Raw genomic sequence first — 288358 nt, forward strand, 5'->3', positions numbered from 1 at the left:
TACGTCTGTTAACTAACAAGTTCAGCATTTAACTCTTTTAAATTACATCCTCGACAAAGTCCAATATATAAACAAGCATTCTTGAACAGGCACACCTGCAAAGGAAGAATTGATTATGTTTCCAGGTTTTAATTAGACTTCACAATTTGTAGACACAAAAACAATGCTAAAAAATGACAACTTCTCATAAGCGGCAGTGCGAAAGTGCTTCCAGATAGTTCAGTTATAAACATTTGGGTATCTTGAAAAATGTCTGAGGCTTGGGCGAAACGAGTTACAGTGTCATTTCTAAACCGGAAAAAAACGGACAACTTGCCCCTGCGGTAATGATCAGGCTTGTGGTGATATGTTCGAAACCGCTCAAAGTATTCGCTTTATGTTCGCAAACAATAATAGCCGCGGCAGAGCTCGACTATTTGCTATTATGCAAGCGATAGCGTTAAGGTTATACTTGGTTATGCTGTGCTGCTAGGCCAGGTGCATCTTTAAACTTCCGTTGAGCCAGTCAACGCTCCCGTTCTTCGTCCGTCTTTGACGCTAGCTTCGCACGTGTAACTTCATAACCTCTAGCTAAATACTTAACATGGTTGGCAACATTAGCTAGATGATCAGACTCAGGCTATCTTTTAAGAGACAGTCACGACGGCGTATACGGTACCGGTTGACTTGCTTTATTTATAGTGAGAAACTGATATTGCGTTATATAGGGATCATCAGATTCAGCCAGACGTCTGTGATACCAACTCTAAACACTTTCTGAGACGTGACTCTTCTCTGGCTGCCTGTGAGCGTCCAGCAAATGCTTCGCAATTTTATTTAGGCGGTTTCGCGTAGATACGAGGCTAGCGGGCGCAGCCGCCTCCGTGCACCGTAGCGGCGGCGGCATTTGCACTTGGAGGCATACGTCTCGAAGTTACCTTCGCTGCTTTATCCGCAGGAGTTGCGAGCATCATAATTAAAGCCGTTATAATTGCAGTACCCTTTTAGCCATGGAGGTTTCTGACCGCAGCCACCTGTGAAAAAACGTATCCGTAAGCCCTTCAGAGACCGACATTAAATTTCCAGGTAATGGAAACGTTTTATAAGCGATATTTCAATTATTTAAAGTAAAGTGCATTTCAAACCCCTGTATGCTAACATATTCCTGTCTTCTCGCTGCAGGTGTCTAACACTAGACAAGGAAGCGTTGCATATACCTTGATTATTTTTTTACTTTGATAGCATTCGTTCTGAAAGCTGACATTGTATCAAATAAATATTCTGATTGGACGACAGAACAGTAAGATGACAACGATATTACATTACTCTGGTACTTAACACATCTGACTGCTACGCAGAGTAAAGCAGTAATACCTTTGCTATTTATTTGCTGAATGGTCTGTGTGTTCGTGTACTACGTCGTCACGAACACACAGATTTTTCAGCAATACCGCAATACACCGCAAGTACGTCGCGCTTCTGAAGAACGAGAAGTAATATCTGTATTTCTCTACGATTGTTTGAAGGCATATGCAACAATCGATACCACCTTTAGACACAAACTTTACAACAAGGCTAAGTAGCTTTCGTCATCCATTAGTAGATCTTTTCGAAAAACATGATCTTACTTCAATCTGTTAAAGGTGAGGTTAGTTTAAATAGAAACTTTTTAGGGGCACACACACTGCTTAGCTTGGCAAGGTTTTCAAATTCTTCTATTCGATAGTTGAAATTACAAATCTATGGATGTGAATACAGGCCTTCGCTGGTGAAGGCATTCGCGTTTAGATTACTTCCGACTCATATATAAAGAAGTAGAAACGTAGAAAGCGACCCGTGCCATATCTGGGTTGGTATAGCTCCTAGCGCATTTACAGTTTGTGGACCGAGGAGGAACTCGTGGCGTATGGTTCTTTATTTAACTGTTAGGGATACACGGAGGTAACCGCAACAGTCCACCGTCAGGTACACACAGCCAGAACTGCAACCCAGCCTAGTTTCAGCGTCGTCTCTGTTCACCACACCATACTACTATTTTTTCATCGCCTCGATACTTACCTACTGTATCAGTATCCCCTTCCTCCTCATGCAGCAGAAGCCCATTCCCGGTGCGTAATTTTAAGATAAACTCGTATGAGATAGTTTAAGACGGGCGACTTGCATGAATTTCGGATGAGGGGCTGTGGAAGGATACTTGGGATGCAGAGGCTTGCTAAGAGTCCATGTAATGATTAGTGAGGCAAGTTGTTGTGTCACATACCCATTCTCTGGGGCCAGAAGCCGGCATCTCCAGCCTCAAAAGATGTTAAACCGGGAACAGTCGGACTAGAGGCGGCAGCTGCAAACAAATGCTTATCCAAGTCTTTCAATAGATAATAAGATACACCCGCCCATGTGCAGGGATCCATGTCCCTCAAGCGAAGAGAAGCCCTTACATTATCACACAACATCGGCCTGTCAAACAATCGACGCATTGCCAATAATCCCTAACGCCCCGTCTGAGCATTGGGAGGTTATGACGTCCAGCAGGTACTCCGAGGACTACGTCTGGCTGGTTGAACGGGCCAGCCGGGCAGCAAAGACTGTGGGAGGCCTGGAATGTGGACTAAATCGCGAGAGCTCTAAATTCGTTTGGAGTAATAAAGTTTCTCCCTCTCTCACATGCCCACACTGCGGGCTGGGAGCCAAAGGAGTACAAGCGAGCTAAGAGAGTAGTGGACGTCACGGTTATCAAGGTCATAACGGTGCTTTTGAGAGCACTAATAGGCGCGAAGCCCGTTTCGACCAATATGGTTGGCGGCATCCGGCGGGCGATGGTATCAGAAGCGTAACTGCATGGGGAGTCAAGAGGCAGCAAGGTGTCGAAGGGGAGTAAATTGGTCGCGGCTGAAAGGTATACAGAAGGGAGAATATCCGGCGGTATCGTTTTGTAATGAGATATAGGCGGATGTTACGAAAGGTAAATAAACATCCCAGTGAAAATAGTGGCCGGAAACATATTTTCACAGAATTTCGGTCAGTGTGCGACTACGGCGCTCAGTAAGCGGATGGTAGGCCATCGTGAACTGGTGACGAGTAGCGCATGAGCGTAGGTGGCCATCAGCCACTTGATAAAGGAAGCAGTGGCTTCGATCCGTGAGCAGTTGACAGGGTGCGCCATAGAACAATATGATATTATGCAGGAGAAAGTCTGTAATATCGGAGGCGCAGCTGGTGACAATAGCTCTGCTGATAGCATACCGGGTGGTATAATGATTTGCCACAGCAATCCATTTGTTTTCTAAAGTCGACAAAGGAAAAGGTTCAAGAAGATCGAAGCCCAACCGTGAAAACGGCTCAATCGGCACTGCGATGGGTTACAGGGTCCCACTAGGTTGAAACGAGGGTGTCTTGCTGCGCTGGCACCGCTCACAAGCGGCGACGTAGCGACGGATAGAGCGGCAAAGACCACGACAGAAAAATCGCCGTCGCACACTGTCGCACGTACGAGACAATGCCAGGTGTCTTGCTTTTCTAGCGTGATTAAGTTGAGCGACAAAAGCGGAGCGTACATTAGCTGGAACGACGACAAAAAGGTGCTTGCCATCTGGGCGCATATTGCGTCGGTACAGTGTCATTATACATTGCAAACATGCTGATGGAATTATCGGCATTCTTGAGAAGGTGGTCAATAATGGGTCCGAGTGCAGAATCATGACACTGTTTGGTGCCAATGTGGTGGTATGGACGAAACGTTGAAGCTGGCAGGGGTCAGGCGAATTGGTAATATCAACGGGATAGTGGGACCAGCAGTAAGCGTCTTGGTGTAATTGGCCTGACTTGTAAACCACAGTAAATGTGTACTCTTGGATGCGCAAGACCCAGTGACCTAGCGTCGGTGGGGTCCTTAAGTGAGGACAGCCAACACCAAGCATGATGGTCTGTCACTACGCACAAGGGCCTCCCAAAATGGTGAATTTAGTCAGCGCCCAAACAAAAGCAAGATATTCCGGCTCGGTAACTGAATAATTGCGCTCAGAAGGAGACAGGAGGTTGGTGGCAGAGACAACTACACCGACGTAGCCATGCTGAAACTGGACAAGGATGGCGCCAACACCATGGCCGTTGGTGCAGGGGCGCAGTTGAGTAGGTGCAAAATGGTCGAAGTTCACTATCACAGCCGGTGCGATGAGGGCAGAAATAAGCATTGTGAAAGCACAAGCTTGGTCTCGGCCCCATGTGAAATGTGCTTTTTTTCTGCAGAAGAAGGGTAACAGGATGAGCGATTTCTGCCAAGTTCTGAATGAAGCGGTGAAAGTAGAGCAAAGCCCAAGAAAACGTCACACGTTAGTTCAGCTATGCGGAGTACGGAAATGGCGCACGGATCGAACTTTGTCAGGGTCGGGCTGTACACTAGTCGTATCCGCTAAATGACTCAGGACGTTCATTTGGCGCTGGCAAGCTGCATTATTTTGGCGTTCATTTGAAGATAGGAGTGGGAGGAAACGAATAGGAGGGTCGAAAGTCGGTCAAGGTGGTTTGCGAACGTGAATGAGAAAACGACGACGTCATGTAACTAGCATTAACATGTACATTTGAAGACACCGAGGAGTGAGTCCATCATGCACTCGAAGGTTGTGAGAGTGTTACAGGACTTAATTAACATTGCGGTTACTGATATATTTCCTACGGGGTGAAAAATTTGTATTTTAGCGAAACTGTTCGTCGACAGCAATTTGCCAGCAGCAGGAACACATGTCGATGGAACTACAAACATGCAAGCATTCAAGCGCTTCATCAATTCTCGGAAGAGTGTAAACATCTTCTGTTATCTGATTAAGGCGGCGATAGTCGGCAAAATATCTCGAACTGTAGTCTTTCTTTTTGCCTAAAACAACAGGGGACGTCCAGGGACTGCAGCAAGGATCAATAGTGTTGGGCCGGCACCTTGTTGACCAACTTCTGTATGACGTGCCGCTCAGCAATACAGACACAATAAGGCCGTCTGCGGATAGACTGGCTTCACCTGCATTGACGCGATGGGTCAAGGCGGATGTTTGGCTGAATGAGCGGTCCCTGAAATCAAAGACATCCCTGTACGAAAGCAAAACGTCGGAAAGAGCTCTGGCTTAGTCAGCTGACAAATCCGCTCCTATCGTGCCAGAAAAAAGAATTAATGAGAAGCCAATATATGTGGCCAAGATACTGGCACAGGCGTGAGCGTAGTAACTTCGCAGTCGGCCAAAAGAAAAAGTTAACAAGTACTATGCCATGAGGCAAAACTTGGGTCGAGCGGCTGAAGTTAAGGGCAGGAAGGTAGGTGCGGTTATCGGTGACAGTCACGGCGGTATGAGGGTTTTGACGTTACCGTGGAGAACCACATCGATGATTGAGTAAAAACTTATGTACCGTCAGGAATGGCAAGAAATGGGCCAAAGGAACATAGATGGCAGCTTCTGGCGGCAAGCGAACAAACTTGTTGCATCACAGATGGGGCTTGATATTGATGTTTAGGGAGCAGAAGGGCAGGTCTAAGCAGATATAGTACATAGTCAAGTGTAAGCTTCATTTAAATAAACTGTAACAAGGTTTCTTAACCTGGGGATCCGAGAAAGAAATCTCACAGAAGCGTCAGTCCGAGGCTTTTTCTTCAACAACACGATCTCGCGCCGTGCGCTCGAGTTGCGCATGCCTCCAAAACTCATCTTCCTCTTTACAATTACCCCCCGGCGAAAGGACGAGCCATTCTGGCGGCTCATGGCGATGACAACACAGACGGGTCATAGTAGGTTTGAGGCGGCCCACATGGACAGTTTCACGGTTACGTCGCCGGAGATCAGAGGATAGCTTCACGAGTTCCACGATATAGTTGACTGCGGAAGTCCGGTCAAGGATCCGATAGGGACCATGATATTTGGGCTGAAGTTTGGAGGAGAGACCGGTAGTCGTAGATGGTACGCGAAGCCAGACGAGAGAGCCGGATTGGAAGATGTCAGGAGCGTGAACAGAGTCGAAGCGCGACTTTTGGTGTCCCTGCTCTCCTGATGTCAAAGACCGAGCGAGCCGACGGCATTCTTCAGCGTGTTTGGAATCTTCAGAGACAGTGGTATATTCAGATTCATATGGCCGATAAGGCAGGATTGTATCCAACAGACAGGAAGGTTCACGTCCGTAAAGGAGAAAAAACAGAAGCCAGTAGTGGTCTGTGTGGTGGTGTTATAACGATAGGTTACGAATTCTAGGAGCCGGTTCCAGTCGGAATGGTCTGGTGCCATGTACATGGAGAGCATATCTCCCAATGTGCGGTTAACGTCAAACCATTTGTTTGTGGATGGTATGCCGTAGAAGTCCGATGAGTGATGTTGCAGTTTTGCAATAAGGATTCCACTACCACCGAAAGGAAGACACGTCCTCTGTCACTCAAGAGTTCGCGGGGTGCACCATGGCGAAGAATGAAATGGTACAAGATGAAGGATGCAACATGGGATGCCGTAGCCTCAGGGATTTCGGCGTAACGAGTCAGGTGGTCCACGGCTACGATAACCCAGCGGTTGCCGGCAGCAGTGTATTGAAGCGGTCCATAAAGATCGATCCCGACGCGGTCGAAAGAGCGCGAGGGGCAAGGAAGGGGCTGCATGGGGCCGACTGAGGTGTTAGGGCCAGACGTGCGACGTTCGTAGTGGGCGCATGAGCGGACGTACCTGCGGACATAAGTAAACATACCACGCCAATAATAGCGAAGACGAAGCCGTGAGTACGTTTTAAAGATGCCGGCAGGAGCGTACTGTGGGTCGTCGTGAGAGTTCGCAGATTTGAGACCTCAAGTGAGCAGGGATGACCAGTAGCCACTTCCTACCATCAGATGTGTAGTTACGGCGGTACAGGAGGCCGTCGCGAATGCCGAAGTGAGCAGCCTGGCGGCGGATAGCCCGAGGTGAAGCCGATGGATCCGAGAGTAAACTGATTAGGCGATCGAACCAAGGATTCTGTTATTGCTCACATGCCATGTTGCGCAAGGGATGCGTCAACCAGGAGCACTCGACGCGGGAGCGGCAGGCGCTGGGAGGTGGTAAGGGAGAGCGGGAAAAGGAGTCGGCGTCATTGTGCTTCCGGCCGGAGCGATAGATGACACGGACATCGTACTCTTGGAAACGAAGGGCCCATCAGGCTAGCCGGCCTGTAGGGTCTTTCAAGGAGGACAACCAACATAAGGAATGGTGGTCCGTGACGATGTCGAAAGGGCGGCCGTACAGGTGAGAGCGAAACTTGGAGATCGCCCAAATGATGGTTCTTTTTCTTTGACGGAGTAACTAGGTTACGCTTTCGTCAACGAACGGTTCGCGTAGGCAATGACGTATTCTTCAAAACCGGGTTTTCGTTGTGCAAGAACAGCGCCGAGGCCAACTCCACTGGAATCGGTATGAATTTCAGAGCGAGCAGTTGGATCAAAGTGCCGTAAAATAGGAGGTTAGACGAGAAGACGGCGCAGTGTTGTGAAAGCGGTGTCACAGGCGTTGGACCAACCGGTAAGGTCGTTGTCGCCGCACAGGAGGTTCTTCAGAGGCGCCATAATAGTGGCGGAATTTCGGACAAAACGTCGGAAATAAGAGCATAGGCCGATAAAGCTGCGAAGCTCCTTCGCAGTGGACGGCTTCTGGAACTCAGCAACGGCGCGAAGCTTGACAGGATCTCGAAGTACGCCGTATTTGGAAACTACGTGGCCTAAAATCGTGAGTTCACGAGCGCCAAAGCGACAGTTTTTCATGTTAAGTTGGAGCCCAGCTTGGATCAAAGTTCAACAAGCACTGCAAATGCAGAAGTGGCTCTCGAAATCAGAAAAGAAGGCTAAAATGTCATCTAAATAGCAGAGACAAGTTTTCCACTTTAGGCCATGGAGTATCGAATACATCATGCGCTCAAAAGTGGCCGGCGCGTTACAAAGTCCGAAGCGCATGACGTTGAATTCGTATAGGCTTTCAGGTGTTACAAAAGCAGTCTTGGCGCGTGCGGCATCCGCAAGAGGTACTTGCCAATATCCTGATCGCAGGTCTAACGACGAAAACAATTCAGTTCCTTGTAAACATTCAATGGCGTGATCAATTCGGGGCAGCGGATAGACGTCCTTGCGTGTGATGCTGTTAAGGCGCCGGTAAACGACGCAAAATTGTATAGTGCTATTCTTTTTCTTGACAAGGACGACAGGCGAGGCTCACGGACTACTGCACGGCTGAATGACACCCCGCTGAAGCACGTCGTCGAATTGGTTTTCAATAATCTGTCGTTCAGCTGCCGAGACACGGTATGGGCGCTGACGTAGCGGCTTGTGGGTACCAATATCAATCTCGTGGGTGACGGTAGCCGTGCAGCCGAGGTGGCTTTTTGAAATATCGAACGAAGAGCGATACTTCTCCAGTAAGTGAAGAATTTGGGAGCGCTGTTGTGGGTCGAGGCTGGCGTCGACAGAACCAACAAAGACTTCGGCTGCATCGGAAGAAGTAGGCTCAGGCAAAGTGAGAGGACAGGAAGAGAGGAATCAGTGCAACTGTCCGTGATTATCACGCCATCGATTAGCTGTACAATACGAAGGCACTCACCACGGAGGAAAGTGCAGGGGCTCAGCAAAGAGATGGAAACCTGAATTAGGCTGCAGCCGTCTGGGACAGTGAGCACAGCGTAGGGTAGAAGCAGAGCTTGGCGAGATGCGAAGCTCTCGGACGGAGAGAAATTGAAGGCGCCGTCAGGTGTGGAGAGGCAGGAAACAGGAATGGTAGTACATGAGCGCGGATGGACTTCGATGTTGGCAGTCACTGCTTGCTCGGCGCAGGAAACAAAACGATATTCGAAGGGGCGTTGCCAGGGAGAAGTTCGATTTCGGCGAGAGCGCAATTGATAATGGCGTGATGGTCGCGGAGAAAGTCCCACCCTAAAATAAGGTCATGTGAACACGTCGACAGAACGACAAAGTCTATGGTATATAGGAAGCTTTGAATGAAAGCCATGGCTGTGCAAGCCGCGAAAGGCAAGACAAGCTGAGGATTAGCGGTGTGAAGCGAAAGGCCAGGTAAATGCGTCGTCACTTTGCGTAACCTGCGGCACAGTTTTCGGCTCATCACAGACACAGCAGCGCCAGTATCCACAAGCTCTAAGACAGACACACTCTCCACAACAACTTCAATTACATTCGCAGGGACGAAACGAGGTCTTATATTGTTCGAAGCACTCGCAGTTCTTGTCTCGGGAACTGCGCTAATTAGTTTTCTCGAGGCTCGTTGGTATAGCGACGCATCGGTGAAATCGAGCGCCTCGGTGATGGAGAGCGGCGGCGTGCAGGTGGTCGATCGGCAGCGGAATCAAGGTCTGCAGAAGAGGGACGCGGCGTATATTCAGTAGGCCCGTTAGCGTAGGGTCGTGAATAATCTGTAGGCGGGATGACGCGGTGACGACAGTAACGCATAATGTGTCCAGCTGCACCACACGCGTAACAAATTGGTAGATTGCCCCGAATACGCCAAGGGTTCGAACGAACAGAAGTCAACCGAGGAGGATTGAAAGGGGCTCGCGGCGGTGGAGGGCGGGCGAGAGGGGAGGGCGGAACGAGATGCGCGATTCGGTGCTGGGGCGTCTGAGGATGTCGGCGTACGTAGCGGCCGCTGCGACTGGAACCTGGTTAGGAATGATTGGTAGCGCAGCAGCCACTTGATCCCGAATCACAGCTTGAAGGCTTGGGGCTAGGTTAGTAGGGCCCTGAACGCCTCGCAGAAGGGATAATTGTCGGGCGACATCCTCGCGCACAAAGTACTTGATCTCGTCGAGCGGCAAGCTGCTGGTCGCCGACACCGCCAAGCTTGATTGTAAATCGGGCTGTGTGGATGGTGGTGGGGCTGGAATGCGCTGCTTGCGGAGCTCATCGTATGTCTGACAAAGCGTGAAGACTTCGGCAACGGTTTAGCAAGATACTTTGTTGGGCGAGTTGGTACTTATTCATTATTAATACAAACAGCGCGAACACGAAGACAAAGGACAATAAGATAAAAGAAAGCCACAGTACAAGCGCTGACTCACAACTATGTCTAAGCCCTTTACTCCAAGGCCCAGAAAAAACAAACATGAAGAAAACGAAACAATCACGTGAAACAATCCCTGGGTTCACCTGCTGCACAAAACGTCACTTAAAAAAGACACCTCTTTGCTTGAAAGAGCAAGAGAAGTCATGCTGACACAGTTATTGTCCGTTGAAATAAAATATGATTCCACTATCTCTCTCATCTTCTCTTTGTGGCGATACAAAATCCTAACCTTGTCAAACTTAGGAGTGCAATTCTTCTCCTTCATTATTTCACGTGAATGGCAATGTGATACCAAAAGACGTTTTGCCCTTTTCACTTTCCAAGTTGTTCTGGTGTTCCTGTAGTCTCTTATTAATACACCGTCCTGTTTGTCCTATATAACTGGCTCCACAAGAGAGTGGAAGCCTGTAAACACCACCTGTCTTGCATCCAACATATGGGTTTCTATGGTTCACCCCATATTTTTGCTTCTTCGCTTCTCTTTCCCTTTGAATAGCCGGGCAGATACTTGAGCGGGGCGGTCAATGCGACGTCAACACCATACCTCTTGTCTACATTTTTGAGGCCATGTGAAATTCTGTGCACACACGGTACCACTGCAACCTTCCTCCTCCTCTCCCCTATGCTGGGCAGGGATTTCAGCCTGTGCGTTCTTTTAAGGCTCTGCAGTACCCGGCAACTGGTCTCAATAATAACAGACTCCTGACAACCGGCCTTTGCAATTCTTGTCACTTGTCTTTCAAAACTCTTGCCCATGCCGTGGTAACAAGATTTCTTCAACGCATTTAATAAGCATGTGTTGATCATCCCATTCTTCACTAATTTGGAATGTCCCGATTTGGAGCTTAGCAACGGCTTCATCGATCTCGGGTTGTATTCCCAACAAACATGATTATCACTGAATTTAATCAATAGATCTAAATACTGTAACCGATCGTCCACTGGTTCTTCAACAGTAAATTCCAGCCCGGATCCACACTCAGTAAAAACATCCATAATGTCCTTCATTCGTTGATTGAATCCTTCACGGTGTTGGGGTTGCGAGCGACAAGCATAAAAAAGGCGTCTGCTTTGATGCCGTTCAAAAAAGGCCCGATACGAGTAGATTCCGGCATGGATGGGTAGATACGTGTGCACAGACTCACAACATCTTCTATATAGCTGGTGAAGGATTCACCGTGTCTCTGGCGTCTAGATTTCAGGCGCTGTTCGGCGCGCAGCTTTCGGATAGCAGGGGGGCCGAAAGTATCGGACAAGGCCCGCTTAAAGGCCACCCAGGTGGTGAGCTCTGCTTCGTGGTTGTGATAGCAGAGACGGGCAACGTCCGTCAGGTAAAATACGACGTTGTTGAGCTTCAAGGCTTCGTCCCAACGGTTGTGGCCGCTTACCTGGTCGTAAGAGGCAAGCCAATCCTCCACATCTTGATCATCAGTTCCGCTGAATATGGCCGGGTCCCGCTGTCGGAGCGCTCCTGGGCAAACGACGGGGGTTGGCAAAGAAGCAGAGGGCTAACTCACATCGGTTGTCATTGTAGGTGTAATGGTGCGGCTGCGTAGCTCCAGGATGGTAGATGAAGGGTCGAGTCAGCACACGCGATCAAGTTGTAACGAGATTTCTTAACCTGGGGATCCGGGAGAGAGATCTCGCTGAAGCGTCAGTCTGAGGCCTCCTCTTCAACAACACGATCTCGCGCCATGCGCTCGCGGTGCGCATGCCTCCGAAACTCATCTTCCTCTTTACAAAACATTTTTTTGGACTCGACGTATCGACCAGGGCGCCAATGTTTTTTCAAGAGTAATTTCTCGTCGTAGCTGCTGCCCCTTTTGTAAGTCTTGAGCAAGCAAAATGAGCCTATAAGTATATATATATATATATATATATATATATATATATATATATATATATATATATATATATATATATATGTGTGTGTGTGTGTGTGTGTGTGTGTACATATATTGTGAGCGCGTTGCCAGAACCTTCGCCTCTTTTACCTATACATGCGCAGCATCGTCATCATTCACCGGTGTTCGCAAGATCACGCGCAGCGTTCCAGACTGTGGCTGGAATAAAGACGTTTGATCGAGCGGTGGCTCAGAAGTGGTAGAGGTGCCCTTAATATCCCAAGCCTCTCGTTTCCGACCTGTATACTTTTCCCCCTGAAGCTCCGCTCCGGGCTTCGCTTGCCCTCACACCCCTTCGGTATGAATGAGGGCCACGGAACCCGCCCGCTCCCGGCATCTGCCCTGCTGTTGTGGATACCCCTACCTGGACCATCACCAGCCGCCAGCGCGATCCCTAGCTCTTTTCCGGCCTTCGCGGCGCCGATGATGAAGACTGGCTTGATAATTACACCAGAGTGAGTTCCTTCAACCGCTGGGATGAATCCCACAAGCTACAGAACGTTGTCGCCTACTTTACTGACGTCGCAAAAACGTGATTTCTCGATCACAAAGACCACATCCCTGATGGTCAACATTCACCCAGCAGCTGCTGAAAATTTTCGGTACGCCATCTGGTCGTTCTAAGCTGGCTAAAATGAAGCTCGAAGCCCGTCGTCAGCAGCCTGGTGAGTCCTACAGATCATATATCGAGGACGTTTTAGCCTTTAACCGGCGAGTCGATGCTGCTATGACGGAAGCTGAATTTGTTCGTCATATTGTTAAAGGAATCGGAATCGTCGCATTCAACGCCTTGTAGGTTCAGAACCCTTACACTGTCCTAGACATAACCACCACCTGCCAACGCCTGGACGAACTTCAATCGTGCCGCCTGCAGCAAGAGAACATCAATGACGGCGTTCTTGTTCACGGCAACCTGCGCACCATTATCTGTGTCATTATACGCGAGGAGCTCGCCAATCAAGCAAGCTTAGTTCCTTGAAGCTCCAACATCTTGCCAGCCACTTCAGATTTGATCAGCGTCGTCACGGACGAACTGGCCACCTTCACCTGCGCCGTGGCGCCAGCCACGTCGACTACCTCCTGCCGTATCCCTACGTACGCTGAAACGTCTTCAAAGCCACCTCTCCAGTCCATTCTCCTTGTCCTGTTCCTATGTGCGGTAATGTGGCTCCAGTAGCCCCATGCTCTCAACCGCCCCGTTATCGACAATCCTGGCGCCCTCCTCGGCTAGTCTGCTATTACTGTGGAATCGGCGGTCACATCTCCCGCGTCTGTCACCGGTGCCAGCAAGGCGAACAGCGTGGTTATTCTCTATCCGAGAATGCCCGCCTGCGCCAGCCTGAAGTTTCTACGATCCCATACTCCACGTCCTTCCGTCGTTCTCCTTCGCCGCTCCCCATTGCCTTTTCTCCGCCCGTCCCCACATCGACCGATCTCCCAATCGTTCCTTCCTAGCGCGGAAAACTAACAGAAGCATTTTTTGGAGGGAAAGCTGCTTCACAAACGAACTCTGGAATTGCTCCCGGACACCCGTCTAACATGCTGAAAGTACTGATCGAAGGAGTATACGTTGAAGCCCTCAAAGATACGGGTTCCGCGTATTCCGTCATTAATAGCAACTTGTGTTATCGTCTCCGCAAAGTAATAACTCCGTACATCGGTCCTCCTCTCCGTGGAGCCAACGGTAGTGCCATCACACCCATAGGGCAATGCACAGCGCGCGTTCTAATCGATGACCAGCGGTATCATATTGAGTTTGTGGTTATTCCGTCATGCGCTTATGAACTAATTTTAGGCTGGGACTATTTGTCGTCGGCGTCTGCCCTTAACTCCTGCCTTGACCACCGCATTCACATTGCGGACACTGAGTTCGAACCAGAATCTGCCCCCTCCCCACTACGTGTGCTCGCTGCCCTTGAATACGCTTTGAGCCCTGGTTGTGAGCACCTCATCATTGTTATCATGGATCATGCACTTGACGGTGATGCTTTAGGGATGCCAGCACCCCGGTGGACCTCCGACGGCAAAGCGCTTTCCTCCTGCCTCACCTGTTTCAACCGCGGTTGCACGGTTGTAGCGGCGATGAAAACTCGTACTCAGCCTTCATTTTTACCGAAGGGAGGAACGGTTGGCTTTCTTTTTGAAGGAGATCCTGTGCCCCTCGCCACAGTTTCCTGTGCTTCTCCACCGTCTGATGCTCTACCTCAGCGACCTTCCTCGGCACTAGCGGCAACTATCAGCACTGACCTAACTTTCTGAGCAGTCGGCGGCATTGCTCGCAGTCCTTTTGAAACACAAAGTCTCTTTTGATGTGTGTACATCAAATTTAGTCTAAACATGTGTCATCTCCCCCCACATATAGACTGAGCGATCAACCATTGTTTGTCGCTGCCCCTATCCCGTCTCCTCGTCAGAACGCAAAATCATTGAGGACCAATTTGCCGACATGCTCGCGCGAAGCATCATCCGGCCATCGAGCAGCCCCTGGTCGTCTCCTGTTGGTCTCGTCAAGAAAAAGGATGGTTCTGTGCGGTTTTGTGTGGATTACCGGGCCCTTAATAAGATAACCTGCAAAGATGTTTATCCGCTACCACGCATCGATGACGGACTGGACTGCCTTCAGGGAGCAGAGTATTTCTCAAATCTCGACTTGCGCTCGGGATATTGGCAAATTCTCATGCATGAATCCGACAAGGACAAGACTGCATTTGCTACTCCCGATGATCTTTATAAATTCGATGTGATGCCTTTTGGTTTATCTAATGCTCCAGCCACCTTCGAGCGCACGATCGACACAGTGCTTCGAGGAATTGAATGGAAAATGTGCTTGTGTTATCTAGACGATGTTATCATCCTTTCGTCGGACATCGCCAGCACTTGTATCGTCTCAAAGAAGTTCTCACATGTCTTGCACGAGCCGGTCTCCAGCTCAACACTAAAAAATGCCACTTCGCCAGCAAAACCATCAAAGTCCTCGGCCATGTCGTTAGCAAGGCGAGCATACAGCCCGATCCCGACAAAATTGCAGCGGTAAATAATTTTCCTCAGCCCAAACGCTAGAAGGAACTGCGCAGCTTCCTCGGGTTGGCGTCGTACTTCCGACGCTTCATCCGAAACTTTGCTTCTATTGCGTCCCCTTTACACAGCGTCCTGAAGTCTCACGCGCTTTTCTTATGCTCCAATGGTTATGAACAGGCCTTTCAATTCCTCAAGCAACCACTCACTTCAACTCCTGTGCTTTGACATTTCGATGAGACAGCTCCCACCATTCTTTATACTGTCGTTAGTGGACAACGCATCGGTGCCGTTCTTTTGCAACGCAACGCTGCGTCTGAAGAGCAGGTTGTGGCATATGCTAGCTGTTCTCTCACAGCAGCTGGGCGTAACTACAGCATTACGAAAGAGGAATGCTTTGCCGTTGTTTGGTCTGTCCAAAAATGTCGACCCTATCTGTATGGCCGCCAATTCACAATCGTCACCGATCATCATGCGCTCTGTTGGCTGTCGTCGTTAAAGAACTTATCAGGTCGGCTCCGCCGCTGGGTGCTACGTTTACAAGAGTATACCTTTACCATCACGTACAAATACGGCAGAAAACACCTCGATGCTGACGCCCTCTCTCGTTGCCTGCTGTCTTCTACTCCAACCAACTCCCATGCGGCCACTACACTCTGCCATTACCTCAGCCTTCCGATGATCGTCTAGATGTTGCACCCATGGAGGCCTCTTCGCTGGCCCTAAGCAGTAACTTCCCCGCATTGCAGCAGGATGCTCCTTATTGCAGCAGAATCATCGCTCGCCTCCGCGGTGAATCACCGGCACCCAACAGTCGCCTGCGTCGTCAGCTTGCCTTTTCCGGATTCAACACGGAACGCTTTACCGCTCTGTATACCACACGACTGGTCACCGGTGGATTCCCGTTGTTTCTTACTCTCTCCGTCATCGAGTGTTGGAGGCCTACCATGACGATGCCACTGCCGGTCATTTAGGACACCACAAGACGTACGACTGTATAAAAAGCCGCTACTTTTGGCCGGGCTTACTACTAGCATCGCCAAATAAATATCATGTGCGCCTTGCCAACATCGTAAGCGGTCAACATCTCTCCCTGCCGGCTCTCTGCAACCTCTTCCTTGCCCGTCCGTGCCTTTCGATTCTGTAGCCATTGACCTATTCGGCCCCCTACCTCTCACTGCCGCCGGTCATCCATGGGTTGTAACCGCCGTTGACCATCCGCCGCGCTACGCTGAAACAGTCCCTCTTTGCTGCGGTGCCGCTTCTGAAGTTACCGAGTTTTTCCTGCAAGCGATCGTCTTGCGTCATGGTTCCCCGTATCTTGATTAGCGATCGTGTGAAGACATTTCTTTCCCAAGTCATGGCGGAAGTACTCCAGGCTTCCAACACCGTCCACAAGACATCTTCTAGTTATCATCCTCAGACCAATAGCCTCATCGAACGCTTACACAGTACCTTGTCCGACATGATATCCATGCACATCATTCCTGACCATAAGAACTGGCACACCATTTTGCCTTTCGTTACCTATGCCTATAATTCCGCCGTTCAACGCACCGCTGGCTACAGCCCACTTTTCTTAGTTTATGGCCGTCAACCAACATCTCCATTCGACACCTTCTTCTTCTCTGCTCCTGCCTCCCCATCTGCATCGCTGGGCGACCAGATTTCTACACGTATGGCCCATTACCGGCAAATTGCTCGCCGCAGCACTGGAGCCGCCCAGTAAGAACGGAAGCACCGATATGACCAGCACCATCGCACTGCCTCCTTCTCAACCGGTGATGAAGTGCTACTCTGGACGCCGATCCGCACGCCTGGATTGTGCGAGAAGTTCCTTCATCGCTATATCGATCCTTATACCATGCTCCAGCAAATATTTCCTTGAACTACCGCGTTATCCCATCGCATACCGTCTCCGATCGGCGTCAGCGCTCAGACGAAGTTGTTCATGTCTCGCGCATGAAGCTGCACACCCGCCGACCCGCTTCCATCTAAACAGCGACCAGGGTGGCCGCTTCCTTGCCGGGGGATTTGTGTGAGCGCGGTGCCAGAACTTTCACCTCTTTCACCTGCACATACGCAGCCATCATCGTCATCATTCAACTGTGGCTAGAATAAAGACGTTTGTTCGAGCGGTGGCTCACAATATATATATATATATATATATATATATATATATATATATATATATATATATATATATATATATATATATATATATATATATATATATATATATATATATATATATATATATATATATATATATATATATATATATATATATATATATATGTGTGTGTGTGTGTGTTTGCCCTTTCCAACGACTATCTTTCAAGGGGTAAGTAAGGAAATATTCTTCCATATATCAGTATCACAATTTCAACATCATTATTCAATGATTCTCTTGCTTGCGGCGACTGCAGACATCTTTAATAAATCATTTCATAGAATAGGTGCCCTTTAGCAGTACTTTTCACGCCACGGTACTCTTGGTCGTAGATTCCATCAATGGATGTCTTCATTTTCTCTCTCAATATATGAAACACAAGTGGCCCCGAAGGATTTGCCTGCTGATTTTCTTGCAATTATATATAAAAAAAGGTTCTCATTGTGTTTCCTGCCTTCTCAATCCACTTCACTATCCAGAATATCGTGCATTGCATATTTTATTTCAGGCTACACTAGCTTTGCTTTTTTTGTTCACATTGTTCACACGAACAGCTGTGCATCACGGTATGTTATTTTTGTTTTCATCCATGGGAGATAACTGAAGTGAAAACTCTGTCTAGAAATCCTGACTCCTCTTTTCCTCCGTCAACTCGCCTGGTCGGTGAAGAGCTCAAATCGAAACAAAAGCGTACGTTAAAGTTGGCTGGCGGCCACTGTTTTCAAGCTTTGTTTCCTGTAATCATGCAGGCTCCCATGATCAGTTCCGTTTATCGGTGAAAGATGGAGTTCTTGGTTTTAGTATTAGTCTTTCTAAGGAAGGTACAAATCAAAGACAGGCCAAGTAACGTCGATTTTTGGAGTTTTCCTTATATTGTTCCAAGGTGGCTCCGTCGGACGGGCTCTCGGATAATCGAGCTGCTAACGTCTATATATGAGCAGCTCTTTCGCGCTTTATTTCCTAGTTGTTCTAGCCGAAATAACGTGTATATGGATGTCGCGAAAAGAATACCAGCGCTTGCGAACAGCTTTAGGAAGAAACTGAAGTACACCAGCAATGTCGGCGCGGGAAAGGTTGTGAACCCTTGGCTTTTAAGAAGATGCGAACAAGGTAATCTATTTTTGCACAGATGGTGGAGTTTAGTTGTCCTGGGGTTTAAAAGTTAATAATATGTTAACTATCTATATTATAAATGCTACGGATCCGTAGCCATTTAGACTCGATTGATAAAACACAAAAATACAACGAAAATGGTCAAGAAAGCAGTGTATAGTACAGCGCCACGGAAATTTTCGCTACTCTAACTGCAGTATGTCTACCCTAATCATGAGTAGAAAAAGGCAAACTTCAAAACCTTGTTTGTGCGAAGTAGGAATTTTATTGCTTTTGATGATTGTGCTCAGCGTTTCATGTTAAAGAAGGTGATAGGTGTGTAGCAGAATAGGCTGCTAGATCATGGCTACCAATCGGGCAAGAAATTCAAGGTCGCAGTAACACTTTCTTTAAGAGTTAACATTTTCTGATCTTATTACAGGTCACTTGGAGAATAGGAGAGAGTATTATATAAATAAATATTATCGCTTTCCTTTAGAGTTGTTCAATTCGGCGTCATTATCAGCTCGACTATTGACGCTATATATATTTCAAGGGCCTCTCGCATATCCAACGAATTAACCCGGTGCTGTGCTTGTTTGCGCAAACAAGCATTGCATTGTTCTTTTTTGGACAGGCACATTCTTCCTCCTGGAGAATTTCCGGTCGATTGCGGAACGTGAAAATGTCTAGTGTTTCATATACGTATTGGCTTAACACAAATGTGATAACGTAGCAAGCCATAAATGTGCGTGCAAAGCTAAAACGCCACTTTTATGTGTTGGTGTTTCACCTCCTGATGATGTACCCACGCAGATACCGATGTGATTTTGTTGCACTTGGGAACGCAGGAAATTGCGTGAGTGCCCGCAGATATCTGCATGCGTGCATGTTGAAATTGTGTGTGCTAATTATTTTGATAAGCTGGTAATTACGGTAAAAAACTATGAATTAGGTCTTTGAGGGAGACCGCGTGTGCCGTGGCTATCCGTCCCGTCACCTTCATCAATTGCCCGTAGACTGCCCTATTCTAGCGCAGCGTTGTTGTAGACTACGACAATAGATTCTCGCGGATTCTTTTCAGGAACATTGCCCCCCTCCCCCTCGTTCCCCCGCCTCAGGCCGTGGAATTTTGGAGAGGCTTCTAGCTTTCAGGATGACAGAGAACTGTTGCGTATTATTTGGAAAGATTAATCATGCTTTCAGCGATTCCCTTTGGTGAAGCATATGGCACGAGGCAGGAAGCCTAGGAGGTCTTGTATGTATGACAATTAGTACTTAGTGAACGACTCTGCCCGAAAAGCTTTTTTCAGCGAGAAGCATGCGCCCGATGGGCTTTCTAGTCAGGTCCCGGGGCTGCTCTAAGCATCGAATATGATGCTTGCAAGAAATACGACACCATCCTTCAGAGTTTATTTTCTGTAACGTTCTCACTATGCCAGCTAGGATTTGTCTGTGGTCGGTGGGAATCCTTGTCGTTACTTCGACTCCAACGTGTATCCCAGTGCAGCGAGAAATACCCTGAACACTGTACAATGAACAGCTGTGTCACCATCGTGAAAAAAAAAGTAAGAAACCCGTTTCAATAACTGTACTGTCCGGGACAAAAGGCACCAGGACGCTTTGTCAGGAATCATGTCCCATAGCAGTCCTATTAGCCTTCGTTTACAAACCAGATCTGTCGAGGTAAAATCATACCCAAGTGCTGTTACGTTATCGAGTGCATTGCAGCGAGCACGAAAGAACGTAGTACTTGCACGCAAACATTCTTTTATGGTGTTCTAGAATACGTTAGCAACTGGAATTCCCGTCACGACTACCCTGCAACTTGACTGAAACCTCTGCTGTGTAAAAGGAGAAACTGTATGACATCATATGAAAAGTGCTATGACGAATGGCGGAAAGTGTTTTGTTTTCTTTCAGAGAGAAAAAAACCAGTCTCTCTCACTTGTCGGTGGACATCTGAGCTGCATATTTAGTTTCGGAAAGTTTCGTTGTTTCAATACAGCTTACCTCCTCCCTCAATATGCAGCTCAGATGTCCACCGACAAGTGAGAGAGACTGCTTTTTTTCGATCTGAAAGAAAAAAAAAACGAAATTATCCCGTGTTTAGGCCCCGCCGGGGTGGTGCAGTGGTAAGACGCCCGACTACTGTCCGGAGTTCCCGGGTTCGAACCCGACCACGGCGGCTGCGTTTCGATGGAGGCGAAACGAAGTGGCGTCCGTGTGCTGTGCGATGTCAGCGCACGTTAAAGATCCCCAGGTGGTCGAAATTACTCCGTAGCTCTCCACTATGGCTCACCTTTCTCTCTTTCCACTTTTAATCCCACCTTAATCCCTTCCCTTACGGCGCGGTTCAGGTGTCCACATAGCAAGTGTGACAGGTACTGCGCCTTTCCCTTCCTGTGAACCAATTATATATATATATATATATATATAGCCCGTGTTTAGCTCAGCAAGCCATCAGTGCAAGGTACAATTTAATGTAGCTTCAAATGCCTATCGCGAAGTAACTTCCACCTTGAGTAGAAGATAGATGCTAAATAGGAAGCGATATGTTAAGACACCGGACTCTACTCTAGACAAAGGATGGTTGCTTCACAATTTTCATAATGAATCACGTGATGTTTTAGGAAAACATTACTGCTATTTCTTTCTGTTCACGCCACTGATGAGAAAGCTAATGTTTTTTACCTAATATAAAGTATTAGGGTCACTGGCTAATTTTTTTTTCGTGAGTGCCAGCTTTGTCGTAGGACGTCGTAACAATGATAACCGGCAACCAGTAAAATGTCAGCGTAAATTTATGAGCTTCTTAAATAATCAAGGCTGGATTTGGCTGCAATTAGAGACTTGCATCTTACCAAATAAAATACCTAATCTTGGTTTTGAACCCGTGATTAGATTTGGCCCCCTGGCTCAATAAATAATTCCGCGATAGTGTATAAGTCCCCATTCTACTGAAAGTTGGGCGACGTTGACGTTGTAAGCGTTGTTATCCTTTGAGTACAAATTTATAAACATCCGTTTTGTAAGTGGTATTTGGCACGGGACATTGATATGCACTGATTATTTAGCAGGGTAGGGAACGTTTCTTCGCCACATGACATGGACGAGGTGGCAGCAGCTGTCAAATATGGGGAGCTTCTTTTAAATGGAATGGCGTGTTGCAATCAGAACCCACGGTCCCCTTGGATCCCTAGATCCCTAGTCAACAGAGCACGTTGTTGGGTTTTTTGGTGCATATGCATGAAAAAGAATTAACTAGCAAAAAAGCGCGCAGTTGGTAGTCAAGCCTCTTTTCTATCTTCTATGTTTTCTTATGTGTATCTAAATTTTGGCTGTTTAATTCTTTTTACATAGTCACATAGGCGCGTTTGTACGGCTTGGTATAGTGTGGCCTCATTTCTTGTTGATTGGTGTTTCACATAGAGTTGTATATTCTGACTGTGCGCTAAAGGGTATGCGCGAGATAATACCGGCACAGATTAGGGGATTTGTGATTAAATGAGTAGCAACCTGTATATACTTACGTCGACGAAGATCCGCAGGAGAGAACGAGACGAAAGCTATGGCGCTCTCGCATCACACCTTAGAGAGTGGAACCGAAGTATCCTTAAATATTTGACTATATTGCACGCAATGCAAAACAAATTAGTGCCGGAGGCGAGCGCCTTAAAAATGCGTCTTTCATTGCTGAACTCAGCTGTCCCGAATATATTGTGACGCCCAGATTGCGACGACAACGAGAAAGAAACGATCGTGGAAAATGGAAGAGGACGAACGGTCAGCTCGTGCTGGGGGCTCTAGCAAGCGGATTCAAGCTTCCGATGCTTCTTATACGGGCAAAAAAAAAAACCTCGCTCGTAACATCCTGGTGGAGGTTTGGCGTACGCGTTCCACAGAAGACGGAACCCCTGCTTGAACCGCGTCGAAGTCGCCGTCTTGCTAGCTTACCACCATCTGTGCCTACGATGTTATCGACGGCGACGATCTGAGGACCAGGCTTAGGAACTCATGGCAACATCACCGGGAGCCTTGTTTGTTTACAGGCTCATCCGACGATGTGGATGAATGACTGACCAACTACCAGCACGAGCCGGTACAATAAGTGGTACTATTCCGCCCAGTTGGCCAACGTGGTCTTCGCGCTTACCGACTCAGATAGGTTTTATGCGCACAAAAAGACGACACAAAAGACAAGGGAGACAGGACGGAGCGCAACTTTCAACTGTTTTATTCCGGAAATGTACACGACATTTATACCAAAAAAATTATCATTGCATAATCATCAGTGCCACGTGCGAGCCCAGGAAAAGCACAAAGGAGGGCACAGGTCACTCACCTCTTATCTAATTTATCTAAAAAGACAAATTCTTTATCATACATTGTCACAGATGGTGCGCTTATACATGAACTTCCGCTTTTTCTAATATGGTAGGCCTCAGCCAATTCTCGCGCAAGCGTGTCAGTGCTCCTGCACAAGATGCCGGTGCCTTGTAGCGTTGCATCACACAGTTTTTCTGCTTTTAGTTTTTGGTCGTTATCTTTTCCACACTCACTGATGTGCGCCGGCAGGTGCAAACCGGTACCGTTCCTCAAAGACAAATTGTGCTCCCTTAACCGGTCATTAACACATCGGCCCGACTGCCCAATGTACACCTTCCCACACTTCAACGGAATCCTGTACACCACCCCTTTTTCACACTTCACAAACTTATTAACATGTTTGATTTTGCAGTCTGAGTTACGGCTATCATCTTGCGAAACCAGACGACACAAAGAAGATAGTTTCCTTGGGGCCGAAAAAACCACGGGTACCTTAAACTTGTTAGCCACGCGTTTGAGGTTATGAGCCACTTTATGCTGATATGGAATGACTACCGGTTTCACTTTCCTCTGTGCAACTGCAATCGTTGTCTGGTTCTTATTTCTTTCTTGTTTAATCTTCTTGAGAAGAGCTTCAGCCACTGAACTCACTATTATCTGGGGAAAGCCTGCCTGTTTCAGCTTCGCGATCTGATCGTGGAAGCTTTCCTGCGCCATGTGACAACAGGACTTCCTTAGGGATGACTCAAGGCACATCAAAGCGATAGCACGTTTAATCGTTTTTGATTGCTTAGAATCAAAAGGCACCAGTTTCTTCTGTGCACGTGGTTGGTACTTCCAGCAAAAGCATCCGTCCTTAAGGGTTATACTCAAGTCTAAAAATTGCAAACGGCTGTCATTGGCGAGTTCACAAGTAAAATTCAATCCTTTGGAGAGTCGTCTAAAATTAGAAAGAACGTCCTCCACGATTTGTGGATAGGTTAAAGGTGAGTGTTTCTTCAAAACAATGAAAAAATCGTCTACATACCTAAAAATCTTTAGAGTGCTACCGTTTTCAAGCGCCTCGGCCAATGATCTGTCCACACCTGCTAGAAAAATGTTGCAAAGCACAGGTGCCACGCACGACCTGATACAGATCCCATTTTTTTGTACATAATCATACCCTTTAAAAGAAACAGTGGTGGAACTAAGGTAATACTCCAGGAGTACAAGGAAGTTGTCAACCGACATACCAGCGCTGTTTTGAAAAGACACCACTCCGTTCATTTCTATGCACAACCTGACGGCATCCAACAGCTCTCTGCGCAATAGAATAGAACAGGTCAACAACATCTATAGAAAAGATGTGTCCAGCAGAGTTTGTTTCGTGCAAAAATTCAACAACCTCAAGACTATTCTTAATGGCAAACGGATCGTCTACTACCAGTCTGTTAAGTCCCTTCAGCAGGAACCGGCTAAGTAGGTTCTGCCAGGCACCCCTTTCGCTAACTATGCACCTAAACGGAACACTTTCTTTGTGGGTTTTGGCAGTGAAAAAAACTCGCAAGCTATTACATTTTGTATTCTGAATACTACTGGCTAACTTCTGTAGACCGAGGTTCTCGCATAACACAATGGCTCGGCTTTTTACCTTTGCTGGTTTTTGTTCTGTCTTCTCAAAATTCCTGTGGATGGCCTCCCAGGCTTTCTTGTTGTACGTTCCCGACGGCATGGCGACAAAGCCCCCTTCCTTATCCGCCTGAACGAGTAGCAGGTCGTTGTCCTTAAAGAAGCGCACAATTTGCCAAAAAAAAAGACAAAGCAAAGCACAATTTGTCTTTGAGGAACGGTACCGGTTTGCACCTGCCGGCGCACATCAGTGAGTGTGGAAAAGATAACGACCAAAAACTGAAAGCAGAAAAACTGTGATGCAACGCTACAAGGCACCGGCATCTTGTGCAGGAGCACTGACACGCTTGCGCGAGAATTGGCTGAGGCCTACCATATTAGAAAAAGCGGAAGTTCATGTATAAGCGCACCATCTGTGACAATGTATGATAAAGAATTTGTCTTTTTAGATAAATTAGATAAGAGGTGAGTGATATGTGCCCTCCTTTGTGCTTTTCCTGGGCTCGCACGTGGCACTGATGATTATGCAATGATAATTTTTTTGGTATAAATGTCGTGTACATTTCCGGAATAAAACAGTTGAAAGTTGCGCTCCGTCCTGTCTCCCTTGTCTTTTGTGTCGTCTTTTTGTGCGCATAAAACCTATCTGAGTATGAACCAACTAGCCCCACAACGCATATTACTGGAATGCGCTTACCGACACGGCCTTAACGTGGTACCAAAACCACGAGGATAATTTCACGACATGCGACCTTTCCGTCGAAGAGATTAGGAAGTGCTTCAGCGACTCTAATGCCAAGAAGAGGCCTGAACAAGCCCTTTTTCAGAGAGCTCAGCTTCCCGGCGAGGCTTGCAAGAAGTATATAGCGGAAGTCTTAAAGCTGTGCAAGTTTGTATCTCCTCGCATGACGGAAGACGACAAGGTTGGCTATCTACTAAAAGGGTTTGCGGAAGGCATTTACAATTTCCTAATTGGTAAGTCAAGCCTTGACGCCGCTGCTGACGCAATTAAGCACTGCCGAACGTTTAAGACGCTTAAAATGCCTCGCAAGCGTCGCAAGCTCTAGCAAGCGGGCTCGGCTTCGGACGCTTCTCATAGGGGCAATAAAGCCTCGCTCGTACCAATATATGCTGTAAGCCACCAATTCGATAAGCGCCGTTTTATACAGGACAACCTGGCACACGTAGACTACAATGGTGATGCTGGGTGTATACAATGAAAAAGGTGAAAGTTCGCGCACCGAGCACTCACAACTCCCCCGATAAGCCGCCACCGTGGTCGATGATTAAAGGTAAGTGAAACGGCGGGCATAGAGCTTTTTGCGCCAGACGTGAGCGATCTTTTCGGAGCGTCGACACCGATCGGCGACGGTGTGTGTGTGTGTGTGTGGGGGGGGGGGTTGGGTGAGTGGGTGGGTGGGGAGATAACGCGATAGTTTGCAAGAGGCCAATACAGCTGTGAAAGAACTTATCGCACAGGCCAGGAGTGCGAACTGGAGACCACAGGAAAACTTCGTCAACGAGTAGAAGGAGATGAGGCGGTGGTTTTTGTCGTACTGGGCTTTCCGTTGTTCTGGCATAGCAACTTTAGTGCTAAAACGGGAAAGGTGGCGGCAGTGGGCCTTATGATAGAAACGTGTTCGCGTTTAAACGGAGATCTGGGAGCCATAGTATGTATTATTGAATACCGCGGATATTGACGGCTATACTCTAGGAAAAAGGGACCGTAACCAGTGTTGCGCTGAATGACGGAATTGTAAGCGTGTGTGACGACAAGGAAAACATGTTTCATTTTCTGGTGGCCAAGAGCGATATATGGCTATCATGTGTGGTGAAAACGCTTGAAGAGTACATTGGTCTGAAGTTGATTGTTGGATGGCGGCTTATGAATGCGGTTGGCACCGTGCAGCACTTTTCAAGCACTTTAGAAAGAAATGACTTCCCACGGTCACTACAGGGAAGCTCCATGGCGCAAGGAAGACCAGACGCTAGAAGACGCCAGCAGCTTAAGAGGCGCCACCGCTGTGAAGAGAGGCGGTTTCAGCGAACAGCGTCAATAGTCAATGCGCTGACAACTAAACGGTGGCCGTCTGACGTGAGAGAAAGAAAGGCGAACAAGCCAATAACGAATGTATCAGAAGGAACAGATGGGCAAGGTAGATGTTGCAGGAGGCCAGTACGAAGAGATGTTAAACGCTTACGATGCTGGCAAGACGGACAGTATGAAATGTACTTGGTGACATTGGCAGAAAGTCCAGGCTAGAAGTAGCGGCTCTTGATACGGTCATAACATTTATGATGGCATATATCACCAGCTGTGGCGTCGTCATGGTAAGCCCCCAAAAGGTTTATGACGCAAGACGTGCGGTACAGCAGGAACGCTGCGGGGACTCGTAAACGTGGGTGTCAAAGATAGCAGTAGAGCGTTGTAGGTTGAAATCACAACTGACGAAGCTCACCGCACGAGCAACTGTTTGATGCAGCTATTCGGCACGGAGATGACCGATGATTTTGCGGCAGTAGATGTGAGCCAGCTGCAGGGACGGGAAATCATTGTTGATCTGTAGTGGAGCAACTGCGGTGGGAGCAACATTTGCGTGGGCAGTAAAAGGCTGACTGGCATTGTAAGTGGGAGAGGAGACCACATATTGAGACGCGGTAGCAGGAAACAATGGGAAGCGAAATAGGGCGTCAGTTTCGATCTGCTTTCGGCCAGATATATAGGCGATAGTGAAGGAGTATGTAATCTCGGAGTTCTCAGCGATCACAGCCAAGAGAGCGCGTGACCTGTTACAATGCTGAAGGGGCGGCCATGCAAATAATGTCTAATAGTGTAGCTACGTTCATCTACAGTAAGCGTACGGCTGGCTTATGCGATGACGTGATCTTCAGATTCGGCGTCACGTTGGAAATGAACCGCGCCGATGCTGTGGCCCCTGTCATCCAATGAAGTATGGTGGGCGAATCCGCGTCACAATAGCGAAGTATAGGAGTAGAAGTGATTGTCTGCTTGAGAGCTTAGAAGGCCTCTTCACGTTGTGTGGATCACGCGCTTCGAAAGTCAAGAAGTTGTGTAACGGGGCCGCAGTTGTGGTAAAGTTTCGAATGAAACGGCAGAATTACGACTCCAAGCCAAGGAAGCTGCGAAGATTTTTCTGACATTGTCACTGAGGAAAATTAACGACAGCTATAATTTTCTCGGCACAAGGCTGGATGTCCGCCTTGCTTAAAACATGGCCAAGTGTTGTGATGGGCTGACTGGCAAAGTGGCTCTTCTTGGTATTGAAGTGAATATCCGCCTGTGCAACGGGCGTGAGGACTTCGTTGAGACATTGTAATGGCTGAGCGAAGTTCGAAGAGAGGATGAACAAGGCACCGAGATAACGTAGACGTATCTTCACTTTTATTCCCCAAAGCAGGGTGTCGACCATTCGTTCAAAGGTGGCCGGTGCATTTCCCGTTCCGCATCGCGTTAAACTCATAAAGACTATTGGGGGAATAAAAGGTGGCTTTGTCCTAGTCGGAACCGTGCATGCGAATTTGCCAGTATCTCGAGCGAAGGTCAAAGTCTGGATATATTAAGCGCCTTGGAGGCAGTAAATACGTCGTCGATGCAAGCCATGGGTAAACGGCCTTGCAGGTGATCGTCTTAACGGCGCGGTAATCCGCTCAGAAACCGACTTAGCCAGCACGTTGGCAAAATGCTCTTCAATGACTGATACTGAAAAGCGATGCAGTCGTAGTCAAAGAAGAGCAGAGCCGTCCATTTCTGTTCGATGGGAGGTAACAGAGGGCTTCCCTAAAGCTGAGGTGCACGCATAAAAAGATTCTGTGTCCTCAAGAGGACGGCTAGCAGAGCCGTTGAGTAGTCGCATATGAGGTCAAGGCGATGGCGGTGGCACGCGCAGAGGGAAATTGCCGAACGGGTGGCTAATTGGAAGCTGGTAGTGACACAGGAGAGTGTTGAGGAGGACAGGGTCCCCGTCAAAAACAAAGCCAACATTGACGCATCTGGCAGTTTCGGGCGCGGCACGCACCAGAACACGTCTCCCTATTTGTTCGTATTTGCTTCTCTGTAGGTTCCGCTAATCCCTGTGCTGGAGTGTGCATTACGGTAGATCGTGCCGAATCCCACGTGCCTAAGCGGGCGCCGACAGATCACTATTATCTTCTCCTGACGACGGGGGGGGGGGGGGGGGGGGGGCTATCTTTGCTGGCGATGATGAACTTTGCCTCACTGGTTCCCGCCTTTCATCTTCGACCCCGATGCAACCGGTACCATTAATAAGCGAGGCCTTCGACCGACACGGATTAAGTTGTGGGCGTGGCGCGCACCGGAAAATGCCTCCGAATTTGGCCGTCTTTGCTTGTCTGCGGGTGACAAGGGATTACTCTTCTCTCCGAAGCAATCCGCTTTTTTGTGCCACTACGTCTTTCCTTATACAATCGTGCTTGGTTGTGTGTCTGTTGATTTTAGGGACGTGCTCGGTTCAGTTTATGGAAATTCCTTTGATAACATTATCCTACGGTTGCATGTGTTGGCGGCTTAAAAGTGACTTGCCAATGTTTTCTCAAACTGTGTCCGTATTTCTCAGTTTTGGTAATATCTATGGGTTTTATTTTTTATTTTTATTTTTGTCATGTCACATTTTTAAATACACGAGTGTGAAAAATCGGCACTAGTCGGTGCCTTTATGGGTACATAAGCAGAGTATCAATGATTCAGTTCAGTCGTTCAGTCGTGTCCGACTCTTCGTGGCCCTATGGACCATATCACGCCACGCTTTCCGGTCTCTCACTATCTTCCTAACATCACATTTCTTCATCTGCAGCGCCTCGAGGATGCCATCTAACCATCGCGTTCGCTGCCTACCCCTTCTCCGGTGACCCTGAACCTTTCCCAACATCAAATCTTTCTCCAGCGACTCCTCTCTGCTCATCTGATGACCAAAGTAGCTGAGCTTTAACTTCAGAATTTGAACCTCCAATGAGCAGTCAGGGTTTATGGTCTACAATATCGACTGATTTGATCTTCTGGCAGTCCAAGGAACTCTCAAGAGTCTCCGCCAGCACCACAATTCAAACGCGTCAATTCTTCGGCGGTCAGCCTTCTTCACAAAAATAAAATTGAATTTCAGCGCCTGTGTCGTCGTTCTTTATATCTTCCTTGCTCTTCAGTGTGGCTAAGCGCTGTCAATCACGAAGCAATCAGTTGTCAATTATTGTCGTGCCGTGCCCCCGCGCACTGGTATTGCTGGTGAGTGATTGTTGGTTGCACTTTTGCAACTTTCTACTACCGGTAATATTGAGACAATCCCAGGTCATTGATGAAAATCTTGAACTGATTCTGCAAACAGTGAAAGAGCACACAAAAATACTCAATGGTATGAACTGCAACTAAAGGGCCACTCAGAAAGAAGTTCAGGAGAATGAAAACGCTATCCGGCAATTTAATGAGCGCCTTAATAAATTTGAATCATGCTTATTCAATTTTTCTGAAGCAAAATCAGAGGCGTCTAACCTGACGAAAGAAGTCAGAATCCGCATCGTGCACCCGCCAGGAGCCTCCACCTGTGGCGCTGCGTTCAGCGCCACCAGGGGTGAGTTTGGCGTTCCGACTGACTGCCGTAGCGGATGATTTTCGCCATCATGGTAACAGGAGCCTGCGCGCCGCTAATGATAGCTACCGAATTGCAGCCTGCCTTTGGGCTGACAAGTTTTTTTAGAGGTGCGAACATATATCCAAAGGCATTAAATGGTGTAAATCCGGACATGTTCAAGATGTAAGAGAGTATTCGGCAGAAAACGGCAGCCAAGAGTGGGTCCGGTGTATCGCACAACTGTACGTCTCGACGCACTCGAAATGCATCAAACTGATAGTAAGTAATATTCGTTATTTCGCTGTTGGCAAGTTTTGCATGTTCCGTTTTCCTACTCAGCTGACGCCGACCAGGCACGTTGTAGAAGCCTTTTCATTTGCAGTCGCGTTTCCAACAAAATGTTTGCTGTATATTCTTGAGTGGATTGGAGGTTTCCACTAGGTTCCGTCATCACTGAATTGAAAGAATAAAACATGAATAAGTGGCGCCGCTTGCCACAGGCCGCTGACAAATGAGCCCCGAGAAAAAGAAACGAGGATATTACTGCATAATGTTTGCAGTCAGAAATCTGTACAACATAAGAAGCAAGCTGCCTTTTATAGTTATTAGGAGAGCAACAAACCTATGCTGTGAAAGTAATTGCGGAAAAATGAAGTGGATGCATTTAGCACAGAACCGGGTTGATTGGAAAAATATGAGAGAGGTCTTCGCCCTGCAGTGAGTAAAGTCAGGCTGATGATGATGATGAAGCTTGCTTCAGACAGTGAACGAGTTAAATATAACGTAGGCGTCGTTTCTGCTTCCAAAGTCGAGTCGGGAAGCTGTAGAACTTGGTCCTTGGTGAAAACCTACTACACAACAATTTCTCGAACTCTTCACTGGATCCATTGCTGTCCTAAACGATCTTGCCAGCGTACCGCAGCAGAGTAGTTATCGTACAGCCGCTATGGGGAGTTCGCGGCGCCTTCTCACTCGAGACGCGCGCCCCGGAGTTACATGTGGCGCTACGTGCGTCGCTCCGCGTTGCATGCGCACGTGCGTGCGTCGCTCCGGAGTTACATATGCACGGTGCCTATACTTTCAGCAAAGGTGGGTGATTTGGAAAACAGCTTTGGCGTAACAATCTAATTATAGACTTGTCGCCCAAGAAGGAAGAAGAGACATACGATGACATTTCGAAAACGGTACAGAAGAAACTGTTCGCTGTTATCAGGGTAACCCCAAATAGCATAGAGCGCATGCACCGTCTTGGAGGAAAAAGGCCAGGAAATACTCGTCCAGTAATATTTCGTTTTTATGATATTAAGGAGAAAACATATCCTACGGAACTGCTCAAAGTTAAAATATGAGAAGCTTTCACAGTCTGCGACGACATTTCGAAACGTGTTACACATTAGAAAGGGCCTTTAAGAAAGTGCGAAAACTAAAAAGTTGAACGGATCAAAAGTGCGTCTCGTACACAACAAGCTCATTGTCTATATAATTATGCACTACTGCGATAACACGACTGCATCACGAAACTTATGTCAAGAACTTATAAAACGCGCACAAGGACTACCCGAGGTCGACAGAGTATCGAGCTAGGGACACGAGGATGAGGAGACTTTCTGATGTCTTGACAAATATTAACGCGAACGACCGTAGTATCGTGAATCAGACAGCAAACTTTGAAAGCTTTCTACTTGAATACGAACTGAACATAGCTATCATAAGCAAAACCTGGCTCAATGATTGCATTGGTGACAACACTTTTCTTCCAATTATGCAGTCTGCAGGAAAGACCGTGGTTCTACAGAAGGTAGGGCGGCCACACAATTGTCTATAATATCGCTTGCTTTGAAACCCCTTCCCCGCCGAATATTGAGTGTGTAGTGTGTAATAGGGTTGTTGGTAGTGTGTTCATTATGATATTGCGGTTTTCGGCGCCCCGCTACTAAAGAGGAGTATATGGAGTGTCTCAGTGATCTCCTGAGTGTCATATTACCTACCAATAATCGAAAAGTTATAATCGGTAGAGACTTTAACCTACCGCACATAGACTGGAATGATCATACTCCAGGTGTAGCCGATGCAGCAATATCTTCTGTGCTAATAGACCTATAGCCTTCCCGTTAAACAAGACACAAAATGGTTTACGGGAATCACTTCTTGATTTAATATTCATTAACCGATCTTTAACCCAGCTTACTTTTGTAAAGTTCTGGAAGGAATTTCGGACCACATGATGGTAGTTACAAAGCGTTAGAAGCCACGCCCCGCCAAAGTGATATCAGTTCCTGATTTTGAAAGAGCAAAGGACGTAGAGGTATTGGATTATTCAGGAGGAGGAGTTCAAAGGAATAGAGCTCAAGTCTACTAAACGCTCCATACCCATGCGCAAAAAGAGAGTATGTAAAACGAACTCATGAATTTCCCGCAGGACCCTTTACATTAAGTGTTAGTTCAAACGCTTTCACGTTAAACGTAGCAGCTCCCCTTTACATATTAGACACGAATCTATTAGCAATCTTTCACAGACTTTTGAAAACGAAGTGGCAAAAGCGAAAGGAAGGTATATGAAGGAGTCCTTATCTCAAATTATCAAAACCTCGGCAAGAAAGCTCTAGAGCCATATCTTACAGAAAAAAAGCTTCCATTCAATGCTGAACCACTGCAGATTGCACTATTAAGGCAAAGGCCTTTACTGGCGCGTACTGTCGTTAGCAACCTTGTCGGCAAATGTGTCCAAGCGAGCGGCGCACCTGTTTGGTCGACAGAGAAGTGACGCCACCAGCCGCCAAATTCGAACCGACCAACCAGAAGTGCTCTTACAAATCACCATTTAATATAAGTTAGTACACCTTGCCGTAGAGGGAATATTTAATTTGCTTCTCAACCTAGAAGAAAAAAAATCGGCTTGCCCGAATGGTATTCCACACGCTTTGTTGAAATGATACGGAGAATGGTGTATATATTACCTTACAGATATTTTAAACAAATCTCTACAAACTGGAGAGGTTCCAAATGATTGGAAGTATGTGAAAATCATACCCATACACAAGGGAGACGCGAGCGATAAAACAGACAATTACAGAAAGATATCTCCTCCCAGCACATGCTGCAAAACTCTTGAACATCATTATCAAAGCATCTGATGGAATTTAATAAGGATAAGGGAATTCTAGGCCATCACCAATATGGTTTCCAACGCGGTTACTCAACTGGTACATTCCTAACAGAGGTTATACATGATAATAGTGATACAATGGTTGAACTGGGGCAGACAGACATTGTTTTTGTCAATTTTAGGAAAGCTATTGACCGGCTTTCCCATCCTGAGCTGTTACTCAAGCTTACGATGACATTGAAGAGTGATAATATTGTTAAAGGGATTGAAGTTTACCTGTAAAAAAGGCAACAATTAGCTTTCCTGAATGGTTCGTCCAGTACTTCTGAACATGTTCGGTCCTGCGTTTGACAACGGTCCGTCATAGGCCCTTTGCTCTTTTCTATCTTTATTAGGGATATGAATATTGACTTTCATGCGATTGTAACGATGCGGAATTGTGCACATGACACAATTATCTATGCTGAAATACTATGTTTCGAAGACAAGGTTAGACTTTTTGAACATTTGGATCATGTTTACCGTTGGGGCAAAACGTGGCCAACTGATGTAAATAAAGAAAAAAAGTGTTTGTGCTGATCGCACGAAAAACCAATCCCCTGGCGTTTCATTGAAGCTTTGAAAGTATTCATTTAAAGGAAACAAAAGAATACAAAGATGTTTATCTAACTAGTGACCTGAACTGATCTGTACACGTCGACCATATTTGTAATAAGACGGAGGAAGTGTTTGGTGCGAGACCAGAATAAAGCTTCTTCTTTTCTTCTTTTTCCTACAGCCGTCGGCATGCGAACACTGCGATTCCAGCACACGTATCGAATACGTATTCTTTATTTTGTTCATTTATTTTATCGCGAGAAGTAGCCTTGTCATTGAATTTGTCGCTAAAAATGCGTCCAGAGATACCTTGAAGATTCCGGCCATTCGCGTGTGTTTCTACAATGTTCCAGGGTATGCTAGGCACCCGTTGTAGTTTTATCTCCATCTTTCTTCGTAGCCTTTAAAACGAATGCTGACGCGCGAAACGGGTATTCGTAGATCGACGACCATCGAGCACGTTTGTTGCTATCGCCTCCGCCGATTGCTTATTTCGTTCGCGGGCGCAAGTCAGCCCAAATAGAATTTTGTTCTAGGCAATTTCACGCCTTCTAATTTATTACCAACGATATTGTCACCACTACGTGACATCTTATGGAGGTTCTGTCCTTCGTATAGCGGTTGCCCTTTCAAGCCATGTCCACAGCACAGTGAATGTCGCCCTGAGGGACCAGCCTGCAGGTTACCGAGCCAGCCGCCGACTTGCAGGGCTCCAATCAGAACACGGTCTACTGCCAGATCCTGTTAGACCGCTGAAGAAGGTTTCAACATCTAAAATGGCCCAGGGGATGGCACCAGTTGTCATCCGGCAGGCCCCACAGCCCACAATTTTCAATGGCAACCCAGGTCAAGATCCAGAGAACTGTCGAGACCAGTAAGAACAAGTTGCTGCTTTGAACAATTGGGACGACGTCCTGAAACTTCAAAACGTACGTGTTCTTCGCTCGTGAGGGGACAGCGCGGATGTGGTATTAAAACAACGAGTCTTCGCTAACGACGTGGGAGGGCTACAAAACGGAGCAGCTGAAACAGTCCGCTAGCGTGGTAAGGAAAGAAAAAGCAGAGCTGCTTCTTCAGTCCAAAGCCCCGCTCCCCAACGAGCCAGTCCTCGCCATCGTTGAGGAAATGAAACACCTCTTCCAGCGGGCCAACCCAAACATGAGAAAAGGTGAGTAATTGAAATTATTAATGCGAGGCTTTAAAAAGTCGCTTTTTGTAGGACTTGTCCGAAATTCGCCGAAAACTGTTTATGAATTTTTTTTCGAAGAGTTTGCCACAAGGCATAAGTTGAGAAAGAAGGAATGGGATGCAGGAGTTAGAAAGTTAAAAGAAGGAGTGAAGTCCAGTTGTGCTTATGTATTCGAGAAGGTTGGCAGTATAGCGATTGTCCATTGTCCATTTTTCATAATCACAATCGCGATTCCACCGCGTGCCCACCTTCATGATTATCCGTTGCCTAGTGTTCGTCGTTGATGGACACGTCCACAACAAGTGACGCACATCGCAGACGTCAGGTGGAGTCTCACAGTGAGGGCACCTGTCAGTCACTGGTAGATCTTTTTCCCGCCATCCATGTCGAACAGATGGGGTCAGAGCCGTCCCTGCCCGGGTCCGGCGCACTGTCACCTCTTCCTGCCGAGTAAAACTACGGGGAAGAGGGTGCGAACATGGAGGAATGAGAGCGCGTGTTCGCTGGCGCAGAACTTGCGAATCGGAAACGTGGGACAGGAACGGATCTGGGGGAAGAGGGGAAGGTGGTGGATCGTCTGATGTGTTTATATGCGTCATAGCATCTGCTTGTAGGTTATGGGGATCGCGAGCATGGCCGCGAATCCAGTGTATGCGAATAGGACATGGGTACTTTCAACATAGCAAATGTATGGACTGTGCTATTTGGAATGTGCGTCGAACGGCCTGAAGCTGTTTAAGGGCAGTGAGGGAGTCTGTGTAAAGATGAACTGCATTGAATGTAGGAACTGGTGGAAAGGAATGTATGACATTGTAAATTGCTTGAAGTTCCAGTGCCAGAGGGGTGCACGTATCCGCGGTATATGGCACGTGAGTGTTGAGATGCGGATGAGAGGGACTGTACACAGAAGTAACTCCTCGCTCTGCAGTATGTGATGCATCGGTATATAATATGCACCCTTCAGGCAGATGTGCGGATGATACCGACGGCGAAGCAGTGGGGCGATTGTCCGTGAGCTGGCAGTACGACCATGGAGGTAGTGTCTTTAAATGATGCAGTTGTAAAGACTGTTTGCGAGCTCTGTTTGCTATCCGCTGATCAACGAGTTCAGTGAGCGTATTTAGCTGGGGATACTCCTGAAGTACTGGTATGGGTGTTAGGCGGGGAAGATATGTAATTGCACGCATAGCCTCACGATTGATGGCCTCAAGGGAGTCCCACTGTCTGCAGGTGAGACGTTGAAACTATGCCTGGTATATTATACGTGGCTGGAGGACAGAGCGAACAAGCTGGCGTGCCGTGTGAGCACGCGCGCCGCCAAAACGCATAGCTATGCGACGAATGAGTCAGCCACGGGGTGCCAGTCCCAGAGGAATGAAGAAGAAGACCAAGAATGCGAACGGTTTGTACCGGAGGAATTGGGGTATTATCTATCCTAAAATTTATAGTCGGAGCTTTCCGTAAGCCAGCCTTATTTCCAATTCGAATGAAACAGGATTTTGTATGCGAAAGAGTTGACCATAGAGAAGACGATGGACAGCCGACGACGCAACTATGATTGACCTCTGCAACTCGTGTGCGTTAGCCCCTGCAGCAGCGCATCTATAAGTGGAGAAAGCCTTCGGGACCTCATCCGTGAGATTGTTTGAGAAGGACTTCGCCGGTTGCTGCCATCATTCCAACGACTCCAAGTGGCAACTATCGCGGACGTCGTCCGTGAAGAAGTCCAACAGGCGCTGGGTGTTCTTCAAGCGACGGCTCCGACGGCTCCAGCGCAAGAAACAGCGATGAGCTATGCTGCTGCATTACGTCGTCCTGCGCCCCGAAGTGACTTTCTAAGCCCTCAAAGCTACCGTCCGGTTACTGAAAGTCGCCCCTTGGCCCCCGTCCGCCAAGCCTACCAATGACCCCCAAGCCCCATAAAGTGCGTTGCCTGGAGGACTGCGAACAAGCGGCCATTATGCTTCCACTGCGGTTCGGCCGGCCTAATTCTAGTCCACTGCCCGCACAGACGAATCGGCCTCAGCGGATTTGTTGTCGACGTCCCACAACCTTGCCCCGGTGAACGACACCAAAAATCCAGAACTATCTGCGTACTGGTACGTTGGCGCCACCAAGCCGTTTATTGATGTCTCCATTGCCGTACGGGGCCCGCTTTGGGTCGCCAGGCCGCAACTATGATGACAGTGTGCGAGGAAGGTCCCCAATCCCTCGTAGGGGATACTAAAGGTAGAACCTTTGGAAGTGAGGTTACTATACTGCTAACTAGCGAAGAACCTCCGCCACCGAAGACGAGTGACGACGACGCTGAAGACGCTCTCGGCCCTCCCAGACTTCAAAGTGAGATCTAAGCTATGTATGACGTAAACATCCACGACGACGCGACACGACTGCAAGCTGACACCGCCGCCCAGCCAAGTGACGACGGTGTGCCCCTACCGCGACCTCAGCACAAGACGAAGCAGAGATCGAACACCGAAGCCAACATGCAATACGAGAACGCGAGAGTGTGACCTAGAAGTTGCTGTCGATGGTCGCCATGAGTACCGCGTTAGTCGAAACTGGAGCTGAAAATTCTGTCATGAGAGGAGAGTTCACCGTGAGCTCAAGAAGGTGATGACCACTTGGGATGACCCGCTAATCTGTACCGCTGGCGGTAACCTCATTATGCTGTCGGGGCGATGCACCGCAATGGTTACAGTAAAAGGACATACCGACCCTACCAGCTTCGTCGTCTTACAGAAATGCTTGCGTGACGTAATCTTGCGTATGGAGTTTCTGAACGAATATCGGGCAATCATCGACCTCCGCTCAAAACCCTTCAAACTGCCGAAGCACAACGCCATACCTTCCATGACTACATCGATGCACCACATCGCTCTAAACGTACTCGGCGAAGGCTTAACCGTGCCGCCCCGATCAAATGTCGTCGCCTGCATGGGCAACGGAGACATCGAAACCGCCGAAGGCGTTGTCGAAGGAAGGACCCAGTTACTTTTACAGCATGAACTGGAAATTGCAAGACGCGTCACCCATTTCCATCATGGGCAAGCTGAACTGCTGGACATGACCCTCACCGAAGAATACTGACACCTCAACAAGGGCACAACAATTGCTTTCCTAACGAGCTAGTGGTCACCCGAGATATATTCGCCCTTCTCCGCCGACCTGAAGACGATGCACCCCACCGAGAAAAGCAGCGCACGTTCTACATCAACGCAGTTCTACCCCAAGACAGACAAGACCAGATTCGCACTCTGAAAGCTACAGCGAGTGCTTTTCTTCAACGTCGACGGTTCGGCAGGCTACGTTAGCAAAGCACCGCGTCATCACGGAGGAAAACACTCGTCCGCTACGTCAAAGCCCCTACCGTGTATCGCCGCAAGAATGCCAGGCCTTACGTGATGTGATCAAGTTGAGGAAATGCTGCCTGATGACGTGATCCAGCCATCGAACAGCCCCTGGGCGGCATCAGTCATTTTGCCAGACTTCTTTGATGGCAGATTTGTTTGGTATACTTGGACGACATCATTGTCTTCTCATCAAACTTTGAAGAACACCTAAAACAGCTACCCACGAAACACAAAAAGAGCTAATTGACATCTAGAATATGTCTAGGCCAAGAAATGGGCACTTCTAAAAGAATACTCATTTGAGACGTTCTGTAGACGCAAGAGCTATAAGCCTTCCTGTAGCTCCGATTCAGCTCCGCTAACGCTACGCCAGTAGAAGTCTCGAAAACTTCTCGCCTAGAAACGTTTTATACTTGTTCTAGACATTGCTTCTAGCTGTAGCTCTGCTACAGCTGTGCTAGTAGACATCTTTAAACCCTCTTGGTTAGAACGTTTCTATTCTTGTTTTAGATGTGTAACGATTTGCAGTTTGTGCTCATTGTCCTCAATTCTGCATGTGAGGTCACAGTGCACTGCTTTGAGAGCATTTTTTTTTGTAAATTTAATGAAATGACACAGTTAACTGGGGAGAAGGCGAATTGATGAAGGCTTGCACTTTGTACAACACAATAAGACACAGATAGAGATGGCGCGAAATCAGTTGGGCTGAAGAGAATCAAAATTTTAATTTTTATAGAATTTTCAATTTTACTCTTTTACCACCCCATCGATTATGTGCCATCTCTAGCTGCTTATTATAGTGCTGTAGAAAATGAAAGCCTTCAACAATTCACCCTCTCCCCAGTTAACTGTAATTTAAAATTTAGAAAAAAATGCTCTCAAAGCAGACTATTGTGTGATCTCACATGCAGAATTGAAGACAATGAGCACAAACTACAAGTCGCTACACTCAATAGTGAATGCACATGCTGAATGTATGAAGAACACATGCTTCTCCAGTCCGAATTTTCATTGCACACCATCTACAAAAGTAAAAGCAATCAGCAAAAAAAACTTGTTGACAATATAGATTTGAGAAGCCTTTTTTGAAGGTTCTTCTGCAAAAGTAAATTCCAAACAACCTGCACTGCCAAAAAACAGTTAAATTACAGGCATGCATGCAAATGCACTGGTGTAAACTCACTGGACCATCCGCCCAGAAGGTTATGCATAAAAATATTTTTTATAACTTGCATAGATATATAAAATCATAGTGCACACTGAAGGCATTGGCGGATGAGCTAAATTCAATGGCTTATCGTAAGCTCCAGGTTCAGCCTTTTCCAGGGGTCTTTAAGACAGACAAGATTCCAGCAACCTGCAAAGACACAAAAAAGCTCAAAATAATGAAACGAGCCAAAGGCAGTGGCAGTTGAGCTACGTGCCTGAGTTTTGTGGGGTTTTTAAGAAAAGAAAAATATGCATGGAGAAAGGAAACAGCAAAATTCGGTGATACCTCTAGCATCTATTCAAATGCCCGGACCTACCATGAACGCCATTGAAATCATTCACCTAGTAGGCCATGCATAAAAAAAAATCCCTTATAGCTCGCACCACAAAACGAGGTCGAGGCAGTGGCCTTATGCTTCGGGCATTGACCTACCGTGAACTTAGAGAACAATCTTTTCTAGTGTGTTTTAAGAGAAGAAAGTTTTATTCACCCTGTACATACACAGAAAACCTTAAAGTGAGCTGAGGTTACTAATTTGAAAGCGCTACGGTGCAAAGATGACCACAAAAACGAATAGGACACCATATGCGCACAACTGCCAACAATTTATTGGAAGAAAACACTAATATTCTACACCTGATGCCAGTGAAGTGCCGGAATGTTTTCAAACAGACTCGTATAATTCCACATCTTCAACACGACCATTAGCAACAAAATAATTCATTAATTACCGCACATACTTAGCACGCATCAGTGAAGTTAACAAAGCCAGTACAGCTGAGTTGCTTGTTGAGCGAGTTGGTTGGACAGTACGTTGAAACAGCGCTAGAAACATGGACAGATAGGAAGACAAACACGCAGTGCTATCTACCCGTGTTTCTAGCGCGCTAGTGAGACGCATCTACGGTTCAACTTCGGCGCGCTGCATTCACCATACAAGGGAAGTGGAAAGTTACTTACTGTTGAGAAATATGAGCTCCATATCACAGCACAGCAGTGGTTGTAAAATGCAGCGCGGGAAAGCTGCAAAATCAGCGTAAATGTCCAAGCGCGGGAAACAAAGACAGCACACCGAACACACACCATCGAGAGCACGTTGAGCAACCGTTGCGCATGTCTAAAGAGTACAAAAAATGAGTTGAACGATCGGTGCGCGCGGGTAGCAAGCAGTCGCTAGCGACTGCAATGCCAAAATGCTAATAAAGCAATTACTGCCTACAAAACCCAACTATTACAAAAACAATTATGAGTTTATTTTATTTTGTTTTTCAATTTAACCTTATGTTTTGCAAAGAAACAAGAAAAAAAACTTGAAATAATAAAACAATGTTGACAAATCGTAAATTGCATCGGCATCGAGCAGAGCGCCGCCACGCAGCAGGCATCAGCGTGCGGAATGATGTTTGAGCGTACGATCGGCTCTCCTGCTGACTGTTCTCTTGCCCTAGTAACGAACAACATTATTTGCTGTGCATTTTCCGGCAGTGCGGTGGTTTTCTCGTGCTCCCAAGCAAGTCGGAGCAGAAGCTTGTCATTCGCGTGCCTCCCGTCTTCTTTCAGGACCCGTATGCTACCCCAGTGCGGCCTTACGAGCGGCAATGCGGTGGTTTCCTGGTGTTGGGCAGGCAAGCTGGAATGAAGAGGCATTCATAGCATAAAAAAAGTGTTGTCTCTCGCGTGCCTCCCCTCGTCTTTCATGACCGGTGTGCAACCTAGTGCAGCCTTACGAGCGGTAGGTTAGCTGGACCGTAAATGACGGGGCTTTGATTCCCGCTAGAACGAACAGCAGCTTTAAAGTTCGAGGTTATTTTAAAGCGGTCTCTTACTTTCTGTTCCTGATTGACAAATAATCAAGTTGAGACATTTGAGTAATGCAAAGCTGTCTAACAATTTATGTACCGTAATTATTGCTTAATTCCGTGGCTGCGTAGAAAATGTTCACTGTGATTCGTGAACATTCTTTGAATAGGGATTCAACATTTTGAACAGGGGAAACATGGAGTATTTTTTGTGGACTTTTGGAAGTTACTAAACCCTTTCTACAATAGTATTTGTGAAACGTTTCTGAATAAACATCGCTAAGAGGTCTTTGGAAATATATCTAATTGACGTCTCCAAAAAACATATCTGAGACGTCTTTGAAAAGGCGTCTTAGTATAGACGTGCTGACGAAGTTTTCCCGGAAACTTCTTTCCGTCGACGTCTGTCAGAGGTTTTGTTCTAGAACAAGATGTTTGTAGCCTTCCAGAGCTGTTTAGAGAAGTTTATTAGACGTTATGTGTTTCGTGGGTATAGACAGTGCTGGATGCCACTAAGCCAACGGAACGCACGTTAAAACCAGAGAAGTGCCCCATCGCCTACGAGGAACTGCAATGATGAGGTCACATTGTTAGGAAGGATGGTGTTCGCCCACACCCGGAGAAAATAACTGGGATGGCACAATGTCCACCACTTGCCGGCAAGAAAGCTGTGCGCAGATTAACTGGGCTGTGCGCTTACTATCGACGATTTGTCAGATACTTTTCTCTTATTTGCGAACCGTTGACGCTGCTTACAAAGGCTGACGTATCTTTTAAATGGCAATCGCCGCAATGAGAAGCCTTCCACAACTTAAGCGCCGCCTAGTCCTATCCTCTCATTAGCCACTTTGATAAAAATGACGGAACTGAAATTCATAGCGAGGTGAGCAGTATCGGCCTAGGAGCCATTCACGTTCAGAAGGATACCAGACAAAAGAAAGTAACCGCCTACGCTAGCAGGTCCCTCAAAAAAAGCCAAAGTTCATTACTCGATGACTGAGGAGTGCTTCGCGATCAACTGTAATACTTCGAAGTTCCGTTCATACCTATACGATCGCCCATTCATTGTGGTACGCGTGTACCAAGCGCTTTGCTGGCTGGCTAATTTGAAAGAACCTTCCGGCCGCCTTACCCGATGAAGCTTACGACTTCAAGAATTTGACGTGACTGCATTCCATATTTCGTGCCGCAAGAATTCCGGCGTAGACTGCTTCCCGCGCTCCCGTCGACGCTACCCCGAAGGATGACGACGACGACGCCTTTCTGGGACCAGTAAGCGCTAGCAGTTTTTCACAACAGCAGCGATCAAGATCCTCAGCTGAAAGACCAAGCCGATTACTTGGAAGGCAAGACCGCTTCCCATCCTGCTGTGTTTATGCGTCAGTTGTCTTCGTTCGCGTTAAGCCATTACCTTATCGTAATAAACTTCGCTCCCAACAAGATTGCACAACTTTTTGTCGTGCCTAAAAATCTCAGGCAGGAACTTCTGCGCGCGTTTCACGATGAGCCAACAGCAGGGCATCTCGGGTTTGCGCTCTGGTTGCATCGAATCCAGGAGAAATACTACTGGCCGCGACTGCATGCCACGTTGCCCAAACGTGAAAACGTGCCGTTAGTGCTAGAGACGAATACGCCACTTATCAGACCAGCTGGGCTATGCACCCGATACCGCCCTCAAGCTAGCCCATTAAACCGGGATGGATCTCTTCGGCCCCTTTCCATCTTCATCTACGGGCAAAATTTGGATCATCGCGGCCGCCGACTTTCTTACCCGCTACGCTGAAGCAAAAGCACTGCCCAATGGTACTGCGGCAGAAGTCGCTAAGTTTCTTTTCGAACAAATTCTCTTGCGAAAGGGTGCCCCAAAAGTGCTCATCACGGACAGGGGACGAAATTTATGGCATAGCTGACGCAAGAGATCCCGGAATACAGTCATACAAGCCATCGACGAACTACTGCGTACCACCCGTGAACTTACGGAACGTCTCACCAAAACGATTGCGGACATGATTGCAATGTACGTCGGCACCGAACAGAAGACATGGGGCGCCATTCTATATTACTTTATCTTCGCTTATAAACCCGCCGCCCAGGAGACAAACCAGTCGACGCCGTTCAGCCTTGTGTATGGCAGGGAGCGGACGCAATGCTGCCGCACGTAACCGACGAGGAGAACCTGGACGTCGCCGCCTGCCTTCAGTGTGGCCAGGAAGCCCGAGGACTCTCCCGAATGCGTATTAAAGGTCAACAACGAACTAAAGCCCGATGTTACAACTTATGAGGACGTGATGCTGAGTACAAGCCGGGAAAATAAAGTCTGGGTTTGGAAGTCGATTTGCCTCTGCGAACTTAGCGAAAAGCTTTTACACCGATACTTCAGCCCGTACAAGGTGTTTCGCCGACTAGGACAATTGAACTGCCAGGTCGTTTCCGACGGCGCGACAGCATCTCAGCGGCGCCGAGCGCACCGAAACATTGCGCATGTTGTACGCCTTAACCCATATTACGAGCGTTAAATCCTCTTCATGCGTGCTTAGTGTGCTTCCCAATGTTTATGTTAATTCATGTCTGTTCATTTTTAAACATCGATGCAATGATTTGGAAGGGGGGAGTAATGCCGCGAACAATTAAAAGCTTTATTTCTTTTATTGCCTGCCGATGCCGGCGTGCTGGCTGAGCACTGCTATTCCAGCGCACGCATCGATTATGTATTCTTTGTTTCGCTCATTTATATTGTCGACAGAAGTGGCCTTTTCATTTTATTTGTCGCGAAAGATGCGCCTAGATAAATCTCGATGATTCCAACCATTCGCGTGTATTTGTACAATATTCCAGGGCTGACGCGCGAGACGGGCTTTCGTAAACCGACGACCGCCGAACTCGTTTCTTGCGATCGTCACAGCCTGCTGGTTAGTTCTTTTGCGGGCCCATGTCAGCCCAAATAAAGAATTGGTTACAAAGAATTTCCAGCCTCCTTATTTATCGCCAACGCCATTCTCACCACTACGTGACAATATGCAGAAATGCGAGCGGGTTCAGAACCATGTACTTCAATTTATTTATAACGCGTACATTAAAACACAGTCTGTTAGAGAACTCCGAAAAAATCCGGGCTTGTGACTTTACATCAAAGAATGAAATACAATAGGCTAGTTTGCTTTTTTTTTTTTTCAAATCTCAGCTGAGTTATATCACGTGCATATTAAGAAACACATCACACCAGATGGCAATTTTCACTCATGAACAAAGCTCACACAATGCAATACACCTTTAATATAAAGAACCGATTGCTTCAGTGAATAGTTCAGTGAATAGACAATGGAACAAGCTGCGAAATGATATTGTAATTTTTAGAACTTACAACGTTCGAAAATGCTTTGACAAAATACTTGCTAACGGTATGACAATTTCCTAGTGTGCTCTGTAATTTTATTCGCGTAAGCGAGAGTAGTTATGTTATGCACATGATAAATTATGATTTGCTTTTTACTCGATGATAATTATGGCAGTACGCGTTGCTTGCAAAGTGGTGTGTTTTGCGCATGCAAGTACCAATGAATTGCATAGTTTTATCGTTTCTTTTTTCTTCATGCATATAGTATTGTTATTGTACATATCCCGCAAATCCTATCTTGGCTAATGTTCACAGAATGAATAAATAAAAAAATAAATAAGAACGGCTGGCTCGTTGTATTCAGTGCCGCAACTACCGCATAATTGCGGTTGAAGCAGGTGAGGCACGAGCTAGGCGGTCGGCAGTTCACTGCGAAGCGGGAATAACTAAGTCGTCGCCGTCACGGGGAGGACGACGAAGACGAAATTGGACGGTGACCCTGTCTCTACCAATCGGCTACGTTTGTGTTGTTGAGCTGTATGCACCGGCCCTTCCGTACTGGGAGCATAGTTCAATGCTGCAATTATCTGGTCCTCACGCTCAGGGGGCAGAACGAAATCAACTGCTGCGAACACACCCGGGGATGAACAGTCACAAGTGGGTACTATATCCGGGTCTGCAAAGTGGATGAGGCGATCGCTGCAAGAGATTAGGGTGAACGCTGATGACTAATCTCACCCAAACATGAAGAGATGAAGGCATGTAGGCAGCACAACGATTTTATACGATGCCTCTGGTTATCAACGAAGGCGCGTGCTACGCATTACGCGGTGGTTATGATAAGAGTACAATTGGCCCCTCAAAGTGCAGGACCGATGTATGGAACAGTAGCTTTGCGCAGGCGAGAACAGAGGGTGAACTAAATTACAGAAAAAAATTCCGAGGTCACTGCAGAATACGTACAGGATAAATCCGAAAGCTGAGAGTTGCTGCTGCACGTGGGATATGCTTGCGGCGTGGCATATGAACCCCGTGCTGCTGCATGTGGCACCCCTTGTCAAACATTACCAGTGTTCCGTTGAACGTATCAAAGTTCACCAGCGTTCTATGATTGGTTTACTGGTTTACAGGAAACGAAAGGCTCAGTATCTGTTACTCGCGGAATCGCGCTGACACATCTTGTTGACAACACATGATTGATCATCATCATCATCTGCCTGACTATACCCACTGCTGGGCGAAGGCCTCTCCCATATTTCTCCACTCATGATTGATCAGGCATACGTATTTCTCCAGCGCATATTCTGTAGTGCTGTCGGAGTAATTTTGCATTACTTGATACACACTACACATGTCTGATGATTATCACGCATTGTGTGGCCTATTAAGTCAAATAAATCTGCTTCCGGTTGACATGACATTACGTCCCCTGGACGTGTGGATTAGTCGCATGGCTATTTCAATTTCTCATCGATTTTAATTTTACATTTATGGATCTAAATAAATAATTAATCGTCCTATTTCTAGAACTTTCTTTCTACAGCCTCCTCACATCATCCTTCATTGATAACAATCTTCGTGTGATCCTATCTCTCTTAAGAACGACACAACGGCAGCGGAAACGTTCAGTACACGCGACCTTGCCGACATATATGCGGCATTATTAAATGGCGCCCGTGCTGATGAGGTGTGCGTCGCATACTCTTTCGATAATTACTTTTTGTTTTCTTATTACCATTGTACACAACTACTGCTTACTAGTTGAGGTTGTCATAAGGCGTTTTACTAATGTGAATATGAAAGGTATCTCAGCGACCCAATCTTAAAAAAAATTTAAAAAAGCTGCGTCGCTTTCTAATAAGTCGATGTCCTCTGAATTAAAATGTTTAGACGTAGTCACAGACATCTGAAATACTTTGACTCTGGTAGTGTGCTTTGTGTGATTATGAATAGTATTTAATGACACCTTTTAACACCTAAAAATTGGTATATAAGAGCAGACATTAGCGAAGCCTTAAACACAGATAGGAGAAGCTACGTCTGGGAAACGACAGTTCGTAGAAAATTGGCTCACTGTGAAATATTTTAAGCTTTTGCTATGTATTCGTGGCGTTATTTTCAGTATTTGTGCGCTGTGACAGCGTGTGCCAGCGGGGCAAGGGCCGACGAGGTAAGCGAAATATATACATTCATGACTTTAAGCTTCCTCTGGATGAAAGCACACTTATAGAGAATACACGCACGGTGGTTATAAGCAAATGTTAAGTCGACGACGGCGTTATTTAGGATAAATCCTAATGAATGTAAATGTAGTATTGTATAAATGTGTATACAGAAAAGGAGACAATTTATTTTTTTACATTTAGCTATAACTGAAGAAGAAAGTGGACATTATTCGAATGAAATCTCCCAATTATGTACTACTTACAGGGCGCCCCTTGTACAGGAATTGATAGGCAGAACTAAGATAATCGGGGGTTTAAGCTACTTTATTCCCTTACTTTTTAGGACTCTTATATTTTTCCGCGAAATTTCGATAAAATAACAGCAAACTGTGCATATTGCTCATGGGTGCCACGAGGCCTTACATTAAGCACAACATAGTTACTATAGTCGAATATAGGTCAAGACAAAAGCGGCATCCAGCTATCAAAGGACCTCCCTCAAACCAATAGCTGCCGAGGCATACCATGACGTCACGGCCGACCGCCTTGCATTTACGAGTAGCGCTTGGGACGTTGTTTCTTCGAGTGGGTCCGTCCTGGCAAATAGTTCCTAAATGCTTCATGAGTTCCAGCCAAAATCCCTACCTTTACTCAATTGGATTGATAGTCATTTGCTCACCAGAGTACTACAGGTAAAATGACGAATTCTGACGCTGAATTTCAGCACTGTCGAGTATTTACGAAACCGCTTCGTTGTTCAGCGCTTCACTGCAACTATTTTCAGTCATGCAGCCTTACAGGATGACACCGCAGGCAACACCGACCAACGCCTGCACCGACGGACGTACGCGACAACCGGAGGCGGCCATTTCGGTAAACGCCCGTGAGACCGTGAGCGCGGAAGAACATATTTTCCTGTCTTTTTTTTTACCGTATGTGCCGTGACGTCACGCATTTGGAGCGATGCAACTGGCTGAAGGAGGGTTCTTTGAGCGCTGTTTGCCGCTTTTTTCTTGACCTGTAACCGACTACAGAGGCCGTTCAGGATGCACTTTAAGTTATGTAATCCAGGATGGTCGTGAATAATACTGCATACCGACTTCAAGTCATATGAAATTTGAAACAGGCATTCGAATACAATTGCATTTTTAGAACAGCGGCAAATTTGGCCTGCTGGGCTTTGCACATATTGTCAGAATTCTAGGCATGATGGCACAATACGTATCAGTGTTTTCAGACCTAGGTCACTCATTTCGGCTTCGTCACGCTGCGGTTGCATGCTCCTTGTTTAATATGCCAAAGACAATGATCTACGTTCCGTAACCTAGAAATGCTTGCAAGTATACAAAATGTACCGTGTGCTTGCCCCGAGGTGCTGTCTTGCGTATGACGCACTACAATAATATTACGTGAAAATATGGCCAGTTTCACAGAACAAATTTGTAACGAAATACATTACGAAAGACAGTTCTGTATAAAGAACGTAACAAAATTTATATCAAGAAAGCGGTTAGGCAAGGAGACACGGTCTTCCCAGTACTATTCACAGATTGCTTAGAGGAAGTATTCAGAGAATTGGAATGGGAGAAGTTAGGAATAAGGTAGATGGAGAATACCTCAGTAATCGACGATTTGCTGATGACATTGCTTTGCTAAGTAACTCTGGGGATGAACTGTAATGACATATATTAGGAAAATTCGAAAGGTATCTTGAAAATCAATATGCAGAAGACTAAGGTAATTTCAACAGCCTCGGGAAGGAACAGCAGTTTATGTTAGGAAGCGAAGCACTGGAAGTAGTAGGCGAAAATGACAACTTAGGACAGGCAGTAACCGCAGATCCGGATGTAGAAAGGGAAATAGCAAGGAGAATAACATTGGGATGGAGCGCATTCGGCAAACACTCGCAGATTATAACTGGCAGCTTACCGGTATCACTCAAGAGGAAAGTATGCAATAGTTGCACCTTATCTGTACTCACCTATGGGTCTGAAACGTGGAGGCTAACAAAGAGTGTTCTAGGTAAGTTGCGGACAGCGCAGAGGCCTACGGAACCAAAATTTTAGTGGTAACGTTAAGAGATAGGAAGCGGGCAGGGTGGGTCAGAGAAATAACTCGTTACTGTCATTTTACTAGACAGCAATAAAAAATGGATACCGATAGGACATGTAGTGCGACAAGAGGATAAACTATAGTCGCTTAGGGTAACAAACTGGATTCCAAGGGAAGCAATGCGTAGCAGGGGCGGCAGAGAGTTAGGTGGGTGGATGAGAGCGCAGGGATCAAGTGGGTGTAGCTAGTACAGGACCGGGTTAATTGTTGGAAGAGGGCTTCGCACAACATGGTGTAAAGTCCGACTGATGATGAGATTAGAAGCACAAACGCCTTGAGTTGTTTTGCTTGGGTTTCCCACATGCTGTCATGTTGAGCTAAATATTTAGAGGTGCTTTATAAAAAAGAAAAAAAAAAACAACTGTGGCTCAGGCGGACTCCGAGTTCGTAAGTAGGCGTTTTTAACAAGAGGACTTGCCTTCGTCGCGAAGAAAACTTAAATTACTCTCGAGAAGCCCATTTTCAGCCTAGATTCCGCAGCTGACAAGGCGATTGTACTTTCAGTTCATCTGCCGCTGCATTGATATCTTTTATGTATAGAGAAGAGAGACTGATTACGACTGCTCTTGAAGGCTCCGTCTATGTTTCGTGCAAAAGTGGCGAGCTCTAAGTAGCCATACTGTGTCATATAGGCAGGATTTTCCAAAAACGTTGGAAAGCTTAGGCCACAGCGAAGGCCTCACCTCTAATAAATGGGCCTACATCTTTCGCCACATTATAATGTGGTAAACAAATACGGCACGCGGATTCAGCAAGTCTGAGTGAGAATTGACTGATATTTGACATTCGAATGAAGTTTATCTCTCTTTAGATGGAAAAAATCCCAACTTACAGAAACTCTTGATCCCCATGTTGCTCTAAAGGCCTTAGATAAAGTGATCATTCCGCTCTGATTAAGGGCGAACGTCCTCGTACTTAAACTGAAGTTTTAATTCGTCGCTGGTGTCTTGGAGAAAAACGGCCATTTGCTATTAGTCTAAGGACTCGACATCGGAAGTGACATGTTTGTCTTGAGAGTAATTATGCTAAGGTATTGCACACGAAGATTCCATCTCGTCAAGGTCACCGAGATTGCTATCTTGGCCAAGCTGAAGAAATTCCAGACGTCTCCTTCCTTTGGAACTAATATGCCTGGCACACGCCCAACGTAAATCTATCTTGACCTTCCTTGGCCTAAAGGAGCGCAAGAGAGTAAGGGAATTTCGATTGAAAGGAGTAGTCGCCGGATGGCCTGCAAAGAGTCTCCCAGAAGTGGACAGGGGAACCTCAATTGCTGTTTAGTTTGTACAAAGGCGTAAAATATATCGTTAAGGAAAGATATATTTTTACACTTCTCTTTTCTTCGCTAAAGTTAGTTATCTAATCATCTCTTTGTAAAATAAAATAAAAAATTCTAAAACAACGAGCTTGTTTTAAGCACGGCATTACTGTCCGCTCTGCTGAACACCATGTGCGGCGTTTGAGAGTTTTTGCAAGGGTTTACGACCTGGCGTTTCCGCCGCTGCTCTTCTGCGGATATCAGTATGTTCATAAGTTGTGGTGCATTTTGATCTTAGAACGCGCGATAACCATACCCGCTTCACACGTGCGAGCTGCGAGCGAGCGCGTGTGAGCAACAGAGCAAACCAAAGTGACTCAGGTGCGGTCAAGAGTGAGTATGGCGCTGTCGCAAGAATAAAAAATGCAACTAGCCAAGCTTAACACTAACTTTATATCACATAAACTAACATATATAAGACAAAAATAAAATCATTGAATAAAAAGGTTATATAGCGACTAGGGACGTACGCGCAATGGAAATCAGACTACTCGCTTCATCGTTCAAGGGATAGCACCAACCTCATTTCGCTATAACTTCCTCAAACATCCTTTGCTAAACGACTGCCGTCTGACACGATACGCATCTGTTTCTAGATAAAGACGACCTTGGGTGAAGGGTGTTAAAAGGACTTCAGCCGTGCCCGCGTGACAACCCTTGAGGACCCTCTTATCATAGGCTATGTAAATAAATCGAAGTTTGACGTTTATTGGAAAATAATACTTGGTAGAATATGCACATGAGGTGAGAGAAAAGGAGGCTTTCGTGTTTCTTAATTAAGCCCATACCACGCTTACAATTCAGGGGCAGCCATAAGAACAACAGAAGCAATAGAATGAATGCATGCACAGAAGAAAGAAGAGCGAAATTTCATTCAATTTTGCAAAAAAGCAACGTATTTGAGAGATATGGCCCGTCACTAAACTATTTATATTTAGGAGTCAAATTTCTTGCAGGAAAATAAGGATACAGATAAGCGCTTGAATGACAATATAAACAGCGTGAAGACGGTCTATATATTATTGTGTTCGGGTACTTGAACAGCGATCATTGAATACTGCTTTATTCCGCAAGGAATGTTTAGCAAGGTGGCAAAAATACAAATACAGTAAGGCGTAGAACAGCGTGGAAGGTGATCAAGAATGTATTAATCTGTAGATTGAGGGGCTGGTCAAAAGAGGAATGAAAAAAGACGAAAAGGAAAGGAATAATAAACGGCCACCATATATGGGTAAGAGCTGCAGGCATTGAGGGGGGAACAAAGAATTGCCAAGGGAAAATATTTACTATGATAAACTAAACGTACTCGCAAGTACGAAAATAAAATAAGAGTAGATAACTGTTCGTCAGGAAAAGTGAAGCGAGCATCATGGTGAAATGGAGAGATTACGCGTCATAGAACAATGACTGGTGGCTTGAAGCGAGAGAAAAAAAGGAAGCAAAGTTCTGCAGTTATCTCACAAGCAAATCGACCGAAAATGGAATCTTAGCGACAAGAAGACTGGAAGTGAACACTTGCTCGAAAGTAAATAAGGCAGTCGGATTATCACTGCATTTATGAAGTTTGCGAAAAAAACTATTGGAAGACCAAGAAAACTATGAATCCGTATAAGCTGCGTGGATATGGAGAATCCAAGAAAGAAGGAGCGGATTCATTACGGCAACGGCAATTGCTTAGAGGGAGACGATGCTGTGAACACATTACTTTCAGCATACTCAATTAGAACCGATGTAAGGGTAACCCCTGAAAATGAGTGAGTAGCGTCGGATGTCATGGAGCTCACTAATCCTTACTACATAAAGTCGCATAGGTGACACAGACAAAATGTTATCAATAACGATTTTAAATTGCGTTAATGGAGCAAGGAAGCTTTCTCAAAAGCATTGAGAAACAATATCAAATAAACAAATTTCAGATGGCTCACAACAAATAAAATAATTTGATTTATAAAATTGAAGAAGACATCATACAGCTTAAATCATTGAAACTGATTTTGAAACATGAGACTAATTGGGGTGGCTATACAGGCGGCAAAATTAAGAACGCTTTTATAGATAAAATCTAGTAAGATACTCGGAGAACTTCAGAACCAGTTTAAAAGCGGCAAGTGCTTATATGACAGTCTCTTCCAGCTTCCTTAATGCATAGAAAGACTGCAAGGATGGGACCCAGACCTACGTATTTTATATAATTAGGGCATATGACGACGTGAAGCTGTACTGGAACAGCTTAAAATATGGAGCGATCGTAATGTGATATTTTGATTTCCTACCGGAAATGATTTGAGAGAATAAAGTTTAACCTAAATATTAAGGGATAAGAAATACAAGAGGGATAGAGGTGCGCACTGCATAAAGTTAAGGTTTTCGTATATAACCTGTGTTGTTCACGCTTTGTATTATAAATACTTAAAGCAGCCTAAACAAAACTGTAGATTGGGCAAGAAGGTCGTAGAGCAGCGGCTGCTTGGCTTAATATATGCGGCATATGGTGCAATAAGCATGTATCCAAGCAGAATTTCAGTCTGCTTTATTAAGACGGGTGAGAGGATTCTCATTCATTTAGCCAATTATGTGACTACAAGGTAACGAAATATACAGAGGCGCACAGCACTAATATATCTTAGAATGGCTAAACGAAGAACGGATATGCATGAATTGCTCGAACAGTCATTAGGAAGAAAGGAATAATAGACTCCGGAAAAATGAAACGCAGGTTGCTGTTATGGACGACAGGTATGATATACTGGGGTGTTTTTAGAAAGAAAATATGTTGCCGGGACTTACTTTCGGGAATGCGTTTTTGACCTTAAGGCAGAAATACATTCAAGATTAGAAATGAAGGAAAAAGCTGCTGGAAACTTATTATTAGGGTCCCTAGGCAGAACCAGAAGTCAAGCAATAGAGTAAGACATGAACTGCGCATTGTTTGAAGTACGGTAAGCTCCGAGCAAAATATTATATCAGTAACGATTGAGAAACTTGAAGGTTGCATGAAGTGGGCAAGTAAGGCATGGAAATAATTATGCAGAAAGAGCATTGCTAACATGGGGAAATTTGCTAGCAACCTCACGATACGTACGCATATGCTACAAAGACGGAAACCTAAAGACATGATCGACCGCTAAAAACACGAAATGTAGAATCTGGATTAACTTAACAGAAAATAAGCAAGGTGTAGGAAGTAGCAGCGTCTGAAATGAGGAAAATGAAGTGCTAAATAAATTATCCTATTATAGATAAGAACATTACGCATGTGCAGTTTGTCGTAAACTGTAGAGGAAGCGGAGTATGCTATTCTGGAAGGCGATGATATTCAACCAAATTTCGATGCGGGTGCAGTCACTCTACCTGAGTCAACAGGGTTACAAGAAAACAATGGCCACGTAAATGATTCAGCTGTGGGCATTACCAAAACCGATAGGATGAAAGGTAGTTCCAGTGCATAGAGGTGGCATGATGTTAGAATTATAGGATTAAATTTGTCTATAAAGACAAATGCCAATTTATTGACGGATCTGAATTGCAATAAATAAGATAGTGGGAATTACAACTTTATTGATACACCAGTCAACGAACCCGAGGAGAAAAGTCCATCTGCCGCATCACTCCTAGACGTCGGCCATAATCCTGTGGGACACAGCAGCAGCAAGGGCTTGACCTATAATGTCCTGGTGGACTTTACGGTCTGGGCTGTACAACAAAGCCTCCCAGGATTCTCGAGTGCGCGAGCTGCAATACTGAGTTATACCATGCATACACCATATGAACCAATTTTGCTACCTCGACGCGAAATTGGAACTTGGACCTGAAAACTTCATGATGCCATTTCCTTTAGAGTACTTGGTTGGGGGCAAAAACCCTCTAATCTTATCCACATAACCGCCTATTTCTTATTGAGCGTGGAGTCTCGTACCGGGTATATTTATCGATTTAGTCTGTAGTAAAGTGTGATTTGCTGATATGCACGCATGTCGTCTCGACTGTTTATAGTTTCGGTGACTTGGGAGGGTTCGAGAAGATCAGGCTTTAAATAGTGCCGCGAAACCTTCAAAACAGTATTTGTTGTTTTTTAACAGCCGCCGGCATACAGGCTTATCACTCTGATTCTGGACCGCGTTTCAGTTCCGTAATCTTTGTTAATGCTCGATGTCGCGAGTCACACCTTTATCAGTTTTGTTGTAGCGCAAGATGCACCGAGATCTGTCTCGAAGGTTCCGGCCACTTGGGTGTCTTTCCACAATGTTCCAGCCCGTGCTGGTAGCTGTTTGCGACGTTATCTAGATTGTTCTGTGCAGCCTTTAAATTGAGCGTTGCCGAGTGTGACGGGCATTCTTTGCTCGACGATCGATGAGCACGTTTGTTTCTATCGCCGCCGCCGAGTTGCTTAGTTCTTTTGCTGGCGCAAGTCAGCCCAAATAAACAGTTTCTTTAGTGCAATCATCGACCCTTCAATTGTGTCGTCGACCTCGTCACCACTACGTGACATCTGGTGGGGGTGCTGCCTTTGATCCTTCAAGCGAAGATCCAAGCCGTGTTCCTGTCGCCCTGGAAGACCAGCCTACAGGTCACCGAGCCAGCCGCCGACTCCAAGGCCTACAACCCGAACACGGTCTGCTGCCTGAACCCATTCGATCTCGGAAGACATCGACGCTGACAATGGCCCAGCCTACAGCACCGGTTGTTTTCGTCCAACCTCGTGAGCCCCCCTGCTTCCATGGACTACCGGATGAAGATGCGGGAGATCGGATGGACCTTTTCGACTGTGTGGCAGATTTCAACGGCTGGAACGACGCTGTGAAACTCAGGCAGGTCTACTTTGTTCTTCAAGGACATGCCAGAATTTGGTTTGAAAATCACGAGACTTCTTTCAAGGATTGGGAGAGTTTCAAAGCAAAGTTCTTGATGGCCTTTACAAGTTCTGTCCGAAAAGAAAGAGCTCAGGCCCTCCTCCAATCAAGACTCCAACTTCCTAACGAGCCTGTCCTGGCATACGTTGAGGAGATGAAGCGTCTCTTTCGCCGCGCCGACCCTAACATTACCGAAGACGAGAGACTCAAATTTTTAATGCGAGGCGTGAAAGAATCGCTTTTCGCAAGTCTTGTCCGAAATCCGCCAAAAACAGCGGCGGAATTTGAAACGGAGGCGTCTACTATCGAGAAGACGTTGGCCACCCGGATGCGCCACTACGAGCGACCGCTTCAGCCGGACTGCTCAAACCACTACCCCAACGCATCCACAAGCGGAGAGAACCTTCGGGACCTCATCCGAGAGATCGTGCGAGAAGAGCTCCGCCGACTGATGCCATCATCGCAACAACCGCAGGTGGCGACGCTCGCGGACGTCATCCGTGAAGAAGTCCAGCAGGCGCTGGGCGTTCCTCAAGCGACGGCTGCGACTGTTCCAGCACACGAGGCAACAGCGATGAACTACGCTGGTGCATTACGTCGCCCTCCGCCCCGACGTGATGACTTTCCGAGCCCTCGCCGCAACCGTCCTGTTCCCGAAAGCCGCCCCTTGGCCCCGCCCGCCAAGCCTACCAACGACCCCCAAGCCCCAGAAAGTGCGACGCCTGGAGGACAGCAAACAACCGACCGCTCTGCTTCCATTGTGGTGAGGCAGGGCACATCCTCCGTCACTGCCCGTACAGGCGGATCGGCCTCCGTGGTTTCGCTGTCGACGCCCCACGACCCCGTCCTGGCGAGCGACCACAGGAAATCAACGACTTCCTGCGCAGCGGAGAGCACTCGTCACCAAGGCGTCTATCACGATCACCATCGCCGTACAATGCCCGATTTGCGTCGCCGGGCCGCAGTTACGTGCAAGGACGGTCTCCTAGCCCCCGTAGGAGAAACTAAAGGCAGCAACCTTTGGAGGTGAGGTTGCTCAACGGCGAAATGACGAACATCCTCCGCCGCCGACGACCACTAACGACAACGCAGCCATTTCACCGCCGCTCCACACGACGTCATCGACGACATCACGACCAGACTGCAAGCAGACAACGCCGCCCAGCGCAGTAACTACGGTATGCCCCGGCCATGACCTGAAGAAACGACGGAGCCGAGATCGGACACTAAGGCCCACGTGCAATGCGAGGACGCGAACAAGTGACCTTGAAGTTGATGTCGACGGTCGCAGAGTCACTGCCCTAGTAGACACCGGAGCTGACTATTCAGTCATTAGTGGACCGTTAGCCTCTCAGCTAAGAAAAGTTACCACCGCTTGGGATGGCCCGCTGATTCGCACAGCAGGTGGCAACCTGATTACTCCATCGGGACGATGCACTGCAAGAAAAACCGTAAATGGGCGTACTTACCCCACCAGCTTTGTGGTCTTGCAGCAGTGCTCCCGCGACGTGATTTTAGGCATGGACTTCTTAAATGAACATAGGGCTATCATCGACCTGCGATCCAAGCTCATCACGCTCTCTGCAGACAAAGCCATTCCTGCTACGACGACGTCGATGCAACACATCCCTCTAAACGTCCTCGACGAAGAACTGAACGTCCCGCCCCGATCAAGTATCGCAGTCTGCGTAGGTAGCGCCAACATCGAAACCGCTGAAGGCATCGTCGAAGGAAATATCCAATTGCTCTTAGAACGAGGTGTCGGCATCGCAAGAGGCATCACGAAATTCCGGAGAGGTCAAGCTCAGGTTCTGGTAACAAACTTCACCGAAGAATATCGGCATCTCAACAAGGGTACGACGATCGCCTTTCTCGACGAATTAGCGGACCTCAAAGATGTATTCACCTTCCACGACCAAACGCTGGAAGACGCACCGGACCTATTCCGTCAGCCCACATTTGACATCAACCCGGCATTGACCCACAACAGGAAAGACCAGATTCTCAGTCTGCTTCGAAGCTACGGGGAGTGCTTCTCATCGTCATCGAAGGTACGACAAACACCACTGGCCAAGCATCGCATAATAACGGACGAACACGCCCGACCTCTGCGCCAGAGCCCTTATCGTGTATCGCCGCGAGAACGCCAGGCCATTCGCGATCAAGTTGAGGAAATGCTGCGTGATGACGTAATCCAGCCATCGAACAGCCCCTGGGCGGCACCAGTCGTTTTGGTCAAGAAGAAAGACAGCACACTTCGCTTCTGCGTTGATTACCGCCGCTTGAATAGCATAACGAAGAAGGATGTCTACCCGCTTCCCCGCATCGACGACACTCTCGACCGGCTCTGCAATGCAAGGTACTTCTCATTGATGGACCTGAAGAGCAGATATTGGCAAATTGAGGTCGACGAAAGAGATCTCGAGAAGACCGCATTCATCACACCGGACGGCCTTTATGAATTTAAGGTGATGCCATTTGGCCTCTGCTCCGCACCAGCCACGTTTCAACGAGTAATGGACACTGTCCTGGCAGGCTTGAAATGGTAAATTTGTTTGGTATATTTGGACGACGTTGTTGTCTTCTCGTCAAACTTTGAAGACCACCTAAAACGACTACAGACAGCGCTGGAAGCCATCAAGTCATCGGGGCTAACGCTAAAAGCAGAGAAGTGTCACTTCGCCTACGAAGAACTCCGATTCCTAGGTCACATCGTTAGCAAGGACGGTATTCGCCCAGACCCGGAGAAAACAGCTGCAATCGCACAATTCCCACCGCCTGCCGACAAGAAAGCTGTGCGCCGATTCCTTGGGCTTTGCGCTTATTATCGATGATTTGTCAGAAACTTTTCGCGGATCGCCGAACCGTTGACGCAGCTTACAAAGGCTGATGTACCTTTTAAATGGGAAGTGCCGCAAGGAGAAGCCTTCGACGAACTTAAGCGCCGCCTGCAATGCCCTCCTGTACTTGGCCACTTTGATGAAAACGCCGAGACCGAAATTCACACCGACGCGAGCAGTGTAGGCCTAGGAGCCATTCTCGTCCAGAAGACTGCCGGACAGGAAAAAGTAATCGCCTACGCTAGCAGGTCTCTCACAAAAGCCGAAGTAAATTACTCGACGACCGAGAAGGAGTGCCTTGCGATCATCTGGGCTACTTGTAAGTTTCGTCCATACCTATACGGCCGACCATTCAAGGCGGTAAGCGACCATTACGCGCTCTGCTGGCTGGCTAATTTGAAAGATCCTTCCGGCCGCCTTGCCAGATGGAGCCTACGACTTCAAGAATTTGACGTGACTGTAGTCTATAAGTCGGGCCGGAAGCATTCCGACGCAGACTGCTTATCCCGCGCTCCCGTCGATTCTCCCCCGAAGGACGATGACGATGACGCCTTTTTGGGACCGGTAAACGCCAGCAGTTTCGCAGAACAACAGCGATCAAACCCTGAGCTGAAAGCGCTAGCCGATTACTTGGAAGGAAAGACCGCTTCCCCTCCTGGTGTGTTCAGGCGACATTTATCATCCTTCACATTAAGCAATGGCCTCCTCGTGAAGAAGAACTTTGCACCCAACAACACCGCGCAGCTTCTCGTAGTGCCTAAAACCCTTCGGCAAGAAATTCTGCAGGCGTTGCACGATGAGCCCACAGCAGGCCACCTCGGATTTGCGCGCACGTTGCATCGAATCCAGGAGAAGTATTACTGGCCGCGACTGCCTGCCGAAGTTTCCCACTACGTGAAGACGTGTCGTGAGTGCCAACGACGCAAGACGCCGCCGATCAGGCCAGCGGGACTACTAAAACCGATTCCGCCCCCAATCCTACCCTTTCAACAAATTGGGATGGATCTCCTCGGCCCCTTTACATCTTCGTCTATGGGTAACAAGTGGATCATCGTGGCCACTGACTACCTTACCCGTTACGCCGAAGCAAGAGCACTACCAAATGGTACCGCGGCAGAAGTCGCCAAATTTTTTGTCGAACAAATTCTCTTGCGACACGGCGCCCCAGAAGTGCTCATCACGGACAGGGGAACGGCGTTTACGGCAGAGTTGACGCAAGCCATCCTGGAATATAGTCACACAAGCCATCGACGAACAACTGCGTACCATCCCCAGACCAATGGCCTTACGGAGCGCCTGAACAAAACGATCGCGGACATGATCGCTATGTACGTCGACGCTGAACACAAGACCTGGGGCGTCATCTTGCCGTACGTGATCTTCGCGTATAACACGGCAGTCCAGGAGACGACTAGAGCTACTCCGTTTAAGCTTGTGTACGGCAGGGAGCCCACGACGATGCTCGACGCAATGCTGCCGCACGTAACCAACGAGGACAACCTTGACGTCGCCGCCTACCTGCAGCGTGCAGAGGAAGCTCGACGACTCGCACGGCTGCGTATTAAAGACCAACAGCGCACCGACAGCCGACGATACAATTTACGACGACGCCACGCAGAGTACAATACACGGAGACCAAGTGTGGGTTTGGACACCAATTCGCCGTCGCGGATCAAGTGAAAAGTTGTTGCGTCGATACTTTGGGCCATACAAAATCCTTCGCCGCATCGGACCACTGGACTATGGAGTCATTCCCGACGGAACGTCTGAATGCTTGACTGGAAGTGGCAGCCTTGGAAGTGCATCGGCGACTTCCATATTTTTTCCTTTTTCGTACTGTAGCGTGTACCGATAAGCTGCTAAGATGATATCCCAACGCTGCATCTTCACTCCGGCCAGAGAAGTAATTAGTTTATCCGATGCCAAAATGCCCGACAGCGGTTGGTGGTCTGAATACAGCGTGAATTTGCATCCATACAGGTATCTATGAAACCTGCCTAGACCAAAATATTTTAGTCTGGCCTTCCTTCTCGCCTTGCGCGTAGTTGCGCTCCGCTGTGTTCAATGTTCTGGAGGCAAAGGCGATGGGTCTCTCTGAACCATGGGCATGACGTGAAATATTACGGCCCCAATACCGTAGGCGGACAGGTCACAGCTTAACCCGATTGGCTTTTTTACGTCGTAAAAGGTCAGAACTTCACTGTCCATGAGGCGCTGCTTAGATTCCACAAATGATCTTAGCATGCGTCCGTCCAAAACCAATTCTTGTCCTTTTTTATGAGCAACTGTAGCTGAGTTTTTGCTGAAGTTTGCGTAGAAATTTAGTAGACCTAAGAAGGCTCGCAGTTCAGTTACAAGCCTGCTTGACTGAGGTGCTTCTATGGTTGCTCTTATCTTTGTCGCAGAAGGTAAAATGCCATCTCCTTTCGCTTTTTCCCCACGATAAACGACCGACTGGTGGAAGAAACACATTTCTGATATTGTGCTTTGCTAGTCTTTCAAGAACCTTTTCCACGGTTTTTGGACAGTCATATATGTTTTCACCTACAGAGATGAGGTCGATATAGCACCCCACTGTTGAAATTTGTATTCAAACGTCGTCCATTAACAACTGAATGATAGCAGGGTGGTAAAGAGTCCGTAAGGAAGCCGTTGAAACTGAAATAAGCCGAGATGCGAGGCTCAGTAAGTGGCACTTGTTGATAGGCTTACGATAGGTCCATGACGCAGAAAATATTTCCTCCGGCAAGCATAAAATAGAAATCTTCCGGCAATGGCAGAGAGCAATGATCCGTTTTCAGAACAGGATTAACCGTGACTTTGTAGTCGCTGTATTACCTTAATCCTGCGTTGCATTTCTTCGCAACCACTACCAGAGGCATTTCCCAATCGCTTTTCGTCGCTTTTCGTGACTCGCTTCAGTATACCAGCTTGCTCGAGCTTTTCCAATTCTTTTGCTACTTCCTCTTTTATGGCAAACGGTACTGGTCGTGCTTTTGTGAAAACTGGTGGAGCCACTTTTTTTAAAAAGATACCAGCTTCATAGTTTTTCATGATCCCTGGGGTGCTCTTCAAAACCTCGGGATACTTCTTCCGTAGGGCTTCAACCCTTTGTTCCAGGAGTCTATCCGAGGACATGGTGTATACTGCTTTCCAGTTTATTTTTAGTTTTTCTAGCCAGTCTCTTCCCATGAGAGCGGGCATCGACGCTCCTTTCTCTTGTGCTATCACAGCGGGCAAAGTGATTTCGCTTCCTTCCTGGTCTACCAAAACGTTTGCCTTTCCAAGTACTTTCAGCTTTTTTCCTGTGTAAGTGCAGAACGACACATCTGTTGGCACGCATTTTACATGCGAAAAACATTGCCTGTATAAACGTTCTGGTACATCGTGGCCACTGCACCCGTTTCAATTATCATAGAAACAGCCTTTCCTTCAATGTTGAGGTCTACGCTGTAGCCCCTTGAATGTTTGCCTGAGTAGAACACAGTACGACAGCTCAATTATTCTGATTCGTCGTCCGTGGTATCAACGTATCTGACAGCACTTGTTTTAACTCCTTTCTTGCAGACGGCTTGCAAGTGCCGCTTTGTGTTCCAATTTCGGCAAGTATGGTTCCGATACCAACATTGTTCTGCCTGATGTCGCTTTTCGCAATGCCAGCAAGCACTGCGCAGCTCTTTATCTTACTGACATTTAGACCGTACAAGTGTCTTCGATTTCTTTCCATTAATACGGTCTCGTTTATCGCGAATGGCGTTCACGCTGGGCAGTTTTCCGTCAAGCTCATGCATTTGCTTTGCCTGTTGTGCAGCTAGATCTTTGTCTAGCGCCATCTTGCATGCCAGCTCGAATGTCAGATCTGCTTATGCAAAAAGAGCTCGTGGCGTTTCTTCGTCACCCAAATCAGCTATCAGTCTGTCACATAGGACATTATTTGGAAACGTGCCGAAATTGCAATCTCTTCCAAGATGCTTCAATTCAGTGACGAACCATTTGACACTTTGATTTTCATGCTGCATTCGGCGATTAAACTTAATGTTCTGCAATGATTGAGTGAGCGGGACTGAAATGAGCTTCTAAAAGCTGTTTAATTTCCCCGAAGGTCTTCTGAGACGGCAATTCTGGAACCACCATCTTCTATAATTCTTGATATGCTTCCACTCCGAGTACACTGAGAAACAACTTTAGTTTCTTGTCTTCAGGGATATTATTTATGTATACGTAGTTCTCAAAACGTTCAAAATATGAGTGTATATTGTCAATTTTCGGGTTTAATTCTGTCATCCGGCGAGCTTAGGACCATGGCCTGGTTCTGTTATAATGAGCAAAGTTCACTTATATGTAGAGCTGATTTCCTCGATGCGTCTTTTTCGTAGTGCCCGTTCCCGTTCGCTTGCTCCAACCAGCTACTGAATGTTCATGAAAGGGCTCCGTGACGCCTCTCTTCCTCACGAAGTTCTTGTGCTGCTCTGGGCCGTCGACGAAATCCTGGCTGCAAGGGCTCCGTGTCGCCTTGCACCGGGGACGGTTCACCCTAGTGACTGCTGCTGGCCGGCAGCGATTAACTGCACGCTGGGTCCCACCCTCGTCGCCAGATGTCGATTTTCAGCAGCAGACAGACGAGCCAGTGGCAGCAACGCAAAAAGCATTTGTTTCAATAAATCAGCGCTCTTTTATGGATAAAGCTGCAACGAGCGCCAGCACACGTCGTCAGTGTGCAATCGTATCACAACCCGTGGCCGGTACGGAGCATAAACAGGAATTTTAGAATGATGGCAACTGTCATCACCCCATTTCAAAGGAGACGCGGGTTTGTTGGATCCATATACGCGTAGACCTGTACTCGCGCGCAGCGTCATATTGTGGAGTGTCTCTTCGACATAGATATAAATCGCTGACTTTTGGAGATTTTCAACAGCTTAAAGAAAGAAGCCGACCTCCACTGGTTCCCTTTTTCTGAATTTAGCAAATAAGCTGGATTCACAGAGGCTGCGTTTCTGCGTCGGTGGAGGCGAAAGTGAGCGTGATAGGTTTGGAGATGGTATTGTGTGTATTGATATATGTTCGAAGTATGCCAATAGAGAAAGACTCATGCCAAGACGCTATTACCATTGAAGAAAACTGAAGGTCCTCAGCACAAGACCCGTATTCCGAGTTTGCGTCGTTATCGAACTGTCGCTATCTCACGTGACCTCAAGCGGTCGGATTGGCGGAACCGTGTGGTGCCATTACGGAACCGGAAGAGGTGGTAACATGTTGTTCTGGCGTTTCCACCAATCAGATGACTCGAGGTCCCGTGAATAACGACACTTTCGATAACGGCGGAAACTCGGAATAAGGGCCAAATGAATAAAATTCAAATAAAACTTATTGCAAGTGGTTGAAGCCTATGCATACTACATACTAGTAATTCGAATAGGTTTTTATTCGCTCGTAAGGAAAATTTAGCATTGTTCAAAAAGGCTATGGTAAAGAAGAAAGGTTTGCATTGGCGAGAGTGAGAAGAGCCTGGGCATAATACTCTGGCATAATACACACCCGGCAACTTCCTGCAAATTCTCGTAATGCACGTCATGATGACGGCTGGTAGAAAAGGTATTATGGAAGGTCTGCTGTGAACTCGGAATCAGCCTTTCGCTCACGTGCACTTTCTTCTTACTCTGTACATGGCCGTAGCTGGCCGTACCAATGCGTTCGGTCGGCAACTGTAAGAATAAGAACACTACTTTTGGCCGCTACACACATCAAGAGTATTGTACATTTCCAGACAACGACCTCATCGTAAAGCTATCTACGGCTCATAAGTAGGTCTGGGGCCTCATAATGTCGTTGCTATAACATGACTATAGTACTCCTCAGTCCCCTAGAACCAACCGCATGCGTTCAGTCTCCTAAATAGGACTGTTAAGCATCCAGGTCTGCACAAGTTTGTATGCTAGACCAGTGACTGACAGAAATGTCATCGGCCGTGAATTCTTCCGTCTGCTTGAAAAAACTGAAAAGAAAGTAAAAGACAGAGAAGACAAATTTTGAAGCAGTGAATTTCGTCAAACAATTGCATTTTTGTTGTGGGGTTTTTAACCGCTAACGACTACAAAGAGATTAAACAATCGCAGCAGATTGATAACTACTGACGTTACTCAGCTATGACGCTATCATCAAGGCCACCTTTAGCTTCTCTCATGTTCATTTAAAGAAGGCATGGAGTCCGAATAAGGGGTTAAGCGAAGTAAAACAACGCTAAGAGTACCGTGTATGTGGAATCTGCTGCACGTGTTCGCAATCACAATAAGCAATTTAACCATCAGTAGTGTTTCAACAAAAAGTAGTCAGCTGTTGACTTCGTATAAACGATGAATGAAACCTATCAAATCGTTTCAGAAGTAGTAACTTAGGAATCTGTTTATGCGCGACTATATACAGCATAGCAGACAAAAACAAGTCAAGTTGTCGAAACGTTGCCTCGACCTGTGAATCGAGGTTCCCCCTCTACTCTTGTTCAGTGCCTCTTTCATACTGTGTAGCCATCTTCTTTCTCTTGTGCTGCTCCGGATGTTTACTAAACGCGATTCTAGATTACTTTATACATTACGTAAGGCCTTCTTTGCAATAAACAGCCTACCTTACAGCAGCCCACGGACAGTGGTTTAAACAAACCTAACTTTTGCTTCTTTTTTTCTCTGTCTTCGACAGGTGCATGCGCGAAGCAAAACAACTGGCCCGAGAAGTTTTGTTATACCTTGGGAGGTACTAAGCCTGCATCTCATATTTTGGAACTTTTGTTTTTGATAATGTCATATCGAATGTCTTGTGAGCACTACCACGAACAGCGGGTCAAATTCTTAGCCGGAAATAATAATAATAATAATAATAATAATAATAATAATAATAATAATAATAATAATAATAATAATAATAATAATAATAATAATAATAATAATAATAATAATAATATAATAATAATAATAATAATAATAATAATAATAATAATAATAATAATAATAATAATAATAATAATAATAATAATAATAGCATGGCGCGATGTCGTATGCTTCTCACCTGTGAAAAAAGTGCGATACTGTTGATATCGTGAAATTGATCATGGCTCCCAACATGCAAAGCCTCCGCGTATCGTCTTTCGACTGGATACTTTGTTATAGAACGCTAGAAGAGGTTTAGCAGTCATGTAGATGCAGTGTTACAGCGATCGCCTTAGCACATAGCTGCATGCTGACCGCCGGACATGATAGGCCAGTATTGCTCCAAGTATACTTAAAAAATCGTGTACGTTGTGCGACAGAAGTGAGCAGCAAAATATTGTTCAAATTTGGAGGAATTGTTTGTAATTTATTAAGCAAATCACATAACGGCGTTTTATACTGAACCTGCTAAACTACTCACCAGATGCACGATATCTGAAGTTCTCTGAAACTTCTGGCCCTGATTAAAATACGCGCGAGAAAGTACAGATGTGAAGAAAAGGTTGTCATATTTCTGTATTTCTAACTTAAAGATTTACCACGCTATACCTTACCCATTAGCTCGATCGAAGACAATATCATATAGTTTACTCAGAAGGAACAAAGGTTTATACCCACACTGAAAGGTACTGAGTGCGTAACAAAGTGTTTACTTGCTATGTGGGAGACCGACAGTCTAATAAGTTGGTTGTTCATAAAACACGTTCCTTGGCAGATTAGGTCGTAGCATCTGCAGCCGTCCGGGCATGGCGCACTGCGAACGAGAACCCAACGTCTTGATGGCGTTAATTGATCTGTATGCAGCGCGCAGCAATAATACTGGTCCTAATCATAGAGAAAAAGAGTTCTGACCTCAGAGCATGTCTCGCGCAATCACCTGGGCGCAATCACCTGGGCCATCCACTTAGCGAACACCGACAAGGACACTTGTGACGGAAGTGACTTTGGTCTGTCGCCCAAAATTAGGGCGATGTGCACAGAGATGAAGTCTGTCGAACGGGCGAAAGTGCTTAACGAAATCAGGGGTGGCATTTAATTTATCATTGGAGATGAGAACCATTCATACATTATAGTCAATCTTTAATGACAGACCTCGAAATTTATCCACAGTAAGATGTGTTGTCGGCCTAGTTGGTGCAGAACTTCAGACATCTTATAGTAGCGCGAAACAACACACACAAGACAGGGTACAGGACGAGCGCTATAGCGCTCGTCCTGTACCCTGTCTTGTGTGTGTTGTTTCGCGCTACTATAAGATGTCTGAAGCTCGAAATTTATCTTCTTCCGACAGCAGCCAGTTCATTACTCTCCAATACTTTACACTCTCCGTAATGTATGCGCATACCTAGCCTTGCAATCGAGGGTGCTAAAGCAGTGTTTTGCAGCGCGTTTCTTTTTTTCATAAATGGGGTGTAAAACACGTCTTGACGTAATCTGCTACGCAGTCCTAGGTAGCTAGTGAATTTTATCACATTTTCAAGCACAAGAATCTGCGTCACGTTTGTCGCCACAGATGTTGCTCGCTTCGCGCCGCAATCTTCAGGCATATAAAACATTATAGTGAAGAGGGGTTTATTGGGAGTTATTCGGATGACTGGAGACGGCGACCAGTGACAAGGCGATCATAGAGCGAGGCACAATATCGGCCGAACAAGACGGTCTGAGCTGTAACTGCGCGCGCCAGCTGATCGGCGTCTTCAGCGTCGTTAGCTTCGGCGCTGTATCACCTTCTTCCTTACAATTGCCCCGGCGGAAAGAGGCAGCCATCCTGGCGACTTAGGGCGAGGGTATGACAAGGGGGTCGTAGTATGGCTTAAGTCGACTGACGTGAACAAGTTCTCGCCCGCGGCGATGGTGGTCTGAAGAAGGCGTGGCCGGCTCCTCGACGTAGTTATCTGGTAATCTACGCTTTAATACACGATAAGGGCCATTACACCTTGAAGAGAATTTTGAATCAGCTGGAACACACAGCCAAACAAAGGTGTTGGTAGGAAAGTCAGCAGCGGGCTTTCCGTGATTGCTCTCATGTCGGCGAAGATCTTGAATGTCCGGCGTGAATGAGCGCGCCAGCTGACGACAATGCTCAGCGTTACGGGCAACAGCAGAAAGAGAAGTGTACTCTGAACTGTTGGGGTGGTAAGGAAGTATGGTGTCCAGTAGACAGGAAGGCTCACGATCGTATAGGAGAAAGAGTGGGGAAAATCCAGTCGTTGCCTGAGACGCTATGTTATAGGCATAGGTGATGTATGGAAGCACCTGATCCCAATTAGACGCGTCAGAAGAAACGTACATGGCGAGCACGTCGCCAAGCGTTCGGGTAAACCTTTCTGTGAGGCCGTTGGTTTGAGGATGGTAAGCTGTGGTGGTTGGATGTATTGTTTGGCAAGCTTCCAACAGCTCGCTGACCACTTGAGATAGGAAGACACGACCGCGGTCACTGAGAAGTTCACGAGGAGCCCCATGACGTAGAACGAAGTGACTCAGGATGAAGGAGGCGACGTCACGAGCACTGGCCGTAGGCAGGGTTGCAGTCTCCGCGTAGCGAGTGAGGTGAACCATGGCGACTATTATCCACCGGTTGCCTGATGTCGAAGATGGAAGGGGACCATAGAAATTGATGCCGACACGATGAAAGGGTCGCGCTAGACAAGACAATGGCTGTAATGGGCCAGCGGAGGGGCGCGGAGATGACTTCCGCTGCTGACCAGCAGTACAGGACCGAATATAGTGGCGGACAAAGTTGTACGTCCCCTGGTGTTGAAAACGCTCGTATGTCTTCAGCGGGCCAGCATGTGCGGCTTGCGGGTCGGCTTGGTGATGGGCACAAATGTCTGTGCGAAGATGGCGGGGAATGACCAAGAGCCATTTGCGACCATCCGGGCGATAGCTTTTGCGATACAGCAGACCACACCGCATCGTAAAATGGGAAGCTTGGCGACGAAGGGCTCGCGGGAATGAAGACGTTGAAGACGCGGTGAGGACGTCTAGGAGGGAAGATATCCAGGGATCCCGGCGTTGTTCAAAAGGCAGGTCGTCGGAGGTGAGGGCTGCAACGGAGGGTTCGGATATCGAGTGCGAGGGTGCAGGAGAAGGCAGCAGCGATCGCTACAAGGCGTCAGCGTCGGAGTGTTTGCGTCCTGATCGATATATCACTTCAAAGTCAAAGTCTTGAAGGCGAAGAGCCCAGCGGCCGAGGCGCCCAGAAGGGTCTTTCAGGGTAGCCAACCAGCAGAGGGCATGGTGGTCGGTGATGACGTTGAAGCGGCGGCCATATAAGTAAGGGCGAAACTTCGTTAAGGCCCACACGATTGCAAGACACTCCTTTTCTCTGACGGTGTAGTTATATTCAGCAACCACATATTCGGAAAAGCCTAGTTGCGTTCAGCGAGGACAGCACAGAGGCCGATGCCGCTGGCGTCAGTATGCACCTCTGTGGGAGCGGATGGGTCGTAATGGCGGAGAATGAATGGGTGGTGAAGTTAGTAGACGTCGGAGCGTAGTGAAAGCATCGTCGCAGAGTGGGGTCCATGTAGACAAGACGGCGGGGCCATTCAGCAATTTTGTAAGTGGTGCAATGATGGTAGCGAAACTCTGGACAAAACGGCGAAAATATGAGCATAGGCAGACGAAGCAGCGCAGCTCTTTAACAGACGTCGGTTTCGGGAATTCAGTGACCGCACGTAGTTTGTCCGTATCGGGCAGGACACCATCTTTGGACACGACATGACCCAGTATTGTCAGCTTGCGGGCGCCAAAACAACATTTCTTCAGGTTAAGTTGGAGACCGGCGCCAGTGGGACAGCTCAGGATTTGGTGCAAGCGGACGAGGTGCGTCGGAAAATCGGGAGAGAAAACGACGATGTCATCCAAATAACAAAGACAAATGTTCCACTTGAGGCCGCGAATTATGTTGTCTATCATTCGCTCAAACGTAGCAGGAGCGTTTCTAGGACCAAACGGCATCACAGTGAACTCAGATAGTCCATAAGGGGTAAAAAAAGGCTGTCTTGGGTCGGTCAGACTCAGCCATAGGGACTTGCCAATAGCCAGAACGCAGGTCCAGAGACGAAAAGAACTCGGATCCTTGTAAACAATCGATGCCGTCGTCGATGCGGGGTAGTGGGTATACGTCTTTGCGAGTAATGTTGGTAAGACGGCAGTAGTCAACGCAAAATCTTATAGAGCCATCCTTCTTTTTCACAAGTACCACAAGAGACGACCACGGACTAGATGAAGGCTGAATTACACCACGTTGTAGCATGTCGTCGACTTGGTCAGCAATAACGCGGTGCTCCTTAGGCGAAACACGGTAAGGGCGCTGGCGAAGAGGGGCATGACGGCCGGTGTCGACGTGGTGAACCTCAGTCGCACGGCCCAAGGAAGTCGTTTGAGCATCAAACGAAGAACGAAACTGGTTGAGGAGAGCAAACAGTTGTTCACGGTGAGTCGGGTCGAGGTCACTAGCCACAGACGATTGAAAAAGGTTCCAACTTGGTATATCGGAAGGCTCAGTAATCGGCGTTACGGAGGCTACGTGGGCACTCTGTGGTAGATACCCATCAACCTCAAACGGCGAGATGAGGTCAGCAACTTCAATATGACCAAGGCATTCTCCACGAAGTAGCGGGACCACAGCGGTGGAGGCATTCGCAACAACTACGTCAGCGGCACCGCGGTTAATATCAATGATAGCAAAGGGAAGGAGGAGGTGACGGCGAGAGGCGAACATGGGAGAAGGCGCAAAAAGAACAGTCGCATTGAAAGAAAACGGTACACACACGGGAACAATCACAGCACAGTTGGGCGGAGTGTCGGTGTCGTCGGCGACAACACGTTTGGCGCAAGAAAAAGATGGCGAATGGTCAAGAACCGCATCACAGAGCGCAGAGAAGGCGACGTGGGCGCGGGCGTAGTCAATAACAGCATTGTGGCGCGAAAGGAAATCACAGCCAAGAATTAGGTCATGCGAGCAGGACGCAGGCACTAAAAATTCGAAGACGTATAAGACGTCCACGACAACTACACGCGCTGTCCCTGTGCAAGCAGCAGACGGACGAACGGAATCGGCTCTGGCGGTGCGAAGAGAAAGTCCAGAATGCGGGGTTGTGACTTTATGAAGCGAGCGGCAAAAACTTTCGCTAATGACTGACAGAGTGGCCCCAGTAGCGACGAGTGCAAAGGCATGAATGCCGTCGACAAAAACTTCGAGAACGTTCAGCGGAGACAGACGAGGACTTGTGGTAGGCGAATTGTGCGCAGTTCGTGCCCCAGGAACTGCTGCTGCTAGTTTTATGAGTCTTGTGTCACGCTGCGACGCCGCATTGGCGACAAGGACCGACGGCGAGGGGACGGCAAGCGGTGCAATGGAATGTTCTGGCAGCCCGAAGAGCTGTGCGGCTGCCCTGGAGATGTCCCCGAAGGTGGGCACAAAGTTTCGTGCTGATAATTGCTGTCAGCCATAGTGCGTGCAGGGGCAGAGCGCAGAGTTCGACGGCACAGGCGGGCGATGTGGCCTGGAATACCGCAGGCATAGCAGATAGGCCGGTTGTCATTCGTGCGCCAAGGATTGTAGGGAGGCGTCGTTGATAGGTACCGTGGAGCGCCAGTCGTAGGCGCTATAGTCGGCACGTACGCAAAAGGCTGTGGCGGCGGAGGGCGGGCGGTCACTTCTGCATATGTGGGAGGCATTTGTATAGGTACAGGTAGAGGCGGCATGACCACAGGGGGGTTGTAACTTAATGGTGCAGCAAGAGGTGTGGGTTGCAGTGGAACAGGGTCGACATGTGGTGTGACAGGTGCTGGCTGGCCAAAACTGGGAAGTGCATCGGCAACCTCCTGCGTGATGGCGTGTCGGATCGCAGGGGCAAGTAGCTGGGCTGTAGACGACGGGCGTGGACTAGACAAAAGCCCAAGCTGTCGGGAGACCTCATCTCGAACAAAATCTTTGATGTTAGCCAAAAGGTCACTGTTCACAGCCAGGCCAGAGATGGACGCAGCAGGTGCGGGACAGCGACGAGTGCAGAGGTTTTGCTTGTGCATTTCATCGAAACTCTGGCAAAGGTTGTATACTGAGGCCACTGTGGTTGGGCCCTTTGCCCACAGCATGTGAAATGCATCTACATCAATGCCCTTCATTATGTACTTTATCTTGGTAGCCTCATCCAAAGCCGGGTCGACACGCTTACATAAATCCACGACGTCTTCAATGTAGCTCGTGAATGTTTCCCCTTCATACTGAACTCGTACCCGCAGGGCTTCCTCAGCACTTAGTTTCCGCACTGTGGGTCGACCGAAAACGTCAGTGAACTTTGCCTTGAAGTTGGCCCAAGCTGGCATGTCTGCCTAATGATTTCGATACCGGAGGTTAGCAACATCACTCAGGTAGATGACGTTGCTGAGCTTCATGCGATCATCCAAGTTATGACGACTCACCCGCTCGCATGAGGCCAACCATTCTTCAACGTCCTGGTCACCCTGCCCACTGAAAACTGCGGGATCTCGCTGCCGAATGGTACCGGAGCATGAGATGGACTGCGAAGTGCTTCCACTGGCTGTTGGCCTACCTGGTTTGCCGCCATAGGTATCGTACGGCTGCGGAGCTCCACGGTGATCGTTTAAGGGTCGTACCTCGGCACGTTCCACCAAATGAAGCGGGGTTTATTGGGAGTTATTCGGAGGACTGGAGACGGCGACCGGTGACACAAGGCGATCGTAGAGCGAGACACAACATCGTCCGAACAAGGCGGTCCGAGCTCTCAGTGCGCGCGTCAGCTGATCGGCGTCTTCATCGTCGTTAGCATCGGCGCTGTATCATCATCCTTACAATAGGTGGTAACCCAGCAAGTGGCGTCTCCATCGACAGCCGCAGGATCTATGTTAGGCTACTAAGCATCTCCCTCACAAGTTTTACGTAGCGAGTGGGGCCCGGCTGAGCAGCTGATTAAAGACAAATGCACCGTGTGCGGATTTAAATTCGTGGTTCAAGGTCCAATGGAGCACAAATTTACACTTAATCGCAAAAATGAGAATATAATTACATTTCATATTTTAGAGCACCTAACGTTCGAGAATGTACCGACCTTGGTTTGTCTGCTTCCTTTGCGAATTCTCATTCGTGTTCATTGACATTGCTTCGCTTTTCATCATCAGCCTTTCTTTGTGTCTTTATTGTTCCACACATATAAATAGCATAATGTCATAACATACCCCGTTTTCGGGAATGACCACCCAACATAGAGAAAAATTCTTACTTTAAAAAGCTATACGAACGAGCTTGCGTATCCTATCTGAAGTGTTTAATGGGGATCCAAAGGTCCTGCAAGGCTCCATTCTAATCTCACGCTGCCACATCAAAGTCGAAGCCGGTGTGACACAGCGTGAAAAGAGGCCCAAGTCATGCATTCTCGTGACATCAGTCGACTAAACGACCAGTCGGGGCTTGGTAATGACAGGTACCAACTACCGCACACCTACGTAGGCGAAAATGCCAAAGCCAGATGTACCGGGGAATGCGGATTTAATGTCATCGTGGGAAACACCTTGTGAAATTGCGCACCATTTTCTCATGAACAGCTCCTACTGGCGACCAGAGGGCACTGTCTTACCAGAACAACTTTTGACGACTTTGGCCTATTACTCTTTATCATTCGTCTCGACAGAATGACAGAAGTTAATGGAGAAAAGCTCGCTGGGTTGTTTAGCGGCCATAACACAGAAAAAGATAAAGTAGAAGAATCGAGGATGTTACTCCGGAATAGCTATTTGGCTTTACCCTACGAATGCGACTTGGTGCAGAAACAGTGCGGGGTAATTTTAGAGGCATGGTGTAAGGTATCGCTAGGTGCCCCCGGATTAGCAGCTACATACTCAGCGTCTCGTAGTAGTTTTGCTTGTAGCATGAATTGATGCTAGCTGTGTGCACACAAGAAGGCGCCGCGAACCACCGGATGAAGCAGGGAAAGTCATTAGAGTGACGAGTGTCATCGGGCGGCTGACAGGCAATCGAGTCCCCAAAGGGGGAGGTTAAGCTGCTTTGTGCGGACCGACTGTATGCTTTCCATACGAGCCGACCCGACACCGCCGTCGTGGCGAAACGTCTGTTCACAGACATGCCGTGTCCAGACAGATGGGTGCCATTCGGTACTGGTGGAAGAGTGATGGGGAACGTTGAACAAAGGGGACGGGTTCGCGGGAGGACCGATTGACCGAGCGTCTTTTCTTTGCGCCACCGCTAAGCAAGAGGTAACAGGCTTTGCAAGTTCTAGGAAGAGCGGGGGTGCGAGACGGCGGCGGTCCGCCAACGACGCTGCTCATTTGCTTTGATGATCTTAACGCGAGAACGCGGCAAGGTGTAAAGTTGAGTGTGGGCAGCATGTGATATTTCGTGTTTCGTGTTTTTTTTCTTTCGTTCTGTGGAAAGGGTTTAGCTCACACTGCTGAAGTTGCACGTGGCCGAGCCAATCATGTTGAAGTTCGTCTCGATTGGACGTAATTGAAATGTGGGCTGGACACCAAGGGCCTAAAACCAAACCAGAAAGACCAGTCTGGTGTCCTGAGCTATGGCTTGATGTGTACATCTTCGGCTAGGTCGAGCTAGCCGGATCCATGTCTCTTTTGCCTAACCTTGCTGTAAATATTGCCAAGCTTCGTGTATAAACTTCAGTCAATTTCTTTGTAACTCTCAAGTGTCGTTATCCGTATTTCGTCGTCACTGATCACTGTCTTGGACGGGGCGCACCTGTGGTGCAATTTTCCACGTCTTCAAGTCCCCAAGAAGAACATATTTCAAGAAGAAGGAGCAACGAAAATTCACTCATGGGAACCAGGATGCAGATTTCCCTATGCGAAAGTACTGAAAGATATCTATAGTGGCTACGCAGTTACAAGTAGTAAAGCTTAAACAAGGAAGGATTTTAAGTAACAAGGCGTGATATCTAGAGAGCTATTCCCCGCTGGCCTAATGAAAGTATTAGACTACTGGATTGGGAACAGCGAGGGCGAATGCTGACCGAGAATACCTGAGTAGTCTGTGAGTCGCTGAAGAAATTGTTTGTTGAAGGCAGAATCGTGTCCACATCCTATACAATTAATGTGTAGACAAATAAAAGATCGTTTAACAACCTCCGAAAGGAACAGCAGTTTAGAGTAGGTGGCGAGGCGCTAGAAAATGTAAGAACATGTCTATTAGCAACAGGTAGTCACCAATATACACACCGTGCAAGAGTTTGAACTCGAAGAATCCAAATGGCAAGAACTGCATGTTGCAAGCAGTCTGAAATCATGAAGGAGAAATTATCATTACCATCGAGAAAAGTCGCCTATAGGCAGAAAATGGAGGATAATCAAAACCAGTGGTGGAGTAGAGTTCATCTCGGGTGTTAGAGGACTTTAATTCAAATCCTCGTCCCGCTCAATTCTGCAACAGATATAAATAATCCTCGTGTCGAAGCAATTGCAAACAAGGTTTGAGACAACCTGAACCCGTGACCACCGCCGAAAATTCACTACCTCGCCAGAACAAGATATGGGCATCATGTATAGTAACTGACATATGAATACTCCAATTATCCTCGCACCTCAGCCCTAGCTGCCGAGTAACTACTGACTATGGCGGCGGACAAACCTGCGATCCATCAGAGGGTCCTAAGAATTGTTGGCTCCGGACAAGCCACTGAAGCTGGCAAAGTTTAATGGTGGAACCATATCTGCAGTCTGCAGATATGGTGAGGCTAGTCTGCAGAGGTCATTACTGGTAATAGAGGGCAATGACTAGGATATCATGGGGCTTACTGACGTCTGGAGGACCGATGAGGGATATACTGAACCGTATACTTTTCTGCTAGTATATATACTGTATTGTGTACTGAGGGTTATAGTGCGTCCATGAAAAGTGCTATAACTTTTCAGCAAAAAGAAGAGAATTGAGGGCTGCGTTTCGTGTCAGTAAGTATACAGCTGGTGTAATAGGAGTGTTTTACACATCGAGTATCTTTCAAGTTAGTGAGCCAGCAGAGCGCGTGGTGATCGCAAACAATCCTAAATGGTCGACCGTATAAATACGGACGGAACTTTGACATTGCCTAGATGGTCGCGAGGCACTCTTTCGCGGTCATCGAGTAATCCCCCTCGGCTTTCGACAGCGAATGGTTGGCGTACGCGATAACTCTTTCCTGTCCTTCGGTTCTCTGAACGAGAACTTCGCTAAGGCTAATGCTGCTTGCGTCGTTATGTATTTCTGTCTCGGCGTTTTCGTCAAACTGCCCGAGGACAGGAGGGGACATTAAGCGGGCTTAAGTTCCTGGAAACCTTCAGCTTGCGGCATTTCCGATTTAAAAGACACATCAAAGTTTGTAAATAGCGTCAATGGTTCTGCATGAGCGAAAAGTTCCTGTCAAATTAGCGGTAGTAGGGGCGGAACCCAAGGAATCCACACATGGCTTTCTTGTCGGAAGGCTCTGAAAACTGGGCGGTCGTAGCAGTTTTCTGCGGGTCTGAGCGAACGCCATCTTTGGCCACGTATGGATCAGGAATAACAGCTCCTCTTAGGCAAAGTGGCACGTTTCTTAATTTAATGTCAGTCCTAATGACTTCATGGCATCCAGCACTACTGGCAGCCCTTTCAGGTCGTCTTCTGAATTTGACGAAAAGGTAGCGACGTCATCGATGTATTACAAATAAATATGCCACTTGAAGCTAGCTAGGACAGTGTCCATTACTTGTTTCAACGTGGTTGGTGCGGAGCACAGGCGAAATGGCATTACCTTGAATTTGATGAGACCATCTGGAGTTATCAGTGCCATCTAGTCGTGGTCTCTTTCGTCGACCTCAATTTATCAGTGCCCGCTCTTCATATTCATTGACGGGAAATTCCTAGCGTTGCGGAGACGCTCTAGAGCACCAACGATGTGAGGGGGAGGGTAGACATCCTTCTTCCTGACATTGTTAAAGCGGTGGTATTCGACGCAGAGGCGAAGTATGCCGTCTTCTTCACTAAGACAAATAGCACGGCCTAGGGGCTGTTCGATGGCTGAATGATATCATCGCGAAGCATTTCCTTAACGTAATCGCGGGGGACGTGGCGTTCTCGTGGTGATATATGGTAGAGGCTTTCATGTAGAGGTCGGCCGTGTTCGTCCGTGATAATGTAGTGCTTCGGCGACCAAGTTTGACGCGCCTTCGATGCTGAAGAAAAGCACTCGCTGTAGCTTTCAAGAAGCGTACGTATGTAGAAGCTTTACGGTAGGGCTGGGTTGATGTCAAAAGTAGACTGACGGCCTTGATCGGTTGTATCCTCTACGTTTGGGCGGGTAGGGCGAATACATCTCGGATATCTGCTAACGCATCGACGATGGCAGTCGCCAAGCCTTTGTTGTGATGTCAGTGTTCCCCAGTGAAATTCTTCCCCAGAACCTGACCTTGTTGATTTCAGAAATGGCGGATACCTCTTGCGGTGGCCAGCCCGCGATCTAGTAGCAACTGGGTGTTGTCCTCGAAAAGGCATTCGTTGGCTGCGATATATCCGGAACCTACAAAGAATAAGACGCTACATCTGTGTGGTAGGCTGAATACTTCGTCGAGGATATTGAGAGCAACGGCACGCGTCAAAGTTGTCGGAACAGGTATGGCGTTGTGCGCCAAATGCTTGATCAGCTTTGAGCGGTGGGTGATGATCACCAGATGTTCGTTTAGACAATACATGCCCAAAAATTACGTCGTAGGAGCACTGCTGCACGACCATCAAGCTGGTAGGAAAGGTGCGTCTATTCACGGTTACTCTTACGGTGCATCGTCCTGATGGCGTGATAAGGCTGCCCCCAGCGGTGTGGATCAGCGGACCCCCCATGTGGTTGTCACTGTCTTAAGCTGGGCGGCGAAAGCTACGCTGGTGACAGAATAGTCGGCTCTGGTGTGCACTAAGGCAGCAGCCGTGCGACGGTCAATGGCCACTTCAAGGTCACTTGTTCGTATCCTTCCATTACATGTTGGCTTTGGTGTTCAGTCTCTACCTCGTCGTGTGCCACGGAGTACACAGTTGTCACTTCGCAAGGCGGCGGCGTCAACTTGGACTCTGGTCGTCTTGTGGATGCCGTCGTGCGTAGTGGCGGTGTCATTTTGATGTCTCGCCGCGTGATTGCCAAGAGCATCTTCATAAGGAGCGTCGCCGTAATGGCGGTATCGTCGTCGCTCCTCGTCGGGGCGTAGGATTGTTATTTGGCCGTATAGCAGCCGCACCTCCAATGGTTGCTCTTTAGTTTTCCCTTTGCTGGCTAGGGGACCTTGCTCGCGTGTAGTTCTGGCCCAGCGACACAAAGCGGCACCTGAACAGCTATGAAAACACGACAGACGTCTCTCCCCGCACGCTCCCCTCTTCGGAAAGTCTGATTTTCTGTGGTCGCCCCCTAGGATGGGTTCGTGGGGCGTCGATGATGAAACCACGCAGGCCGACATGCCTCTATGGACACCTACAGAGGATGTGTCCAGCCACAACAGAATAGAAGCAGGGTGGTCGGTTGTTAGCAGTCCTCCTCATTATCATCATCATCCTCAGCCTGACTACACCCCCTGCAGGGCGAAGGCCTCTCCCATATTCATCCAATTAACCCTGTCCTGTGCGAGCTGCATCCACTTGACCCCTGCAAACTTCTTAACCTAATCCGCCCACCTAATTTTCTGCCGCCCCCTGCTACGCTTTCCTTCTCTTGGAATCCAGTTTGCTATCCTAAGCGACCATCGGTTATTCTTTCTTCACGCTACATGTCCTGCCCATGCCCAGCCCATTTCTTCTTGATTTGCATTAAAATGTCGTTGACTTGAGTTATTTCTCTGACCCACTCAGTATCCTTCCGATCTCCTAACGTTATCCCTACCATTTTCTTTCCGTAGCCCTCTATGTTGTCCTCTCCTTAAGTAGATTCCCCTTTGTTAGCTTCCACATTACAGCCTCATAGGTAAGTACAAGTAAGATGAAACTGTTGTATACTTTCCTCTTGAGCGATACCGGTAAGCTGCTAGTCATAATCTGGGAGTGCTTGCCAAATGCGCTCCATCCCGGTCTTATTCTCCTGGTTATTTCTCTTTCATGGTGCGGATCTGCGGTTACTACCTGTCCCGAATAGACATTCACCCACTTCTTTCAGTGCTTCACTACCTATTGTAAACTGCAGCCCCTTCCCATGGCTGTCGAGCAGTACCTTATCCGAATGAGGTCCCTGCCTCGTTTGTCCTTTATCACGCCCAGCTTAGCACAGAAGCTTTCTTTGATATCCTTGATTGTCTTATACAGAGCTCTTGTGTTCCTCAATTGGCTGTTGTCCTCAACTGCTTGGCACTGTATGTTCAGGAAGGCATTCTTATCTCTTCTTGCTGTTTTCTGAAAATCCGCATTGAGAACCTTGTATTTTTTTTCCCCATAACTTTTGCTATCCTCCTTTCCTCAGCTATTTGCAAAGCCTCTTCAGGTAATCAGTTTGCGTTTTTGCTTTAGTACATAGTAAATTGGTTTTTTTCTAACTATGCAGTAGTCTTTCTCTAACCCGGTGAAATATTATAGTGCATTTTCATAGTTACTTTGTGCACTGCGTCACCTGTGATGCTGCTGTCAGTGGATACATAAATTGGCAACAAGAAGTTTCAGTTACTCCCAAGCATATGCTTCATCTTGTTGGCCAGAACATACGTCCTTTTCTTGCAATTTCGCGTTTAAGGCTGTTCTTCTAACACAGGAATGACAGAGCACCGCAATAAACTAAGATTGGCAGCGATTGTTGCTTGTAATAAACGCATACAATCGTAGTGATGAGCGAGTAACAAGCAGCGCACTTGGACTCACGCAGAGCTTCGAAGTAACAAAAGAGTAAGATACTTTACCCGCATACAGATAAAATTCATCATGTATCTGCATATATTCTGATGGTTACGGGCGCTCTCCGGCTAGAAAGCCTTTTCTGCACCTAATCATCTTGCACGCAAAAAGCCTTTTGATATTTGAGACAGTTTACAATTTAGAAATTTTATATGTTTTTATAAACTCATCTCTTATTTACTGGAAAGCTAGAATTTGCAGGCGGATGTTTAACCTAATGAATGGGAGGCTGAGGCGACTGTGAAGGAACATTTGTAACGCCAATTTGCCCTCTCTATAACATTGTGACCAACAATGTCACTGTTTACCAACAAGTTTCATGCTACTAAATATGTTTTCGCTTCAATGTTCTTTTGGTTTGAAGTGAGGTCAGAATTTTTTCACATCGAAAATTGTAAATTCGTCCTGCAGTGGAAGAGCTGTAGAAATGCAACACCGATAATGAAAAAGTTGCCTGGTTATCGTTTTCTACACTTCCGACGACAACAGATATGGTCCAACTGTTCTACTGTCCAGTTCTCATGAATTCAAAATACAAGTTGTTCTTTTAAGAGTCTGAGCAACTGTTAATAGTAACCCTAAAAAGTGCTATTTTCGACATAGCATTTTCAGCGGTGTCCGGCGTCAGGATAAAGCTAAACCGTCGTAATCAGCACAATGTGCACGGGATAAATAAATTGTCGCCTTTCAAAACTAACACTTTTAGACTGCTCGTGTTCTGAGAGCTTTGTAGCAGAATGTAACCCCTGTCCATATCATTTTTGTTATTACTTTGGAAACGTCCATTCACGTAGTCGCTGCAGCGCAAGACTTTCAGGGGCATCAAACGGACAAAAACTAATCAGAGCGCACTGAAAAGTGCGAGCCACGCCTACGACCTCACAAAACGTATTGTTGAGGTTAGAACCAGCTGCGTTCCCAGCACTCAACAGGAAAGGACAAATGGGCGCAGAGCACGTGACAGGACTGCTGATGTGTGATGGGTGCCTGTAGGCAGGGCTGGCGCTTTGTATGGCTACGCCGTTTTGCTCTTACTCTCATGCTGCACTTGCCCTGTAGCTGGGGTGAGAAGGGTATTTCAAAAATATCAAAGTCGATTTTTACAGTGCGCATGGCGGGCTACCAGAATGTTATTGAAAAAGATTTCGAGTGAAAGCTAAAACTAACTCTTAGTATTGCTTGGAGAGCCTGCGTCACGGTTTCAGTTGTATTATGATGCACTATATCTTTCACAATGCTGTGGCGGAAGCCAAAATGCTCTTCTGTTTCCAAACGTCGTGTTTACATCCTTCTTAGAGTCTAGAGTGAAACGCTTTATACGAAAAAACAAATTGAGGATACGCAGGAAAACCCCCAGTTAAATGAAAGATGCAGCGACCAAAATTATAGGTGATTTATTATATAAATACCAGGCAGGTTTGACGCCTGTGCATACGCAGTTGGCGTCGTAAACACCAACACTGATAAATGGGCTCTTCAGCATTATGAGGAACAGTGAAACCACGAAACACTAAAAACTTGCAGTATTTGACCTTTATAAACTACGCACATGCATAGTACGAAAAGAGGGCCCTAAAAGCATTATTTTCGTGCTGCGCATCTAACCTACATTTAGGTTTCACCAAACAGACTGCCTATTCTCTACAAGCTATGTAATTAATTAAAATGGAGGAGTTGTCGCCATTAAGTTTAAAGAACGTCTACTTATTTTCATCCTATCATATTCACTAATTTGTTAAACGTTCTAGGCTGCTTAGAGTGTACAAGAGTGCAACATCTGAAACAATCAGCACTGCTTCATGTGCCTCAGATTTTTTGGTTTCTTTTCTTATGCCTTTTGACTATCAGTGTGTTTTTTTCAAAGCTCTGCTGTTCTTAAAGAAGTGATTTAGTCATTATGATTACTTGAAGAGGCGCAGAACATCACAAAATTTCTTTTTACTGTATGTGTACATAGCTCCCAGAAAAATGCCCTGGGTAGAACGTGCTATGTGCTAACACTTGCAAACATTGCGTGCGTCAAGGAAATTAACTAACTCTAACACAAAACCAAAACGCAAAAACTTAGGGATGGTCGTTTTGCATAAACTGCACAGCGCTCAGAAGTGGAAGCATTTTTGTCTAATCTCTTGTTCATGGAGTGAAATTTAGGCTAATTGGAATGAATAATATACATTCGAGAACCTACGTATATCAGGCCGAAAAGTCAGATTTAGAGCAACCAGAATCTTAACAATGTGGAGCCGTCTAGCGTAGTTTAAGAGCAGTCGAACGCCGTTTTAACGAAGCGCTTTGAATCTGTGAAGCACTTCGTTATACACTTCACCTCGTTGTAAAAGTCACGGACCGTATCGCACGCGATGGAGCAAGTTAGTGATGTTCAGAACAACAAAAGCTTTATTTAGCATTATATCAAGTGTTGCCGTCCGAAGAATATGCAATTTCGTAGGCTGTTAATTGGAACGGGGAAAAATCCGCAGCTGCAGACACCGGCTTCTTCGCGGTGTTTGCACTAGTTAGTCACTGAGATCGCCACTGTTGGCTTCCATATCTACAGCTAACCACAGTTTAATACGGCTCACTGCAGCTTGCTACATATCGCAAGATACGGGAGCGCAAGGACCGTTGCGCCTCTAGATTTGCTTTTTGCCGGTAGGCTACTATGGCACCATTCGTCAAACATTTCGGTAGCTTTGCTATTTGCGAGATTTTTGCGTTCTTCTGCGAGTTCCATGGCTACTGCGGAGTTCGGAATTACTGGCGCAGTCTCCGCTGTGGTGTTCCCTACGCGCTCCCTTAACTCAGTGGCGGCTGTGGAGGGAAAGGACAGCGCCGCTACATGGGCTCGTTATAAAGGAGCGAATTACCCCTTCGGGAACGCCAAAATTGCTTTGTTCTATAGGCAAATGTGTTGTACTGGTCTGCGTTGTAGAGGCGTTCACAATACATATTAAAGATAGGAATGCGGCCGGGACTTGCAAAACCTTTCGGTATACAGGCCATTTCGCTGCGGAGGCATTCGTTATAGAGGCGTTCCACGTATGTGCTATGTAAGTGCCAGTGCTCGTTTTTGAAATTCCGGTTTGATGTCGGGGAATTTGATATAATCTTCGCGGGAAAACATGAATGCCTTTCGCTACGCGTGACCGCACGCACTTCACTTTGTGGTTCATGCATATTACTTGTGGAACGAACTTATAAGCTGTGTGGTACCTACCATGGCTTCCTCATAAAGACAAGTAATATATTTAATGCCTTCTGCAGTTCATGTCTTCAGGGAACATCTACCTGCTTAGAAGCAATGTGTCGGTCCCCTGGGTTGAGTGCATTCAAGCCAAGACATTAGCGAGGGATGAGAAGAAACGAACACTTTTGCACAAGGTGGATGTGAAGCTCCGAGGCTCTGATACTTGGTAAGCTGCCTCAGGACGTTTAAATTTCCAATGCGCTAAGAAGATGCCATGGCTTTATAGACATTGCGGTGTTGAAGACATTGCCTACACGTTTACTCTCATGCTGCAAGTAATAATTAGCAGTAGCTCTTAGTACAGTAAGCGAGAAAACTGCAAATGCTGCGACTACATTTTGTACAAATGTTTAGGCGATCTTGATAGTGCCCAAGGAGTATTTGTTCCCCACGATCTCCACACTATACGAGGTTAGTATTGTCGGCGTCGCCTTTATGAGTGAGAAAATTGCGGGCATGACTCTACCAGGCGGTAATTGGCAGGCGATATGGCCATGAAGAGTGTGGTCATCGTGGCGGAACGGGATTGCACATGTCCGAGTTGGCAGGCGGTGCCTACTCAGGCTTCCAGTTAAGATGAAACGGGGAGATCAGAATTTTTGCCCCCAGCACCTTTGATTGCAGAGTGAGACGCGCTGCCATTGGGCAAGATACTCACTTTGTACGACATGTTTAAAGATAGGTTTATAGCCATGGCAGTTGTTTTTTATACAACCCCGCCAGCCGTGGGCTGCAACATTGCAGCCCCATGCTTATGAGTTTGCGTACATAACGCCGATGGCGACAGATTATCTGGGAAACAGGAGATTTAACTCTATAGCTTTTTTAATATAGGGTGATCAACTACCAGGCAGGCTTCGGAAAACCGACGCTAAGATTTACGGAGGAGAATACTCGGTACGAGCTTGCTAGACTATAATTCGCAGATAGCATGCCGAGGTACGAGGAACGGAAGTGATGAACTAAGGCAATCAGTACGCACGCCATCCCGTCTATTCTTAAGGCGAAGATCAGGCGTCCCACTGCAACGAGTGGCCTTAAGTGGCTATTGGCTAGTTTGGCTTTTTATTGCACGCTCGGCCTATGCCCGTTACTCACTCCTGATTTATAGACAAATTTTCTTATTTCGTATTTCTTTTGGGATCCGTGCCGCAGACTTCGTTTCTCGTAACGTCGCACCTACCATTTTTCTCCCACTGCTTTTCATGCGGTTATAATTTAAGCTGAACTCTTCGTTAATCTCCAAGTTCCTACCCCATATGGCTCTGTCGGTAAGACACAGTGATTACTTTCCTCCCGAGGGATGACCACATAAAATAGGTGACAATAATAAAGAAAGATGAAAGCTCCACTGACCTGGCGATTTCCTGAAAGGACATGTGTCACCCGTTAATAATTAGGGAGATGCGTCCATAACGGTGCGCACACTACCAGACACCCTTAGATTGAGTGGGGGTAGCTGTTCCTATCGCAAAGGAGATGTCCTTGACGTGCGTGGCAAGCTCAGCCGGAATTCAACTACCTTGTAGTGACAGAAGGGGGTGGCCGTTTGGTGCCCAGCTGTCGCCGGTTGAAGCCAGAGTAAGGTTCGGAGTCAGACGTAACAAACAAAACGAACTTTATACGCAGCAAGAGACGATACAGAGGAATACACAAACACTAAAATTGCACAGACGAGAGGTTCACAGAAAAACAATCGCTAAGCATGCAACTACAGAGATATTCAATACCATAGAGGATTTACAACCGATCAAACACGAGAGAGTCACAAAAACAAACACCAAATTGTTCACCGGGCACTGTTGCAGTCCGACGCCTCGAGAGTCACGATGTGGCCGCCATACAAGACGAGCGCCGTTCCCTCGCAGGTCCGTGGGCTTGCCAGCAACGGGTGATCCCCGGGAGTCCAGCCGAGGCACTAGTGAAATCGTCGCAATCGCTGACTGACTGACTGCACAAGCGGCGCGGCCTCAATAAATAGGACGCGCCGCGTCTGTCTGTTAAGGCGCGCTAAGGCACTCAGCTACGCACACGCACTTAGCTTCGCTGGTTAGAGCGCTCTCTTTTCTTCCCGTCGAGCCGCGCGTCGTCATTGGCTAGGTCCCATAGAATGTTCTGGAGAGGTCTGGCATATTCCAGACTGATGAACCACCGTCATCGCCGGGTAATGAGAAAGAGGGCGACGGCGACGCGTACAAAGTTACGCGCTCTCTCGCGCGGGGAAGGAGACTTTTCTCAAACATTGTGGATGCTTCCATGCGGCGCTTTCGCCGATTTCGTGACAACATGACGCCCAGGAAAGAAAATGGCGATGAGAGTTAAAATGCAATATTTACGAGGCAACATGCATGATTGTTGAAGGCAATTACATGGAGCGTAAAAATCGCATGAATTTATTTGGCAGAGGGAGAGAGATCTGCGTTGCTCGGAGGGAGCATCACCGGCCATCACTTCGTGTTTGCCGTCCCTTCCGTCCTATGGTACAGCACCGTATTCCCAGCTGCGTCTCTTTTTTATCTAAGGACCGGTGCCCTCTGCAGACGACTGGAACGAAAAAGTGATCAGGCAACGTTGACGTCTACGATTATCCGCCGATCGGTCTTCTAAAGCCAATGCTGAGTCGGTGACACCAACATTGGCAATTCCTCCCAAGCGGTTGTCAGCGCCAGCGCCACTCCGAAGCAGACTCGCCTCGACCAAACAGCCCTGAATGCAATGAGCATATTTTTCTATATAGACTTTTTTGCTAGTGTTTGTTGTGCCGTTTGAATTACGTTAATTATTCCTGTGCACTTCATATATATTTCCACTAGGTTTAAAGAAAAATAGCGTTTACTTGAGTTATCATTTTAGGTTTTGATTGGTAGTGGTCTTTGCTGTCTATGCGTATTAAGTGCATACTTGCGCCTTCACATAGCATCGCTCATCAGTTCCATCTGTCTGAGAAGTCTCGGCTGAGATTCTTGCCATGGATAATGGCTAATCAATCATTCATGGTCTGTAAGTAAGTAGTGAATGGGCTCCAGCCAAATCTGTTTTCTTTTCCTTTCGTGGCTAATTGCTATCATAAGCAATGGCATTCTACAACTTCAATGCCTCGTTACGTATCGTAATCTGGTGCTCCTATCCGAGCTTGTTGAACATTTCTTTCATTTCTGAATATTGATGTTTAGGGCAACCATTTCGCCTTCTCTTTCAAGTGAATAAACAAAACACATTCCTCCCTTCAGCCTTATATGGCGTCAGCCAATTTAAGATTGCTGAGGTATTATCCGTTAACATTTGTCGTTAACTGTTTCCAATCCAGATCTCCTCATACTTCCTTTAGGCAAGAAATAAATAGTGCAGGAGAGAGTGTGTGTCCCTGCCAAATCTACTTGATAATTGGAATTTGATTTCTTTAATCACGCATGACTATTTGTACCATGCACCCACTACCGATAGCTTCCAATACTTACAGATATGGTTCGTCCACACTCTAATTTCATAACGCCTTGATATTTGCTCTGGTTTTTATGTAGTCCAATCTGTTCTTTTTGTAATCAGTGAATGCTATATATACAGGATTGGTATATTTCTAGCATTTTGCTATTACCTTGTTGATAGTATGGTAATGATCGGTTGTAGAGTGGCCTTGATATAAAAGCCTGCCTGATCCTTTTGTGATTAAAATCTACGTTTACCCTGTTTCTAAAAGCGCACAACTTTGTATAAGTACCCTGTTGGTAACGATTCTTAAGCTGATTGGTCAGTATTTTTTCAGTTTTTACTGCTGACTGTTTATTCGTTACAAGATTAGCGTTCTTCCTAGATTCCGGAACCATTGTTGTGATGAGGTATTGAGTGTACAGGGTTGACTCTGGTTCTAGCACAATAACCTCCATGGACTAACGTTCCTTATAGTTTGCTCGACTCTTATCTTATCTTCTTATACGAAATACTTTCGCGTTCCGTTAGATATCTCTGCTTATTTGGGTGGAGGCATTCATGAGTTGGTCGTTCTGAATTAGACTTTGCGATTGCTAAGACATTTTACCTGCATAACATCTATGTTACCGTCTACTTCTACTCCGCACTCAGTAATGATGTCTCTGCAAATATCGCTCATTGCTACTACAGTAACCATATCTTCCTCGTTTAAAGGTTAATATCTGTTCTAAACCGTAATACCTAACTCCTAAACTTTATCTGTCCCAGTAAAGTTTTCATTTTGATGGGCTTCTTTACTAGTTTTTCCGTCCCGTTCCGAGTCTTAGGCGAACAAGGTACCTTGCTATCCATTGGTCACTGCATGACGACTATCTGATATTGTCGACATCTTGCACAATACCTGTGTTAGAACTCAGCATTGTCAATCGCATCATTATAAAGTCGACTCATATTTGGGGTTTTTGTGCCTACTTCCAGTTCTTCTGTTTTCTGAAAAAGGTATTCATGATTCCTAAGTTACCTGCTTCCTGCGAAACTCGATTAGTACTCCCCTTGATATTTTATGCTATATATACTCCACAACGTCTTAGGCTGCCTTGGTTAAACGAGAAGATTGGGTACACTTCATGAAAGAGAACTGAGCAAGGATTTAGGGATAGCTTACCTTGACACTGAAGTAGCCCAAATACTAGATTTTTACTCTAAAGAAACGCCGTTGTTAATATCTGCATAGAAGCTTTAAACTACCTTGTAATCATGACTATGTGCAGCCGTGTACACCTGTACAACCTGAAATTTATACTGATTATTCAGAGTAATTGCGATACCTGTCACCCGCTTATGGTTTCTCTAAAAGGTCTATATGTTACTAGGTATGTGCTTAAGCTCGTCTAGAACCGAGCCTGCAACAGCTGTGCCAACAAAGAGGACACACTCGAAGGCTATATGCCAACACCACCGACAAACATCTTCCGCGTTGTGGGCGATTCCTCTGCCCGGGGGATGCGCACGACAAACACACAGTGGGCCGTATGATAAACATCTTTAATCTCACAGGGATCGGGGATCGTCGAAGTCGGTGTCGTCGTCCGGGTGGCTGCGGGTCGTTGAGAGCGCCGGAACGAAGAGCCAGGGACCAAGGAGCCAGAGACCAAGAGAGGGCGAGACGGCGTCGCGTGCCTTCTTTTATATCCCCCTCGCGCGGGACCGGTTATCCCCGAACGAGCGGGGAAAGGGAAACGGGCCGCGCGCAGGGAGCATCGGGAAGTGGCGCGGCCTTCGAATGCGCGGTGCGCCACGAGCCCTACAACGTGTAACACGGAAGAAACAGATGTTAGCGAGATCCTAGCGGCACTCAAAACTTACACACCCGCAGACTCTCCGTGAAAGTCCAGTTCCACTATAGTGGTAATGAAATCAGTTATGACCCTGCTGCCGTTACAGCGGCGGCAACACTCTATAAAACAAAGAAAACTACCAATACCTGTACCCGAGAATAGATTGCTTTTCGCCCTCCCCAGCTTCTCCCAATGGCTTATTTTGCACAGAGATTACACAAAGATTACAGATCTACTAATATAATGGCACTCATCGCTCTGTGCCTTCAAGAAACAAACCCGAGGCCAATACAAACAAATGTATTACAGCATTTACAGAAAAAATTGAGTCCAAGGTAGCAGGCTGTCAGGAGGCGTCGCAATAATAACATAGCGACGTCCCCGCAATCGAGCTACAATTATAAACAAACTTCCAAGCGTTGGCTATACACAACATAAGCCACAAAACAATAAAAATCTGCTCTGTATACATATGCCACCACACTTCGCCGTTACCATGCACGATTTTGCACATCTTACAGAACAATTAGCAGAGCCGTGTGTGACACTTGTGGATTTTAACTTGCACTCCTCCTTTTGGGGAACAGAGATGTCAGAGGGAAAATTATTGTAGATTTCATTGTTTATAAATATACACGCCTGATGAATACTGGAAAGTCTATGTACTGCTGCCCCAGCCTAGGAAAAATGAGGTGCATAGATTCAGCTTTTACATCACTATAACTTCTAACGATTTTAATTGGTGCGTATAGATGACCGTCGGAGAAGTGACCATCTACCCACAGCTTTAGAACTATCGTGCTCTACACAAATCACTCCACAAGGCCACAGAGAAAGAAATTACCACTGCTGAGAGGTTGGTTTTCAAATAAATGCCGCGTTAGAAAAAAGAACACCAAGGAGAACTTCGGACAGAATAAATAAATCAGAAATTTACTGAAAGTATGTTATCTGCAGCAGCGCTATCTTGCACAACGGAAACAAAAGTATGTCGGACAACTGGAACCAAACAAGTAAAAAACAGCACAGCAAAGTATGGAGTACTCTTCATAGGTTCCTCACGGCAGACCATTTGCTCCCATTTAAAAAAGGCTACGGCTAAGAAGTATCATTATCAAAAAAAGACAACAACAGGTCGAGATAACATCAATTATTATATGATAGCCCACATCTCTAAAGCGGCTTTTGAGGCACTGCTGAAATTTTTTATTAAGATATGGATAAGTGGAAAGATAGCCGAAGCATCGAAACAAGCATTTATAGTACCCCTTCTTAAACCTTTCAAGTCGGCAACAAGTCCTAGCAGCCCAACAAATAACACTGTCCAGCTGTCTAACAGAGTCACTAGTAATCATTGTACACATCATGTTGAGCATTTTACTCACAACCTTCAGACTTTCATCAATGCGGATTTTAAAGACTTGTTCAATCACCGATTACATCATCCGTCTAGAAAAAACCGTCCGGGAAGCATTCATACAACACGCAACTATGTATCGGTGTCCTAGTCGACCTGGAAAAGGCCTCCGATGCAACCTGGAGGTATGGATCCTGCGTGACCTAACAGAGCTAGGTATCTGCGGCAGGATGCTGAGCGGCTTGAATGACTACCTAACCGACCGTAAATTCAAAGTCCAGTTAGGCTACATGTTATCAATCAACTTCCTTCAGAAAACTGGTGTTCCTCAGGTCTTTGTCTTAAGAACCATACTCTTCATAGTTAAGATAAATTTCATAGCAAAAAGGATTTCAAAATCCAATATGTATTTACTTTATGAAAATGATGTCCAAATGGTATGCACTTACTCCAAATTGTCAACCTGCGACAGACAAATACAGAGGACTCTAAACAAAATGTCATCTTCGACAGACAAAGAAGGATTTATATTCTCTGCCCAAAATCAGTAGCCATTATTTTTTTTTTCAAACGATAATTATGAAATGACCATAAACTTCACGTAAACAATACTCCATTACTCCCCCCCCCCCCCCATTACCGGTTAGACAAAAATATAAATTTTGATCTGTCACTTTTGAAAAACACTCCTTTTTATCGCGCATAAATTATCTAAAAAAGAACGCCTTCCAAGCCCTTAATGTGCTGAAACATCTGTCGCGAAAAAACTTGGGGTCTGACAGGGCATACCTGCTACATTTTTACCGTTCACTGGTACGCTCTCAGTTAGACATGGTTGCATATTACATGGCTCAGCAAAACCATCCTACTTGAAATTATTAGATCACGTCAATACTCTTGGTTTACGGTAATCATACGGTTCTTATAGAACAACAGCCTTTACGAGATAAATGAATCGACCTTAGAGGATCGAATAACTACACTAACTTCTTCATACGTCCTCAAAATAAGTTCGCAGCCCAAACGTCTCTGTTATACTATCGTCATGAAATGCCTGTCTCGAGTACTTTTCAACAACAAGCCTCAGGTGATTAAGTCACTGCTCATATGCCTCGAACAAAAATGCATGAATTAGGTTAATTAACAGTCTCTTCATTATCTGCTGCACTCTCCCCACAGCCTGTGGCCTCACATTAACACACTTTCAGGCAACGTGTACACCAGATGCACTTATATTACGAAATTATGTCACGCTGCAATAAAAATAAAAATTACAGACAATTGACACGAATGCGTCAAAGTTTGAAGTGCAATATTACAAGACAAAACTGAAAAAGCAATCATTCTGGCTTAACACGCAACGTTTTTCACCGCTTACTGTTATGACATATATGTTGGTTTAAGAAATAGTAAATGAGAACAAAATCAAAGACAACATCGTATATACAGACTACCTGAGTGCACTCTCCGCGTTCAACAGTAAAAATGTTGTCGACCGTGTAATAGGAAGAACCATGGACAATATAGCGGAGGTCACGACACGACATACCAAAACATTCTGCAGGGTCGCCAGTGACTTTGGGATCAAAAGTAATGGCAGATGCATGCGCTGCACGATCCAGAACGATGAAAGTAGAACATGCAAACATGCCACGCAGAGATTGCATTGGGTTAGTTCCCTACAATTTGAATGCGAAGTAAACAGAAACGTAATTCTGGTAAGCCCATTTTAGGCGAACGGAAATCATGTCGCATCAGGAACTTTGTATTGAAATAATGTTATGTCGTGCACACATAAGACACACACGCATTACCCATAGTTTACTGGTAACAGAATAGACAACCCTGTGCACGAAATAAGATGGGATGAGCTTACATCTGACATATGAATCTGATACTCACGTCTTGAGCAATGTATGAAATATATTTCACTGTATTTTACAAATAACACATCTCATTTCATCCAGCATTGCTTTTAGGAGAACAGGCAGTCACCGTTCTTTCTCTTGTTTGTACATTTCTAAATAAAGGCAATGTTTTAATCAACTATAGGCGTCATAAATCCAGGCACCTAACCAGGCAAGTCATCTTAACCTGTGTTTGGCGCATGACTGCCCAGTCGCTTATGCGCCATTAGTCCCCATATAACTAACAACACATGCTTTCATTTGGTTTTGTTTAATGGGCGGAACGTCACAAAGAGACGAATATGAGATGCGCTGTAGCGCAGGTCGTAGGGAATTTTGACCAGTTGGAGTTCTTTAACGTGCACTGACATCACACAGCACACGGGCGCCTAGATTTGCCGGCATCGTGCAGGAGCCGACGAGGCCGGGATTCGATCCTGCATTGTTATGCACAGACAACGAGCGCCCTACAAACTGGAACACCACGGTGGGGCAGCTAAATGCTTACAAAGAATCCTGAGCTTTGTTGTCTCTCCGCTAAACGCCGGTAGCATAGACTTAGTACGCCCTTCAGCACGCTATATACTTCATTTTGCCTGCTGGCCTCCCTGAGCCCTGTTAAATGATATGTAATCCCCGCTGCTTCCTCACCAAGCACAACTAGACGACACTCAATAAGGCTGTAGAGTTGAACGCTGCCAAGATCAGTTTTCATGGCGGCCTGTCCGAATCCTGAAATTCATGGCACCCTAGATGTGTAACAAGCTTGACAGCCACTGTGGTCAGATCCATCCCACTGGGCACTGACAATCGAGGGTTCATTACTATATTCATATATGAGGTACGTGGCCTATTAACAAAGAAGAGTGGCAAAACCCCGCTTGCTGTGATGGAGTGCTCTTCCGACAATGGCAGACAGCATCTCGCGCCTTTGGTGCAATTCCGTTGAAACAGCTTTTGGTTCCGGCGGAGAATCGCGTGGTACCCGGATTTGAATCACTGTTATACCTGGATTAACACCACGTTTTGTTGTACGCGAGGCGGATGTTGAACTCCTACATGACTGCGGAGTTCCATATCCATGCCCAAGTACCTAAAAATCTCTTTTACAGGCGCCCAGTTTCCTGGCAGACTGAATATTTCCAAGAGCTAAACTAGAACAGAAAGCCCTTACCATTAAGGCACTGAAAAAATTTGATGAAGAGATCGTCATGTCGAATTCCTGGTTCTCTGGGCGATATTGGATGCTGTAATATGCAGCTTTTTTCTCAGTGTTCGCTCTCTCCAGAGTAATATATGGGAGAAAAATAAACTTTCAAATTCAAAATTATAAATAGCTCGAAAGAAAACGCTCAAACGGACCACAAGCTACCGCTCACAGAAAACTGAAAACCTTAGGAAACATAATAACAAACGGATTCGAAAAGGCCGCATGCGTCTACTGCCGACCATTACGCATAAAATTACGCTGCGACCCATTTGTTAAATTAGAAAAGGCAAACATTTCCCGCAACCTTCTAAAAGAATTCCTCAAAATTTTCCTTAAAAATTGTCTGAATATTTACACGCTGTTCACCTAGAAAACTTTAACGTCAAACTGTATAAGGGTCACAAGAAAGCTAAAAAAGGCGCAATTCAAATGTTTGCAACCATTGAATGTAAACAAGATACCTTACAATATAACTAAAAGAACACCCTCACCATATTTAAAATTATAGAGCGGAACATAAGATCTTTCCTTGAAAAGAGAGAATTTTTTTCCTACTGGTGGCGCAAGGCAGTCCGGCCATAATGAATACCAAATCACCCGATATCCGAATATACGAAGCAAAACCCAGAGTAGTACAATTTGTAGAGCCATTATTATACAGAGGACTCTCAAGGCATGAGCCATCCATGAGCAGCCTTATCGAGCATAATTTCGTTCAGATGATCCCGAACAGAAAGTGTGAGAAAAGAGGATTCGTGTTCAGAACAACAGAGATCCCCCGCATGTTTTGATGGCGTAATGAGGGAAGTAGACCGATACACAGAAGGACATAAGCTCATTAAGGTAGGAGCCTTGGACATCATTGAAACTACTTGGAAATGCATAATAACCAAAAAACTTAGAGAAGGTTTAACCCTGCTAAACATAGTAACCAAAGCGAAAACGGAGGCATGTCTCACTCGGCCTGCCTCTTTTCGCCTTTGTGCGATAATGTCTTGGCGAGGTACAGATGCGGCCAAAATAATACGAAGCACGTTCCTGGTGCTTAAAATTTTCTCACTCACTCAGTAGAAAAATTAGGTCTAATTTGGTCCATACGCGAGCACTCTAGTGTCGTGTGTTAACGTATGTCTTCCCAATGTTCGCTAGGTAACTAATGGCAAATGTTTCTGTCGCCAAGACGTGCTCCATATTGTTATGGCGGGACTGTTCGTCGACTGGATTATCGGATTCGGCGTGTCGCCTTCGTCACCTCTCGGACGCCAGACAATTTACAAGGCTTCTCGCCTAGACCATCCTTGAGCACGGCTGGCATTAAATTGTGGATAGCTGTTCCAACCCAGTGGCACCGGTTACGAGGCAGTGGCGGCTATTTACACAGAGCGAGTGCCACAGATTAGCGTAGTTTGACTTCAAATAAGGGATTAATTGAGTGGGCTGTATAAGTAGGCGGTAGGATAGTTAGAGATGATACCGGTAAGCTGTCTAAGGAGACGAAAGATTTGATTGAAAAACGCCAGAGTATGAAAGCTTCCAATCCAACAGACCAGATCAAATTGGCCGAGATATCAAAGCTAATCAATAAGCGCTATGTGGCCGATATAAGGAAGTATAACATGGAGAAAATTGTGCATGCTGTAAAGAACGGGGGAAGCCTTAAAGCGGCAAAGAAATTGGGCATAGGTAAAAACCAGATGTATGCTATAAGGGACAAGGCGGACAACGTCATCACGAATATGGAGAAGATAGTCAAAGTAGCTGAGGAGTTCTATACAGATCTGTACAGTAGCCAAAGTAGTCAGGACCGTAATGAGATTGGCTTTAGGGAAAAATAGTCAGACGTTCCACCAGTGACGAAGGACGAGGTCAAGAAAGCATTAGAAACCATGAAAAGGGGGAAATCAGCTGGAAAAGATCAGATAACTACAGATTTGTTGAAGGACGGGGGGATATCGTGCTAGAAAAACTGGCCACCCTGTATACGCAGTGCCTGGTGTCATCGACGGCACCGGAACCATGGAATAATGCGAACATTATCCTCATTCATAAGAAAGGGAACTCTAAGGACCTTAAAAATTACAGACCAATCAGCTTACTGTCTGTTACGTATAAGGTATTTACTAAGGTAATCGCTAATAGAATCAGGACAACCTTAGACTGCAATCAATCAAAGGATCAAGCAGGTTTTCGGAAACGGTACTCTACTATCGATCATATCCATACCATCAATCAGGTGATAGAAAAATGCTCAGAATATAACCACCCCTTACACATAGCCTTCATTGATTACGAAAAAGCATTTGACTCAGTTGAAACCTCGGCGGTGATGCAGGCATTGCGAAATCAGGGGGTAGACGTGCCGTACGGGAAAGTGCTGGAAGATATATATATATATATATATATATATATATATATATATATATATATATATATATAGTGGCTGCACAGCAACCATAGTTCTGCATAAAGAAAGTAACAAAATTCCCATAAAAAAAGGAGTTAGGCAAGGAGACACAATCTCCCCAGTTCTATTCACAGCTCGCTTAGAGGAAGTATTCAGAGACTTGGAATGGGAGCAGTTAGGCATAAGGGTAGACGGAGAATACCTCAGTAATCTGCCATTTGCGGATGAGATTGCCTTGCTAAGCAACTCGGGGGATGAACTGCAAATAATGATTGATGACCTAGAGAGGAAAAGTAGAAAGGTAGGCTTGAAAATCAATATGCACACGACTAAGGTAATGTTCAACAGCCTCGGGAAGGAACAGCAGTTTGCATAATGTAGCGAAGTACTGGAAGTAGTAAGCGAATATGTCTACTTAGGACAGGTAGTAACCGCAAATCCGGATCATGAAAGGGAAATGGCAAGAAGAATAAGATTGGGATGGAGCGCATTTGGCAAGCACGCGCAGATTATGACATACAGCTTACCGGTATCGCTCAAAAGGAAAGTATACAACAGTTGCATCTTACCTGCACTCACCTATGGGGCTGAAAACCAAGAGGGTTCTACTTAAGTTGAGGACAACTCAGAGGGCTATGAAACGAACAATGGTAGGGGTAACATTAAGATATAGAAAGCGTGCAGAGTGGGTCAGAGAAATAACTCAAGTTACCGACATTCTAGCGAAAATTAAGAAGGAGAAATGGACATGGTCAGGACATCTAGGACGAAGAGAGGATAACCGATGGTCGCTTAGGGTAGCAAACTGGATTCCAAGGGAAGGAAGGCGTAACAGGGGGCGGCAGAAAGTTAGGTGGGCGGATGAGGTTAAGAAGTTCGCAGGGGTCATGTGGATGCAGCTAGCACAGAACCGGGTTAAGTGGAGAAATATGGGAGATGCCTTCGCCCTGCAGTGGGTATAGTCGGGCTGATGATGATGATGAAGGGAGTAATTACTCAGTGACATCCACCCAAGCGCAGCCATACGGCTACAGTGGAAATCTATTCAGCTTTCTCAGAATCTTCGTAGTTAAAAAAAAAAAAAAAAACGTGCTGAGGCGGGAATTGAACGCAGCACTACTGCATTTCCAGGGCAGTTGCTCTACCGGCTGAGCTAGCAAGGACGGCCAGCAGAACGGATGGTAGGGCGAGAGCGAATTGATCTTGTCCGTTATTCTCCCTTCTCTGTTTGTCCCAAGTAGCCGCGCTGTTTTTTGATCTTGAATTGATCTATAACTCGAAGTGTGAATGGGGTTGGTCGAATATTTTAGGGGAAACCCCCAAGGAGGAGTAGATTTCTGATAAGGGAGTAATTACTCAGTGACATGTACCTGAGTGCAGCCTTACGGCTACTAAGAAAAGCTATAGAGCTTTCTCAGAAACGTCGTAGTTAAGAAAAAAACGTGCCGCTCCGGGGGTCGAACCCGGCACCACTGCCTTTCCGGGGCCGTCACTCTACCGACTGAGTGACTCTACTGAGTGAACAGTCAATGCTCACCGATCTTTGAACATGGTCCAAGACGTGATCTCAGAGAATGACTGCCTGTCACTCAACGAAGAACTGATAAAAGGCCTTTTCGAGCAAAGTGTAATCAGTGTGCATGGGATCAAAATCCGAACGAACAACCAAGAAGTGCCACCAAAGCACGTAGTTCTGACATTCAACTCCAGCACACTTCCTTAATCCATAGAAGTCGGCTAAATCAAAGCAGACATCTGGGCCTTCATCCCAAACCCCACACGTTGCTTCAACTGCCAAATATTCCGTAATGGCTCCCAGAGCTGCCGTGGCTGGCAAAAATGGGCAAAATGTGCATGAAATGACCATAAACCTGATGAGTTTGAAGCTGCACTATACTGTGCAAACTGTGCAGGTGAGCATGCTGCATACTCACGTCATATTCTTCTTGAAGAAAGAAAAAGATATCAGTAAAATGAAAGTAAAAGACAACATTACATTTAAAGTGGCACGATAGCAATATCTTAGACAGAGCACTTTTGCGTCCAAAGTGAAACAAATCAATGTGATTGTGGTGGAGTGTGTGCGCTGCACAACACAGCAGGATTCGGTCTCCGCTGAGGGTAAGCCTCAGGCAGGAAAATCCCCACCCCAGGTAGAAGCAGCGAAAACTGCGCTGTTATAGCGAAAACAGGGCACGTGGCTCCGCAGCCGGCAGCACAAAAGGCTTCTCCCTCAAAGGAGAAGGCTGCAAACAAAAACCAAATTATCTACGAACGTCTAAAGCCTCCGAGCAGGCAATGAACTAAACCCCTCCTTTGCTACCGCTGCAGCTGCGCCATAACTCTCGGAATAAAACGGAGAGAGAAAACTCGAAGAACAGGACAAGAAAAACCTACAACTTAAGTTCAGGCGCGTTCTTACACACAAAACGACGTTCCTCATACACTGGAAATCTCGTGGTCTAATAAATATCTACGGCGATATAAAAACATTTTCCGTTCATTTTTTTTTATGTAGTCCTTTACTTACAGGAAAAAAACTTAGGACGCCACAAAAACATTCCAAAAGGACACAAAGTCCTTCGCTGCGACCAAAAGTAAGCAGGTAGGCTTTCTGAAGGTGTCACTGCTGCGGTGCAGAGTGGAGTTGCAACACGCGAAATTAGCCTTAAAACCAAGTATGATGCTTTTCCGTCGCTATAATTCAATATAAAACAATACCAATATGCTCAGTGAATCTCCAACCGCACGTAAATGTAACCCTTCATGACATTGAATTGCTTTTAGAACTGTCTGAACCATATCTAGTTGATGGAGATTTTAATGCTGACTCAATTTTTAGAGAATCGATCAGACACCAGAGGCTGTATTTACAGGATTTTATTTTATGAAATGATTTTCCCTCCTAAACACAGAAAAGCATGCATACTGCTCCGCAAGTACACAAAAAATGAGCGTTTTAGATTTGTCGTGCAGCTTTCAATCAATTTGTACTGTCTTTAAATGGACATATTTTGATACTCCTGTTGGAAATGATCATTTGCCTGTCATTATCAGCTAACACCTTCACCATCCATCACTCTAAACAAACCCACCCGATGAAAGCTGCACTATGCAAACTGGGCCAGTATGAAGTCAGCCTCGAAAAAGTGTTTTTCTGGAAAACTCAGCGTCGACGAGATAAACGAAAAATATATGGCTTTCTTAGTTCATGCAGCGCCTATAGCCATTCCACTGTCTTCAAAAGTGGTGTAGAAAAATTGCCAAATCTGGTATTTTCCGGATTGAAAGGAAGCAAAAAAGAAACAAAACGATCTTGGGGAACCTTTCGCAGATACCCAACCAACGAAAATCTAGTAAAAGTCAAACAGGCGAGAGCTAAAATACGATATGACCGCCGCAACGCCGACAGGGCTTCATGGCAAAAATGCATATCATCAATAACAAACTTATTCACATCTAAAAACACGATAGAGCTAGTTCAGAAACTGGGTGGTAACATCTTTCCATAAGCACAATTCTCCCCGAATCCATAATGAATTCAGTTTATGTTCATGACCTACAGAATGCGTACACATCCTCTAAAGTATCGACGTGTGGGAGAAAAGTGCAGGTGACGATAAATATACTAGCGGCATGGGCAGACACAAACAGATTTCAGTTTTCTCCTCAGAAAACAGTAGCTGTTATATTTTCTCTCAAACGGGGCTTAGAGACAGATCGTACGCTACAACTGAATTAAACGAAATTACCAGTACAAAAAAACGAACACAAATTTTACGCGTACCGTTTGACAAAAAAGCTCACCTTTCTTCCTCATATAAATGCCTAGAAGAAAAAGGCTTCCAATCCTCTAAAATACTAAAGGGTCTTTCACGCAAGCACTGCGACGCTGACAGGACATGCCTTAAACAAATTTACAGATCGGTTGTACGCTCCTCCTTAGGCTAGGGCTGCACAGTGTATGGGACCGCTAGACCATCATATTTAAAAAAATTAGACCGGGTACATAACTCAGGACTTTGACTTTCATGTGGAGAGCGAGCTTCTATATCCCGTATGCTTGTAGAAAGAAATGAACGTCCTCTTGAAATCAGAACTTCCCTTACATGTGCCTATGTATTTAAACTCATATCTCAGACAAAGCATATCTGGTATTACCTAGTAACAGACTTTCCTTATAGAACACTATTCAGCAACAAATATAATGCTGTGAGGCCACTGTTAATATGATTTGACTAAATGCGTCATGCGTAAATGCGTAAAGACTGCATGAAATTGGTACCTAGTAAACAGATGCAAAAATGGCAGTCCAATTGGAACACTGAAAATAACCAACTACACCGCATAAAGCCTGTGGTAGAAGAGTGAAAGAGAACTACCCACCATGAACGATACAAAGAAGTGGCCCTATAACGTCTTCTCATAGGCCACACGTATTTAACACATAACTTCATTTTAACGTAACAGGTTACGCTTTTCTGTGATCTATGCGGACTCGAGCTAACAGTCAGTCACATGTTATTGCCCTGCATTCAACTTGGAACGCTAAGAAAATATTTTGCGCTGTTTTACAAAGATCATATACCTCTTCATGCAGCGTTGCTTTTAAGTGACAATGGTCTTGTTGATTGGTCCTGTGTTTCTAGGTTTTTAAGAAAAAGCATGTGTTCTAAACGGAATGTAAGTATTTAAATGCAATAGACTCAACCTTTTTTGTTGGCGCATAACAGCCTAATGTTGATTGCCAACGCATTGAAAATTGCGAGCCTTTGGCCGGATCACAACCAGAGCGCATTGCTCCATCGTTGATCCCTTCTTCCATATTTTCCATTGGAATGCGTTCCCTAACGCGGGAGCATTCTTCCTTGTGGACCAAAGGCAATCAGCGTGCACTTTAGTTCTTAGGGCTCCTCCCTCTGCAATGGCCACCAACACCTTCGCTCTGTTCCGAGCAACGTTTCGCAGCTGCTGGCAAAACAAGCATATCTAATGGCCTGAATCTTTAGGTTTCTGCTAAAGAATATTGAAATCTTGGATCGAAGCTAGCACATGCCTTTGAAGTGGCATAGGTGCCGTTTGAAAAAGCTGCCGATGCCGACCGCAGCGCGATGACATTGCAAGCAAACCGAGCGGAAGTTTTACCTACCTGCAGTAATTCAAAGGCTCCCACGTTAGGACACAAATAACGTAAAGAATGCCTAGAAACATTCTTCTTGCGTCGGTTGGGATGCTGCACTATTTACGAGGTCCAAATTCGGAAATTATATGCTTCGTCTGTCGACGTTGTCTCGGTTGGCTGCAGGGTTTTGTCGTCTTGCTGCCACCGAAGTGTGCAAGAAACACGTTCAGAATCATGCATACTGTTCACCTGCTTTGTGAGGTTAACATAAAAAAAGCCTTCCGACAGACGTTACTCCGTATTACGCTGTAGCAGCTTATTTTACGGTCGGTAGCCACTGCTCGTCTATGAAGCGTTGTTGCAACGGCTGCCCACTGCGATAGGCCTTGCCGGTGCTTGCCGGCGGCGTCCCGAGGTACTTGCTCGATTTCCATGCAGCCCGCCGCGGAAAATATTTCACCGCGAGGATTTCAGATTGAAAGTTGACTCCTTAGAGGTCGACAAGCAGGCGCAGCTTTCATGTCATCAACAGCTGCTTGGAGCACCGTGCAGCAACGAGCAAGCGAGGATGCGCCGGTCGTGGCAGGGAGCCCGAAGCAGAAAGAGGAGTCGTAAGCTGCGTATGAGCTTCCGACCAAATTCCCAAATTTCGGTGGAGAAATTATCGATGCTCCACACAGATGGCTGGGATATACATTTGATCCCAAGCTGGGATATACATTTGATCCCAAGCTGCCATTGGAACAGACAGCTCTGGCTCCTATTCTGCCATTGAATACAAATTCTGAAAATGGAGCAGAAAAACGTGATCCGGATCTGCTATCGGCATTCAACGTAAGTTGCTTATGCGCCACTAAACCAAACACGACAAAACAAATACCAACGCTGCCATGTACCTATCCTAGCTTTCCTTTTTAAAATCTGCGGGCAGCTCTTGCCAACTGGCGGTAACCGGAGCGAGTGTGGCGTCGGTTTCGTCAAGTGCGGCGCCGTGTGTAATCGCAGCCAGCGGCGTGCAAATTCCGAGTCACGCGCAAACAGGGCTCGCTCAGGCCAGGCCCTGAGCTAGGCATTTACTGTACCGGCTCGCCACTCAAGTTAGCCTGATGCGGCGATGTGCCACATCGCCCCGCGCTAACGAGCGCAAATCAAATTCTTTCGACAGTCGGGGCGCCTCGCATTGTGCGAGGGCCATGCCAGCGTTCGTAATAGGGCTGTAGCTTTCACGATTGCAATTCAGCGCGTCAGGGCACTATAGATGCTGACTCCTCTCTAGTCGCTTGCTGCCAACTTCACAAGTGTGGCTCTCTAGAATCTCCGCGTAATGGGTCTGTCTTCGCTGATTAAAACTCTACACTGCTCAATTTCCAAGTGCGTCGCTTCATTTTTCGGCTTGTTATGGTATGACGACGCTGAGTTTGGAAATCACAACTTTGTCATCTCCTAGACAGACTACATTTCCGCCATACTCTGCACAAGCTTCTGCTTTTGTCTCAAAAGGCTGTTCAATTACTGTCATATCCCTATTATCATGATCTCTAACCGGATCACTTACAGCTAGAGAAGCCTGCGTGCAGTTCACATCGCCTGACGGAGCCGCAGGAGATTTCTCAGCGATGGAGCATGCCGCTTCTCGACGCTGTGCTTCATCCTGGGGCAAGTTCGATTTGCTCTGAAACTTCCATACTGTTTAGCCGCGCTGTTACAGCGGTTTACAACTAATACTCCAAATTTTAGGAACGATTTCGTAACGTTTTTCTCGCGCTGATACCTGTCGCCAAGCTCCTTCGGTGATAGCGAGATGTATTTTTAGTAATGTCATGTCGCCTTCTAACATGCACGTGTTTTCTTCTGACGATTTAGCAGAGAGAAGAGCTACCAATCTATGTTTCAAACAATCACGCTTAAGGCGCTTTCTTCTGCAGATACGCTCGAAATCTATTAGATATTTTCCATATTGTCGGCGATGAGGAACGGTTGCGGTTTTTCTCGTGGTCTCAAACCGTTACCCTGTATGATGGCCGCTAAAGCTTCGTGCTTTTCCATACTCAGGGGTGGAAGCAGACTCAGAGTATTTTGGAGCAGCTTAGGAAGCAATAATAAAGCCATTTTGGAGGAGCCTTGTAGTAATAAAACGACAATTTCGGAGCCATGAAATTAGTTTTGGGGCATTTTTCTAAAGTGAAACGATTTAGTAATAGCAATTTTTGTTTCTTGAGATAAAAATCCAATCTGATTACTATTTATTCAACGTTCAATGCTTTATTGCTTTACTGAGTGTGCACGTATCTCTGACAAGATAAGACAAAAAAAAGATGCAAATATTCTTAAAATAGCACAACCTGAGTAAAACTATGGAACAGAATACCAACAACTGAAATACTTGCTTTTACACTTCATAGCTGAACATCAAGTTTAATTTTAAAACAGCCAAAAGACACGAACGAGAGAAGAGAGGTAAACAAGACGGAGACTGATCTGATTACCAACTAACCCAGTCGTTAGCCTTGTCACCTCATCAAGTTTAAGTAAAAGCTTCTCACTATTTTCACCTCATATGTTCAGTCAGGGAGCCCACTTTGATGGGATCCTATGCCTTTAGTGATAAATTTCTGAGCACTGGTCAGTAGTGCCTTCAGGAAGGGTAGCCGGCACTCAACGATAGCCTATTCCCCCTTCAGATTCCTTACTTGTTGTCCTTCAGACAGTGGCTTCTGGCAGTGACGTGAGTTTGGGGCTTCCTTATTTCAACATGCTGGTAAAAAGCCCTTAATGACTTTCCAAAGCTCCTGATAACAGTTCTAGTGATTGGCACTTGACTGAGTCACTGACATAGCAGTTTTGCATAGGCATGATAGCCTTAATGATGAAGTGCATGCTCGTTTTCACAGCAGAACCTTGAGAACAACACGTGTAGTACTTTGCAGCTAGACAAGTTATCTAACGGCTCGTTCTAGCCGAGAGAAAGTGTTATGTCACATGCACAGAGCATTTCATTGGTAATTAATTCCCACCATGACATCATTTGAACTTTCCTCGTGAACAAATATTTAGTAGGTTCCATGCTCGTTTAAGTAGAACCTTCTTGGTTAGCCTTCACATTCTATTTAAGTTGAGGACAACGCCGAGGGCTATGGAACGAAAAATGGTAGGGGTACCATTAAGAGATAGGAAGCGTGCAAAGTGAGTCAGAGAAATGACTTACGTTACTGATATTTTAGTGGAAATTGAGAAGAAGAAATGGGCATGAGCAGGGCTTGTAGTGCGAAGAGTGGATAATCGATGGTCGCTCACAGAATCAGGACAACGTTAGACTTCACTCAATCAAAATATCAAGCAGGATTTAGGAAGGGGTACTGAACTATCGATCATATCCATACCATCAAAAAAGGTGATAGGAAAATTCTAGGAATATATTCAGCCCTTATACATGGCATTTAATGATTACGAAAGACCATTTGACTCAGTAGAAGCGTCGGCAGTCAGGCAGACAATGCGGAATCAGATTGCAGACCAGCCGTATGTGAGCGTGCTGGAAGACAGATTAATGGCTGCACAGTAAGGATTGTCCTGCTTGAAGAAAGCAGCAAAATTTCCATAAAGAAAGGGGTTAGGCGTGGATACATTATCTGCCCTGGTCTTTTCACAGCTTGCTTAGAGGAAGCAATCAGAGACTGGGAATGGGAGCAGTTAGGAATAAGGGTGGATAAAGAATACCTCAGTAACCTGCCATTCGCTTATGATATTGTGTTGCTAAGTAACTCAGGGGATGATTTGCAAATAATGATTGAGTACTTAGACAGGAAAAGCTGAAAGGTGGGCCTGAAAATCAATATGCAGAAGGCTAAGACGATGTTCAACAGCCTAGAAAGGAAAGGCAGTTTGCAACTGGCAGAGATGCACTGGAATTAGTGGATGAATATGTTTACTCGGGATAGGTAGTAACCGCCGATAGGAATCACGGAAGACAACTATGATAATACGATTGAAATAGAGTGCATATCGCAAATAATCGCAGACTTTTTACTATCAGCTTGCCGGTATCGCTCAAGATGAAGGTATATAACAGTTGCGCCTAACCTGCACTCAACTATGGGGCTTAAACATCGAAGATAACGAAAAGGGTTCTACTTAAATTGAGGGCAACGCAGAGAGGTATGGAGTGCGAAATGGCAGTATAACGTCAAGAGAGAGGAAGCGAGCAGAGTGGATCAGGAAAATAACTCCAGTTAATGACATTCTATTAAAAAGCACGAAGAAATGGACGTGGCAGGCCATGTAGTGCTAGTAGAAGACAAGCGATGGTTGCTTAAGGTAACAAACTGAATTCCATTGGAAGGAAAGCATAGCAGATGCGACAGATAGTTGGTGGGCGGGTGAGGTTAAGAAGTTTCCAGGGGTCAAATGGATGCAGCCAGCACCGGACAGTGCTATTTGGAGAAATTTTGAGAGGCCTTCGCTCTGCAGTGGGCACAGTCCGGCTGATAATAATAATGATGACCTTGTTTACCCTCTTCGCATCCCTCGCTTTTCAAACACTTTTTATTTGGTTTGAAACGCGCAAGGTAACAAAATGCTACAACCTAACCTTTCTCTAAGCTATCATAACTTGAGTCAGAGTAAGTCTGGCACTTGACGGAAACATCAGGCACCGCGCGGAGCTGCCGGTCAATCCGCAGCTTCTGCCCAGTGTTGCAAGGTCACCGCTGCCAGCTAGTTGCACGTTCACGCCTGGGACATCCGACTGCTTCCTGCCAGTGTAGCGCCACAGTCCCGCCTGGGATATCCGAACGCTGCCAACCAATGCTATGCCGTAACTCACGTCACCCACTTCGTGATCGAGAGTTGCTAAACGCTAGCCATACTTATAGTCGCAGAGTGACGGCCTGGGAGACTACTGTGAGTCCCCTCCTTGCGAGCGGCACTCCACTGGATGAACGCTCGTGAAAGTATAGGTCTCCAGAGGCAGCGAGCTCGCTTTTATAACCAAGAAAAGACCTTGATACTGACATTGTCCATCAGAACGCACCATGTGACGACGGCCCTAGAGGTCTAATGAGCGAGCACGCTGGTCGCTCTCTTCAAATCAGCCGCGGCGCGAACGCGACTAGCTGCTAGGAGACTGGCGTCAGGTCGTCTGCAATTTTGCGGGCGTGTTGGAATAAGTTGCTCACCGATGCTTCTTAGCAGTGCGCCGCTGCCCTGTGGTGCTGAATAGCGGCTTGTGAAGGGTGCGTCAAGCTTCTCCTTAGCAGGAGAAGCTTGACGTTCGGTTGAGCGGAATCCGGGCAGCTTTACCGGGCACAACAGTATGGAACAACCCTACCTCTGATGACACCACCGGATACTAGCTTGAATAATAGAGGCCGTAAACAGGAGGGGATTACAAGCCGGTAACTTTACAAACCCTTTCTGGCTCCAGCATAGCTGCGGTTTAGTGACGTCATGGTTATCAGGTGATTAGGCAGGGGCGAGCGCGCGGTTACACCTGTTTCGGCAGCGGCGGCGCTTGAGTGACGTCATAGCTGCTGCTCGGTCTCCTCGTTTCGAGGGGAAACACGCGCATACGGCGGGGCAGCTCGGAGGGCTGTAGTAAAAGCTTTCATAATAGGCAGCGCAAAAGAACATCACCTAATTGAACGCGAAGTCACAACACAGCCGCAGACTGCCAACTGATTTTTTTTTTACAGAAAGAAAGCTCTATAGATTCACTAAATCAGTAAACGAGGAAAAGGAAACACTACCCTCACTTTCACACCTGCGACTGGAAGCCACCATCAAATGGAACCTACGTGGCCTAAAAATAGACAATCATTGTAGAAAGCAAAATAGGAAGGTAATGCATCAAGCCAACTCCACGTACTGTGCACTCGTGCTGAAGAAACTACGTAGAACAGTTATTTCCTTATCACCAGCAGAGCTTGCAAATATTGTTTTCTTTGCTGGATAAAACAAGTATCTTGTTCGATCACAGTGAACAGATATGTGATGAGCTGCTGAAAGCTTACCTGATCAAAAAAAGAGCGGACGCACGTGTCGCATCACACGCGTCTGCTTATGTTTTGATAAGGTAAGCTTCCACCAGCACGAGACATATAGACTCGAGACATAAGAAACGCCTGGCAGTGCTCACCTGCTCACCGCATATTACAAACTAAAATTATCCATTAGATACCGTTTCACGTCGGAAAGGTTCGTCTTGCGAACGGAAGTTTTCTGGAGACACGCCGCCCATACGAGGCATTGTCGCGATCCTCCGATCCTCAACACTAAATGTTTTAGAAAGAGCAAAATTTCTCTATGATCAGCACCTCTCCGCAGTTTCACTTTATCCATGTGGGGATATTGTTGTCTGGATGTGTCCTCACTTCTAAGTTGGGCGTGTGACGCTTCACCGCTTCACGTTGCCTTGCAGGTTACTGCAACAAACACCTCTCGTGAATTACGCCGCTAGCCGCTCACAAAACGTCGGTGACAATCGCCAACACTAAGGCGACATGTTTCGTTGCCAGTGCATTATAGACAGCCGCTTCTGTGTTATCTAAGAACAGCATAGGTGGCCACTATTTCCACGACTTTATTTGTGTGATTCCAATTCTTTTTAATTATTTCACCTGTATTAAGCTGTTATCGTCGTCATGGACATTTCTTTCTTTGAGAATGGCGCGAAGAATGCCAGGCTGTCCTGAAATATGAAATAAGGACTTTCCATAAATGGTGACTGTTAAGTGCGCGTTTGAAGCACCCTGACCGCGGGCAAACTAGCGAACGGTTGGAGAGACTGCGACGTGTGTGTGTATATGTGTATTCGTTTGCGTTTGTGTGTGTGCGCGTGTGTGCGTGCGTGCAAACAGAGTGGCCATGCCCGACGTCTCTCTCCGAACGGACCCCACTTGGGAGGTGGTCTGCGCGTGCACCGCACGGACGGCCAGCGATTCCGGCTGTGCAAAAGCGTCGCTGCCGAGAACACCCGATCCACCCTCAACCCCCCCCCCCCCCCCCCCCCGTCCCCCAACCATGCAAGCGAGTGGTTTTCCGAGAATTAGACGGGAGTTTGCGGCAAACTGCTACTACAATGACACCAAAAAAAAAAGGCAGAAGAGGAGGACCCGCAGAGGGAGGGAGATGCTCTGAGGAGTCCCAGTGACGCGGTAAACGAGAGACTGGTTTCGGGTGCTGTGTCGAGAGGCCACACCCTGACACAGCAGAGGCTGTGCTGCAATGTGTATATATCTTCAGACATCTTATAGTAGCGCGAAAAAACACACACAAGACAGGGTACAGGACGAGCGCTCGTCCTGTACCCTGTCTTGTGTGTGTTTTTTCGCGCTGCTATAAGATGTCTGAAGTACTGCACCAACTAGGCCGACAACACATCTTACTGAATGTGTATATAGCTGTATAAAAATTATGTATTGTATATTTAGAGTTAATGATCAATGTAATCTGCAAAGGGAATGAAAGTTCGAAGCAAATAAGAAAATAAAAAAACCTTTTTAACTGGCGCCGTCGTCAGGATCTCCCGATTTGAGGCAGACCAGCCAGGGACTCGACGGAGGCAAGAGAGCAAAGGAGCCAGGGCTGAACCATGAACCTCGTGCTCTGGCCAGCGTGCCAAGCTATCTCCGGAGCACGACACTGGTTGGTGTCTTGCAGTTCACTCTTCCGCAGCGCACTATGACAATTGTGGGGCATAGTTTTCGGGGCCGCAGCGGGAAAGGATAGGGCCTGGTTGCAGGAGATCAGCAGATGGAGCTGGTCGCGAGCGCTAAGCTTGGGGGCGTCAGCAGAAGCTACAAATTGCAGAAATTGAATTGGCGGCAGCGAATTTGCAATACGGGGAAGCAGCCAAAGCAGCGGCGGCTGGCAAGAAACAAGCCGTGAGTCCACACAAAGGGATGAGCATCGCGAAGAAATTCGAAAGCCAGAGTGCGGAAAGTTTAGACAGCAGACTGGTAGATTCGAAAGGCTGCAATGAGGCCGAGACTGAGAAGGAGGAGGCAGGGTTGGAGGTGCGTTCTGACCGAAGATCAGACATAGACGTAGACGCGGTTGACACTGCGCTACTCGGTGCTCCGAAGAGCATGCTGACATCTGAGGAAGATGCGATTGTTGAGGATGTCAAAAATCTTGAGCGGCTAGAAGCGACACCCGTAGTGTGCGTCGGGATGAGGGTCCGGAATGAGAATTGTGGCAACGTTGAGAGGTGTGCTTAGATAGACGCATATGTAATGGTCATCGCAGCAGCGCAGGACGGTGGTGACGGCGCTGAAACAGAGAACTGCCTGCATGAAGGGGTTCAGATTGCAAAGAGCTCATACATTAGTCAATTTTTAGCGATACGTTTAAGGAGACAGAAGACGACGCGAGTAGGGGCGTTCACAATGAGGCAGCCGCAGGAATTTTGTTTGACGAGGGCAACGAAATGGCAGGTCATCCACGCGAGCCGCAGACACCCCGGCAGTCTCGACGGGCAAAAATGTGGTGGGTCTCGAATGATTGCGTGCAGAGCGGTCCCAACTGTAACAGAGATTGTTCTCAGGGATGAAGGGATGAAGCGCACATTCCGCTCTGCAGAAAGCAATGTATGCGAAAAGAGGTTCGATCAGAGTTTTTGCAAGCGACGCATAAAGTCTGGCGTGTGAACATAGAGCAGGACGCGAAAATTGCAAATTGTCAAATGGAACACAGCTTTGGAGATAATTCGTAAAGGCCACACTGAACCGACTGACCGCCCTACGCCGCAAGGGTTCGGAGACATCCCGCGCCTAGCCTGATGCGCCGCCGACGCTTGTGCAGCAGCTTCATTGCTCAGAGGGAGCGAGGGCCCGGTTGTTTCCATTCTTGCGTTTGTTTTTGTTGTCATGGCGTGCCGGAGGGGGACAAAGGACATCAGCCGCGCACTGGCGTTGTGTGAGATGTGACGTGTTCCCGAACGACTCGAAAGACTGCGACGTGTGTGTGTGTGTGTGTGTGTGTGTGTGTGTGTGTGTGTGTGTGTGTGTGTGTGTGTGTGTGTGTGTGTGTGTGTGTGTGTGTGTGTGTGTGTGTGTGTGTGTGTGTGTGTGTGTGTGTGTGTGTGTGTGTGTGTGTGTGTGTGTGAAATCGTTTGCGTTTCCGTTTCTGTGTGTATGTGCCCGCGTGCCAACGTAGCGGCGATGACTGATGCCTCTGAACGGTTCTAACTTGGGAGGAGGGCTGCGGGCTGGTGCTTTACGGACGGCCAGTGATGTCGGCCGCAGAAAAGCGTTGCTCTCGAGGATACCCGATCCTCCCTCGACGGAATTCGACGGGAGCCGGTGGTTAACTGCTCCTACGGTGACGCCAGAAGGACGGCGGAAGAGGAGGACCCGCAGAGAGATGGAGGAGCTTCGAGGAGCCCGAGTGACGCGGCTAACGAGAGGCTGGTTTCGTGTGCCGTGTCAAGAGGCCGCTCCATTACAGAGGAGAAGCTTTGCTGCAATATGTATATAGCTGTAAATGAATTCTGTATGCTGTTATTAGAGTGAATGGTCCATGTAATTGCGAGGGGGAATAGAAATTTGAAGAAAAGAAGAAAATGAAAATAAGAAGCTTTCTCAGTGTGACTAACAGTAAAGACACCTAATTGTAGTCGCTGCTTTTCGCGTTACCGGAATGTGACTCAGCATTGTTTTCGGTCAAAATGCGCCAAAGCAATTTCCCTTTGGATATATGAAGTTATCTAAAATTCAGCTTTATCAGTTCGTGATCACTGCTCGAGTGCTGCAAAGCAATGGTGGTAGCGAATTAGTCACTGAAAGTTTCAATCGTGTTGTTCTTGCTCACAAGAAAAGTGAACCAGTAAGAATCTGTTAGCGTGAACCATACTCGAAAAGGGTTTTAGCAAAGCTGAAAAGTGGCTGGATAGTTTTTCAAATCGACTGTATCGCGTGTTTCTGTTTCGAGTAAAACCAAGAACTTTGAGGTAGAATAAGATTGTTTTAAGAGTGGAACAGCACCTTGTGTTTATTTTTTTGCCAACAATCAACTACCGTTTATTAGTTTGAAATTCGAAATAAAATAACCAACAAAGGTGCACATCAGGAAATGATACACAGCCACAATACTCACACATGATCTAAGATGAATTCGTTGCTAGTGTAGCACCCATACACCAATTGCCCTACAAAATATACTACATCTCTACAGCACTTGTACACTAATGGCAGTACATGACATACTGCGTACTAATTTACTCATGCAAGAATTACACTACATGACATACTACACTACCGGAGTATTTGCGCACGATTTACCTAGACCGCAGTCCTTGCAATAAGTTCAAGGATTGCGATTGCGCTTGTGTGTACAATCTGTGTACGATAAGGTTTGTAGGGCGGGGCCCAACAAAAGGTATATAGAGAGATATTAGAGGAATCGAACATACTCGCCGCCGGTAATGATTTGCATGTTAGTTCTTCGTTAGATTTCTTAATGAGAAAAATCGATTTCCTTGGTTTCTGATAGCCTATTTGGTAGCGCTTTGATGCATTTATCGCCTTTACATGTGCAGAGTAGTTTTATTTTTGTCTTGCTTTCTTCCATAAGTTTAGAGTACAGGTACGTCATGGTTTGATTTGGTTTTTATATTGTTGACATTGCTCAACTTCCTGGCGCATGCTAAATGATGTGTTTCTCTGATCCCGCATAAGTGGCTAGCGCGCTCTTGTCCGTGTTCTTCTCCCTGGGTTTTCGTGTTTTATGAGCGCCATTTTAACCTGCATCATTACGAACTGGACCAGCTACTGAATAACACTACATGACATGCTACCCCACTATAATAATCATGCATAATTTACAAGGCACTACACAACTGCGGTACTTACACGTGAGTAACGCGTTATAAATCATCTTTCTATATATCATAGCTGAATCGCAGTACAGAAAACACTGCGCCCCATTAGTACTCTTGTACAAATTGCCCTACACGATATACTAGAATGCTGCAATGCTCAGATACGAATTACGCAATACGACACACTTTGCCGCTGAAGTGCTCATAGAGAGACTACTATGCCAAACACATAACAGCTTATTCTCTAGTCATTCCTCAATCGCACTGGTACCGAGGAGACTTTATACCCCATGCAAACTCATTAAGCGCTTTGCGTCAAGCCAAGCACTGCACTAGATTCGTTTCGAACTTCGTTATTTATTATTTTTGCTTTTAAAGCGAAAGCGTTTCTACGCTCTTGAAACGAAATCTTTTGCCCGAGAGTTGTGCGTGAGACATGTCACATTGCACGAGGTTCCGCAAGATATGTTCTTGTCTAGCGCTCCTGCCATCTACAATCCCACACTTGAAAGTGCGCAAAGAAGCGTCACGCGACAAAGGCGATGGTGTATCGTCGAAACTCCTACTTGCGGATAGAGTGGGACATATACAGCCGCGTTGCTTTCGCGCAAACCATTAATACTTATATGTAGCACTGCAAGAAAAGCCGATAATAGGCAAACGATGAGAAGCAAATGATAGAAGATGAAGGGTAGGCTTTCGCGTTCTCCTCTTAAGAGGCATCTAACAGGCCCACTAATTTTGAATTCTCGTAATAGTTTTATGCGAAGCATATTAACGTAGGTTTCGGGCCTTCGCGCGACGCCCAGCGGTGGCCACCATTGACCCTGAAGTGGGGTCACGTGACATGACGTCACGTGATAACGTCACACCGGCTGCAGATGGGGCCTCATATCTCGCCGTCGGTCGCCTCCCGGCGGTGGACACCATTGACCTTGAAGTGAGATGACATGATGTGACGTCACGTGATGACGTCACACCGTCTGCAGATGAGGCCTCATATCGCGCCGTCGGACGTCGCCCGGCGGAGGCCTCCACGCTTCGGTTCGCGCCGTCGTACGCGACGCGGCGGCGGCGCCACCATCGCTGCATCACGTGATATGTGACGTCACGCCAGGGATGAAGCGGCGCGCGCCCGCCGTCGCGTCAGTCTCTGTGCCCGCAACCGCGCCAGCGTCTTTGCGCCGGGCGTGTATGCGGTCAAGATACCTACGACGATTAACCTAAAACCACGTCTCCGTTACTTAGCCCCATCCACACTGAGGCAGCTGCTTAACATGCTTCGCATCCACTGGGCTTAACCTGGATAAGCCTCCAATATTTTTTTTTCATTTATTACGCTGGCTTCAGGGGACATTTCTTGTCAATCCCTAATTCCGGATACATTGATGCATAGCAAACCATATGAACAGTAGCTGCCAACTCTTACTTGCATAAATGCGAACTGCTTACTTCTGAATGAAATATCACGAAATCCGCAAATCGATTTCATAGAGTACCCATTGAGAAATATGGTACAAATTTTACCCAACCATGAGTGTGCCGCTTTATTTACATTATTGACGGAGTGGAACTCGCTAAAGCAAGTATAAAGTGTCGCTCTGCATGGGTCGCCGGTCTTGATTTCTTGAGGAAAAAGCAGACTCCTACCGGAAAATGTTGAGCTGTAAAGTAAAACGGTTACGTTGAAGAGAAAGAAAGCGAAAGCACTTTCAATAATTCGAACTATCATACTCTGTAGCCCTACTCGAGTAGACTAGGCAGTACTTCATCGCGACTCCAAGCCGACAAATCAATGCATGGCTCACAATCGTTTTTGTAAATCATAATTCTGTTTCGAACTTGATATCAGTTATTCAAGTGAAGGATGTGCCGCTCATGTCCCGAATCTTCATCGTGGAACGGCGCTTTGCAACCATATATGAAAATATTTTAATTCACCTGTCCTGGCTTATCCATCAGCGTCTTAAAACGCTTGTAAATATCGCCACATGCATTTACATTTGACCCAATATGGGCGCAGAATGGCGCCATTTAGCTTCGAATGAAGCAGCGGAGCAATGACGGAGGTATATCCTTTGCATCAAAGCATTTTACTGGCATAAACAGTCAATACAGCATTGAACGAGTGATATATCTGTTGCTGCGTAACGCGAACTGCAATAGCCCAGTAAAGAACACAAGTTGTGGAAAAACAGGCTGTGCTTATTTTATGTTTCTTTTAATGGAGACGCACTGCTATTTGTGCTACCATTTATGCATTGCTCTTTCTACTTGGCCGTTACAACAAGATTGTGCGTTCGTCCTACTTACTTCGTGCATTCTGTCATTTGTCAGGGCTTAGTTATCTGTGATGTATTTCATCCACCTAGATCATATTTATTTTGATAGCGAAAGCCTCCCCTGCGGAAACATCCTATCTAAAATTCATACATGAAATCGTATACAGGTTTATTGTACATTATCTGAGATACAGGATTGTGGGATATTTCAGGAAATTCCTGTGCTGCCCTTTAAAATCCGGAATGAAACCGCGCGGAGCTCTGATACCGGAATGGCCTGTATGATTAATGGCCCTCGTTTCCGGGAAGAAAAGTGTCGCCAGGCTGGAGAAGCATATGGCACAAAATAAAATAACACGACTAGATTTAAAAATAAATAGATGAAATTAAAAAAAAAAACCAAAAAAAAACTTTCTTCGCCAAGTCTAGAATGGAACTTTCGTCTGCATGGTCTTAAGACGGCACCTTAACCACTACTCCACAACAGGCTACGGTTAGAGTGGTTATGACTTAGGTTATGTAGCTAAATTTGCTCTTTCGTACTTGTATATTTTCCTGGGCTGTAGAATTCGTGGCCGTAATTCACAGATCGCCTATTAAACACGCTGAATCTTTTTCCAGGCTATCACGAGTGTTTACAAATGTTCCGTATCTTTATAATGTGTCGCTTTATTGCAGGCAAACCTCAAGATATCATAATTTACTAGTGCTGACGTGTTCTTCATTGTCTACAAACGCTTCCTATATACAGAGATATCCGGTGCAGTAATACTTGTAATACTTTGCTTTTTAGCTTCACGTGCTACCAGCGGAGTAGCGACGTGGATGAATACACTTCCGACTGAGTGGTTTCTATACGCGTATGAAAACAGTAGAGAAAGCGTCGCCCGTTGTGCGGCTATCTGTGCATCTTTCGATGGTCAACGATGTTTGTTTATTTTTTCTGAAGCATATTTTTGTCATCGCTAGCGAAACGATAGGTTCGTGCTTCCACTTTCGCGTTGAAGGCGGCAGATCTTCAGTCGCAGATATGAAGACGCACCGCAAGATCGTACGAGCGGCAGCGACTGTTGCACGCGCAAAACCGACGCGATTCGCTTATAGGCTTGCTAGCGCACACTTCGACGGCTTCGTATTTTCGAGGTATTTTTGAAACGAAGCGTGCACTTCATATACAAAATAGTTGTGCAATATGTTTGGTATCATGCTTATTTAGTGCGCTGTCGTGTCTGGCATGGTCATCCTGGTTGAGCTTCATCTATCGGCCCGGTTTCTGTTCAGAAGCAGAAATAGTCTGCCCGGTATCAATTCTAGAAATGACGGGTGCGTCCGAATTTTTGGGTAAATGATACAGGCTGAATCGAAATGAAACGGCGTGGAGCTCTCATTTCGGAAATTCCTGTATGGTCCGTGGCCCTTGTTTCAGAAAAAAAAAACAACTGGACGCAAGGCTGGAAAAAGCCTGCAGAGCTATGAAATAACACGCATACATGTGGAAAAGAAAAAAAAAAGTAAGAAAAAATTAAAACATCCACATTGTGATTCGAACTTCGGTCCTCACGGTCAACAATCACGCAATCTAACCACCGAACCACGGCGGGATAGGGTTGGGGTGGTTGTTTTTTCTTTATTGCCTAGTTTATTATCAGATTTAACACAAAGAACGTTACTACACACACACACACACGCACGCACGCACGCACGCACGCACGCACGCACGCACCCACCCACCCACACACACACACACACACACACACACACACACACACACACACACACACACACACACACACACACACACACACACACACACACACACACACACACACACACACACACACACACACACACACACACACACACACACACACACACACACACACACACACACACACACACACACACACACACACACACACACACACACACACACACACACACACACACACACACACACACACACACACACACACACACACACACACACACACACACACACACACACACACACACACACACACACACACACACACACACACACACACACACACACACACACACACACACACACACACACACACACACACACACACACACACACACACACACACACACACACAGCATATTACGCGACAAATAAACAACATGGATTAAAACCACGCGATTTGGGCTGCGTGATCCATTACAAATCAGTCATTTGCCTCAACACTTCCATTCTCAGAAGGCACTCAGGCCCTTCGTCTTGTGTCTTGAGAACTTCAATAACACTCGCAAAGGTTTCGCTAAAATACTGCCGTATTTTCCTCGCATCATCGTACGTGCCTGAAAGCCTTTCTGGATCGCCAGATAGTGCAGGCCCAATAGCATGATCATGTCCAGCGGTAGTCCATCATCATCTTCAATTGGTAAAAATCGAATTCTGAATCCATCCACGGGTAGGTCTTTTTTAATTGTTCGTTATGGAATGCCCCAGAAGAGAAAGGTTTCCCAACAGTCTAAGAAAACGTGTTCGATAGTTTCCGGTTTGCGGCTTATGCAACAATGATTTCCCCAAGGTACAAAAAAGTTTTCATTTCTAAAAAAGTCTTAACTTCTAGTGTATTGATATGGAGCTTGAAAAAGAAAGATTTTGTTCTTCCTGGTACAGCCATATTTTTTAATCGTTTAAGGACTGCCTTCCATGGACCGGCACAGTACAACGTTCTGTATACAGCGGGATCGGGAGAAAGACATCGCACAAGTCCTTGTAAAGCTTCTGTCGCGTCACAGTAGATAAATATTCAAACGAAAAACGGGCTTGCAATACACATGACATGTACACTTCTTTAAGGATTCCGAAAACCTTCCTTTGCATGCTTGCCGAACTTACAACAAAATTTGGTAGCACTCTGTTCAATCAAACCTGACACACAGTTCGTAAAAATGGATCCTTTGTATCACGAAAGAACAGAAAACTGTTAACCACTTGGTCAAAATACAAATGCGACAAACCAACTCCTCCAGAGCGGACGCGATGAAACAAGCTGGTTCGGCGGGTGCGCTCTCAAGTACTTCCCCACACAAACATGGCGAACACAAGGTGAAATCTCTGCACATTCACACGACAACAATGCAGTACTTCTAACACATACCATATCTTAGTCATCATCATCATCATCATCATCATCATCATCATCATCATCATCATCATCATCATCATCAGCCTGATTATACCCACTGCAGGGCGAACGCCTCTCCCATATTTCTCCACTTAACCCGGTTCTGTGCTAGCTGCATCCACTCGACCCCTGCGAACTTCTTAAACTCATCCGCCCACCTAACTTTCTGCCGCCCCCTGCTACGCTTTCCTTCCCTTGGAATCCAGTTTGTTAACCTCAGCGACCATCGGTTATCCTCTCTTCGCACTACATGTCCTGCCCATGTCCATTTCTTCTTCTTAATTTCCACTAGAATGTCGGTAACTTCAGTTATTTCTCTGACCCACTCTGCATGCTTTCTATCTCTTAATGTTACCCCTACCATTTTTCGTTCCATAGCCCTATGGGTTGTCCTCAACTTAAGTAGAACTCGCTTGGTTAGCCTCCACGTTTCAGCCCCATAGGTGAGTACAGGCAAGATGCAACTGTTGTATACTTTCCTCTTGAGCAATACCGGTAAGCTGGTAGTCATAATCTGCGAGTGCTTGCCAAATGCGCTCCATTCCAATCTTATTCTTCTTGTTATTTCCTTTTCATGGTCCGGATCTGCGGTTACTACCTGTTCTAAGTAGACATATTCGCCTGCTTCTTCCAGTATTTCGCTACCTAATGTAAACTGCTGTTCCTTCCCGAGGCTGTTGAACATTACCTTAGTCTTCTGCATATTGATTTTTCAAGCCTACCTTTCTACTTTTTCTGTCTAGGTCATCAATCATTATTTGCAGTTCATCCCCCGAATTGCTTACCAAGGCAATGTCATCAGCGAATCGCAGATTACTGAGGTATTCTCCATCTACCCTTATCCCTAACTGCTCCCATTCCAAGTCTTTGAATACTTCCTCTAAACAAGCTGTGAATAGTACTGGGGAGGTTGTGTCTCCTTGCCTAACACCTTTCTTAATGGGAATTTTGTTACTTTCTTTATGCAGAACTATGGTTGCTGTGCAGCCACTATATATATCTTCCAGCACTTTCACGTACGGCTCGTCTGCCCCCTGATTTCGCAATGCCTGCATCACCGCCGAGGTTTCAACTGAGTCAAATGCTTTTTCGTAATCAATGAATGCTATGTATAAGGGCTGGTTATATTCCGAGCATTTTTCTATCACCTAATTGATGGTATGGATATGATCGATAGTAGAGTACCGTTTCCGAAACCCTGCTTGATCCTTTATTGCATATCTTAGTAACAAGAAATAAATTACAAATTGTAGCACGTGCAAATATAGATCAACCGAATCATTTTTGTCTGTCGGCCTTTTCACGTACTTCTAAAGCCTGCTGGTTCCATTATGACTCACTGTCTCGGTAGTTTTCCAGCGGCACTCCTAAATACTTCACTGGGGTTGTTACCCAAGGCACGTTCACGAAATTTGCAGTTGTTGTGTGCTACTCTCTATGCCAGAAACCCAGATACTTATTCCAGTTCACAGCACTACCACTCACAGAACAAACGCCCACCAATTTGACGATACTGCGAATGCTTTCGAAATCGGTACAGAAGACGGCAATGCCATCGGCATACGCGAGTATGCGGACCTCTGCTGCATGCAAACGAAAAATTCGCATACTGCTGCTCTCGACAATGCTCAGACAAACTGGTTAAATATACAAGCAGAAAAGCAATGGCGACAGGGGGCAGCCTTGACGCACAGAGCGTTGCACTTGGATGCGCTCACCCACCTTCTTATTTACTCTAAGGCGCGTCGTGCACCCTCTGTACGCCATTGCGACTCCTTTGCAAGTAATTAAGCCTACATTTGCATGCTCTAAAATTGATAATAAGACATCATGCGGCACCTTGTCGAAGGCTTTCTCTAGGTCAAGCTGGAGCATGGCAACGCTCTCATGCAAGGCGTCGCAGCACTCCACCACAGACCGTGCCTTGTGGATATTAGTATATATGGTTCGGCCTTTAATGCCGCAGGTCTGATGCGGTCCTACTAATTCTTCCATTACAGTTTGACGCCTTTTAGGTAGAATTTTCATGAAGATATTATAACCTGTGTTCATCAGGAATATTGGTCTGTAAGCGGTAACTTGTTGAAGCTTGGCTTCGTCAACGTTTTTTGATATTAAAATTGTATGGACTGTTAGAAAAGACGGGGGAAGCATATCATTGTCATAGACCTCATTAAAACTGGGGCAAAATCGTCTTTGAATTCCTTATAAAGGGCGGCTGCAAGCCCGTCTGGTCCTGGAGATTTTCCAGGGTTGAGGTCTTCTATGGCTTCATTTACTTCTCCTTCGGAGATTGGCAGCTCTAAGCGTTGTTTTGTTTCGTAATCCAGCCTTGGCATACGAGAAAGGAAACTGGACTTAAATTTCTCAGTTTTACCTTCTATGTGACTAAAATGTCCGCTGTAGTATTCATAAAAGGCCCTCTCTATATTCGATTTATCTGAATAGACTACACCTTTCCATTCTATTTTTGATATATCATTCTTGCTAGCGTGCTTCTTGTCTAATCCAAGAACACGTTTTGCGGGCATTTCGCCCGCTAACAGGCGCTGTGCCCTCGCCCTCACCATCGCACCTTGATATCTCTCCGGATCTATTGCCTCCAATTTCTTCTTGACGGAGCGGATTTCGGCCACGCACGAGCCCGGCCGCTTGCACTCTTGCGTCAGTAGAAACTTGAGGTCGTTTCTAAGCGCTTTTTTTACCTTTACTTGCTGTTTTATAGCACACAATCCTTCAGTCGCATTCATCTTTATTTCCTTTTTAAATATTTCCCATTTTTCTCCTTGAGATTCATTACTGGCTATTTGCATCTCATTTAAAGCTGGCACTACTTGTCCCATTAAATTATCGTCTTTCAGAAACCTCTCAATAAGTTTCCAATTTTTCCATACAAATTTGCTTCGTTTTAAATTCCTTTTTCCAATCCCAAAGACAACAAGACAGTGGTCACTAAACGGCACTGATTGTACGCGGTATTCACAGCAGTATAGTATTAGTTCGGCAAATACGTATGCCCTATCCAAACGTGCGTGGCTTCTTCCCTGCAAATGAGTGGAAAACGCTTCAGTAGCTTTTTAGATAGAATCGCCCACATCATCAAGATGTGGGCGGTTATATTTCTGTTGGGGTCGTTATATTTTTGTTTATGTAGTCGAAATTGCTCGAATTGCTGTAGTCGAATTGCTTTGTGTATATTTGTAGAATGTAGAATTTGCGGTCGTAACTGACCGATCGCCATTTAAACCCGTTGAATCGTTTTCCTGGCTATCACGAAGGTGTCCTGCATCTTTGCAATGCATCGCTTTCTTGCAGAAAAACCTCAGAATGTTGCAATTTACTAGTGCTGATGTGTTTTGTCATCGTCTTCCAACGCATGTAATTTTTGCTACATACAGAGATATGCGGTGCACCAACACTTATACTATTGCTTGGTTTAGCATCACATGCTGCCAGCGGAGCAGCGACACCAATGAATTTACTTCCGACCAAGTGTTTTGCATATTTAAACCCTCGAGGAAGCGACTCCCGACGTCCGGCTAACCTGTGCATATTTCGACGGTTAGCAATGTGTTTCATTTTTTCTCGAGCGCATTTTTATGCTAATGAAACGCTACGCTCTTGCTTGCAATTTAGCATTGAAGGTAGCAGACTTTTAGTCGCAGATATGAAGATGTACCGCAAGATCGTACAAACTGCAGCGACTGTTGGAAACGCAAAAGCAACGCGTTGCGCGTACGTACTTGCTAGCGCACACATCCACAGCTTCATATCTTCTAGGTATTTGTGAAACAGCGCTTACTCCGTATATAAAGAAAAGGAACATATAATATGTACGGTTTCATGCCAAATTATGGCGCAGGCATGTTCCGATGTGGTCAACTTGGTTGAGCTTCACGATCAGCCAAACTGTGTTGAGAAGCGGAAATACTCTGTCCCGTATCAGTTTCTTCGTGCTGGGTTTGTCCGGTTTCAGTTAAACCGGAAATAACCTGTCCTGTATATGAGCTCAATACAGGTCTGGTCCGTCCTTATTCAGATCCACATCAAGTCTGGGATATCCTCTATGAGTTGCATACTGGAAATGGTCTGTCTTCTATTAACTCCATACTGGACCGGACCATTCGGATTGAGATTCATACGGACATAGCCTGTCCAGTATGAACCTGCTTAAGCTTCATACAGGACTAGTTATACGGTATGAAATTTTTACGGGATATAACAGGACCGGTTAGAACCCGTTTTGGACGACACGGGATTTTTTACTAGGATTCTGCCTTGAATGTTCGTTTTGTAAGCTGTTCTCAGTAAATGATATGAAAGCGCACAATAGGACGGGAGAGAAGCAAAATTTGGGGCGTCTAATAAACGCATATGCTCGCGCGGATTAACGCGTAAACATAAATGCGGTATGAGTTTGCCTGGCCCCTAGGATGGGCTTCAATGGAATCACAGCTCAGAGCCTTTTGCAGAGTAACGCAACATACGGCAAATTTTAAGTCGGAGGCCTTTAATAGCGCATAATGTCGGCGTTCGTTCCGTCACACTATAGCTGTCAAATGAATGACGGCAAGGTACGTCATCAGAACAATAAAAATCCTGTCTCCACTGGGAATCGATCCACCATCCCTTTGATCCCCAGCCTGGCTCTTTACCTCTTGCGCCACGCGCGGGATTGTGAAACGCACATCACAATTATCCTTGCCTGCTGTGAGGTTGATAGTAGCGAGGAAAATGACGCTGCAATTAGTGATAATAACAATGATGGCATTATCAATGATAATGACGGTGCTTTTAGTTGATAATTATAATAAGAGCAAACGTGCTGCCCCGTGTGCATCAGCAGCACTTACCGTAGGCTTTCGCATTTCTTCAGTGTAGATTCCACAGTGCTCTTAGAATTTTTTTCTAAGGTTTTTGTCGTAAATTTCATTGGCATATTTAATTCTCGCTCGTACGTTTTCTGTCATCTATGTGCAATAATTGTGCACCTTTCCTGCTGCGGTGACTGATCGACGCTATAATTGCTTGCTTACATTCATTGTGTTTTAGCAAGTACTTATAATAACGAGCAGTTACCTGATAATTTTGCCATTCATTATAGGTGTACTGGTGTTTATTCTCTTTAGAGCTTGCTTTCATATCGTTCATCGCGTATCTGCGAAAGCAACATGCCGAGTGCGCTTGCTTTCATATCGTTCATCGCGTATCTGCGAAAGCAACATGCCGAGTGCGCCTGCTTTCATATCGTTCATCGCGTATCTGCGAAAGCAACATGCCGAGTGCGCTTGCTTTCATATCGTTCATCGCATATCTGCGAAAGCAACATGCCGAGTGCGCTTGCTTTCATATCGTTCATCGCATATCTGCGAAAGCAACATGCCGAGTGCGCTTGCTTTCATATCGTTCATCGCATATCTGCGAAAGCAACATGCCGAGTGCGCTTGCTTTCATATCGTTCATCGCATATCTGCGAAAGCAACATGCCGAGTGCGCTTGCTTTCATATCGTTCATCGCATATCTGCGAAAGCAACATGCCGAGTGCCAGCGAAGAAACAATTCTTCGCTCATAGCATAACATACGAATTATTGCTTGCTGCGAAACAACGGCAGCAGTCTCTAGAATCGACTGCAAACCGCTTCCACAAAGCTCATAACGTTACTTATATTTGTCATGCATTTAGTTTCAAACTTTGAGTGTGAGCATGATATTTATTTTTAATTTTTTTATAGATGCTGTTGGCCTCCTTGCGGAGGTTGTTGCAGGTTTGGGGCATAAATAGGAACAGAAAATGACAGAATACTGAAACTCCACACTTGTCTAGTTTTTATATAATTCTATATGGCAGTGTGAAACAAAAAATGGAAAAGAAGAGAAGGGTACGACACAATAAAATCACCATGAAGACACATGTTTTACAATATTTGTACATAGGTTAGACTACACATATATAAGGTATTCAAGAAACTGTTGCCAGCTGCGAAGTGAAACTATTTACTGATGAGCAATTAACCATTTCAGCAGCTAAATCATTCCATTCGCGGACCGCCAGGGGAAAATAAGAGAACATGAACGTATCGCGGTGTGCTCGATATTCGACTGACTGAGGCTGATAAAACTTTATTCACAATAAGTGGGAGGAACAGGGGAAGCAATTTGCGTCTTTTCGTTTCTATGTAGTGACAGTAAAATGTATCTTTTGCTGTCAATTTTAAAGGCTCCAGGTAGAAGAAAATAAATGAACTTGAGTAATGTATTTTTTGCTCGGGCACTAATAGTGCTAAGACCAGCCTGTCTAAGAAGTTCGAAAAAGAGTCTCAAGTCGGCGATACCCATTGTTGACAAAACTTATGGCCTTGAGCTGCATGCTTTCGAGTTCGGTAATAAAATATTTGTGTATGGGTAACAGCATGTTATGCTGTACTCTAGGATTGATTGCAGGAGGAATGTATAGCAGCTAAGTTTCGGGTGAGGCAAATTGTAAGGAACGTCTTAGTGAGCAAAGAGCAGAAAATGCTTTGGACATCACATATAAATCATGTCTGTCCCATTTTAAATGGGATGATATGATTATACCCGAATACATATATTACACTGAATACACTGACAGCGTTTACTGTATGGTCTGCCATTTTGCAGGGAAATATCAACGGTTTCTGTTTCCTTGATGCAGTCAATTGTACAATTTGTTTCTAAATGAAGTGCGATCTGCCATTCTTCACACTAGCTTGATATCTTTTCGAGCACATTGTTTAAACGAGTTGATCTTGTTGACTAATATTGTTTGTAAATTATGCAATCATCCGCAAACATACGAGAAGTAGCGTCAATATCGTTAGTTATGTCATTTATAAATGTTAAGAAAAGAATCGGAGCTGAGACTGGTGCCTTGCGGGATTCAAGGAGTTACTTTCGCGCATTCTGATGAGCATCTTTCAATCTGGACAAATAGGCTGCTTTACAACCAGCAATCGTGTTAGTTCCGAGAAAGTTTTCGGTTTTGCAGATTAACTTTGGATAGGATTCGCGATCAAAGGCTATTGAAAGGTCAAGGAACAGTATGTATATATGTCTGTCGTCGTTGCTAAGTTATGTAAATTTTTCTAGAAGTTGGGTTGTTGAGGACCGGCCCCTTCTGAAGCCATGCTGAATTTTGTTGAGTAATTCATTCAGTTCAAGAAAGGTTACAATGTGCTTGAGTAAAATGTGCTCTAGGATCTTGCATAGTGTAGAAGAATATTAGGCAGTCAGAGAGACCTTGTTTAATTATATATTTTGTCTGCAGGGCTTTCCGATTAGACACACGTGTGTAAACTTGCGCCTTAAAATTATGAATATGCGTGCGCTACTTTGTGAAAAACTAAATGTTTATGCAAATATTGGTGTTAGGGCGGTACAGAAGTGTTTTTCAGATCTCGAATATCCTTTCTGGATGTACATATGCTTGTACTGCTAACAATGCGCAGTTATATCTGCGTCTCTATGCTTTGTTGCCGGTTCGCGCGGTTTGCTTACTAGTTATTTCTCTTGTTCACAAACGATGTTGAAGCGTACATATACTAGCGGTAATTTCACTAAATGCTCATTTTGAATCCAGCTCCGTATTACGTTTTTGGTTGCGGCTGATTGTTCGCATCCCGACACGCTGTTTCATAACAAAGAATGACACGCTGTTTCATAACAAAGAATGAGTTTGGTTAAAAATGCGATAATAGCTTGAAAGTCATGCTTTTTCTACACGTTCATGACGTTCAGCGCACCAGAAGTGATGTTGTCATAGAAAATTCGAGTCGTCGTCGTACGGCAGGTATGTCTGAGCAAACCAGAGATTGCGCTACTGTTCCGTCGTATGGGTCGGCAGAGCGGGTGTGGTTTTATTTTATACTGAGTGCCGCTAGCAGTATTTGTCAGTGCAGAGATTCGTAGCATCCTAAGATGAAAGAAGTGGCTCATATTAATTTCAGGTCTTCAGAAAGGATAGCACACCGCGAACATAATCTTCTACGTGTTTGGCTCATGCTCGAGTGGGAACCACTCAAAAGAAAATGCCTCGCGCCTCTATTACGTCATCGGGTAGAGAGAACCATATTTCTGAGTCTTTTATATCAAGAGGACATGAATGTGTCTTAATACTATCTGCAGCCTTCTCTTTCGAAAACATTTAAAGTGCGGTCTTTAAAACCTTGCTGTAGGTTGCAGCGATCCTGGGAGATTTCATGTATAGATATGTACGTTGTGGAGCTGGAACTGCAGGAAATGTTCTCAACACTATATGCAAAAATAGAAGTGACAGCGATCTCGCTATAGCAGATCGTAAGTTCTCCGCGCGACTTCTGGGAATTCTTTCGCAATAAATAGGCTTACTTTTCCCAGTTAGGCTTTGCTGAGCCTATTCAAGTTTACATACCAAGCTTACGAACGTACAATTATGGACAGCGTTAGTTCAGGTTACAATGCGCTACTTAGTAGGTGCTTCAACACGCTGAGGATTAGCAGGACCTATTAGCCGTAACTACATCCAACACATCAGTTAGGCTTAGCAAGACTTGATTGCGCCACTGTGTGCAAAACATGTTCAGAGTTCGCTTCTAACTTCAAAAAGAATGATTAAAGCTAACGACCATTTACCTTGCCATGACAGTGGCACGTATGTTAGCAAAGGTAATTCATAGGAAATAAATTTATAACCGTGCATAGCAAACTTATTATTTGTTGTTGCCGTGGCAAAGTTTTAGTAGGCAAATCTTTTATTAGGCTTGGCTTGAAACTCTTTCGCACTAAATGCTTAAGCGAGAGATTCTGTGCATTTTATATATTTTTTTATAGTTTGATCAGAACTGCATGCACATCTTGTAAATAATAATAAAGCTCTAAATTTACCATACTGGCAGCCTTAATTCCTCACGATTCCGATGACCCAATTGGGGAATCGGAATCGTGAGGTAACAGCTTAATTCAGTTCAGTTCTGTTGGTCAGTCGTGTCCGACTCTTCGTGACCCTATGGACCATATCACGCCACGCTTTCCGGCCTCTCCCTATCTTACTAACATCACATAACTTCATCAGCAGCACCTCGAGGATGCCATCTAACCATCGAGTTCGCTGCCCACCCCTTCTCCGGTGACCCTCAACCTTTCCCAACATCAAATCTTTCTCCAGCGACTCCTCTCTTCTCATCAGATGAGCAAAGTAGCTGAGTTTTAACTTTAGAATTTGACCCTCCAATGAGCAGTCAGGGTTTAGGTCGACAATATCAACTGATGTTATCTTCTGGCAGTCCAAAGAACTCTCAAGAGTCTCTGCCAGCACCACAATTCAAACGCTTCAATTCTTCGGCGGTCAGCCTTCTTCACAGTCCGACTCTCGCATCCATACATCACAGCTGGAAAGACCATAGCACGAGTTATACGGATCTTGGTTGGCAGTCTAATGTATCTGCTCTTTACTTGGCGGTCAAGGCTAGCCATGGCTCTCTTTCCCAAAAGCAGTCGTCTCCTAATTTCGTGGCTGCAGTCTCCTTCCGGGGTAATCTTGAAGCCCAAGAAGAAAAAATTTGTCACAGCTTCCACTTCTTGTCCCTTGATGCTCCAGGACTTGATAGGGCAAGACGCCATCATCTTTGTCTTTTTAATGTTCAGTTTAAGCCCAAATTTCTCACTCTCTTCTTGTACACGCATCAGAAGTCTCTTGAGTTCCACTTCACTTTCTGCCATTAAAGTGGTATCATCCGCATATCTAAGGTTGTTGATACGTTTTCCAGCAATCTTCACTCCAGCTGAAGACTCATCCAGACTGGTCTTCTTTATGATGCACTCAGCATATAGGTTAAATAGGCAGGGCTGGAAAGGAAAACTTTTTGACATGTCGTAGGAAGCTAGGATCAATATTTTTGAACAGAAAAGTAGATGGACAAACTAATGATAAACTGAAAGTATGCAATCAGATTGGCCATAGACCACGAAGCAGTGTATATACGGAAAAGTATATTTCTGACGGGCTACCTTTAAAATATTCCTAGGTCTCCTTAGTACTGGTTTATTGCAGAGGCTAGAAACCTAAAGGTTTATAGGTGGAAACCTCCGGCATTCGCTATTTTAGAAAAAAGCTGTATACGCTTTATGAGATGCGAGATCTGGGGCCAGAAGTTTTCCACATAGCCTGTCCGCAAAAGAGTCACCGAAAATTGGGGCCAGTCACATCATCAAGTGACTAGCAAATTCAGAGTAAGTGAATTGTGTCCACACCATATCTCGAACCACTATCCTTCCGAGTCACCGAAAATTGGGGCCAGTCACATCATCAAGTGACTAGCAAATTCAGAGTAAGTGAATTGTGTCCACACCATATCTCGAACCACTATCCTTTCGTGCCGCAGATGAACGCGCAAGAACTTTTCTAAGGCGAGTTTCTGCGTAACAAGTTCATTGTTTTGCCTAACATAAAGGTGCCGGAGGGTGTTCAGTGATAGGAAAATAGGGCTAAAAAGGAAGAGGAAGGAAAATGTCAGTGTTAATTGACACGGGAGAGTAACACCACTGCAGGAACATGCCATCGGCGGCAGCACGCTAGCTGCGCTCTTTCCCACATTGTACTCGTCACCGTGTGGGCTAATAGCTTCACATCTCGGCGAAGGACGATGCGCGAGGCCGTATAGTCGCAGGCTAAGAAGACAATGAAAGTACGGCACGACAGAATGGGCTAGAGCAACGTGAAATGCTTATCATCAAATCGGAGTCAGAAAGTGGGTGTTGAAGATATCTGTGGAAGTATTACTCATTAAATTGTGTAGTGCGAGAGTTTTATGCCATGGAATGTCAGAAAAGATGCAAAACGTCTAACGAAGCGTCCAAGCAGGCTTTCAATTTGACATTATTAGAAAGTTGTAAGTATTCTGCACTTAGTTGAAACGATTACGTGAAACTGGACATCGTCTTCTATAGCACGAAGTATCCGTAAAAGAAATGACGGGTAGTCTCCTCTCCTTACGTGCCAAATTAGGAAAGCACTGCTAGGTCCGTTGCATAACTTTGTAGTAAGTTCGTTAGCAGAAGAATATTGTAGAGAACTTACATCGCTCTCAACTTGAAATTACGCGCTTATAAATTCTTGGAGAAGCGCACCACATTGCGTGGAGGGTCGCGAGAAGGCAGTGGGTGCCGCTTGATGGCAAATTTACCGGAAACATAGTTTGCTACTCGCGCAATTACAACCTGTGTTATTTACAGATTCATAAATATTCATGTATGCCTCAGGACATATCTCGAACATAAGTTTCTAAAGCAACTCCGTATTTACCCGACGCACCTTTATTCACTTTCAAGCATCGAATCATCATCATCATCAGCCTGATTATACCCACTCCAGGGCGGAGGCCTCTCCCATATTTCTCCACTTAACCCGGTTCTGTGCTAGCTGCATCCACTTGACCCCTGCGAACTTCTTAATCTCATCCGCCCACCTAACTTTCTGCCTCCCCCTGCTACGCTTTCCTTCCCTTGGAATCCAGTTTGTTACCCTAAGCGACCATCCGTTATCCTCTCTTCGCACTACATGTCCTGCCCATGTCCATTTCTTCTTCTTAATTTCCACTAGAATGTCGGTAACTTGAGTTATTTCTCTGACCCACTCTGCACGCTTTCTATCTCTTAATGTTACCCCTACCATTTTTCGTTCCATAGCCCTCTGGGTTGTCCTCAACTTAAGTAGAACTCTCTTGGTTAGCCTCCACGTTTCAGCCCCATAGGTGAGTACAGGCAAGACGCAACTGTTCTATACTTTCCTCTTGAGCGATACCGGTAAGCTGCTAGTCATAATCTGCGAGTGCTTGCCAAATGCGCTCCATCCCAATCTTATTCTTCTTTATATTTCATTTTCATGGTCCGGATCTGCGGTTACTATCTGTCCTAAGTACACATATTCGCCTACTATTTCCAGTATTTCGCTACCTAATGTAAACTGCTGTTCCTTCCCGAGGCTGTTGAACATTACCTTAGTCTTCTGCATATTGATTTTCAAGCCTACCTTTCTACTTTTTCTGTCTAGGTCATCAATCATTATTTGCAGTTCATCCCCCGAGTTGCTTAGCAAGGCAATGTCATCAGCAAATCGCAGATTACTGAGGTATTCTCCATCTACCCTTATCCCTAACTGCTCCCATTCCAAGTCTCTGAATACTTCCTCTAAACAAGCTGTGAATAGTACTGGGGAGATTGTGTCTCCTTGCCTAACACCTTTCTTTATGGGAATTCTGTTGCTTTCTTTATGTAATACTATGGTTGCTGTGCAGCCACTATATATATCTTCCAGCACTTCCACGTACGGCTCGTCTACCCCCTGATTTCGCAATGCCTGCATCACCGCCGAGGTTTCAACTGAGTCAAATGCTTTTTCGTAATCAATGAATGCTATGTATAAGGGCTGGTTATATTCCGAGCATTTTCCTATCACCTGATTGATGGTATGGATATGATCGATAGTAGAGTACCGTTTCCGAAACCCTGCTTGATCCTTTGCTTGATTGCAGTTTAAGGTTGTTTTGATTCTATTAGCGATTACCTTAGTAAATACCTTATACGTAACAGACAGTAAGCTGATTGGTCTGTAATTTTTAAGGCCCTTAGAGTCCCCTTTCTTGTGAATGAGGATAATGTTTGCATTCTTCCATGCTTCTGGTACCGTCGATGACACCAGGCACTGCGTATACAGGGTGGCCAGTTTTTCTAGCACGATATCCCCCCCGTCCTTCAGCAAATCTGTAGTTATCTGATCCTCTCCAGCTGATTTCCCCTTTTTCATAGTTTCTAGTGCTTTCTTGATCTCGTCCTTCGTTACTGGTGGAACGTCTGACTGTTTTTCCCTACCGCCAATCTCATTACGGTCCTGACTACTTTGGCTACTGTAGAGATCTGTATAGAACTCCTCGGCTACTTTGACTATCTTGTCCATATTAGTGATGATGGTGCCCGCCTTATCCCTTATCGCATACATCTGGTTTTTGCCTATGCCCAATTTCTTCTTTACCGCTTTAAGGCTTCCCCCGTTGTTTACAGCATGCTTAATTTTCTCCATGTTATACTTCCTTATATCGGCCATCTTGCGCTTATTGATTAGCTTTGATATCTCGGCCAATTCGATCTGGTCTGTTGGATTGGAAGCTTTCATACTCTGCCGTTTCTTAATCAAATCTTTCGTCTCCTTAGACAGCTTACCGGTATCCTCTCTAACTATCCTACCGCCTACTTCTACCGCGCACTCAGTAATGATATAGTCATGACGAAGTCCAGGCGCCTCCGTTTCGTACAATGGTGGCCGCGGGACTCGATGCCTAAGCCATCGATTTTGTTTTACTTTATTGATCGACACTTCGTGCGTGCATGCTTTGGTGGCAAGCGTTCATGACAGGCGACGTACGAACCACTTCTGAGTAAAGAAAGGTATTTTGCGTTACTGAAACACGAAGCGTGGCCTTACCTCACCCTTTGACGAATGGGCAGATACTCGTGGATGTTGTTGTCATGATTTGGCAGACTTTACAATTTTATAATAAAGTCCACGTGCGCGGGTGACTAACTAACCGCTTTAATACAGCTATTTAACCTATGTTTAGCGGTTATAAGCTTCCGTTCTAAGACATGGGATTTATTTAAATACTGTAAAATAAATCACATGAACATCTGCGAACCACTGCATGAATTAGGTTGCTTTGCAATTATGTGTTTCATCGAGCCGTCATTAGCAGTTTCCCTTGAATTGTTTTTATTGTATCAAGGAACTTCGCAGTGAACGGCGCTCAAGATTGCTCATTTGAAATTAAGAAGTTGGGTTTTAAGTTCTAAGTTGATAAATGGAATGGAAAGTTGTCAGAAATGTTTTCTAAGGAACATAAATCTTAGGTAAGGAATTTATAATATCGTATATAGTGAATGACCTTTTACCATGCGATAATCCTCCTTGGACGTTCTTCTGCTCGAATTTTAGCAGGCACTTCGCGGGGAATCTATTTCTGCTCGTCGACTCAAGTGCTAATAAGAAATAAAGAATTCTATGATGCTTCATTTGAGGCATAGTTGGCGCTGATTTCAAAACATATTTCTGTAAACGAAAAAGACGACCAACTACATCAGGTTGGCCAATCTGTCCTCGCTTAACACCCCCATATTTTTCTTAATAACTCACACTGACCCTTGAGGCATTAAATAACGCCATGAAATAAAAAAGGGAGAGCGCTGGTAGGCCAAGGCAACGCAAAATCTTGCTCGTGACGAATAAGATGATGTAACCTAACTAGAGCAATGACAGCAAAGTTAAATAAAATTTTGGCGATGCTTGTAAGCCGACTGATCCAAAGCATTGTCCTACTAACGCAGGCTTTGAGTTCTTCATAAGAAACACAGCATCAGATTGAATCCTGCAAGCTTGTGAATTTAAAATCATTCCTATCATCCAAAGGTGTGCTACGCAGAAATACGTGTTTTACTATATCGCGCTTTTACACATAAATCAGCCGCTAAAAAAGTGAAGTGAATGTTCGAACACTAGAAAGTTCCCCGGTCTTCATTTTTACTCCGCGGAGTATTACGACATGCAACCTGGCGACAGCAAAATGATCTGAGCCTCGTGCCTGCAAACGGAACCCGTTAAGGCTGCTGAAGCTATAAAAGGGTAGCAACATTTAATTTTCGTGACTTCAGAGCGCCCCGCCCCCCACCCCTCGAAAAAAAAAGCACGGTGATAACTACTCGAGCACCAGGACGAAGCAATGCTAACTGCTAAAGATACATTTCAATACCAGGTTCATAACTAGAGAAGATATTACTGCGCATTCGAAGTAAAATACTCTACGCAATTTTTTAGTTTCCATGAACTGCGACGTTGTCACGCGCAGCGAGTGTCATGCTGGGGACTCTCCAGTTATTTTGTACGTGTTTCATCTGATGCTCACAGAAGCCAGTGCTAGCTAGAATGCGAAAATACTATGGTGCACTGCATATTCATTCATGCTGAAGGATGAAACCAAAGTTCCAACAGACATTTAAGGACTTCGTCCGACGGCTAACACTGAAAGTACTTGGGACACACCAGGGTCGTATTACCAGCCGCAGGTCACAGCTGCAGCGCGAGAGAGGGAACCGAAGTCAAGCGATGGCGTAGAGATGCTGCGGAGTTGAGTGTTCTTTGTCTTCCTTACAATGCCCCCGCGTGAAGAGGTTGCCATCCTGATGACACACGGTGAAGAGACGACAAGAGGGTTGTAATATGGCCGGAGGCGGCTAACATGGACAACCTCGCGGCCATGACGCCGGTGGTCGGAAGAACGAATTATGGTACGTAGATGGCGGGGGACGTGTGTTCCAAGACGTGGTAAGGACCGTGGTACCTGGTTTGCAGTTCGCTGGTGGCAGGAGCCCACAGCCAAACAAAGCTGTCTGCGAGGAATGCCAGAGCAGTCGTGTCACTAACATGATGACCTTTGCGATAGACTTGTGTATCGTAGGCAAATCGCAAGCTTCTTGACAGCATTCGTCGGCCTTCTGTATGATATCTGACAAAGCACTGCATTAAGAGGCATCTGGATGATGTGGCAACATCATGACCAAGGTACAGGATGATTCACGGTCCTAAAGAGGAAGGGCGAAAAACCAATTGTTGCTTGTGCGGCAGCGTTGTACGCGAAGGTGGCAAATGGCTGTACCTGGTGTCAGTTCGAGAGCCCTGACGCAGATGTAACATACATAGCGAGCCGTTCTCAAGCATACGGTTGGACGGTCTGTGAGACCGTTCGTTTGCGGGTGGTACGCATTTTAGCACGATACATGGATTTGCAAGAGTATAGGAGAGCTGTTTGACAACTTTGGAGAAAAAAACACGACATCTGTTAAGCAGTAACTAGAGAGGTGCGCTGTGTCGGAGAATGACGTGATGGAGAAGGAATTAAGCGACGACTCGGCTGTCGCCGCTTGAAGCACGGCGGTCTTCGCGTAAGGAGTCAGATGATCAAAGGTGACGATGACCTATCGATTACCAGCGTCATTATATAATAGCGGACCATAAACGTTTATTCCCACGCGCTCATACGGGTGGGCTGGGCACGGTAACGGCTGCAGAGGGCCAGTGGGGTGGAAAGTATTCTGATGTTGACAAGTGGTACAAGAGCGAATATAGCGACGTACGAAATTCTACTTGTTCGCCAGTAATACATCTGAAGAAATCGATCTTAGGTTTTCAGGATGCCGGCATAGCGTTTTGCGGGTCAGTATTATGATGTGTACAATTTTTGGAGTAGACATGGCGCGCAATGCCAGAAAGACTTCTGCCTTCTGAATTGTAATTTCGTCATCCAGGAGGCCATCTTGAAGGATGTAAAGGGAGGGCTGTCGGCAAAGCGCCCGAGGATGCGTAGTCGCGGAAGTGGGGCCAAGGATATATAGCAAAGAAGAAATCCAAGGATCGAGCCGTTGCTCAGAACGCCTATATTCAATAGTGAGGGATTTCAAGGAGGCCTGCGAGGAGAACGCCGATGCAGGCGAGCAGACCTGTGACCGGGAAAGAGCAGCGGCGTAAGCATGCGCTACACGGATGTCGTATTCCTGAAGCCTGAGAGCCCAGTGGTCTAGTCAGCCAGACGGAACCTTGAGAGACGCGAGCAAGCACAGAGCTTGGTAATCCATAACTAAATCAAAGGAGTGACCGTAAATGCAAGGCGGAACTTTGTGATAGCCCAAACAATAGCTAAGCACTCGTTTTCGGATAGGGTGTAATTGCACTACGCTTAGGTAAGGGTACGGCTTGCGTAGACAACAACGTATTCGGGTAACCAAGCTTGCGCTGGGCGAGGAATGCATCGAGGCCGACACCGCTGGCATCCGTATAGAGTTCTGTAGACGCAGCGGGGTCGTAAAAGCGAGGGAATAGCATTGACGCCAGAACATGGCGCAGCGTCGCAAATGCATCATCACAGGCTAGCATCTAAGAGGAGAGGTTAGCGGCGCCTTTCAGTAGCTGTGAAAAGGTTTTGTTTGGTTTTGGAGTTTAACGTCCCAAAGCGACTCAGGTCATGAGAGACGCCGTAGTGAAGGACTCCGGAAATTTCGACCACCTGGGGTTCTTTTACGTGCACTGACATCGCACAGAACATGGGCGCCTTGCTTTGCGCCTCCATCGAAAAGCGGCCGCCGAGGTCGGGATTCGATCCCGCGCCCTTAGGCACAGTAGTCGAGCGCCCTAACGACTGCGCCACCCCGGCGGGGCCTGTGTAAAGGGGTATATGATGGATGCGACATTCCGAACAAAAAGAGCGGTGCACAAGAAGAGATCCACGAAGTTTCGCGGTTGTTTTAGAGAAGTCGGTTTGGGAGGTCAGCAATGGCGCTCAGGTTATCAGGATCAGGTAGAACGCCATCTTTCTACACGACGTGTCCGATTATTTTGAGCTGGCGGGCGCCGAAGTGGCACTTTTTGAGGTTCAATTGAAGACCGGTGCGGGTGAGGCAGGTGAAGACCTGAATAAGGTGAGCCATGTGGTTGGGGAAGTCGGTTGAAAATAGGACGATATCATTCAGATAGCATACATAGATGTTCCATTTCAGGCCAAGGAATACTGTTTTCTACATTCTTTCGATTGTGGCTGGAGCATTGCAGAGTCCGAATGACGTAAAGTTAAAATAGTATAGTCCGCCTGGAGTAAGAAGGGTGGTATTCGCACGATCGGCCGCTGCAATGGGCGCCTGCCAATATCCAGAGTGCAAATTCAGGGAGGAAATGAATTCTGCGCCTCGCAAGCAGTATAAGGTGTTGTCGATTCCTGGGTGGGGGTACATATACGGACATGTAATTTCGTTGAAGCGGAGATAATTACCACAGAAACCTATTGAGCCATCTTTATTGATAACTAGGACCCCAGGAGGCGGCCATGAACTTCAGGATTATTGAATTACACCATGTTGCAGCATGCCGTCGACTTATTCGGCAATTGCATGGCGCTCAGTCGAGTAAACCCGATATGACGCTGATAAAGAGGTGGGTGAGACTCAGTGTGGTTGATGTAGGAAACGGTCGTCGTCTGGCACAAGGAAAATTGTGAGGTGTTGAACGAGGAGAGAAATGGGTGTAAAATATCAGTTAGTTGCTCGCGTGGCGCGGCTCTAAAGCGCTGTCCACAGAATGGACAAAAAGGTCCCTCTGTCGCGTATTGGAAGCCATACGAGTAGGAGTAAAAGTGTCAACTTGGCAAGCAGGAAATGAGACATCATCCAAGGTGAACAGAAAGGCTACGGGCTGAATGAGGCAACGACACTCCCTTGAACCAATATAGCGGGAGACGCGAGAGGATTGGCCCCCAGAAGGTATTGGCGCCGTTCTTCATGTGAAGGAGGGCAAAAGGCGACGGTAAGTGGCCGCGGCGACGGCAGACAGCATAAAGGGTACAAAGGACATTGTGGTGGCGGCGGCAGAATAGGCAGTGTGGGGAACAAGAACAGCGTTAGCAGGTGGAATGGTTTTGTCATGAGCGACGAGGAGCTTGAGCGCAGAATGAGGATACGGCTTTTGAATCAGGGCATCGATGGTGCATCACCAGGTTAACTGAGCTCTACCTCAGGACCAGCGCAGTCAATGATAGCATAGTACTGGGACAGCAAATCTCAGACGAATCTGAGGTCATGAGAACACGTGCGGAGGATGACGAATTCAAAGAGGTACAAGACACCAGCAATTGCGACACGAGCAGCGCAGACAGCTGTCAGCTGTATATTGTGAGCGGATGCGGTACGAAGCGATAGTCCAGCGAGAGGCGCAGCCACATTTTGGAGGGAGCGGCACGCACTTTGGCTTATGATAGGTACAGCGGCATCGGTGGCGACGAGCGCAAAGTATAAGCACATTCAACGGGACCAGCAATGACGTTACCGTATTCGACTGAACTTCAGTTCGGTAAAATGCGCAGTTCGCGCCTCGCGAACTGCGGCGGTTAGTTTTCTGGCTCGGCAGCGGGTCGTAAGCGAATGGGCGAAATTGGAGTGGCGACGTAGTGCAGGCGAGCGACGAGGGAGGAAGTCCGGATAATCAGGAGGCTGCTGCTGACAGACTCGGTGAGACTTAGAATGCTGCGCACTAGAAGGCATGGATATGCGGCGCCAACTGTAGCGTGCAGTGTGTACGGAGATGCCGCAGGCATAGCAAACAGGCCTATTGTGGGACGTGCGCCAAGCAGATGAGTTCTGAGGCAAAAGAAAACCAAAAGCGCGGGGGGCGAAACGTGGGCGTACGCCGGTGCAGCAGGTGGACCCGAAGCGACTTCGGCATATGTGCGACGCAGCGCCTGAACAGAGACCGGAGCTAATACTGTAGCGTAATTCAGCGGTGCAGCGTCAGAGGGTGGAATTGTAGGTGCAGTGAACGACAGCAAGGTTTCGATCGGAGCTGGTAGAGGATAGGAATTAAGGATGGCTTCTGAGACTTGCCACTGGATTGAACGGTGAGGATCTGGAGCAAGGCTAGTTGTGACTCTATCACAGACGGCAGCAGAGATAGCTGTAGAGCGACCTCCTCACTCACAAAAGCCTTGATTTCGGCGGAGAGGCCAGCTGGCTCCCGCTCTGCGGCCAGTCCAGCCAGCGAAGCCGTCAGTAGGGTGATGAATAAAAATACGTTCCTTGCGCAGATCTTCAAAGCTTTGCCAGAGGTCATAGATTTCTTTGATTTTAGTGGAACCCTTGGTGAGGAGTACGTTGAAGGCGCCGTCATCAATTCCATTAAGGACATAGTGCATATTATCGGCCTCTGTCATGTCGGGTTAACGCAACGACAAAAGTCAAGTGTCCTCAATGTAACTCGTGAACGTTTCACAGGCCATGTGCGCTTGCGGCCGAAGACGATAATCGGTGCGGAGTTTGCGAACGGCGGGGTGGCCGAAGACTTCATAAGACCTAGTCTTTAAAGTAAGCCCGGAGGTAATGTCCTTCTCGTGGTGTCGAAACCCCAGACTGGTAATGTCGGTAAAGGCGTTCAGTAGAAACCGCGGTTCGAGTGTCAACTGCGAGATTAGGCTGCTCGTTGGCGCGAACTTGAAGGACGCCATCTGGAGCCACAGATTCAAATGCTTGTCTCATTGCCCGCGGATTAAAGCGAGAACTACGGTATCCGGTACCTATTGGTTTTATGACTACTGTAGGGTTGCACTTGGGATCCGCCTCGCATGCAAGAGGACCGGGGTTCAAATCCCGGTGCCGCGCAATTCTCCACCGGATGAAAAAAAAAAATCCGCGTGTCGATGGAATTGCATACACAGGTTCGGGGTGCGACCTGATACCGGTGAACACCTCCGGCAACGCACTCCCTCACCAGAACAGGAGTTGGCCACCCTGGTGCAGTAATTGGCCGCAACCTTCTATGATAAGCTCCATAAAACCCCGGCCTTCAGTCACCAGCGGCTGCGGAACAACTGACCACGGCGGCGGTCAGACCTGTGACGGAGCAAGGGGTGCTAAGAAAGCCTGGCTCCGCTGGACAGGCCGCCATTGGAAACTGACCCTGGCAACGTTTAATGCTAGAACCCTAGCTAGTGAAGCTAGTTTAGCAGTAGTGTTAGAGGAACTAGAGGGTATGAAATGGGATGTCATAGGGCTTAGTGAGGTTAGGAGGCCAAATGAGGCATATACCATACTGAAGGACGGGCATGTACTGTGTTATCGAGGTTTACCAGAGAGGCGACAACTAGGAGTAGGTTTCCTTGTTAATAAGTATATAGCGGCTAATATAGATGAATTCTATAGTATTAATGAGAGGGTTGCAGGCATCGTAATTAGGCTTAATAAGCGGTATAAACTGAAGATTGTACAGGCCTATGCACCTACATGTAGTTATGATGACCAGGCAGTTGAAAGCTTCTATGAAGATGTAGAATCGGCAATGCGAAAAGTAAAGACGCAGTATACTGTACTAATGGGCGACTTCAATGCCAAGGTAGGGAAAAAGCAGGCAGGAGGCAAGGCAGTAGGTGACTATGGCATTGGTTCTAGGAATAGCAGGGGGGAGTTACTAGCTGAGTTTGCAGAGCGCAATAACTTACGAATCATGAATACTTCTTCAACAAACGGAAGAACCGGAGAATGACATGGAAAAGTCCTAACGGAGAGACTAAAAATGAAATCGACATCATAATGTGTTCAAACCCCGCCATTATGCAAGATGTCGAGGTAATCGGGAAAGTGCGATGCAGTGACCACAGGATGGTGAGGTCCCGAATTAGCCTAAATCTGAAGAAGGAACGCAACAGATTAGTAAGAAAGAAACCCATCAACGAATTAGCGGTTAGGGGGAGGGCAGAAGAGTTCAGGATCTCGCTACAGAATAGGTATTCAGCTCTAACTGAGGATGGCGACATTACCGTAGAGGCAAGAAACAATAATTTCAGAGATATCATTACTGAGTGCGCGGTACAAGTAGGCGGTAGGATAGTTAGAGAGGATACCGGTAAGCTGTCTAAGGAGACGAAAGATTAGATTAAGAAACGCCAGAGCATGAAATCTTCCAATCCAGCAGACCAGATCGAATTGGCCGAGATATCAAAGCTAATCAATAAGCGCAAGGTCGCCGATATAAGGAAGTATAACATGGAGAAAATTGAGCATGCTGTAAAGAACGGGGGAAGCCTTAAAGCGGTAAAGAAGAAATTGGGCATAGGCAAAAACCAGATGTATGCGATAAGGGACAAGGCGGGCAACGTCATCACTAATATGGATAAGATAGTCAAAGTAGCCGAGGAGTTCTATACAGATCTCTACAGTAGCCAAAGTAGTCAGGACCGTAATGAGATTTGCGGTAGGGAAAAACAGTCAGACGTTCCACCAGTGACGAAGGGCGAGGTCAAGAAAGCACTAGAAACTATGAAAAGGGGGAAATCAGCTGGAGAGGATCAGATAACTACAGATTTGCTGAAGGACGGGGGGGATATCGTGCTAGAAAAACTGGCCACCCTGTACACGCAGTGCCTGGTGTCATCGACGGTACCGGAACCATGGGAGAATGCAAACATTATCCTTATTCACAAGAAAGGGGACTCTAAGGACCTTAAAAATTACAGGCCAATCAGCTTACTGTCTGTTACGTATAAGGTATTTACTAAGGTAATCACTAATAGAATCAGGACAACCTTAGACTGCAATCAAGCAAAGGATCAAGCAGGGTTTCGGAAACGGTACTCTACTATCGATCATATCCATACCATCAATCAGGTGATAGAAAAATGCTAGGAATATAACCAGCCCTTATACATAGCATTCATTGATTATGAAAAAGCATTTGACTCAGTTGAAACCTCGGCGGTGATGCAGGCATTGCGAAATCAGGGGGTAGACGAGCCGTACGTGAAAGTGCTGGAAGATATATGTATAGTGGCTGCACAGCAACCATAGTTCTGCATAAAGCAAGTAACAAAATTCCCATAAAGAAAGGTGTTAGGCAAGGAGACACAATCTCCCTAGTACTATTCACAGCTTGTTTAGAAGAAGTATTCAGAGACTTGGAATGGGAGCAGTTAGGGATAAGGGTAGATGGAGAATACTTCAGTAATCTGCGATTTGCTGATGACATTGCCTTGCTAAGCAATTCGGGGGATGAACTGCGAATAATGATTGATGACATAGACAGGAAAAGTAGAAAGGTAGGCTTGAAAATCAATATGCAGAAGACTAAGGTAATGTTCAACAGCCTCGGGAAGGAACAGCAGTTTACGTTAGGTAGCGAAATACTGGAAATAGTAGGCGAATGTGTCTACTTAGGACAGGTATTAACCGCAGATCCGGACCTTGAAAAGGAAATAAGAAGAAGAATAAGAATGGGATGGAGCGCATTTGGCAAGTACTCGCAGATTATGACTAGCAGCTTACCGGTATCGCTCAAGCGGAAAGTATACAACAGTTGCATCTTGCCTGTACTCACCTATGGGGCTGAAACATGGAGGCTAACCAAGAGAGTTCTACTTAAGTTGAGGACAACCCAGAGGGCTATGGAACGAAAAATTGTAGGGGTAACATTAAGAGATAGAAAGCGTGCAGAGTGGGTCAGAGAAATAACTCAAGTTACCGACATTCTAGTAGAAATTAAGAAGAAGAAATGGACATGGGCAGGACATGTAGTGCGAAGAGAGGATAACTGATGGTCGCTTAGGGTAACAAACTGGATTCCAAGGGAAGGAAAGCGTAGCAGGGGGCGGCAGAAAGTTAGGTGGGCGGATGAGATTAAGAAGTTCGCAGGGGTCAAGTGGATGCAGCTAGCACAGAACCGGGTTAAGTTGAGAAATATGGGAGAGGCCTTCGCCCTGCAGTGGGTATAATCAGGCTGATGATGATGATGATGATGATGCACTTGGGAGCTTTAGAAGGGCTGGGTGCGTTGACACTAAAATACGGCCGCCTCACTGCGACCACGCTTCGAAGAGAAATGAATAAATATGTCTGGCTCTTCAGCAGACTTTGCCGCAGCATCTATACAGATAATAGCAGACGACTTACCTGAGCTATCAGGAAAATTATTCTGACCTGCAGGCATCGGCCGATCCCCGCTAGCGGTGTAAGGACCAGATGCGTGTTGTAGATAAGTGCCAGATGATGAGAGTCCCGAAGTACCTTGTGATGGCAGGTACCCGCATGATACATAGGTTGAGATGACGGGTGATGATTGCAGAGCTGGGATAGTCTGCAGAGGCAGGCCTGACGCGTCGCCAGAAGAACACTCAGGTGAAGATCCAGGGTGCGGCATCGGCGGAGCCGCACTCGCCGCAGATAAAATGTCAGAATATTGCAATATAGGTTATATGTGTGAGATATATCGACTACTGAAAGTAAAACAAAGCAGATTTCGCAGAGACCAGCGGGAACAGCCCCACAGCTCCCTGACGTCTTCGTCTTCCTTGTGGGGTAGACGCAACTCAAGAGGCGAAGTGGTGAATTCATACTGGTACGAAAAGTTCGATAGACGTCCACATACACTTATAAAATCTAGCGGCGCATGAGCTCTCCAGCGGCCTTGGATGCTGGGCGCCAGTCACTTTGATGTCAGTGAATCATGTAGTTCGTACGTTATCTACCTGTACGATTTTCAAGGTAAACATTTTCAGGATCATCTGTGTCCTATTGACGAGGCCATTCTTTTGAAATGGGATTTTCAGTGTTCTCCATTCCGTAGCGCTCGATACACGTTGTTTACATCCCGTCTACAATCTAGCAACTTTAACTGAAAAAGACGGCACCGGTACGGAATCAGGCGTCAAATATTACAATGGGATTCTCTCGGTTTAATTTTATTAGACCTGTTGGTGCAAGTTGCCTGTTAATTAGCGCAAGCGCACAATTCACAATTGTCTCCATCTTTTGTGTCTGCTATATAGTCGTGATTTATTATCTCAACCATTATATCAACAATTCTTTAAACGCGTCTACAAAATGTTATTGGAACCATCACTGTAAAATCTGTATGTGTAAAAGCGGACGACACTGAAAAGACACTGACGCATGTTTTCGAGCAGCAGCAAATGTAGTTTGACAGTGACGGTAGTGTTCACACTGTCGACATGTGCAGCACTGGGTCATTCCTGAAATGAGACCAGCTCAGTTTTATACAGCGGCAAAAGGCTTGAAATAAACCAGAAGCGTGATAACAGTATTAATCGTTTTACAGGATAACCATGAATGCCACCTATGAACCGGTTGTAAAAGGCGGAAGAAGGTTACGCAGGATTTTCACATCTGTCGACACTGGTAAGTGCTGAAACATAATCTGACTTTTCATGGCCTCAATTTAATGTTAATTTCATGTATTAATGAACGTGTGCATTGCACGTTTTAACTGGTACTACTTTTATCATCAATTAGCCAAATTCAGCATTTCATATCACCTGAAAATATAATGTTTAAGTACAAGACCTGCATACAGATACAATTTATGTTTGTAATGAGTACATGTTTATAAGGAATGTGCTTTAATTTTGCCCTTGTATGTATTGTTCTTCCATACAATATGCATTCGTGGCACTAAAATGGTTAGCGGTGGATGGCTGGCGAGTGTAAAAGCATATAGGCATTTTGTTCTCCGCCAAATAGAGAGACTAGTCTCGATACGCCTCTTCGCATACTAAATGTTTACAGTCGCAAACAGGATTCTACTCCTGGCTTTAAAGCCGTATTCCATATCGTGCTTTGTAGAAGACTGTTGTTCTTCACTGCCTGTGACAAGATTGACTTGCGAACGAATATGGAGGGTAAGCTTTATTACCTAAGATTTTCTGCATTCCATTCCGATCTACGCACACCTGCCCACACCATAATGAGCGTGACCTGTGATTCTTAGCCCTCACCTTACTCATTATAGCGGATCCCGTATGTGCATGGAACAATAGGGAGCAGTTGGGCACTTACTGCAGGCGAAAAGCATTCCGGTATCACACCCCCCTTTCTTGTCAACTGGGTTACCAAGGCGAAAAGCCTTCCGGTATTACACCCCTTTTTTTGTCAACTGGTTTACCAAGCCCATAATCACACTCGAAACGCGCACTTTCTAAATTAATGAAACTCTAAAGCACAATTCTTAGACTTCAGTCTCCTTCATGCGTTCGAAGCTCGACACAGGACAATAGATAGATGTATTTATTGAAAGGAAAAGGCAAAGATGTTGGCCGGAATTATTCAAATCTGGCCTGCTACTCTGCACTGAGGAAGGGGAAGAAGAGTAAAAGAAGGTCATAATTGGGGACGATGTGGGAGAATGCATATGAAATACATATACAGACACAGTAGCTTGTTTTACAAGCGCGAATCAAGTCCGCTGGCGCACAAAAAACGGCAAAGAGCACCCACTGCCTGGACACTCTTCCCCTTGTCCTGCCAAGCGCCCAACAGCAGTTTTCCGACAGAGGCCTCTTGTCTAAACGCTTCAAGGCAGCCGCTAGCACACTTCTTTCGCGCGAATACTCTGGGCACACCAATAATATATGGTCCACAGTCTCTGGGATGCCACAAGTTGAACATTCCGGCGAGTCAATCTGTCCAATTAAATATAAGTACTTGTGCGTGAAAGTCACGTTTAAACGAAGTCTATGTAGTAAGCATGCCTGATGACGCGGAATATTACGCGGAACATAAAATTTTAATGCTTAATGACACAGGACAACTATGCGCTGCTGACATAATCCCCAACATAGCAGCCTGGGACAGCGAATCGCACAGCGCTATTAGAGAAGCGTGTAGCGTGTAGAATACTGGGCGGGGTGTGTGAACTTTGAGGATTGCAAAAGTTTACAATTTCACACTCGGTGATAAGCTAAACTGAATGATGGGTAGCGCACGAAGAGCTCCACCTGTGCGCACCCTTATCCAGCCTGGGAGGTCGACCGGCTGCGACATATAAGCGGTCCCACTAACAAGGAGTGCCTCATCGAACTCTATCAATGCCTTCTCTTGCCTGTGGTTATCTTCAGTACGCTGAATGAACCGTGCATCAGACCACTGTTCAATACCATATGACAATTTGACGGAGGTCAGTGCCAGGCTTCCGTGGTCACGTTAGTTACACGTTCATATAAGTTATCTCAGAGCAGATTTTCAAATTCTTCACCGAAAATATTGATAAGGTATGGGAGACTAGCTGCAAAACTGCAGACTGCAGTACTCGTACGCCACATTCAGCCTCATCTGCAAACCATTCAAATATCTCTCATTAGACCATCTCCGCCAGTCTGGCTCTGCTCTTGCATCGGCAAATTAAAAAAAATAATCATTGCTCATGACAGATTTCACAAATTTGTATTTCACATCAAACCCCTTCCTGACACTATGTAGCTGCGGCTATAAATAGCCGCCGGCACGTGGGTTTCTCGTTTTTCGTTTCTGTGCCGTATGCTGGAGCATCTTGATGGATGCCCATTGACAGAAATTAAGGTTCTAGGTCCCTGGCCACGGCGATCGTGTGCGGTGAAGGCCTCTCAGGCATTGCTCCGCTTTATGAAAAGCACAGGCCTAATCGAAGGACTATGAGTTTGCTTTTATGTTAAGTGATATGGCTATGACATGATGTGGCATGTCTGTGATTTGACTTTACTAACTTCAACCATCCCTCTATCACAGCTTTTATATCGACTCACCTCCTTCCCCCAGTGCAGGGTAGCAAACCGGTTGCTGTTACGGTTAACCTTCATGCCTCTCCTCCTCATCTTCCTCCTCCTCCTCCTTTCGACATGAAGTAAAATCAAGGTGATTCCGTTAACAATTTGTGCTATTTGTTCAAGGAAACTACTACATGTGCCTGGCTTTATCACATTCTTTCTAGAGCAACTTCCGGCAAGTTTTCTTTCGAAGCATCACGACTTAACGTGACTCCTTGCACCTTGTTCGAGGTTGTTCCAGTAGCCTTGGGCGGTTTACTGCGGTGCTTCCTAACCGAATTACGATTGAGCGCTGCCGAAAACAGATGCTATAAGTAGTTAAATGATCGCTAAAGACGTTTTCTTCTGTCGCCACCAGTGAGGAGATTTGTTCTCTCCGGGCGCAAACCAGCTCCACAAAATGTTCATTTCAGTTTCACGTCATTTTGCTCATTTTTGCGTAATGGCGTTGTCATCATCACCGTTACATATGTCAATGATGCGGGATATCGCATGTCCTTATTTTTCACACATTATTGAATCTACCTAAGCATTGTGAAACGTTGCAACCAGGAAAGCCTTGAACGAAAGTGAAATGTAAGCAACCACCGTCTGCAGGCATTACAGGTTGAGAACATATTGCGCCGGGTTTCTTATCTGAGCACAGTTAGAGTTAGTGTACCCAGTGTTCATCTCGAATATGACCACGAGACCCGGCTTCTTGTAGTGCAGCAATATTGATGGTCATCGACGTTCAACGTGCTACTGGTAAAGAAACCCGATGAATGGCTTGTACTATTCGACACTCTGGCCGCTTTCGTTAATTGGGGCACCGCCAAGAAAATGCGGCACGTTTCCTTTTGCTTTGAATACGTTTGCACGATTCAGGTATAATAACCAGCCGTCGCACTTCCCCATAGAAAATACTCAAGCGAGCTACTGAAGGCGTTCAGAAGTGTCCGATGCAAATAGACGGTAGTAGAACTAATCCGGCAGTCGCGCTTTATTAGATGAAAGAGTCCGTTATCATTCGGAGGAGGCAATTGAACTTCTTTTCATACGCATCGGCCCTGACTGATGAAGGACGACGATGGCTGTGGATTCGAAGCGTCAAGAAACCACTACTTGCTGGCCTCGTTGCAAACCAGTGTGAAGAGCTAACTAGTTCGATCATAAAGCTTCCCCAATAAAAATGACCCTGGAATTGTCCGCATAAGTTCCTGCTATTCATTCGAACCTAAAGTTACCAATTAGCGAGAACTACCTTGGGATGATAAGGATATGTTTCTGAGATGAACTGCGCCGGCTGCTATCATTATCCCAACAGCCCCAGCTAGAGACGCTCACGGACATCGTTTACGCACATGTGCAGCCACGTCTTGGTGTCTCTGCTCCAGTCTCGAAGAATATCTGGCAAGGGACCTAGATTATGAGCTATGGCTCCATGTTACATTGCTCGGCTCCTAGCACGAGATTCAAGGCCCTCTTTGTCCACCTTTCTGCAACGAAACAGCGCATCTTGCACCCCTTTCAACCAAGCTCTTACCCCAAAAACTCTTACCCCTGGACGACGGCTAAACCCCTACCCCTAAGATTCTACTGCGATTCGGGTGTTTATATAGCCTTCGTTGTTGTTGTTCTTAGCTGCGCTGTAGGCAAAGCTTCAGTTCAAGCAGAGCCACAAAACAGCTGTGATCGCGCGACATCTACATCCTGCTCACATGAAAACTTAACGCAAGTTTTGCCCTGCGCGCAATAGCGACTGTTTCACCGGGATTTTTCGCTCATAGAGGAAGCTTTTACGCAGCTTGTGATTACGGGCGTTCTCATTAAATGAGACGGGTCTCCAGCTCAAGCTTTCAAGGAATTTATTTGGCGCTTTTAGTCACCTCCTGTGCTTAGACGCTTTGATAAAAACTCCCAGATTGAAATTCGCACAGACTCAAGCAGCTTGAGCATAGGTACTCTCCTCGTTCGTATGTAGAGCCGGATAAAGTTACCACGAACTCTAACCGGTGTGAAAAGCTGTATTAAGCAATTCGCGATTAGAGAAGCAATGGACAGCCCTCATCTTGGTGAGAGCGATATTTAGTCCGTAATTGTATGGACGACCATTCAAAGTTTAGTGCCACCAACGCGGTCCTTGCTGGCTCGCTTGTTTAAAAGTCCCTCTGGTCTGCTTGCTTGATGAAGTCTAAGCCTTCAAGAATTTGACATTTCTGACATTTCTGGCCGAAGCATTCCGGGGCAATTGTTTGCATGGATCCGCAGTCGAGACTCTGCCTAAGGAGGACACCAACGACGCCTTCTTGAGGCCGGAAAGCGCCCGGCATGTCACACATCAGCGCCTGCAACTTGAGCAGAAAAATTGACTTTTTCCCCTTGTAAACAAAACCTCTTCTTCTTGGGTCTTCAAGCTTCCATTCTTTCCGTTCACGAAGATATTCCCGTAATAAGGACTTGGTTTCCAACTAGATTGCACATTTTGTGTGGACAAAAACCTCCGAGAGAAAATTCTTCAAGTTTTCGACAATGTGCCCATATTAGGGCAGCTTGGCTGGGTAGAGCAGCCAACGTTGCCGCGGTACATGAAAACTTACCAGGTGAGCGACCGACGTATAACTCCTCTGATAAGAAAAGCTGAAACTCAGATAACCTTCAGATATTTTCAAGAAAAAAAAATAAAAAAAAAATAAAAAAAAGAAATCAACCACCAGCGCCCCTAAAAAAAAATAAAAGAAACCTCCCGAAAATTCCAACAAGTCGCTTCTTCTTTTTGCAATTTGCAAACCGGCTTCTTCTGTACTGCTTGAACGAGCTACCAGTAGACGATCGTCGCCGCGGACTCGCTTACTGCGGCACTGTATCAAAAGCACTGCCAAGTAGCAACAATGCAGCTGAAGTCGCCAAATTAGCATCAAAGTCGTAATCCGTCCTCGCGCATCCGAATTTCTCCCAGACAGAAGCGCAGCGCTTGCAGCCGAGAACACAAAATCTGCACTAACATGCGCTGATACAAAACACGAACGAAAATAAGCATGCCCATACGAAAACACTTCGTAGCTTCTAGCCTGTGCCTGTGTAAGTAATTATGCAGGGTGTTTTAGCTAATGACTTGCATACAGCTGCCAGACATCTAGCGCGCCCAAGCAAATCTTTATTTTTGCAATTAAATGACTAGTAATTAAGACAAGTTTTGTAATCCACTGACTATCGTTTTTAGGCCATACATGTGATTTGCAAATTTAAGAGCACTTTCTGAAATCCTTATTCCAATTATTTTTGACAAAGAAAGCCGCAAGTGTATCATTTTACTGTCCTCCAAAGAAAGTCAGCAAAATCTGAAAACTGACGTAGATAGTCCAATCGTGTGCTACAATCGTGATACTCCCAATCGTTGTTTGTGTCAATAAAACTAGCTAGCGCCGTGACTCAACGGCCGAACCCCCGCGGTAGAATATTTTGGCGCGGTTGAGGGCAGTACAACCGTGGTACACAAATGCGCCAGTCTCGTGATTGCGTTTTTTGCTTAGCGGGAATTCATTGTAAATAGAAAAAGAAACGATTCACGGGAGGCTTTCCTTATCAGGAATAAATGGAAGGGGGGTTTCTGAAGGTGCTCTCGAACTTTGGAAATCATATTTACTGCATAAATTCAATATTTAACCTTTCGCTATGAAGCAACGTCACATAAAACAATAAATGATGGTTTAAATTGGGTTAACTGTGGATGAAAGCGAAAGCTTCATGTACCTTCTTTGCCAAAAGTAATCAGACCACGTCTTCCTTCTCGCTTGTATTGTAAGTGCGGCATGCATTCCCAGGCGATCACAACTTGTTAATAACTGAAGAAAGGAGCTCGCCTTTACTTTGGACATATTTGTAGCTTCAGAAATAGCACGAGTTCTCTACTACTCGACTGAGAAGTGGAACCCACTGCCTGGTTACTTTTGGCAAAAACGGTACATGGCTGCGCTCATTGCCAAGCTCGGAGTACGCACATTGTGCGTTTCGGCAAACTTAAAGCCCGTTCTTCATCGCTTTTTGGCACGCCGCCTTTTCAGACCCTCATTCCGATGTGCCTTCAAGTTCCGACGCGCTCCTGTAGCAGGGTGTTCGCCCTCCTCCATCTCGCGCAGTATTGTAACCTAGGAAGGGGCCCGGGAGCTCCTATTTATATACGTATCGCCCCTCTAGCGCCATCTGCGTCCGCGTCACTGACGTCACCTCACGTGAGCTAGACTTTGACAGTGGCCACAGGCCACTTGGAGGCCCATGTGACTACGCCCCAGTTTCATGGCAACCACAAGGTCACATGACCTTGACCTTGACATACCCTCACGTGACCTTGCACTTGATAGTAGTCACGAGCCACTTGGTGGCCTACGTTGCTATGCCGCACAGTCAAAAGGCGACCAACAGGTCACGTGACCTCTACCTTGACGTCACCTCACATGAACTTCTCCTTCGCAGTGGTCAGGGCCACTTAGTGGCTTACACAACTATGCCCTACGGTCACATGTCGAATACCAGGTCAAGTGACATGGACCTTGACGTCACTTTTTGTGAAATTGACCTTGATTTTGAAAGTGGTCACTTCACTATGTGGCAAGGCCGCGGTCACATGACAACTGCCAGGTCACGCGACCTTGACCTTGACGTCACCTTGGCCTTGCCAGTAGTCACGGGCCACTTGGTGGCCTGCGTGTCAATGCCCCAGCCACATGGCGACCACAGGGCCGAACATAGAAGTTTGACCACTAAATCTTCCTCCAGGTAAAAACTGTGCATAACCGACTGTTCGAACTACCTGCAGTAGAAAAGCTTTCGCTGCACTCCGCCTTTTGCGGAAGGATGTGGCGCCATGATGCGGGAGCGGCGAGAAACACATTGAACGGCAGTGTAGCAGACGACACAAAGGGCACCATGCGAAATGGCCATGCCAACGCAGGTGGAAAACGAAAGCTCCCCCTTTTTTGCCTTCCGGGTGGAAAGTAGTAACAGTGATTGCAGAATAATGTTCACGTAGTATGGAGAAATGTTTCAGCGTTTTCACAATTCACTCAAAAAAACGCATACACGGTGTGTATTGTAAGAGAGTGTAGCGCGGGCCATGGCGCGGGCTGTGTTCGACATGAGAGAATGAGACGCTCTCAGCGTACAGATTCACGATAGACTTATTTTTATTGTAAAAAAAACGAAAGGAGGCAGACCGGTTATGATAGTACTTCAAGAGACGAATACAGAAGTAAGGCTTTCAGGATATGCAGCATACAATGAGAAAGTGTTGTCTGAGCGCCTGCCGATCACAGCTACACTTGTACACCGCAATCTAACTGTAACTAGATTTGGTCAACGCCGGGGGTCTCTCATAACTTTATACAAATCATGCCGAAGAAACGTGCATAATCCCCCGGCTACATTCTGAATGTATACAGTCCTCCTAAAGATATCGGACGAATGTAGCCAAACTCTTCCGCAAAGCGCATGCAGCCGCTCAAAATGGAGTGTTTGCTGACTCTTGGAGACTAATGCACCCCGTGCAGAACGGGACTACTCAGCCTTTTATTCCATTTATATTTCCTTAAAGCATCCTCTTGGGGTTTTACATAAGGGGTGGGTTTAACATGAGATAGAAAAACATTTTTTTTTCATGATGACATGTGGGATATGTAACTTTATCTAGGAAGGTTGATGGGCAGGTGATGGTTGCAATTTCGCGGGGAAATTCGTTCTAGTCGCTTGCTGTTCGGAGGAAAATTGACTTTAAAAATGTAGTCGTACAGGCACGTTGGCGTGAAACTTTCAGATGACTCATACAGTGAGGTGTGCGTGATGCAACTAACAGTGGAAAGGGAACTAAATTATGTGACAGCTCCGGCGCTAGGCAATATTTTACTTACCGACCCTGATAAACCAATACGTGTCCTGACCTTACCTCTGCCAGAGATATCCCCGATGCAAGATGGGAAAATCTTAGTACAAACTTAGAAAGCAATCACTATGTCATCTGTACCACTTTCCGAGCTACACATTCGAAACTTCATTGCCGGGAACAGATATTTACGCTCGCAAACACAAGAGGAATGCGTAGTAGATTTAAGATAAGGGACGAAGCGTCTGTTGCAAAATGCCGAAAAAACTTTTAAAACTGTGACACAGGAGCAAAGCGGCCCCAGCCCGGACTCTAGGCTAGTACATATGATGGAAGCATGAAGGAGTATGCATGCTCGATGACGTAAAAATAAGTACAACCAACCGACGTTTAAAAAAAAAATCGACCAACCTGATTTGAAAAGGAAATTGAGGCTTATACGTGGGAACGTGGCCGAGATCAGTGGCATCAGACCTGCCACCGCTTCAATGGGGCAACTGGGTAACAAGAACACACGGTTTCTACTTACGTATTTACTCGTTAACTAAGGACGAATCCCATAAGAGCCTACGTATGATCGCGTAATCTTTGTGGGACACAAGTGAAGCACTCATGAACACTTTAAAGGATCAGTACGTTAAAACCTCCCTAGATATACCCGCAACTGATGGGTAGTAAAGATTGGATAATTTCACAGAAATAGCATCACATAGAAAAGATCAGAGCTGCTCCTAACCAATTTAACACCACCTCGGTACTGGGGGAAGATGGCACTACCAATAAGATGTTGAACAACTTAGAGGATCATTCAGTGGAGGCTTCTATGGACTTATTCAGTAGGAACTGGACAGAGGGCAACGTTGTTGACGGATTAAAGTACACTACAATTATTTTCATACCTAAGCCTGTCAAACAATCGAGATGATGAAACTCCACCTAATCTCTCTAATGTCTTGTCTCAGGAAGGTAATGGAACACGTTGGCTTAACCAGGTTCCTATGCACGCCGACGCGGAAGGTACATTTCTCCGGTTTATGACTGGACTTCGAGCAGGTCTTTCGACTCAGGACATTATATTGGAAACACAACATGACATTCTAGATCCAAATCGGATAGCAGCCACGCGAAACATCCTGGGACTCGGTGCGACTAAGAAATTTGACAATATGTCCCAAGCTTCCATCCTCACTCACCTCTCAAAGATGAACGTAGGCCAAGTGACATACGATTACATCGCTAACTTTCTCAACGAGCGTGCGGCTACGCTCTATTTTGGGGACAAAAGTGGCGACAAAATTTCACTAGGGATGACAGGAATATCACAAGGCGCCGTACTTTCACCTTTGCTCTTCAACATCGCTATGAGCGGCCTCCCGCGTCTCTTAGATGCTATCCCATACAAACATAATTCCATATACGCCTACGGCATCCCCATATGGGCCAATTCTGGCTTTGATGGAGCAGTTACATAGTAATTACAACCAGCTATGGACACAGTAAAGTCTTTCTTGCAGAAAAGCCGCCTTAAATGCGCACCAGCTAAACCGTAACCCTTAGTTATAAGGAAACGCAACCCTCATAGGCAGAACCCGATTCTCGAGAACCCGTCCAGTAATACACTGACAACCATCCGCTTCCCCCGGTTGAAGCGATCAGTGGTCTCCGAGAGCTGATTCAGAATAATACGCAGAACACCGAATCGACACGCCGGCTACAGGTCACAGCGCACCTAATAGGTGGGCTGGTGAGGCGCATCGCCATTCGTCACAGGGGCATGAAAGAAACAAACCTGACCTGGATCATGGAAGCCTTCATGATAAACAGAATCATGTACGCCTGCCCGTACTATAATCTGCGTTGTAAAGACGAAGATGCGCTTATTAGGATAATTAGAACAGCATACAAAGTGGCCTTTGGGCTGCCGGTATTTGCCAACACAGATCGACTACTGTAGTTGGGAATTCTTAACACGCTACCTAATCAAATTAAAGCCCATAACGTCCTACGTGATCCGCTTGTCGTGCAGCATTTCGGGACGCCTAATTCTCGACAAGGTCCACAAACAACCCACTGAGGAGGTGTGCGCAACATCGCATTTATCGGCTGACATTACTAGTAGACTAGTTTCTAAATCAATAGCCAGGATCATGCTACCAGGCAGACAAGACGCCCGCAGGAAGACAAGGGCGCTACTCTTGAGAAACAGTACGAGAACGAATCAAAAGCTATCTACGTGGACGGAGCTTAGCACATCAAAGACGGAGCATACGTAGCATATATATGGGCGCACCAAAGTCAGTCTTCATCAACGCCATAATCTTCCATGCTAGCTCCATAAGCGAGGAGAGAAAGTGGCTATCACACTGGCCATCGCGGAACCATATACCAAAACAATTCTTAGGGACTCAAAAAGCACCGTTCAAACGTTCTCCAAAACTTCCGTAAGCGCGCTCACAACGCGAATTATGCGCAACCGATCTTTCAATCACATCAATCTCGCAGGGATCCGGCTCACGGGGGTAACTCCGGAAAGGAAGAGGTCGACCGTCTATCCCAAGACTCAGGCAACCGGAGGACGGGAGATCTATCGCGAACGGACTCGCTGGCCGGGGCGCAACTCACATACGCGTAGATCACAAACTTTCATCGCGAGCTAAGATGCACGCACCCAGCCCCGCACCCCGATCTGGACCGGGCGCAAGCCATAACTCTCAGACGTCTACAAACAACACGTCTACAGACGTCTACATGCTTAGCACCTATCAATTATATTTCATTACAAACGCCGAGTACAACCCTGCGCGCCGGCACTCTGCTGACGACATGCACGCCATCCAAGGTCATACACTATGGGAATACGCCAGCAATCTTCTACACTCACATTCCTGCCAGCTCCCTGAGCGGAGGAATAGGACAAGCTGTTGGGCAGCCAAAGAAAACCATCTCAACTGGCCTTCATCACGCGAGTTGAAGAGGTCTCCTTTGACAGGAGGCTTCCCTGGATTCGCCCTAGCCCGAATTGATCCGTTGCATTTTCTGGCAATAAACGTTGTTACCATCCCCATCATGTCGTAACGATACGAGAAGTCTTTTGATGTGTTAATAGTAAAATTGTAAAATGTTCTAAAATAGGAAATATGCTGTATCTGTCACCTCAGATTGGACATCTGAACCGCCAAAGGAAGGGAAGAAGGAGGCTTTGCACCATACTAAAAGCCACGTTCGTACTGAGGCTCCTAGACTATCTTCTCCTGTCCTCTCAACGGCAGCTTTCGGCTAGCGTTCGGCTCTACATGCGCGTATAGCAGCACCTGCAGTTCGAAGTTCAAATTCAGGTTTAGGGTGACCTTTATGATTGTGAGTGCTGACGCTCTAAATCTAATTTTCATTCAAGCCCTCACGTTCACTATCTGCTCTAGTTCGCCTGCCCAACTCTTCCTCTTGAAGCAAATATGTTTGATCAGTCCCCAGTAATTCCTTGAACTGATCGTCGCTTCCTGATATATTACCCCGCTACTGACGCCCAAAAAGGACCTTTATAGAATTGATTTTCACCTGTTCTGCTGTTTTTGTGAATGTTCTTTTTCGCTCATACTTTCACAATTTATCTTTTATTTGCATTTCACATGCTAAATTCTAGCTCCTGTTTACCTCTTTTTTGTCGGGAGACAGCTAAATGTGAAGCCATTTATTCTGTGTCTGTCGTTAAGATCCTCTACCTTTCATGATATAGCTTTTATCGATCGCAGTTAGTACTGTGCAAACTGATTCTAACATTTAGAACGCAGTCCCTGTTTGGTTTTCGCAACGTTGAACTCTCACATTGCATTCGCAGCTTGTGCTCGCTTCGATTTCTTCCCAGTCGTATATCTTTGACTGCTTTTTCTCAACAGATTCAATTTCTATCAAGTAGGGATATTGATCTTGTCTTAATTTTTTATCTGTGCTCTCCATTCCAATTTTTTCTGTTTTGTTATTTATGACGGCAGATGCTTCAAGTGAAATTTGATATCCGGTGTTCCATTCACTATTGTAGCCTTTGCTTTCTCACACTTTCCTCTGCGTGGGCGCTCCTCCCTCTCGCATCTATCTCCGACTACTTATTTCCCTTCCTTTCTCGCCATCTAAGTTTCTTTGACTTAAATAGCCAAAGCATCTAGCGAATTCATATATGTTCACCGACACCAACACACCAATAAAATTTCGATGTCCGTCACCGGAAGCACTAATAGGGCAAGTGATAGATGGACCACAATAGTCCTCAGTGGTTCGGCAATACTGCCACTCTTTTCCTGTGAAGTGATAAATCTCTCTGTATATAAAAGGTACAAAGCAGAGACTGCCTCTTTTTTGGACATGTGACTGCATACATATAGAAGACGCATCTAACCAACCCACACCACTCAACTAATAGCAGAACTCAAAACGGCATCCTCAATGCGATGGCTAGAAGCATATAGGCGGATCCTCGTGATGAAATCTTGATGCAGTGCTTCTGAAAGGGGGTCTGCGAAGCAATTTTTGCGGTCCTCGAAACCGACCACTAGGAAAAAACGACGGGGGAGGGACACCTCTGGCTTGTCTATGCACCGTTTTGCATGGTGAACAACACGGAGGATAAAAGCCGAATGTAGTTTCTCGAATCAAAATAAGCACCACATGATTACGTAAACAAATAGTGAGAGCGAGAAAGAGAAGGAGCGTCGAGACGGTGTTCGTTGATCCCAACATCGGTTAAACCCGATATTCGGCTGCGCCGCTGTACGGGGCTGAAATGAAAAGCGTCGAGAGCGTCTGAGGAGTGAACGGTGCAGCGATGGGAGGAATCCGATGCCTTCAAGTGGCATGAATGGCGGCGTTGCGAAGGCTCTTCAGCTTCAAGTTAGAGTATGTGCAGTACCTCCTCTTTATCCCCCTTGTTCTATGCATTTTCGTAAACGTTTTTTTTTAATATATTGTATTTATAAATCCCGCCGAGGTTACATGCTAGTGACATCATGACAATGTTGGCCAATCATGAATTTTTTTCGAGTTTTGACGGAATTTCGCACCATGCCAGATCACGACGACGGCGACGTTTTTTCGGCTAAAAGAGCTCTATACGCTATCGCATGATGAAAATATTACAGAATTGCGTAATCATCATCAATTGCTGAACTGTGCCCATAGGAAGGCTAAGCCTCTCCAATGTTCGTATAGCTAACCTGATTCAGAGCTGGCTCTATCCGCAAGATCTTTGCAAACTTTTTAATCAATTCCGTTCATTCCTCTTTCTTTCCTTCTGAATTCAATTGTACCGCCAGGAACCATTCTTCCTCTTCCATTCTCACTCGATGTCTTCATACAAGAAGGAGAGCAAATACCACGCCGCCTCTATATGCTTTTTATCCCTAGCTGCCACCCTCTGGCAGTCAATATGGCGCAAAGTCTTCTTCTCGCGCTCCCAGTTCCAAAACACGTCGTTATTCCAGCTTGTTCTTGCAAGCACATGCATTATAATAAAAGTCCTGCCTACGCCCATGTAGCCACGTCATTGGCTGGCACCGACCGCATGTCGCACGCAACCGCGCCAATACCATCTGTGGCTATGTTTGCAATGCCTGTCCCATCCAACAGCTCAACTGGGGCTATTGTCGAGCCAGCAGCCGTTGCCACAACGGCCACATCACCTATTCAAACAATGCTGTCAGCACAAAGCACAGCTTCCTACCTCCTAATGTTGTGTAGGCAACAACGTCTATGCCAAGGTGACACGCGATGAATTTATAGTGAGCATGGCCACACAGATTAGCAGCACAGAGATTAAAACGACGGAATAGTCGCCGGTGTCTTATGCAGCCTCTATGGGGCCACCAACCCCGACACCTGCTCCAATGAACCGAAGTTGGTTGCAACTAACGAGAGTGGTGGATGGCGTAGTTGCGACAACGTTACGATGCCCAAGCCAAAGCCCTCAGTCACTGGTGACGTGAGCGAGCATGCAAAGGCCGAAGAAAGATTGCAAGCACCGCAGAATCTGTCAGGTACTAGCTCCACCACCGAGACGACCCCCACCCACCTGCTCAAGGGGCCTCACATCGTGCCCTAATTAGTGAGAGCAGCTTCTCAGAGTCTGGCCCTGATAGCTCGACACTGCCGCAGCAAGCGTACGCCTTGGTGACTAACTTGAGATTGCGAATAGAAGGCAACTGTATTCACCAGCTGTGTCTGTTGCTGCTAGCCAGCCTTCTCATGTAGCAATCTCAGCACCACGGCATGTCATTGCAACAATCCTCTTGCAGCCACCCATAGCTGACCATACCGTCGCGAGCATCAGCACTGGAGAACAGCTCCGTATTGTTTCACCCAAGCAATCGGCATTAAGCCCAGCATCTTCCGCCGCATGGCCCCAGCTGTCACCATTGTGTCGACGTGCACACCTGTGCCAAACACGGGGCCCGTCCCGCCCTGCTCGTACCCTTCATGAGGGCCGCTTGAGCCGTGCATACTTGCCGCTGCTACCAACATGAAAGACTTGAAGCTGGTGCTACATGAGCCACACAACAAGGAGACCAAGAGTAAACACCGAAAAAGGACTGTAGGTCATCTCGCAGAACACCATTGCTCCTGCCATGGCTACGGTACACTCAGTCAAAGGTACCTAGCTTTGTGGTATTGTTTCATTATTCCTTGATTTTGACCACTGTGCCATTAACTCAATTCGTTACTTCCCTATGCACAGCCTCTCCTCTCTCCCTCTGTACGCCTCCTGTCTGTTAATGCTACATCCATCATTTTCCGTTTCATAGCTTAGTGCGTTTTTCTCGATTTAAATAGAACCGTTGTTGTCAGGCTTTACGTTGCGGCCCCATAGGTGAGTATTGGTAAGATTGAACTTTTCTCCGCCTTCCTTTTTTGGGACACCGGTAAGCTGCTAGTCATGGTGACGAGTACTTGTCAAATACACTGTATTTCAGACTGATTGTCCTAATTGTTTCCTTTTCGTAGCCTGGATCTGGGACTATTACCTGTGCGATGTAGACGTATTCCTGTAAAATTCCAGCGTGTCATTTCATTTCATTTTATTACCTTAAGGACCCCGTCAGGGGTAGTACATAAGGAGTGGTACACAAATAACAACAAAGTATTTATACATGATGCGCGGCAACACTTTGTCGAAACATCAAGGGACACGTGATGCCAACGATGCAAAGGGGAATGTCGTTCCAGTCGGCTGCTGTTCTCAGAAAGAATGATTTTGAAAAGGTTGTAGTACGGCCACGTGGACGTGAAACTCGAAGAGGATGACCGGTACGATAAGAAAAGCGTGAAGGAGATGCGCAGATTTAGGGTTCCTGATGAAGTGCTGCTATTGCAGACGGTTGTTCTTATCCAAACTGTTGAACACTACTTATTTTTCTGCTTACTATTTTCAGGCCTACCATTTTTCTTTGGTTGTCTGGGTTATTATACACTCGACTCAATTAGTCTCCTTAGTTACATAGCCGGCAAAGGCATCAGCTAATCCCAGAATTCTGAGGCATTTTCAATCAACCTCTATCCATAACAGTTAGCATACCAGGCTTATAAATACTTCGCGTAAGCAAGCGGTGAATGGTAATATAAGTTTGGTTAGGTTTGGGTTGTAGAGGCCAACGTTCCAAAGCGGCTCGGTTATTATAGATAACATTGATTTTTAGAGGTCAACGTCCCAAAGCTGCTCCGTCTGTAACAGGCAACATAGTTGAGGACTCCGTAGAGTTTAACCTTCTCGGTTTCTTTAACGTGCTCTAACATCGCATTGTCCACGGCGCTTTACTTTTCATTTTTGAACAGTGGTCGCCATATCCGCTATACAATCCCGCGCAAATTGATTAAGTGGTCGAGCGCCCTCGCCACTGATCAAACTTAGGGGGAGCTGGAGAGATTGTGTCTTCTTGCCTGATACAACTCGTTATGAAAATTTCACTTCTTAATAGAAGATAGCGTTTGCTGCGCAGCTAGATAGCTTCTAGTACTTTTACAGGTACAGCCTGAATTTGCAATGTCTACATTGCACATCAGGTTTCGGCTTAGTCAAATGTCTTCCATAGTCAATGAATATCACGTATAAGGGCTGGTCATATATCGAGCACTTCACTATCAACTGGGTGGTAGTGCGGATGTGATCCATTGTTGCTAATTCCTGCCCGACACTTCGCTTCATAAACATTTAAATTTTCCCTAATTATTTTAGCTAATACCTCGGTAAAGACTTTGTACGTAACAGGTAGTAGGATGATCTATCTGGAATTTTTCATATTGTTGATGTCGACTTTATAGGGAGTAAAATATATTTAGCGTTGCTCCATAATTTAGGTATTTTCGAACTTTCGAGGTCACGAGACATTGTATATAAAGATGGCTGCATATTAGCCCTATCTATCCACCGCTTGCAATAAATCTGCAGCCACCTAACCCTCATCTCCTGCTTTTCACCTTTTGTTTGGTTCCCATGGTTTCTTTGCCTCGTAATTCGTTTCAGGCGGAACATACAATTTCATGGCTCTAGTTCTATTCCTAATACTATATGGGTTATTTTAGTCGCTGTACATATCGTTATTGAACTCCTTGGACAATTTGATGATTCTGTTCAAAATGGTAACATTGCCCGTCTTGTCTCAGCTCATACATCTGATTTTTTCCTATGCCGAGTCTCCTCTTGAACGTTTTCATGCGACCGCCATTTTTTAGAGCATGCACGATTCTCTTTGTAATACTTCCTTATCTTCGACAGTGTAGCCAATTCTCTCCTTCCTGCTCCGGCCTAGGCATTCATGCTTTACTTTTCTTAATCCGCTCTTCTGCTTATTAGCGCAACGGTATGCTTTCTAAATATTCTTCCGCCAGCTGGTGCCATCTACTATGCGATATCGCTAAAATTATCCATCATTGCTTCCAAAGACATCTTCCTCAGCCAAAGCAGAAATTGTAATCGAAACCAAGACACGCGATTTTTATTTAGTTGTTTCACATATTTCTAACTAAATTTGGAATGATCGAGGCCTCACAATTCTCTGGCCCTTTTCTGGTGAGCTGGACATCCTCCTGCAGAATAGCTGCGATGCCCATATATGAAACCTATTTCATATTTCTTCTCCCTATCCGGCCTTTTCGAGGTCTTCAAGACAAAACTCATGACGGCATTGCTCAGATGCTACACTATCTGCACCACCTTCGCTAACATGTTAAGAACACACCAAGCCAGTCATTTGTGTAGAAGAAAGTCAAAATTGAGTGCGGACATGTCTCCTGTCTGCAGTACACGCTATGAAAATATTTTCGTACGGCTGTGGAAGCAAGCGTATTACAGTGGCTGCTGATACAGGGAAAACGCTTTCTGGCTCATTTGAAACAGTAAAAGGAACGGCGCATTCCTACACTTAACACCACAAACTTCGTTTTCCGCACAACAAACATCAATCTTAAACCTTTGTACCTCCGTATTCGATCTGAGCAGCTCACGTACCGCATTTTACAACCGCATCATATTTATTATTGCTCAATACATATTATTGCTCCGCACATCTATTGATATCTGAACATTTACCTCCTCTTATATTCAACGTACTGCTTCCAATGTATATATATTTTCATATGCGTTTTACCCGTGTCAAGAAGAAATCATATTGTTGCACTAGTTAACCTTATCACATTTATTTTTCCCTTCCTCGTCCAATTTTAGCTAGCAACAAGACTACTAACTACACCTTTTATAAATATAAAACGAGGCGGGCATGTGCAGTAGCGAAGAAGGTGAAAGAGAACTCAAATAAAGGTAAGCCCAGCAGGGTTACTAATAGCGCATATACTTTCAGGTTTCTCTAAGACTCTGTGACATTAGCACTGCTTTCATGCACGCTCTGGGGCATTTAAAACATTCCGACAACTTTATAATTTTTTGATGGGATAAAATTATTGTGAGGGCACAATATAGAAGACGAGCAGGAAAGGAAGTACAGAGACCAGGTGCTGAGTATTAGCCGAAGGTAGTGCACAGGAAAGTTCTGTAGTGCTGGACTCCGTCCTAATATTTCTGTCCGTATACAACTGCGACTCAGCGCCAGTAAACAGCTCTCCATCTCTTGGAGATGGGAAACGTTTTGAAGGACAACAGTTTCCGACATTTTTGAATGCGGCGTGCATATATATGCCACCATATGTGCCTTTCTTTGCTTGCGCGATAAAACAGCCCCTTCGCAGAATTTTTGTTGTGCGTTTTGTTCGCGTTCATGCCGGCACGCTGTCTAGAATTCTTTCCAATATATGACAATTTTTTAGCAGTGGTAACATTTCACTCCCTGTCCTTTATATAATCACCAATATGGTACGTATCAGCTACAAGTGTAAGAATTTGCAGGAATAGATATATGTATCAGAAGGCGGGATATTTTGGTTTGAGTCTGGCATCGAAGATGAATTCTAAATATTTGATGTAAGTTTACTGTTATCTGCTTCGCCATCGTGTCTGTATGTGTGCCACTGGGTCTCTCATATTGTGGTGAAACTGTTTGTTGTAATATTCAATGTCAGTAGTTTGAGAACGCTGACAAAAATGAAACCATGATTCGCGTTTTTCTTTTTCTTTTTTTTTTTTTTTTTTTGCGGCGCGAGTATCAGACAGCCGCTTACTGAACAAGTCATATTTGGAGCATGTATGCATACAGCAAGCTGCGAAAAAAATGTCAAGCTGGGTCAAGGGCTTTTCTAAAAGCGCCACATCAAGCCGGAGTCAACTTAGTGCTCATTTAAATAAACTTTGTATGCCCGGCGGCCCACGTGATTAAACTCAGCACCTCCTTCATACTAGGTTGATGCTGTAACCACAACACCTCCATTCCGGTACAAAATAAAGGGCGCTGACACATTTTGCTGTACATTGCGAATATAAAGTTAAGATTCAGCAGCGATACATTCTTCCGAATATCCTTTATCTTGAGGTGTATATTAAAGTGGTCATGCCACGGTCATCCAATTTATTACAGTTTTGTGTTCTGGCAGAAATTACTCGGCCGTAATATTTTATCTCCGAATTTTGTGCTCGATGGACGCACCTTTACTTTGGAAATAAGTGAGTGACGTTAAGACAGCGAAGCTCCTTTCACCGACAGCGATCGTACTTTTGACATGCTTGGTGACGTCACAGACCGGCCACCGCGTTATCTGCTCCTGTGCCGGCTCCGGCAAGCTGCTGATACAGTGTACTGTGTTCGCGCTTGATCAAAGACAAGCATTACTCGTTGTGACCCTACTGAGCATGTTTCTAGAAACAGAACACTGACTAGTGAAGCGCGATTTAGTTCTTGCCCACAGACATAAGTCGGCGCACTGAGTACACTCATATCGCCTCACTGAAACTGACGCCGTGAGTGTGAGTGAATGAACGCGTATGAGAGAGGTCGTGAGTGTGAGTGTAAGTGGCCATGAATGAGTGGCCATGACTGTGAGTGTGATCGAGCGGCCATGAGTGATTGCGAGTAAGTGGCCCAAATGGAGTGTGAGCGAGTGGATGCAAGGGGGAGTGAACGTCAGTGTGAGTGCGAGTGAGTAGATGCGGGCGGGAGTGGACGCGAGTATGAGTGCGAGTGAGTGGTTGCGATCGGGAGTCCACGCGAGCGAGTGGGCGTGAGCGTGAGTGCATTGAGTGGCAGCGATGTGGAGTGGACGCATGTGTGAGTGCGAGTGAGTGGTCGCGAACGAGAGTGGACGTGTCACGTGAGTGTGAGTGCGAGTAAGAGGTTGCCAGCGGAAGTGGACGTGCGTGTGAGTGAGTGGTTGCAAGTGTGCGTAAATGTGAGTGCGAGTGAGTGGACTTCAGTGGATGAGTGTCAGAACAGAAACAATACAAGGAACATCAGGTAATATCAGTGTGATCGGGTTGGAATGCTTCTCTTCCCAGACATCCAGGTAGAGAAAATCATTAAGCTTGATTGTTTTATTTTTTCTCGGCAGGAAAAGCATTTCCTTCAAATTTTTCGACATTTTATCAGAGTACCACACAGGTAGTAAATTAATAATACTGCACAATCACAAGGATCAGAAAATTTTTATTACTAAAGAGTAAAGAGCAAACCTGATCGGAATGAAAAGAAAGCCACAGTCCATTATTCAACAGTTCAACGAGAAGGCTTGTCTTTCTCAGCCCGAGTACGTCCATCATTGGCTAATGCTATGCATGCTCCTTACTTCCGGAGCAAGAACTAGATTAGAATGGGCAGCCTTAAAATAGGGCAAACTTAGAATTGAAACAAATATCATCTGAATGCAGAGGCTGTGACTGCTGATCCAGAAAGCAGGGTTACTGGCTGTGATAACCTGATTAGAAACAATCCAGAAGCAAAGCAAACAGGAAGGTGAAAAGTAAACGGCAACAAGTGAAGGAAAAAATATAGCTCAGTGAAAAATGAAAAATATAAAAAATTTATTTACGCTAGCACTGCCGACATTCCAGACGTGGTAAGTGAATGCGTAGGAATTTTAATGGGTAGTGTTCGCTCCGCGCTTTAAGAATACGTTAGGTGTGGAAGAATTGGAGCTGTTCAGAGAAGTTAGATAGCTATCATTTTATATATGCGGGCTTTTCGACCTGCAACGACAGCCCGGGCTGTGAAGAACCAGCTAGCACCCAGTCGAATTCATCGTCATCATCCTCATCAGCTGCTGGACTATACTCACTGCAGGGCGAGGACCTCTCCTATTTTCCTCCTAATAACCCGGGTCCTGTGCTAGCTGCATCGACTTGAACCCTGCGAATTTCTTAATCCCATTCATCCACCGAATGTTCTGCGCCTCCTGCTACGCCTACCTTTCCTTGGAATCTAGTTCGGTACTCTTGGAGGCCATTTTTTATCCTCTCTTCGAAATACATGTCCTGCTCACGCAAGACAATTTCGGCTAGAGTGCCTGCAATTTCGACTAGAATGTCAATAAAATGAGTTATTTCTCTGAGCCATTCTGCACGCTTCTTATCTCTTAACTTTCCCATTTTCCATTCCATGGTCCTCTGCTTTGTCCTTAACTTAAGTAGAACCCTTTAAGTTAACCTCCATGATTCGGCCCCATCTGTCACTACCGGGAGTATGCAAATCTTATACTTTCCTCTTTAGGAATACCGGTAAGCTGCTAGTCATAATGTTTGAGTACCTTCAAAATGCACTTCATCCCAGTCTTACTCTCCGACCTAATTCCTTTTAATGGTCCCGATCTGTGGTCTCTACGTGACCTAAGTAGACATATCGTCTACCATACCCAAAGCTTGACTAACTATTTTAAATTGCTTTTCCTTTCCCAGGCTGTTCATCATTACATTAGTCATCTGCATATTAATATTTAGGCCTACCTTTCTGCTTCTCCTGTCTAGATCATTTACCACTAGTTACAATTCGTCCCCTGCGTTATTTAACACGGCAATGCCATCAGAGAACCGCAGATTACTGAGATATTCTCCATTGACCGCGATACCTAACTACTCCGTTCCATGCGTTTGGATACACACTCTAAGCTAGCTGTAAATAGCACTGTAGAGACCCAGTCTACTTGCCTAACACCTTTCTTAATTTGAATATTATCACATTATGCAAAACTAAGGTTGCTGTGCAGGCCACTATACATATCTTCCAAAACTTTCACATCTGGCTCACCTACATCTTGATCTTGCAATGCCTGCATGACCACTGAGGTTTCGACCGAGTCAAATGCTTTCTCAGGGTCAACTAATGTTATGTGTAGGCGCTAGTTATATTTCGAGCAGTTTTCAACCACTTGGATTAGAGCGTGAATATAGTCGATGGTAGAATACCCTTTAAGAACCCTTGCTTGATCCTTTGGTTGATTGAAGTCTAAGGTTGTCCTCATCCTATTATTGATTACCTTGGTAAATACTTTGTACATACCTGGTAGTAAGTTGACTGGCCAGTAATTTTTCAAGTCCTTAGCATCCCCTTTGTTATATATTACGATATTGTGATGTGGTGGTGACGATGTCGATGACACAAATGATGGGTCTTGGAGTGCAGCGAAGAAATTCTTTATTGGACTGACTTGCGCTCACAAAATAACTAAGCAAGTCGGTGGTGGTAATATCAACAAACGTGCCACAAGGCTCCTACCGCTAGAAAGCAATATTCTACACCAAACACATTTTATAGAGACGTCTTCGTAGTGTAACGGCGCAATTCGTATTCTGTTATGCACAAGGATGAACACTTCTCCCCCCTGCCGATTACGGTCTTTCCGATAAGCTAAATATTCCGATGAAAACATGTCACAATCCGATATGCCAGGCTCTAACTAGGATTCAGTCCCGATCACAATACCAGGTTGTGAAATGCGCAAAAGGCTCGTAAATTCATCTGACTTATTTTTCAGGCTCCTACAGTTGATAACAATGATAAAAAGGCGCTGTAATAAGTGTTTTATAAGTCGCGGCGGCCCACATTTTGTTTGCTATTGCGTATTCTCCCTTACGAAATTGGTTGCACCATCGTAAATATAGGTCTTGCTGTCATAAGTGATCTTGTTGTACTTCAGTTTAAATTTAGCTTGGGAGTGTTGTTCTCGTGCATAAGCGATACGTTTACTTCTACAATGACGAACCTGCTGACAGTAGTCTTCACTTCTCGACATACTAGTGCCTTTTAGTTTCAAGCCGCAGAAAAAAGACTTTGTCATTGAACAGCGCAAACGTCACTATAATAGGCTTTGGTTTATTATTTTTATACTTCCCCATCCTGTGAAATCTGTCGACTGTTGATGGTTCAATCGTGACACCTAATTTGTCACAGTAGACCGATATAATCTTCCCCTCTGATTCATCTCGTTTGCTTATTATTGTCATCTTTTATACCAAAGAACAACAAATTGTTCCTACGGGAACCATATTCTAATTCGTCCTTATTGATTAGTACATTCCGCATAGCTTTTGAATGCTGGTTATTTTCAGCCTGCACTTCTACTCTATCCTCAAGCGCAGATACAGCGAACAGATCCTCTGCTAATTTGTCTATCTTTAAAATAAAATTCTCGAATTTCTTATCTATTTGTTTCTGTTGCGTTTCCAGAGCCTCTAACAGCTTTACTATTTTCTCTTGGCCTGCCAATAACTATGGCAAAGAACGTATTGCTTCCATGAGTTCACGCTCCTGTACGTCCTACAGAGGACAAGGGTTCTATTCTACGTCCCCGGCTAGCAACACTCTTATTCTGAACCAAAAATTCATTGCACCAGCTCAGACAAGCATACACTGCTGTAAAGGCCAGGTGGGCTCCGGTACCGAGTTTTCACGCGTACGAGTTGGCTCATAATGGTAAAATAAACCAACCTGAAGAAAGAGCCGATGTGAGTCTTTCGTCCGCATCTCGGCGCCGGAACCCAAAGGCTTTGTCTGTAGCAGGCGTTTAAGTAGTCCTTCATCCTACCGCGAGCACCCTCAATGACCAACAGCGGCAACTGCTATCACGCCGGGCACTCAAGATGCATTAAGATATGCACATGACCACCGGTCACTGATTACAGCCGGACACTGCCCTTCGAGGAAGTCGGCGTTTCGAAAGAGGTGCACGTACGTGTCACGGCACGTTGCTGCTTCTGACGCTCCATGAATTCATGCAGATGAGGCCCCGCAGTTACTTCAATGTTTCCATCTGGGCATACGTTGTGGACCTCCCCGCATACTCCAAGCTGACTTAATTGTCTAATGTTTTCTCAACCTAACGCTTTCAATCCAGTGAAAGCCCCCTCCGAAACATATTATCAGACTTTGGTCTTGAAAACAGCTCTACACTCGAATGGCCTTCCAGCCAAAGTGGCCACCATCATCAACTTCAGCAACTACAAAATTACCATTGAAAATGTTCTGTATTCGTGTTATTTGCATTTCACAGCCCATCCCTCATGCAATGTCCCTGGACATTAGAGGAATAAATAAATACATAAATAAATAACTGAATAGCTGAAGGAGCGTTTCTAGAGTATTTGATGTTGTAGATAGTACTCTGGATGACCAGTGCGAAGGCTGAAAAAGTTCAAAATTGGATCCATCGATGTCTTTGCAAACTCCGGCGTTGGTAAAAAATATACAACGGATTTACATAGTTGATCAAACTCGAAGTAGTTACGTAGCACTGCTTATCGCTGCCGTGCTTCTAGATTCTTGTGTCGTTTAGCTGCAATATCTAAATCAGTAGACTCGCTTTCCCGCTGTCTTCGTAACCGTTGTATGTCAGCAAGTTTAGCACTGCGAACCTGCGCCGCAGAGCCAGACGACCAGGCTTCATCCAATGCGACGCGAAGCAAAAGCGCGGCGTATCCGCGTTCTCAGCTTTGCTTGCACCATCTTGAGTGATTCTTATTACAAGTGAACGAAAACAGGCACAATGTATTGCATCCCTCTCTAGAATGCACAGTTCTGCGATCGAAAAGCCTGAAATGGGATCATAGGGGGAGAGAAAGAGAAATTTAGGGAATATGTAGGGCATGGGCAAAACAGAAGCTCCAGATTTTTCGCATCTACACGTTCCGAACAGTAAAAGAAGGTCTCCAGGACGAAGAAAGGTAATCCAAGAGCAGGAAAATGCGTTTAAAACCGAGCGCCAGTTAAGGCTCGGCGGTAAGCACAAGCTGCCCAGGACCCGTAGAGCGGCTCAGAGCCGAGGTTCAGGGAGCACCGCGTGTACACGTCTCCTGTCGGTGAAGGCTGAGGAGTGACTGCTGCGAGAGCAGGGTTGCCGAAGTTGAGGACGCGCGATCGTAACACGACTGCTCAGTCCGGAGTAACACACGCTCTTACAACGCTGCCAGGTGATGACACGCCAAACTCTCTCACTCGGAGCATCTGTGTGGCCGCTCCGCCCACTCACTATAAATAGCGTGATATGGGCGTCTCCACCTTCTCTTTCTCCTACTCAAGTTAGCGGAACGACGGACAGAGAGAGAGAGAGAGAGAGAGAGAGCTGCTTCTGCTACAGCTTTGTGCCCGCTCCGCATCCTCCACAATGCAGAGCCGGAAGACGCCAACTTCTCTTTCTCTATTACAAGTTCACGAAGTCAGAGAGTGAGTTGCTTCGGACAGACATCGGCGAAATCTCCGAATGCGGGTAGCAGTGCTACACACTAAAAGAACCGTAACTGGTACATGTTGATGTTTTTCATTCCAAATAGCAGCATATTCACATTTGGCGGGGTGAAAAGAAAGAGGGTAGATCAAAATCGATGAAAAGGTTTATCCAGGACTATATCCCATGGATGCTGCCTTGCGATATCATTTCCTTGACTCATTACCCTCTCCTAGTTATTTTCCTTTGCTGGATCTGACGTTACTACATATTCGCCTACCACTTTCAGATTTTCGCTATCTATTGCAGGCTGCTATTCTTCACCGAGGCTGTTGAACATTTCCTCACACTGGTGCACAATTATTTAGACCTACTAGACGGTCTTTTCTGTCCCAGTCATTTATTATTATTTTTAGTTCGTTCCTAAAATTATTTACCAAGGCATGGTTTTTCGAATTGCTTATAACTAAAGATTGTCCGTCAACTGTTCCTATTCCAAATCACTGAATGCTTCTTCTAATCAAGCGATGAATATTCCTGGTGAGATCGTGTCTTCTTGCATAACTTCATGCTTTGCCTAAAGATTAGTACTTTATACAGAAGTGTGGTTGCTGTTTAGTGGCTATATATATATATATAATCCAGTCCTTTCGCATATGGCTCATCTACACCCTGATTTCGCATTGCATGTATGACTGCTGTTTGGACTGAAATAAATTATTCCTTGTAATCAATGAATGTTATGTATATTGCCAAGGTATATCACTATAATTTTTCTATAATACCGATATCAGCTACGGTCGAGTACGCTTTCTGAAAACTTGCTTGATCATTTGATTTATTGAAGACTATGTTTGCCTTGATTCTATTACCTATTACCGTGGTAAATACCTTGCATGTAACGGATAGTAAGCTGATTAGTCAGTAATATGTCAAGGCGTTAGTCTCCTTTCATATAGAATAAGATAATGCTATCTTTCATCGAAGGTGTCAGCACCATCGATGCCGCGAGGCTCAGCCTATACTAGGCGAATAGCTATTCTAGCACGATATCTCCACCGTCCTTCAACAAATATGTATTTATCTGATCCTCTTTATCAGCTTTCCTCTTTTCATGGGTTCTTAAATAGTATTAATCTCATTCTTCATACTGGCGGAACGTCTGATCGCATTTTCGCGGGTTGATTCCTGCAAACGAACTCAGAATTGGCAATGGACTTATATTTTCTTCGGATTTAAAGCGAACTCTTTAGTATCCTCGCCGAGCCAAGGTCATCGGTGCTGCTAAGTTGATCTTTGATGCGGCGCGAGATGCTAGCGGCGCTCGCTTCTTCTATTTCGTACACCTGCTTCTTCGTCTTCTTCACACACCCGCAAGCTTTATTCGCACCGGTTTATGTCTCTATGAATATACAATATTGCCTCACAAAGTGGCACACAGCCTTCCAGTCACCTTCTTATACTTTCCCTCAATTGTCATCGCTTCCCATCTGGCTCATATCCTTAAAAATACCCTCGACGTATTCGCTTCATCCTGACTAGGCTGTGTCCTTCAGGTTCGCAAACATCAATGGAAAAGTCGCGTGCTTGAATCAGTGCTTCGGCTGTGTTTGCTTTGCGTTCGGAGACAGCCGTGGATGAATGAAATCAAAGAAAACCAGGTCTGATCATTCCTAATCAAGCTTTCACTCTGTAAACTAGGTTAACGCCTATGTGAATCTAACTTCGCTTAGCAAAAAAGAATCACCAATCATAACGAATCTTTTGCTTGCATAGCCGGACTTAGCTGAGCTAAGCCGGACAAACGGTTTGGGGTTTGTATCTTTATTATTTCTTTTTTATCTAAGCGCTCTTACGTGACAAACTTTAAATTATTTTATTTGTGTTATTTCTTATATCCCACAGACGTGGAAATGTTTCTACCAAGCTCTCTTTTAAACAGCTGTTTGTTTGTCTGCTGGGACGTCCTTGATTCAAGATGCGAAAGAACGTTTTGTATGAAACCTAACTGCTTTTTTATTCTTCTGTTTTCGTTTTTGCTCACACAGTTTTATTTTTATATTTTAGCCTTCTGCAAAGCCAGTATTCTGGAATTTTTGCTTGTTTGTTTATTTCTCCCTTCTCGCCTTTGCCATGCAGCGGTGACGTAGCGGTAGAACATCCGCCTCGCATGCAAGAGGACCGGGGTTGAAATCCCGGTGCCGCGCAATCCTCCACCGGGAAAAAAAAAAACCCGCGTGTCGATGGAATTGCGTAAACAGGTTTGAGGTGCAACCTGATCCCGGTGAACACCTCCGCCAACGCACTCCCTCACCAGAACAGGAGTTGCCCACCCTGGTGCAGTAATTGACCGCAAGCTCTCATGATTAGCTCTATAAAACCTCGGCCCTCAGCCACCAGTGGCTGCGGAACAACTGACCCCGGCGGCGGGCAGACCTGTGAGGTAGCAGGGGGTGCTAAGAATTTCTGGCTCCACTGGACAGGCCGCCATTGGAAACTGACCCTGGCAACGTTTAACGTTAGAACCCTAACTAGTGAAGCTAGTTTAGCAGTACTGTTAGAGGAACTAGAGGATATGAAATGGGATGCCACAGGGATTAGTGAGGTTAGGAGGCCGAATGAGGCATATACTGTACTGAAGGATGGGCATGTACTGTGTTATCGAGGCTTACCGGAGAGGCGAGAACTAGTAGTAGGGTTCCTTGTCAATAAGTACATAGCGGGTAATATAGATGAATTCTATAGTAATACTGAGAGGGTGGCAGGCGTCGTAATTAGGCCTAATAAGCGGTATAAACTTAAGGTTGTACATGCCTATGCACCCACATGTAGTTGTGATGACCAGACAGTTGAAAGCTTCTACGAAGATGCCGAATCGGTAATGCGAAAGGTAAAGACGTAGTATACTGTACTAATGGGCGACTTCAATGCCAAGGTAGGGAAAAAGCAGGCAAGAGACCAGGTAGTAGGTGACTATGGCATTGGTTCTAGGAATAGCAGGGCGGAGTTGCTAGTTGAGTTTGCAGAGCGCAATAACTTAAGAATCATGAAAGTCCTAACGGGGAGACTAAAAATGCAATCAACTTCATACTGTGTTCAACCCCTGCTATTATGCAAGATGTAGAGGTAATCTGGAAAGTGCGATGCAGTGACCATAGGATGGTGAGGTCTTGAATTAGCCTAAATCTGAAGAAGGAACGCAACAGATTAGTAAGAAAGAAACCCCTCAAAAGTGCAGAAGAGTTCAGGATCTCGCTACAGAATAGATATACAGCTCTAAACGAGGATGGCGACATTACTCTAGAAGGAATGAACAAAAATTTCAGAGATATCATTACTGAGTGGGCTGTAGAAGTAGGTGGTAGGATAGTTAGAGAGGATACCGGTAAGCTGTCTAAGGAGACGAAAGATTTTATTAAGAAATGCCAGAATATGAAAGCTTCCAATCCAACAGACCAGATAGAATTCGCCGAGATATCAAAGCTAATCAATAAGCGCAAGGTGGCCGATATAAGGAAGTATAACATGGAGAAAATTGAGCATGCTGTAAAGCACGGGGGAAGCCTTAAAGCGGTAAAGAAGAAATTGGGCATAGGCAAAAACCAGATGTATGCGATAAGGGACAAGGCGGGCAACGTCATCACTAATATGGACAAGATAGTCAAAGTAGCCGAGGAGTTCTATACAGATCTCTACAGTAGCCAAAGTAGTCAGGACCGTAATGAGATTGGCGGTAGGGAAAAACAGTCAGACGTTCCACCAGTGACGAAGGACGAGGTCAAGAAAGCACTAGAAACTATGAAAACGAGAAAATCAGCTGGAGAGGATAAGATAACTACAGATGTGCTGAAGGACGGGGGGGACATTGTGCTAGAAAAACTGGCCACCCTGTATACGCAGTGCCTGGTGTCATCGACGGTACCGGAACCATGGAAGAATGCAAACATTATCCTCATCCATAAGAAAGGGGACTCTAAGAACCTTAAAAATTACAGACCAATCAGCTTACTGTCTGTTACGTATAAGGTATTTACTAATGTAATCGCTAATAGAATCAGGACAACCTTAGACTGCAATCAAGCAAAGGATCAAGCAGGTTTTCGGAAACGGTACTCTACTATCGATCACATCCATACCATCAACCAGGTGATAGAAAAATGCTCGTAATATAACCAGCCCTTATACACAGTGTTCATTGATTCTGAAAAAGCATTTGACCCAGTTGAAACCTCGGTGGTGATGCAGGTATTGAGAAATCAGGGGGTAGGCGAGCCGTACTTGAAAGTGCTGGAAGATATATATAGTGGCTGCACAGCAACCATAGTTCTGCTTAAAGAAAGTAACAAAATTCTTATAAAGAAAGTTGTTAGGCAAGGAGACACAATCTCTCCAGTACTATTCACAGCTTGCTTAGGGAAAGTATTCAGACTTGGAATGAGAGCCCGTAGGGATAAGGGTAGATGGAGAATACTTCAGTAATCCGCGATTTGCTGATGACATTGTGTTGCTAAGCAACTCGGGAGATGAACTGCAAATAATGATGACCTAGACAGGAAAAGTAGAAAGGTAGGCTTGAAAATAAATATGCAGATGACTAAGGTAATGTTCAACAGCCTCGAGAAGGAACAGCAGTTTACATTATGCAGCGAAGTACTGGAAGTAGTAGGCGAATATGTCTACTTAGGACAGGTAGTAACCGCAGGTCCGGACCATGAAAAGGAAATAATAAGAAGAATGAGATTGGGATGGAGCGCATTTGGTAAGCACTCAAAGATTATGACTAGCAGCTTACCGGTATCGCTCAAGAGGAAAGTATACAACAGTTGCATCTTACCTGTACTCACCTATGGGGCTGAAACGTGGAGGCTAACCAAGAGGGTTCTACTTAAGTTGAGGACAACTCAGAGGGCTATGGAACGAAAAATAGTAGAGGTAACATTAAGAGATAGGAAGCGTGCAGAGTGGGTCTGAGAAATAAGTAAAGTTTCTGACATTCTAGTGGAAATTAAGAAGAAATGGGCATGGGCAGGACATGTAGTGCGAAGAGAGCATAACCGATGGTCGCTTAGGGTAACAAATTGGATTCCAAGGGAAGGAAAGCGTAACAGGGGGCGGTAGAAAATTAGGTAGGCGGATGAGGCTCAGAAGTTCGCAGGGGTCAATTGGATGCAGCTAGCACAGAACCGGGTTAATTGGGGAAATATGGAAAAGGCCTTCACCCTGCAGTGGGTATAGTCCGGCTGATAATAATGATTATGACCTTCCTTTTCCTTCTCTGTTGGTTTATTCTCGATTATGTTAATGTAACCTTTTTATTCTTCTCTTTTTGTGCTTCAAGACTTTCGTCAGATATCTTTTCAGTCTTCAGATGTCGCTCTTTGTCATATACCTTGTATTGCCTTCAAGCCCGAAAATTTTTTGTTGGTATAGTCTTCCTCTCTGTTGTAAACATGTAATATAAAAATGAACAAATATATTGATGTGCGCATATTTTCGTGGCAGGACAAATGAAAAGGAGTAATTAATAGCTGTATGGTATGGTGCATGTCATAGCAGCATGTTGTACTGACGGCGTGGAAAACGACGGCCGCACAGTGTGTGACGGACTTGAAAACAGCCGGGAGTGAAGCCGGCCGGGTCGTCCGCTAGCTGTGTTTTGGTGTGCAGTCTTCGGGGCATGGAGTTGTTCTCCGAAGGTGTTTACTTCGTAACATAAACAGCATCCACTTCCAATGCACTGCAACACAAACTACGTGGGATCTCCAGCAATGGTTTTTCCTGGGCAAAATGCTCAAACGCTACAAAAGCCTGGAGAGTGTAAATACTAGTCCCCGGTCGGCAAGGAATGCGACCGAGAGCGCACTGTTTGAGTTAACTTCGCGTTAAGGAGCCGTTTGTTATTCCTGTTGTATATATCAGTGTGAAAGCGTCTAAAACAAAAATCGTCATCGGCAATTTTGTGACGATCTTCACCTTGCACGGTTAGTGACAGACAACAAAATATATTGTTTAATGCGTGTTCTTACAATAGTTCACTTCTTTAGTGCAGTCGTGCATATTGTAGCGGCGTTTATATTGCAAGTATATTTACACGTCCCGAGTGCAAAGTAAAGACGGATATGATGGGCGTGAGGTTCGCGATTTATTGAATGAGAGACGGTGCCCCAAGCGCATGGAACATACAGTTAGTTGCCTATAAGTAGTGCTTGTTGAGAGCCGCATGTCTGAATACTTTTGAGCTTTTACCTAAGCGCATAAGCTTTACAAAATGAAATTTATCGAACATCGTAAGCACTCGAGTTATCGCGTTTTACCCATTTATGAGTGTTCTTGCTAAGATATGTGTCACTGCCACGGTCCACTACATTGTAATGCTCCATCGTAATTAAAATCGATTACTTAATTATGCATCCTCTTTAGGTGCAGAGCACGATTGCGTTGTCGGGGCCTGTTCGCATCACGCATCAAGTATGCCCACCTTTATTCAGATCAACCAGCAATCCTTCTAATTTGAGCAGCCTGCCTATCTCGTAAAACGAACATGACTTCCGCTCAATTGTTTTCATTTATTTATCTTCCTTGAAAAATTGAATGTCAATCTGAAGGTTTCAAACTGTTTCTGAAGTTTAATGTTCCATCGCAATTTTTCGTTCACGGCTAGCGAAAATGACAACGACGCGGAACGTTCTGCGACACGCGAACATTGCGCTAAATTGTTGTAAATACGGCCTATGAAGAGATATACCTATAAGAGACCAGTGCTGGCGGGATGTAACAGCGGGTGACGCAGGATGCCTCATATGTTGGGTCGAGGGGTGTCACTATGCACATATGAAGTAAGTTTGCAAGGTAAAGCTGGTAAAGGAAAATGAAAACAACAACATTGAATATTCTGATGACGCAACTGATCTGCCGATGCAGCGCACACCACAATAAAACGTGGCTCAACACATGAGGCTTGTCCATTAGCTCTAGTTTGTAGGAGGCAATGTGTATGTATTATTTTCTGCCGAATGAATGAATGAATTTTAATGCTGCAAAGTTGCATCAGCAACAAAGGAAAATGATGCACGGCAAAAGTTGCGTTGTTGCAGCTTCAAAGCCACCTTGCGCCCTCTGCCAAGGTGTATAACCCAGCAACTGATCACGACAGAACAGGAAGAGAGCACTCGCAAGCACAAAACAAATACAGCCATAAAGTATCACATATGCCATTTGCATGATGTTACGCCTATTTTATCACTGGACATAATGTTACAAAACTATTTCATGTTTATTTGTACAGACAACTCATTTACAATCAACAAAGACACACTGTAAGTAAAATGAAGGTACAAAAAGCTATCTATATATATAAAATAGACCTGCTCGGTTAATAAATGTATGCACAGGTAAAAATGCTTCATCATCATCATCATCATCATCATCATCAGCCTGATTATACCCACTGCAGGGCGAAGGCCTCTCCCATATTTCTCCACTTAACCCGGTTCTGTGCTAGCTGCATCCACTTGACCCCTGCGAACTTCTTAATCTCATCCGCCCACCTAACTTTCTGCCGCCCCCTGCTACGCTTTCCTTCCCTTGGAATCCAGTTTGTTACCCTCAGCGACCATCGGTTATTCTCTCTTCGCACTACATGTCCTGCCCATGTCCATTTCTTCTTCTTAATTTCCACTAGGATATCGGTAATTTGAGTTATTTCTCTGACCCACTCTGCACGCTTTCTATCTCTTAATGTTACCCCTACCATTTTTCGTTCCATAGCCCTCTGGGTTGTCCTCAACTTAAGTAGAACTCTCTTGGTTAGCCTCCACGTTTCAGCCCCATAGGTGAGTACAGGCAAGATGCAACTGTTCTATACTTTCCTCTTGAGCGATACCGGTAAGCTGCTAGTCATAATCTGCGAGTGCTTGCCAAATGCGCTCCATCCCAATCTTATTCCTCTTGTTATTTCCTTTTCATGGTCCGGATCTGCGGTTACTACCTGCCCTAAGTAGACATATTCGCCTAATACTTCCAGTAATTCGCTACCTAATGTAAACTGCTGTTCCTTCCCGAGGCTGTTGAACATTACTTTGCTTCATACTGCTTCTTATTTAGGTTGAATTTTCCATAGACGTTTTATCAGGAGAACTGACGTTTTCAAGACTGAATGTTCATGGTTGTGTTTGATTTGTATAGCACTGGCAATGGAGGCGATGCAAATAGAAATAGTTAATTTCCGCATAGATGCAAACAGACAGCATACGCATAATATACACACATGTACAGAGAGAGAAGGCCAAGCACAGTCACGCAGTCCGCAAGAACCGGCCGCCAGTAAGGCGTATAGAATAAAAACTCGGCAAAGCTACTTTGAAGGCAATTATTCTTGACATGCATTCCGCGTGTTGAAAAAAGATAGAGTGAGGGCCCTGGAGAGGGCCAGAAAGAAAACAGATATTTGTGGGTTGGGGAGCGGTGGTTGTTGAAAATAAGTACGTAGACGTTGCCGTGTGGTCAATCTGTTCGCGACGTGGGCTGAACGGTGCTAACGCTAGAGCCAAGATTTGGCGAGAAAACGTAATTTACAATTAATGGACAGAACATTTGCTTAAAAGCTTCTTTTCTCCTTCCCTTCCCTCGCTGCACCTGTCCTGTCGTGTTGTCGAGTATTAACAGTTTTAAGGACGCAGAACAAACCGCGCGTTTGCCTTATCAAGTCAAAAAGAGAAAAAGGCAACGAGAGAGCACAAACATACAAAACCATCAAAACCGAGGATGGTGGTTTGCTGGCTATTAGAAGGTATTGCTGCTGGCGCATCGGGGTCTGGCCATGTACTACCTGCCGCCGAGAAATGCGGGCATGAGCGTCAAGGAGTTTGTTACGGAGTTTGCGAATGAGTTTGTGGAAACTTCGTGATTCACAGACAGACAGACGGATGGATAGATGGACGGACGGACGGAGACAGACAGACAGACAGACAGACAGACAGACAGACAGACAGACAGACAGACAGACAGACAGACAGACAAACAGATAGACAGACAGACAAACAGACAGACAGACAGACAGACAGACAGACAGACAGACAGACAGACAGACAGACAGACAGACAGACAGACAGACAGACAGACAGACAGACAGACAAACAGACAGACAGACAGACAGACAGAGACAGACAGACGGACAGACAGACAGACAGACAGACGGACGGACAGACAGACAGACAGACAGACAGACAGACAAGACAGAGAGACAGACAGATAGACAGACATACAGACAGACAGACAGACAGACAGACAGACAGACAGACAGACAGACAGACAGACAGACAGACAGACAGACAGACAGACAGACAGACAGACAGACAAGACAGAGAGACAGACAGATAGACAGACATACACAGACAGACAGACAGACAGACAGACAGACATACAGACAGACAGACAGACAGACAGACAGTCAGACAGACAGACAGACAGACAGACAGACAGACAGACAGACAGACAGACAGACAGACAGACAGACAGACAGACAGACAGACGGACAGACAGAGAGACAGAGAGACAGACAGACAGACAGACAGACAGACAGACAGACAGACAAGACAGAGAGACAGACAGATAGACAGACATACAGACAGGCAGGCAGGCAGGCAGGCAGGCAGGCAAGCAGGCAGGGCAGGGCAGGGCAGGCAGCAACGTCATTGATACTGGGTCACAAAGGCAGATGCACTCTGCCTGGTGAGGCCCAGCACCCGAGCAGAGTGCTAGTTACGCAGAAAGCTCATATGGGTACAAAATAAAAAATATTTGTAATGTGCATATTATTTCAGTGAGATAAGTATACGATGAATATTTACAAGACATATTTACAATAAGAAATAAAATAATTCACACACTGAACGGAACATCAAGGACATGAGAAATTTCAGCGTGAAAAACCTTTTAATCATTTCAAAAATGAAGGGAAGCTATAGCTTCTCTTTCAAATAGTTATCCGAAAAGCACTTCGGAATTATTTCCATGGTCCGAGCAAGAGTATTCTGCACATTTGGAATTTAGAGGGAATAACGTTTTGCCCCATATTCCGCACTAGTGATACTATGTTGCTGATGGGCCATAATTTATAAGGCGCCTTGCTACTAAGTTTAACTGAACCCATTTAGTGGTATTTAGTTTAAATATTTCAAGACATCCCGATTGCAAAAACCAGTGCCACTAGGTGCCAGCGCCCCAGCGCCATACCTGATTATGGTCCCAGTATGACGCTGGAACCTGGGCGCACTGGGACGCGGCATACTGGGACGCTCCGCACTAGCGGCACTGTTCGCATGGAGAAAAAAAAGCGTGGGATAAAAATTAAAAAGTAACGAAACAAGTTAGGTACATAAAAAACCTAAAAAAAAGTAAAAAAAGCAAAAAAAATAGTGCACTAAGCGCATCTCGAACTCAGTCCCTAGGCACATATCAATCACTAGCTCGGCAGGCTAACCACTCGGCCACGCCGAGAATTTTTTTTCTTTATTGCATGGAAAAACTTCCGTAAAAAGAAACAACTCCACTTACTTAAACCTTTCCATGTCTAAAGTTACCGGGCTGCTTAATACGAGCCCGTCATATCCCCAGCCCGACAATGCACAATCAACAGAACATCAAAAGTCTGGGAGACATACACATGCGTCTAGATAGGGCATCCAGTTTGGAGGTTCTTCACGTGCTGCATATACACTTCTCACCAAAGCACACTGCTCCCGAAACACGGATTTGGACGATCTTGGTGGCTCTGCATGCCTGTCGATCATGCGGCTTTTCCAAAGGCTGAACAGTCCCATCAACACAAATAGATCGTAAGGCACGACAGAGTTTTTGTCAGGAGGCAAAAATCTAATTGTATAAGGCGTAATTTCAATGCCCTTTTTAAGAGTTCTTTGTAGTATGTCCCAAAAGAACATAGCATCACGGCACAGAATAAAGCAATGATCAATTGTCTCAGGCACGTTACACAGACGACAATTTACCGACCAGGGCACAAACATCTCCTTATTGTGAAGAAATGTCTTGACAGGCAACGTCGCTGTATGTAATTTGAAAAAGAACGTTTTTGCAGCTGCCTGAATGCACATTTTCCTAACACGCTTTAGAACAGTGGTGTCCAAAAACCCCAGATAAGGCTGCCGATACAACGGTGTAGGGAACAAAGACTCAGTGAGAGCCTGGGCCATCTGCTTTCTCGAGAGGCTATACAGGTAATCTACAGAGAAACGCACTGTGAGAAAATTGAAAGTGTCAGCAACCTCCTTAAAGAATCCCCATAAACGCCCCTCACGAGCCTGCCCAGTTGGTGCGAATAAGTAAGGCAAACGTGGACTAAGACGCCTAATGAGCACAGTTACAAGAAACGGATGGTTTGCCGATTTGAAAAAGAAAAAACGGGAAACAAGTTGATGCACAAACAAGTGAACAAGGCCCACTCCACCAGACTCTAAGGGAAGAAACAAGTTGTCACGCCGCATGGGCTCCCATTGAGAGCGCCACACAAATGTTGCAAATATTCTGTGTAGAACTTGTACTTTGTTCCTCGCACAATGCAGGACTTGAAGGACATACGCAAGCTTTGCAAACAAAAATATGTTACAGACCTGTGCCCTAGTAAACACTGAGAGTTCCCTACCCATCCAAGCCTGCGTTTGTCGCCGCATAGGTACGATTTGTGAATCCCAGTAGGCTGCGCTGTTATGAACTTGGTGCAGCGGAACCCCTAGGTACTGAAGAGGACTACAGTCCCAGCATATGCCTCCAAACTGGCTTGGTCTAGTGCCCCAGTGTCCCAACCAAAAACCTTTGGATTTATCTAAATTAAGGGCTGCGCCTGATACATCGCAGAACTGTTCAGTCAAGTGTAAAGCCTCAAGTACACTCTTTTTGTCAGAACAAAAGGGGGCGATATCGTCCGCTTAGGCTAGAATCTTAACTTCACATTGAGCCAGAGAGAAACCACGGATGGCTGCACTGTTAATTATACTGAGACAGAGGGGTTCGAGATATAAGCCAAACAACAGTGGAGACAGTGGACATCCTTGACGAACAGATGATTCCAGTGGTATTGGTTTCGTTAGCTCCTGATTAACAATTAGTCTTGTATACGAGTTCATATAGCACAGCCTTATGCCTTTGAGCAAAACGTCACCAATGTTTGCATTCTCCAAGACCGCGAACAAGAAATTGTGCCGAACTTTATCAAACGCCTTCGCCAGGTCAATTTGAATCAGAGCTACTTGGCCTGTCTCATCTGATACTGTCTCGATTACTGAACGTGCAATATGGATGTGTGTTTGAATACTGCGCCCTCTGATACCACACACCAGATGCAAACCTATCAAGTCCATGATAACCAGCTGCAAACGAGAACAAAGGACCTTGGCAAAAATTTTGTAATCAACATTACAGAGGGAAATTGGACGATATCCTTCAACAGTTTTCAACCGATTAGTATCTTTGCTTTTGGGTATTAATATTGTGTGGCCTGAATAGAACGTGGGAGGCAGGAAACCCACATCATAAGATGCTTGGAATACTTCTATCAAAACAGGCGTTAGGCAAGGCGAAAATGTTTTATAAAATTCGATAGCAATACCATCTGGGCCAGGAGATTTCTGGTTATGAAGGTCTGAAATGGTTGATTTAATTTCTTCCAAAGTGATGGGTCCCTCTACTAGACGATCGTCTCATCGTCTCTCATCGTCTCATCGAGGAAAGTTCTCAAGTAAGGAATTATAATCGAAACCCTGATTTGGATCTTTACAACGGCCGAACAGCTTTCGATAATAATCATAGAAAGCAGCAACAATACTAGGAGCATCACTATATGTGCAACCACCATACTGAATTTCTAATAGTTCCTTCGTAAGAGCATTCTCTCTTTCATCACTGAGGGCCCGACGTGAAGGTTGCTCGTCAAGAAACCTTCGAGTCCTAGATCTTATTAGGGCCCCCTTGTATCTTTCCGTCGCAATTTGTTGAAGCTCTGCCTTTACGTTATTAATTTCTTCAACATAGGCACCCGGGCTAACCCTCTCTAGCTCATGTAGCTCAGTTAGAGTGCGCCCAAGCTCACGAAGGTGGTGTCTCTTTAGGAACGCGATTCTTGCAGAGGCTTCAATTGCTAAGTTTTTGGTTTCCTGTTTGAACAAGTCCCATTTTTAAAAAACTGACAGATCATGGCGTGACCATATGTCTTTCAAACAAGTAGGTACAGCACGCTTAAAGATTTCATCTGAGAGCAGACAGTTATTCATTTTCCACAGTTCCCACCGAGGGTGAAGTATCTGCCGACTGTACCTCCCTACCTGAAGAGACACCATACAATGGTCACTGAAGAAGATGGGCCGCACCCAGTAACCAAACACATTTGCTAACATGTCTGCAGAAACATAAATTCTGTCAAGGCGGGCATTAGAGGAGAACTGAAAATGAGTGAAATGAATACTGTCGCCTTTTTCCTGTCCCACATCCACAAGGTTATATTCACAAGCCAAATCGTTAAGTAATGCAGCACTAGGGTCATATCTCTTACATAATGCTGATCGGTCCTCATCCCTACAAACACAATTAAAATCTCCCAACAACATAATTTTGCGATCTGTGCACAAATCATTAACTAATGAAAGAAAAAAATGCCTTCTGTCTCGCTGTTTTACAGGGCCGTAAAAACAAATAATTCGCCACTGCACACGAGATTGTGAGGTCACAGCATATAAGTCGTCCCTCGCCATCTATGCAATAAGACATGGCTGTTATATCTAGTGTTTTGGCCAGGAATAGCATACACCCTCCGGACAAGCCTCTAGCGTGGCTAACAATAATGTTATATTCCGGCAAAAACGGCTCAAGAGCAGCTTCCGTCTCTTCATCGGAGGACAACTTTGTTTCCTGAATTGCTGCTACAGACACACTCCACTTCTTTACCAGATGTCTTAACTGCTGCTGTCTCCAACAATTACGCATACCCCTGACGTTAAGGGTAGCGACTTGATATGCTGCGACTGTAGCCATTTTTGGTACTAGTCCTTTTAAACATCATCCCCTGGAATGGGGTGGCCCGCCTGCAAATTGGCGGCCTTTCGGGCAGACATCGCCCTCCTCATTAAAGTCACCCTTTCTGTGGCCTCTACACAGTGTGCCTTCTGGCCAGCACCATCGATACACACCTCATAATCTGCGGGACGCTTCGAAGGCACTGTGTTGTCCATGTCCTCCTCTGAGACACTCAAGGCTTCGGCCCACGAACCTGATTGGAGCACGTCGCTCGCTGCCACACTGACAGCCGACAGAGAACCGGACGCACCAGAGACCGGCGCCACAGACGGCTCACTGTTACCCTCCAACGACGAAGGAGAATCAATGACGAAGGAGGATAGGCGAGCATCCACTGGCAGTATCTTCTCCATTGAATCCACAGGAGGCATATCCAGACGTCCTTCAATGACAGGTGGTTCTTGGGCAGCAAGCGCAGCACTCTGAGTGGCACTCACAGGCGGGTCCGGGTCCGGCGGTTTTGGCTCTGGAGACGCTGGTTCTTGATGGCCAGTCAATGCAGATTCTTCTGAGTTGATGTGAAGTGCAGAAGGCCTCTGGTCCCCATCAATTTGAGGTTCCCGACCTAACTCACCAGTTACATCCACAACCTCTGACGCATCCATGATATGTTCGGACGCCACGTCATCTTCTCGTGACCACTGGGCTTGACGCAGTCTATCGGCATAACTTAATACACAGTTCTCCACAGTATGGCCAAAGCGCCGGAACTGGGTGCATCGAGGCGTTCGGCACTTACGCCGTACATGACCTACCCGGCTGCATCGAAGACACAGTGGAGGTCTCCCTGAGATAAGCACTAAAGCCTGCACCCCATAAACATTAAGAGTGTGAGGAATAGTACTTGCTGACACTCCGTCCTTGAGCGTGAGGGAGATTTCACGGTTCGCCGTTTCCATGGGCTCCATCCCTGTGCACCGCCACTTTTCACGCTCCACAGATTGAATCGTTCCATAAGGCTCGAAAGCTTCCACAATCCGCCGGTGCTCCATATAGCGGGGAAGCCAAAGGAGCTTAACCTTGACATTCTTTGTATCCGGGTCGAACACCATACACCGAAGTCCTTTCACAGGGAACTCTGCTTTGTTATTTAGCTTCTGCTTTGAAGAACTACTCTCGCAGGTAACCATCCACACGTGGCTCATTTGGTATTGACCAATGCACAAAATTTCCCGGAGGTCCAAAATCTGTGCAAGTGCGTCTCGAAAGTCAGGTGCTCGGTACGGGCGACCCTTAAGGTCAGCATGCAGGAAAACGGTATTAAGGACAACATTACCGGTGGGCAGGCGCGGAAGGACAACTTTGTACGTTTCGGTAGTATCCTGAGGAGTCGAAAGACCTCGGCCAACGGCCGATGCGCTGTTTCCAGCAAGCAACATTTTCAGGCTCAGCCGCCCAGAACGCCCTTCTTCTTCTTCCCACGCCGAGAACTGAACTTTCTAAAAACATTTCTGCATTTTATGTCATGACCCGCATTTATAAGGGGACTTCATGTCTCGCAGTCTACAGGCCATTGCTACCGCTCTAACAATTGCAACTTCTTGATCATTTTAGCTTGCTGTCTGCTCTCACGACTTGCAACTAATGTTCTGGGTGCATATGCGCGCTATTTTGTGCACTGGAATTATTTTAACAGGTGGAGTTTCACATCGCTGGCAAATTTACCAACGCCGGCTCTTGGGTGGTGCTCTGCTACCGCGGGCGTAATTTTCGCTGTACACGAAGCTTTAGTAGAAGCCTTCAAGAAAAAAAGTGCGACCAAGCTTCAATACCGGCAAGCGCCGCAGCGATGACCCCAATTGCGTGTAACTAAACCTTATTTGTATGTAAACATTGCGGGAAGCGTTGCGATAACCGAGGGCTCGGCTGCTTGATACGCAGAGTAAGAAGGAGCGCAAAAGCTTGAGAAACACGCCAAATATTATGTATTACAAGCGCTGTATGTTGTTGCTTTTTCTCTCATGGGCCCATCGCTCGGTAAACTACTCTCTTCCTGGTTTTAGTTTTTCTTTCTGCTGTTTATACTGGGCCGTGGTGCAGGCTACGCTCACCTGCGATTGAGCCCGCATTGAACATTTCGGCAGTAATCAGTGTTAGAGTGCCCTTAAGATCAGCTGTGAAGTTGGTTATGCATAGTAGCCCACATTATTCAACTCCAGCTTTAGTTGTGCGTTAATCGCCAGTGTGTCATGAGATTGAGGCGCAGCGGTCGTTGTCTCTCTCGAAACGCTCGAAACGACCTATGGAAACATGGAAACTCTAGAAAACAGATACTGCCTTTGTTTTCTTCCAAATGCGCAACGACTTCGCAGCAAAAAGCGCTGGCTTGAAATATTTTTCATATTCCCCCCATGGTCGATTGAAAGTACGCTGTTGCCCTGTTGGCCCCTGAGGGATGCTACTCCGGCTGACGCCGCAGGCCGCACCGGCTATACTGGGGCACTGGGACCAGTGCGGCCCCAGCGCACATACAGCGCTTCTCCCAGTGCATCGCGGATGCCAGCGACACAACCAGCGTCAAAAGGCTAACCCCAGCGTTTTTCTTCCATTGCACCAGTGCAGCCAGTGCTCCAGTGAATATCGCAGACCTCCAGCGTGCCCAGCAGATCCAGTGCAAAATCAGCGCGAAAATCTTACTGGTTTCGCACTGGAGACGCTGGCTTTTGCAATAGGGGTAGGAATGCAATATTAAATGAATACTTCACAGCGCACGATAACCTTTAGAGCACAGTTCAACAATTGTTTTTTTTTTTCTTTTTCACGAAGCTTTACCCATGGACAATGTTTTTCTTTACTTTCGCGCCCACCTCTTAGCTGCCATCCAGACTGACAGCATGGAAAATAAACTCAAGAAAACAAATAATTAAGAGTTTTTTTCCAGGACATTTCTTTGCGTATATGCACTGCGCCAATATAGACCGTAGTACGCTAGCATTATACAATGCTATACAATGCTTATCATGGAATAGTCCCTGAATAGTGGAGACTATGCTGCGAACGGTTCTTCCTGGCACTTTGTTTGCACCTTGTTTACAGTCTCATTTTTTTTCATATTGACTTCTAATGTTGCTTCAGCCATTAACCTTAATATAGTGTTTCCTATCAATTATATTTTGGGTCTAACTACTGAACATACATCCTGTTGCTTTTTGTTGTATTCATACTAGATTAATTTCACGTGTGTCATGGTCACACCAAAGAAAAAGTCTTCTTAGCCATGATCGAGATGCATTCTTTTCTATTGGTGTTCGCATGAATTTGCTTAGAGAATTTTGTAAAGATGTGCACAAGAGAATGGGCACGTTAATGTTTGGAGGCCCAATCCGTAACAAGGTGTCGCGCAGTTTGCATCTCGTAAGCGAGAGAGCTCCTTTAGGTGCATGTCTCGTGGCAGTGTTAGCGGCTGGACAGAATACAATGCACCCAGTATAATCATGTTCAAGCAACAAGGTTAAAGGGCAAAGACTAGAGCAAGAACGAACACACAACGGCGCTGTCTTTGTAATTTGGCGCTGTTGCTTCAACATGATTGATCACCAACTCGCCCAAACCTCCGTTCTCCTTCCGCACCTTGTATACGTTTTTTGCTGCATAACTTGCATAACCGATATAACATTTGACATCATTACTCCCTTACCGCATCATGTGTATGCGGTATAGGCGGTGCGCATCATGACCGAATGTGCATATTGATAAAGGATTTCATATGGTCTCATAATAAAGCACAACTTACATGGGAGGTATAAATCCATCACTATCGAAGCTTGTTTTAAAAACCTTCGAGTGCCCAAATTCTGCAAAACATTGAAACCCCAGATGCATAGAAGCACAGAGAGACATACCAGAACACGATTATAAAACGCGCTTGGTATGACGAGCACAATTTTTAAACCTTTTGTGATCGCTGTTTCTCCCTCGTTCTATCTTGCTATCAGTTTATTTGGCCTCACGCTTTATTTTTCCGACTATTTGATGAATTATGTTGGTAGTTATTGTATTTTCGCACTGACACCTTCGAACTGAAGGTGGGAAACAGAACTACAAGAGAAACTCGGATGGGATGGACCTATTTTTCGAGTAGTGCATTTGTATCACCAACTCAAATACAAGTGTCATCAAGTGTACCATCACGGTATATATATCACGCGTGTATCACGTGTGCAGACATTTTTCACTTAGAGGCACTCATTTATCCGGCACGGGAAATAAACGAAAGAGGAATGCAACCTGCATGACCACGACGCCGTCATGAATCCGTAAACCCCTCGTCAAAATTCGCTGGCAGAAATATGTTACGGAGTGGAAGACGAGGACGTGCGGCGCAAGCGCGTGGAAGGGGGATGGATGAAAAAGAAGAGAGCGAGGGCGTCGATGTTCGGAGAGCGACTGTGTCTTTTTTTGTGTCTGCGTCTGTCTCCTGCGTCTATAATCCTTAACCGTATGCGTCTATGTCCTAAGTGTACTCCTAGGCCCTAACAATATCTTATAGGTATAGCATTTCACAAGGGTGTCAGATTTATATTGTTCATTTGCAGTATCAGACATTAAGTAAAACTTTATATTTTGCGTTGAAACGAAGTAAATAATGGTGTTATTTGCTTGTTTGTCCTTTCAGGTCATGACTATAAGTGTGAACTCTGGTTAAACGGCGATTATTTGAGTGATCTCGGGAGACCTGGGCTGCATTTTTGCGAACTATTGTTTCAAAGGGAATGTTCGACTAAAGGCGGGCAAAGTTTCAATGTTACAAACTGCAGGGACTTCGGAAAAAAAAGTGATTTAAAAAAATAATGTAACAGGAGCTTCACACCAGACACAAACTGCGTCTGCGCATCTTCCGGGTCATTTTTATGCGCAAGATTAATAAACATTATGAAACCTGCTGTGTTCTAAACAAGTGTTCTTGATCTAAATTCAATCTTCGATAGCGACACAACTTACATTCTGCAACATGCTGGTTCAATCTGCAACCGTAAACCACTTCTTAAAAGGACGAATATTACTTCTTAGACAAAAACTGCGCTATTCCATGCTTTTTTCTTTAGGAAGAACAGGGCGGCAATTGAAGTTTTTACATTTGTATCTGAACAGGATGTAAAACAGATTAGTTTTCTTGTTGGGGTTGGATTCATAATGATGCTTCCCTGACTGAGATGAATTTCACATCGGACTGACATTGCTTTGAAGCTTGGAAGCGCCAAGGTGGCTCAAAACGGTTTAAACTTTTCCTCAAGTGGAGAAAATTACAATTTTTCGTATATTCAAATGATATTGTTTGCGCGGATACTATTAGATTTAAAACTTTACGTACCAAGAAAAATAGAAGATGGAAATGAAAGCCGAAATTGTTAAATCGCAGGTATGGTAAGGTTATCACTGGATCAATACAGGAAAATATTGTCAATTATAAGGCAACGGTGGACGCAGGTCCTGTGCAGGGCAGATATTTACCGAGAGGCTCCCAATACTGGGCCGGCGCATTGCTCTGCTTGATACATTTGCGCCGTTGGTTACAGCTGGAAACTGGCCCTTCGCAGGCAGCACATGCCATCAGCCCAATAATGGGGATTGATTGGGGAATACTGGCCCAGTGGTGTCAATGAGCTACCTGTAATGGCGCAGCCACGCTATAACATGTCGATTATTGGCCCAGTGAGCTTCACCCATATCCGTTATTGGCATTCGACCGGCTAATAGCGGCCAAGAATGCTCATGCATATTGAACAGCTTGCCATTATTGTATAACACATCCTATTCTCCCCACCTGCTTTATTTTTTGGAACGTGTCATCATCTTCTATGATCAGATTTGACCGCTTCAATATTTATGACGTGCATGGCATTCCTCCTAAACTTCTAATTTCCTCGTAAAAGCTACTTCTCAGTGAAAGTGATCTATTAGGACTCGCCTATATTGTGACGAAGAAAAAATGAGCGAGTGTGCTGAGAGACTGCGCCATTGAAGTGTTTGTGCGGGTAACTGGGCGGTACTGTGCTAACTGTGCTGTATTAACTGGCCATATCAAGGTTCCAGAAACATCTTGGTGGAGGCTGCAGGTCGATTCCCGACCTTATCAGCAATCGTCGCATTGCACCCATCACATGCGCACTGCCACCGACCCAACAGATACCGCCTTCTCTTCAAAGGCCTCACCAGCCGTCGTCATGGTCAAGCACCACGACCCTCGCCAGTTATGTGGCACTGACGACTACGTCGACGTAGACGAATGGGTCGACCTTTATATGCGCGCCAGCGTGAATGATCGATGGGTTACCGCTCTGATGGCAGCCAACCTTATCTTCTTTCTGGCGAGCAAGGCGCGCCCCCCATGGGGTACTTCACACACAAACCAAAACTAACTTCAGGGGAAGTTTGTAAGCAAAAGACGCATGATATGTTTGAAGAGGCCATTGGGAACCTGCTCGCCGCAAGAAAGACCTGGCGTTACGCGCACAAACGGCCACGAAACCATACTTTGCTTACATACAGGATATTCTCGCTTTGTGGCGCGAGGTTGATAAGGACATACCTAAACAAGACAAAATCGGCCATATTCTCAAAGGTATTTCGGACGATACCTTCAATCTTTTACTCTGTGAAAATGGGCAACAGCCGATGCCGTCTTACAGACCTGTCGCCTTTTCAAAACAGCTAAATTTCGTCGAATATCGCGTCGTTTTGACCGCCTGCCAAACACTGCTGTTAGATCCACCTGTGGCTGATTCAGCGACATTAAGGCACACCTCTGCACAAGAAACCTTTTTCCGCATTGTACGCCGAGAATAAGAGGCGCTGTCACCTGTGCTCCACAGTGCTCCTCAATTGCCTTATAACTACTCTGCTACAGGTTCCTTCATAAAAGAGGCGAGTAACAAGGCGTCCATGTGCTGTTTGATGTAAGAGTACGCTAAAGATCCCGAGGTGATCGGATTTTTGGAGGCGTCTACTACAACGCCTCTCATAGTCTGAGTCGCTTTCGAATATTAAATCCCATAAACCTAGCTTACTCCGACCAGGCACTTTCTTTTACGACAGCGATAATCAGTTAGCCTTAGAGCAAAGTAAGTTGAGGATGTTTCTGAAGAAAGGGAGCGCGGTCGATTGTAAGAGGGTCAGAAAGCAAAGGGTGCTCAAGAAAATGAAGCAACCCTACTGAAACGTGATTTGGTGCGTCTTCCATAACATGTGAGAACTTGGAAGCTAAGAAGGCGATGGTCAGCGCATCTAAGAATTAGAAGTATAGTCAGTTGGGCGAGTTGGTATCGAACCATCGTATCGAACAGCGCGAAAAAACACGGGGGCTAAAAAAGGGACGACCCAGCTCGAGCGCTGAGTTTCAGCTACATTTATTTGCCTACTATACTTATACGCAGGAGCGAGAGAATCACAGGAAAGTCGAATTCTTGAAGATGTAAGCTCAATTGAGCGAGGCGGTCGCACCAACATTTTAAATTGGCGAACCAGCACAGACCACGTTGACGGCTAAGAGCATTTTAATAGCCATCCGTAAAACTAAGCATGAAATTTTGTTTTGTCCCAGTCGATGGCGAAACATTCTCTCACGGCCATCGCATAATTGCCATGTGGTATTGATACTGAGCTGAGAACGCACGCTACAGCTTTCTTCAGTGCGGTACTAATCAAAATGAGGGCAACGCCTTGATCCGCGTTTCTTTCATCTCTATGAATTTCCGAACGGCATTTCCATCGCAATGCAAGAAGACAAGAAGGGTCCGCAGGCGGCCCTCAAACTCCTTCAAAACGTTGCGCTTGCAGCTCTTCAGGTTTCAATGGCTTCTCTTCCTGTGTAAGCTGAGGCGAAGATTCGGCTTTGCGCTAAAGGTTCCTCACAACTGGTACAAAATAAATGCGAAATACAAAAGCCGTATGTACAACTTTCTTGACAGCCACCCGGGGAAACAGCGCTATCTTTCTCTTGCTTACGATAATACCCAGGACAAACAGCCGCACTTGGATGAAATGACACTGTAGCTGAATCCATACTTAGGCCTGGTATTTTAATTGCTTCCAACAGGGTTCGAAGTATTTTCAGGTGGTATTCGATGTTTGATGAGAAGAAAAACACAATAAGGTAACCCAGATAATTTCGCTATTACAACTCCACAGTGCGATATCCATTACGCGTTTAAGCGTCTCTAGTGCGAAGCCGAGACCAAATTCGATTACTCTGAAACAGAAGAAAATGCTGCGAACGCGGTATTCTCGTGGCGTCGACTTCAAAATTGTATTTTCAATATGATGGCATTTTAAGGCAAGGGAAACGGGGTGTAGGCGTAGAAACAGCCGGAATGTTAACGGGAAGAAGAAACTGGGTTGTTAAACTGCACTGGGGGAAGGGGGCGAGTACATACAAAGGTGAAGGATAACTGGGAGTTGAAGGATTATAAAGCCAGTACAGCTTACAGTATTTTAGGGCAAAGTTCGGGACCAACAGCTGAGCTTGTGGATTCTAGAAACAGGTGATGCTCCTGGCTGCATGCAGTCCTTTAATAAGAATCACGTTGGTGCTTCCCTCGATGACTCTTTCGTAAGTATTGGTGCCTCTAGATCTAAGAAACATGATGGCGCTTGGTCGGAGAGGCACGGTCAATGCATTTACTCCGCGGCATCTTTTCTCCACATAGCTGGGAAAGGTACCGCGACGGAACTCATTATCTCCCTGCGCAACTAAATATAGCCTCCAGGTAATATTAGTACTTGGATCTTAAAATAAACAAGAATTGTAAAGATTCGTGTTTTCACTACATTTTTTACAAAGCCGCAATTATTACAGCATTGGAGCATGAATGCGAAGCTTTTGTTTTTTGACTGGTTTTTGGGTCTTCGAGGCAACCACCATTTTGACAGATGGGCTTCCTAAACCTCTCTTCTTTCGTCAAAAAAGATCCAAGTAAGATTGAAGAACCGATATTTGTCAAAGCAGGTGAAAGCGATGTTGAGCAATGTGCTTGCCGGCGTCAGGAATAGTCAGCCTCAGCTTTCTATCTCATTCATGTGCAGCAAAACAAGCGAGCTCAACGCGTCGATTGAGCGTGCCATCTCCCGTGTGGTCTGAAATCTTCAAAGCGCAGTAGGGTCAAGTTGTCATCCCAGCTTGTGTTGGGAAGACGGGGAGAAGCGGCTTGAAAACTAGGGCGCCTTCACTCTCGCTCCTGTGGACTGAAACGAGTTTGAGTATTATATGCAAGACGAAGTGCGCCGACGGCTTTAAATCTACGGGACGACGTAATAAATGCCCCTACATGGGTATATACGTGAATGGCGCTGCGTCCCCGTTCTGTTCGTGTTTGCAACGCTTTAGTTTTCTCGATATGAATGTCTACCAGCTATCTCCATTGTGTGCTCCCGAATGAATCTTAAGAGGAAGCCCCATGGTACACGAAGTAATGCGATCAAACGTACATTGATTCGTGCGCTGCCAGCTTCATCCTCCAATGTATACGCGATGAAAACCATCAAGGTGTATTTTCTGCCGTACGGAGCAGCGATTACTTTCGATTTAGAGCGGTGGGGCTGCTTCGATACTTGACATGCCTCAGTTCACAGTTGGATGGGCGTTTCAAGTGTGATTTACATATGCCTTTTTAAACTTCTTTCTGGAGCATCAAAACCCCTTTAGGCTCATTTTTTTAAATACTCCACAACAAGGACGGCTACAATGCCGGCATGAGTCGCACTGGGGAAAAAATCTTAGATTCCGACAAAAATAGCTGTCGAAAGGGCTTTTTCGTGGCCGCGGAAATAAACTCGATACAGCATTGAAAACTACACTGTATAGAGGCTGGCCGACCGTCCTACGTGGCGGCGGTGCAATCACTCCCAATAAAATAGTCGCGGAGTGTAGCCGAGGACATTTAAAGTGATGTGAACCGTGAATCATCACTACTGCGGATCAGCATGTCATTCCGTAGATCGGTTCTCTTCTTGAGCTGAGAGCTGAAGGGTTCACTCATGAAGCAGCAATCATTGCACGTGTCCACTAAGGAAATTACGATGCGACAGCCGACAGTAACTTCATTGATCCTTCGTATTCTCACATTTCATCTTGGCCAGGGGTCCAATATTTTCTTCGCCTTGTACTGGGGTCTCGGCTGGGGCAGACCTTTGCCTTTTCTTTGCTCAACGAAGATATCTGGGGGAGATGGTATAGATACATAGCTAACATGAGAGCATAAGCACAATACAGATGCCGGTGCTCGTTTAAAATGGTAGTCGTGTCGTGGTCGAGGGTGTCAGTGTGGAGCGTCGGTGTCGGAATTGCTCTGTCATCTTTCTTTTTCGCATGCGGAAGATGTCGTTAATTCACCGTGAATCAGCCTCACCTTCAACTGTTGCACATTCTCCTTACAAGGCTGAAGGATTCTTCGTCGCACAGCGGCAGTATAGCTAAGCCGAGGTGACGGACACCGTGCGCTGATCAGCGATGGAGAACGAGATTGAAAGCTTGATGACCCGTGCCTTAGGTCGGGTCGTAAGCCGGCACGTGGTAAGAGGGCGGCGATATAAAACCATGCAGGTCTATGTTTTTGTATGGGCGCAATAGAAGCATAGCGGGTGGCTTTTAGCCGTTCTACAAGCGTCAGATTTTCTGACGAACGTAGGCGGCACGCCCGGGGGCAACGGGGTCTTGTTCAGGAGGAGCGGGCTGGATAAGGGTCTGAGCAACGTAAGACGGCAGCATAGCTCATGGCGTAGAGTTCTTGCCTGGTAGTCGCTAAGGTCGGAGCGCTAAACGCTGCGATTCCGCAGATAGTTTCCGTGATTGTCGCTATATACCTGCTGTGGTTAGGAGAACGGTAGCCGCTACGCAATTCTTCTCGGACGACTTTCGTTATAATTGTGTAATAATCATCGCCAATCTAGGATGTTTGGTTTGTGGGGTTTAACGACCTAAAGCGACTCAGGCTATGAGACACCGTAGTGGAGGACTCCGCAAATTTTGACCATCTGGGGTTCTTTATTATGCACTGACATCACACAACACACGTGCGCCCTGCTTTTGGCCGCCAGCGAAAAGCGGCCGCCGAGGCCAAGATTCGATCCCGCATTCTTGGGAACAGTAGTCGAGCTGCGTGAACACTGCGCCACTCCGGCGGGGCGCTGATCGAGGAGATTGTATCCGCTTATATAAAGTAGACTTTGGCTTCATCGTTGTATTGACAAGCTCGTGAGTAGAATATTTTCTTGTATGGAGGACGGTTCATGAATGAACGCGTCCGCCATTTCCAGAGGGCTGTGTACAATGCCAGCACAGAAGACCTTCCATGAAAATCCTTAAGTCTTAATCTTCCGTCTTTTCCGGTTGGTCGCCTCTCGCAAGAAGTTCCATTTCATCGATGGTTATCGAAGTATTATCTGCACAATGAAAATAGCTTTTCACGACGTCACACGACGTCACACGACGTAGTCACAAGGCCGTAGGGCAACAATTGAAGACGGTGGTATTGCACTGAAATAAACACTTTGGGCTCACTTGCGCCATGAAAATAACTAAGAAAATCGGTGTAGTTGATAGCCGGAATCATGCTTGTCGGTTACGAACTACGAATGCCCCATCACCTTGCCAGCGCTCGACTTAAAGTCGGCGCAGAATCAGGTGAATAAAGAATTAATAGGTTATAAGCGCAACTTAGAACATTGTGGAAACAGACGCGAGTGGCTGGAACCATTCTAGACACATCTCGGCTCATCTTGCTCGACAATGAAAGTGATAAATCTGCTTCTCGGCCACACAGTGTAAATAAACAAGGAATCCCAAGGTCTTTCTGTACTGTTTATGAAAAATGATATCGCCGCACGCAGGCTGCTGCTAGGACGTACAAATCAAGTTTACAAATTCGTGGCATTACTCCCATCAAAAACGTCGCTTCGATGTTACAAAATAAGCAGGGAAGGCTGAACATAAACATTAAAAACTGATGCGTTAACGGGCCTTTAGCGCGTAAGCGACTTGACTATGTCAAAACATCGACAAGCTTGTAGGCAATGCGAAATCAGGTATACATGAGCAGTATGTAAAATTAGTAGAAGATATCTATGACGGCGGTAGAGCAGACATAGTTCTGTAGAACGAAAGTAATAATATCCCATAAAGAAAGGTGTCAGGCAAGAATACAAGATCTCCCCCGAGATATTAACAGCTAGCTTAGAGGAAGTAATCTAAAATTTGGAACAGAGAACTTAGAGGCAAGGGTTGATAGAGAATGTCTCAATAATCGGCGATTCGCTGATGAGATTACTTTATAAAGTAACTCAGGGGATAAATTGCAGAGACTGATTGATAACCTTGACACGAAAAGCAAAAAGGCCAGCCTAAAATGCCTTACGCCGACGACTAAAGTAATTATAACAGCCCAGGAAAGGAACTGCAGTTTACAATATTCGGCGAAGCACGGGAAGTGGTACGCGAATATGTGTACTTATTGAAGGTAGTAACCTCAGATCCATGCCATGAAAGAGAAATATCTAGGAGAATAGGATTGGGAAGGAGCGCATTTGGCAAGCACTCCTAGATTATGAGTGGTACGTTACTGATATCGGTCGAGAGAAAAGTATAGAAGTTTAATCCTATAACTACACTGACTTATGGGGCTAAAGTGGGGGCTAAAAAAAGGTTTCTACTTAATTCAGGACAACTCAGAGAGCTGGAAAACGAAACATTTAGGTGTAACGTTAAACGACAAGAAGTGTGAAGACGGGCAGAGAATTAACTCCGGTTAATGACCTTATAGCCTAAATCAAGAATAAACAATGGGCATGGGCGGGGCATTTAGTACAAAGAGAGGATAACGGATGTCCAAATGGGAAAGCATCGTATGCGAAGTAGAGGAAAGTGTACCAGGAGTCGGCAGAAATACAGGTGGGTGGATATGGTTAAGAAGTTCACATGGGTAGTGGACGTAGTTAGCATAGGAGACTAGTATTTGAAAGGAAGATGAGAGAGGCCTCCACCCTGCAGTGGGTATACTACGGTTGGTGATGATGAGCGCATGTAATAGGGATTCAGGCGAACATGTCTGATCTCTATGCACGGACGGGGCCGCAGGGATGCTGACGTGCTGTCGAGGAATAATTCATAGTCCACTTGTCTGATGCGGCGAAGGACGTGGCATGAGCTGTAGTGTCGTCGTATGAGCTTCTCACTCAGTCAGCGACGGCGAATCGGCATGCATACACATTTGGCGTACCGGCTCGTACTCAGCGTCGCGTTGTCGTATATAGCAACGCTTGCTGTCGGTTTGTTCCCGGCCTTAGATGCGCATCCAGGCGAGTCGTCTGGCTTCCTCTGCACGTAGAATGTAGGTGGCGACGTCGAGGTTTTCTTTGAGACGTGTGGTAGCATTACGTCGAACGCTGTTGTGCGTTCCCTTCCATGCATAAGTTAAAAGGGGGTCGACATTCGTCGCCTGGGTGGAGGTGCTATATGCGAAGATGAAATAGTGTAGAATGGCGTCTTATGTCTTGCGCTCGACGTGGAAGTACATGGCGATCATGCCTGGAAAACTTTTTTTCAGGTGGTTCATGTCCCTTTATATGGGGATGGTAAGCTGTTGCACGTCGGTGGCTTCTATGACGGTAGATAAGAATGGCTTGGGTCATCTTCGCTATAAAATCTGTTCCGTTGTCCGTGATGGGTAATTCTGGAGCACCGTGTGCTCAACAGTGCTGCTGGAACCTGGAATTGTTTACGCGAACGCGAGACAAATTGCCGATGAAAAAAAAAGAGAAGGACTGGACCTATCCCTCGGCGTGACCCATCGTCTCAGGAAGGTACACGGGAGTTTCGGCTTACAGGTGCCCTGTACAGCCGAGGACAAGGTCGGCACGATATGTGCCGCGGTCAGGAAGAACCTGCATCATTCAGTAGAAACGATAACAGATGAGTGCCGCGCAACAAGGGGGACTGCAGGGCGAAAGCCTCTTTCATATTCCTCCAATTATTCCGGTCCTCTGCTACCTGCGTCCGCGTGAACCATGGGCACTTCTTAAACTCATCCGCCCGACTACCTCTCTGTCACCTAAGGTAATCGTTACCAGAATCAGCACAATCTCACATTTCTATCAATAAAAAGAATAAACAACTTTTTGCAAAGAGTATCCCACTATCGATTATATCCATACCATCAACCAGGGAAGATAATAGTTCTGGGAATTATACCAGCCCTTATACATAGCATTCATTAATTACGAAAAAGTATTTTGCTCAGAATAAACCTCGCCAGTCGTACAAGCATTGCGACGTCAGAATGTAGAGGAGCCGAATGTGACAGTACTGCAAGATATCTATAGTCGGTGCACAGCAACCGTACTTCAGCATAAAGAAAAAAAAATGCTCAACTAAAGAAAGGTGTTACGCAAGGAGACACGATCACTACATTTCACAGCTCAGTTTGGGCAAGCCCCTGTGAAGTCCAAATGAGGCAACCTTAGCTAAACCGCTTTAGGTTCTACATCGGCCGTAAAGGCGCTCGCTGGCTTGAAGGCTGGTGTGACCGAATTTTACCAAAATTGATCCCTTGTGAGCAATTGGAAGGCACGTTCAACAGCAGGTGGGCTCTAGGTTGAAAAACAACACCCAGACAAATTGGGACTGCGCACACAGATCCGCTGTAGGTCTGACACCGGCCGTAATGGGGCTAGAAGACAGGCGTGCGCTCATGATACCAAATGCGGTCCCTTGAGTTGGGAACTTGAAGGCACGTGCAACAGCTAGTAGGCTCTAGGTAGTTGAAAAACCACCCAGCCCAATTGGGGCTGCACACACAAAACTGCTGCAGGTCCCAGATTGACCTTGGCGGGGACAGAAACTAGAGCTTCTGTATGTTCGTCACATTTGTTAAGAATGCGGACGCAACGTAAATGGGGGCTCTTGTCGCAAGAAATAGTGCTAGCCCAAATGGGGCTGCCGAATTTATGCCGCTGTGGGTCCTATATTGGCCGTAGCGGGGCTGAACGCAAAGGCGTTTCCGAACACTATGGTGCAAGCATTCTTTCCATTCTTTATTTGTATTAGACATTGCCCTAAATTACTATTATAGATTATTTGTATAACAGTTCTTGGGATTTTTAGTCCGGTAGAAATATTAAATGGCATTTAGTTATCGCGCTCATGCAAATTGCGATAAAAAAAGTGAAACATATTTATTGCTAACTGATGCTCCTTATATGATTGCCGTGGGCAGCCTGTAAATCTCAGCAAATTATTACTGTTCAGAACACACATCTCCACAGCATGAACAAGGTGGACTGGAGCCCTCAGGCTAGACTAATGTTATGAATTATTATGAAATTTATAATTGTAATTTGTGGGGTTTAACGTCCCAAAGCAACTAAGGCTATGAAAGACGCCGTAGTGAAGGACTCCACAAATTTCGACCACCTGGGATTCTTTAACGTGCACTGACATAGCAAAAGCTGCCGCAGAGCCCGGGATTCGATTCCGCGTCCTTGGGAACAGTAGTCGAGCGCCGTAACCACTGCGCCACCCCGGCGGCGTAATTTATTATTGTGGCTGTTTAGAAAGGAAAGACATTAAAATAATTGCTTATTTATTTTCATAAATATTCATTGGGAGCACTTGGACTAAGGCTTCCCATCAAGTATCTGCGCCGGACCCCTATGAGATAATGTTGGCAAGCCCAAGTCTGGCTTGATCTATAGAACCCTATGTCGTCAGACCTATGTCGTCTGAGGGGCTTACCGAAATAAAAATAAATGTTCATCCAGCGCGGCTGGCCTAATCTGTCCAAAGTAGGACCATCGGGGGGAGTGGCGGGTTGTGCATTTTGGCAATACAGGAAAAATATGGGCAGCCCCGTAAGGGCTGCCTGCATCGGTCTCAATTCCCAAGGGCTGCCCAAGGGCTGCCTGCATCGGGGCTTTGTCGACAACCCCCTTAAGGCTTACGTCGCCCCCCCTTGCAGCATCCATATTGGGCCGACTGGGGCGATCCTGCATTGCCTACATCAGAGCCGCCCCCCCCCCCCCCTTTATGGCCCACTTTGTGCTGCTTGGGATGCTTGAAAATGAATACACAGAAGGCTACGGTAATGTTCAACAGCCTAGGGAAGGAACAGCAGTTCGCAATAGGTGGCGAACACAGGAAGAGGTAGGCGAATATGTGTATTTGGGACAGGTAGTTTGCGCAGATCCAGACCATGAAACGGAAATAACTAAGAGAATAACATCGGTATGAGGTGCAATTGGCAAGTATTCGAAGTATATGACTAGAAGCGCACTGGTATCGCTCAAGAGGAAAGTATATAAAACAATCCTATCTTTGCTGTAGTCACCTATGGTGCTGAATCATGGAGGTTAACGAAAAGTTGTCCTTAAGTTGAGGACAACGCAGAGCGGTATGGAACGCAAAACTGTAGATGTAATGTTAAGAGATCGGAAGCACGAGGTGTGGGTCAGAGAAATACCCCGAGTTAAAAACATTTTAGTGAAATCAAGAAGAAATAGCCATGGGCAGGGCGGGTAGTGCGCAGTGTATGCGTGTGAAAGAAATGTGCTAGTCGTTTCCTTCAAGCATTTGGACAAGAGGCCTCTGTAGGAGGAACTGCTGCTAGGCGCTTGGCAGGACAAGTGGAACCGTGTCCAGGCAATACGGATTCTGCCGTTTTTTTGTGCGCCACCGGAACTGATTCGCACTTATAAAGGGAACTGCCCTGCCTGTATATTTTTTTCATATCCAGTTTCCCACACCGTTACCCATAATAAGCCTCTTTCGTCTCCCCTTAGCCTTCCCCAGTGCAGATTAGCAGGCCAGATTTTAATCCCTTGGCCAACCTTCTGCCTTTTTTTTTCAAAAATTACGAGACACATTGTCGACTAGAGTGGTGAAACGCGAGAGCCCGTGTGCCGCATTCTGCTACGCGTTTATTGTTGCAACTGAAGGAAGAAGGAAAATAAAAATTAGAAGGTCTCTTAGACGTATTAAGAGGAGAATGGCCAAAGCCTACCCTTCCTATCCTATAATTGGTCTCCCATCGATCGCCTCTTGTTGGATTGTTGCAGTGCTGCATATGATTATAATTGGTGTACAGGAAAGTAAAAGTGCAGTATTTTTGTGACTCTAGGAAGAAGGAAACAAAAAGGCACGGGCCTGCTACTGGATCTGTAGCTGAGCTACCTCCGCTGCCTCGTGCTGACAGAAGAGAGAAAGTAGAGATAAAATTACCCACGGTTACGTTACTTCCTAATGCAAAATTTGAGCGCAGCTCATCAGCTGTTTCACCTTTTCGATATATTGAGGCAAGGATTTCGAGCAAGACGCGTATGTAAAACTACAGACAAAGCTTTTTAACTTTTCACACACATTCCTTTAAGAAACACTCCACTAACAGTTCTTGGCTGTCATGAAAGAAGCTTTGTTTGGTTTGGTTTGGGGGGTTTAACGTCCCAAAGCAACTCAGACTATGAGAGGCGCCGTAGTAGAGGACACCGGAAATTTCGACCACCTGGGGTTCTTTAACGTGCGCTGAGATCGCACAGCATATGGGCACCTTGCTTTTTGCCTCCATCGAAAGCGGCCGCCGAGGACAGAATTCCAACCCGCATCCTTGGGTACAGCAGCCCAGATAATCATGAATATTCAGAGGATGTCCACAAATGGTCCTTATATCCAATGTCACTTGTCGATATTGTGTGGATATATAGAGGATTATTTGATGAAGATAATCATTTAGTGCATATTCTGAAGATATTATTTTATCGATGTTCTTTCAGTGTATATAAACTGGGTAAACTGCCTAAATGCTTTGAGTGGATGTATATTTAACTTGAAGTTATAAACACAAACATATTGGGCATGTGTCGTCTCATTCAGGGGAGAGATGTTTACCTAATTTTTTGTCCTGTTTTTTTTTTCTGAAAGAATTATTTGGGCTATCGACTTGCGCATTTTTTTTCATGCATGTCAACACGAGTGGAAAACTAAACTTTGTAGAGACTCCTCACGTTGTGCTCACAGTCACAAACGCCAGAGTTCCGAAACGAGCACAGTCACAAACGCCAGAGTTCCAAAACGAGAACCAACAACAAAACTCTATCAGCTGGCAGCCTAGTAGACACGGTCATCGCCATCGGCCGCGCCGCTAGCGCCACCGCCAGCATGGCCGTGGCAGTCGCCTCAGCTTGCTGCGTTGTTTTGGTGGTTCGTTTGTGTTTTTTTTTCTTCCGCGTGTTTGTTTGCCTCGCAACGGCGGCCTTTTTGTTGTGTGCTTCACGTAGTCCCGAGCCCAAATTCGGCCAAGCTTCACACGACTGTGCGGAAGAACAGCTGAAATGGTGAGTGTTGATGTTACTGTTTGGCAAACAAAGTGTTAGGGTTCGTTTCTGGTATTGTGCACTTTTAGCGGCGGTGATATTGACACGCTGCATTCTTTATTTTCCCTCTGTGCTGATCGCGAGCGTGTGCCTCCTCGAGGCGATGAAACCGACGTTCGTCTCCTCGAGGCGAAGAAACTGAAGTTCTTCTGTCGAAGCGGGCCTGCTAGTTTCCTGCCGCACTGTGACTTCTGTTACTCCTGTGTCCCGCGGTGACTTCTGATCAGAGACTTCACACCGTGACATCTGGTGGAGCTGCTGGATAACGCAACCCATGCTCCGAACACCTCCAACCAGCCGAGACTCCAGCCCTCAAGGATCTCCTACCATCGAGATTACGCCTACCCATCAGAGTAGCCGACGGCTTCGAGGGCTTGATCCTGAATTCGCGCCTCTACAATTTTCTCGTACTGCGAGGCCGCCACCATCTTCTCCAGCACCACCTTCGGAGACAACACAACCACCCGTAATGACGCAGGTAGACACCACTGCCCCCTCCTTCGTGTTGCAGCAGCCGCGAGAGATACCCATCTTCCAAGCCTTTCCCGGCGACGACCCGGAAGACTGGCTAGATAAATTTGAGCGAGTAGCCCAGTACAATCGCTGGGGCGACGACCAGAAACTGCAACATGTATTTTTTTTCGCTTGACGGTTCAGCTCGCACATGGTTCGAAAATCATGAGATTACTATCCCAACGTGGAGTTCCTTCAAGGACCAGTTTCTGCAAGCTTTCACCACCGTTTTTCGGAAAGAACGCGCCGAGCTGCTCCTACAGACGAGAGTTCAGCTCCCTAACGAGAGCTTCCTCGTTTACTTCGAGGACATGACGAGGCTATTCCGTCGCGCTGATCCAAACATGTCCGAAGAAAAAAAACTTCGATATCTTATGAAGGGAATTAAGGAACAGATCTTCGTTGGATTAGTGCGATGTCCCCCCAAGACCATCGGGGAATTTGTATCCGAGGCCACTACCATTGAGAGGGCTCTAGAGATGCGATCTAAGCACTACGAGCGGCCGTCCATCCCTATTGCTGCCGCCATCGCGGACACTGGTAGCACTGACGTGCTCCGTGAGACCATACGGGCCATCGTACGCGAGGAGCTGCAAAAACTATTTTCGACGGCAGCACCCCCTCAAGTATACAGCCTTTCTCAGATGGTTCGGGAAGAGGTCAACCAGGCACTCAACCCACCCGAGCCACTCCCGACAATGCCACCACAGCAGGCCATGACCTACGCCGCAGTCGCTCGTCGTGCCTGTCCACCTCCCAGTCAGCATCCACCTCCAAGTCAGCACCAAGCAGCCCCTGTATACACTCGTCAAGCACCTCCCGCTCGAATTTCTCAGGTGCGTCCACGCAAAAGCGACGTCTGGCGCACTCGCGATAATCTCCCGCTGTGCTTCCACTGTGGCGAAGCTGGTCACCTGTTCCACGATTGCTATTACCGACGAATGGGTCTACCGGGATTTAGCGCCGACGCGCGAAAGCCGCAGCGTGGTGAACGACCCGCTGCCATTGACGCGTACCTGGCTGAATCATCCGGAACGCCCTATGACTACTCGCGGTCGCCTTCACCGGGCCAATACTCCTCGCAGACACGTGGTAATGCCGGCCTGACGCGGGTCCGCTCCCCTAGCCCCCATCGGGAAAACTAGACGCGGCAACCTTTGGAGGGAAGGTTGCTCATCGACGAAATTCTCAAGCTCCTCCACCGCTGCAACCGGATGGCCACTCCGTTTCACGACGACACGACGCGCCCCACAATGATCCGCTGCCTCGGCGCTCCAGTTCTCCGACGACACGAAATCAGCTAGTACCACACCGCAGCCGTGACCGGACCCCGCGAAGTTCCGGTAACACCACAGCCGTAACCGCCGACCTGAACATTTCAGTGGACGGAACCGACGTGACAGCGCTTGTGGATACCGGCGCCGATTATTCTGTGATGAGTGGGCCTTTCGCCGCCACTCTGAAAAAGGTGACTACACCCTGGACAGGCCCACAAATTCGTACCGCCGGAGGCCACTTGATAACGCCGACCGGTACCTGCACTTCTAGGGTAACTGTGCAAGAAGAAACGTACTTAGCAACCTTCGTCGTACTTGTCCAGTGTTCCCGCGACGTCATCCTTGGCATGGATTTCTTAGCAGAGAATGGAGCCGTTATCGACCTGCAGACTAAGTCAGTGACCTTATCGACTGAGAACGCAATACACAGTGCTTCAGAGCGACCGACAGCACTGCACATCCTTGATGATCACGTCACTATTCCGCCCCGTTCCAGCGTGATGACGTCTGTGGCTGCGAATACACTGCGAAACTTTGAAGGTGTCGTGGAGAGTAAACAGATCTTACTTTTCGAACGCAGTCTTGCTGTAGCCAAAGGAGTCGTTCGCCTCGAAGACGGCAAAGCAGACGTCCTACTCACAAATTTTGGCGGTGAGCACCAGCATTTAAGCACTGGGACTGTAGTGGCCCATATTTGCGGTATCACGCATGTTCGAAAAGCCTCTGGACTTGCGACGCTGTCATTTACCGAAATGGAGAGGCCTACCACCGATTTACACTTCGACATTAACCCTGCACTTTCTCAACTGCACCATCTCCAAGTGAACCAGCTCCTCCAGCGCTATCGGGCGACCTTCTCCAACTCTTCACGTGTTGGCAGAACCGATCTCGCCAAGCATCGCATTATTACGGATGATACCGTGCCACCTCTCAGACAGTCACCTTACCGAGTGTCTCCGACTGAACGCGCCGCTATCACCCGCCAAGTGAAAGAGATGCTTCGCGACGATGTCATCCAGCCCTCGCGGAGTCCATGGGCTGCACCTGTCGTTCTCGTGAAGAAAAAGGATGGGACGCTGAGGTTTTGTGTGGATTACCGCCGGCTAAACAAAGTTACAAAGAAAGACGTCTATCCCCTGCCACGTATCGACGATGCTTTGGATCGTCTCTGCTCCGCGAAATATTTCTCTTCAATGGACTTGAAATCCGGATACTGGCAAATAGAGGTAGATGAGAGGGACCGCGAGAAAACGGCGTTTATTACTCCGGATGGGCTCTACGAGTTCAAGGCTATGCCCTTTGGTCTCTGCTCTGCTCCGGCTACTTTCCAACGGCTTATGGACACCGTACTTGCAGATCTCAAGTGGCAGACATGTCTCGTTTACCTTGACGACGTTGTGGTCTTCGCTCCAACGTTCGAGGAGCACCTTCGGCGCCTTGAAACTGTTTTGCAAGCCATAACATCCTCTGGCCTTACGTTAAAGAACGAGAAATGTCATTTTGCTTATACGGAGCTCAAGTTCTTGGGGCACGTCGTAAGCCACGCTGGTGTCCTGCCGGATCCAGAGAAAACGACAGCTATTGCCAACTTCCCTCCGTCCAAAGACCAGAAAGCTGTTCGACGATTTCTTGGCTTATGTGCCTACTACCGGCGCTACGTCAAAGATTTCGCTCGACTCGCCGAGCCCCTAACACGTCTGACAAAGACAGACACGCCTTTCACTTGGGACGCACCACAGGAACAAGCATTCAAAGAGCTTCAACGCCGCCTACAAACACCTCCCATATTGGCTCACTTCGACGAAAACGCCGACACGGAGCTTCACACCGATGCAAGCAACATAGGCCTGGGCGCCGTTCTAGTTCAAATCCAGGGCGGCCAAGAACGTGTAATCGCTTACGCCAGTCGCTGTCTATCTAAAGCGGAAGCGAACTATTCCGCAACAGAGAAAGAATGTCTCGCCATTGTGTGGGCGACGTCGAAGTTCCGGCCATACCTTTACGGGAAACCATTCAAGTTAGTAACTGACCACCATGCCCTATGCTGGCTTGCAACCCTAAAGGACCCTTCAACCCGTCTTGTAAGATGGAGTCTACGATTACAGGAATTCGACATAACTGTCACATACAAATCTGGCCGTCAGCATTCGAACGCAGACTGCCTCTCACGGGCACCTGTAGATCCCCCCGCAGATGAAATTCCTGATGAGGCCATACTGCTAAATGCCATCAGCACAGAGTGCCTCGCTGAAAGACAATCTGCAGATCCCGAACTTCGTCACATCATGGGCTATCTAAACGGTGCATGTACAACCGCTCCGAGAGCTTTCAAGCGTGCTCTGTCATCGTTATGTGTGCGCAATGGTGTCCTCATGAAGAAAAACTTTTCCGCCAGCCAAACGCCGTACCTGATTGTTGTACCTATGTGTCTACGTGATGAAATCTTACAAGCTTGCCACGATGAACCAACCTCTGGACATTTGGGAGTCACGCGCACGCTTGCAAGGCTCAAGGAAAAGTACTACTGGCCTCGACTTCACTCAGACGTTTCACACTATGTGAAAACGTGTCGCAACTGTCAGCGTCGTAAGGTGCCGCCGACTAAGCCCACCGGACTCTTGAAGCCAATAGACCCACCGTCGAGGCCTTTCCAGCAGATTGGCATGGACATGCTGGGACCATTTCCCCTTTCACACTCCGGTAACCGGTGGGTCATTATTGCCACGGATTACCTTACACGATACGCGGAAACCTCCGCTCTACCCAACGGTACTGCCTTAGAGGTTGCAAAGTTTTTCATCAATTGCGTTGTCCTGCGCCATGGCGCACCGGAGATTTTGATTACTGACAGAGGAGCCGCATTTACAGCCGAATTGCTGCAGCAGATTTTAATTCACAGTCATACTGAACACAGGAAGACAACACCTTACCATCCTCAAACGAACGGCTTGACCGAACGCTTGAACAAAACACTCGCTGACATGCTCTCAATGTACGTCGACGTAGAGCACAAAACGTGGGATGAAGTGCTCCCGTACGTTACCTTTGCATACAATACAGCGGTCCAGGAAACAACGAACATGACACCTTTCCGTCTGGTCCATGGCCGCGAAGTGACCACAATGCTTGATGCCATGTTACCACATCTAGACGACGGCAACCAACAACCAGATGTTCACACCTTTCTGCACCTCGCCGAAGAGGCCCGTCAGCTGGCCAGGCTGCGAATTCAGAATCAGCAACGCCGCGATGCCCGACGATACAACCTTCGACACCGTGACGCCCGGTACACAGCTGGAGACCGCGTCTGGGTTTGGTTTCCTGTACGTCGACGAGGCCTCAGCGAGAAACTGCTGTGTCGTTACTTTGGCCCGTACAAAGTGGTAAGCCAAGTTGGGGACCTAAACTATGAGGTTGTTCCTGATGGATTTAAAAAGTCCCGACGCTCCACGCTCCCGGACGTGGTCCACGTGGTCCGCCTGAAACCGTATTACGACCGATAGTGTTGACTCTTTCTGTGCGTGAGCAACTGCCCTTCGTGCAATGGTTTTTTCTTTATCTCTACCCACACTCCCAGCATCGGGACGATGCTTCTTGTACCCGGGGGGCAATGACACGCTGCATTCTTTATTTTCCCTCTGTGCTGATCGCGAGCGTGTGCCTCCTCGAGGCGAAGAAACCGACGTTCGTCTCCTCGAGGCGAAGAAACTGAAGTTCTTCTGTCGAAGCGGGCCTGCTAGTTTCCTGCCGCACTGTGACTTCTGTTACTCCTGTGTCCCGCGGTGACTTCTGATCAGAGACTTCACACCGTGGCAATATTACCAGTCGGTTATCATTTCGGTTAGGGGCATACATCGCTAAAAATACACGACGTTTATTTCGAGCTAGGATGATTGAACCGTCCATGCGGGCAAAATACTCAGTGACGCTTCTTTGCATCTAGAAAGCAACATACGTGTGGGACTTGTTGTTCAATAGGGAGGGAAGCCAAGCTAGAGGCAATAAGATGCGATTTTGGGTGTCTAGAACAGCCTGAACTTGAATAAAACTCTTCGTAGGGCAGTCCCGCCGCTTACCATATACATTACCTCTTATTAGTAAAGTGGACAGCTTCCTAGCGCAGCTCTAGAAGGCAGTTCCGGCCTTGTCTTGTGATGGTGAAAAACTGCTAAGAGCCACTCATTCATTGTTACTCTCGAATACATTATGGCAGGCATTCAAGTGTTTGGGTTTGATAGCTGTTAAAGTTCTTGTGTTTAAATTTGCTAGGCTTTTACTCTTGTTTGGGAGTCATCAGCAGTTTTCTCAATTTAGTCATTTTTAACATCGTCTAAATTTTTCTGGTGTTCCTTTGAAATTTCCTTTCATGTAAGTCATGTCATACTTATTGATATCCTAGTGGTCTTGTGTCTTTTTTCTTACACATGTTGGTTTTTAATTTTAAGCTAAATGTTGCCCTGGGGACACTGGAACATTGCATCAAAATCCTTTCCACTGTTTGCTTGGCCCAGCATATGTTTACGTTGTGTATGTGCATATTGTTAGTGTAATTACACAAATGAACAGTTTCCTTACAGGATAACCACCATTTCACTTTTTTTCGCTTTATATTAAAAGAGCTGTCGTTACACTTCTTGCAGTGTGTTTACAATATGAGTTTTTGCCATGGCTCCTCAAAATATTTTGTGAAGAATGGAGTGCTGTCTCTACAGGTGTGCTTGTTTAGGATATACTGCCAGTGCATTCCGACTGCTGCGGAGTTCATTTTTCCAAGCTCAGATTGCATCAATGAACATGCTTCATTCGCATCATACCCACCATTCTACTTTTTTTATGTTTGTGTTAAATGTGCTGCCGTTAGTATTGAGCATATATTTATATATGTGAATTTGTATATTTACAGGTCATCAATGTGCCCCCCCCCCCCCCCCGGACCTGATATCACAGAGGCAAAATAAAACATAAATGACCAAATAAACATGACTGTACAACAATTTTTCTTGGTGGTTTTCAGCAGTTGCTGCAAAGTATGAAATCAATTAAGCTTAGTGTACTCGAAATGTATTTAGGGCATATCCCCCAAGGAGAAGTATATTTGCAGGATGGTAGTAGCTGCACAGTAACGTCCACCAACCCTACTTTATAATAAGCGAGTAATTGCTTAATAATATCCACCCAGGTGGAGCCATATGGTGCCTGGGTGGATATTATTGAGCAATTATTCCCTTATTATAAAGTAGGATACTCCTAATGCACAAATCACAGCACCAAAAAATATATTGATTAATATCCACACAATATCATTCAATGTCTCATCAATATTGCGTGTGGACATGCTGTGGGCATTATATGGGGGTCCACAAGTGTCAAAATGGACATTCCATGGATGTTATGTCAACATAATATCAACTTTTGTAAACATCATATGGACATCAGATATCTATTGGTTGATGTTCATTGAATGTCCATTGAATATGATATGGTTTGCTGGGAGTAGAGCGCCGTACCACTGCACCACCCCGGCGGAGCAAAAAGAGACTTTTTGGTTGGAGAAATGAAGAGAGCAGTTGAGTTATCTGGAGGTTGCGGGAAGCAGCGCGTGGGCGCTTAGGAACGTTGCGCGTCGAGCAGATAGCAGCGAATGACTGATGCCGCTGATGCCGCTGACGCCGCTAGCGAGTGAAACGAGTGAGAACGGGATGCACGCACCGTGATCCGCTGAAAGCGAGCTGGCGTTTCGGCAACCAGAGAGCACCCTCGCCGCCACGCAGGACGAGGAGGGCACCCCCTCGTCTTACAGAGCTACAGAGCCACCCCCTGGCTCTGTAGCTGAGCCACATCCGCTTCCTCGTGCAGACATATGTTATGTTGAGGCAGAAAAGGAAGGAAAAATAAAGAGCCTCGGCCCGTGCCACTTAGTATAACGGGCTTCCTCGTGCAGACAGAAGAAAAATAGAGAAGAAAGAAAAGGAAGACGGGGAGAAAGAGGGGCGCCGCTGCAACAGTCGTCATCCACCACCGAAGCGATGGCGGGTGCAATGACGTCTTACAGCAGATAAACATTGGGTGGCAGGCTAGCCCCCGCCGCAAGCGGCGGTGACCTACCTGCCCCAGCCACATCAGGGGAGGCCCACGTTCAACGCAGTCACGTTGTCTTGACTCGCTAGCGGCGGCAGCGGCATCAGTCAGTCGCTGCTAGCGCTGCCTCAGGAGATCCCCCCTTCCTTTCCTCGTGTTCTCCGGTTGCTGCCGGCACTCGTGCCCCCATCGTTTGCCGCTGAGTGTACCCCCCTTCCTGCGAGGCTCCGGTTGCCGAAGCGCCGGCTCGAACTAGGGGGATGAAAGGGAAGCGCAGCTGGTTACGAGGCGGGCGCGGCCGACGCCGACGAAAAACGCAGGAACGGGCGCCAAAGAACTGCGCTAAAAAGAAGAGGGAGAAAAAGACGCGTGCTGCAACACCCGCCGTCCACCACCTAAGCGGTGGCGGGTGCAATGAGGGCCTACAACAGATATTAGTGGCTGGCTAGCCCCAGCGCGTCCCAGCCCCGCAGGGACAGGAATAGCCACACTTCACCCCCCCCCCCCCCACCCTCACGCAGTATCTACGCATTTTCTCTGGCAAGTGTGAGCTTGGACGGTACGCCATCGCTCCTGCCGCGTGGCTTTCCTTTGCGCGCATTCAAGTGTGGCATTGCAGATGGCAGGGACGCATCCCGCCTCGGCTAATCAGAACGCCGCAAAAGCAGGACACATTAAATACTTTCGCCATAAAATGCACGTGCCTGCTGCTGGCTCTGTAGCTGAGCCACTTCCGCTGCCTCGTGCGGACAGAAGAGAAAATAGAGAAGGAAGAAAAAGAAGAAAAGAAAGATACGCGTCGCAACAGCCATCGCCCACCACCGAAACTATAGCGTGTGAAATGAGGGCTTAAAACAGATAAAAATATGGGGGCAAGATAGCCCCCCCCACCCCCACCCGCAAGTGGCGGTGACCTACCTGTCCTAGTCCCATAGTTCCAGGAATAGCCACCCCTTTCCCACCGTTGGTGAATATGTTGGTGAATGATGCTTCGAGTAAAGAGGGTGACTACTGGTTCACATTCCTCCCTCCCTTTAGGGCATTGTAAATATGTACGCGGATAATTGTGACAGATACAGCGCCTTTTCTATCCTGTAAATAAATTTCGAACTCCTTTGATGCCTGCTGCACTAACGCCTCTGATTCAGCTGGGTCTGCTTCTGTTTGCTGTGCGGTGCGGCGTTCGAAGAAGCCGCAAATGAAAGGACGTATGGGTGCCTGGATTGGACGCCCGGTGGCATCAGCTTCCTATATGCATTATTCACCTTGTGATGTCATGACGTGTCGTGACGGTACATCACGCATCCCTTGTCGAACACAACCAGCATTTCATTGAAGGGATTAAAGTTTACTGGCAATCTATGTATAATTAGTCAAGACGAAAGGAAAGGCACAGTATCTGTCACTAGCGGAGTATCGCTATCAATCTCACTGTAGATGCCTGCCACCTACCTCAAGGTACCCCGCTTCATGCTGAACTCCTCGCGATTTGGGCATCCTTGTCAGGAGTGCCTTGCACCGGAACTGGTTCAATACGTATTCTTACTGATTACTATAAAGCTTAAAAGGAAATCGCTACTCCGGGTTCACAAGATGCAACTGCTACGGCCAAACAGCGCCTCCTTAACCGCCACCAACGCGCGACCAGGGCTCATATTCCGAGTTTGAGTCGTTATCGAAAATGTCGCTATCGCACGGGACCTCGAACCATCTGATTAGTCGAAACACCGGAACCGGATATCAGTTCAGTTGTCATTACAAACGGCGCTAGTAAGTGGATGCGTTCCTAATGTAAAAGTCAAAGGGACGTAGGAATTTTTGCACTTTGTCAATCAGCCGAACAACAATCAAGAGAAAAATAAGGCGAGTTGACAGATTCGTAAGTAGTGACGCAATAGACGATAGTTAAAAAGACAGTGCGATAGTAAAGCCTAGAAAGAACTGCGGGAAATAATTTATAAAATCAACAAAACAAAATGAACAAAATGTGATACGCAACTGATAACTTGGCAGTGACCGTTTGGTGATGACTGCTCGCAACGGCGGCGGCGGGGCGATTGTAAGCACTTCGCTGCCACAGACGATGCGGTTTTCGACATGATTTTAGACGGAAGAGGAGCGACGAACACTGTTACTGGTGTTTTTTGATGCACACAAATGACGCTCACCTAGCAGTTGTGCTGAAAATGCAAGACGCCTGACCACCTGCATTCAAAGCTGGCACTTGTATGCAAGATTGCTGAACGCAAGCTTCTGTTGTGATCGGACCTTTGCGCAGACGGTAATGACATCTCGCTGTCCATTAACAGAGACGTTGGAAGAACATAGAAACACAGTTGCGAGGCGAGGCTTTTTTTTGTGGAAGAAATGAAAATAAATTTACGATGTGTAAAAATCAGTGCTGTATTTTTGTGTGTGTTGCATGCGTTAGCAGACGATTCAGCCGAAGTTTTCATATCTGCCAGGCAATGGCGCGGTGGCGACTGTCCGAAGGAAGAAATAATGATCAATTTTGTGGAAAGTAACCCCACCCTTGGAAGCTCCGGGGGAGACCTTTCCCCAAAGCTTAAAGCTGCGGGGAAGCAGCAGCTGTGGTCAGAACTGACGAGGGCTCTCAATGAGGCTGGTCCCCCCACAAAAACACGCAGCCAGTGGATGAAGACGTGGCACAATTGGGTCCATCGGGTTCGTGCGGATGCCACACGATATGATGCAGAGACGAGGTGAGTGTAAATGAAGAATGGTCTCGAGAGTCGAGCTTACGTGCAAATCGTGGGACCACTGGTGACGGGAGGCTGGGTGGTGTTAAGGGCCGCATCCTGTTACTTCTGGGCCCGGTCAGTTCGACCGGATTCGGGCGCTCAGCCTACATGAGCGATGGTAGTGAGGAGTGTATGAATTTTGCCTTATGCGTCTGCCAGCTGCAATCACAAAAGTTAAATAATGCTGTGCGGAGGAAGCACAAAATACATTGTGATAAGCGACATTTTGAAACCATTACATCTGTACGTCTGCATGGTACCTCCGTGGCCACGCCTGGCTCTGGCTCCGATGAAGGGCCGTCACAACCAAGCACTTCACAGCCTCGTGTTGATGTACACAGGTCCTCTCTTGGCAGGAGCGTCGGAGCCAGAAGAAGTCATGAGTTGGATTGTATACCTACGTGTTTAGTAGCAATAGTAGAGAATCTCTCCAAAACGGCCTCAGCGGCTTTCATAGCCTTAGGTGCTTAGGGACGCTAAACCCTGTACAAGCAATCCAAATTGTCATGCAAGATTTTGAGGCGGACCGTGTAATGTTTTTTCAGCCAACGGCAATAGCACTTTAATAAATAGGATGAAACATAGATTGTATCACACGTTAATTGTCGGGGTGGACTCAGCATGTACCAATATTACTGAAGCAAATCATTAAGGTAGTGCAGCACTACCATGTTCGTACCTGTGGTGACCACAATAGATATGAACTTTGCACAGGTGCACGGGAGGAAGTTGTTGTTCGTAATCCTAGTACAAGGTGCTTGTCATATGTTATTTTTCACCGAGCTGACAACTGCGGTAAGTGGTCAGGAAAAGATGCAAACGTAAACCTATCGCAGTCAGGGTGACAAAAGCCGCTGGTACAATAATGAAATTTATCCAATGCATAACCCAAGTGTAGGCATTCAGGAGACTATACAGAAGGACAGGAGGAAAGAAGTCACAATTTAACTCTACCTTTCCAGGCTTACACTGCATCAACGTTCAGAATATACATAATGGAAAATAGCGCGAAAGTACACGAAGGAATGTTAAGCAACTCGCCCAACTTTCGGCATTACTTTCAGAATATACATCGAGGTTGTAAGTTACATGCACCTCGGAGTTACATTTGCAGGACAGTTGAAAGGAGGTGAAAAAGAATGTGATGTCCAAAGTATTTAGTGAACATTGTCAGTGCACTTCAAGGTCTCAGAGAAAGGTGTGCAGTGTGGAGAGTGAAAAGTAAATGCAGTGTGAAAGGCAGATGAGAAAGCACAATGAATTATAATTTTCCATAGACAACACGAGACTGCTACAATGGGAATGTCTGTTATGGGCAGGACGTTTGTGCATTATTGTGTTTCTAGATGAGTGTATAACCTCCTATGAATACTCTAACAAACCCCCGGCCCTCGGTCCCCAGCGGATGGACATAGATGTTCTCGCGGATTGATGGAGGAAGTTCCGTCTTTTGGTCCACTGTGTAGGGTGCTTGAGGTGTATCTTGTTAGGAAGGATTTGGCGTGTTCGAGTGATGGCTAGGCGGTTGAGCTGTGACAGTCGTTGAGCCTCCCAGATTTCTTGGAGGCTCATCCATCTACATGGATGCAGCCGGTCCATTCCAAGGACGGATGACCACCGCCATAACGAATCCTGAGGGCAAATTAGTCAACTGCGCATCAGTCCAAATATCCAACCCCCCTCACGCAGAGGAGGCAGCTATTGCTGGCTACCAACCCAAACGCTATTGTACTCACCGACTCCAAAACGTCGTGCAGGAATATTACCAGCGGACTTCTAAATCAATCATGTCTGACACTACTAGCAAAACACCTTCCTAATCGGGCCTCAATCATATGGTTTCCGCGAGACACGGAACACACAGGAGGGAATGACGCCGCCCACCGGCACGCCCGAGCTCTCTTACACCGGGATCCCCCCTTAGCCGATGAGGAAAAACAGCACATCACACAGCCTGCAATCACCATTGCTTAACTCCTACAGGCCTACAGACAGGCCAGACAGACATACCCCACCCCTCACAAAACTCTAGACAAGGCAGAAGAACACAACCTCCGCCGGCTACAGACAGACATTCTCGTTACACCATTTAAACTCCACCAATGGTACTCATCACTTTACACACCAGAGTGCCCACACTGTGGAGATATAGCTACGGCTTTTCACATAGTGTGGGCATGCCAATTAAATCCCTTTATTGATAAACTTCCTAATCCCAATTTGGAGCAGTGGGAGGCCATTCTGCACAGCGAGGACCCCGACCAACAACAAGGACTGGTTCGCAGGGCCCACGCTGCGGCGCAGGCCACTGGGCTGCCGGAATAGGAGGACCACCCACGACTCCGAGAACTCCCATGCACTCAATAAAAGTTTTCAATCAATCAATCAATCTACAGCGGATGCGAAGCAACTCACCGCAGCGACGGTCAGACATGAAATGCAGCAAAGGGTGCTAAAAATGTCTTGCTCCGGACGGGCCTTAATTGGATACCGACCCTGGCAACGTTTAATGCTAGAACACTAACTAGTGAGGCTAGTTTAGCAGTATTGTTAGAGGGTATGAAATTTAAGTAGTAGTCGAATATGTCTACTTAGGACAGGTAGTAGCGACAGATCCGAAACATGAAACGGAAATAACAAGGATATTAAGATTGGGATGGAGCGCCTTTGGCAAGCACCCGCAGATTTTCACTAGCAGTTTACCGGTATCGCTCAAGAGGAAAGAATACAACAGTTGCATCTTACCTGTACTCACCTATGGGGCTGAAACGTGGAGGCTAAAAAAGAGGATTCTACGTAAGTTGAGGACAACGCAGAGGGCTATGCAAAGAGAAATGGTAGGGATAACATTAAGAGATTGGAAATGTGCATTGTGGGTCCGAGAAATAACTCAAGTCACTGACATTCTAGTCGAAATCAAGACGAAATGGACACCGGCAGGATACGCAGTGCGAAGCGAAGATAACCAATGGTCGCTTAGGGTAACAAACTGGATTCCAGGAGAGGGAAAGCGTAGCAGGGGGCGGGAGAAAATTAGGTAGGCGGAAGAAGTAAAGAAGTTCGCAGGGAGCAAGTAGATGCAGCTAGCACAGGACCGGGTTAATTCGAGAAATGTGGGAGAGGCATTCGCCCTGCAGTGCATATAGTCAGCATGATGATGATGAAATAGGAGGTGATTGGCCTTAGTGAGGTTAGGAGACTGAAGAGGCATATACTGTGCTAAAGAGCGAACATATAATGTGTTATTGAGATTTGCCGGAGAGACGAGAACTAGGGGTAGGGTTCGTTGTCAATAAGGACATACAGTGAACCTTTACCTGAACGAACTTCAAGTGTCCCTAGGAAAAAGTTTGTTAAAGTAAAAGTTTGCTTTATAGAAGTATGTACGTGGAAGCTTGTTTGCATTCACTCCAAGAAACGTCGGGTGTAGAAATATTTCTAACCACTTATTTGTCACTACGCTGATTTTCAAGCGATGAATGCAGTAACCTTTCGCAGCACTTTTGAACTTAGGTGCTTTTAAACTCAGTCCTTATGTGCATGCTCCCGTGAACCTTGTCAGGACTACAGTCTACTGGGCAGCAAAGGCTTCAATTTCTCCACGCAAATCATGATTCATGAGTATGCATACGAGCGGCTTCCTTGGGACTAAAATGCCTAGTAGGGCTAAGGCTCTGACTCTGAATATGACTGTGGGGTCAGTTAGGCGTGCAAACCTAGGTATGGATTCCGCTGGCTACAAGTTGCTTTAGGTATCCAATTGAGTTTTAAGGTAACTGACGGTAACTTTTCATCAGCAGTAATGAGATGTGTTTCTCATTTAAGAATATTCAACAAAAACAGCGGTTCTGCTTGTTGAAAGGCTCAGTATGATGTTGCAGACACAGGATGACGCCTCGGAAAATAGTCAACTGAAATCAGTAATAACTGAATTTCATCAAAATGAGGGACGTTTACATTGCATTCAATGAAGCTTCGGTGAGGAGATTTAATAATGTTCGAACAACTGAATACATTGTTTAAGTGAAATTCTACTGTAGCGGGTAATATAAAGGAATTCTATGGCAATATTGAGACGGTGGCAGGCATTGTAATTAGAATTAATAAGCGAGGCAAACTGAAGGTTGTACAGGTCTACATGCCTACAAGTAGTAATGATGACCAGGCAGTTGAAAACGTCTACAAAGATGTAGAATTGACACTAGGGAAAGTAAAGGCTCAGAACCCCGCTATAGTAAACTTGGATACAGTAAAACCTCAGTTATAATAAAGTGAAACTGAAGTCCCAGTTCATCTTCCATAAACAACTGTGCATTTCCCCCCTTTATACTACAGACATTTTTGGCAAAAATCGGTCATAGTAAAGTGCGCCTGGCCGTGACAGCGATTATAACGATATGACACCGCCGTCCACGCACTGCCTGGAATCACGAGGAAAATAATTTTTTGTATTTGAAAACAAACATAACACCGTGCATTCTTTTAAGTGACTTTACACCAGGCTTAGCAGCATTCTGGGGTAGGCTACTTTACGAATGCCTTGTAGTCGCGATGGAAACCATGCAGGGCGTAGGAAAAAAAAAGTAAGTTGTCTACAAACATGGAAAAGAGGCGGGAGTAGAAAGTAAGGGAGAGTAACAGTGCACCAAGAAATAAGGAAGGGGAAGAAACGGGCGAACATTCCCAGCACTGTGCAGCACAAAGCATGAGGCAGCGGAGGCAATAATTGGAGGTGCGGCGTGTGCGGTCTTGCAGCACTTTACTGCCACGCACATTTATGGCTTTTAAAAGACAGAAACAGCAAAAAGTGACGCCATGTTCATGTAAGGCATTGATTTTCACATTACACCAAACTTGGTTGTATTTGTAGCCATGTCCTCATGCTTAAAAAGTACTTGCACTAGATGCAAAAAAGGAATTTGTAACTGAAAAACATTTCATGAAGAGATGATAAGAGAGAGATGGAAGCTATATCAAAGTGGTTTTTTATTAAGTAACAAGACCTGTTCAGTAAGGGGCCATTTACCTACCAGGCAGCATCTTCAGGACCATGTCATGGCCAACAACAAGACCTTGAATATAGTAAAGATTTTTGCTGGTCCCAGTAACTTTACTATAAAGGGGTTCTACTCTAATGGGTGACTTCAATACCAACATAGGCAAAAACCAGGCTGGAGACCTGGCAGTAGGTGACTATGGCATTGATTCTAGGAATAGCAGCGGGGAGTTACTAGTTGAATTTGCAGATCATAATAACTTGACTCACAACTAGCTTCTTTAGCAAACGTAAGAACTGGAAGTTGACATGGAAAAGTCCTAACGGGGAGACTGAAACGTAAAGGTACTTCATACTGTGTTCTAACTCCGTCAATATACAGGATGTAGAGGTGATCGGGAAAGTGCGATGCAGTGACCACGGGATGGTATGGTCTAGAATTAGTCTAAACCTTAAGAGGGAACGAAACAGATTAGTAAGAAAGAAGTTCATCAACAAACTTTTAGCGAGAAGGGCAGAAGAGTTCAGGATCTCGCTAAAGAATAGATGTTCTGCTCTAACGGAGAATGGCGACATTAGCCCAGAAGCAATGAACATTAATTTCAGAGGTATCATTACTGAGTACACTGTAGATAATTTTAGGATATTTAGAGAGGATACCGGTAAGCAGTCTAAGGAGAAGAAACATTTGAATTACAAACGCCATTGTATGACAGCTTCCAATCCAACATAGGAGACAGAATTGGCAGAGATATCAAAGCTAATGAATAAGCGCGAAGTGGCCGATATAGGAAAGTATCACATGGAGAAAACTAAGCATGCTGTAAAGAACGGGGGAAGCCTTAAAGCGGTGAAGAAGAAATTGGGCATAGGCAAAAATCAGATGCGTGGGTTAAAGGACAAGGCGGGTAATGCCATCGCGAATATGGACAAGATAGGCAAAGTAGAAGAGGAGTTCAATACCGATCTCTACAGTAGCCAAAGAAGTAAGGACAATAATGAGATTGGCGGTAGGGAAATGTAGTCAGGCGTTCCGCCAGTGACGATGGACGAGGTTAAGAAAGCATTAGAATCTATGAAAAGGGAGAAAGCAGCTGGTGTCGATTAGGTAACCATAGATTTCTTGATTGACGGAGGGCAGGGGGGGGGGTATATCGAGCTAGGAAAACTGGCCTCCCTCTATACCCAGTGCCTGGCGTCATCGATGGTATTTTAACCATGGAAGAATGCAAAAACGTTATCTTAATTCATAACAAAGGGGACGCTCAGGACATGAAAAATTACAGACCAATCAACTTACTGTCTTTTACGTATAAGGATGTTCTGCCAAAAAATTCAGTAGAACACAGATTTTGCTTTCCTTAAAAAATGTGATTGGATGCAATTTGATTCAGTGACCGCGAGATGCACATTGGGGCGGTGGCATGTTGTGAGTTCCGTGTACACATGTATAGTGAAAACAACGGCAGCACAACGATGGAAGGGTTATAATGCACCTTGCACTGTGCTTAATACATATAACAGTTTCATGAACTAGGAAAACATAGAGCATACTAAATATGCAAAGAATTTTAAAACTAGCTGCAAGCAATTTGAGAGAAATAATTGCAAAATGAATGTTCAGTGCACTTAGCATAGCACCCTCACCAAGCTTTTCGATCCTCCGTGATGAGAGAAGTAAGCGAAGCAGTCACATCACCTACTTCACGGTGTTATGAAACTTGTGCGACTGCATAGGACAGCTCGAGTTGTAAGAAGGGTTCAGCTCTGAAAGGACAGCTCGAGTTGTAAGAAGGGTTCAGCTCTGAAAAGCTGGAATTTCATCATTCTGCCTCTGTTAGTAACAAGTGAATGGCAAGTTAGCATATTTAAATTGTAGGGGGGTGACACCACACAGGCGCAATTCTCTAGACACGTTCTCAAGAGTGTCGCAAAGCCAAGCAGTACCTATTGCCAGTGTGTTTAAATTAAAGAAGCGCGAGTGTCGCTCAGGTGAAACATGAGGAGCCACTAGCAGAAGGCTACGAAGCAAAACATCTGGAGGAGGAAGAGGCTACTTTTGAGTGCCGTCTATTTTTCCTGAAGGCAGTACTGACCAGTGCCCTATAAAATTTCAGTGCAGGCGTGGCATCCAAAAGGTTATGGACAAGACAGCGAAAATGTGCTGCTTATGGATGTGAACTTCAATGTAGTCGTGGTGCTTGAGCACATCAAAGTGGTAGACTGCACGTTTGAATTTGTCATTTCAAAATGGTCAGACTTAGCAGACTCAGTTCAGTTATGAAGTGCAGAAATAAGCCTTTGATTTGCTGTTAGTCATTTCCAAAGTGCTGAATGGTCAGTTGTGTTATTTTAGATATGTGTACATATTTCGACTGTTTGTTTTGTCTGTCGTAGATGTGTGTGTAGTCATCAAAGCATCGAATATGGAATAGAAAGGAATCAAATTCAGTACTTTTGTATGTCAAGAACAATTTGATACTCTTGTTTGTCTGGAACAAAAACTTGTACTTATTAAAAGCGTTTGATTCTAGAAATACGCAGCAAAACATAATTTGAATGTTCCAAACTCTCCTTTTGTTCATCCAAAGCTGTCCTGAATTGGCTTCATTATGCTCCCTGAGCTGCTCTAAAATGCTTAAGCCTACTTCCACACCTGCATGCAGGCTGTGGATAGTCTTTTGTGGTTATCGCTACATAACAATTGGATTAGAAAACATTTATTCATCAAAATGCAGATGCAGACTGTCCGCTCTAGATGGCCTCCAGTCCATGGCTGGCGGCGATCTTAGTGGCCCACTCGGTGGCCAATCTTGAATGCCGGGGTCCGAGCTGACCAGAACGTTCTCCCATCGCTCAAATGAAGGAACTTGTACTAGACCTTCCTGTGGAGGTTCTTCTTTACATTGCATAGTATGTGATCATACTTGGCTGTTTCGCCACAGAACCTGCACGAGATGTTAAAGTCATCCGGGTACATTTTTTTTAATAGGTAAGGGCTAAGAAAGGATCTCGTCTGGAGTCTCCTCCAAGCGGTCTCCTGTGCCTTATCCAACGTTTTGTCAGTTGGTGGAATGTTGTGCCGTTCCAATCTGTAATGACTTGTGATATCGTGAAAAGATACCAGACCCTCCTTGGAGTAACCCATGAATACGAAGGACCCACCGACTCGGCTGACGCAACCTCGAGCCATGTTATGGGCCGTCTCATTTCTCGGATTCCCCGAGTGCGCCGGCACAGATATCACCTCAATTTCTCTGTTTGGTTGCATGGTCAGTTTCAAAATTTTTGGCGCTGCAGTTGAGATTCTGCCCCCGCAAAGCTACGGATAGCAAATTTAGCAACAAGAGGTGGTAGCCATAGCTAGCACCGACGCGGATACAATCTTCTCCGATTCTACATGACAAATATGCTGCTTTACTGTTGCCAACATTGCGGTTTGGTATGAACAAGGAAACATACTATGCACATTGGTAGAGTGAGACGTTAATGTAAAAGTCGAAGGGAAGTGAATGAACAGTGAAACATATATCATTATTATAAGACCTGTGCATGATGTTAGGGTAGCCACAAGGTATTTCTGCTGATGACAAACATGCATAGATCAGTGAATAGATTACCGTTGATGTTGTAAGTGTAGTGATTCTGAGGAAGTGGGGTTGTTGTGAAGTGGGGAGTGCATGAGAACGAAGTTTGACATGCACTTTAGCACTTAGTGTGAGCTGGAATGCACAATATGTGGAAGGGGCTCATACCTTTCTGCTGTGCAAGCCCCATGGTAGAAAAAAATTTATGCATCTAGCCGTTGGTGCACAGAACAGAGGTAATCGAATGGTTTCGAAAATGTTTGCGTGAAAGTAGACATGGTGATGTTGTATAAGGAGAAATGCTCGAGTTAGTTTAAGCCACGCATGATGCTAACCATATTGTGTGTCGCAGTGCGGTGCTATGTTCATGCTTTTCATGCAGACCAGTATAGTTCTCTCGTGTATTACAGAAAGTGCTCGCCTTGTAATGCGACAGAAAAAATGTGCTGCATCTAATAGGAAGGAATGTGAATGCTACCCAGCTCTTGTTTGAGGGTACGTTCCCTGTTAATGCATGCTTTCCCAGACAGACTGCAATGTCCAAGTGTCTGGTCTGAGTTTTATACGGTATTGAAGTGACGAGTGGCAAAAGTGAGGCGGCGTAATTTATGCACTGCAGTGAAGAGTGAAAACTACATATCAACTTTGAAATGGATTCTACCTTGGTGGAATAAAGACAACAGTTTATAGCGTACATAAAATCATGCAGCAAAATGCTGAATGTCATGTGAATAATCTTTTCTTCAGCTGTGTAATTATGATGCAGAGCGTTTCATTAAATTAGAATCATGTTCAGTCTTGAAAGATTTACTTTTTCCGGTGTGCACTTCATGCCTTATGTTTCCAAGGCCTCTGTTATGCTGGAGTCGCCTCATACAGTTATATCCTGGTAATCGGTAAAAATGTTTCTCAGAAAAAAAGGAAACATTTCCTCGAGACACTAGGCTGCATACATGTCGTGATGTTGTCTTCATTCATGCATTTCATTTTGCTACCATAAAGACAAGGTATTACATAAGGGGTGGGACAAAAAATGCAATAAAGATTCTCATCATAAAAGACGCGTGACACCATTTTCACTTAACATCAAGGGACCCGTGATGGCATTGATTTAGTGGGGAAGGTGGTGGGAAGTACATCAGCTGGACCAGAGGTTCTTTATTGTAACCACTTTTGACTGCAAATGTACTTATCGGAAATAAAAAGAAATGTAAAGTTATTTATGGAACAATCATTGGGACTGCAATTCCAGTTTATTGAAATCGTCTTTGTATTATACTATTTCAATTCACTATACCTAGCATTTACTATATTAGCTTAAGGTTCAGTGAGTGACTGAACCTCATGAAGGCATGATTGCTGACCAGATGGTGTGCCATCAAACCTTCGACTGTGCTGTACTGTGTTGGCCGACCTTTAACAGAACGGTGATTAAAGCGTAGGTGTGTGATCCTAGTGATCGCAGACATATCTCGTCTGAGGTAAAGGCAATGAATACTTACATTTTTAATGTGAACATTGAATGCAGCATTGCCTTGTGATGTCATACGCAGGTGAAATATAAGTGCATGCCATTGTGAATATTCTCTGTTCTGGCCAAATAACTGAGGTTTGCCAAATTATGTAATTATTCTGCTGCATTTAGCACACATCATTTTTCAAAGCAATTCCTAAGAGCACTAGCTTCTGCAAATAAGGTTTCAATAGTGCTCATGTAGTGTGCATCATGCTGTTTCAGGACCCCATCGGCAGAACGCCGTGCCGCCGCCGAGCACAATCATGCAGAAGGCAGTGAAGGAAAGTGCCCGCAGTGCCCCTGTTGCAGAGGCTATGCTTGCAGAGGAATGCCAGGTGGGCGCATATAGTATGCTGTCATTGTAGTGTTGTAATGGATAATAGTTGACAAGTGTAATATGGCTGCTCCTCAGTGTCGAAACTGTGTACACAGCAATGTAAATAAAAGGAAGGTATCAAATGGTGGAACAGCAGCAGTGACAGCATGAGGGCAAGCGTAACCCGTGAGATGTGTGAAGCTGTGCAGTGGGGCTTGCAAGCACATGAGGAAGCAAAAGGAGTACACATCATATGTGTAGAACCAGTGAACTGCACTGGTAACGGGGTGTGAAATTCCATGTGCACGTTGCTGTTTCCATGAATGAGATGACTCAAGGTCAGGGAGAAGTGACACTTTAGGTAATAACGGAAACAAGGAAAATGGACCATTGTGTAATGGCAAATGTCATGAAAACATACAGAAGCAGTGCTGAGAGGGAAACTAATGGAGATAGGAGAAAAGAAGTCAAAAAGTCCATGTGAAACCGGAGTTGGTGGTGCTCCTGAGGGTGATCGCTAAAGAACAAACTTTATTGGCACTGCTCATTTACTGATGGAAATGAATGCATGCCACAGATTCTCAGGCTACGAGGCGTGCTGCTAATCAGTGCAGCGCGTCATTGATAGCAGGTACCATTTATGGAAGTATGTACAAGGTATGGGAGTGTAATAGTCAATTCAGTAAGCCTTACCTAGTAGTCCACCTCAATCTCAGTGTTGAACGAAAACTTGTTCTACTGAACTGTAAATGTTTGCTGTGCCATAAAATAGCCATTCATATTGCTTAACAAACATTTGACATGCATATTCTCTAACAAGGTACCCTACAAAGCCTGTATTTAGGCCACAGCACACTCATTATGTTTCATATTGAAGGTGCATCGAACATGTGTACCGGTCGTGATCCAGATGTGAAAGTATTGTAGCTAGGAATCACATTTGTAGACAGCATTCTCCGACATAACCTGAAGCCACTTTAACAGCAGTGACGTGCCAAGCAAGAGTCGACATTTCATAGCAATGTTTCCTGAATCGCATGGCTGCCGTTGGACAAGTGTGTATTGGGAAGGCAAATTCAGAACCCTTTGTAGGGTCTCATATGAATTTGTTCACTTGCAAAGGTCAATAAGTCAAAGGAAAGGTGTGGAAGCACAGGTATTTGCAAACGCATATGCATGTATACATGTACTGTTAATCAGTATATGTATCAGTACATGAGAAATATAAGCAGTCTGCAGAATCTGCTGCTCAGTCACATGGTAGTTTTTGTGCCCACTCCTGAAGCTGTAAATATCGGGGAGCGTTTACCGTTAACTTTGAAGGTGTTTTGGTGTTGTCTGAAGTGTTGCTTTAGTCATGAAAGAAGGCAGAAGGAAAACATGTAGCTAGGGTGCTTTTGACAAAGACCACCACATTTCCTAGTGACTTTATTGAGCTACGATAGGTTGAATGTGCAGGGCGGGTTTACCGGTGAGCGCGTGGTATTTGTGAATTTGACAATGAAATAACTGGGAAAAAGATTGTTCAAAAGCTTTTCACTTATTTTCTTCAATTCGCTCTGATTCCTTGAATGCATCCTTCATGCAGAAATGTGTAGTGGGCTATGCCCTACAGTGTAATGATTGAGGTACATTCAGTTTTTTTTTCTCTTTTCATAGGATGCTGTTGCAATGTTATGTTTCAATTTGTGTCTGCTGCTGTCACTTGTTGCAGAACTATCATACTCCTGCATAATGGACAACAGGGGCATCAGGGCAGAGATAAAAGTTTACAGTTGAAATAGTTCGTGAGCTCAAGTGATAAAATACACTGCTAATGATGCTGTTGCTATGCCGCAAGCATTGGCAAGTGATTTCAAAAGTGCACATGGTATAATATATGTGAGTTTCCACACCTGGGTGTACAATGCTGGCAGAGCTGCAGAACAGACAAGTGTTTGCATCGACCCTGCTATGGTCACCATGCAGAAACCAAAGGGGCAGCGCTCGTGGCAAACAGGCAGTGGCACGAGTTGGTGCCGGAGGATTTTTGTAGTGACGAGTGCGACCGCCTGGGCAAGGTGCTTTTGAAAGAGGCTGATGTGGGAATGTAAGCGGGGTCTGCGCAGTGAAATGGTGGCAGGTTTGGCCAACTGGAGTGATGTAGCGAATCATAAACAATGCGACAGCCACACGACACAAGACGGAGAGATACGGACGAGCCCTGGGTGCCTGCTGTGCATTTATTTCTAGGCTAAAAACACGAGAAACGGAAACGAAAGAAGACAGGACAAGCACGCGCAGTTTGAAAAGGCCGAAAAAAAAATGAAAGGGGGATATAAAAACTTGTTAAAATATAGAAAATATGCAAAAATCTTTTGTAGTGAACGCCACTACTCTCACGTGTGGTACAGCTTCACATGAAGCTAGCCTCGGATGCTCCAAGTGGGATCGACTGAGAAAAAAGGAAAGTTTCTGGGATTAGAGCACCGGCGAAGGATGGAATGAGTATGGGAGAAGACCAGGAACGAATGAAGCTGGTGTCGAAGAGGAGAAAAAAACGTAACACCGCAGGCACTTGTATTACGCAGAAAACGTTTGAAAATGTTTACCTGTCTTTCTAGGAGTAGGTTGCCACGTTTCTCAAAAATAAAGAAAACAATGGCAGATTCACTCTGATCGCTCTGTTCATGCGGTGCTCGCGCATGCAGTAGCTGATAAAGCGACAGAGCTATGAGAATGTAAAACTCGATTACAGCACGGCACAGCAAGCAATCTATGGCTTCTGATATACATCCGTATTTCCCTCTGACAAGCATGTAGGGATTGTATTCTTCCTACTTTTCTCTTTCGTTGAAAGAATGTATTTCCTCACACACTGACTTGAACGCTAGTTTTTTTCTAATGATACTTATTGCCTCTTTAACAGTACGTTCATGTCCTCTTCCACAAAATTAAGTTAGAACAGGGGAAGGTGGCAGGTGGCAACAACCCGCTCGACCACTTGTTTGGAGCAAGATGGCGTGTAATGAATGCGAGATCTGTTCAGAGCATCCACGAATACATAAAAAAAGTAACGTTGACCAATGTTACTAGTCTCGATTGCGCAGTATGGCATGAGAAGCAGTTCGTGATTCGAAGTTCAACAACTCAGTAGACATCGAAATGTCATTAATGCAACTAAATAAATAAAACGTATGGAATGGCAGACAGGGGCTTTATGAATCACATTTACAGAGGAGGGCGAAGCGGACAGGTGGTACTTCGACGTTAAATAGAGAAGATTTTGTTTGCATCACTTTGTTTGCTTTCCTTTACAACAGCAATGAAAACCGCGGGGGAGCATGCAAAAGGTGTATCGACACCTCGTGAACGGCCACCCACCCCGTAAAGAGACTGTTTACAGAAATTAACCTACAAAAATCGCATAAAGACATACAACTTAACATATGCACAGAATTATACAATAGAAAACAAGTTATATGACAGCATATTGCTAGGAAACAAATTAGATAAGACGTAATGTCACATTGTTCAGAGAAAAAAAATAGTATGTGTACAGAAGGAAAGCAAATTGGCACCAGTTAGTGCAGATGCCTATGAATTGCCCAATGTCTTTTTTTGACAAGTTCAGAAAGGCTGTTAGCGCAGGTGAAGATAATGAGTCCTCTTTTGGGAAAAACGCTTCCCAGAAAATCTGGGTGTCGCACGTCCGGGCACGATTGCCAGCTCGCTGCTCATTGGACGGCAGCGATGCAAACTTAGTGTCACTTCATGTCGTAAAGCAATTATTTGGGGTCATAAAACATATTTTATCAGGGCGGTGAAAATGTGTGCAACCTAGCAATTCATTTTTGACCATAAAATGCCATGAAGAGAAACAACGAACTGCAAATGCAACCCACGCACAGCAGATCCACTGTGTTGCCGCGGTTCGGCCGGAAGCACCAGCCGCTACAAAAATCTCCTTCCTACCGCGAGGGGCGCTCACGTCCCCTGTACATTGTTGACAGCCGTGTGGTGCGGACGCGTGTTCCATCGCTCCTCCGGTTGCACGTGGCTACCGGAAACGGACGGACTGGCGACAGCGGGAGCTTCCAAAGCCTCAAACAGATGAGTTCTTTCTTTTATTAACTTTATTTCACTTTCAGCTAGTTAGGTTAGGTGCAGCCTAAAGAATAGATTTTAGCTCATTGTCCTAGCGGCCTGGTTTTTCGTGCCGGCAGCTAGGTTTTCTCGGCGTTCAGTTTTTAACTATTGTGTTTAGTTAAATAACTTTTTTCTAGGCTATTGGCTTTCGCAGAATTGCTTTTAACACGTGTTTGCTAGTCGTTTCTTGTGTCTTCTCTTCTTTTGGCAGTTTGTATATTCTGAGAATTCGTAATAGATATAGTTCAGTCGATATATGCTTAAGATGTGCAATCAAAAGAAGGTAAAGTGTACTCAATGTGAGGCGCAGGTTAATCTCAAGGAAACGCGTTTTGACTCTGTAGGTGAAGCGGAAGGCAGCTACTTTTTGTGTCGTTGTTGCGTGCTGATTGCGCGCTTAGATAGATTTGATCAAGAAAGGGGCAGTTTAGTGTCTCGTGTGGATGATTTAGAAAATGAAGTACGTTTGTTAAGGACAGAAAATCAGAAACTGCTTGGACAGCTTCCTCGAATGAAAAAAAAGGCCGACTTTGTCCTCGGAACCAACGAGGACAAACATTCCAGTGCGGGCCACGTGGCTGGGACCAGCACTGACATGGAAGGCGTAAGCAAAGTAGGTTAGGCGGAGTTTGTCCTTGGAAACAACGAAGACGAACATTCCAGTGCGGGCAACGAGGCTGAGACCAGCACTGGCATGGAAGGCATAAGCAAAGTAGGTCAGGCGGATCCGAACCGACAGAGCTATTTAGAAGCAGCTAAGACGCCGGGAAAAAAAGGAAGAAGTAAGGAAGAATGAAAATCCCAGAGATAAGGACACAGATAACCGAAAGCAGGAGCCAACAGGTGGGAGAGGGAGAGAGAAGGCCCAGGTGCTTATCGCCGGAGATTCTAACATGAACAGGTGCAAGCGAGATATCTTGGAATGTGTAAGGGGTGATAAGAGAGTGTTTGTTGGAGCCTTCCCAAGGAGCACAAAGAGGGCAGTGCTGAAAGAGAGTAAAAATAGGCTGTTGAAAAATTCCGCAGAGCACAGTATGGTGACAGTAGCCGCGGGGTTAAACGATGTCCTAAATGGTGACGCTGCAGGAGTGGTGGAAAGTTTAGCTAAGGGAGTTGATGATTTCAGGGAGATAGCACAGCAAGCGCAGATAGTTGTATGCACAGTACCGGAGGCGCTAGGATTAAACGGAAAGCTGGAAAAGTACGTGGTGACAGTTAATCAGGACATAAGGAAGTTAAGCCTGGAGAAGCGTTTCGAAGTGGCTGAGGTAAACAGGGAGGTGCATAAAACAGGTTTTGGTAGAAGGGTGGTTGCAGAGATCGGCTGGTGCCTGGCAGGAGGGACTGTAGCTTTTTTAGGGGGTCCGTGAGGACACCGTGCACAGAGGTAGTTAGAAGTGAAGCAGAAGAAAGTGTAATAACAGAGGCCGAGCCCCCAAAAATGGCAAGGAGGGGGTCGAGAAAGAAAAGTACAAAAAGGAAATTTAACATTAGGATATCAGGGGCATAAACATGCAAGGAGGTAGAAAAAGAGCGAAATGGCTAGAGATAGAACAGCAGTTGAAAAATGACAAAATAGGTGTGTACGCTCTTTGCGAGACTCATCTCAGGGATCTAGAAGATCCGCCGTTTATAGAAGGCTACGTCTGAGAAGGGTGCAACAGAACGAGAACGGAAGAAAAGGGTGGAGGGGTGGGTATGTTGATACACCAGGGAACAAATTGGCAAAGAATTAAATCATCTTGTAAAGAAAATATCTGGGTATCAGGAACAATTACTGGCCTAAGGACATGGCTAGGGGTAGTTTATTTAGCAACAGGACACCCATGCAGGCAAGAAACCAAGGATCTTGTTGAATGTCCCAGTGACGATATAAGCCAGTTTGGAGATGGGGCCAATATTATTCTGCTGGGGGACATGAACGGCCAAATCGACGATCTGGATGGATACACGGAGTGTAACGGGAAGCTAATGCTAGATTTTTGTTGAGCGACACAATCTAGTTATGGTAAATAGAGAAACAAAATGCGCAGGCCAAATCACGTGGGAATTCCGCAGCAGGCAGACGACCATTGACTACTCTCTGATGTCGCAGGAAATTTATGGCAAGGTCACAAAAAGGGAAATAGACGAAGAAGGGGAGTGTAGTCTGGGAAGTGATCATAAACGTATTAGTCTGTAGATGGGGCCCTTGATGAAAAGAGAAATAGAACGTAGACAAGTAAACGCAAAATAAACGACGATCAAATAGCGCAGATGGCATCACACATAGAGTTAGCAACAGAAAAAGTCCCATGGAAGACTGGGATTATGAACAGGTAGACTTACTCATAAGGAGGAAAATTCAGGAGGTTAAAGTAGCAAACCGCTGGAATGGAAAGAGGAAGCCACGGAGCTGGTGGAATAAGGAAATCAGGGAAGCTATTGAACAAGGAAACACCGAGTGGCAAAGAAAGCACAGGTATCTCAGGAGGAAATCGACCAAAAATGGGAATCATATCGACAAAAGAAACTTAAGGTACAGGCCCTCGTCCAAACTAAAATAAAACAGTCCACTGATCGCTGGATGGCTGACATACACGATGCCTCTAGAGGCGGAGCAAGAAAATTCTGGAACTATATAAGCTGACTAGGGAAAAAGAATCAAAGAAAGCAAGATCGGATTCAAGATACCGAGGGAAATTCTTTAAAGGGACACAACGCAGTGAACTACATTTCGTCAGTTATACCCGAGTCATTAAAAAGCAACGATATGGTAATCTCCGCAAATCAGGAAGCAATACAAGGTAGCAGAATACAAAGCAGCTTAGAACTGACCAATCTAAACTGGAACAAGGCAGAAAAAAATATTCCTAAAAACACATCTACAGGAATAGATGGAATTCCGATCAAGCTGATTAATAAACTTGGTCCAAAAAGTCAGGAAACGTTGTTAAAAGCTCTGGAAATAGTCATAACGAATCAGCAAATTCCGGACAGCTGGCGGCAGAGTAAAATGAACTTGATTTATAAAGGGAAAGGAGGAAGGATGCACATAAACTCCTACAGGCCGATTACCATAACATCTGTTATGTACAGGTTAGCCATGCAGGCGGTGAAATTAAAGGTGTAAGCATGGGTAGAAAGTTACAGGATACTCTGAGAACTTCAGAACGGCTTTAGAAATGGTAGGCGCTTAGGTGATAGCCTGTTCGTGCTTACCCAATGCATCGAAATATCTACAGTGCAAAATAGACCTTTGTATTTGGCCTTCCTGGACATAAACGGGGCATACGACAACCTAAACAGGGAACTCCTGTGTAACATATTAAAAGAAGAAGGTATCAGTTATGAGATAATACAGTTCCTACAGGAAATATACCGGGATAACAAAGTAGAAATTACAGGGGAAGGTATAAGATGTACGGAAGATGTCAAAGTATGCAAACGATTAAGACAAGGCTGTCCTCTACCACCGCTGCTGTTCATGCTTTATATGATAAACCTGTAACGGAGGATACAAGACAGTAACCTAGGTTTTAAACTGTCATATAGATTAGGTGGAAAAGCGGCAGAGCAGCGCCTCCCCGGTTTCATGTATGCAGCTGATGCTGTGCTGCTAGTTGAGAGTCTGGAAGAATTGCAAACTCTAGTTAAGTATTTCGGAGACGAAGGGGACGCTCTAGGCTTCAGTTTTAATGCAGTGAAATCGGGTATGATGATTTTCAATGCCTAGACTGGTAAGGCTCTTAAAATACAAGGCCATGAAATACCCAGAGTAGCAGAACATAAATATCTGTGGTTATGGGTAAACGAAGGATTGGCATACATTGGAAAGCATGAGAAATCACTTAAGGCCAAAGGGGGAAAGAATGCCGGGATAATGAAGCATAGGGCATTGTGGGGATACAACAGATTTGAGGTTTTGAGGGGTATTTGGAAAGGAATTATGGTGCCCGACTTACTTTCGGAGATTTGGTTTTGTGCCTAAAATCAGAGGTACAGTCGGCAATAGAAATAAATCAGAGAGCCGTTGGACGATTAGCACTAGGTGTCCCCGGCAAAACCACAAATGACGCGGTACAGGGAGATATGGGCTGGGCATCTTTCGAAATACGGGAAGCTCAGAGTAAAATATTATATGAGGAACGCCTGGAGAAATTGGACAGTGACAGATGGGTAGCTAAAGTTATTTAAATACCTGTACTTAAAAACTGTTGACTCACAATGGAGGAAAAGAACTAGGAAACTAACTAGTAAGTATGCTAGTCACAAGGAAGGAGAAATGAAGAACATTAAGCAACAGGTGAAAAATACAGAATGTAAAAATTTGATAAATTTGATGCAGAAGAAACAGAGTGTGAACTTTCACCGAAAGTGGAAAACGCAGATCAGGAAGGAAGCTTTCTTTGATAACTCTAGGCAGTGCCCTACTTTTTGAAGCTAGATCAGTGTGCCTTAGAACACGCAGCCACAAATACAATTTGACAGTGAAGATGACGCATGTGCTGTACGTGGCAACTCCAGTGAAACAATTGACAATATTATACTCAAATGTAATGGTATTCATCCGGAAGTTGATGCAGGCGCAGTAACTGTTCCTGAAGCTCTGGGGTTTAGAGATACCAGTGGCCGGGTGAATAAACCGGCGGTGGAAACTATCAAAAAACGACTGGAAGATTGGTGGCTTAAAAACAGAGAAGTGACATAATATTAGTAATGTAGAAACAAAAATTTATTAAATAGAATTATGGTTTAGTTAACCAATGTAAATCAATAATTAAGATATAGGGAGAAAAATGAGCATGATAGCTGCTGCTACCACCCCGTTACAAAGGGGACGCACCTATATTCCATCCATCTATCCTGTGCCCATATTCCAGGCACAAACAAAAAATGTTCTCTAACTGTTCAATGTATTTTAAACTGTTGTCGGTTCGACTGTTTTGGAATACGAAAAACATAGATGAAGGAATGAAAACAAGGGAGGAGGAAGCAAGACTGTGGTGTACGCAATAGGCATTTGATGCTGTGGAGGTACTATTCACTTCAATATCACTTGCAAGCCCATGCAATTTCTGCAATGAATCCCGGAAGCATAGTGGTGCTGAAAACGGGCGTGCTTGGAAACAAAAAACGAAAAGGATTTTGCTGTTCCAGCACTCAGCCTCCTCCACTGCAGTGTCTGATCTTTGAAGTTACTGAGAGGTATCGTATAACTGGTGCTTGCGTGCCCGTGTGCTGTCTTGGCCCTGCAGTGACACATCATTGGTAGCATTTCATTTTGCTCTCTTCATTTTTTTAGCGAGCACCTGGTTTCCCCGATAAAAACGTTGGCCTCGGCATGCAATCCTGCCTCTGCAAAGCTACACATCAGCTCCTGTTATAAATAATGAGCTAAGACTACACTGGCAATGCACCTGGCTGCCAGAACAGCAGAATCCTTTCCGCATATTTTGCAGATCAAATCTAGAAACATGTCATATCAGGGGCATATGTGACCTTACAGCTAATGACACCGCTGATCGCTCCGGCTGTTTTACAGCCTCTCTCGCACCATGAATTGTGTGTCATCTTCACAAACTTCTATTCGTGTGGAATAGATGCAAACATACCAATATTTAATTGCATTATTCTGGCACGTTCAGCAGTCTGGAAAATTTCTTACTATGCAAATGCTGAAAACTCACAAGGCACTAAATTTGCTGACGTTTCCCCGAAACCTTAATCTGGAACCTTTGCTCGGATCGAAATCAAAAGAAACATGACATGCTTTGACACTTAACATGCATGCTGTAAGTGATAAACAATGACTGTTTTTATATATGCACTTAAAGCTCACGTCCTCTTTTGTTCTTGTTCTGAAATTGCGTCGGAAGGTTTCATAAGCAGCCTGTTTGGGTGAGCATGGCAATTTCGCTGAGCCATCTTTATTCGCACAGTACTGGTGATTTTTTGTGAATTCAAGGTTTATTTAGGTCTTGGAGCATATCACATGTTGTGATTCCATTTGTTTTAGTTTTCTGTAGCCCAATTCGTAAGGAGGCCTTCCAGTGTCCGCTTTTGGCTTGTGAAAACAATGTGAATAGTAGTTGAAAAACCCTTTTTAATTAATAAAAAATGAAGTATTTAGCACTTGAAAGCGCACTATGCTGTGGAGTCGATTATGTGGCAATATTGAAGCTACTATTTGTATTCCCTATATGTATAACAACTCACTTCCATTTCAGCAGGTGGCTGAGCTGCAGGCTGTACTCGAAGAAGTACAAGCGATACGAATTGGCGTCGTCGTGCTTGCTGACGCTGCGCGACTGCAGGCAGAGACCTTGGTCTCTTTTTAACGACATATGTGGCCTATGATTGAGTTTGCAGGGCTGATGCTGCTCCAGATGCAACAACAACAGCAAAGGCAACAGCAGTAGGCATCAACTGTCACTGGCTATGAGCACCAAGCTTAACGCTTTTGTGTACATCGCACCAGGATACTACGACTGTTTTGCCAGGCTCGAAACAATCATACCAGACAAAAACGTTCCACTGGCCTAGACATTTTCTTCTTTGCGTGGTGCTACGTCACTATCTTTGATACCGCCTCCCCGGTGAAGTGCAGTGGTTAGGGCGCTAGACAACTGTCCCAAGGATGTAGGATTGAATCCCGGCCTCGGCGGCTGCTTTTCCTTAGCGGCGAAAATCAAGGCACCCTTCGTGGTGTGCACTGACAGTGCATGCTAAAGAACCCCAGGTGGTTGAAATTACTGGACTTCTCCACTACAGCATCGCTCATATCCTGAGTCGCTTTGGGAGATTTAAACCCGACAATTTAAGCACTCCTTGATAGCTGGTTTTCGAGACCCCACAGCCAAACATCAAGGATAATGGGAATGACACTATGAGGAGTGTTACTGTAATGTGCACGGTTATCACTGCAGGACCCTTATTAGTTTCCTTAATGAACCTTAGTGAAGCGACAGTAATGAAGGACTGGATGGGTCGATGGCAGCAGTACATGTTCGAAGCAGTCTCACAACTCCGTGTCAAGTACACCATGCGCAGCATACCGGCATGCAATCTGCACGCGGTACGCAATGCATAGAGGCAACACTGCAAGAATTGCACACTTAGAAGACAGCAAAATGAACTACACAGCTGTGAAATCAGTCACCATGAAACCTTTGCAGCGAAACGTACACTAACTTGGGGTAATAACCTCCAAGGACATACACTTATTGCCTCAACGCAAAGGCTCAGTGGTTAGGGAACCCGAGTGCTGGTCCCAAGGTAGCAGACTCGATCCCGACAATAATAAGCGTTCTTCGCTGGAGGCAAAAATCAAGCCGTCCCTGTACTGTGATGTCATTGCACGTTAAACAAACCAAAATGATCGAAACGATGGAAACCTTTTTCCTTATATCATTTGTCACTTTGGCATGTTCAACCCTGTAACTAGACGAACAGCATACACGAGTATGACCTTGGCAGAACTAATAGAACGCACGCAGTACATAGAAAATAGGCGGACTAAAATGACACAAGCATACAAGAACATCAACGGCTAAGCTGCGCACTGAATCAAAAACAGAACTGTCAAAAACAATAAAATGAAACTTAGCATGCACACATATAGCTGCCAAACGATATAACATAACACCATAAAAATTTACTAACACTACGAAAATGTAACAAGCACCACAAAATAATACATAAATGTGAAACGAACCGCAAGTACTCCATTACAGTACACATTTCAAATGACTACTGCTGTTGCCTTTGCTGTTGTTTCTGCATCTGGAGCAGCATCAGCGCTGCAAACTCAATCATAGGCCTCATATGTCGTTAAGTGGAGACCAAGGTCTCTGCCTGCAGTCGCGCAGCGTCAGCAAGCCCGACGACGCCAATTCGTATCGCCTGTACTTCTTCGAGTACAGCCTGCAGCTCAGCCACCTGCTGAAATGGAAGTGAGTTGTTATACATATAGGGAATACAAATAGTAGCTTCAATATTGCCACATCATCGACTCCACAGCATAGTGCGCTTTCAAGTGCCAAATACTTCATTTTTTTATTAATTAAAAAGGGTTTTTCAACTACTATTCACATTGTTTTCAGAAGCCAAAAGCGGACACTGGAAGGCCTCCTTACGAATTGGGCCACAGAAAACTAAAACAAATGGAATCACAACATGTGATATGCTCCAAGACCTAAATAAACCATGAATTCACAAAAAATCACCAGTACTCTGCGAATAAAGATGGCTCAGCGAAATTGCCATGCTCACCCAAACAGGCTGCTTATGAAACCTTCCGACGCAATTTCGGAACAAGAACTAAAGAGGACGTGAGCTTTAAGTACACATTAAAAATACTCATTGTGTATAACTAACTACATGCATGTTAAGTGTCAAAGCATGTCATGTTTCGTTTCGATTTCGATCCGAGAATAGGTTCCAGGTTAAGGTTTCGGGGAAATGTCAGCAAATTTAGTGCCTGGTGAGTTTTCAGCAATTGCATAGTAAGAAATTTTCCAGACTGCTGAACGTGCCAGAAGAATGAAATTCAATACTGGTATGTTTGCATCTTGCATCTATCCCACACGAATTGAAGTTTGTGAAGATTACACACAATTCATAGTGCGAGACAAGCTGTAAAACAGCCGGAGCGATCAGCAGTGGCATTCGCTGTAAGGTCACACACGCCCTTGATATGACATGTTTCTGGATTTGATCTGCAAATAATGCGGAAAGGATTCTGCTGTTCCGGCAGCCACGTGCATCGCCAGTGTCGTCTGAGTTCATTATTTATAACAGGAGCTGGTGTGTACTTTTGCAGAGGCAGGATTGCATGCCGAGGGCAACGTTTTTATCGTGCAAAGCAGGTGCTCGCTAAAAAAATGGAGAGCAAAATATTCGATCGAAAAGTTGTAGTACAGTAAGCGAGCCGACCATCTGGATAATCGAAGAGGCCGACGGCCTGCGCCAGCTGATGAAAGCAAAGTTACCAAAGCCTGATGGTCTGTGCGCCACACAAATCTTCTTCCCCAAAGGTAGACATGCCAATGCTCGCATGCAAACAGAAATGCCAAAGCCTCTCGTTCACCCACGGAATAGCTTCGTTTCGCCGAAGTCAAGGCTCTCGATGCAAATGCAACGGTGCGCATTTCTTCACCATCGCGTTGCTGAAGCACAGCACCCAAGCCGTTTTCCGAAGCATCTGTGGTGATGATTACATCTAACTCTGGGTTGAGCATCTGTATGACGGGACTAGGTGAGAAGGAGCTTTTGACGAGATCAAAACTGCGTTGAGCTTTCTCATTCCAATCAAACTTTTGATTTGACCTCAAAAGCTTTCTCAACGGTTCGACCAAATCATTTTAACCGACGATGGTTATGCCCAGACTGCGTATGGCGTCGAGTCCCAGCAAAGACGTGCCTTTGGTTCTGATGTGGAACAGCACACCGGCGGTAGTTTCGCCATGAACCACGTCGGCCAGAAAGCATCCGATGATGTTTATCTTTTCTCCAGAGTAGTTGTGGAGGATGACAGCAGGCGAGCACAACGCATAGATATCCGCGAAGAATCTGCGGTAATGTTCTTAGCCCAGCAGAGAGACTGTAGCCCCAGTGTCAACAATGAGAGAAAAAGGACGTTGCCCTATCGTAACTGTGGCACGAATTTCTTTCGGTTTCCCATCTTTATTGTTGACGTTTAAGATTGTAATGGCATTGGCAGTCTCTGCTTTCGGTCATGGTGTTCTTCTTTTAGAAGTTTTCTTTTTCTTTGACCCTCAGACGCTTCCAAAATGTCCAATCTTTCCACAGTTGCGGCAGTGTCTGGCTTTTGCTGGGCATGCAGAGAAATTTGCTAGATGGGAAGTCGAAGCACAGCGGTAGCACGTGCCATGCGAGTGGTCGAATGATTCCGTTTTTGTTTCTCGCACGCGGTTCACAGGAGCGCTGACGTTGAATTCTTCTAATTGCCTTTCTGCCTGCTCGATCTGCTTTCCAATGTCAACTGCTCGTTGAAGAGTGAGAGACGATCCCTCGTAAAGTAAGCACTCTCGTATCTTTTGCGAAGTTGTTCCCTGAAGTAATTGGTCACGGATCATGCTGTCAGTTGCAGTTCCGAAATTGCACGTTGCAGAAAGTTCTCGTAGACCGCTTACGTAGGCTTGAAAATTCTCACCGGGTAATTGCTTGCACTGACGGAGCCGGTGACGTTCCACCAGGTCGTCGGTTGCTGTTGCGAAGTGAACATCCAGCGTTGAGACAGCAGCATTGAATGGGTCTTCGTGAGCACTTGACGTGACACTTGCCCAAGGATCTGCGGTGCTCCTTGTTGCGTCGAGGCTGTGGTACACATGTTGGCCTTCGATTCCGAGGGAGTACAGAAGTATAGCCTTGCGACGCTTGGGCTGTAGCTCGTCGCCTCCCACCGCTTCCAGGAAGTTCAGGAAGACCAGCTTCCACTGTTGCCAAGGTACTGCAGGTTCGCCTGGCGTAGGAAGGAACGGTGGGGGTGGCGGGTAAGATGCGCCCGACATGTTGGCGAATATACAGTTTTCGGAACGGAAAACTATGCTTGAATCCTCGTCGCCATTCTGTGGTGTCCGGTATCCGGACGGAGGGAACGAACAGGCGCAGACCGCTAGCAGCTAGTTTTAACATTCCTTGGATATTTAGTATGCTGTATGTTTTCCTAGTTCATGAAACTGTTATATGTATTAAGCACAGCGTAAGGTGCATTATAACTCTTCCATCCTTGTGCTGCCGTTGTTTTTACTATACATGTGTTCACGGAACTCACAACATGCCACCGCCCCAATGTGCATCTCGCGGTCACTGAATCAAATTGCATCCAATAACATTTTTTAAGGAAAGCAAAATCTGTGTTCTACTGAATTTTATGGCAGAACATCCTTATACGTAAAAGGCAGTAAATTGATTGGTCTGGAAATTTTCAGGTCCTTAGCGTCCCCTTTCTTATGAATTAAGATAATGTTTTTGCATTCTTCCATGGTTAAAGTACCATCGATGACACCAGGCACTGCATATAGAGGGAGGCCAGTTTTCCTAGCTCGATATACCCCCCCCCCCCCTTACCCGCCATTCACGAAACTATGGTTACCTAATCTACTCCAGCTGCTTTCTCCCTTTTCATAGTTTCTAATGCTTTTGTAACATCGTCTTTCGCCACTGGCTGAACGCCTGACTGTATTTCCTACAGCCAATCTCATTATTGTCCTCACTTCTTTGAGTACTGTAGAGATCGGTATTGAACTCCTCGGCTATTTTGCCTATCTTGTCCACATTCGCGATGGCATTACCCGCCTTGTCCTTTAAACCACGCATCTGATTTTTGCCTATGCCCAATTTCTTCTTCACTGTTTTAAGGCTTCCCCCGTTCTTTACAGCATGCTCAGTTTTCTCCATGTTATACTTTCTTATATCGGCCACTTCGCGCTTATTGATTAGCTTTGATATCTCTGCCAATTCTATCTGGTATGTTGGATGGGAAGCTGTCATACAATGGCGTTTGTAATTCAAATTTTTGCGTCTCCTTAGACTGCTTACCGGTATCCTCTCTAAATATCCTAAAATTGTCTACAGTTTACTTAGTAATGATACCTCTGAAATTATTGTTCATTGGTTCTGGGCTAATGTCGCCATCCTCCGTTAGAGCAGAATATCTATTCTGTAGCGAGATTCTGAACTCTTCTGCACTTACCGTCGCTGCAAATTCGTTGATGAACTTCTTTCTCACTAATCTGTTTCGTTCCCTCTTAAGATTTAGACTAATTCGAGACCTTACCATCCCGTGGTCACTGCATCGCACTTTCCCGATTACCTCTACATCCTGTATATTGACAAAGTTAGAACATAGTATGAAGTCACTTTACGTTTCAGTTTCCCCGTTAGGACTTTTTCATGTCAACTGCCAGTTCTTACGTTTGCTAAAGAAGCTAGTTGTGAGTCAAGTTATTGCGATCTGCAAACTTAACTAGTAACTCCCCGCTGCTGTTCCTAGAATCAATGCCATAGTCACCTACTGCCAGGTCTCCAGCCTGCTTTTACCCTCTCTTGGCATTGATGTAACCCATTAGAGTAGAACCCCTTTAAAGTAAAGTTACTGGGACCAGCAAAAATCTTTACTATATTCAGGCTCTTGTTGTTGGTCATGACAAGGTCCTGAAGATGCTGTCTGGTAGGTAAATGACCACTTACTGAACAGGTCTTGTTACTTAATAAAAAACAACTCTGATATAGCTTCCATCTCTCTCTTATCATCTCTTCATGAAATGTTGTTCAGTTACAAATTTTTTTTACATCTAGTGCAAAAACTTCTTAAGCATGAGGACATGACTACGAATACAACCAAGTTTGGTGTAATGTGAAAATCAATACCTTACATGAACATGGTGTCACGTTTTGCCGTTTCTGTCTTTTAAAAGCCATAAATATGCGTAAGTGCTGCAAGAGCACACACGGCGCACCTCCAATTCTTGCCTCCGCTGCCTCATGCTTTGTGCTGCACAGTGCTGGGAATGTTCGCCTGTTTCTTCCCCTTCCTTATTTCTTGGTGCACTGTTACTCTCCCCTACTTTTTGAATGGACCGCGCCGCCTCCTTTCCATGTTTGTAGACAACTTTACCTTTTTTTTTCCTACGCCCTGCGTGCTTTCCCTCGCGACTCCAAGGCATTCGTAAAGTAGCCTACTCCAGAATGCTGTTAAGCCTGGTGGTTAAGTCCCTTAAAAGAATACACGATGTTATTTTTTTTCAAATACAAAGGATTATTTTCCTCGTGATTCTAGGCAATGTGCGGACGGCGGTGTCATATCGTGAGAGTCGCTGCCGCGGCCAGGCGCACTTTACTATGACCGATTTTTACCAAAAATGTCTTTAGTATAGCGGGGGGAAATACACAGTTGTTTATGGAAGATGAACTGGGACTTCAGTTTCACTTTATTATATCCGAATTTTTACTATATCCAAGTTTACTATAGCGCTGTTCTGAGCCTTTACTTTCCCCAGTGTCAATTCTACATCTTTGTAGAAGCTTTCAACTGCCTGGTCATCATTACTACTTTTAGGCATGTAGACCTCTACAACTTTCAGTTTGCATCGCTTATTAATCCTAATTACAATGCCTGCTACCGTCTCATTAATGCAATAGAATTCCTTTATATTACCAGCCACAATGAATTTCACTTAAACAATGTATTCAGTTGTTCGAACATTATTAAATCCTCTCACCGATGCTTCATTGAATGCAATGTAAACGTCCCTCATTTTGATGAAATTCAGTTATTACTGATTTTAGTTGATAATTTTCCGAGGCGTCATACTGTGTCTGCCACGTCGTACTGAGCCCTTCAACAAGCAGAACCGCAGTTTTTGTTGCATATTCTTAAATGAGAAACACATCTCATTACTGCTGATGAAAAGTTACCGTCAGTTACCTTTAATCTCAATTGGATACCTAAAGGAACTTGTAGCCAGCAGAGTTCATACTTAGGTTTGCATGCTTAATTGATCCCACAGTCATATTCAGACAGAGTCAGAGCCTTCACTCTACTAGGCATTTTAGTCTCAAGGAAGCCGCTCGTATGCATACTCATGAATCATGACTTGCTTGGAGAAACTGAAGTCTTTGCTGCCCACTAGACTGTTGTCCTGACAAGGTTCACGGGAGCTTGCACTCATGGACTGAGTTTAAAAGCGCTACAGTCCTAAGTTCAAAAGTGCTACAAAAGGTTACTGCATTCATCGCTTGCAAATCAGCGTAGTGACAAATAAGTGGGTAGAAAAATTTCTACACCCGAAGTTTCTTGGAGTGAAAGCAAACAAGCTTCCACGTACTTACTTCTATAAAGCAAACTTTTACTTTAACAAACTTTTTCCTAGGGACACTTGAAGTTCGTTCAGGTAAAGGTTCACTGTATGTCCTTATTGACAACGAACCCTACCCCTAGTTCTCGTCTCTCCGGCAAATCTCAATAACACAGTATATGTTCGCTCTTTAGCACAGTATATGCCTCTTCGGTCTCCTAACCTCACTAAGGCCAATCACCTCCTATTTCATCATCATCATGCTGACTATATGCACTGCAGGGCGAATGCCTCTCCCACATTTCTCGAATTAACCCGGTCCTGTGCTAGCTGCATCTACTTGCTCCCTGCGAACTTCTTTACTTCTTCCGCCCACCTAATTTTCGGCCGCCCCCTGCTACGCTTTCCTTCTCTTGGAATGCAGTTTGTTACCCTAAGCGACCATTGGTTATCTTCTCTTCGCACTGCGTATCCTGCCGATGTCCATTTCGTCCTGATTTCGACTAGAATGTCAGTGACTTGAGTTATTTCTCTGACCCACTCTGCACATTTCCAATCTCTTAATGTTATCCTTACCATTTCTCTTTCCAAAGCCCTCTGCGTTGTCCTCAACTTAAGTAGAACCCTCTTGGTTAGCCTCCACGATTCAGCCCCATAGGTGAGTACAGGTAAGATGCAACTGTTGTATACTTTCCTCTTGAGCAATACCTGTAAACTGCTAGTGAAAACCTGCGGGTGCTTGCCAAAGGCGCTGCATCCTAATCTTAATCTCCTTGTTATTTCCCTTTCATGGTTCGGATCGGCCGTTACTACCTGTCCTAAGTTTGTCATATTCGCCGACTACTTAAATTTCATACCCTCTAACAATACTGCTAAACTAGCCTCACTAGCTAGGGTTCTAGCTTTAAACGTTGCCAGGGTCGGTATCCAATTAAGGCCCGTCCGGAGCCAGACATTCTTAGCAACCTTTGCTGCATTTCATCTCTGACCATCGCTGCGGTGAGTTGCTTCGCATCCGCTGGGGACTGAGGGCCGGGGGTTTGTTAGATCATTCATAGGAGGTTATACACTCATATAGAAACACAATAATGCATAAACTTCCTGCCTATAACAGACCTTCCCATTGCAGCAGTCTCTTGTTGTCTATGCAAAATTATAATTCATTGTGCTTTTTCGTCGTTCTTTCACACTGCATTTACTTTTCACTCACCACGCTGCACAACTTTCTCTGAGACCTTGAAGTGCACTGACAATGTTCTCTAAATACTTTGCACATCACATTCTTTTTCACCTACTTTCAACTGTCCTGCAAATGTAACTCCAAGTTGCATGTAACTTACAACCTCGATGTATATTCTGAACGTTGATGCAGTGTAAGCCTGGAAAGGTAGAATGAATGATTGAATGAAAACTTTATTGGTTCTTTAAGAAGTAGTAGTGGTAGAGGACGGAGTCTTCGTCTTAGGGTCTGTTTCCTCCTTGGCCGTGGGTGGGCCCCCATACCAGGGCTCCACTTAGTCGGGCCGCCTCGCTTGCCTGTGCTATGAGTACCTCTGGGCCTGTAGCTCGCAGCTGGTGAGCCGGCTCTGCCATTGCTCCGCACTTGGTGTTTTGTGTTTGTGAAATACTTGATTCCTTCCGCACTCCCATGTGACATGGTATAGTGGTGGTTTTGCTCTGCACCATGGACAGTTGGCGCTTTATTGTGTTGGGAACATCTTATTTGTATGTATAAATTTGGGAAGGAGCCTGTTTGCAGTCTTCGCCATCCTGTGGCTTCCTCGTTAGATATATGTTTATGTAAATAAATAGAAATAAATGGATGAATGGAAAATGTAGGATTAAATTGTGACTTCTTTCCTCCTGTCCTTGTGTATCGTGTCCTGAATGGCTACAGTTGGGTTATGCATTGAGTAAATTTCATTATTGCACGAGCGGCTTTTGTCGCCCTGACTGCGATAGGTTTACGTTTGCATCTTTTCTTGACCACTTACAGCAGTTGTCAGCTCGGTGAAAAATAACACATGACAAGTACCTTGCGCTAGGAGTACGAACCACAACATCCTCCCGTGCACCTGTACAAAGTTCATCTCTATTGTGGTCACCAAAGGTACGAACATGGTAGTGCTGCACTACGTTAATGATTTGCTTCAATAATATTGGTACATGCTGAGTCCACCCCGACAATTAACGTGTGATGCCATCTATGTTTTATCCTATTTATTAAAGTGCTATTGCCGTTGGCTGAAAAAACATTACACGGTCCGCCTCAAAATCTTTCATCACACTTTGGATTGCTTGTACAGGGTTTAACGTCCCTAAGCACCTAAGGCTATGAAAGACGCTCTGGCCGTTTTGGAGAGATTCTCTACTATTACTACTAAACACGTAGGTATACAATACAACTCATGACTTCTTCTGGCTCCGACGCTCCTGCCAAGAGAGGACCTGTGTACATCAACACGAGGCTGTGAAGTGCTTGGCTGTGACGGCCCTTCATCAGAGCCAGAGCCAGGCGTGGACAGGGATGTACCCTGCAGACGTACAGATGTAATGGTTTCAAAGTGTCACTTATCACAATGTATTTTGTGCTTCCTCCGCACCGCATTATTTAACTTTTGTGATTGCAGCTGGCAGACTCATTAGGCAAAATTCACACACCTCACTACCATCGCTCATGTAGGCTGAGCGCCCGAAAACGGTCGAACTCGCCGGGCCCAGAAGTGACAGGATGCGGCCATTAACACCACCCAACCTCCCGCCACAAGTGGTCCTGCGATTTTCACGTAAGCTCGACTCTCGAAACCATTCTTCATTTACACTCACCTCGTCTCTGCCTCATATTGTGTGGCATCTGCACGAACCCGATGGACCCACTGTCGCCACGTCTTCATCCACTGGCTGCGTGTTTTTGTCGGGGGACCAGCCTCATTGAGAGCCCTCGTCAATTCTGACCACAGCTGCTGCTTCCCCGCAGCTTTAAGCTTTGGGGAAAGGTCTCCCCCGGAGCTTCCAAGGGTGGGGTTACTTTCCACAAAATTGATCATAGTAAACCTATACAGCCCCCCCCCCCCAGACAAAAGGACGGCGATTTTGGAAGGTTGTTTACCGAAGTAAACAAATTAGCCAAAACAAACGCCCATGTGATAGCGGGAGACTTTAATGCCAAAAGTCCAAACTGGGGATACCCAACGTCTGACCGAAAAGGCCAACGCATCTGGGACACTGCGGCAGGCCAGGGCTTCGAACTAGTAACGGACGAAGACCAACCCACAAGAACGGGCAACAGCGTAAGTGCAGACACAAGTCCAGACCTCACTTTCGTAAAGGGTACAAATCAAACGGAGTGGGAAAACACCCTAGAGAATCTAGGAAGCGACCGCTACATAGTCCAGCTCACAATGACGGCAGAGTCCACCAGACAGAAGCTTGGGAAAGCCCGCCTCACAGTCTGGGACGCATTCAGACAAGGGAGCAGGGACCTAACAGGACAGATTACGAGCATCCAAGAATGGTGCCAGCAGCTCAAACAAATACAGGAAACGTATACGAAGGAAGTAGACTGAACCGAGCGAGCACCAGAGGTGGACAAGCGCCTGCTTAGGCTATGGGAGGCAAGGCGCAGTCTCACCAAGCGATGGCGGAAACAAAAGCTAAACAGAAAGCTAAAGAAAAAGATTGCAGAAATCACAGCCAAGGCAGAAGAATACGCCACACAACTAGCAAGGCAAAACTGGCAGGAATTCAGCAACTCGCTAAACGGCACACTGAGCACGGCTAAGACATGGCGTATCCTGAAAGCCATGATAGAACCGGGAAAAACGTGGACCGAAAGCAACAAGACAATACAAAGACTAATCCACCAGTACGAAGGAACCGAGGACCAAATGATTGAGGACCTAAAGGCCAAATGTTGCGGGAAAGAAAGCCCAGCAGAATACAAAGGAAGTTATCCGGGCAAAGAGAATCCTGAGATGGACAGGCCGATCACGCTGGCAGAAGTGCACGAGGCGATGGAGGCCCTCACTAAAAACACGGCCGGCGGGGGAGATAAGATACGAAACTCCCTCATACGCAACCTCAGCGAGGGGGCAGTAAACCAGCTGACAAACTACCTCAACCAACTATGGGCCGAGGGCACAATCCCGGCCGAATGGAAACATGCAGAGGTGGTAATGATTCCCAAACCGGGCAAGAAATTACAAATCGAGAATCTGCGGCCAATATCCCTTACCTCATGCTTGGGAAAGCTGTATGAAAGAATAATTACGAAAAGAATCCAGCGGTGGATGGAACGAGAGCAAATCTATCCACACAGCATGTTTGGATTCAGGTCTAAGCTATCTACGCAGGACGTTCTCCTACAACTCAAGGAGGACATCCTAACCAACATCCCAAAAACAGGGGAAAACGTGGTCATGGCCCTAGACATCAAAGGGGCCTTTGACAACGTTAGCCACCCGGCCATAATGGAGGGACTCCAAAATATAAGCTGCGGGGAAAGAACTCACAACTATGTAAGAACCTTTCTAGCAGGCAGAACAGCCATCATAGGGCTGGGGGAGGTGAGAAGTCAGCCTTTCAGCACCCCCCACAAGGGAACCCCACAGGGGTCGGTGATCTCGCCCGTGCTCTTTAACATAGCCATGATTGGCTTGGCCAAAAGACTGGAAGAAATCGAAGACATACAGCATGCCATGTATGCGGACGACATCACGGTATGGACCAAGCGGGGCACGCTAGAAGAGAAGCAGGAAAGCCTACAGAGAGCCGCAACATGCGTAGAAGAATACGTAAGGGCAAGAGGCCTAGCGTGTTCAACAGACAAGTCGGAGCTACTCAGGGTGGCGAAGAAACCTACGAAGGCGAACCTGGAAATCAAGCTCGAAGGCCAAAATATACCGGAAAAAAACGTCATAAGGATATTAGGCATGTGGCTGCAGAGTAGCGGAAAGTGCAGCCACACGATCAGCCTACTGCGAAAATCAACCGAACAAGTCAGCAGAATGATTAAAAGAGTCTCCAATAGAAGGCATGGCATGAAGGAAGACGACACCCTTAAACTAGTCAGAAGCCTGGTAGTCAGCAGCGTGACATACTCCCTTCCCTACCACCCGGCAATCAAGAAAGAAAAAGAACAGGCCGAAGCTCTGATAAGGAAAGCCTACAAACGGCCCTAAACCTACCAAGAAACACCCCAAACAACAAGCTACTAGAACTGGGAGTTCACAACACCTTTGAGGAGCTGGCGACGGCCCAACTGGAAGCACAGCTAGAAAGGCTAGAACTCACGGAAACAGGCAGAAGACTACTGAGAAGACTAGGCTACCAGGCGGAAAACACGCCAGACCCAAACGAAAACATTCCAGAAGAAATCCGGCGAACCCTCAGAATTTGCCCGATACCACGAAATATGAATCCCAACCTACACGCGACCAGAAGACAGGCAAGAGCAGAATACGTGGAGAACCACCTAGCTAAAAAGGCATATACAGTATATACAGACGCAGGGCTATACCCGAGAGACAGATACAGCACCAACACGAGGATAGCAGCAGCGGTGGTTGACTACTCAGGCAACACGATCAGCTGCGCATCCGCGAGAGGAAGATCGGTAGTAGACGGAGAGGAGATCGCTGTGGCACTCGCAGCGGCCGAGGGCTATCGAAGAAACGAATCACAGGTTATAATAACAGACTCCAAGGCAGCCTGCAGAAGGTTCCAACAAGGAAGGATCTGCAGGGAGGCCCTACGCATTCTCCTCGGCGCAGGAGCCTCGGGCTATAAAGCAACACAAGTAGTTTTCTGGGCACCGGCGCACACCAACACAGAGGGCAACATGAGGGCAGACAGCCTGGTTCGCGGAATCACGCACCGAGCCTTGCTGACAGAAGACCTCGTGGACCCCGTGATGGTGGACCCGACGTACGCAGATATTTTAAATCACTACAGAGGCACCAGGTTAAAATACCCTCCGCCCCACAAGCGACTCACACAAGAAGAAGCGACCAGCTGGAGAAGACTGCAGACTGGCACCTTCCACAACTTATACATTCTAAACAAAATGTTTCCCACACAGTATAGAGATAGCTGCCCCTGGTGCGGAGACAGTCCGACCCTATACCACGTCACATGGGAATGTAAACAGAACTACACTTTCCACAAACAAACTAACCCGAGTGCGGAGAAATGGGAGGGCCTGCTAACCAGCTGCGAGCTCACCGCCCAAAGGGCATTGGTGCAGCACGCATGCGAGGTAGCCAGGCCCAGTGGAGCCCTGGAATGAGGGAACCACCCGTGCTAAGGAGTCTCCAACGGTGGCGAAGAAGGGGCTGCAGGAAGACTCTCCGAGACTAACCAAAAGACCTCAATAAAGTTTTTTCACTCACTCACTCACTCCCCGCAGCTGTAAGCTCTGGGGAAAGGTCTCCCCCGGAGCTTACAAGGGTGGGGTTCCCTTCCATAAAATTGATCTTTATTTCGTCCTAATCTTCGGACAGTCGCAACCGCGCCATCGCCTGGCACATATGAAAAATTCGGCTGAATGGTCTGCTAACGCATGCAAGACACACAAAAAAACAGCACTGATTTTTACACATCGTAAATTTATTTTTATTTCCTCCACGAAAAAAAAAGCCTCGCCTCGCAACTGTGTTTCTATGTTCTTCCAACGTCTCTGTTAATGGAAAGCGAGATCTCATTACCGTCTGCGCAAAGGTCCGATCACAACAGAAGCTTGCGTTTAGCAATCTTGCATACATGTGCAAGCTTTGCATGCAGGTGGTCAGGCGTCTTGCATTTTCAGCACAACTGCTAGGTGAGCGTCAAAAAACACCAGTAACAGTGTTCGTCGCTCCTCTTCCCTCTAAACAATGTCAAAAACCGCATCGTCTGTGGGAGCGAAGTACTTACAATCGCCCCGCCGCCGCCATTGCGAGCAGTCATCACCAAACGGTCGCTGCCAGGTTATTATCAGTTGCGTAGTCAAATGTTCTTCTCAACGTAAATTATGTTGCTTTAATACGTATATAGATGATTTTATAAATTATATCTTGCAGTTCTTACTGGGCTTTACTATCGCACTGTCTTTTTAACTTTCGTCTACTGCGTCACTACTTACGAGGAGGAGGAGGAAGAACATTTATTTCCGCCGAATATGGTGCAGCAGCCACCTACGTGTCCGCACGCAGGCGCCCGGGGAGGCAGTCTGTCACACCGCGGCCAGAGGACACCCGGCCTCGTCTAGGAGAAGAGGTCTTCAGCCTCGGCCGCCAGGCGGACGGCGAATCGCTGTGTTTTTTCGTCGGAGCTTCTTAGCGTGGTCTCCCATTCATCGCTAGTTTTAATCGCGTTGCGCCCTGGGGCACGAACGCATCTCCATATTATATGATCTAATGTTGCCACGTGGCCGCAAAATTTACAAATTTCGGTTTCTGCACCGTCCCTCTTCCGCCCTCTGGCACCCGTCCAACTCCTCCACAGGGGCGAAAAGAAATTTCGAGCTTGGAGTCTTCTCCAGTCGTACGATTCCTTTTTACTCAGGGATCTAACCGGTGGCGGATATATCCTCCGGTCTTTCTTCAAGTTGTCGGTTACATCCCTAAAAGTACCTATACCGGCGTGTGCTGGGGTCCAGATTATGGTCACGCTTTCGGCGAGAGACGACTCGTTCAGAAGTTTTGCAGCACGATTGCTGACTCTACCCTTGCTAAAATTTCTAACCGCCGCTTTGCTATCGCTGATGACGTGTTTCACACCTGGTCGTGCAATGGCAATGGCTATTGCAATGTCTGTCAACTCGCCTTATTTTTCTCTTGATTGTTGTTCGGCTGATCGACAAAGTGCAAAAATTCCTAAATTCCTACGTCCCTTTGACTTTTACATTAGGAACGCCTACACACACTATCGCCGTTTGTAATGACAACCGAACTGACATCCGGTTCCGGCGCTTCGACCAATCAGATGGCTCGAGGTCACGTGAGATAGCGACGCTTTCAATAACGACGCGAAATCGGAATACAAGCCCTGGTCGCGAGTTGGTGGCGTTTAAGGAGGCGCTGTATGGCCGTAGCAGTTGCATCTTGTGAACCCGGAGTAGCGATTTCCTTGTAAGCTTCATAGGAATCAGTAAGAATACGTATTGAACCAGTTCCGGTGCAAGGCACTGCTGACAAGGCTCCCCAAATCGCGAGGAGTTCAGCATTAAGCGGGGTACCTTGAGATAGGTGGCAAACATCTACAGTGAGATTGGTAGCGAGACTCCGCTAGTGATATATACTGTGCTTTTCTTTTCGTGTGGACGAAATATATATAGATTGCCAGTAAACTGATCAATTGAATGAAATGCTGGTTGTGTTCGACAAGGGGTACCGTCACGACAGGTCATGACATCACAAGGTGAACAATGCATATACCAAGCTGACGCCACCGGGCGTCCGATCCAGGCACCCATGCGCCCTTTCATTTGCGGCTTCTTCGAACGCCGCGCCGCAAACAAAAGGAGACCCAGCTGAATCAGAGGCGTTTGTGTAGCAGGCATCAGAGGAGTTCGAAATTGATGTACAGGATAGAAAAGGCTCAGTATCTGTCACAATTCTCCGCGTACATATTTACAATGCCCTAAAGAGAGGGAGGAATGTGAACCAGTAGTCACCCTCTTTACTCGAAGCATCATTCACCAACATATTCGCAATCGACGGTGGGAAAGGGGTGGCTATTCCTGGCTCTATGGGGCTAGGACAGGTAGGTCACCGCCACTTGCGAGGGGGGGGGGCGCTATCTTGCCACCATATTTTTATCTGTTTTAAGCCCTCATTGCACACGCTATAGGTTCGGTGGTGGGCGATGGCTGTTGCGGCGCGTATCTTTCTTTTCTTATTTTTCTTCCTTCTCTGTTTTCTCTTCTGTCCACACGAGGCAGCGGAGGTGGCTCAGCTACAGAGCCAGCAGCAAGCACGTGCATTTTATGGCGAAAGTCTTTAATGTGTTCCGCTTTTGCGGCGTTCTAATTGGCCGAGGCGGGATGCGTCCCTGCCATCTGCAATGCCACCCTTGAATGCGCGCTAAGGAAAGCCACGCGGTAGAAGCGATGGCGTACCGTCCAAGCTCACACTTGCCGGAGGAAATGCGATAGATACTGCGTGAGGGTGGGGGGGGGGGGGTGAAGGGTGCCTGTTACGGTTCCTGCGGGGCTGGGACGGGAGGGGGCTAGCCAGCCACTAATTTTTATCTGTGTAGGCCCTCAATGCACCCGCCACCGCTTAGGTGGTGGACGACGGCTGTCGCAACGCGCGTCTTTCTCTCCCTCTTTTTAGCGCAGCTCTTTGGCGCCCGTTCCTTTGTTTTGCGTCGGCGTCGGCCGCGCCGGCCTCGTAACCAGCTGCGCTTCCCTTTCATCCCCCCAGTTCGAGCCGGCGCTTCGGCAACCGGAGCCTCGCAGGAAGGAGGGGGGGGGGGTACACTCAGCGGCAAACGATGGGGGCACGAGTGCCGGCAGCAACCGGAGAACACGAGGAAAGGAAGGGGGGATCTGCGGTGGCAGCGCTAGCAGCGACTGACAGATGCCGCTGCCGCCGCTAGCGAGTCAAGAAAACGTGGCTGCGTTGAACGTGGGCCTCCCCTGATGTGGCTGGGGAAGGTAGGTCACCGCCGCTTGCGGTGGAGGCTAGCCTGCCACCGAATGTTTATCTGTTGTAAGCCGTCATTGCACCCGCCATCGCTTCGGTGGTGGATGACGGCTGTTGCTGCGGCACCCCTCTTTCTCCCCGTCTTCCTTTTCTTTCTTCTATATTTTTTCTTCTGTCTGCACGAGGAAGCGGAGGTGGCTCAGCTACAGAGCCAGGGGGTGGCTCTGTAGCTCTGTAAGACGAGGGGGTGCCCTCCTCTTCCTGCGTGGCGGCGAAGGTGCTCTCCGGTTGCCGGAACACCAGCTCGCTTTAAGCGGATGACGGTGCGCGCATCCGGCGTCAGCGGCATCAGTCATTCGCTGCTATCTGCTCGACGCGCAACGTTCCTATGCGCCAACGCGCTGCTTCCCGCAATCTCCAGATAACTCAACTGCTCTCTTCATTTCTCCAACCACAAAGCCTCTTTTTGCTCCGCCGGGGTGGTGCAGTGGTACGGCGCTCTACTACTGTGCCCAAGGATGCGGGATCGAATTCCGGCCTCGGCGGCCGCTTTAGATGAAGGCAAAAAGCAAGGTGCCCATGTGCTGTGCGATCTCAGCGCACGTTAAAGAACCCCAGGTGGTCGAAATTTCCGGAGCCCTCTACTACGGCGTCTCTCATAGTCTGAGTCGCTTTGGGACGTTAAACCCCACAAACTAAACCAAACAAAGCTTCTTTCATGACAGCCAAGAACTGTTAGTGGAGTGTTTCTTGAAGGAATGTGTGTGAAAAGGTAAAAAAGCTTTGTAGTTTTACATACGCGTCTTGCTCGAAATCTTTGCCTCAATCTATCGAAAAGGTGAAACAGCTGATGAGCTGTGCTCAAATTTTGCATTAGGAAGTAACGTAATCGTGGGTAATTTTATCTCTACTTTCTCTCTTCTGTCAGCACGAGGCAGCGAAGGTAGCTCAGCTACAGATCCAGTAGCAGGCCCGTGCCTTTTTATTTTCTTCTTCCTAGAGTCACAAAAATACTGCACTTTTACTTTCCTATACACCAATTATAACCATATGCAGCACTGCAACAAATCCAACAAGAGGCGATCGATGGGAGACAGATTATAGGATAGGAAGGGTAGGCTTTCGCCATTCTGCTCTTAATACGTCTAAGAGACCTTCTAATTTTTATTTTCCTCCTTCCTTCAGTTGCAACAATAAACGCGTAGCAGAATGCGGCACACAGGCATTCGCATTTCACCACTCTAGTCGACAAAGTGTCTCGTATTTAAAAAAAAAAAAACAGGCAGAAGGTCGGCCAAGGGATTAAAATCTGGCCTGCTAATCTGCACTGGGGAAGGCTAAGGGGAGACGAAAGAGGCTCATTATGGGTGACGGTGTGGGAAAATGATTATGAAAAAAATTATACAGGCAGAGCAGTTCCCTTTACAAGTGCGAATCGGTTCCGGTGGCGCACAAAAAAAAAGCAGAGTCCGCATTGCCTGGACACCGTTCCACTTGTCCTGCCAAGCGCCTAGCAGCAGTTCCTCCTACAGAGGCCTCTTGTCCAAATGCTTGAAGAAAACGACTAGAACATTTCTTTCACACGCATACACTATGCACTACCCGCCCTGCCCATGGCTATTTCTTCTTGAGCACTAAAATGTTTTTAACTCGGGGTATTTCTCTGACCCACACCTCGTGCTTCCGATCCCTTAACATTAAATATACAGTTTTGCGTTCCATACCGCTCTGCGTTGTCCTCAACTTAAGGACAACTCTTCGTTAACCTCCATGATTCAGCACCATAGGTGAGTACAGCAAAGATACGATTGTTGTATATACTTTCCGCTTGAGCGATACCAGTGCGCTTGTAGTCATATACTTCGAATACTTGCCAATTGCACCTCATCCCGATGTTATTCTCTTAGTTATATCCCTTTCATGGTCTTGATCGGCGCTTACTACCTGTCCTAAATACGCATATTCGCCTACCTTTTCCAGTGTTCGCTACCTATTGCGAACTGCTGTTCCTTCCCTAGGCAGTTTAACATTACCTTAGCCTTGTGTGTATTGATTTTCAAGCATCCCAAGCATTACAAAGTGGGCCATAAAGGGGGGGGGGATCTGATGTAGGCAATGCAGGATAGCCCCAGTCGGCCCAATATGGATGCTGTAAGAGGGGGCGACGTAAGCTGTAAGGGGGTTGTCGACAAAGCCCCGATGCAAGCAGCCCACGGGCAGCCCTTGAGAATTGGGACCGATGCAGGCGGCCCTTGCGGGGCTGCCCACATTCTTCCTGTATTGCCAAAAGTGCACAACCCACAACTTTCCCCGATGGTCCTACTTTGGACAGATTCGGGCAGCCGCGCTGGATGAAATTTTTTTTTTTATTTCGGTAAGCCCCTCGGATGACATAGGTCTGATGAGGGTTCAATAGATCAGGCCGGACTTGGGCTTGCCCACATTATCTCATAGGGGTCCGTCGCATATAATTGATTGGAAGCCCTAGTCCAAGTTATCCCAATGAATATTTATGAAAATAAATAAGCAAATATTGTATACATGTCTTTCCTTTGTAAACAGCTACAATAATAAATTACGCCGCCGGGGTGGCGCAGTGGTTACGGCGCTCGACTACTGTTCCCAAGGACGCGGGATCAAATCCCGGCTTCGGCGGCAGCTTGTACGATGTCAGTGCTCGTTAAAGAACCCCAGGTAGTTGAAATTTCCGGAGGCGTCCACTACGGCGTCTCTCATAGCCTTAGTTGCTTTGGGACGTTAAACCCCACAAACCACAATTATAAATTTCACAATAATTCATAACATTAGTCTAGCCTGAGGGCTCCAGTCCACCTTGTTCATGCTGTGGAGATGTGTGTTCTGAACAGTAATAATTTGCTGAGATTTACAGGCTGCCCACGGCAATCATATAAGGAGCATCAGTTAGCAATAAATATGTTTCACTACTTTTTTTGCAATTTGCATGAGCGCGAGAACTAAATGCCATTTAATATTTCTACCGGACTAAAAATCCCAAGAACTGTTATACAAATCGTCTATAATAGTATTATAGGGCAACGTCTAATACAAATAAAGGATGGAAAGAATGCTTGCACCATAGTGTTCGGAAACGCAGGTGCGTTCAGCCCCACTACGGCCAATATAGGACCCATAGCAGCATAAATTCGGCAGCCCCATTTGGGCTAGCACTATTTCGTGCGACAAGAGCCCCCATTTACGTTGCGTCAGCATTCTTAACAAATGTGACGAACATACAGAAGCTCTAGTTTCTATCCCCGCAAAGGCCAATCTGGGACCTGCAGCGGTTTTGTGTGTGCAGCCCCAATAAGGCTGGGTGTTTTTTCAACTAGCTAGAGACTAATAGCTGTTGCACGTGCCTTCACGTTCCCCACAAGGGACCGGTTTTGGTATCATGAGCGCACGCCCGTCTTCTAGCCCCATTACGGTCGGTGTGAAACCTACAGCGGATCTGTGTGCGCAGCCCCAATTTGTTTGGGTGTTGTTTTTCAACCAAGAGCCCACCTGCTGTTGCACGTGCCTTCCAATTGCTCACAACGGACCAATTTTGGTAAAATGCGGGCACGCCAGCCTTCCAGCCAGCGAGCGCCATTACGGTTGATGTGGAACCTAAAGCGGGTTAGCTAAGGTTGCCTCATTTGGACTTCACGGGGGCTTGCCCAAACTGAGCTGTGAAATGTAGTGATCGTGACTCCTTGCCTAACACATTTCTTTAGTTGATTGTTTTTTTTTCTTTAAGCAGAAGTATGGTTGCTGTGAACCGACTAAAGATATCTTGCAGTACTGTCACGTTCGGCTCCTCTACATTCTGACGTCGCAATGCTTGTACGACTGCCGAGGTTTATTCTGTGCAAAATACTTTTTCGTAATCAATGAATGCTATGTATAAGGGCTGGTATAATTCCCAGAATTATTATGTTCCCTGGTTGATGGTATGGATATAATCGATAGTGGGATACTCTTTGCAAAAAGTTGTTTAATCTTTTGATTGATAGGAATGTGAGATTGTGCTCATTCTGGTAACAATTACTTTAGGCGACAGATAGTTAGTCGGGCGGATGAGTTTAAGAAGTGCCCATGGTTCACGTGGATGCAGGTAGCAGAGGACCGGAATAATTGGAGGAATATGAAAGAGGCTTTCGCCCTGCAGTCCCCCTTGTTGCGCGGCACTCATCTGTTATCGTTTCTACTGAATGATGCAGGTTCTTCCTGACCGCGGCGCATATCGTGCCGACCTTGTCCTCGGCTGTACAGGGCACCTGTAAGCCGAAACTCCCGTGCACCTTCCTGAGACGATGGGTAACGCCGAGGGATAGGTCCAGTCCTGCTCTTTTTTCCATCGGCAATTTGTCTCGCGTTTGCGTAAAACATCCCAGGCTCCAGCAGGACTGTTGAGCACACAGTGCTCCAGAATTACCCATCACGGACAACGGAACAGATTTTATGAAGGAGGTGACCCAAGCCATCCTTATCTACCATCATAGAAGCCACCGACATGCAACAGCTTACCATCCTTATAAAGGGACTTATGAACCGCCTCAAAAAAGTTTTCCGGGTATGATCGCCATGTACTTCCACGTCGAGCGCAAGACATAAGACGCCATTCTACACTATTTCATATTCCCATATAGCACCTCCGTCCAGGCGAGGAACGTCGATCCCGTTTCAACTTATGCATAGCAGGGAACGCACAACAGCGCTCGACGTAATGCTACCGCACGTCTCAAAGAAAACCTCGACGTCGCCGCCTACATTCAACGTGCAGAGGGAGCGAGACGACTCGCCTGGATGCGGAATTAAGGCCGGGAACAAACCGACAGCAAGCGCTGCTATTTACGACAACGCGACGCTGATTACGAGCCGGGAGACCAAATGTGTATGCATGCCGATTCGCCGTCGCTGACTGAGTGAGAATCTCATACGACGACACTACAGCTCATGCCTCGTCCTTCGCCGCATCAGACAAGTGGACTATGAATTATTCCTCGACAGCACGTCAGCATCCAAGCGGCCCCGTCCGTGCACAGAGATCAGACATGTTGTTCGCCTGAATCCCTATACATGCGGTCATCATCACCAACCGTAGTATACCCACTGCAAGGTGGAGGCCTCTCTCATCGTCCTTTCAAATACTCCTCTCCCCTGCTAGCTACGTCCACTACCCTTGTGAACTTCTTAACCATATCCACCCACCTGTATTTCTGCCGACTCCTGGTACACTTTCCTCTACTTGGCATACGATGCTTTCCCATTTGGACATCCGTTATCCTCTCTTTGTACTAAATGTCACGCCCATGCCCATTGTTTATTCTTGATTTGGGCTATAAGGTCATTAACCGGAGTTATTTCTCTGCCCGTCTTCACACTTCTTGTCGTTTAACGTTACACCTAAATGTTTCGTTTTCCAGCTCTCTGAGTAGTCCTGAATTAAGTAGAAACCTTTTTTTAGCCCCCACTTTAGCCCCATAAGTCAGCGTAGTTATAGGATTAAACTTCTATACTTTTCTCTCGACCGATATCAGTAACGTGCCACTCATAATCTAGGAGTGCTTGCCAAATGCGCTCCTTCCCAATCTCATTCTCCTAGATATTTCTCTTTCATGGCATGGATCTGCGGTTACTACCTTCAATAAGTACACATATTCGCGTACCACTTCCCGTGCTTCGCCGAATATTGGAAACTACAGTTCCTTTCCTGGGCTGTTATAATTACTTTAGTCGTCGGCGTAAGGTATTTTAGGCTGGCCTTTTTGCTTTTCGTGTCAAGGTTATCAATCATTCTCTGCAATTTATCCCCTGAGTTACTTTATAAGGTAATCTCATCAGCGAATCGCCGATTATTGAGACATTCTCTATCAACCCTTGCCTCTAAGTTCTCTGTTCCAAATTTTAGATTACTTCCTCTAAGCTAGCTGTTAATATCTCGGGGGAGATCTTGTATTCTTGCCTGACACCTTTCTTTATGGGATATTATTACTTTCGTTCTACAGAACTATGTCTGCTCTACCGCCGTCATAGATATCTTCTACTAATTTCACATACTGCTCATGTATACCTGATTTCGCATTGCCTAAAAGCTTGTCGATGTTTTGACATAGTCAAGTCGCTTACGCGCTAAAGGCCCGTTAACGCATCAGTTTTTAATGTTTATGTTCAGCCTTCCCTGCTTATTTTGTAACATCGAAGCGACGTTTTTGATGGGAGTAATGCCACGAATTTGTAAACTTGATTTGTACGTCCTAGCAGAAGCCTGCGTGCGGCGATATCATTTTTCATAAACAGTACAGAAAGACCTTGGGATTCCTTGTTTATTTACACGGTGTGGCCGAGAAGCAGATTTATCACTTTCATTGTCGAGCAAGATGAGCCGAGATGTGTCTTGAATGGTTCCAGCCACTCGCGTCTGTTTCCCCAATGTTCTAAGTTGCGCTTATAACCTATTCTTTATTCACCTGGTTCTGCGCCGACTTTAAGTCGAGCGCTGGCAAGGTGATGGGGCATTCGTAGTTCGTAACCGACAAGCATGATTCCGCCCTTACAAAAATGTCTATGATCACTTTATGCGATGTCTTTAGACAATATGATCATAGAAGCTATCGACCATCAAAAGAAAGTCTTTAGAACACGTATGATCTATGTATGACCTCCCTTCCGACAATTGGCCACCGTGATTGAATAGAATGTATTTACATAGAACGTATTTATACCTCCTATGATTAGCCTATTGATAGCGTATATGGACACTGTAACGACTATGTTCCGATAATTGGCTACCGTTATTTTAAAGAATCGTGTTCATACAAAGTATCAATATCTTGTGTTATGCTAACTATATTTCAAGTGTCCAATAATAATGTGTATTTTATTCACTGTTCACATGCGTGTAATATTTCGTGAAAAGTGAGTAGTGAAAGAAACAGATGCGAATTCATACCTTCATTTATTGCACAAACCCTTGACACAGAAACACTTGGTTTCCGATGGCAACGACACTGTGTGTTTGATGTAGCGGCCATATCAAATTTATCATGGTGTCACCTAGAAAAGAAATATACATGCTCAAAATTTCTCTGCCAATTTCACACGCTTTGTGCTAGCATCACACACATCTCTCTTCACTCAGATGCATCTTTTTTCCTCAAAATATGCTAACAGGTTTCCAACCACTTTCTGTACAAACTATACTGCAAAACACCCTCAGGAGATAGAGACTATTGCTGTGTTTAGTTGTATTCCTTTTGATCCTCTATATCATTCGACATTAGTTTATCACAATAGGGACCCAGGAAACAAAGGAGTGAAATTTACACGCCAGTATGCTTGGTCATCAGATAAACTCTCTCCTCTGCCATTTGCTACATCAAGCAAATACACATGTTGAACAAAACTTGAAGTTGGGCTAGATGGTGCATTGTAACTTGACTGAAGATAAAGCGCACGAGAAGACACACACAAGAGAAGAAGACACAGGACACGCGCTAACTCATATCTGGTTTATTTGCAGCAATAACAGCAAATATATGCTGAAAAGGGGTCATGCGCAGTACATAACAATCACATAACGACAGAGAAAAAATATAAGGCAGATTACAAAACATGATCAAGGAATATCACAAAACCCGATCAAGAACACTGATCTCTGCCTTCCAGAGCCGCACCGACGTATCGCTGACACACCTATCTCCCCTTTTCCCCGATATGGAATGCTTCCAAAAGCTCACGCGCTGTCTTATCACGGCCTCTGCCCAGAATCTTAATGTCAGCCAGTCGCGGCTCGCACGCAGTGCAGTTCGCGCAATGCGCTGCCAAATTTGTCCCTCCACTCATTAAAGCCCGCAAATGATCCCCTGCTCGATCATTAATACAGCGCCCGGTCTGGCCAATGTAGGCCTTCCCACAGGTAAGCGGGATCTCATATACGACCTCCATGCAGCAGTCGACAAACCGCTTAGAATGTTTTTTCTCACGACCGCTCGATTTTCCAACACGCGAAATGCGTGAGCAAAGCTCCGCCATCTTCTTCGGAGCGGAGAACACCACCGGCACGCCATGCCTGTTCGCCACTTTCTTCACGTGGTGCGCAACCTTAGCATATACGGTACCACAACAAGTTTGGCCGTATTTCTCACCGGAGCAGTTTTCTTCCCAAACATGGCTCGCTTGGTTTTGGGAAGAAAACTGCTCCGGTGAGAAATACGGCCAAACCTGTTGTGGTACCGTATATGCATAAGGTTGCGCACCACATGAAGAAAGTGGCGAACAGACAAGGCATGCCGGTGGTGTTCTCCGCTCCGAAGAAGATGGCGGAGCTTTGATCACGCATTTCGCGTGTTGGAAAACCGAGCGGTTGTGAGAAAAAACATTCTAAGCGGTTTGTCGACTGCTGCATGGGGGTCGTATACGAGATCCCACTGACCTGTGGGAAGGCCTACATTGGCCCGACCGGGCGCTGTATTAATGATAGAGCAGGGGATCATTTGCGGGCTTTAAGGAGTGGAGGGACAAATTTGGCAACGCATTGCGTGGACTGCACTGCGTGCGAGCCGCGACTGGCTGACATTAGGATTCTGGGCAGAGGCCGTGATAAGACAGCGCGTGAGCTTTTGGAGGCATTCCATATCGGGAAAAGGGGAGATAGGTGTGTCAGCGATACGTCGGTGCGGCTCTGGAAGGCAGAGATCAGTTTTCTTGATCGGGTTTTGTGATATTCCTTGATCATGTTTTGTAATATTCCTTATATTTTTTCTCTGTCTTTATGTGATTGTTATGTACTGTGCATTGTTATGTACTGTGCAAATAAACCAGATGTGAGTTAGCGCGTGTCCTGTGTCTTCTTCTCTTGTGTGTGTCTTCCCGTGCGCTTTATCTTCAGTCAAGTTACACATGTTGAGCGGCAACATATCAGTACGTATACATACATTTTGGTGCATGCTACCAGCAAGTGATGCCACTATGCCTGTTTGCTCCCATTTTTCCTGAGTGATGCCTATGTTAGCCATAGCAGATAACACACACACCTAAGTAATTACTGAAGGAGATCAGCTACACCAAGCACCTAGGTGAATACAAGAGCAATAATAGGGAATGATGAAGTATATTATAGTTACCCTACAATATGCAGTCACACATACTTTTTGCTACATATGCAGGTAACAAGTCTCAATAGTGTATTCCCAGACAGTAAGAAAATAAGAAAGTGCCACTCATGCCCATCTTTTCCTTTCAAGAGCTTGTCACCAAGGTAAAATCTTTATCACATATGAAAGCAAAATTTAGAATACCTTTCTTTTATAAGAAGTCCACATGGATGCTGAAGAAACTACGCTGCTATGTCCCACTGCTACTTGTCCCGGAAGTCAGGTTGCCTTGTTACTTGTCGGCACAGACCACGGCAACAGGGTGTCTCCAGATATGGTCGAATGAAGCAACAAGAGGACTGCATATGCATATGAGAACACTAGTCAGAACAGCACGAAGGAAGATTTTTTGAATAATAAAGGAAAAGTCAAATGCACAAGTAAAAGAAACATAGGAGGAGTATTTCATATGGTTGCTGAGTGACAGTATGAAAAGCCCAGAATTGGAAACGCAATGCTCCACTGAGGAAAATTACATAATCATAAAATACATAAATACATAATAATCTAGGTAATCTCGGGAATAGTGGCAAGTCTTATGTAGGCACTATCTTTTGGAGATACGTGGAAAGACAAGTCAGATGGGGTGGTAAAAAATGACTGGTTTGGTTTATGTGGTTTAACATCCCAAAGCAACCCAGGCTATGAGAGATGCTGTAGGGGAGGACTTCAGAGCGTTCGACGAGCTGGGGCTCTTTAACGTGCACTGACATCGCACAGGACATGAATGCCTTTTTGCTTCAATTTTGGGTTTACTGCTGAGCTGGTCGTACTCAAAATAGGTTGGCGCTACTTTTATTTAAATTTAGACAAGGTCCTTTTGAGGATACAAGACTTGCATGTGTCCCAGACACAATCAGGGAGACATGCTAGCCCTGTACAAAGGCTTAAAACGTGGAGAGCGTGTCTCATTAAAACCCACCCGGCCCCGCATTATCACCTTTTAGTACCTAGTATTGCCTGCTTTGGCTCGTCAATAGTAGGCTACCGACAATAGGAGCTAAATTATTTCATCCTTAAAAAATCATGCAGCTTACTGCTGGAATATGCAGTCACACATAATTTTTGCTACATATGCAGTTAACAAGTCGTAATAGTGTATTCCCGAGAGTAAGAAATCAAGAAAGTGCCATTCATGTCCATCCTTTCCTTCAAGAGCTTGTCACCAAGGTAAAGTCTTGATCAAAATGAAAGTCAAATATAGAAGAAATACCTGTCTTTTATAAGAAATCCACATGGATGCTCAAGAAACCATGCAGCTAGGTCCCACTGCTACTTGTCCCGGAAGTCAGGTTGCCTAGTTTTTACTTGTCGGCACAGACCACGGCAACAGGGAGTCTCCAGACATGGCTCAATGAAGCATCAAGAGGACTGCATATGCATACGAGAACACTAGTCAGAACAGCTGGAAGAAAGTTATTTTGAATAATAAAAAAAAGGAAAAGTCAAATGCACAAGTAACAGAAACAAGGAATACTTCATATGTTGCTAAGTAACAGCATAAAAACAGCACAGAATTAGAAATACAATGCTCCACAGAGGCAAACTGCAGTAAAATGCTTGTGCACAAAATTTTCTTCTAGAGTGGAAGATTCAGTGATATATGCAAGGGGTTACGTGTATCTATTGTGCATGCATACGGTACTATAGGAATACATTACTGTCTGGGAAGTCAACCTCCACACCACCAGGTATCAAACTATTTCAGAAGTTTCTGAAAGATTTCTATGCAATAACAGGAAGATCTTTCACTATCAAACACAGTTGCAAACAACACTAAAATCTAATGAGCACATGTATGTTTCTCTTAAAAATGTGCCGACGAAGGAAATGTAGTTGCTGCTCCTTTTATTTATTTACTTGTAACTAATACTGCATCATTTCCAGCTATAGCATGCGTGAACAAAATGCAAACAAACAATAAAGGTGAGCAAGCTTATCTAAAGATTTAGAATGACTTTTTGTAATAAAATGAACAGAAATCATTTAACTAGCCATGTACAGGAGACAATGCATGTACTAAAGCAGAGCTGCACAGATTTAAGAGCCTTAAAAGCTCTAGCAAAACACCCTTCTTGTCACTGTTGCCTTTTCACAAACACTACAGGCTGGCCGAGAGCTAGTTTTGATACAATACCTCTAAGTATCGCATTTAAACTGATCACTTCTTCAAATACATTGATAAACACAGGTACACATGGCTGAGCTTTCAAAACATCATCTGTTGGACAAAACCCTCATTATACTCTTGGATAGGTCTGATAATAAAGATCAGCATGGCGAACAGCCATTCAGCGCTTCCATGCGCTATGCAAGCTTAATAGCCTTATCATATCTTACAGAACACTGTTGTAATTTTCCACACCTGAGAACCAAATTCCATGGGGGTTTAAAAGGACATCTTTGAGCAAAGTTCACTGTAGGATATTGCCCCCAAAAAACCCTAGTCACAACAATCTATAAACACATGTTCGACAGGCCCCGACTTTCTGCACAAAATACAGTTCACATCCCATGGCAGAAAGATCTCTCTCTGCCATCTGTTCATCCAGGCAGAACCCAAACATGCAATTTAAGAAAGAAGATTTTTAGCAGGCTGTAAAGGCATTCGTTTTACATGTTCGGATGCATTATTATTTGATAAACACAAAAGGGCCGCCACACTGATACTTCTCTTCGTCTTGCAGCCCACCCCTTCTGTAACAAGCCCCCTCATGTTTGCAGAACTCAAAAACACAAAACAATTAAAGGGCCACTGTCCAGGGAAGACCCTTTTAAGAAAAGGAGCCCAGTGTTTCGATCAGGTACCGGAGATAGTCTGTGCAAAATTCTACAGCGACACGCGCGCCACAAAGCATCGAAAATACAATTCAAAGCTCCCTCATGCTCTCCTTTGAGAAGCCAGCTTCACCGCTCCCTGCGCTGGCCCAACGGGCCACGATAATGACGTACGTACCGGGAACGACGTCAATTGGTCCGTCTCGCTGACTGACGGGAGAAAGATGGGTGTCTACCGCTCGCAGCGCGCTTTTCCCTCGCCACGGCCAGGCTGAATCCAGCGGCGCGCGCTCCCTCGACTGTTTCTTTTTTTTTCGCGCTCGCGGAGAGCCACGCCCCACCTCCCGCCAAACGCGAGGAGGGAGGGGAATTTGTATTGCGGAGGCTAGACGACCTCGGGCAGGAGAGTGAAAAACCTTTGCGAGGGAATGGAAGGAGAGAGGCATGACAGAATCGGGTGATTGCGGTGGCTGTAACTGCGTTATTAGTTACTCTTTTCAAAAACATTTTGCGGCCTTGCGTTCTAGGGGCGAAGTCTCACAGTCACCGGGGAAGAAAATATTTTCGACCGGAGGGTGGACAGTGGGCCTTTAAACAAAAAATGTTCTCCAACAGATAAATATCAACATATTACTTTTGTTATTGCTAGTAACTATTTGGCTCTAGGGTTAACGATGCATTTATTTAGGTTGTGAATAAAATGAGTTCGGAAGTTAATTGCAAATCTTGGTGACGAGCAAGAAAGTAAATATTTGTGTATATGTTGCTTTGAGCAAAGTAAATGTTCTCATTCAGTCACAGAAAAACAGAATACCACTTGAACGAACGTCACTTCGACGATGTATTCAGTTGTACGAACTTTATTAAATCCCCCCACTGAAGCTCTATTGAACACTGTGCAAACACACTTCATTTTAACAAACTTCAGTTATTGCTCATTTCAGTTCAACGAACATTTTCTGCTGTGCTATCCTGTGTCTTCAAAGTCATGCTGAGCACTTAAAAAAGCACAGTCCGCACTCTTTGTAGCATATTTTTATGTTAGGAAGCACTCTTCATTATCGCGTGAAGAAAAATGGCCGTTATTCAGCTTTAAAGTGAATTGGCTGTCTAAACTAGCTTACCAAGATACTTTGTTGGGCGAGTTAGTGCTTATTCATTATTAATATAAACAGCGCGAACACGAAAACAAGGGACAAGAAACAAGAAAACCACAGTACATGCTCTGGCTCACAACTAAGCCTAAGCCGTTTACTCCAAGGCCCAGAAAAACAAACATGAAGAAAACGAAACAGTCACGTGAAAAAAACCCCTGGGTTCACCTGCTGCATAAAAATTACTTTAAAAAATCACTTAAAAAAGACACCTCTTTGCTTGAAAGAGCCAGAGACGTCTTGCTGACACACTTATTGTCCGTTGAAATAAAATACGCTTCCACTATCTCTCTCGTTATCTTCTCTTTGTGGCGATATAAAATCTTAACACTGTCAAACTTAGGAGTGCACTTCTTCTCCTTCTTCATTATTTCACATGACTGGCAATGGGATACCATAAACGTTTTGTCCTTTCCAATTTCCAAGTTGTTACAGTGTTCCTGTAGTCTCTTACTTATACACCGTCCAGTTTGTCCTATATAACTGGCTCCACAAGAGAGTGGAAGCCTATACACAACACCTGTTTTGCATCCAGCAAAACAGGTGTTGCCCAGCATGGGTGAGAGGAAGAGGAAGGTTGCCGTTGTACCGTATGTGCACAGGATTTCGCATGGCCTCAAAAATGTAGGCAAGAGGTATAATGTGGACGTCGCACTGACCGCCCCGCTCAAGATGAAGAGGATCTGCCCGGCTGTTCAAAGGCAAAGAGAAGAGAAGAAGCAAGAATCTGGGGTGAAACATTGAAAACCTCTATGTTGGATGCAAAACAGGTGTTGTGTATAGGCTTCCACTCTCTTGTGGAGCCAGTTTTATAGGACAAACCGGTGTATAAATAAGAGGCTACAGGAACACTGTAACAACTTGAAAATTGGAAAGGACAAAACTTTTCTGGTATCCCATTGCCAGTCATGTGAAATAATGAAGAAGGAGAAGAAGAAGTGCACTCCCAAGTTTGACAGTGTTAAGATTTTATATCGCCACAAAGAGAAGATAACGAGAGAGACAGTGGAAGCGTATTTTATTTCAACGGACAATAAGTGTGTCAGCAAGACGTCTCTGGCTCTTTCAAGCAAAGAGGTGTCTTTTTTAAGTGATTTTTTAAAGTAATTTTTATGCAGCAGGTGAACCCAGGTTTTTTTTTCACGTGACTGTTTCGTTTTCTTCATGTTTGTTTTTCTGGGCCTTGGAGTAAACGGCTTAGGCTTAGTTGTGAGCCAGCGCATGTACTGTGGTTTTCTTGTTTCTTGTCCCTTGTTTTCGTGTTCGCGCTGTTTATACTAAACTAGCTTGTGACCAGATGAATCCATAGCTGTCTTTGCACGCTTAATTAGCTGTACAGTCATAGCCAGTCAAAGCCAGATCTTCAGCCCTACTAGGCCCTTTAGCTCCAAGAATTGCGAATGTGTGCATTTTGGTTAACCATGATCTGCTTGGAGAAAATGAGCCTTTTCTCCTCAGCAGGCCGTTGTGATAGGCAAGATTCTCAGGAGCTTGCACAGTAATCGAGTTCAAAACCACTGTAGTCCTTTCAAAAGTGCTGCAAAAGGTTACGCATTCTTCACTTGCAAATCAGCGCAATGACAAATAAATAGGTCCAGATAAGATTTGAACGACCTAAAAATCTGTGACAGATTTTCTCTTCTTGGGCTCTAAGATTACCTCGGAAGGAGACTGCAGCCATGAAATTAGGAGACGCCTGCTTCTGGGAAAGAGAGCAATGGTTAGCCTTGACCGCCTAGTAAACAGCAGAGACATTAGTCTGCCAACCAAGATCCGTATAACTCGTGCTATGGTCTTTCCAGTTGTGATGTATGGATGCGAGAGTTGGACTGTGAAAAAGGCTGACCGCCGAAGAATTGACGCGTTTGAATTGTGGTGCTGGCGAAGACTCTTGAGAGTTCCTTAGACTGCCAGAAGATCAGATCAGTGGATATTATCGACCATAAACCCTGACTGCTCATTGGAGGGTCAAATTCTAAAGTTAAAGCTCGGCTACTTTGGTCATCTGATGAGAAGAGAGGAGTCGCTGGAGAAAGATCTGATGTTGGGAAAGGTTGAGGGTCGCCGGAGAAGGGGTAGGCAGCGAACGCAATGGTTAGATGGCATCCTCGAGGTACTGCAGATGAAGTTATGTGATGTTAGGAAGATAGTGAGAGACCGGAAAGCGTGGCGTGACATTGTCCATAGGGTCATGAAGAGTCGGACACGACTGAACGACTGAAGTGAATAATTCTTGAAGGTAATGGAAACAATCTTCCACGCATTTATTTCAGTCCAATAAACTTTCATTTCAACAAACTTTTTCCTAAGGTCCCTTGAACTTTGTTCAAGTGAAGCATCACTGTATGTGTAAATATGCTGAGGCAGTCTAAATAAACAGTAACTGAATGTCAGCATGAACATGCACACATATGCACAGTGCAGTCAGCTATATTATGAAACTATTATCAATGAGCTATAAAAACACAGGTTTACTCAATTTTGCCTCAACTAGAAATAGTAGGTACTACTGCAATAAAACAGCTAAGTATATCTCCTGTTTTAAAGCTCTGAAGAGGCCACGAAAAATTTTCTTTAGTGCAGACTATGAGCAAGATTCACCAACACGTCAGTCTTGCGCTAAAAACACAGCAAGAATCATATAACAACACCGAGCTGGTTTCAAGCTTTGCTTTAATGAAGCCTGTTAGACATCCGCCCTTTATACTCTCAAAAGAAAACAATAAATGCAAGAAAGCATGAACCAGTAAAAATTTTACAGTTATAAAGCAAACACACGAATGCAAAAAACATCAGCATGAACCAGTAAAAATTTTACAGTTATAAAGCAAACACATGAATGCAAAAAACATCAGTATGTGACACCTACCATTTTAATGTCTCCTTTACAGGAAGGATGCTTTAGGGCAGGGCATCCATGGCTGATAGAATAAACTGCCTCAACAGATTCATGACGCTGTCTGCTTCATATTCAGGCAGCACTCCCTCGATGGCAGATAAAATCTGCTGCAAAAGCAGTTTGACAATGCAATTGCATCAGCTGGACTGCAAGCATTATTGCCAAACAAGCCGTAAACGCAGTAAAAGAAAGACTTCATTAAATCCATGCTTCGCAAATCCATAACATATCATTACTTTCCCTATACTACTAAAGAAAAGCTGTCTCAGAAAATGAATTCCTAGCAGCTCTAGGTCACATGCCATAAGTTACCAAAAAACTCGATCCTATCATCTGTTTCAATTCTGACCCTTGTCAGCAATGTCAAACATAATAAACGAAGAACTTCCATAGTTGAAATTCACTTTTCAAGATATGCTGTTTCTCTGTGAAGCTTAAAGGTTCTTAGAAATTAAACAAAACAGAAGACTAAGTTTGAAAGCTCTAACCACTTACTTCACAGCCAATTGTTAGTTTGACTCACATAACTTGCCACGCCTCCGTAAAAAAAAAAAAAGAAAAGAAAACCGTTGGGACTTAAATAAACAATACGTACTGACCTACTGAGGATACAAATATAACTATTACTGTGTTGGAGTCTGCGAATTGTTATGAATAAAACGATATATCAACCTCCCCCCCCCCCCCCCCTCAATCTGTGCCTACTCGAAAGGAAAGCTTAAAACACCGTATAATTTTACGCGCAAAAGTCGTTGCTTATGGACTATTCCTATCAACCTCGAATTACTGGCTCTATGTGCAAATAGCTCAGCAAAGAAACCCTATAAATAAAAAAGATAGGTAGCGAGCGATCGCACACATCTGATGGAAGATAAAAATAGCGTCTACATCGCTTTCACGCAGTACAAGGCCTCTCTCAATATTTGAAGCTGACAGTTATGGCTGCGAGGCAAAGCAGTTGTTTACGTTTGAATAATTGGTAATAACTCCGCAAAAACAAACGCCTTAACTATCTGAACTTTGTTGCAAAATGATCGGAAAGAGGCCGCGGACCATCGAGGATCACTTTTTAGAACTTAACTAGGTGCTAAAAAGGCTAAACGATGAAAAATCTTCCTAGCAAATTGGTCGTGCTGTGTGCAGCAAATTAAAAAATGGGTAAACGCGTGTAAGTTAAAAACTGCTCAGTTCAGAAACAAAATTTTCCGTGAGTATGCGCAAAGGGTTTATAAAAAAGGAATGCAAACGTTTGGCAACTTACATTGAAGATTTCTGGCAGAAAGAAGTATTTTTTTCCGTGCTCGACGTCGCCAAACGCCGCCTCCCCGAGAAGTTTTTTTGCAGGTCGTCTGGGTCTTCGGTGCACGATCACGTGACGCAATCACGTGACGCATGCCTCTTTCGGTGCACGATCACGTGACGCAATCACGTGACGCATGCTTCTATTTTTGCAGGAATTCTGAGAGCAATCACGTGACACATGGGTGCCGTAGCCAAGCCGTAGTCTCGGCGTCCGCTCACGCGTGGATCGTGGAGTTCGCTTTTTTTTTGTTTGTTTTTTTTTTAGTCGCGCTGCCGCGCCGAGGTCGCCGCGCTGCTCAGACGAAAGGCGGGAAGCGTGGAATGCCGAGCGAGCGCCGGTTCTGTGCGTTCGCAATCTTTTGCTTTCGTTCTTTTTCTTCCGGTGGTTTTGTGGGGTGGCTGGTATTCGAGGCGACGCAGAGACTCGGAGTGGCGAGCCCGCTTCTTCACAGCGCGCTGCATGAATCGTATGTTTGCTTTCCTCATTGTAATGAAAACTTGAGTTCTGACCGTATGCGGGGCCACACATATTGAGTACCTGCGCATAAGTTATTTGCACATGCAGATTTACAGGCGGAAAAGATATAGCTCTCAAGACTGAGAGCATTATCCATTTATGCTAATTAAACACGAAAACCTGATTGCTAATTTGGTTACTTTTACTCGGAGACAGCTTCGTGAATATTTTGTGAAACTTTGAAGCCATCCTTTTCGCTGTATTGATGACATCACTGCGGTATTATCATGAAATTGCACTGTTATTCGGTAAACACATATCTATTTTCCTTTTTTTTTTACTTTTGATGCTGTTCATCTCTGTAATGCCTGCAATGTTTATGCCTGTAATGTGTTCCATGTAAACTCTCAAGCAGTGTGCAACTGCTCTCTCGCTGAGGAGCCCCCCCCCCCCCCCCCCCCCCCCTCCCCCGTCCTCGGATTTGAAAATAAGGTTGATTGATTGAGTGATAATTTGATTGATTGATTGATTGAAGGGCGCGTAAATGTTAACGTAGCAGTCAAATCGCCAGCGCTACCTAGCTGCCGATCCTTGGTTCGATCGGCAGCTACCAAACTTTAAAAAAATAAACTAAAGGAAGAAAGCGTGCAACGTCTGCTCTGTGATTTGCCGAGGGCAGCTCCAAGCCGTCACAGGTTTGATACCATGCTGTCTACGTTGGCAAGCCTGCCCGCTTCTCCTTTCACACCTTCCGCACTTCAAGGGGGAGGGGGGGGGGGTGAAGAATGCGTGCTTGCGTGCGTGCGTGCTGCTGTGTGCTTTGCTCGCAGGACGGCTAGACGCTCCCCCTCCTCCAGTTCGAAGGCGCGCGCTCCGATGGTCAAGCGCCTCCTTGCATCCTCCCCGCGCATTGGATTTGAGACACCTTGCAACCACCCTCTCGAGAGGGTGGCTGCAGCTAGAACTAGCATAACGTTTTTAATGGATCACAACACACGGAAGGATGAATATGTTCAGCTACAGCTGGTTCATATTCCGTGGTTCTGCATGGTAATTGCTGTTAATTGTGCCGTAAGGGCGCTTAATTTATGCACAGAGCAAGGTCAGTGCTGCGGACCGCAGGTTGCGCGGTGATATAGTTCACCAGGCTGAATGAGCGCGATGTGAAGGCAGAGAGCGAATATGCGTGTTTCTGCGGGCGCATTCTATGCTGTTATGTGTGCTAGTTCGCCCGCACCGCCCCCTTCTCTGCGCCTTCCCTCTTCCGCTCTCTTTTCTTACCATTAGCGCGCCTCCCTTTTCTACCCTTGCCCTTTGCACGCACCTCACCCAGACACCACCTCCAGCAAAAACATAACAAACAAAAGTAGAACCTGTAGAGCACTCGCTCGGTTGACGCACATGCCCAAAGGCTGCTGTGTGGTCTCGGATAACCTCCGCGAGCGAAACATACGATGCGCGCGGTCAGGAACAGTATGGCCGCTGCCTTGCCGGGAGCTGTGGCGCAGAAGTGAATAAGACAATTGCTAACATATTGAGCGCGGCGCTAGAAAATGTCGGCGACGCGGACGCCGTTTTGTTTCCATAAGTGGTGGGCAGGGGCGTAGCGTGAACAGTGGGGTGGCTCGACGGCGTCTGGGAGCACAGTTCTAATCCCAATCGTGTCGTTATGAAAGAAAAAAAGGAGAAGTTCATTTTTTTTTCTGGTGAAAGTTTTGTCCTCGTCAGGGAAAAGCACTCTCCATTTTCCAGTAATTTCGGCGCGTGAAAAGGGAAGGGGGCGGAAGGGGGGGGCTCGTTCGGTATTTTACTGAACATGTGCATATACTCAATAGTTGTGTGTATACCATCAAATAATGCTAAAGTCCCGTCCATACAGCTTCTGGGCTATGTGGATCCGAGCGTCCAGGGCGTGCGCCTCTTGGAGAGCATCGCGCGAAGTAACACAACACCACACAGCGCACATTCGGCATCGTAAAGTTGGCGGCGCGGTAGCTGACGCCGTGCTGTTCGCGTTTACCTTCCATTTGTGATGCTTTAGTCTTTAATGGTGCGAGCGAGCTCGATAACAGGACTCAGTGCGTCCTCAACAAGAGTGGACGCTTGACGAAGAAATGCGCGCTGAAGAAAGAGTGAAATTGTAACCAGTTAAATTTTTCAAAATATAAACTTATACGTTTTTATTAATGATTCTTGCAAATTGGTCGTATCAATTGTCTTTTTTCATTTCTTTTTTTAACAGATGTTACTCATAATAAAAATAAAAAAAGCAATTCAAATATGATGTGCAATGAACAGCATGCACTCGGTCAGTTAATTGGGACTATATACTTTCGATCTGAACATTTTTTCTGACATGCCAAATTGCTTCAATATATTGCAATAGCTGTGTATGAGTGGTATAACCAGACATAATTGTCGAGGGCGTTATACGGCATCGATAAAAAAAAATTGCAAAAAAGGCCAAAAAAAGGAGTTCAAAAACTTTAGGAAGGTGTTTTGACCTCGAAACATAGCCCTGGTTACGCGCCTGCTGTATATTGACAGGCGTATATACAGAGAAGAATATTCGCCTAACAACTTGCTATGTACTAACTTTATATGAACTGATCTAAATACACAAAAGTAACCGTGTATGAACTTCGTATTTACACATCTCCATAGAGATTAAAAGTACGTACAATATTGATAGAGTCAATAAGGTGTTAATACAAATTCTTAATACAATTAAAGAACCCCAGATGGTCAAAATTTGCGGAGTCCTCCCCTACAGCGTCACTCACAGCCTGAGTCGCTTTAGGACGCTAAACCCCACAAACCAAACATCCTTGATTAGCGATGATTATTACACAATTATAAGGAAATTCGTCCGAGAAGAATTGCGTAGCGGCTATCGTTCTCCTAACCACAGCAGGTATATAGCGACAATCACGGAAACTATCTGCGGAATCGCAGCGTTTAGCGCTCCCACCTTAGCGACCACCAGACGAGAACTCTACGCCATGAGCTATGCTGCCGTCTTACGTTGCTCAGATCCTGGATGAGACACAAAATCACTCGTCTTATCCAGCCGGCTCCTCCTGAACAAGACCCCGCTGCCCCCGGGTGTGCCGCCTGCGTGCGTGAGAAAATGTGACGCTTGTAGGACGGCTAACAACCACCCGCTATGCTTTGTGTGGTTGTTAGCCGCTTTATATGCGGTGAGGCTGGCCATATTCTTCGTCACCGCCCATACAAAAAAAAAATAGACCTGCATGGTTTTATATCGCCGCCCTCTTACCACGTGCAGGCTTACGACCCGACCTAAGGCACGGGTCATCAAGCTTTCAATCTCGTTCTCCATCGCTGATCAGCGCACGGTGTCCGTCACCTCGGCTTAGCTATACTGCCGCTGTGCGAGGAAGAATCCTTCAGCCTTGTAAGGAGAATGTGCAACAGTTGAAGGTGAGGCTGCTTCACGGTGAATTAACGACATCTTCCGCATGCGAAAAAGAAAGATGACAGAGCAATTCCGACACCGACGCTCCACACTGACACCCTCGACCACGACGCGACTACCATTTTAAACGAGCACCGGCATCTGTATTGTGTTTATGCTCTCATGTTAGCTATGTATCTATACCATCTCGCCCAGATACCTTCGTTGAGCAAAGAAAAGGCAAAGGTCTGCCCCAGCCGAGACCCCAGTACAAGGCGAAGAAAATATTGAACCCCTGGCCAAGATGAAATGTGAGAATACGAAGGATCAATGAAGTGACTGTCGGCTGTCGCATCGTAATTTCCTTAGTGGACAGGTGCAATGATTGCTGCTTCATGAGTGAACCCTTCAGCTCTCTGCTCAAGAAAAGAACCGATGTACGGAATGACATGCTGATCCGCAGTAGTGATGATTCACGGTTCACATCACTCTAAATGTCCTCGGCTACACTCCGCGACTATTCTATTGGGAGTGATTGCACCGCCGCCACGTAGGACGGTCGGCCAGCCTCTATACAGTGTAGTTTTCAATGCTGTATCGAGTTTATTTCCGCGGCCACGAAAAAGCCCTTTCGACAGCTCATTTGTCGGAATCTAAGATTTTTTCCCCGCTGCGACTCATGCCGGTATTGTAGCCGTCATTGTTGTCGAGTATTTAAAAAAAATGAGCCTAAAGGGGTTCTGATGCTCCAGAAAGAAGTTTAAAAAGGCATATGTAAATCACACTTGAAACGCCCATCCAACTGTGAACTGAGGCATGTCAAGTATCGAAGCAGCCCCACCGCTCTAAATCGAAAGTAATCGCTGCTCCGTACGGCAGAAAATACGCCTTGATGGTTTTCATCGCGTATACATTGAAGGATGAAGATGGCAGCGCACGAATCAATGTACGTTTGATCGCATTACTTCGTGTACCATGGGGCTGCCTCTTAAGATTCATTCGGGAGCACACAATAGAGATAGCTGGTAGACATTCATATCGAGAAAACTAAAGCCTTGCAAACACGAACAGAACGGGGACGCAGCGCCATTCACGTATATACCCATGTAGGGGCATTTATTACGTCGTCCCGTAGCTTTGCTGCCGTCGGCGCACTTCGTCTTGCATATAATACTCAAACTCGTTTCAGTCCACAGGAGCGAGAGTGAAGGCGCCCTAGTTTTCAAGCCGCTTCTCCCCGTCTTCCCAACACAAGCTGGGATGAAAACTTGACCCTACTGCGCTTTGAAGATTTCAGACCACACGGGAGATGGCACGCTCAATCGACGCGTTGAGCTCGCTTGTTTTGCTGCACATGAATGAGATAGAAAGCTGAGGCTGACTATTCCTGACGCCGGCAAGCACATTGCTCAACATCTCTTTCACCTGCTTTGACAAATATCGGTTCTTCAATCTTACTTGGATCTTTTTTGACGAAAGAAGAGAGGTTTAGGAAGCCCATCTGTCGAAATGGTGGTTGCCTCGAAGACCCGAAAACCAGTCAAAAAACAAAAGCTTCGCATTCATGCTCCAATGCTGTAATAGTTGCGGCTTTGTTAAAAATGTAGTGAAAACACGAATCCTTACAATTCTTGTTTATATTAAGATCCAAGTGCTAATATTACCTGGAGGCTATATTTATTTGCGCAGGGAGATAATGAGTTCCGTCGCGGTACCTTTCCCAGCTATGTGAAGAAAAGATGCCGCGGAGTAAAAGCATTGACCGTGCCTCTCCGACCAAGCGCCATCATGTTTCTTGGATCTAGAGGCACCAATACTTACGAAAGAGTCGTCGAAGGAAGCACCAACGTGATTCTTATTAAAGGACTGCATGCAGCCAGGAGCATCACCTGTTTCTAGAATCCAGAAGCTCAGCTGTTGGTCCCGAACTTTGCCTTAAAATACTGTAAGCTGTACTGACTTTATAATCCTTCAACTCCCAGTTATCCTTCACCTTTGTATCTACTCGCCCCCTTCCCCCAGTGCAGTTTAGCAACCCAGTTTCTTCTTCCCGTTAACATTCCGGCTGTTTCTACGCCTACACCCCGTTTCCCTTGCCTTAAAATGCCATCATATTGAAAATACAATTTTGAAGTCGACGCCACGAGAATACCGCGTTCGCAGCATTTTCATCTATTTCAGAGTAATGTAATTTGGTCTCGGCTTCGCTCTAGAGACGCTTAAACGCGTAATGGATATCGCACTGTGGCGTTGTAATAGCGAAATTATCTGGGTTACCTTATTGTGTTTTTCTTCTCATCAAACATCGAATACCACCTGAAAATACTTCAAACCCTGTTGGAAGCAATTAAAATACCAGGGCTAAGTATGCATTCAGCAACAGTGTCATTTCATCTAAATGCCGCTGTTTGTCCTGGGTATTATCGTAAGCAAGAGAAAGATAGCGCTGTTTCCACGGGTGGCTGTCAAGAAAGTTGTACATACGGCTTTTGTATTTCGCATTTATTTTGTACCAGTTGTGAGGAACCTTTAGCGCAACGCCGAATCTTCGCCTCAGCTTACACAGGAAGAGAAGCCATTGAAATTTGAAGAGCTGCAAGCGCAACTTTTTAAGGAGTTTGAGGGCCGCCTGCTAACCCTTCTTATCTTCGTGCATTGCGATGGAAATGCCGTTCGGAAATTCATAGAGATTAAAGAAACGCGGATCAAGGCGTTGCCCTCATTTTGACTAGTACCGGACTGAAGAAAGCTGTAGCGTGCGTTGTCTGCTCAGTATCAATAGCAGATGGCAATTATGCGATGGCCGTGAGAGAATGTTTCGCCATCGACTGTTGCAAAACAAAATTTCATGCTTAGTTTTAGGGATGGCTAATAAAATGCTCTTAGCCGTCAGCATGGTCTGTGCTGGTTCGCCAATTTAAAATGTTGGTGCGACCGCCTCGCTCAATTGAGCTTACATCTTCAAGAATTCGACTTTCCTGTGATTCTCTCGCTCATGCGTATAAGTATAGTATACCACGGCAAATAAATGTAACTGAAACTCAGCGCTCGTGCTGGGTCGTCCCTTTTTTAGCCCCCGTGTTTTTTCGCGCGGTTCGATACGATGGTTCGATACTAACTCGCCCAACTGACTCTACTTCTAACTCTTAGATGCGCTGACCATCGCCTTCTTAGCTTTCAAGTTCGCCCATGCTATGGAAGACGCACCAAATCACGTTTAAGTAGGGTTGCTTCATTTTCTTTAGCATCCTTTGCTTTCTGACCCTCTTACAATCGACCGCGCTCCCTTTCTTCAGAAACATCCTCAACTTGTCTTTGCTATAAGGCTAACAGTATCTCTGTCGTAATAGAAAGTGCCTGGTCGGAGTAAGCTAGGTTTATGGGATTTAATATTCGAAAGCGACTCAGGCTATGAGAGCCGTTGTAGTAGACGCCTCCGAAAATTCCGATCACCTCGGGATGTTTAGCGTGCTCTGACATCAAACAGCATATGGACGCCGTGTTACTCGCCTCTTTTATCAAGGAACCTGTAGCAGAGTAGTTATAAGGTAATTGAGGAGCACTGTGGAGCACAGGCGATAGCGCCTGTTATTCTCGGCGCACAATGCTGAAAAAGGTTTCTTGTGCAGAGGTGTGCCTTAATGTCGCTGAATCATCCACAGGTGGATCTAACAGCAGTGTTTGGCAGGCGGTCAAAACGACGCGATATTCGACGAAATTTAGCTTTTTCGAAATGGCGACCGGTCTCTAAGACGGCATCGAAGGTTGCCCATTTTCACAGAGTAAAAGATTGAAGGTATCGTCAGAAATACCTTTGAGAATATGGCCCATTTTGTCTTGTTTAGGTATGTCCTTATCAACCTCGCGCCACAAAGCGAGAATATCCTGTATGTAAGCAAAGTATGGTTTCGTGGCCGTTTGTGCGCGTAACGCCAGGTCTTTCTTGCGGCGAGCAGGTTCCCAACGGGCTTTTCAAACATATCATGCGTCTTTTGCTTACAAACTTCCCCTGAAGTTAGTTTTGGTTTGTGTGTGAAGTACCCCATGGGGGGCGCGCCTTGCTCGCCAGAAAGAAGATAAGGTTGGCTGCCATCAGAGCGGTAACCCATCGAATATTCACGCTGGCGCGCATATAAAGGTCGACCCATTCGTCTACGTCGACGTAGTCGTCAGTGCCACATAACTGGCGAGGGTCGTGGTGCTTGACCATGACGACGGCTGGTGAGGCCTTTGAAGAGAAGGCGGTATCTGTTGGGTCGGTGGCAGTGCGCATGTGATGGGTGCAATGCGACGATTGCTGATAAGGTCGGGAATCGACCTGCAGCCTCCACCAAGATGTTTCTGGAACCTTGATATGGCCAGTTAATACAGCATAGTTAGCACAGTGCCACGCAGTTAACCGCACAAACACTTCAACGGCGCAGTCTCTCAGCACACTCGCTCAAGTTTTCTTCGTCACAATATATGCGAGCCCTAATAGATCACTTTGACTGAGCAGTAGCTTTTACGAGGAAATTAGAAGTTTAGGAGGAATGCCATCCACGCCATAAATAATGAAGCGGTCAAATCTGATCATAGAAGATGATGACACGTTCCAAAAAATAAAGCAGGTGGTGGGGAGAATATGATGTGTTAGAGGAGGCCGGAGTTGCCACATCTGTCATTTATAAGCGTTGTGCGCTCATTGCCATCATACTGGAGTCAAAAGGTGAAAGGATTCGGCGTCCTAAATGCTCTGAAGTCAGCGGTAACGTCATGGGTAAAAAAAATTAGTTGTGCTTGGTTTAATTCTGGTTAACCCTAATTGAATTGCGATACTTACAGCGGAAGCTTCTTTTGCCTGCTACATTATTCCCCTGTCACGCCCTATCAGTGTAAGGTGCTACATTATTGGGGACATTTAAGCTCATCCTTTAAGAGTATGACGCGAGGGCTTGAGCTACCAGGCCACATATCAATGAGAAGCGTTCAAAGCTGCTGAACCGAATGTGGAGAGAAAGCTTTAGCTGCCAGTGACCGAGCGTTTTTCTTCTTCGGTTGCTAGGCAACGTTGCGCCACCTTCTCGGCTGCTCGGCTCAACCTTGGCTACGGCCGGTGCTAAGCGACGAGGCGAAACCTGGAGTAGTATTGCTAACGCAATAAAATCCGAGAGCGTGCCGGTGGGGCCATAACACTATGTTCGGCACCGCGAACGAACGCCGGTGTCGACCGATGGCCGTGCGCGGCCTTCGAAACCTAGAGTGATCGCTCCATGAATGATGTGTTAATGTTATCGGCCTCTTAAAATCTGACACATACCAAAAACTGAAGATTAGCCAGGGCATAGTGGGGTACACGATGTAATCATCATCACCATCATCAGCCCGACTATACCCACTGCAGGGCGAAGGCCTCTCCCATATTTCTCCAATTAACCCGGTTCTGTGCTAGCTGCATCGATTGACCCCTGCGAACGTCTTAACCTCATCCGCCCACCTAACTTTCTGCCGCCCCCTGCTACGCTTTCCTTCCCTTGGAATCCAGTTTGTACGCTAAGCGACCATCGGTTATCCTCTCTTCGCACTACATGTCCTGCCCATGCCCATTTCTTCTTAATTTCCGCTAGAATGTCGGTAACTTGAGTGTAGTGCAGCGGTGGCGTAGCGGTAGAACATCCGCCTCGCATGCAAGAGAACCGGGGCTCAAATCCCGGTGCCACGCAATTCTCCTCCGGATAAAAAAAAGAATCCGCGTGTTGATGGAATCGCATAAACAGGTTTGGGGTGCGACCTGATGCCGGTGAACACCTCTAGAAACACACTCCCTCACCAGAACAGGAGTTGGCCACCCTGGTGCAGTAATTGGCCGCACCCTCATGATTATTTCCATAGAACCCCGGCTCTCAGTCACCAGCGGCTGCGGAACAACTGACCACGGGGGCAGTCAGACCTGTGACGCAGCAGGGGGTGCTAAGAACTTCTGGCTCCGCTAGACAGGCCGGCATTGGAAACTGACCCTGTCAAGACCTAACGCTAGAACCTAGCTAATGAAGCTAGTTTAGCAGTGCTGTTACAGGAACTAGAGGGTATGAAATGGGATGTCATTGGGCTAAGTGAGGTTAGGAGGCGGAATGAGGCATATACTGTACTGAAGGATGGACATGTACTGTGTAATCGAGGCTTACCGGAAAGGCGACAACTAGGAGTAGGTTTCCTTGTCAATAAGTACATAGCGGGTAATAAAGATGAATTCTATAGTATTAACGAAAGGGTGGCAGGCATCGTAATTAGGCTTAATAGGCGGTATAAGCTGAAGGTTGTACAGGCCTATGCACCTACACGTAGTTATGATGACCAGGTAGTTGAAAGCTTCTACAAAGATGTAGAATCAACAATGCGAAAGGTAAAGACGCAGTATATTGTACTAATGGGCGACTTAAATGCCAAGATAGGAAAAATCAGGCAGGAGACCAGGCAGTAGGTGACTATGGCGTTGGTTCTAGGAATAGCAGGAGGGAGTTACTAGTTGAGTTTGCAGAGCGCAATAACTTACGAATCATGAATACCTTCTTCAGCAAACAGAAGAATCGGAAATGGTCACGGAAAAGTCCTAACGGGGAGACTAAAAATGAAATTGACATCATACTGTGTTCAACCTCGCCATTATGCAAGATGTAGAGGTAATCGGGAAAGTGCAATGCAGTGACCATAGGATGGTGAGATCCCGAATTAGCCTAAATCTGAAAAAAGAACGCAACAGATTAGTAAGAAACCCATCAACGAATTAGCGTTGATGGGGAGGGCAGAAGAGTTCAGGATCTCGGTACAGAATAGATATCCAGCTCTAACCGAGGACGAGCACATTACCCTAGAAGCGATTAACAGTAATTTCAGAGATATCATTATTGATTGCACTGTAGAAGTCCGCAGTAGGATCGTTAGAGAGGGTACCGGTAAGCTGTCTAAGGAGACGAAAGATTTGATTAAGAATTGCCAGAGTATGGAAGCTTCCAATCCAACAGACCAGATAGAATTGGTCGAGATATCAAAGCTAATCAATAAGCGCAAGGTGGCCGATATAAGGAAGCATAACATGGATAAAATTGAGCATGCTGTAAAGAACGGGAGAAGCCTTAAAGCGGTAAAGAAGAAATTGGGCATCGGCAAAAGCCAGATGTATGCGATAAGGGACGGGGCGGGCAACGTCATCATGAATATGGAGAAGATAGTCAAAGTAACCGAGGAGTTCTATACAGATCTCTACAGCAGCTACTGTAGTCAGGACCGTAATGAGATTGGCTTTAGGGAAAAACAGTCAGACGTTCCACCAGTCACGAAGGACGAGGTCAAGAAAGCACTAGAAACTATGAAAAGGGGGAATCAGCTGGAGAAGATCAGATAACTACAGATTTGTTGAAGGGCGGGGGGGGGGGGGGGATATCGTGCAAGTAAAACTGGCCACCCTGTATATGCGGTGCATGGTGTCATCGACGGTTCCGGACCATTGAAGAATGCAAGCATTATCCGGATTCATAAGAAAGGAGACTCTAAGGACCTTAAATAGTACAGACCAAACAGCTTGCTGTCTGTTACGTATAAGGTATTTACTAAGGTAATCGCTAATAGAATCAGGACAACCTTATAGTGCAATCAATCAAAGGATCAAGCAGGTTTTCGGAAACGGTACTCTACTATTGATCATATTCATACCATCAACCAGTTGATAGGAAAATGCTCAGAATATAACCAGTCCTTATTCACAGCATTCATTGATTACGAAAAAGAATTTGACTCAGTTGAAACCTCGGCGGTGATGCAGGCATTGCGAAATCAGTGGGTAGACGAGCCGTACGTGAAAGTGCTGGAAGATATATATAGTGGCTGCACAGCAACCGTAGTTCTGCTTAAAGAAAGTAACAAAATTCCCATAAAAAAAGGAGTTATTCAAGGAGACACAATCTCCCCAGTACTATTCACAGCTTGCTTAGAGGAAGTATTCAGAGACTTGGAATGGGAGCAGTTACGGATGAGGGTAGATGGAAAATACCTCAGTAGTCTTCGATTTGCTGATGACATTGCCATACTAAGCAACTCGGGAGATGAATTGCAATTAATGATTGATGACCTAGAGAGGAAAAGTAGACCGGTAGGCTTGACAATCAATATGCAGAAGACTAAGGTAATGTTCAACAGCCTCGGGAAGGAACAGCAGTTTGCATTAGGTAGCGAAGTACTGGGAGTAGTAAGCGAATATGCCTACTTAGAACGGGTAGTAACCGCAGATCCGGACCATGAAAGGGAAATAAGAAGAATATGATTGGGATGGAGCGCATTTGGCAAGCACTCGCAGATTATGACTAGCAGCTTACCGGTACCGCTCAAAAGGAAAGTATACAACAGTTGCATCTTACCTGTACTGACCTATGGGGCTGGAACGATGAGGCTAATCAAGAGGGTTCTACTTAAGTTGAGGACAACTCAAAGGGCTATGGAACGAAAAATGGTACGGTAACATTAAGAGATAGGGGCGTGCAGAGTGGGTCAGAGAAACACGATGGAATATTCATAGGCAAATATGTGTTTAAATTTCTCCTTCGTTCTGAAGACCTCTCCTTCAAAAAAACGGGTCCGCGAGCCATGGTCTCGCCCGACGAGTGACAAATCCAGTCTCTTAAAATCACCGGTTTATTCCGGATAAACAAAAAAGCAAAATAAACATAAGGCGCTACCGCGCTGAGAACAGGCTGTTCATGTGCACGACAATTGAACACCAACGGAAAGCGGGAAGAATGTCAGTCTTACCGCGGCGAAACCAAACACACTGCGGAGCGAATAAAACGAGCAATGGGGCCCAAGTGGTAACGGCGACACAAGAAAGATTGCTCCTCGCGGTACACAACTCACAGGAATACGCCTAGGCTGTTCCTGCAGGCACTGCTTCCATCGTCGTGTCGGCGATCTTCTTTCAGTCGTCCGTGCACACCCTGCTGGCCCATGACGCTCGCCGGTTGCCCCGCGCCGGCCTCTCCGCCGGGGCAAAAAAGCCACACGCCTTGCTTCTGACGCGCTTATCTACCCTCGTCTGTCGCCGCTAACATCACGCCCCCCAAGATTACCTGCTTGCTCATGCGCACTCGCGCTGCCCGTGCAAACAATACAAATAGAAAGACGCGCGCGCGGTTTAAAACACCTAAAGGGGCTGCGGAGCCCCACAGTTCTCATCTTTGGTGTTTTCGAATTCATCGACTTCTTGTTCTCTTAAAAAAAATTACGGTGCTATTTTGTTCTCAGCTCTGGTCTAAACTTTATTTTGCCTATTTTAGCTTGTGACAGTGTGTAGCACGTGAATGACGAATATTGCATCAAGACCTTAATGTTGATTTTACAGCAGCTATAAACGTATTACCGGATTGCGGATTGTACCGGTCCGTTAGGTCGGAATATTCATTCGCTGCGTGAAAGTAACAAGATTACAAAGCCTGCATACACAGTGGAAAATGATTACCTTTTTGCTTACCGAGGCCTCCAAAATAACTGAAAACTCCTATATGCATCACCCTAAACAGCGATTGTTGTGGAACAAACATCACTCTTGATAAAAAGATTCCATATTTACCTGGGGTATTCACGAAGCGACTTTTACATTATCATCAGCATTTACAACTACTCATGTACACTATAGTAATGAACGCTATTTTTCCTATATAATATCCCGCCAACCATTTTACCCAATGCAGAGTAGAAACCAGGTTTGTTCTGACGTTTAACATCCCCGCCATCGTTGCTCTCCTCCGCCTTTCTTGTTTGATGCCAGGTTGGAAGAAGACAACAATCTACACTTTCTCAGTGTCGAAGACAAGAAGTGGTTGCGCGGTAGCGCAAAAGGCGAAAGGAACCTCAAGTGACAGTAAGTACAGCGGCATATTTATTAGGCCCGAAATAGTGAAGCAGATGTTTGGGTTCAGTCACTAAATGCACACGTTGCGCCAAAATGTAACTTGCTACTGGTACGGTTTTTCAGCACGGTTAAACGCCGTACAGCCGTGACACCGAAAGACATTAACCGTCTGGACTGGAATAAAGGTATTTTGAGGAAATAAAAGGAAGCACCCGGAGAAAAAGAGAGTACACGTAAAGAACAGAAAATATTAGCCAAACATAATAGATAGGTACATGCTCACTACACAAACGTGCATGTGCCTCAGTCAAATTTATGTACACCAGTTCGTTGAAGTCAAGGTGATACACTTAGGGCTTGCTGATGCCCAAGGTTTTATTCCTTATGTGCTGCACATCCCAAGTCTGCCTATTAGCCCATGTGTTTGCTTGCATTATATATAAATAACGTCTCGTGCTCTTGGTGACATGCAACGTTATTGGTGCAAAATATTGAACACAATTATTTTCGAGCTCTTTGCGTTGTTTGGTCATATGCCGTTTCATCTTGCCTTTAATGTTTGAACGCTGAAAAGAGTTACTTGTTCGGACTTAGAATGCAAGATGAAAAATCCCAGCATATTTCGTTTCGAGATTACTTCTGTAGGCACCTGATATTTTTTCCAATTAATGTGCATTTCACCATAATCGCAAAAATGCTGCTCCATATTGTCACGGGGGGGGGGGGGTGACAAGGTCGATGACACAAATGAAGAGTCGGTGATTGCACTGATGAAACTCTTTATTGGGCTGACTTGCGCCAGCAAAAGAACAAAGCAACTCGGCGGCGGCGATAGCAACGAACCTGCTCGTCGTTCGTAGTACAAAGAATGCCCCGTTTCACTTTTCAGCACTGAATTTAAAGGCGGCGAGGAAAGATGTAGGTAAAGCCGCAAACGGTATTAGCATGACCTTGAACATTGTAAAAACACACGCTAGCGGCTGCAACCTTCGAGATACATCCCGACGCATCTTTCGCGACAAAGAAAATGATAACGCTTCGTATCGCGACAACGAGCATGAACAAACACAGAATTCAGAATCGATAAGGCGCCAGAACGGCCAGCGGCTGTCGAATGTGAACAAATAAAGATATAAACAGCTCACGGCATTACTTCCCCTAAAAAAAACTTCGCCTCGATGTTTGTTTAAAAAATCCATGCCCAGAATCACGTCGCGGGAGCAGTGCTGTAGGGCGATGAAGCCGGTAGGGTAGGCACACCCGTGCGCAAAAGTAAAAGTACTACGCGCTTTGGCAAATTTGCAAGCCAGCTTTTTCTGACGGTGAAGCGGTTATTTCTAAGTTATGCATAGGATAGCCCCACTAATATGCTTTCCACCGTGCCCAAGCAAATTTGTCAGGTGAATCTTTTCTTTTACAGAAAGATAATTGCAGCGGTTCATGTGGTCGCTCCACTTTTGTGCAAGGGTGTACGTCCATTTACTGCAATTGTTGCGGTGCATCGCCCCGACGGCGTAATAAGGTTACCGCCAGCGGTGCGGATTAGCTGGCCGTCCTAAGTGGTCGTCACTTGCTTTAGCTGGGCTGCGAAAGCTTAACTGATGACAGCGTAGTCGGCGGTAACCATGCGTCCGTCGACAGCAAGCTCAAGGTCGCTTATTCGCGTTTTCGTATTGCACGTAGGCATCGGTGTTCGATTTCTGCTTCGTCTCGTGCTTAGATCGCGGCCGGCGCACACCGTCGTCACTTCGCTGGGCGGCAGTGGTAGCTTGAAGTTTGGTCGCGTCGAATTTGATGTTGACGCCGGGCGTAGCGGCGGTGTCACCTCGAAGTCTGGGCGTGTAGAGGACGTCTTCACAAGCACTGTCGGTGTCATAGCGGCGTCTTCGTTACTCGCCCTTAGCGGTGGAGGATATTAGTTATTTCGCCGTATAGCAACCTCACCTCCAAAGGCTGTTACCTTTAGTTTCCCCTACGGAGCTTGGGGACCTTCCTCGCACTATGTCTTCGTAGCTGCGGCCAGGCGACAAAAAGCGGGCCCTGTACGGCGATGGTGACCTGAATCGACGGGTTGGGGGCGCAAACCTACCGCTACGCAGATAGTTCTCGATTTCTTAAGGTCGGGATAGGATTGTGGGGAGTCGACTGCAAATCCGAGGAAGCCGATTCGTCGGTACTGGCAGTGACGTAGAATGTGGGTGGCCTCACCATAGTGGAAGAATAATGGCTTGTTGTTCGCAGTTCTCCAGGCGTGGCACTTCCTAGGGCTTGGGGGTCGTTGGCAGGCTTGGCGGGCGGGACCAAGGGGCGGCTTTCAGGAACAGGACTTTAGCGGCGAGGGCTTGGAATGTCCCGTCTAGGCGCAGGACGACGTAGTGCAGCAGCGTAATTCATCGCTGTCGTTTCTTGCGCTGAAGCCGTCAAAGCTGTGGCTTGTGGAACACCCAGGGCCTACTGGACTTCTTCACGGACGACGTCCGAGAGCGTCGAGTCATGGGGTTGTTGGAATGATGGCAGCAGCCGGCGAAGGTCCTCTCGGACGGTCTCCCAGATGAGGTCCCGAGAGCTTTCTCCACTGGTAAATGCACTGCTGTAGGGGCTTGCGCTGACCGCTTGCTGTGGTCGATCATAGTGGCGCATCCGGATGTTCATCGTCTTTTCTATGGTCAACGCTTCAGTTTCAAATGTGTCCACAGTTTTAGGTAAATTCCAGACAAGTCCTGCAAGAACTACTCTTTAACACCGCGCGTTAAAAACTTCACTTTCTCACCTTCGGTCATGTTAGGGTCGGCGCGGCGAAAGAGACGCTTCACTTCCTCTACTTAGACCAGGACAGGCTCGTTTGGGAGTTGCAGTCTTGCTTGGAAGAGGGCCTGAGCTCTTTCTTTTCAGACAGAACTTGTAATGGCCATCAAAATTCTACTTTGAATGTCTCCCAATTCTTTAAAGAAGTTTCGTGATTTTCGAGCCAAACTCGGGCACGTCCTTAAAGAACAAAACAGACTTGCCTGAGTTTCGCCGCGTCATTCCAGCCGTTGAATTCTGCCACATGTTCGAAAAGGTCAATCCAGTCTTGCGCATCTTCACTGAGCAGTCCTTGGAAAATGGGGGCTCCCGCGGCTGCAAGAAGACGACTGTTGCTGTTGACTGGGCCATTTCCAATGTTGATGCCTTGCGGAGTCGAACGGGGTCAGGCAGCAGACCGTGTCCTGGTTGTAGGCCTTGGAGTCGGCGGCTGGCTCGGTGACCTTTAGGCTTGTTCCCCAGGGGGACAGGAACTAGGCTGGGGTCTTCGCTTGAAGGATCAAGGGCAGCACCTCCACCAGACCCCACGTCGTGGTACAAGGTCGCTGACAGAAAGGAAGAGTCGGTGATTGCACTGAAGATACTCTTTATTGGGCTGACTTGCTCCCACAAAAGAACTAAGCAACTCGGCGGCGGCAACAGCAACAAACCTGCTCGTCGATCGTCGAAGAAGAAATGCCCGTTTTACTTGTCAGCACTGAATTTAGAGGCGCCGAGGAAAGATCTAGATAAAGCCGCAAACGGTACTAGCATGACCTCGAACGTTGTAGAAACACACGCTAGCGACTGGAACATTCGAGATACATCCCGACGCATTTTTGCCGACAAATAAAATAACGCTTCGTATCTGAAAAACGAGCGTGAACAAACATGGAATACAGAATCGAAAACTGCGCCAGAATAACAATAATAGGGCCGCATGCCAGCGACTAATCAACAAGAACAAATAAAGATTTAAACAGTTCGCGGCAATATCATTGACGTGGAAAACATTGCCGAGGTTTATCTCGGCTGTAACAGCGTAATATCTGTTAAGTGTGGTCATTCGTACATGATAGTGAAGCCTGCGCCGAAGTGTGGGTAACACTGAATAACCATTTGCCAGTCAAGCAATCACCCTCTTTATATTATTGCGCAGAGCCTCCGAGTGCGCGCCGCAGTTGCAACTCACGCAGCGGGTCGTGTGGAGTGACGTCACTGATCGTGCAACCTCTTTAGTGGCGCAAGGTGAAACGTCCAAGTGAATCACCCTAGGGGATCCTGTGCTAAGGGTAGAGTGAAGAGCATTGTGAAGATAGACACACGCAATGGCTTCTTCACGGGCTCCGTTCTTTCAGCCCCTACCACTTAACGACAGACTCCGTCTGCTTCGAGACTCGCATCAAACGATCCCTATCGTACCAAGGAACCTGGTGATACCATCTTTGCCAAGGTCAGGCCTTCGACCATCTAGCCAGGACTTCTAAGAGGACTGAAGCGGCGCAACGCCGCGCTAAGCCTACAGGAACGCAGACTGTCGGCATGCCTGACCGCACCCTGCATCAACGGCAGGGGGCTGCTGCACCCGCCTCATCGCCGCCGAGCCTCACCTATGCATCCCAGACGCTTACCCCCGAGCCCCTATTTTAAGGCACGCCTGACCGTACCCTGCACCAGCCGCAAGGGGCTGCTGCACCAACCGCATCACCGCCGACCCTCGTCCATACATCTCAGACGCGCACCCCCGAGCCCGCGTCTTAAGTGCCTCCGCCGCCGCCTCATGGCCCGCCAGCTCCGTCGTCTGCTTTAGACTCGCAGAGAGGACTCCATGAAGTGACCGCAGGCGCCTCTTCTGACTCGCTGGATCTCACGGCTGCTGCACTCTACCCGACCATGGGCTTCACTCCATCCCCGGACGACGGCTGGGAAACGGTCGCTGCCACCCGCAAGGCCGCGAAATCTGCCAGATCTCGCCTGGACGTAATATCGGTCGGGCTCCAGCTCCCGCCTGGCACCCTATCTCCCCGCACTCGGCCCTACGAACTACTTAAAACTATAATCGATGCTGCCAACCTCTCTGAACGCTCGTGTAACGACCTCATCCTCGAGACCAAGCCAGTGCTGAACCTGGTCTTTCTGAAAACGCACTCTGACTTTACTGCCAACCTTCTATTGCATATCACCCACATCAACCTCTCCGGTAAGCTCGTGAAAGTTCGCCCCTACCCTGTCAAACCTCCTCTTTTCTGCCTCGGTGTCATACATGGTGTCGAACGCGGCCATTCGACCGCCGATCTCATGAGGGACCTAGAGACATACACAGCCGATATCATAACCGCGCGCATGATGGGGTTCACCGAAACAGTACTAATTGCATTTGCTGGTACTGTCATCCCTCGCACTGTTTACTTTCGTCGAGCAGCATTTCGATGCCGCCCTCACAAACACCGCGTTCCTGCATGTACGCGCTGTCTCGAGATTGGCCACCGCGCACTTAAGTGCTCTAGTGCCACTGTTAACTGCCCCAAGTGCACTTCACCCATCTCCCCGCCGCCCTCTGTCCACGAGTGCACGCAGCCCTGGTGCTGGCACTGCCAGAAAAACGAGCATGCTACTTTCGCCCCTATTTGCCCCTACTATGAGCAGAAAAACAAAGAGTGTGCCAAGAACGCCTACCAACAGCGTGTTAACCTTCACCAGGCTACTCAGCCGGCTCCTCCGCAGCCCCCTATAAACGACGGCTATCCTCGTCTTGCAGAGCATGCGTTCTATTCCCCTCGCGGTTCCTACGCAGCAGTAGCACAGGCACCTTCCCAGCTTCAGCTCGGGTGCTCTCCATCTCGTCAATATTCTACGCGCCCGATTCCCAAGCCTCGTTACTCTCTCCAATAATCTCCACAGTCACTCGTTTCCCACTCGCCCCCTCCTCCGTCCTTTATTGAAACACGCGTTCATACACTCGAGCTCCGTGTGGCTAGTTTGGAAGTGGCCATTCGCCCCCTCAAACAATATCTCCACAGCATCGATCGCCGCCTAGATGCTCTTGAGGCTCACATGGATCAGCTACTCACTACAATCGATTCAAAATTCTCAAACATAGAGAATGTCGTCGCTGACTGTCTCAAATACCAGTCTGACTTTCAGCGCCGCCTCCAACAGCATGAGAAGGCTATCACCCACATTGATGACAAATTAAATAGCCTCAATACTCACACCAACGTTTATTTCGAACGCATCCTTATTTGATCTCCACCTTTCAGACTTCACTGCAAACCACCACGGATTCTCTTCCACCTCCCTCAAAGAAGCGCAATGGCACGCCACAGCGCAATCAAATTAGTTAGATATGAACATGGAGGACCTCAATATAATTCAGTAGAACTGTCGCAATATGAATACTAACCGCACTCTATTACACCAGAATCTTCTTACTCTCCCCTCTCTGCCCTACTTCATTCTCCTCTAGGAAACTCGCTGCTTCGCTAACGCCCCTGGCTACCGGGCATTTCACTCTATAGCTACTTACCTTCTCTCTTCCATCTACGTTCGCCGTGATCTCTCGGTAGCAGCCCTTGAAATTCCTTCATCGCTCCAATCCTACCTAGCGGGCACCCTCTACCATCTTCCTCAGGCTCACCTCAGCCTGGCACTTTTGTCCTACAACCCCCCAACTCACGCCACACATTTCATGGCCCTAGGTAAATTTGCTAACACACTGCCCTCTCATACGGCTATACTTCTCTGCGGCGATTTGAATGCCCCGCACACAATATAGGGTTATCCGCATACCTTTCGTGCCGGCCGCCAACTCCACTCCATGGCCCAGCAAGCTCACATCACTCTCCTCAACACCCCCGGAGTACCCACTAGGGCGGGCACCTTCTCCCAACGCCACACAACCCCTGACCTCACTTACTGTGCTGGTCCTATATCGCCTCCATGGTCAGCCACTGCCGATACCCTTCTTAGTGATCACTATATTATTTTCATCTCCGTCCCTCTTCGAATACCCACCCGCAAGCAGTGCATTCGACATACTGACTGGCAGGCCTTTCGCTGTCTCCTCTCCTATGTCTCGTTCACGTCCTATGAAGAGTGGACTAATGCCCTAATCCAAGCGGCTTCATCCTCTACTCGCACGGAGACCGCTGCATATCCCACTTCTAACCCCGATCCCCATCTCACCAGGCTTTGGAAGCGTCGAAAAACGCTTCTCCGAACCGCCAGACTGCAACCCCGCAACATCCAACTGCAGACCACGCTTTCAAAGTTGCGAGAGGACATCGTGATATATTGTGCTACGCTTGAGGATTCTCGTTGGAATACCCTATGCACAATCTTGACACGGCGCTTCATAAAAAATCAACCTGGACTCTTTTTCGAGCCCTCCATGGTGCCACCCCTGCCCCTGCCCCGACTCTTGCTAAAGCCCTAGCCACAAAGTCTCCCGATGAGGTTTTTCGAAACCCTTGCAGATCTTAATCTCTCACCCCCTTTGTCCCCCTGCTACCCTGAATGCACAGGCTGTGCAAGCAATGACCTCGATGCCCCTTTTACACTGCGCTAGCTTGAAGCTGCGCTTCTTGCTAACGCCACTCGGTCGGCTCCCGGTGAAGATGGAATCACTTACTCCGCTCTTCGCAATCTTCCCGATAACGCAAAAGAGCACCTTCTCAACCTTTATAACACCGCCTGGGAAGAAGGCTCTCTACCATCGTCCTGGACTTCCTCACTTATTTCTCTCATTCCTAAACCTGGTAAGCCTCCAGGCCTTTCAAATCTCCGGCCCATTTCTCTGACCTCCTGTGACGGCAAGACGATGGAAAGAATGGCGCTCACTAGGCTTAATAGGCATTTGGAGGTTTCAAACTCGCTCCCTCATACCCTCATTGGCTTTCGTTCCCGCGTATCTGCACAGGAACGTTTCCTTATACTCCAGCACACTTTCTCAGCCTGTGGTAGCTCACAGCTTCACGCCCTGGTCACAGTCGAGGTTCGCAAGGCATTCGATTGCGTCTCCCATGACCATATTCTTACCTGCCTTTCCAGCACCGACTGCGGCTCCCGCATGTATAACTAGATTCGAGCTTTTCTTTCTAATCGCGAGGCCCGTTTCCGAACATTGAACTTGAAGTCTACACCCCACCATATCACCCGGGGTACCCCGCAGGGTGCTGTTCTTTCACCCACCATTTTTAATATCGCCATGGCTCCTCTCGCGGTTTAGTTATCGTCTATTCCCGATCTTCAGCATGTTTGTTACGCCGACATCACTCTGTCGTGCTCGCGTGGATCTCCTGGTCACGTTCAAGACACCATTCAGCAGGGATTAAATCTCATTTCTTGTTTTCTTGACCATGCAGGCCTATCTCCCGCGCCCGAGAAGTCAGATCTCCTACTTCTGACTCACTGTTTATCAACGAGCTCACAACTCACTGATGTCCCTTACCTTGGGCGGCTCCCCAATCCCCGAAGTTTCTCAATGCCGCATTCTTGGCATGCCTCTGCATGCCGCCAAAAATGTTCGGGCTCTCCATGCGGCTGTTGCTACGTGTCAGCCCGTCACCCATTTACTTCGCCGAGTTGTGAGACGGTCCTCTGGCCTGAGGGAAACACAAGCTTGTCGACTTGCACAGACGCTGGCTCTTAACAAATTCCTTTACTTTATACCATATATTCCATTCACCCAGGGCCAGCTAGACACACCTGCAACAGCTCTTCACGGCCTTTATAAAGCTGCTCTTTGTCTTCCCATAACCACTTCCACCGATACGCTTTATGCCACCGGGCTTTTTCATCCTCTTCGCAGTCTCCTTTCCCTTCACAGTGACCAACAGATAGCTCGCCTCTCCTGCAGAGTTCATAGACGCTGGCTTCTAAACCAGGCTAACATTTCCCCCATCCAGTCAGTCCCTCTGCCACTCCTTCCCCTCCAGAGGTCACAAACCTCCTTATACTTCCTCTTCCAGCCAATATGTCGCCGGTCCTGCATGGTGGCCGCCGACATGCTGCTGCCTCTCATCATAGTCCGCCCTTTAATACCCATGGAGTCGCTTACACGGATGCCTCTTATGTGGCTCCTCGCGGGTCCGGAAGCCAGGTCCTCTTTCATCCTCGTCTATCTACCCCTGTCACACACAGTAGCGGCTCCTTTCTCCATCCTCAGGATATTATCTCGCTTGAGGTCCTCTCTATCATTCATGCAATTCAAAGTTTCCATTCTCTACCACCTGTACCTCAGTATATTATATACACCGACTCCCAGGCTGCTATCCGTGCCATTCAATCTGAAAGTCTAGCACGTCATCTGTCCACGGAGCTCGAGGTTGCACTGGTTGCGCTGCAGCCCTGCCCCGTCTTCCTCCGATGGATCACTGGACACTCGGGGATTGACGGCAATTACGTGGCGAACCAGCTCGCCCGTGAAACTCGTAACCGGGCACCTTTCATCCCCTGGCCAAGATCCTTGGAGGGCGGGTCGGGAGTCTCTTCGCGCCACCATCAGCGAATACTACAATACTGCTCGCTTAGATCGCAAGTTCTACCCCGACCCTCATCCTAATCTTTCCGTTCGGGAGGCTCATATTCTTCGGCAAATACCGTTGAACACACTCATAACCCGTGCACGACTATATCTCTACAAATTCCGTCGCGATCAATCATGCCCTAACTGCCCTTCCCCTTATGCCAACCTTTCACACTTCCTTTCTCTTTTCTTTTTCTTTTTGAAATAAAGTTTTCTCTCTCTCTCTTTCACACTGCCTATTTTGATGTCCGGTTGCATTGCAATCGGGATTCTTTCCCACCTCCTCCCATATTATCTGGACCTGTGTGGACTGGCTTGGTGCTGAGGGTGAGGAAGAACAGCGGCTGCTCGTCCAGCAGGCCGTCGATGTACTAGGCGCCAAAGTGTTGCGCCTCAATGAAGTCTTCTACTACTACTACTACTACTACTACTACTACTACTACTACTTCTGAAGACAGATAGATAGATTTATTGAAATGAAAAGGCAGAGAGGTTGGCCGGAATAATTCAAATCTGACCTGCTACTCTGCCCTGGGGAAGGGAAGGAGAGAAGAAAGAAGGTCATGATGGGTGACAATGTGGGAGAAGGCATATGAAATACATATACAGACACAGTAGCTTGCTTTACAAGCTCGAATCAAGTCCGCTGGCGCGCAAAAAACGGCAAAGAGCACGCACTGCCTGGACACCCTTCCCCTTGTCCTGCCAAGCGCCCAGCAGCAGTTCCTCCGACAGAGGCCTCTTGTCCAAAGGCTTCAAGAAAGCAGCTAACATACTTATTTTGTACGCATACGCTGGGCGCACCAATAATACATGGTGCACACTTGCTGGGATGCCACACGTTGAACAACCCGGCGAGTCCATCTGTCCAATTAAATGTAAGTACTAGCGCGCGGAAGCCACGTTTAAACAAAGTCTATGTAGCAAGCATGCCTGATGACGCGGAATATCACGCGGAACCTAAAATTTTAATGTTCGATTGAGCCTTCTTAGACGAATGTGTCGGACGTCTGGCTGTGCCCGGTAAGCTGCTGTAGCATTACTCATACAACTCGTAAGAAGGCACGTCGTATCCGCTCTTGAAAAAGGCACAGACGTTTGGAGGCCATTGATGAGTGCGCTTTTCGCTTCAACATCGGACTGTTCCTTCCCATGGAGCCCGCAGTGGGCAGGCATTCATTGAAACATTATCATGTGACCTTGCAGCCGGGCAGATGTGAGGAGCTGCATAATTTTTAGTGCCAGGGACTGATAGGCAGTGTGGTGTAAGAAGTTTTCCAAAATTTGTAATGCAGTGTTTGAGTCTGTGAATATACATCATTTATTCATCCTTTATCTCATACACTACTGATGCCCTGAGGCAATAAATATCGATTACAAAAATACACCATTCTTGAGGTGGTTCCCCACATATGTATCGGATAGATTCCTGAATGGCTACAAGTTCAGCAGCGGTTGATGTAGAGGTATGTCCCAAAAGGAAATGTAGCCGTTTTCTAAGCTTGTATGACCACAGCTGTAGCGGATGTCTGTGCTGACACAGATTCATCGGTTTATATGTGAATATAATTGGGATATTCTGACCAGATGTGCGCCAGAGTAAGCTGTTTGAATCCACTAATTGGCACCATTGATTTCTTTAGTATTCCGGGAACACGAAGGTGCA

At 46.1% G+C, this 288358-nt stretch overlaps 1 protein-coding gene and 1 long non-coding RNA gene across 4 annotated transcripts; one reads left to right on the forward strand and one right to left on the reverse strand.

The window, feature by feature from the left end:
• Positions 1-46329: 46329 nt before the first annotated feature.
• On the forward strand, positions 46330-184287 carry LOC146200872 (uncharacterized). 2 transcript variants are annotated; one of them, XM_084595609.1, is made up of 5 exons: positions 46330-46504; positions 81725-81873; positions 139906-139985; positions 157942-158034; positions 184006-184287. In XM_084595609.1, exons 1-5 carry the CDS (start codon positions 46433-46435, stop codon positions 184179-184181), a joined length of 570 nt encoding a protein of 189 aa, XP_084451735.1. In that variant the 5' UTR covers positions 46330-46432; the 3' UTR covers positions 184182-184287. The 2 variants fall into 2 exon arrangements, 1 of the variants encoding a protein (XP_084451735.1); XR_014705277.1 differs by lacking the exon at positions 81725-81873 and having other exon boundaries at positions 46331-46504.
• Positions 184288-253281: 68994 nt separating this feature from the next.
• Positions 253282-263699, reverse strand: LOC146200873 (uncharacterized). Of its 2 annotated transcripts, XR_014705278.1 has the most exons (5): positions 263590-263699; positions 262299-262435; positions 256711-256868; positions 255642-255796; positions 253282-253398 (listed from the first exon to the last, which is right to left on the reverse strand). It is a non-coding gene; the product is annotated as an uncharacterized LOC146200873 (long non-coding RNA). The 2 variants fall into 2 exon arrangements; XR_014705279.1 differs by lacking the exon at positions 256711-256868.
• Between the last annotated feature and the right edge of the window lie 24659 nt (positions 263700-288358).

Source organism: Amblyomma maculatum, chromosome 2, assembly GCF_055883805.1.
Source record: "Amblyomma maculatum isolate TAMU_Amacu chromosome 2, ASM5588380v1, whole genome shotgun sequence".
NCBI lineage: Eukaryota > Metazoa > Arthropoda > Arachnida > Ixodida > Ixodidae > Amblyomma > Amblyomma maculatum.

Bases quoted from the DNA above. Each gene is read 5' to 3' on its own strand.
- LOC146200872 (XM_084595609.1), top strand. From the start codon at position 46,433: ATGTATTCGTGGCGTTATTTTCAGTATTTGTGCGCTGTGACAGCGTGT. The intron at 81,874-139,905 runs GTAAGCTGCCTC...ATCGTTTTACAG, and splicing joins CTCCGAGGCTCTGATACTTG to GATAACCATGAATGCCACCT. The intron at 139,986-157,941 runs GTAAGTGCTGAA...GTCCAATTTTAG, and splicing joins TTTCACATCTGTCGACACTG to CTAGCAACAAGACTACTAAC.